This window comes from Giraffa tippelskirchi, chromosome 10, assembly GCF_054371585.1.
Source record: "Giraffa tippelskirchi isolate mGirTip1 chromosome 10, T2T-mGirTip1v1.2.pri, whole genome shotgun sequence".
Lineage (NCBI taxonomy): Eukaryota > Metazoa > Chordata > Mammalia > Artiodactyla > Giraffidae > Giraffa > Giraffa tippelskirchi.
In genome coordinates this window covers 79,682,972-79,897,918 of record NC_137284.1, presented here as the reverse complement: position 1 = coordinate 79,897,918, position 214,947 = coordinate 79,682,972, and the positions used below count along the sequence as shown (strand labels likewise).

The window sequence follows — 214,947 nt, the reverse complement described above, 5'->3', positions numbered from 1 at the left end:
CAGTCCTTCCCATGAAGATTCAGGACTGATTTCCTTTAGAATTGACTGGTTGGATTTCCTTGCAGTCCAAGGGACTCTCAAGAATCTTCTCCAACACCGCAGTTCAAAAGCATCAATTCTTTGGCACTCAGCTTTCTTTATGGTCCAACTCTTGCATCCATACATGACTACTGGAAAAATCATAGCTTTGAGTAGACAGACTTTTGTCGGCAAAGTAATGTCTCTGCTTTAATATGCTGTCTAGATTTGTCATAGAGTTTGTCATTGAGGAGGGTAGAAGATTGTTTAAATAAAGAAGAGATTATGTCTGTATCAGGTCAATGATAGGATTTTCCAGTGTCTTGCTGCTCAGAGTGTGGTTCCTGGACCACAGGTGGGGCGTTACCTGCTAACTTCTCAGAAATGCAGAGCTTCAGTCCTTACCCTAGATCTACTAAATCAGAATCTGCATTTTAATAAGATCCCCAGGGGACTCAAAAGCCCATTGAAGTAAGAAAGGTGCTTTTTTTATACACCTCCATTTTTACAAATTGGCCACATAGATGACCAAGCCAATAACCATAACTTCTCATTTCTTGATCTTCATTGTGCTTCAGCCACTCATTCCAATGCAACTTTCTGGACTTTGGCAACACCCAGAATGGCACTGTGTTTGAAATAGGCCCAGATGGACAATTTAGTAAGTCTTCCCCCGCAATCCCTTTAAATCTTTCACTCCTGGTCAGTACATCAGTCCCTTGGTCACTTCAGTGTCTCCAATTCTTTGGTCTCTTGACTCCTTCTCAGTGGATCTAGTCTCTTGTTTTCACTTTCTTCCAGCTTAGATTCTGTGTTCTATCACTGCAGTCACTCTTGTGATAGTATCTTCAGTTCTCTTATCCCACACCTGGGCAGAAAGTCCCCTAAAATACTAACCCTTCTGCTTTCTCAACACCTGTGGCCAGGTGTCTAGTGAAGCTGGAGGGGGAAAAAATCATAAAAGTCCCTAATTAGAGTAATTTTAGATTTAAGGCAGGCAACCTCAACTATGCCCTTAAAACCATATGGAAGTCCTGTGTTGCCTGGACAACTGTGCTGTGCATTGTCTACACTCCCTGACCCTCAGCAGATGACTTGGCTGCCTACTTCACAGGGAAGAAACCAAAGCCATTCCATGGGAATTCCCTCTACATCCCAGCATACCTACACACTCACTTCTGTCCACCCTCTTCTACTCCTCTTTCCCTCCAGTGAAAATGGAAGAGATGCCTGTCTGTCCCTCATGTTTTACGTTCCACTGCACCCCATAATCACAGGCATCTCACAGCTATGATTATAATTTTTCTGTGAAAAGCATTTAAACATGCTCAGTTTCAACCATGTTAAAACGAACAAGCAAAAACCTTGCATTAAACCGGTGTCTCCCTCTGGCTACCACACTCCTCCACACCCTCCCTGGAACTCTTGGTTGCTTTGGTAGCCAGCTTAATCCTCCCCTCGTCTCCCTGGAAAGCAGAGCTTACCTCCCGTTATAAAGGGGAAAAAATGCCAGATGTACATTTGTAGCTGGGGGAGTGGAAAGTGAGTGTTAGGGCCACTGAGTCATTAAGGCAAGTCTGCTGGGGATTTTTAGGAGGATTTTGTCTCTGATAAAAGGAGGGAAGCACATGAAGAGAGCTGTCCCTCTAGACATTGTCGTGTGATGATGTGGCATTTGGAGATGCTTCTACCATCTTATGACCATAAAGGGTGGCTAAGAATATCCCAGAGAAACCAACTAAAGTCTTAAGTTATGTGTTTCTTACATGTTGTGTGCAGGTCTGTGTGTGTGTGTGTGTGTGTGTGTATTGAATGGGAGTGACTCTATGGTCTGAATCATTTTTATCTGAGTATTCCCATGCTCATAGCTGAAAGTGTACTGACACATTTTTAGAGCCAAACTTTCTGTAAAAAGCTCCATAGAGATCGTATCCACTTCCTCCCTTTCCACATTTGCCTCAATCACTGAAATCTGGTTTAGCAGCCCGGGTGTTCTCTCAGGAAGGTTCTCATGAGAACATTTTTGTTGAATCCACTAGACCCCTTTCAGGTCTCCTCCCAGCTGGCCTTTCAGTGGCAGTTTGCCTTTTAAAATGCGGGAAGTAACCTTTACTATAGGTCTTCTGCTCTTCCTCTGCACGTCTCTTAAATATTATTCCCCAGGGCTCCATCCTCCACCTTTTCTCTTCTCACTACATGCTTTGCAGGGGCCATGGCTTCAATTTCTATCGCTCTGCTAAGGACTCCCAAACCTATATAAATGGACTTCCACAATTTGCCAGGAGAGAGATAATTTATGAAGAAAGTCACCTGTGAAGTTAAATAACTCCTTTATTTCAGATATAATCGAATCATGCTTCTCCCCTTTCACTGTCTCTACAGTAAAGCTTCCCTAGAGAGCAGTGCCTCTCCATTCCAACTGGACATTTAATACTTAGGATTTTTAAATACCCTGGTGCTTGGGGCCACACCCCAGGCCAATAATATCAGAATCTCTGGAGACAACACTCGGCAACAGTATTTTTTCAAAACTCTCCAGACAATTCTGATATGCAGCTACGTAGAGAATCACTGGTTAAAGGGCAAAGAACTGGGCTCAAAATCTGGGCCTGGAGTTTCACTGTGGATCTTCATTCTGTTAGGGGAAGCACACTGACTGAAACTGCCCACCCTCCAGGCACCATAGTAACCATTTGCATGAGTTGTTTTATGACAGGAGGAACACAGAACTAATAAGGAGCTAATAAGGAACACAGAACTAACAAGCCACCACCAACCTGGAGAGTTCAGGAAAGGTCAAAAAGTGACACCACATGTCCAACCACCTCCCAGAGTCCTTCTCGCTGGCATCTGTCTTGGCTGAGCAAGCATGCACCACCAGGAAGGACTCTGAGTCAGAAAGATTGGCTAATGACAACCCGGAAACTAATCCCATCACCATAAAACCCAAGACTGCCAGCTACTGTGGCAGAGCACGTCTCCTGGGCTCTACCCTACTGCTCTCCACCCACGCACTCTTTCCCAATAAAATCTCTTGCTTTGTCAGCACATGCGTCTCCTCAGACAATTCATTTCTGATTGTTAGACAAGAGCCCACTTTCGGGCCCTGGGAGGGGTCCCCCTTTCTGCAACAATTCTATCATCTGAGAAGCCAACAGCACAGACTGCAGAGCTGGCAGATATTGGCTTGAATCCTGGCATGATTTTTTTATTATTATTATTATCCAGCTCTATTTTTATTTCCTGGGACTTGTTAGTGTGCTTTGCCAGTGACATTTACATAATTGGTGAACTGGTTTGAGATGGAGCTTCACTTGAGGGGTCACTGGTAGTCCTAACATCAAGTCTAATGATTCTAAGTAAACAGAATAGATTGCATGATTTTGAGCCAAGTTGGGTCTCAGTTTGGACTTTTGTGAAATTAGAAAAACAATCCTTTCCCTGTAGCATTTGGTAAGAATTAAACAAAATATTTTAAACACCTGACAACATAGTTAAAACTGTGAATTATGCATATTATGCATTTACTACATGAACATAATAAAGATTGTAACAAAATGGAAAAAAAAAAGAATATGACAATGTTAAAGGGAAAAACTAAACATAAAGTATTAAATATGATCTTTATAGTATATAGTTAACCCTTGAACAACACAGGTTTGAACTGTGCCAGTCAACTTATTTGTGTTTTTTTTCCAATAAACATGTATTTCACTATCTGTGGTTGGTTAAATCCTCAGATGCAGGACTGGGGATGCAGAAGGAGGGTCAACTGTAAATTTATTAACATAAACAGATTTTCCATTGCACAGGGGGGTGCCACCCCTAACCCTTGAGTTGTTCAAGGATCAACTTTGTGTAAAATTCTTTTGCATGTGAATCAAGACTGGAAAGGAACATGGAAAACAAACAGCTTCTTTTAAAAAAAAAATCTTTCTCTGTTTTCCTGAATGGTTGTAATGCTCCATGCTTTTGGAGAAGATAGGAAGACTGGAAAGGATACATTCATGCTTCTTTCTTGTTTTCCCTTTTCCTTTCTTTCCTTAATATATGCTCAGTAGCAAAGGGGGAATAGCCACAATTTTCAGGAACTGAAACTAGACAGAGTTCAGGAATGGATGAGGTGAGAAGTTTCCAAAGTCAACCCAGGAAGTGAGAACCAGGAAGAAAATCAGAATCTCATAGCTGTCAGCAGGAATGAAGTAATTACCCACAAACAGCCTTCATGGTGTATGGAATGATGTGGAGCAGCCGGATGGAGCAGGGGTCGCCCAGGTGTTGAAGAGGGTGCTTCTGCCTGTTCCCAGGGCTCAGGGGTGAGAGGAGGGCACAGTGGGGAACCCGTGCCTGAGCATGGTGGGACTGGATGTCTCTTTAAGGGCGGGGCAAGAGAGAAGCACAAACTCTGCTCTGAGTATGACCCTCGCAGCCTCACTCAGCAGACTCCAGCCAGACAAAAGGTAAAGGGGTAAAACAAGTCAAGATGGAACAAAGGCTGCAGTACCAAAGAAAAGCAACAGAAGAACACAAAGGAGGGAGAAAGTGTCTTCCTGCAACGTGGGTGCTCAGCTGCTAAGTCGTGTCCAATTCTTTGTGACTCCAGGGACTGTAGCCCGCCAGGCTCCTCTGTCCATGGGATTCTCCAGGCAAGAATCCTGGAGTAGGTTGCCATTTCCTCCTCGGGGGATCTTCCCAACCCTGGGATCAAACCCACATCTCTTATGTCTCCAGCATTGCAGTCAGGTTCTTTACCAATAGCACCACCTGGGAAGACCACAACTCCTGGGCGGGGGCTAATGGAAAAAACTGCTGGGGGCCTTTTCAGGTTAAAAAGGTGACAACAGGCCCCTAAGGGTGTCACTTGTACTTCATATCCAGACCACAACTTGATACTAACCTAATTGCAGTTTCGACCCTGCAGGAATGTCACCTTTATCCTGGGATGACTGGGCCAGCACCCGTGAGGTCACCCCACAAGAGGCCCTACGCTTCCCCTCAGGAAGGCGCCCTCACCTGAAATAGTGCATTCCTTGCTAACAATTTCCTTTTTCCTCCACCTTGACAAACCTTGACTTTTCTACAACTTGGTGAAACTCCTTTCTATTGCTATATAGGAGGCTGCCTGATTCAGAAATCATTGAATAAAGCCAATCTGAGCCTTAAATTTACTCAGTCAAATTTTTATTGTTTAACAAAGGACATATAGTTTGACTAGTCATGTGATGAGAAAAATGATTCACAAATATATTGAATTTAGGCATCGAACATATTGCATCTATCATTCTGAATATGCTCCCAGGAGCGGATGAGATATGTAGTCTTACTGCTAACATTTTTTTTACATAGAAGGATGAGATTTCTACACACTCCCTGCAAATCAGGCAGGTGTGAAAGAGCCAGCTCAGTAATCAGGAGTCACCAGTCTGGTCTGAGCTTTAAAAAGTTCACTTGGGCACCAGTTTCCTCAACTGTAAAAGGAAAGAGTATATCCTACCCTGACAGATCTAAAATGTTAATAAACTGTGAGAATAACCGGAGGATCTGTTTTTAAATATTTTTCTATTTTGAAATACTTGTAGATTTATAGAAAACTTCTAAAGGTAGCACAGAGAGTTCTAGTACCTACCCTTCACCACCCACCTTTCCCAAATGTTGTCATGTTACACAACTATGGCATATTTATCAAACCTGAGAAATTAATGTTGCTCTGATACTATTAATCAAATTACACACTTTATTTTGGAGTTTTTCTAGTTTGAAATAAGGCTGATGTGTAGTAGAGAACTGTGGTACTCAGCACGTGTCAGAGGCTCAGTTTTATATCTGTTAAAAGCTAAAGGAAAATAAATTTCCCCAGAGGGTATGAAAATGAAATGAGATATGGTAGGCAAAGCTGATTTTTATACTCTGAAGTGCTCTTCACTGGAATGAATCACAAATGATAAAGAGTCATTTTTAGATGTTTTTATAATTGATTTGGCATTGCTACTGAAGTGGATAAAATATGAAACAGTGGTCTATTGCCCATAGCTGGAGCACAGTTCTCTATTTGAAAGTGCAAAATTTTCACAGAGAAATTAGAGCAATGAAATAAATATCCTAATTTAAGCCAATCCTCTTGAATAGGATCAAATTGATTTTTTAGCTGAGGAACAGTTTACTGAAGTTCTTACAATAAATTGTGAATTTTAAATTGCGTGTGTAGTGTTTTTAATTTTTAATTTATAAATCTGAAATTAGTTTCATGGACTAGGTAAAGAATTTTTTAGGTTTTGAACTATAATACATTTCTTTCTTTTATTTTATGTATTTATTTGGTTGCTGGGTCTTAGTTGCAGCACACAGGATCTCTAGTTTTAGCATGTGAGATCTAGTTCCCCGACCAGGGATTGAACTCAGGCACCCTAGAGCGCGAGCCCAGAGTCTTAGCCACTGGACCACCAGGGAAGTCCCTGTAGTACATTTCTTAAGAACACTTAGCAAAAAATGATGGGAACGATAGTAGGCAGTTATCTTTTGTTGCAATTTCATTCAAGATTTAGAATATCCCTGAACATGATTTTGAGTAAATTAATTACAATTCAGGCATTTAGCTTTAGGAGTAGTGTGTGCTAGGTCTTGGCTTTGTCACTAACTGTGTCACATTTAGTTATTTATTTAACCCTAAGAGTTTCATTTCCTCATTATAAATGAGAACGATGGAGAGATTGCACTAACATCACGTGACTCTTTGGCCCTAAGAGAGGAAAGACTGAAGTTAAAAAGGAGAAAGAGGAAAATATAAATATATACGTAGTTTACAGATGCAGTGTAGTTGTACTAGCTTTCTATACAATGACATTGGATATTTTTGGTCTTTTTCTGGGGCGAAGGGCAGGCTTAAAAATCTTTCTCACAAAGGTGTTTCCTCTGTGACAATTAGATATTTTTAGGGACATCACCACAGCATCACACACTCAAGCCTTAACCTGCTCGCCTTGCTGAGGGGGTCCTTCCCCTGTGGCTTCAGTTGTCCTCTACATAGACCTAACAACTGGGAAATCACACTTCTTTTCTTAGAATAATGTCACTTTAATTATTTTAAGGGAGACAAGACAGGAATCCAGCTACCTCATTGCTTAGGAATCCACATTCATAGTGAAAAACATCTAAAGAAGTAAATGGTATCACTTAACAAACTGATGTCTCTTGCTAATTATGGGAAATTTATCAAATTAACTTTTTAATTGGAAAAATATAGAAAAGTTTTCAAAGATGAAAAAGCTAAGCTTTCATCATTCTTACTTCTGACTTGTTAAATAAAATAAATAGGACGTTACAGAATAGGTTTCTTTTCCAGGGATGAACTTTGGGGAAGTTTTTTTTTTTTTAAGAAGCACGTTAAGATCTAGAATAAAATAATTAAATAAATAACAACCAAGGTAAAGAAATTCTCATGCAACCTGTCCATCCAACAGCACACACATTTTTCCTTCTTCAAGAGTCATTTATATTCTCCCTGGTGAAAATATTAGCACCACTTCCCCCTTGGCTGGGTTCCCTGACACTCCCCTACAGTGAGAGCAGACATCTGCTACTAAGCCTCTATTTTGGGAAAAGATATTAATGCTCTGAATACACGTAGGAAGAAATCTCATCTAGAACACCCAGTGTATTTTTCAACCCCATCCCCCAAAAGAGTGATCTGAGCAGAACCTCTGAATGTCTGATATAATTAGCCAACAGTGCCTTCCCTTCCCCACTGTGGTGGGTTGCATTGTGGATTCCCAAAAGATGTTTACCAAACACCTGTGAATGTAACCTTATTTGAAAAAAAGGATCTTTGCAGGCATAATCAAGGTGAGAATCTCAAGATGAGATCATCCTGGAATAGCATGGCCCTACATGCAATGACAAGGGTCCTTGTAAGAGACGAAGGCCAGGGGAAGACAGCCTGAGGCTGCAGTGCCAAGGGATGCTGGCAGCTCCCCGAAGCTAGGAGAGAGGCAAGAAACAGATTCTCCTCAGAGCCTCCAGAAGGAAATAACCCTGCTGACACCCTGACTTTGGACTTCTGGGCTCCAGAATTGTGAGAGAATAAATTTGTGTTGTTGTCAGCCACTCAGTTTGTGGTTATTTGTTATAACAGTCCTACAAAATGAATACTGGGCTCTTCTGGGAATTGCTCCCTCTCTCACTAGACATGTTGCAAGAAGTTAATAAAGTTGGCCAAGCTTTCTCCTGAGGTAAGTCCCCTAGAAGAACCACTTGTTCCACAGTGAAGAGGGTCCTCAGAAAACCATTAAGTAGGTGTACAGAGAAGGAAACCTATTGCCTGTAGAGTATGACACTTACCTATCAAATAAGGACACTGAGTTTTTAATAGACACACAGAACTTTAGGATCATCCTACAACGTCATCCTTACATGCTGTACGTGATTCAAGCTGCTACCTTCACTCACACTTTTTTTTTCTTTTAACTTTACCACATGGGATGTGGGATCTTAGTTCCATGACCAGGGATGGAGGTGGCACCCCCTGCAGTGGAAGCAGGGAGCCTTAACCACTGGACCTCGAGTGAAGTCTGACAATAGCATTTTTAAGCAAAGATATAAAATATTAGGGTACCTCCATCTCTACTGCTGGCATTTCTGTCAGAAGAACTGCTATACTCATTAGGTCATAAAGGTACAGGTGACAATACTTCTCACCCCAGTAATTCTAAACCGAGGATTGTAGAGGGAGCTCTAAACCAACACAGTAAGAGACTTGCGAGTTTCGAGGTAACATTATTTCTGATAACAAAAGAGTGGAAGCAGCACAAATGTCCGTTAACAAAAGAATGGATAAAGTCAGTGGACCAGATCTATACAGTGGAATACAGCAAGGAAAGTGAGTGAATGTTTCAACACGCGAACATGGACGAATCTCACAATCATAAGGATGAACGGTAACCAAAAAATGTAAGTTGCAGAACTCTCATGAGTACGTAGCAAACACTGGAAGCGCCCAGCTCATAAACCCTTAGGCCTTATCATTGTAGCTCAGGCCAGTCTAACCCCTAACTGTCAGTAACTTAAACCCTTTGCCAGGGGGGTGGCTCTGTTTGCAAAGCCCGCTCTGCCTGCACACGGGGCAAGCGGGAATGCCAGGAAGTTCACACCATCCAAGAGCCAGCCCTCAACCAGTGATCCACAGGGCTTGGGTAGAAATTCTTGGGAGGAATAGTTCCACCGTGTATCTTGTACTCTGGCTCCTCAATTCGATTAAGATATAGATGTCCACAGGGGTAATAACTTCTTTCTTGGTTGCTTTTTTTTCCCTTGTCCCAGGTCCCCACTCCCTTGCTGGGCCTGTGTGACTGTGATGGCTAATTTTACGTGTCAGCTGAGCTAAGGGATGCCCAGATGGCTGGTAAAAACCTCTCTGGGTGTGTTTGGCGGGGGGGGGGGGGGGGGGGGGGGGGGGGAGGCATGCCTTGGAAAGACATTAGCATTTGAATGGGCAGACTAAGTAAAGATGGTGGCCCCCACCAACGCAGGTGGTCACCACCCAACTCGCTGGGGACCTGAACAGAACAAAAAGGCTGAGAAAGAGTGAATTTGCTCTCTCAGCTGAGCTGAGACACCTGTCTTCTCTGCCTTGGGACGGTGGCGCTCCTGGTTTGTGGGCTGTCAGACTTAGACCAGGACTCTTGGGCCCTGATTCTCAGGCCTTCAGACTCAGGGTGAATTACACCACCCGCTTTCCTGGTTGTCCAGCCTGGAGACGGCAGATGGTGGTACTTCTAAGCCTCCACAACCACGTGAGTCAACTCCTATAATAAATACAAAACTCCTCTTATATGCATCTATACATATCCTATTGGTTTTATTTCTCTGGATAACCCTGACTAATACAGTGGCTCGCCTGTCAGATAAACTACTTGTATTAGAATTCATATTTCAGAGAGTGCTTCTGGGCAAACAAAACTAAGACAGTAGGGCTCTATGTGTATGTGATTCAGAAATAAGTAGAATAACAATCTGTTGTTAAGAAGAGATGTAGCGTGTAGTTAAGGGTACAGAATCTAGATTGGACTGCCTGGGTTTGAAGTGTCTGCCACTTACTAGCTGTGTGCCTCTGAGCAAATCTCTAAACCTTTCTGTACCTCAGTTTCCCCCATCTGCTGAATGGGGATGGTAACGATATTTACCTTTATGATTGTTGTGAGGACTAGATTTAAAATACGTAATAAATTTAGAATACTGTCTTAAGAGTCCAAGCTCTCAAAGAATGTTAGCTATTACTACTGCATTTGCAATAAAACCATGAGGGAAATTTTAAGCACAATATTCAGAAGCGTTGTAACTTTTCGAAGCGAGTTTGATAGTTCAGAGATGGATATATGGGGGTCTCAAAGGTGCTAGTTAAGTTCTATTTTTTTAAGTTGGGTAATGGATATACTTTTGTTGTTTTATTATTACACTTTACAACTTACATGTAAACTGTCTTTTAAAATATCTGTCAAATAGTGCATAATTTTTTAAAGGTGAAAAAATAATCTCCACCAAATATATTCAAATGTGTGTCTCTTATGATCTCACTGTACTCTCTGTTTCAGCTAAGGTTGCCCCTCCCCCACTTTCCTAGCATTCCCTGGAGGTAGTGACCTTTCAGACTTTACCTGAGTGGCCCCTTTCAGGAGACTTTCCGGACAACTGCACATGATCCTCCTGGAGTTACTCAGCAACCTTGTACTGTTATCTTTAAACATATCTTAACTTTTAAAATTCTATCTTTTTGAATGAGCATTGCACTTAAAACGTTTAACAATTAGTATATGTTTACTTTGAGCTTCCCTGGTGGCTCAGCGATAAAGAATCCGCCTCCAAGGCAGGAACAGCAGGAGACACAGGTTCGATACCTGGGTTGGGAAGATCCCCTGGAGGAGGGCATGGCAACCCACTCCAGTATTCTTGCCTAGAGAATCCCATGGACAGAGCAGCCTGGCGAACTATAGTCCATGGAGTTGCAAAGAGCTGGACTTGACTGAAGCAACTCAGCACACACACATGCACACGTATGCTTACTTTAGAAAAAAGATACTTGCGCATAAGAAAGAAAAGTATTCTCACAATATCATCACTCAGCTATAACCACTGTTAATATCCTGATGTCTGTCCTTCAGGACTTTATATTCTATTATACATTTAAAAACAAAATTACATTATAAAGTAGTGCTACTAAATGATATCCTTTTAAAGCTTAATATACAGGAAATATCTTCTTTTTTTTTTTTAAGAAGATTTCATTGCAGGAATAAACAGAAGAGATTCAACGGTTGCTAAGTCAACAGAAAAGAGGCAGAGTTTACTATAAGGATGCCTGGCACTAAGGAACACAGGATCCATGAGACGCTAGATGGAAATGCAGGTATGACAGGCCTTACAGTGCCATGAGCTCTGGGGACACCTGCAGCAGGAGGTTGAGAAGCCCCTCTAGGGCTCCACCATTAAAATGATTACATGTCACTGTGTATCCGGGCGTTCTCTTCTCTATATTGACAGGCTTCCTTGCCCTAGGTATCATTTTTTAGGTCCTTAAAGCTTCTGCTTTTTCAATTTCTTCTTTCTCGTGACTTCAACTTATTGAAACCTTTGGCTTTTTCGTGACCCATTATCATCCTTTCAGTCTCTCTTTATCTTGTGGAGTTTCACCTTTAGCCTCACTCTGCCAATCACCTAAATCTCTCTGCAGTTTCCGTTTCAGGCTCACGAGACTCAGAATCTGATAGACCCTGACAGTCTCCTTAGGGGCAGGACTTCCATCTCAGGGCTTAAGATGAGTCAGTGGTCAAGAGACGGGCTGTCCCCAAGCCAGGTGTTCACTCCTGGTCCACTTGCTTGTGTCCTTCCCCTGCCCCCATGGCCCTCCTTGAGTCTTTCCTATAAAACGTGTCTGGTTAGAGTTGTGGTGCCCTCTTGTGGAAACTCTAGGTATTAAGTGAAAGAAAGCGTTGGTCACTCATTCGTGTCCAACTCTGCAACCCCATGAACTGTAGCCCCCAGGCTGCTCTGTCCATGGAATTCTCCAGGCAAGGATACTGGAGTAGATTGCCATTCCCTTCTCCAGGGGACCTTCGTGACCCAGGGACTAGAACCCACAGCCTCCCACATTGCAGGCAGATTCCGTCTGAGCCACCGGGGAAGCTTTTAGGTATTAAAAGTACCATCATTTTCTTCTAAAATTGTTTTCAAATTATGGGTACATTAATTTAAGGTGATAAAATCAACTAGAGGTTGACAACCAGAATTTTAAGAATGGAATAGAGTGGAACAAAATGGAACAGAACAGAATGGAACTGAAAAGAATGGAACAAAACAGAATAGTGTAGCACAGAAAAGAACAGAACAGAATAAAGAGTGTATCACACTTCCTATGATTGAGTACTGTTTCATGAAAACTTACTTCAGGTGTGTGTGTGTAAAACAATGTATATGATATTCAAAATCTTTAAAAACTGGCATGAATGTTCATCACAGCACTGTTTACAATAGCCAGGACATGGAAGCAACCTAGATGTCCATCAGCAGACGAATGGATAAGGAAGCTGTGGTACATATACACAATGGAATATTACTCAGCCATTAAAAAAATACATTTAAATCGGTTCTATTGAGATGGATGAAACTGGAGCCCATTATACAGAGTGAAGTAAGCCAGAAAGAAAAACACCAATACAGTATACTAATGCATATATATGGAATTTGAAAGATGGTAACGATAACCCTATATACGAGACAGAATAAGAGACACAGATGCATAGAACAGTCTTATGGACTCTGAGGGAGAAGGTGAGGGTGGGACGTTCTGGGAGAATAGCATTGAAACATGTATATTATCATATGTGAAACAGAACAGCATTCCATGTTCGATGCATGAGACAAGGGCTCAGGGCCGGGGCAATGGGATGACCCAGAGGGATGGGATGGGGAGGGAGGTGGGTGGGGGGTCCAGGAAGGGGAACACATGTAAACCCATGGCTGATTCATGTCAATGTATGGCAAAAACTATTACAATATTGTAAAGTAATTAGCCCCCAACTAAAATAAATAAATTTATTTTAAAAAACAAACTGGCATGACATAGGAATAGACACTCATCATAAATAACTAGTACAGTTGAACTGGTGAGAGACAGCTGCTCCTCAACCTGTTAGGGATGGGCATGGTTGTGATAAACATGTTTATTTATTGATACCGGTCATGTCAAAAGAACTTGAAAGACATTGTTTTAGGACTTAGTATAGTTATATATCAGAATTTTAGTGGTCATCCTATTTGTACAAATGTGCTACAATTCATGCAACCTAGTGGTCCTCTCCCCCTTTTCACCTCCTCTTTAATCCCAAGGAATGTGAAACAGTCCCACCACTAAGAGAGGCCCTAAGTGATTTGGATACACGCTCATGACACAACTCTCCTGCACGTGACACACATATTCATTCTCTCATCCCTCTCGCCTTTCATTCTCCTCCTCCTCCCTCTCTCTTTCTCTCTCACACACACACTGAGCATTACTATTTTTAACTATTTTCCTGTTACTGGAGCAGTGGTAGAGTGGCCTGGTTAAGAGCACGGACTCTAGAGTTAAACTGTTGGGGTTAAATCCTGACTGTTTCATCTACTGCGTATGTGACCCCATGAATTAACCTCTCTGCGCCCCAGTCTTTCATCTGCAAAATGGGCATAATAATAATAACAGAGTTGTCTGGGAAGGCTGAATGTAAAGTCCTTAGAAGAGTGTCTAGGGCATAGTACTCAATTCAATGATAGCTCTTATCATTATTTAGATTGTGTGCAGTGTTTCACAATTACGAGTAAACATATTGATTCAGTGAATACTTCTGTAGCAAAATCTATGGAAAACAGGCTTAAGTCACCTTAGGGAAATAGATTGCTAGGTGAAACAGATACATTTTTAATTAAAGCTTTTAAGAATTTTGCTGAATTATCTACCTGAAAGGACTTTCTTCCACCAGTGTTTGAGAGCGTGTTTCCCAGAAACTATAGTCAACACTAGGAGTTATGATTTAAAACAAAAAACCCTGCTAATCTGATCAGGAAATATGATACTTATCATTGTATCAATTTGCTTATCTTTGCTTACTAGCATGGTAGAATAATTTTTCAAGTGCTAATTGGCCATTTATGTTGACCCTCCAGCAGAGCATCTTGAGAATGTGTCTTGATGCTGAGTTAGTTTTACATGAGGTTACATCCCCATTAACCCGTAAAACTCTCACATTCAAATCTTTCACACCAGTTGAGCACAAGTCCTATATGTAATTGGTTCTAATACAGCTTAGCTGAATTAAGTATCACGGCTACCACATCTGATTTCTGCAATGAATTTCTGAGTCTAGCAGTCAGAAAAAGGAAGATATCAGATTGATCTACATTGCACTGTCTTACAAATAGCCTTGGGCAAAGGAAGGCAGTGTCCTTCCTTTGTGCGTCTGAGAATTGGGTGACTACATGTCGTTCAGTTGCTCAGTCGTGTCTGACTCTTTGCGACCCCATGGACTGCAGCACACCAGGCTTCCCTGTCCTTCACCATCTCCCAGAGCTTGCTCAAACTCATGTCCATTGAGTCAGTGATGCCATCCAACCATCTCATTCTCTTTCGCCCCCTTCTCCTTCTGCCCTCAATCTTTTCCAGCAACAGGGCCATTTCTAATGAGTCAGCTCTTCACATCAGGTGGCCAAAGTATTGGTGATTAATAAGAGTATTTACATATATTTTTAATTACTGTCTCTCTGTGGAGGTTATTTGTCAAAATGTTCCTCTTCTCAAAGAAAAGAGAACTGTTTTCGTATTGACACTATGCAAAGACTATAGTTCCAAATGGGACAGCCTTTCCATCATCTACAAATGTGTATAAGGCAATTACTGTGTGCTAGGCATGGGAAAGGAGTGTGTGTGTGTGTGTGTGTGTGTGTGTGTGTGTGTGTGTATGCATGCTCATGTGTGCAAAGGCAGAGGTAGGCATGTGTACAATGCTCAGAACGCAAGCTCTTCCCTTGGGAGATTAGCCTTTAGTTGGTGAAGGAAGTAGCATAGTATGGAGGGAACGATGCTGAAGGGTGTCCAGAAACTGGCATTCTGTACCCAAGCATCTCGCACTTACTTTGCCAACTTGGGCAAGTCCCTTAACCTCCCTGCACTTCAGTTTCTTTACCTGGAACGCTGAGAGCAATGAGACTGTGTTTCTAACAACCTCCTGTGAGTGATAGAGTATAAGAGATAAAGGGATGGGACGAGACAAACACATAAGACTCATAAGCGGTCGCTGTCAGGCAGTGAGAGATGGGCCGGGCAAGGGAGAAAGGTTTAAAGCAGGGAGATGGCATGTCTGGGCGAGGCAATCGAGGGGGATTTGTGTGAAAGTTACATCTTAGCTAACCTGATGGATAGAGCAGAGGGTGTGGGAAACAAAACTGGGGGAACAGCACAAGCAAAGAACAAAAGCTAAGGTAAGAAAGTGCCAGACGTCTCCATGGAAGGAGAATGAGCAGTTTGGCTGGAACACAGGGTTCACGCAAGCATCCACTGAGACTTCACTGGGAAAATGAAAGAGGAGTGGGCAAGGGCCTTGACCTGGCACAGGAGTTCACCCACAGGGTTCCAGGCCAGAGGCAGGAGGAGCGTCTCAGGATTTCTAGGAGCACCAAGATGAGAGAGGAGCATGCAGGGGTCTGTTAATGCATGTGTGTGGCTAAGAATGATGGGGGTGGGGCTTCCCTGGTGGCTCAGTGGGAAGGAATCCACCTGCAATGTAGGAGACATGGGTTCAATCCCTGTTTCAGGAAGATCCCACATGCCACTGACCAGCAACGTTTGTGCGCCATAACTATTAAGCCTGTGCTCCAGAGCCTGGGCACCACGACTACTGAGCCTCCATGCTGCAACCACTGAAACTCGTGCTCTGCAACAAGAGAGGCCACGGTGATGAGAAGCCCGTGCTCCACAGCTAGAGAGTAGGCCCTGCTCAACCCAACTAGAGAAGAGCCTGCTCAGCAACAAAGACCCAGTGCAACCAAAAATAAATAGATAAAAGTATTTTTTTAAAAAAAGAATGAGTGAGATGGGTCCACAGGGCATGGTCATTCCAGCTATGAGTTGTGGGACGATGTGAAGATTTTTTGAACGGTCAAAAAAGAGCAGTGTTCTAGGGCAACTAACGTGGGGGAAATATGGAGTAGGCTGGAGACCTAAGAGACTGGAGAAGGGAGGCCAGTTAGGAAACTATTAAAGAATTCATGCCCTCGGGCCTAACTTTGGGTTCTGGCAGTGAACAGGAAGAAGTAGTTATGGCTACAAGAGCTTCTGAGGAATTGCTGATAGAGAATTCCCCACAGGAAGTCGGTGATGCAGACTGAAGGTGGAGGTGAGAAAGGCTCCAGTGAAGGGCAGACGGTGGAATCATAGAGCCTGGGAGCACAAAGGAGGAGAAACACTTGCTCCTCTGAGCTGGGGAAGAAGATTTCCAAATGGAGGAGAAAGAGTTCACACCTCTGCTTTTTTCTTTCTTTTCAGTAAAGTATGGTGTAGTGGGAGGAGGTCTCCTGAGTCATTTGGGGAGGAAGTTTTGCAGCCAGACAGACATAGAATGATTTTTAGTTGGTGGCTCCACCACTGATGGGCTTCCCTTGTGGCTCAGCTGGTAAAAAATCCACCTGCTATGTGGGAGACCTGGGTTCGATCCCTGGGTTGGGAAGATCCACTGGAGAAGGGAAAGGCTACCCGCTCCAGTATTCTGGCCTGGAAAATTCCATGGACTGTATAGTCCCTGGGGTCGAAAAGAGTTGGACAGGACTGAGCGACTTTCACTTTCACTTTCCACCACTGACAGAAGGGATGATGATCCCTAAGGTTATTTTAATCTAGATGCTTCCTCATCTGTAAATGGAGATGTTAATGGTACCTTCTGACTAGGCCCCTTTCGAGGATATTGACCTGGAACAGAACAAAGATAATAAATAATAGCTATTGGTAAAACTATAATTATTATTTTCATGCATTTCTATTTTAATATATAACCACAGGACTAGTCCAAACTAGCCCTATCCTGTTTTTAACAAGGTATTGAGCTGGTCTTTGGAGACAACAGAACAAAACTGTAAGTCATGCAGCCAAGGCATGCACAGAGGAGAAAATGTTGACCTCAAACATGACCTGGAACCAAAGTTTCTCCCCTCACTGAACCAAAGCACCGGACGTGCCCCAAACCAGAGCACTGGAACCCTTTCAGAAGCGGAAGGTCCGCTCTCCAGGACGATCTGGTGCTGAAACCCCATTCCCACACCTTACCGCAAAGGGTCACTTTTCAAAACCTGCCCACCAGCACATCCTCATAACAAACTCCTCACCTAACTCAGAAATGGGTGAGAGAATCACTGATGGGGAGAGAGATCCAAGCTTTGCCTCCTGTCTCCTTACTTGGCCGCCCTGCAGTAAAGCCCTTCTCTCTGCAAAGACTGTTCTCTCAGTATTGATATCTGGACAATAAGCCCGACTTGCTCTGAGACAAGAACAGAAGGGGTTCAGCATTGTGACTGGAGGCTAAAAAAGTGCTGAAAGTTAAACAACTCATGAGGGAAAAGGAAAATGGGGATATTTTGTGATCAAGCATCTGGATTCTCCTTTTTTCTCTCGGTCTCATTCAAAAATTTTTATTAAAGAAGTTTTCAAATACTAATGAATCTGTATACAAAATGAATCTGTATACAAAACAGAAGCAGACTCACAGACATGGAAAACAAACTTGTGGTTACCAAAGGGGAGAGGGAGAAGGAGAGGCCTAGATTAGGAGTTTGGAATTAACAGATATAAAACTACTATACATACAATAGAGAAGCAACAAGCACAGGGAACTATACCCAATATCTTTTAATAACCTTTGGAATATACTCTGCAAAAAACAAACAAACCACAAATTATTATGCTCTACACTTGAAATCTAACATAATATTGTAAATCAACAGTACTTCAAAAAACAAAAGGTAAAGAAATTTTCAAACACAAAAGTAGAAAGAATTGTATCATGAACCTCTTTGTACCTAACACCCAAGTTCGACATTTTGCTAACCTGTGTTATTATTTTTTGGGTGAAATTATGTTAAAGCAAATCTCACATATCAGTTCAGTTCAGTCACTCAGTCCTGTCTGACTCTGTGACCCATGGACTGCAGCACGCCAGGCTTCCCTGTCTATCACCACCTCCCAGAGCCTGCTCAAACTCATGTCCATCGAGTCAGTGATGCCATCCAACCATCTCATTCTCTGTCTTCCCCTTCTCCTTCTGCCTTCAATCTTTCCCAGCATCAGGGTCTTTTCCAGTGAGCCAGTTCGTCGCATCAGGTGGCCAAATTATTGGAGTTTCAGCTTCAGCATCAGTCCTTCCAATGAATATTCAGGACTGATTTCCTTTAGGATGGACTGTTTTGATCTCCTTGCAGTCCAAGGGACTCTCAAGAGTCTTCTCCAATACCACAGTTCAAAAGCATCAGTTCTTTGGCACTCAGCTTTCTTTATAGTCCAACTCTCACATACATGGCTACTGGAAAAACCATAGCTTAGACTAGATGGACCTTTGTTGGCAAAGTAATGTCTCTGCTTTTTTAATACGCTGTCTAGGTTGGTCACAGCTTTTTCTCCAAGGAGCAAGTGCCTTTTAATTTCATGGCTGCAGTCACCATCTACAGTGATTCTGGAGCCCAAGAAAATACTCTTTCACTGTTTCCATTGTTTACCCTTCTATTTGCCATGAAGTGATGGGACCAGATGCCATGATCTTTGCTTTTTGAATGTTGAGTTTTAAGCCAGCTTTTTCACTCTCCTCTTTCACTTTCATCAAGAGGCTCTTTAGTTCCTCTTTAATTTCTGCCATAAGGGTGGTATCATCTAAGTATCTGAGGTTATTGATATTTCTCCCGGCAGTCTCGATTCCAGCTTGTGCTTTATCCAGTCTGGCATTCACCATGATGTACTCTGTATATAAGTTAAATAAGCAGGGTGACAATATACAGCCTTGACATACTCCTTTCCCAATTTGGAACCAGCCATTTTTTCATGTCCGGTTCTAACTGTTGCTTCTTGACCTGCATACAGGTTTCTCGGGAGGCAGGTAAGGTGGTCTGATATTCCCAACTCTTTAAGAATTTTCCACAGTTTGTTGTGATCTACATAGCCAAAGACTTTAGTGCAATCAATAAAGCAGAAGTAGACACTTTTCTGGAATTTTCTTGTTTTTTCTATGATCCAACAGATGTTGGCAATTTGATCTCTGGTTCTTCTGCCCTTTCTAAATCCAGCTTGAACATCTGGAAGTTCACGGCTCACATACTGTTGAACTCTGGCTTGGAGAATTTTCAGCATTACTTTGTTCATGTGTGAGATGAGAGCAATTGTGTGGTAGTTTGAATATTCTTTGGCATTGTCTTGCTTTGGGATTGGAATGAAAACTAACCTTTTCCAGTCCTGTGGCCACTGCTGAGTTTTACAAATTTGCTGGCATACCGAATGCAGCACTTTCACAGCATCCTCTTTTAGGATTTGAAATAATTCAACTGGAATTCCATCACCTCCACGTGCTTTGTTCATATTGATGCTTCCTAAGGCCCACCTGACTTCCCATTCCAGGATGTCTGGCTCTAGGTGAGTGATCACACCACTGTGGTTATCTGGGTCATGAAGACCTTTTTTGTACAGTTCTTCTGTGTATTCTTGCCACCTCTCCTTGATATTTTCTGTTTCTGTTAGGTCCTTACCATTTCTGTCCTTTATTGTGACCATCTTTGCCTGAAATGTTCCCTTGGAATCTCTAATTTTCTTGATATGATTTCTTGTAATCTTTTTAAAAGAACATGAAAATCAATTCCCAGTAGTATCATGGATGAGCCTTTAATAATCATGGATCTTTAAGAAACACCCCACGATAGCAGCAGCAGCAGCAGCAGCAGCAGCAGCAGCAGTGCTGAATTAAATATGGGCAAAGAAAATAAAATGCACTGAAGAGTTAGCAAGAAAGAAAAGAATTCTCAGAGTCAAAAAACTAAAAATGAAAATCAGAAAAGCATGCAAAGAACTAAAACTAGTTTTCACTTTGAGGACTAACTTCACCCAGCTGAGCATGAGCTCCCATTCTTACGGGTTTCTAAAGGTGCAGATGAGAGCGCTTCAAGCCCAGTGTCCGCACAACGTGTGCTCAGTCACTCAGTCACGTCTGACTCTTTGCAACCCCACGGACTGTAGCCGGCCAGGCTCCTCTGGCCACAGGATTTCCCAGGCAAGCATACTGGAGTGGGTTGCCATATCCTTCTTCAGGGAATCTTCCAACTCAGGGATTGAACCCACATCTCCTGCATTGGCAGGCAGATTCTTTCACCACTCAGCCACCACTGATGCTGGGGTGCCACTGGGCTACCTCCTTGGTGTAAACATAAAGGAGAAATAATCAGTTTCTTCACAGAGCAGCAAGAAGATGGATTGTCTCAAACCTTGACAGAGGGGGGGATAGGGGTGGGGTGGCGGGGGTGGGGGGAGAATTTATAACAACAAAATGGCCTCACAGTAGGTGTTCAGTCCCCCAAAAGCCCTCTCAGTGTACCATGGAAATAGAAAACCCCTCAGGGCAAGAATGTAAAGTGGTTCTGGCTTGGAAGAGCCTTCAGGCTCTGAGAAAAACACTGACGTTCAGGCCTCCAAGAAGTCCCACTGAGAAGGCTCCAAGAAATCTGAACTCACGGTCAATAACCACAACACTCATAAGGAAACAAATAACCGTGGATGAGAGCTCACGGGAAAAGACAGGCTCCAGAATCAGAACCACAAAGGTGATACAGGATGATCAGACAAGTACCAGAACAAAGTATGTAAAGCAGCAAAGTAATTCCCTTGAGGAGAGAACTGGGCAGTAACAGAGCTGAAGTTTCTAGCCGCAGTCTAAAATCAGGTTTGTCAGATAATAAGGCATTTTCTTTTTCCTTTTAAAGGCAATACTTAACATGCTCTGTATTTACCATCCTCAATTTTTCCAACACTCAGTCATGTTTGCTGCATAATTTTTGTAAAAAATTAAAGCATATTTAATAGATTACTTTGAATCCCCGCTTATACCTCTGAGCCAGTTCACTTCTGTCCTTCCCTCCCCAGAGGTTTGTCATACTCCTCAGGCTTTTCTAACTCTTCTTCAATTTGTTCTTCCTTTGACATTGTTTTGAACAATGTACCTATCATACGTGGGAGATTTTTGGTATAACTGAGGGTAGGAAACAAGGAGTCTCTTTTATCTTGTTAGATTTAGCCAATGGCTTTCCAGAAACATTTTATGCTCCTACCAACCTTGCATCAGAGTTAGTTTAGCTCCATATTCCAACAAGGATAAGTTTTATCAGCTGTTTTAATTTTTGCCAATACTGTGTGTGTGAAGTCACTTCACTCATGTCATGTTCGACTCTTTGCGACTCTATGGACCACAGCTCACCAGTCTCCTTTGTCTATGGGATTCTCCAGGCAAGACTACTGGAGTGGATTGCCATTTCCTTCTCCAGGGGATCTTCCCAATCCAAGGATCAAACCCGAGTCTCTAAAGTCTCCTGTGTTGACAGGTAAGTTCTTTACCATTAGCACCACCTGGTATATTATAGGTCTGATATTGTGTCTCATTGTATTAATTTGCATCCTCCTGAATATTAGTGAGGCTGAGCCTCATTTAAAATGGGTTTTCTTCTTACTAACTTGCCTTTTCAAAACTTCTGCTTATTTTGTGACTGGTTTCCTAGCCCTTTTCCGGTTAATTTGTAGGAGTTCTCTGATACGTGCTGTTTACCAATTCTCCGTAAATATGGGTGCTGTGAATATCCTCTCTCAATCCATGGTTTGTCTTTTCACACTTTTAAAGGTTTTCTCTGATGCCCAGAAATTTTGATTTTGGCATAATCCACTTGTTAATATCTTTAATTTTTTCTTTATGTCTTGTTTATAAAAGCATTTTTCTATCCAAAGTCATAAAGATACTTGCCTATATTTCATTCTACATGTCCTAAAGTTTTGCTTTTCACTTTTGAATCTTTAATCTATGTGGGCTTCCCAGGTAGCTCAGTGGTAAAGAATCCGCCTGACAAGCTGGAGACCTGGGTTCCATCCCTGGGTTGGGAAGATCCCCTGGAAAAGCCAATGGCAACCTACTCCAGTATTCTTTCCTGGAGAATTCCATGGACAGAGGTGTCTGGTGGGCTATAGTCTATGGGGATCCCAAAAGAGTTGGACACAACTGAGTAACTAACTTTAAACTGTAAGTGGAACATTAAGTAAAGAGTAGTTCAGTTCAGTTCAGTCGCTGAGTCGTGTCCGACTCTTTGCGACCCCATGGACTGCAGCACGCCAAGCCTTCCTGGCCATCACCAACTCTCGGAGTTTACTCAAACTCATGTCCATCGAGTTGGTGATGCCATCCAACCATCTCATCCTCTGTCGTCCCCTTCTCCTCCTGCTTTCAATCTTTCCCAGCATCAGGGTGTTTTTAAATCAGTCAGCTCTTCGCATCACGTGGCCAAATTATTGTAGTTTCAGCTTCAACATCAGTCCTTCCAATGAATATTCAGGACTGATTTCCTTTAGGATGGACTGGTTGGATCTCCCTGAAGTCCAAGGGACTTTCAAGAGTCTTCTCCAACACTACAGTTCAAAAGTATCGATTCTTCAGTGCTCAGTTTTCTTTTTAGTCCAACTCTCACATCCATACATGACCACTGGAAAAACCATAGCCTTGAATAGACAGACCTTTGTTGGCAAAGGAATGTCTCTGTTTTTTAATATGCTGTCCATGTTGGTTATAGCTTTTCTTCCAAAGAGTAAGCGTCTTTTAATTTCATGGCTGCAGTCACCATCTGCAGCGATTTTGGAGCCCCAAAAAATAAAGTCTGACACTGTTTCCACTGTTTCCCCATCTATTTGCCAAGAAGTGATGGGACCAGATGCCATGATCTTAGCTTTCTGAATGTTGAGCTTTTAGCCATCTTTTTCAATCTCCTCTTTCACTTTCATAAAGAGGCTCTTTAGTTTTTCTTCACTTTCTGCCAGAAGGGTGGTGTCATCTGCATATCTGAGGTTTATCTATGTTTCTCCCAGCAATCTCAATTCCAGCTTGTGTTTCTTCCAGCCCAGCGTTTCTCATGATGTACACTGCATAGAAGTTAAATAAGCAGGGTGACAATATACAGCCTTGACGTACTCCTTTCCTGATTTGGAACCAGTCTGTTGTTCCATGTCCAGTTCTAACTGTTGCTTCTTGACCTGCATACAGATTTCTCAGGAGGCAGGTCAGGTGGTCTGGTATTCTCATCTCTTTAAAAATTTTCCGCAGTTTGTGGTGATCCACACAGTCAAAGGCTTTGGCATAGTCAATAAAGCAGAAATAGATGTTTGTCTAGAACTCTCCTGGTTTCTCGATAATCCAACGGATATTGGCAATTTGATCTCTCGTTCCTCTCTGCCTTTTCTAAATCCAGCTTGAACATATGGAAGTTCTCTGTTCACATACTGTTGAAGGCTAGCTTGGAGAATTTTGAGCATTAATTTGCTAGCGTGTGAGATGAGTGCAATTGTGCAGTAGTTTTAACATTCTTTGGCATTGCCTTTCTTTGGGATTAGAATGAAAATTGACCTTTCCAGTCCCGTGGCCACTGCTGAGTTTTCCAAATTTGCTGGTACACTGAGTGCAGCACTTTCACAGCATCACCTTTGAGAATTTGAAACAGCTCAACTGGAACTTCATCACCTCCACTAGCTTTGTTTGTAGTGATGCTCCCTAAGGCCCACTGGCACTCCAGGAAGTCTGGCTGTAGGTGAGTGATCACACCATCATGGTTATCTGGATCATGAAGATCTTTTTTGCATGGTTCTTCTGTGTATTCTTGCCACCTCTTCTTAATATCTTCTGCTTCTGTTAGATCCATAGTGTTTCTGTCCTGTATTGTGCCCATCTTTGCATGAAATGTTCCCTTGTGCACCCCAGGAGCCAGGAGAAAGGAGCAATGTCCGCACAAGCGACTGAACCTGAGGGAAGCCCTCCTCAAAGGGGGCCAGCTGGCATGAAGTACTCACACATGCTCCACCATAGCCGGCCCCTGCAGGAGAATCAGACCCACTCCGCACTGAATCTATTTCTTTAAGTCTGCAACCTAGTAATTAGTAACCAGGCTGTTCTCAGGTGTATATTTTTGCCATGTCATTACCAGGAGGAGATGTGTCAGGTTTTTAGATTACTTCTTGAAGTCCCTTTAAAATTACTTTTTTTTATAGTCAGGTATTTGACGATTCTCGGTAAGTGATGTGTTACATGCTGGAAACTTTCCCAAAAGTGGAGAGCAATGTATGTTTTGCTTTCATTCAAGATTGAGTCATTGTAGGAAATATAGTCTCAGTAAGTAATTCTGTCAAAATGCTAAGAAAGTTAAGCCTACGTTTGGCATTAGGTGGACTGTTCCAGAGGCTGAAGCCACTTGGTCTCACCACCTATGCCAGAGGGTCTGATGTGGTGAAAGCAATAGTTCTCAGCAGTGGGCAGGAAACAGGCTCAAAGGCACAACTGACTGCTATCACTGTACGTGGCAATTTTGCTTTGGATTTTTTCTTCCCTGGGGGAAAAAATGGCCACAGTAAATGGCCTTCATAAACTCCACAGAGGTTCTGCTATGCAGGGAAAAGAACCCTGGGGCTCTCAACCCGGTCCCTCTGGGAGTGTTCCGAACTGAGGGGAAAGCATTCTTTAAACTGCTCATCCTCTGCTTGTAGAGACTTGTGTCCCAGAACTAGATGTGGTCCAAAGTGAAGACAAACTGACGATCAGTGCTTCTGTTTGGACTTTGTACGGCCAAAGGGGACGCACTAGGATTATATTCTCTATTGTTTGAAAGAGATGAAAATGGGCCTGATTTTTTACTAGGAGAATATTAATAGATTTCTGGGCAAATTCTGGAAGCAGAGAAATGAACAAGAGGAACTGACGCAGTGGAGAGCTCTCTCCCTTGAGTGAAGGGGCGTCTTCTAGTGAGGCTGCACTCAGAGCAACGGCTCTCATCCTTCATATGGGTTTAGACTCTGCTCTTTCTCACAGCTTTCCCTGAAGGGTGCATATGTGGGGTGGGGAAGAGGTCCGTTAGGGACCTGCTGGAAGATGGAAGAGGTGCCCCCCATTTCACGGTTGCAGAGAATCCTCCAAGGAGACCAGAAGACTTGGAGGGTCAAGTCCACATGGGACCAATCTGCTAGAGTACCTCCCATCATTCTGTGTTAAGATTTGAAGACTCATCCTATGGTCAATCGTGTCTCCAAGATGCCATTGGGATTTATTACAATAGAGTTTGTTCTTAGGAAATACCTAGTTTAACCACTGCATTTAGCAGATAAGGCAAGTAAAGTCTGAAGACGAGAAATGCTCTGCCCAATGTCATTCCACTAATTAGGAGTCAGATTCTTATTCTTGCTTATATTAATATATTCCATCCCTTCTTAAGTTATTGAAATGATATTTTCTAGGGAAAATATATAGTGTTTCCAAAGCTCTCTTATCATCCTCATCACATGAGAAAAAAGTTCCAGCAAACCAGAGCTTACTGTTTTTTTCTTTCACCACTGTTTGCTCAGAATAAACACTCAACAGATCTGTACTGAATAAATAATATTATAATGTTAAAAAAAATACGCTGTTGGGGACGAGATGGAGACTCAAACTTTAGCTGTGTTAGGGGTTTTCCTGATGAAGGATGGGGTGCAATTTGTACCGTGAGAAACTGAAGTATCTTCTCTTTTTCTGAAGAGGTAAGTGAACACCAGGACAGGGAAAGAGGCTGTGTCCACGGAAGGGCTTAACTGTTTTTTTTTTAAGACCTGTGATGTGGGCACAGTTATAATTTGCATATAATTTAAAGTTTTTCCCTTACATCGAAATTTCTGTAGTCATGGCTCTTCAGCAAAGCCAGTTACAGGAGCAACAGTTTTATGATGGTGATGTTATCCTTTCCTCTAAAGTTCAGGACAGCTAAGGAATAAGGCACTAGAAAGAGATGAACTCTCAGCTCCATTAACAAAACAGTGACCTGGAGAATGGGGCTGGCCTTAAGAGCCTGGCCAAATCACCAAATCAGGAGTACAGAAATGACAAGTTGGCTCTCGAGCTACAAAGCTTGGTTTTTTGGGGGGTTTTTTGTAATAATTTTATATATTTTGGCTGTGCTGGGTCTTTGTTGCTGCACGGGCTTTTCTCTAGTTGCAGGCAGTGGGAGCTACTCTCTAGCTGTGGTGTGCGGGCTCCTCGTTGCCATGGCTTCTCTTGTTGCAGAGCACGGGCTCTAGGGCACGCAGCCTTCAGTGGTTGCTGTTCCCGGCCTCTAGAGCGCAGGCTCAGTAGTCGTGGCGCCTGGGCTTAGCTGCTCTGTGGCACATGGGATCTTCTAGAACCAGGGATCAAACCCTCATCTCCTGCATTGGAAGGCAGATTCTTTACCACTAAGCCACCAGGGAAGCCCCTATAAGAGCTTGTTTGGAAGAGAAGTGGTCCTGGGTTGGATTCTGTAACAGGCAGGACAATGTGAAGACACTCTGGTGTCACTGCTGGCCTGGGTTGGTCTTGGGTCCCATGAGTGGTGAGGATCACGGGAATTTCCAACCTGCCTTTTATAATTGGGTCTCCTTGTTTTTCTAAGGTCGTTCCCTTTTAACACTCCTCATCCTGTAATGAGGAGGCCACAACCCAGAATTTCAGTTTCTGGAGTCAAGCTCTGCTGCTTTCAGTAGCCAGATGTAGACGGCCAGGAGTCAGGATTCTCTCTGCTTGAGTAAGGAGACAGCCGGTGAGGCTACTGCTGTGTTTATGTCGGCATGGAAATGAATGCTGATTCTAATACTAACTCTAACGTTTTAGAAAACATACCGTGAGTGTCACTACAATCCATCAGGAAATATCATCCCTCATTCACAGGAGAGGCCAGTGATTTTCAACCAAAGGGCCCCTGTTCTCCACCATTCTACACTCTTTTTCATTCACAAGCTCATTCAGATGTTCTTTTAAATATCAGTTCTATAACTTGGACAGAGATCTAGTGTCTGAAAGTGTATCAAGTTTGGGGTTGATATAGTTCAGGGGGTCTTGTTGTTTTACTGGACAACAGTTTGGTTTTAAGAAGTCAGACTGGCAGTGTTCTTCCAACTATAATGTCACTGAAATGACAACTATAAATGACATATATATGAAATATATTTCTATATTATAAAATTATATAACTGTCTGCTCAAGAGGAAGATCACGGTGAGCCTTGCCTGTCCAGCGGCTTCTCCCGGGGTGGACTCCCCCACCTGAGGCTCGCTTAGGCTCCTTCCACCACTGCAACTGCCCCACCTCCCTCAGGAAACAAACCCCACGCCCTTGTGATGGGGCGCACTTACGATCTATCAGTCTAGAAACTGAAACCACCTGGGAACCTTGTGAAAATGTACATTCTGATTCAGAGTCTGACAGCGCCCAGTTAACAGCCCCCCGGGGGATACTAGCGCTGCTGGTTTTTCGACCACACTTTGAGTGTCCAGAAAAGGTCTAGACCAGCGTTCTCTAACATGGGTTCCCTGAAACTTTTTAAATGAAAAACAACAACAAATGTCCACAAACTGGAAAAGTTATACCTAAACCCTTCCTCAAAATACACTGTTACAAATCTGAGGAAGTTTTATGCTCATATCAGTAATTATCTTAAACAGGTCCCTCTCCACCAGCTCTCTGATGATTTAAAGTTTCAAACTTCTCAGATAAGAGGGTGACTCTCATGACACTGTTTAGGCACTCTTAATACAATGTTTGCAATTTATTTTCTGACTGGGTGTGGAGTTAGGTAGGTCTTCATGGAGTCCTTGGGATGATAGAAGAAACCAAGTTTAAACTTGTGTTTTAATTGCCAGAGTGTTACAATAGGTGCAGAACTTGTTCAAAAATAGGTGGTAATTGCTCTGACCATGGAGTAAAACAATAAGATCCCACCAGAGACACAGAGCCCAGCCCAGGGAGTGGGGGACTTGGGAAACTGGGGGGCAGATGTACCTTTCAGGATAGGGCGCATCTGATCAACTAGGAAAGAAAGAAAGGAAAAGAGGCAACAAGGAAGGTAGGGACTGTCTCTCTTCAGATAACCTCTTTTGAAGCAAGGGCACAAGCTTAGGCAGCAAGCTACACATTTAAATCCTAACCTCCAGTGTTCTCTGTTAAAGCTCTCTGTTCTGCTTAGCTTCAAGCAGAAGCTGCCTACCCCACTGCCTTCCTCTGGATTTAGTTTCCTGACAGTCAGAGACAGCAGACAGAGCTTTGTGCCATGGGATTTGGGAGGCAACTCAAGCTAGACAGAAATTTTAGCTCTGATGAATGACTTTCGGCAAGTTACTCACTTCCCTGAGCCTGTGCAATGAGGATAATATATAGTATCTTTTGCCTGGGAGAGTTGAGAGTTGAGAGGTTATAAACATGATGTATGTAAAAGACCCAGCCAGGCACAAGGCATTTGCTGTTTGTTTTAGTATTAATACTGCGGAGTATTAAAGAATGGAGCTACTCTTCATGTCAGTATTCATACTAGCAAGCCCTGATGGGTATGGCTTAGCAGCCAGCGGCCACCTAGAGCCCAGTCTTGGAGTCTGTAACTTTCCTTCCTTTTCCCACCTTTGTCAGGTAACTTGCATGGAAGTGGTGTGCTAGGGGTTGAGACTCAGTAGAAGGAGGGGACTATATGTAAGACCTTGGCGAGGACACAGTCACAGTGATATTTTGGAAGACAAGTGCCATATCATGCAGGTCTCAGCAAGTTGAAAGACCCAAACAAACAAAGAGTGGAGCCTGGAACAGGACATTCCATGATGAGGAGTTGTGTGCTTGTGCCTATGCTGGGGGCACTGGGGCAACAGCAGGAGGGTGCCCCCATGGTGGGGGCCTTGCTCTCAGAAGGAGCAGCAGCTGGTCCCAGCCCCAGGTCTGCAGCTCTGATGCTCCGTCTCACTTTCAAGTCATTGCCCAGGGTTGCCAAGACAGAGTGGGTAGTTATGAATCTAATCTGGCCTCAGGTCACATCTCTTGCTATTATTTTTTTCAGTGAACTGACTTCAGGGAAGTTGCCTCTCTGAGCTTCACGTGTTTTGTTAATCATGAAATTGGCATCCTTATCTAACATCCATCATGGTTCATGACTAGGATTGCCAGATAAGCAAATAATGCAGAACACAGTTCAGTCTGATTTTTAGACAAGCAATAAATTATTTTAGTCTCTAGGACACAGTTGAATTTGGTTATTGTGTAGTATGTGCTGTGCTTAGTCACTCAGTCGTGTCCAACTCTTTGCGACCCCATGGACTGTTGCCCGCCAGGCTCCTCCGTCCATGGGGATTCCCCAGGCAAGAATACTGGAATGCGTTGACATGCCCTCCTCCAGGGATTGTGTAGTGTAATTGGTCCCAAACATTGTATGAGACATACACTAAAAAAAAAAAAAAAAAAAATTGTTGGTTACCTGAAACTCAAATTTAACTGGGTGTCCAATATTTTACTGGACAGCCCCATTCATAGCAACTAAATGTTTAAGAACATTTAGCACAAAGAAGGTACTAACGTGACTTCAAGCAGGGGCTAGTCTTTCCTGTGGTTTTTATTTACTAATTTTGGCTACACTGGATCTTCGTTGCTTTTGCACGGGCTTTCTCTAGTTGTGGTAAGTGAGGGTTACTCTCCAGTTGCAGCGTGCAGGCCGTGGCTCATTGCCGTGGCTTCTCTTGTTGTGGAGCACAGGCTCTGGAGCAAGTGGGCTTCAGTAACTGTTGCAAACAGGCTTAGTTGTTCCTCAGCCTGTGGAATCTTCCTGGACCAGGGATCAAACCTGTGTCCCCTGCAGTGGCAGGTAGATTCTTAACCCCTGGACCACCAGGGAAGACAAGAGATCATTGAATTTCACTAATCTCGGCAACTATGATGGAGGTCACTAGTGGCATGTGCATGGTTATTTTTACTCTTTATTTTTGAATGGAGGCAACATTGATTTAAAATATTTCGTGTGTACAACACAATTTAATTTATGTATATAATAACGGGTGTACACCACCAAAAGTTTAGTTTCTGTCCAACATACACTCGACCCTTTTCACCCATTTTCACCTCTTTCTACCCCATTTCCTCTTTGGCAACCACCAAGCTGTTCTCTGTATCTATTCGTTTTTGTTTTGCTTTTAGATTCCAAATATCAGTGAAATTAAACTGTATTTGTCTTCTCCTTCTGACTTACTTCACCTTCAAGGTCCAGTCATGTCACAAATAGCAGGATTTCATCTTTTTTTAATTTGTGTGTCTGTGAGCATGTATCACATCTTCTTTAACCATTTCATCCACTGAAGGACACTTCGTTTTTTTCCATATCTTGGCTACTGTAAATCTACAATGAGCACAGGGGTACATACAGACAGAGAACAGACTGGTGGTTGCCAAGGGGGAGGAGGCTGGGGGCGGGGTAGAGTGGGAGGCTGGGGTTAGTAACCTGCTCTTGAGTCTTCCGACAAATGCCTTATACACCACCTCTAAATGCCTTATTTTCCAAACTAGAAAATACAAAAGAACTGCACCATAATGAGACATTTCATTCATGTGCTTCTCATTCTGGAGCCTACAAACACTGATTCCAGTGGATGACTGTGGTATTTGTACCGTACTGACACATTTCTTAATTCTGCAAACTTCTAAGATTTTTGAACGAAATTTCATAGAATTATATGATAACGATGTGTTCACGGAGAGCCACCCTTAGTGGAGTGGCAGAAAGGTTAAATTTTAAACAGTACACAATAGGGCTGTAAAACCACTGGGTTCATTTTGGCAAGTTAAAATACGCTTATGATATGGAGTAACTGTAATAGTTGCAGTTAGTATTTAGAATTCTAGAAAAAGAAGAAATTTATAACTTCTCCAGGTATGTCAAAGGAAGTATTGACAAGTTTCTGTATTTCTGCAGGGAAAAAAGAACTGATTTAAAAAAATACAGAATCTTGTATACTTTTTAATGAGAAATTTTTCATGATGAAATAACTTTATAATGATATGATGACAGAAAATTAAGGAATTTCTTAGGCTAATCAAGGTTCAGCATCGTTGGAAAGCCTCGGGGCTTGCCTAAGAATCCTTGCCCAGCTCTCATCCAAGTGATTACTGGCAAGGGCAGAACCTTCTGAATCCTTCCAGACCTGGGCACAGTTGCACAGCCCATCTCCAGCTGGCCTTTCAGACTGAAAAGGAACCATGTAGTTTTGGAAGATGACAGGCCTATGCTTCAAAGAACTTTGGTATTTGCTGCAACAGGTCTTCCCTGTAGCTCAAACAGTAGAGAATTTGTCTTCAATCCCTGGGTCGGGGAGATCCCCTGGAGAAGGGCATGGCAATCCACTCCAGGATTCTGGTCTGGATAATCCCATGGACAGAGGAGCCTGGCGATCCTACAGCCTGTTGGATTGCAAAGAGTCAGATACGACTGCGTGACTAACACTACTTGTTCTATGGGATATACTGAACACAAGACATTAGGCAAGAAAAATCATGGAATGACTCACTAACTGAAAAGACTTTGAATCAACCCTGCTTACTGGTAGAGAGAATCCACATAATAATTCAGTTTAAGGAATATAGAATGATACACTTAACAGACCACAGAATTTTTCTAGGATTACTTTAATCCATTGGACTGAAATCATGAATTCTGTCTCAGAGAATTTCTCTCCAATTAAAATGAGATTTAGAAAATTAAACTTTTAATTTTGAGATACTATAATTAACACCCAGTTGTAAGAAACAAAACAGAGAGATCCTGTGTGTAATTACCTCCGTTTTTCCTGATAGTAACACCTTATAAAAAACTATCATACATTGTAACATCCAGGGTATTAACAGTGACACAGTCAAGGTACAGAACAATTTTATCACCACAAGGACACCTCCTGTTACCCTTTTATACAGCCACATCCAGGTCCCCTCTCACTCCTACCCCCTCCTTGACTTGCGACAGTCGCTACTCTCTTTTGCTTTCATCATTTTGTCACTTCTGGAATGTTACAAAGATGGAAACAAACAGTCTGTAACTTTGGGGGACTGGCTTCTTCACAATCAGCACCCCCCAGATTGTTGCATATATTTACAGTTCATTCCTTTTTAATGCTGAGAGGTAGATCATGAGGTAGATCATGATAAGAATCTACCGCTGTCCCTCAGTATCTCCAGGGGATTGGTTCTAGGACTTCCACAGACACCAAATTCGAGCATGCTCAAATCCCTTATGTAAAACGGTGGAGTGTCTGCATATAACCTACACACATCCTCTGTACACTTTAAATCATCTCTAATGACTTATGATGCTTACTACAGTGTAAATGTTATGCAAATAGTTATAAATACAATGTATGTGCTCTGTAAATAGTTGCAGGTTTGTGGTAAACTCGCTTTTGGAACTTTCTGGAATTTTCCCCTCAAATATTTTCGATCTACTGTTGGTTGAATTTGTAGATGTAGAACCCACAGATATGGAGGGCTGACTGTGACTGTACCAGAGTTTGTTTAACTCATACACATATGGCCACGCTGTGGCTATCAATAAAGGATCCTATTCACCCAGTGAAGGACATCTAGGCTGTTTCTAGTTTTGGCTATTACAAATAAAGGTTATGCGTGAATATTCACATACAAGTTTTGGGGTGGACAAAAGTTTATTTCTCTGGAATAAACACCAGAAGTGTAATTGCTGAGTTACGTGGAAGTTGCATGTTTAGTTTTTAAAGAAACTGCTTGAAGAATAGCTATATCATTTTCTATTATCACCAGCAATCTATGAATGATCAAGCATCCCTGCGTCATGACATGGGCAGGATGGAAATGATCAGACTCAGAGAAGTTAATTTACTTCCTCAAAGTCACAAGACTGGTTAACAGCACAGAGCCTAGAGGGAAACACAGCCCATCAAGTTTTCTTCTTCAGAAACTGTATTTTTCCACAGAACAAACTAAGTTAGTTACTAAATACTTAGTAAATGTACCAGTAACTTTCAAATCTGCTTTAACATGAAAAAAAAAGTTGGAATAAATTCTTATTATCAACAATTTCCTTGAGAAAATTTTTTGGAGGATAGTTGATTTACAGTGTTGTGTTGGTTTCAGGGGTACAGCAAAGTGATTCAGTTACACATATACATATATATTCTTGTTCAGATTCTTTTCCATCATAGGTTATTATAAGATATTGAATATAGTTCCCTTTGCTATCGAATATAGTTCCCAGGTCCTTGTTATTTATCAATTTTGTATATAGAAATGTGTATCTGTTAATCACAGACCCCTAATTTATCCCTCTCATCATCTTGTTAGGGGAAATTTTTTAATGCATTGGACAAACGGTTCCTCAGTCATCTTTCTTAAAAGCCAAAGACAGTATCCAGGCTTGATAGAGCAAATAAAATGAGGTTGATAATATGTCATAAATGATCATGTATCATATTATCCAGTTTAATTTTAATATTACCTTTAAGTTAAATCACTTGAAGTGATATAAGGATTATGAAGGGCAGAATTCAGAGGCAGTCTGATTTATACATAAGGAACAGAGGTGAACAGGGCAATAGGAATTCTTGCTTCAGAATGTTCCTAAAATGGTAACCTAGTCAGAGAATTCTATATCCAGATGCTACAATGAGATTTTGGCAGGGGAAAATGAGGGGGAAGATGTGTCTAATTAAAAAGGAAAATAGCAATTAACAGACCAAGGAAAACTGGGTAGCCTCAAAAAACTAGCAGAGCTGAAAGCTTAAGCAAGACAGCTCACAGGATGAGGCTGTGTCCCATCTTCAAGGGTTCTTTCCCTCATTGGAAGCAGTCTTTCTCTCTCCCTCTCTCTCTCTGGATGCCTGTTAATTTACTAAAAGATGAATTAGTTCACATCTCTCTTGGAATTAAGGAGAAAGCTTCTGTTTGGGGGTCAGTCATCAAATATGAAATGAATTGGGTATATGCAAAGAGAACGTGTCCAATGATGACCAAGTTGGCCATGCAAACGTGTTTCTTCTGCTCCATCACGATTAGTGTCTTTGGACAGGGAAAGCAGGATAGAGTTACTAACTGTAGTGGATATCTGTTACTTTTTTGTTTGCCCTGCATCCTTTCCTTTTGGGATCTATAGGTACATACATCTCTGTTGAGGCTGTCAGTCAAGGATCCTACTTCCCTGCCCTAGGCTATCACTGGGATGGGTAAGCAACTAGTGCAGAGGAAGGCATAGTGATTCAAGCAGATTCAGTCTAAATCCTATGTTGAATATTGATAGCAAGAATGAAAAGAATATTTTTTAAAAATGTATATATATATATGCATAACCGAATCACTTTGCTGTACAGAAGTAATTAACACAACATTGTAAATCAACTATACTTCAATCAAAAAAAAAAAAGAGAGAGAGAATGAGTTAGAATCTCTTTCTTTGGAGATGGTGAGTGGTAAGAGCCAAAATCTAAAAGCCTAGAGAGCTGCCAGGAGTACTCTTTCCCAGCCACAGGGAAGGCCTGCAGAGAACAAAGCTCATCAACAGGAAAGCAGAAATGAAAGATGAAGCAAATATGTCACCTCACTTATTGTCCTGGGGACCCAGTCCCTGAATATATTTTGGTTAACCAACGAGAGAGTCAATTTCTAGGCAGGTTGATAAGAAGTCTGGGGTCCCTGAGGAGGAGAAAGGGGTCTGGGGCTCCCAAGGGGGAGAGAGGGGTCTGGAGTTCTCAAGGAGGAGAAAAAGACAAACATTTTTTCTTTAAATCCAGAACTGATGATTGCACAGCAAAACAACTCATCTTGCTCAAGGATATGTTTTTCCTTAAACTCTGTACCAATGACTATGTAACAACAATGTATCATGCTGGAGGACATATTCTTCCTTCTTCAGTTCAGTCGCTCAGTCATGTCCAACTCTTTGCGACCCCATGAACTGCAGCACACCAGGCCTCCCTGTCCATCACCAAATGCCGGAGTTTACCCAAATTCATGTCCATTGAGTCGGTGATGCCATCCAACCATCTCATCCTCTGTTGTCCCCTTCTCCTCTCACCCTCAATCTTTCCCAGCATCAGGGTCTTTTCAAATGAGTCAGCTCTTCGCATCAGGTGGCCAAAGTATTGGAGTTTCAGCTTCAGCATCAGTCCTTCCAATGAACACCCAGGACTGATCTCCTTTAGGATGAACTGGTTGGATCTTCTTGCAATCCAAGGGACTCTCAAGAGTCTTCTCCAACACCACAGTTCAAAAGCATCAATTCTTCGGCGCTCAGCTTTCTTCACCTTCCAACTCTCACATCCACACATGACTACTGGAAAAACCATAGCCTTGACTAGACAGACCTTTGTGGACAAAGTAATGTCTCTGCTTTTTAATATTCTGTCTAAGTTGGTCATAACTTTCCTTGTCAATGAAGCAGAAATAAATGTTTTTCTGAAATTCCCTTGCTTTTTCTATGATCCAGTGAATGTTGGCAATTTGATCTCTGGTTCTTCTGCCTTTTCTAAAGCCATCATACAACTGGAAGTTCTTGGTTTGAGTACCTATTTGTTTGCATGCCAATTTTCAATTCTTTGGGGAATATATTTGGAAAAGAAATTGTTGAGCTGCATAGTAACTCTATGTTTAACATATTTAGGAATTGCCAAACTGCTTCCCAAAGTGGCTGCACTATACTGCTCAGACATAAAAAAGAATGAAATAATGCCATTTGTAGCAACATGGATACATCTTGAGATTACCATACTAAGTGAAGGAAATCAGAAAGGGAAAGACAAATACCACATGATATCACTTATATATGAAATACAAAATATGACACAATTGAGCCTGTCTACAAAACGGAAACAGACTCGTGGACTAGAAAACAGGCTTGTAGGAGGGGGGCTAAGATGGCGGAGGAATAGGACGGGGAGACCACTCTCTCCTCCACAAATTTATCGAAAGAACATCTGAACGCTGACCAAACTTCACAAAACTACTTCTGAAGGCTGGCTGAGGACGTCAGGCTTCCACAAAAACTGCGCATTATCTTCAAAAGAGGTAGGAGAAATTATAAAAGATAAAAAGAGAGACAAAAGAGTTAGGGACGGAGACCCGTCCCGGGGAGGGAGTCGTAAAAGAGGAGGAATTTCCAAGCACCAGGAAACCCTCTCACCGGCGGGTGTGGGGGAGGATTTTTTATCTCGGAGGGCAACGTAACTGGGAGGAAAAAATAAATAAAATCCACAGATTACGTGCCTAAAGCAACTCCCAGCAAAGAACTCCAGACGCTCGCATCATCCGCCACCACCAAGTGGGGGATGAACGGAGAGGAGCACGCGGCATTGCCTAGGGTAAGGACCGGGCCCGAGTGCCCCGAGGGCAATCTGAGGGAGCTAACGTGAGATAGTAACCTAAACTGTGGGACAGCGAGAGAGAGAGAACTATCCCGCGAAAAGCCCAACTCTAAGGCACTGCCGGCCCGCTCACAGAACAAAGGACTGAGCGATACCAGAGGAGAGCTAGCCGGCTGCGGACCGCCCCATCCCCCGCCGGACACAGCGGGCAGGCGGGGCCCGCCAGAGCCGGAAAGGGGCAAACTCGGCTCCAGAGAGGGCACCCCCTACCAAACTGCAAACAGGCTCCCAGTTTCTAAGCAAAGACTGCCTGAGATCCCGGAGGGTCGACAGCCGCCGGGAGGGTCGCAGCCAGAGACCAGCTCCCCAGAACGGACACAAAGCACACCGGAGCCGGGCGCGCCCGTAAACCGAGGCGGGGACCAGGGAGGTGATAAGCCGCACCGCCCCAACAGGGGGGAGCGCGCTCGCCAAACTCCTGGCCACCGGGGCAGCTCCGACCGGGAACGGCACAAGCCGCGGGCGAAACCGAGTCTGCGCCTTTGTGGAGTAACCGGGAGCCTGAACCTGAGCGGCTTAGACGTGGGAAGTGCACGCAGCTCAGGGCCCGCTCCGCGGCCGAGAAACCTGAAGCCTGAGCAGGGTAGACGGGGAAAGCACACACGCCGTGAGCGGGGGCGAACCCAGTGCGGCCGAGACACTGCGAGCTTACCACACACACGCCAGAATTGCAGTGTTCCTTCCTCCCCACAGCACGATTGAACAAGCGAACCTAAAGAGATCACCTCCACCGCTTTGTTGCAGGGCGGAAATTAGATACTGAAGAGATCTCCAAACAGAAGCCAAATAAACAGAGGGAAGCGCTTTGGAAGGGACAGGCCAACAGATTAAGATCCCTGTAGTTAATACCGACTGCACTGAAAAGGACCTATTGATCTTGAAAAGTATAAGCAGGAATAAGGATCTATCTAAAACTGAGCAGATCCCACACTGCTCACAACAGCTCCAGAGAAAGTCCGGGATATATATATTTTTTACTATTTTTTTTTTTAATTTTTTTTTTTTTAATTAAAAAAAAATTTTTTTTTCTCTTCTTTCCTTTTTCTTCAAGTCCTCTATTACACCTTTAACTTTCATTTTCATAACCCACTATTAACTTGCAAAAAAAAAAACCCTATTTTTGAAGCAAACTACATACATATATCTTATACCTTTTGTGTTTTCTTTTTTTTAATGTTTTTTTCCTGTTCTACATTTTTTTACTGTTTGTTTTTTTTTACTGTTTTACTGTTTTTTTTTCCTTTTACACTGTTTCCTTTTTTCTTTTTCTTTTTTTTTTATATTGTAAGTTTTATAAGAGTCTAACCTCTACTCTAGATTTTTAATCTTTGTTTTACATATTTGATATCAATCTTGTACATTTAAGAACCCAATCTTTAGGACCCATTTTTACTCAGGAGTGTGATCACTGGCCTGATCACTCTCTCCCCCTATTGATGCTCTTTCTTCTCCCCCAGGGAACCTCTATCTCCCACCCTCCTCCTTCTCTTCTCAACCCAATTCTGTGAATCTCTGAGGGTGTTCTGGGTACCGGAGAACACTTCAGGAACAGGATACTGCCCAGATCTCTCTCTCCCCTCTTAATTCCTCCCTTTCTACTCATGCTCACCTCTGTTACCTTCCTCCCCCCTCTCTATATATCTCTGTGAATCACTCTGAGGGTTCCAAACTGTGGAAAGCACAGAGGGAAGTGCTTACTGGCTAGATTGCTCTCTCCACATTTGAATTCCCCTCTTCCCCTCCTGGTCACCTCAACCCACCCCCCCCACCTCATCTCTCCATGTAACTCAGTGAACCTTTCTGGGTATCCCTCACTGTGGAGAATCTTTTCACCATTAACCTAAAAGTTTTATTATTGAGGCTGTATGGAAGGAGAAGTCTTCAGGCTACTGCAAGAATAAGACTGAAAGCCAGGGGAAACATTAAATAATAAGAGACCATCCAATAGCCTCCATAAATTCACTGAAACCAAGCTCCACCCAAGAGACAATAAGTTCCAGAGCAAGACATACCACACAAATTCTCCAGCAACGCAGGAACATAGACCTGAGCATCAATATACAGGCTGCCCAGAGGCACACCAAATCCATAGACATCTCAAAAATTAATACTGGTCACTCCATTGCACTCTAGAGAGCAGAAATCCAGCTCCACCCACCAGAACACCGACACAAGCTCCCCCAACCAGGAAGCCTTGACAAGCCACCTGTCCAACCCCAACCGCAGTGAGGAACCTCCACAACAAAGAGGAACTTCATACTACCAGAATACAGAAGGGCCACGCCTAACACAGCAATCTAAACAAGATGAAAAGGCAGAGAAATACTCAGCAAGTAAAGGAAAAGGAGAAATGCCCACAAAGCCAAACAAAAGAGGAGGAGATAGGGAATCTATCTGAAAAAGAATTTAGAATAAGGATAATAAAAATGATCCAAAATCTTGAAAGCAAAATGGAGTTACAGATAAATAGCCTGGAGACAAGGATTGAGAAGATGCAAGAAATGTTTATCAAGGACTTAGAAGAAATAAAAAGGAATCAATATAGAATGAATAATGAAATAAAGGAGATAAAAGACACTCTGGAGGGAACCAACAGTAGAATAACGGAGGCAGAAGATAGGATAAGTGAGGTAGAAGATAGAATGATGGAAATAAACGAAGCAGAGAGGAAAAAAGAAAAAAGAATCAAAAGAAATGAGGAAAACCTCCGGGACCTCTGGGACAATATGAAACGCCCCAACATTCGAATCATAGGAGTCCCAGAAGAAGAAGATAAAAGGAAAGGCCATGAAAAAATACTCGAGGAGATAATAGTTGAGAATTTCCCTAAATTGAGGAAAGAAATAGTCACAGAAGTCCAAGAAACCCAGAGAGTTCCAAACAGGATAAACCCAAGGCGAAACACCCCAAGACACATATTAATCAAATTAACAAAGATCAAACACAAAGAACAAATATTAAAAGCAGCAAGGGAAAAACAACAAATAACACACAAGGGGATCCCCATAAGGATAACAGCTGATCTTTCAATAGAAACCCTTCAGGCTAGAAGGGAATGGCAGGACATACTTAAAGTAATGAAAGAGAATAATCTACAACCCAGATTACTGTATCCAGCAAGGATCTCATTCAGATATGAAGGAGAATTCAAAAGCTTTACAGACAAGCAAGAGCTGAGGGAATTCAGCACCACCAAACCAGCTCTCCAGCAAATGCTAAAGGATCTTCTCTAAACAGGAAACACAGAAAGGATGTTTCAACACGAACTCAAAACAACAAAGTAAATGGCAACGGGATCATACTTATCAATAATTACCTTAAATGTAAATGGGTTGAATGCCCCAACCAAAAGACAAAGGGTTGCTGAATGGATACAAAAACAAGACCCCTATATATGCTGTCTACAAGAGACCCACCTCAAAACTAGAGACACACACAGGCTGAAAGTGAAAGGATGGAAAAACATATTCCATGCAAACGGAGACCAAAAGAAAGCAGGAGTCGCAATACTCATTTCAGATAAAATAGACTTTAAAATAAAGGATGTGAAAAGGGACAAAGAAGGACACTACATAAAGATCAAAGGATCAATTCAAGAAGAAGACGTAACAATCATAAATATATATGCACCCAACATAGGAGCACCACAATATATAAGGCAAATACTAACAAGTATGAAAGGGGAAATTAACAATAACACAATAATAGTGGGAGACTTTAATACTCCACTCACGCATATGGATAGATCAACTAAACAGAAAATTAACAAGGAAACACAAACTTTAAATGATACAATAGACAAATTAGATTTAATTGATATTTACAGGAGTTTCCACCCCAAAACAATAAATTTTACCTTTTTCTCAAGTGCACATGGAACTTTCTCCAGGATAGATCACATCCTGGGCCATAAATCTAGTCTTGGTAAATTCAAAAAAATTGAAATCATCCCAGCCATCTTCTCTGACCACAATGCAGTAAGATTAGACCTCAATTACAGGAAAAAAACTATTAAAAGTTCCAACATATGGAGGCTAAACAACACGCTTCTGAATAACCAACAAATCACAGAAGAAATCAAAAAAGAAATAAAATTATGCATAGAAACGAATGAAAATGAAAACACAACAACCCAAAACCTATGGGACACTGTAAAAGCAATACTAAGGGGAAGGTTCATAGCAATACAGGCGTACCTCAAGAAACAAGAAAAAAATCAAATAAATCAACTAACTCTACACCTAAAGCAACTAGAGAAGGAAGAAATGAAAAACCCCAGGGTCAGTAGAAGGAAAGAAATCTTAAAAATTAGGGCAGAAATAAATGCAAAAGAAACAAAAGAGACCATAGCAAAAATCAACAAAACTAAAAGCTGGTTTTTCGAGAAGATAAACAAAATTGATAAGCCATTAGCCAGACTCATCAAGAAACAAAGGGAGAAGAATCAGATTAACAAAATTAGAAATGAAAATGGAGAGATCACAACAGACTCCACAGAAATACAAAGGATCATAAGAGACTACTACCAACAGCTATAGGCCAATAAAATGGACAACTTGGAAGAAATGGACAAATTCTTAGAAAAGTATAACTTTCCAAAACTGAACCAGGAAGAAATAGAAGATCTTAACAGACCCATCACAAGCACGGAAATCGAAACTGTAATCAGAAATCTTCCAGCAAACAAAAGCCCAGGACCAGACGGCTTCACAGCGGAATTCTACCAAAAATTTAGAGAAGAGCTAACACCTATCCTACTCAAACTCTTCCAAAAAATTGCAGAAGATGGTAAACTTCCAAACTCATTCTATGAGGCCACCATCACCCTAATTCCAAAACCAGACAAAGATGTCACAAAAAAGGAAAACTACAGGCCAATATCACTGATGAACATAGATGCAAAAACCCTGAATAAAATTCTAGCAAACAGAATCCAACATCATATTAAAAAGATCATACATCATGACCAAGTGGGCTTTATCCCAGGAATGCAAGGCTTTTTTAACATCCGCAAATCAATCAATGTAATACACCACATTAACAATTGAAAGAAAAAAACCATATGGTTATCTCAATAGATGCAGAAAAAGCCTTTGACAAAATTCAGCATCCATTTATGATTAAAACCCTCCAGAAAGCAGGAATAGAAGGAACATATCTCAACATAATAAAAGCTATATATGACAAACCCACAGCAAACATTATCCTCAATGGTGAAAAATTGAAAGCATTTCCCCTAAAGTCAGGAACAAGGCAAGGATGCCCACTTTCACCACTACTATTCAACATAGTTTTGGAAGTTTTGGCCACAGCAATCAGAGCTGAAAAAGAAATAAAAGGAATACAGATAGGAAAAGAAGAAGTAAAACTCTCACTGTTTGCAGATGACATGATCCTCTACATAGAAAACCCTAAAGACTCTACTAGAAAATTACTAGAGTTGATCAATGAATATAGTAAAGTTGCAGGATATAAAATTAACACACAGAAATCCTTTGCATTCCTATACTCCAATATTGAGAAAACAGAAAGAGAAATTAAGGAAACAATACCATTCACCATTGCATCAAAAAGAATAAAATACTTAGGAATATATCTACCTAAAGAAACAAAAGACTTATATATAGAAAACTATAAAACACTGATGAAAGAAATCAAAGAGGACACAAACAGATGGAGAAATATACCGTGTTCATGGATTGGAAGAATTAATATAGTGAAAATGAGTATACTACCCAAAGCAATCTATAGATTCAATGCAATCCCTATCAAGCTACCAATGGTATTTTTCACAGAACTAGAACAAATCATCTCACAATTTGTATGGAAATATAAGAAACCTCGAATAGCCAAAGCAATCTTGAGGAAGAAGAATGGAACTGGAGGAATCAACCTGCCTGACTTCAGGCTCTACTACAAAGCCACAGTCAACAAGACAGTATGGTACTGGCACAAAGATAGAAATATAGATCAATGGAACAAAATAGAAAGCCCAGAGATAAACCCACGCACATATGGACACCTTATCTTCGACAAAGGAGGCAAGAATATACAATGGAGAAAAGACAATCTCTTTAACAAGTGGTGCTGGGAAAACTGGTCAACCACTTGTAAAAGAATGAAAATAGAACACTTCCTAACACCGTACACAAAAATAAACGCAAAATGGATTAAAGATCTAAACGTAAGACCAGAAACAATAAAACTTCTAGAGGAAAACATAGGCAAAACACTATCCGACATAAATCATAGCAGGATCCTCCATGACCCACCTCCCAGAATATTGGAAATAAAAGCAAAAATAAACAAATGGGGCCTAATTAAAATTAAAAGCTTTTGCACAACAAAGGAAACTATAAACAAGATGAAAAGACAGCCTTCAGAATGGGAGAAAATAATAGCAAATGAAGCAACAGACAAACAATTAATCTCAAAAATATACAAGCAACTTCTGCAGCTGAATTCCCGAAAAATAAACGACCCAATCAAAAAATGGGCCAAAGAACTAAACAGACATTTCTCCAAAGAACACATACAGATGGCTAACAAACACATGAAAAGATGCTCAACATCACTCATTATTAGAGAAATGCAAATCAAAACCACAATGAGGTATCATTTCACACCAGTCAGAATGGCTGCTATCCAAAAGTCTACAAGCAATAAATGCTGGAGAGGGTGTGGAGAAAAGGGAACCCTCTTACACTGTTGGTGGGAATGCAAACTAGTACAGCCACTATGGAGAACAGTGTGGAGATTCCTTAAAAAACTGGGAATAGAACTGCCATATGACCCAGCAATCCCACTGCTGGGCATATACACCAAGGAAACCAGAATTGAAAGAGACGCGTGTACCCCAATGTTCATCGCAGCACTGTTTACAATAGCCAGGACATGGAAGCAACCTAGATGTCCATCAGCAGACGAATGGATAAGGAAGCTGTGGTACATATACACAATGGAATATTACTCAGCCATTAAAAAAAATACATTTGAATCGGTTCTACTGAGATGGATGAAACTGGAGCCCATTATACAGAGTGAAGTAAGCCAGAAAGAAAAACAACAATACAGTATACTAATGCATATATATGGAATTTGAAAGATGGTAACGATAACCCTATATGCGAGACAGAATAAGAGACACAGATGCATGGAACAATTTTATGGACTCTGAGGGAGAAGGTGAGGGTGGGACGTTCTGGGAGAATAGCATTGAAACATGTATATTATCATATGTGAAACAGAACACCATTCCATGTTCGATGCATGTGACAAGGGCTCAGGGCCGGGGCAATGGGATGATCCAGAAGGATGGGATGGGGAGGGAGGTGGGTGGGGGGTCCAGAAAGGGGAACACATGTAAACCCATGGCTGATTCATGTCAATGTATGGCAAAAACTATTACAATATTGTAAAGTAATTAGCCCCCAACTAAAATAAATAAATTTATAAAAAAAAAAAAAAAGAAAACAGGCTTGTAGTTGCCAAGGAAAAGTGGAGTAAGGGAGGGGTGGAATAGGAGGTTGCGGTTGGCAGATGTAAGCTATTATATATGGAATGGATAAACAACAAGGTTCTACTGTACAGCACAGAGAACTATATTCAATATCCTATGATAAACCATAATAAAATATTTTAAAACTGTGTGTATGTGTGTATATATATACATATGTGTGTGTATGTGTATAACTGAATCATTGTGCTGTAAAGCAGAAATTAATGAAACACTGTAAATCAATTAAAAATACTTCAATTAAAAAAAAGTAGCTGTCCTATTCTACATTCCCACAAGCAATGTTCAAGGATTCTAATTTCTCCACATCTTTTCTAACACTTGTTATTTTGCTTTTTTAAAAAAATAGTCATCCTAGTGGGTTAAACCACTTTATGCCTAGGATAGGCAAAAAGTGGTTTCTCATTGTAGTTTTGGTGTGTACTTCCCAAATGATTAATTGAGTATCCTTTCATACACTTGTTGGCCATTTGTATATCTTCTTTGAACAAATGTCTTTTCAAGTCTTCTGCCCATTTTTTTAATCGAACAGATATTTTAAAAATTTTGTCTTGTTTTAGGAGTTGTTTATATATTCAAGATACTAGACCCTTATCAGATACACAATTCTCAAATATTTTCTAACATTATGTAGGTTTTATTTTCACTTTCTTGATTGTGTCTTTTGATGAAAAATTTTTTAAAATTTTGATGAAGTCCAATTTATGTTTTTTTTCCCCCTTTGTTGTTTGTGCTTTTGGTGTCATTGCAAAGAATGTGCTGCCAAACTTAAGGTCTTTTAAAACGAAATGTCAATAGAATCCTTTGTTCTTCCTCACTAGTACAAGCAGTACTCGTGAACTAGTTAAGTATTAGCAGTACTTTAATGGATCTGCAAGTCTTTTATTTACATACTGTTATGAACTGATTCTATCCCCTAAAATTCATATGTTGAAGCTCTAATCCCCATTACCTCAGAATGTGACTGTATTTAGAGATAGAACTTTTAAAGAGATAATTAAGTTAATGAGAGGCTATTAGGGTGGTCCTTAATTCAGTCTGACTATTGTCCCTATTTCATGTCCCTATTTCATGCAAAGATGGGCTCAATAAAGGACAGAAATGGTAGGGACCTAACAGAAGCAGAGGATATTAAGAAGAGGTAGCAAGAATACACAGAAAAACTGTACGAAAAAGATCTTCATGACCCAGATAATCACGATGGTGTGATCACTCACCTAGAGCCAGACATCCTGGAATGTGAAGTCAAGTGGGCCTACTACGAACAAAGCTAGTAGAGGTGATGGAATTCCAGTTGAGCTATTTCAAATCCTGAAAGGTGATGCTGTGAAAGTGCTGCACTCAATATGCCAGCAAATTTGGAAAACTCAGCAGTGGCCACAGAACTGGAAAAGGTCAGTTTTCATTCCAACCTCTAAGAAAGGCAATGCCGAAGAATGCTCAAACTACAACACAATTGCACTCATCTCACATGCTAGTAAAGTAATGCTCAAAATTCTGCAAGCCAGGCTTCATCAATACATGAACCATGAACTTTCAGATGTTCAAGCTGGTTTTAGAAAAGGCAGAGGAACCAGAGACCAAATTGCCAACATCTGCTGGATCATCGAAAAAGGAAAGTTCCAGAAAAACATTTATTTCTGCTTTATTGACTATGTCAAAGCCTTTGACTGTGTGGATCACAGTAAACTGTGGAAAATTCTTCAGGAGATGGGCTACCAGACCACCTGACCTGCCTCTTGAGAAACCTGTATGCAGGTCAGGAAGCAACAGTTAGAACTGGACATGGAACAACAGACTGGTTCCAAATAGGAAAAGGAGTACGTCAAAGCTGTATATTGTTACCCTGCCTATTTAACTTGTATGCAGAGTACATCATGAGAAACGCTGGGCTGGAGGAAGCACAAGCTGGAATCAAGATTGCCAGGAGAAATATCAATAACCTCAGATATGCAGATGACACCACCCTTAGGGCAGAAAGTGAAGAAGAACTAAAGAGCCTCTTGATGAAAGTGAAAGAGGAGAGTGAAAAAGTTGGCTTAAGGCTCAACATTCAGAAAACTAAGATCATGGCATCTGGTCCCATCACTTCATGGGAAATAGATGGGGAAACAGTGGAAACAGTGGCTGACTTTATTTTTTTGGGCTCTAAAATCACTGCAGATGGTGATTGCAGCCATGATATTAAAAGATGCCTACTCCTTGGAAGGAAAGTTATGACCAACCTAGACAGCATACTAAAAAGCAGAGACATTACTTTGTCAACAAAGGTCCTTCTATTCAAAGCTATGGTTTTTCCAGTAGTCATGTATGGATGTGAGAGTTGGGTGGTGAAGAAAGCTGAGCGCCAAAGAATTAATGCTTTTGAACTGTGGTGTTGGAGAAGACTCTTGAGAGTCCCTTGGACTGCAAGGAGAGCCAACCAGTCCATCCTAAAGGAGATCAGTCCTGGGTGTTCTTTGGAAGGACTGATGCTGAAGCTGAAACTCCAATACTTTGGCCACCTGATGCGAAGAGCTGACTCATTTGAAAAGACCCTGATGCTGGGAAAGATCAGGAGGAGAGCAGGAGGAGAAGGGGACAACAGAGGATGAGATGGTTGGATGGCATCACCAACTCAATGGACATGGGTTTGGGTGGACTCCAGCAGTTGGTGATGGACAAGGAGGTCTGGCGTGCTGCGGTTCATGGGGTGGCAAAGAGTTGGACACGACTGAGTGCCTGAACTGAACTGAGTGTCCCTATAAGATTAGGACTCACAGATACTTGAGATACAAATGCACAGAGAAATGGCCATGTGAGGACACAGCAAGAAGAGGCCATCTGCAAGCCAAGGAGAAGGGCCCCAGGAGAAACCGAACCTGCTGATGCCTTGATCTTGGACAACTAGCCACCAGAATTGTGAGAAAATTAATTTCTGTTGTTTAAGCCACCCAGTTTGTGGTATTTTTTTATGACAGTCCTACAAAACTAGTACACACGTAGTGGAATTTATATCCCAATTTACTTGGAGATCATTACAGAATTGGTAACATCAAGGGGCATATTTATTCTTTTCAATGCTAATGACCTTCTGCATCAGTTTGCTTCTTTTCGGGAAAGATTTTAAAAATGACCAAAATTTCCCTTCTGTTTCAAAATTTTCCCTCTGGACTTTGAATATTTTTGAACCTTGACATTTGACAGCATCTGACATCGATGGTGACTTACGTAAGTTGGAACTAAGTCCAAGTAAATATGCTTTGATTTTGTAAAATAATTTGAGATAAGTGAATAAATTGAATTTGGGAAATCAACTGTAGCTAAAATGAATTCCCACATGGGTGGGTCTTCAAAGTGCCTACACAGACCTATTTGAGCTTTGTGGCCCATTGGGGGAAAGGAGGGCAGGTTCACTAAAGCCATCAGAGTTGTTAAGGAATAGTATCCATTTGAAAATGCCTAACTTGGTCAGATTGTGTCTCAAATTAAAAAGTAACAATTGGGACTTCTCTGAAGGCCCAGCCTTCTGCACTTCCACTGCAGGGATTGAAGGTTTGATCCCTGGTCTGGGAAAACTGGGATCCCACATTCCACGTAGTGTGGCCAAAAAAAAAAAAAAAAAAATCCTTGAATGTCTGCAATCAACCCAAGTTTTCAAAACATCACCTACTTGAGATTTAACAACTTAAACTATGTTTTGTTTTATTTTTATGAAAAACTAAATATTATATAGTCATTCTAGAAATGACAGGCTAGATTATTCAGACCAACAGCGCTGTTGAAAATTTAAAATACTGTATTAAATATGGGAAAATTCTCCTTAAAAACAGATGATACCTTGATATTGGACAACTAGCCACCAGAATTGTGAGAAAATTAATTTCTGTCAAACAAATCATGTCAAACAGGATTTGACGTTTGGTTCTGAAACACTGCACAACAAGAGAAACAGGAAGCAAAATCTGATCCTGCCTGAGGTACAAAATCTAAAGACATGTTCTTCACACCAAACTGGCTCCTTACAAAGTTACACCTTAAGGACAAAAATAATTGCATAATTAAACTAACACTTACAAATATCTGGAGCTCAAATTTTCTTCCATGGACTGATCCAAACATCTGAAGCTGTAAATTAAGTTTAAAGTGACCCCAAGTTCAGTTCAGTTCAGTCGCTCAGTCATGTCCGACTCCTTGCGACCCCATGAATTGCAGCACGCCAGGCCTCCCTGTCCATCACCAACTCCCGGAGTCCACCCAAACCCATGTCCATCGAGTCAGTGATGCCATCCAACCATCTCATCCTCTGTCATACCCTTCTCCTCCCGCCCCCAATCCTACCAAGCATCAGAGTCTTTTCCAATGAGTCAACTCTTCGCATGAGGTGGCCAAAGTATTGGAGTTTCAGCTTCAACATCAGTCCTTCCAATGAACACCCAGGATTGATCTCTTTTAGGATGGATTGATTGGATCTCCTTGCAGTCCGAGGGACTCTCAAGAGTCTTCTCCAACACCACAATTCAAAAGCATCAATTCTCCGGCGCTCAGCTTTCTTCACCGTCCAACTCTCACATCCATACATGACCACTGGAAAAACCATAGCCTTGACTAGACGTACTTTTGTTGGCAAAGTAATGTCTCTGCTTTTAAGTATGCTATCTAGGTTGGCCATAACCTTCCTTCCAAGGAGTAAGCGTCTTTTAATTTCATGGCTGCAGTCACCATCAGCAGTGAATCTGGAGCCCAAAAAAATAAAGTCTGACACTGTTTCCACTGTTTCCCCATCTATTTCCCATGAAGTGATGGGACCAGATGCCATGATCTTAGTTTTCTGAACATTGAGCTTTAAGCCAACTTTTTCACTCTCCTCTTTCACCTTCATCAAGAGGCTCTTTAGTTCTTCTTCACTTTCTGCCATAAGGGTGGTGTCATCCGCATATCTGAGGTTATTGCTATTTCTCCCGGCAATCTTGATTCCAGCTTGTGTTTCTTCCAGCCCAGCGTTTCTCATGATGTACTCTGCATATAAGTTAAATAAGCAGGGTGACAATATACAGCCTTGACCCCAAGTTAGCACATGTCTAAAGGTAACTGTCAAGAAGGCAAGTAATTTCTGGATGGAGGAAGTCACCTCCATCCAAGACCTCAAGTTTTCCCTAAAAATAACCTTAGAATGATGAGTGGCACATGATGAAAACAAAGTAAACAAGAAAATAATTCACCATAAAAGAAAATAAGCAAAACAACAGAAAGACCTCAGATACGGGAACTATGAATACTAGGAAAGCAATGTTTTATACTGTTATCAGAAAATTTTAAAAAGGAGCCTAAAGGTATCTTTAGGAGAAAGTATAAAGAGTGAACTAAAGTAAGGGAAAAAGAACAAATAAAAATTTTAAAATAATTGCAGTAATCTTAAACAAAAATTCTATGGCTATGAACTGTGTATAATATACTAAGAGACTTAATGAACTGGAAGACAGAGCAGAAGAAATTATCCAGAATATGATTTAGAGAGAAAATAATGGGAAATACAGAAGGAAAATTAAGAGGCAGAGAGAATGGAGAAAGAAGGTAGAATATAGGTGTAAGGAGTCCCAGAGGAAGAGTAGAGAGAATGGAAAAGAAATAACATTGACAAGGTAATAGCTGATAATTCCCCAGAAATGAAGAAATACAGTGATCTTTTGATTTAAGAATGAATCTCAAGGACTGCACAAAAGTAGATTTCAAATACAGAGTACGGGGGCTTCCCCAGTGACCCAGTGGTAAAGAATCTGCCTGCCAATGCAGGAGACACAGGTTTGATCCCCAATCTGGGAAGATTCCACATGCCATGGAGCAACTAAGCCCATGCGCCACAACTACTGAACCTGTGCTCTCGAGCCTGGGGGCCGCAACTACTGAGCCCTAGAGTGTGTGCGCAGCAGCAAGGGAAGCCACTGCAACTAGAGAGCAACTCCTGCTTTCCACAACTAGAGAAAAGCCCATGCAGCAACAAAGACCAGTACAGCAAAAAATAAATAAAATACCAAACCGGGAAAACTACAGAACACCAAAACCGAATAAATATAAAGGAAGACAGAGAGAGAAATTCATATATGGATTAACCTCAAAAGAGTAATCACTGACATCATCAGCAAAAGTGGAAACTAAAAGTTGGTGGAATGTTAATGTTAGGTAGTTGAATAGGAAAAAGGAGTCCAAAATGGCGTTGGCTAAAAGACAAAGAAAGGAAAAAGCCCATAAAAATGGAACAAAAGAAAATCCAAGGACTGGAGTGAGAGCCTCAGGTGAAACAAACAGCCTTCCTGGCTAGCCCAATTTACATAGGGCAGGCTCAGGGCGGGAGGAGAAAAATGTATAAAAAGAGAAAGCCAAGATAGATTGAGGCCTCTCCTTTGGGGTTGGCCTGCCCTCACGCCCCGAGGGTGTACTATCCTTTGCTTACTAAAACTGAGCTGGAACCAAGCTGTAACACTGGTCCCCCATTTCAAATTTTTGCTATCTACCAAAAGAAGATAACAGTTAACCTAGGATTTTTATACCTTAAAATACCTTTTAAAAATGAAAGTGAGTAACTTCCCTGGTGGTCCAGTGGCTAAGACTCTGAGCTCCCAATGCAGGGGGCCTGGGTTCGATCCCTGGTCAGGGAAATAGATCCCACATGCTGCAACTAAGAGTTCACATGCTGCAACTAAATATCCCGAGTGCTGAAACTAAGACCTGGCACAGCCAAATAAATAAATAATTTTTAAAAAAACTGATAGTGAAATAAAGATACTTGCAGGTAAATAAAAACAGTGATTTTTGCCATTAGCTGAATATCCTTAAAGAAAATTCAAAACGAGATATTTCAAGCAGAAAGAAAAGTGATGCCAGATTCAAAGTCTGAGATCCAAGACAGAATGAATAAGTACAAAACTAGAAAATACATGGATAAATCTAAACAGATTTTTACTCCATAAAATAATAACAGATGCACAAAATCTCATACATGAAGGCCAAAACCCAGAAATAACCCAAATGTTCATAAGCTGATGGATGAACAATACAACTTCAAAGCCAGTGGTTATATAATTCCACCACCTCTTCATCCATCTACACATGTCCTTCTTTGACTCTGTCTCTGCCTGTTCCCCTCTTGTAAGTACATGAGGCCCAGGTGATGAATCCTGGAAACCCTACCTATCTCAGTTCAGTTCAGTTGCTCAGTCATGTCCTACTCTTTGTAATCCCATGGGTGGCAGCACGCAGGCTTCCCTGTCCATCACCAACTCCCAGAGCTTGCTCAAATTCATGTCCATCGAGTTGGTGATGCCATCCAACCATCTCATCCTCTGTCATCCCCTTCTCCTCCACCTTCAATCTTTCCCAGCATCAGGGTCTTTTCCAATGAGTCAGTTCTTCGCATCAGGTGGCCAAAGTATTGGAGTTTCAGCTTCAGCACCAGTCCTTCCAATGGATATCCAGGACTGATTTCCTTTAGGATGGACTGGTTGGTTTTCCTTGCTGTCCAAAGGACTCTCAAGAGTCTCTTCCAAACATCACAGTTCAAAAGCATCAATTCTTGGACACTCAGCTTCTTTATACTCCAACTCTTACATCTGAATATGGCTACTGGAAAAACAATAGCCTTGACTAGATGGACCTTTGTTGGCAAAGTAATATCTCTGCTTTTTAATATGCTGTCTAGGTTGGTCATAGCTTTTCTTCCAAGGAGTAAGCGTCTTTTAATTTCATGGCTGCAATCACCATCAGCAGTGATTTTGGAGCCCAAGAAAATCAAGTCTGTCACTGTTTCCACTGTTTCCCCATCTCTTTGCTATGAAGTGATAAGACCAGATGCCATGATCTTAGTTTTCTGAATATTGAGTTTTAAGCCATTTTTTTTCACTCTCCTCTTTCACTTTCATCAAGAGGCTCTTTAGTTCTTCTTCACTTTCTGCCATAAGGGTGGTGTCATCTGCATATCTGAGGTTATTGATATTTCTCCTGGAAATCTTGATCCCAGCTTGTGCTTCCTCCAGCCCAGCATTTCTCATGATGTACTCTGCATATAAGTTAAATAAGCAGGGTGACAATATACAGCCTTGACGTACTCCTTTTCCTATTTGGAGCCAGTCTGTTGTTCCATGTCCAGTTCTAACTGTTGCTTCTTGACCTGCTTACAGATTTCTCAGGAGGCAGGCCAGGTGGTTTGGTATTTCCACCTCTTTCAGAATTTTCCACAGTTTGTGGTGATACACACAGTCAAAGGCTTTGGCATAGTCAATAAAGCAGAAATAGATGTTTTTCTGGAATTCTCTTGCTTTTTCAATGACCCAACGGATGTTGATAATTTGATCTCTGGTTCTTCTGCTTTTTCTAAATCCAGCTTGAACATCTGGAAATTCACAGTTCATATACTGTTGAAGCCTGGCTTGGAGAATTTTGATCATTAGTTTGCTAGTGTATGAGATGAGTGCAATTGTGCAGTAGTTTGAACATTCTTTGGCATTGCCTTTCTTTGGGATTGGAATGAAAAGTGACCTTTTCCAGTCCTGTGGCCACTGCTGAGTTTTCCAAATTAATCATATGTGTAAAATTTCTTTTGCCATCTGAGATATCATATTCACACCCCAAATCTGCACAAACATTGGGCAATGTTATTGCTTAAAAATATGAGTTAACCACATGTGTGCATGTTGCTTCAGTCATGTCTGACTCTTTGCGACCCTATGGACCGTACGTAGCCCTCCAGGCTCTTCTGTACATGGGATTCTCCAGACAAGAATACTGGAGTGGGTTGTCACGCACTCCTCCAGGGGATCTTCCCCACCCAGGGATCAAACCCACGTCTCTTATATCTCCTGCATTGGCAGGCAGATTCTTTACCACTAGCGCCACCTGGGAAGCCCAGTTAACTGTATAGATCTAAATAAAAGCTTACCTTTTTATACCACCCCAAACTGGAATATGTTGAATGCTTGGAGGAATTTACTGAACTTGCCTAACCAAGGCAAACTTTTAAAAATGAACTCCTGGCTGAAAATGTTTTATTCACAGGTTGTTATAAAACAGGATGGTTGTTGTGAAACAGTGTGTCCCTGAAAACACAGCACTCTGGCAGCTGAAGTGTACCTCTCCCAAAACACACTCTGGTAGATAAGAACAATCATACAAACCGGCACCTGTAGCTAGGATTTCTCAAACTAGTCTGGACTACCTTAAGGTTCCTGCCTGAACTTTCTTCCCTCCTAGTCTTCTACTGACACACTTCTTCCTGTTTGTAGCTCTCCAGTCACACAGATCTTCTTTGGATTCTTTGAAGGTCTTTGAACACACTCTCCCCTCTTGGTAACAACCTGGTTACCCAGCTACAGCTGGTAACTTATTCACCCTTCAGATCTCAGCCTAATGTTATCTCTAAAGAGAATCTTTAACCATCAAATATAAATTAAAATACTGCATTTCACTTGACAGAATTTAACGAAAATTTCATTTCATGATTATATGTGTATTTAATCTGTTTGATGGCTGACTCCCCAGTATGCCTGTACAAGCTCTGTAAGCTGGACAGTATATCCGTTTTATCCTCTACTTTATTGCCTGCACTTAGTACCGTGATTGACGATAAATACTATTGAATAGATAAATGGATGCACAAATGAGAACAGTTTAATATACAAGTTATTAGAGTATTTACGTCTTTCCCAGTGAGTTGGCTCTTTGCATCAGGTGGACAAATTGTTGGTAGTTTCAGCTTCATCATCAGTCCTCCAAAGGAATATCAGGGTTGATTTCCTTTAGGATTGACTGGTTTGATCTCCTTGCTGTCCAAGGCACTCTCAAGTGTCTTTTCCAGCACCACAGTTCAAAGGCATCAATTCTTCAGTGCTCAGCCTTCTTTATGGTTCAACTCTCACATCTGTACATGACTACTGGAAAAACCATAGCTTTGACTGGACAGACCTTTGTTGGCAAAGTAATGTCTCTGCTTTTTAACATGTTGTCTAGGTTTGTCATAGCTTTCCTTCCAAGGAGGAAGTGTCTTATAATTTCATGACTGTAGTCACCGTTTGCAGTGATTTTGGAGCCCAAGAAAAAAAAGTCTGTCACTATTTCCATTTTTTCCCCTTCTATTTGCCATGAAGCGATAGGACTGGATGCCATGATCTTAGTTTTTTGAAAACTTAGTTGAGTTTTAAGCCAGCTTTCACTCTCATCTTTCACTTTCATCAACAGGCTCTTTAGTTTCTCTTCGCTTTCTATCATTAGGGTGGTATCATCTGCACATCTGAGGTTATTGATATTTTTCCCAGCAATCTTGATTTCAGCTTGTGCTTCATATGTAGCCCCACATTTCACATGACGTACTCTGCATAGAAGTTAAAAAACAGGGTGACAATAGATTGTCTTGTCGTACTCCTTTTCCAATTTGAACCAGTCTGGTGTTCCATGTCCAGTTCTAACTGTTGCTTCTTGACCTGCACATGGGCTTCTCAGGAGACAAGTAAGGCAGCCTGGTTTTTCCATCTCTTTAAGAATTTTCCACAGTTTATTGTGATCCACACAGTCAAAGGCCTTTGCATAGCCAATGAAGCAGAAGTAGATGTTTTTTCTGGAATTCCCTTGCTTTCTCTATGATCCAACAGATGTGAGCAATTTAATCTCTGGTTCCTCTGCCTTTTCTAAATCCACCCTGTACATCTGGAAGTTCTTGGTTCACCTTTATCTAGGTCCTAATGGACCTAACATACCTAATGGCTAAATATTATTTCCAAAACCTAGGTTTCATTCACCACAAATATAATTCAACCCAATGAGGTCACATTTCCTGAAAGCATTTCTGCTCTGGTAGAAGGCTCAGATTTCAGTGTTACTAACTTCTTGCAGTCCACCTCTCCCTTCCTGCAGCCAACCTCTCTGCCGTGGTGATGAGTCACATGCCAGGTAGAAGCCTTCATGCTGTGGTCACTGTTGAAAATATGTTTTCTTACTCCTTAGCTTGTAAAGAGTGTATTACTTGGGCAAAGGCTACATACAGATATACATAACCTAAAGCATAAATACTCACTATGGCCTATCTGGGGTTGGCATTGCATAAGTTAAGAAACTGTCTGAAAATAGATCAGCTTCCAAACTCAGCTCTGCCAGCGTGTGACTTAGAGGCAAGCTACACTCTCACTTTTCATCTCAATCCAACATAAGGAAATGTGCCTTAGATAAACCTATTATATTATTTCATAGAAGTATTATCTCTGATGATAATGACTAAGCAAAGCTTTGATAAACTTTAAAGCATCTTTTTTTAAATGAGAAAGTTGGCAGAGATTATTAGTAAGGTTTCCTCTATTGTTAACATTTAATAATTCCAGAACAGTTTTTGAAGGACTCATGAATCCCTACCTTTTCTCTGTTGTTCATTCACTCAGCCGTGTCTGACTCTTTGCAGCCCCTAAGACTACAACATGCCAGGCTTCCCTGTCCTTCACTATCTCCTGGAGTTTGCTCAAACTCATGTCCATTGAGTCGGTGATGCCATCCAACCATCTCGTCCTCTGTCACCCCCTTCTACTTCTGCCCTCAATCTTTCCCAACATCAGGTTCTTTTCCAATGAGTTGGCTTTTTGTATCAGGTGGCCAAAGTACTGGAGTTTCAGCTTCAGCATCAGTCCTTCAAATGAATATTCAGGGTTGATTTCCTTTAGGATTGACTGGTTTGATCTCCTTGCTGTCCAAGTGACTCTCAAGAGTCTTCTCTGACACCACAGTTCGAAAGCATCAATTCTTTGGCGCTCAACCTTCTTTATGGTCCAACTCTCACATCTGTACACGACTACTGGAAAAACCATAGCTTTGACTAGATGGACCTTTGTGGGAAAAATGATGTCTCTCATTTTCTTTAGCAAAATATTAATTCCATACTTGTTCATGGGGTACGCCTATAGTCCCACAATGAGAAACAAAACTGTATGTCACCAAGGCTACTTTAAACATCAATTATTCTCCTTAAACCACAGAAGCCTGAGCCTGGCATAATTATTTTTAGCCTCGTGACTTCTACATGCCACTCTGATAGCCTGGCTCATGATTCAATACGAGATCTTCTAACTGTCTTGGATTCTTTCCAGTTTCCAGGCAGACCTGTGATGAGTTCATATTTCTGCCGTGCCCTCGCTTCCATCCCCCATCTGACTCGACTCCTTCCTCAGTTGAGTGCCCCCTTTACTTGATAAACTCCTGCTCAGATCCCTAATCTCAAGAACTGGCACTGGAGATTCTCTATCACTTTCATTTTTGCTACTCTTAGGATTCTGAAGATGAGATCTATAGATGCCCAGGCCCTGAGATTCTGACATTTGCTGTGCATTCTATTTGCTTGGAGGGTGGGGAAGGACAGTTTCGTGAGAGAGGCAGATTCCTGGGCCCCGCTGATCCCTCTGATTCAAAAGTCTGGGAGGAGGTTTGGGAAATTGCATTTCAGACAAACATCCTAGGTATTCAGATGAAAATCATAGCTCATGCTTTGAACAACACCAAGAGGGTTTACATGAATGAACTTCAGGGGATCTGGGAACCTCCAAAAGTTTTTATGTCTTGTTTCTATGTGTATTTGTATTTCTCTGAGGGTAGATTCATAAATTTCAAAAGATGATTTAAGGAGTCTGTGATAGAAAAAAACAATTTTTAAAGTAATGCATTATCATGTTAGATATTTACCTTGAATATATATATTTGTCCTCAACGAAAAAAAGAAACCTTCCTCCTTTTTTGAGGACTAAAATATGGACTCAGGAATATCAATCTCTTTTTTATAAAGCAATCAGTTTTGATTAACGATAAAGTATGAAATAGTTATTATTTTTTAAAAAAGAAAAGCATAGGGAGATATAAATAAGAAATAAGAAGAAAAATACCAACCCACAATCCAGAATTAATCGGTTAATGTTTCCTTGTATTTTCTTTAAGGTATATTGTGAGAGTCTAATATATGTATTTTACTGTATAAGGCATTCTTAGACATTAAAAAAATACAAACATTTTAAAATTGACTAAAGACTGTAGATACACACACAACATACTGCACACTTTGTTTCAAGTTCTGGGATACCAGAGATTTAACATGAAGTAGGTAGTATACATGCACACTAATGGAAGAAAGGATGGTGCCACATTTTCAACCTGTCATATTCATTTTAACAGGAAAAGAACAAAACTAGCAGCTAGAAAAATCTTGGTTCTGGTCCTTCCTCCATCACTTCCTACTCGTATAATTCTAGATAAGTCACTTGATATTTCTGGGCTTCTGATGATTGACCTCTTCAGTTCAGTTCAGTTGCTCAGTCGTGTCCAACTCTTTGCAACCCCATGAACTGCAGCACGCCAGGCCTCCCTGTCCATCACCAAATCCTGGAGTCCACACAAACCCATGTCCATCAAGTTGATGATGCCATTCAACCATCTCATCCTCTGTCATCCCCTTCTCCTCCTGCCTTCAATCTTTCCCAGCATCAGGGTCTTTTCAAATGAGTCAGCTCTTCGCATCAGGTGGCCAAAGTATTGGAGTTTCAGCTTCAACATCAGTCCTTCCAATGAACACCCAGGACTGATCTGCTTTGGGATGCACTGGTTGGATCTCCTTGCAGTCCAAGGGACTCTCAAGAGTCTTCTCCAACACCACAGTTCAAAAGCATCAATTCTTTGGCGTTCAGCTTTCTTTATAGTCCAACTCTCACATCCATACATGTATGTTAGGTCATTTGGAAATGCAGGAAGAATATAAAGAAATAAAAAATAATCTGTGTGATTATAATGCAGAGATAAAAGCTCTTCTCCAGTATTTTTTTTCCACATCTAAAAATTAAAGCATCATTCACTTTGTCTTGACATTGTGTTAGAAAGATGCAAAGTGTGTCTGATAGAATGATATGTATCCTACATTCAATTTTTATTTAAGAAGCAAACATCACTGTAAGGGATAGTATTAAGTTCTACAGATTTGTATAAGTTAGGGAAAGACATAAAATACAGTACTTGTATTGATACAAGCAGAATGTTGAATGCATTTGTTGTAGAAGCTACACAGTGGGCAGCCTACTATTATATCTTACAATATATGTGTTTCACCATAACATACAGCAAAGAATGCTTCATGACTCCCACCTTCTATGAGCTGCCGTACACATGAGACAGAAAATTGGAAAACAATCAACGTGTTGGTTTGTACCTGTATTTAACATAACACTGGGCAAGGAGTAGTGCTTTATAAGCATATATTTGTATAGCCTTTCACCTCTTTAGCTAATCACATTATCAGCTTCTGTGGAACAAACAAAGTGAAACTTTCACACCCCAAAGCAGAGTCCAAGGTATTTAGAAGGCTAAAAGGAAAGCTACCGAAAGCGGCTATCAGTCGGCACAACTGTGTCAAGTTGCCCATTCACAGTAACTGTCCCAGTTAGCCAACTTCAGTAGCACAGGGGTGAAACTATACGTGAGGATGGTTCACAAGGGTTACACAAATGAAGAATTTGTGTGAGAAAACAGGTTGTTCAGTCAGCCTGGGTTGTTGGTTAAAAAGGTGAAAAGAGAACAGGAAGGGGAACACCAAGAAAGTGTTCCCACAGGAGTTTGTGTGTAAGAAAGAGCAGAGGGCAGACCCATGAGATGGTGGACATCATTTTATTTCCTAAGAAATTCTCCAAGTTTGCTGCGGCAGACTGCAAATCTCTCTCTCTCGTCTCCCTCTCTTTCACACACACACACGCACACCTACACACACACACACGCGCGTGTGTGCCATGACCGCTCCACTTTCCCATAGGATTTCCATCCATCGAGAGACATGGTCACAATGAGCCCTGCTTTGGGACAACTTGTAAGGCTCACTGGGAATTTCTCAGAACTAAAACATAGGCAGGGATGAAGGAGCTTGGAGAGCAACCATTTTATTTCCCAGGGAATGCCATGATCTACCTGGGGTTTCAATGATTAGCTTCGGACATATCTGTTAGCAGCACAAGTAGGTTTCTAGACCTTCCCAGGAGTGCCCTGACTATACCAACCTGCCTCCTATCACATTCTTGGAATTACATGGCCCTGCTATAGAATCTTGAGGCTCTCCAAGGCTATTCTGAACTCTCTTTACAAAGGCTCATTGTTTATTCAAGAATATTATATTCTCATTTGCAAAATTCTATTTGGGAAAATGACAGCCCTAAAATCTAAATGGTCTTGTGTCCCAGATAAGTCCCAGGACCCAGAAGAGACATAGGAAACACCTTATACATAATATATTATCTCAATGAAGCAAGAATACAATGTTGAATAAAAGCTGATACACTACTGTGTAAACATCAATATGACAGAGTATCTTTAGGCTTTTAAAAAGAAATGAAAGTATCTTTAATCTTAGTGCTTCAAAACTATTTTATTTCTATTGACCTAAAGTAGGTCTTTTGAAGCTTTGTCATAAAAACAACAAGTTGTCAAGTCTCTATTTTTTTTTAGGAGAGAAGCTATCATTAATGAAGTGAAAGTCGCTCAGTTGTGTCCAACTATTTGCCACCCCATGGACTGTCCATGGAATTCTCCAGGCCAGAATACTGGAATGGGTAGCCTTTCCTTTCTCCAGGGGATCTTCTCAACCCAGGGATAGAACCCAGGTCTCCTGCATTGCAGGCGGATTCTTTACCAATGGAGCTGAAGAGCCTTAACTTTCTTTTCTTGGTACCCAATTCAATGTTTCCTGGGAAATATTTTGTGTCAAGTAATATGCATAGATCTAGGTCTGTCTAGCCCAAATTAAGACTTCAATTGAAGAAAGTACAGAAAACTACTAGACCATTCAGGTATGACCTAAATCAAATCCCTTACAATTATACAATGGAAGTCACAAATAGATTCAAGGGATTAGATCTGATAGAGTGCCTAAAGAACTATGGATGGAGGTTCATAACATTGTACAGGAGGCAGCGATCAAGACCATCCCCAAGAAAAAGAAATGCAAAAAGGAAAAATGGTTGTCTGAGGAGGCCTTACAAATGGCTGAGAAAAGAAAAAAAGTAAAAGACAAAGGAGAAAAGGAAAGATATATCCATCTGAATGCAGAGTTCCAAAGAATAGCAAAGAGAGGTAAGAAAGCCTTCCTTAGTGATCAATGCAAAAAAATAGAGGAAAACAATAGAATGGGAAAGACTAGAGATTTCTTCAAGAAAATTAGAGATACCAAGGGAACATTTCATGCAAAGATGGTCATAATAAAGGACAGAAACAATATGGACATAACAGAAGCAGAAGATATTAAGAAGAGGTGGCAAGAATACACATAAGAACTATGCAAAAAAGATCTTCATGACCCAGATAACCATGATGGTGTGATCACTCACCTAGAGCCAGACTTCCTGGAGTGCAAAGTCAAGTGGGCCTTAGGAAGCATCACTAGTAAGAAAGCTAGTGGAGGTGACGAAATTTCAGCTGAGCTATTTCAAATCCTAAAAGATGATGCTGTGAAAGTGCTGCACTCAATATGCCAGCAAATCTGCTGTTAGCAGTGGCCACAGGACTGGAAAAGGTCAGTTTTCATTCTAATCCCAAAGAAAGGCAATGTCAAAGAATGTTCAAACAACCACACAATTGCACTCATCTCACACGCTAGCAAAGTATTGCTCAAAATTCTCCAAGCTAGGCTTCAACAGTATGTGAACAGCAAAATTCCAGATGTTCAAGCTGGATTTAGAAAAGGCAGAGGAACCAGAGATCAAATTGCCAACATCTGCTGGATCATCAAAAAAGCAAGAGAGTTCCAGAAAATGTCAATGTTAGCTTCATTGACTACACTAAAGCCTTTGACTGTGTGGATCACAACAAACTGGAAAATTCTTCAAGAGATGGGGATACCAGACCACCTTACCTGCCTCCTGAGAAATCGGTATGAAGATCAATAAGCAACAGTTAGAACCATACATGGAACAACAGACTGGCTCCAAACTGGGAAAGGAGTATGTCAAGGCTGTCTATTGTCGCCCTGCTTTTTAACTTCTATGCAGAGTACATCATGAGAAATGCTGGGCTGGATGAAGCACAAGCTGGAATTAAGATTGCTGGGAGAAATATCAATATCCTCAGATGTGCAGATGACACCACCCTTATGGCAGAAAGTGAAGAGGAATTAAAGAGTCTCTTGATTAAAGTGAAAGAAGAGAGTGAAAATGCTGGCTTAAAGCTCAACATTAAGAAAACTAAGATCATGGCATCCGGTCCCATCACTTCATAGCAAATAGATAGGGAAACACTGGAAATAGTGACAGACTTTATTTTCTTGGGCTCCAAAATCACTGCAGATGGTGACTACAGCCTTGAAATTAAAAGACACTTGCTCTTTGGAAGGAAAGTTATGACCAACTTAGACAGCATATTAAAAAGCAGAGACATTACTTTGCCAACAAGGGTCCATCTAGTCAAGGTTATGGTTTTTCCAGTAGTCATGTATGGATGTGAGAGTTGGACTGTAAAGAAAGCTGAGCGCCAAAGAATTGATGCTTTTGCACCGTAGTGTTGGAGAAGACTCTTGAGAATTCCTTGCACTGCAAGGACATCAAACCAGTCAATCCTAAAGGAATCAGTCCTGAATATTCATTGGAAGGACTGGTGCTGAAGCTGAAACTCCAATACTTTGGCCACCTCATGCGAAGAACTGACTCATTGGAAAAGACCCTGATACTGATAAAGATTGAAGGCGGGAGGAGAAGGGGATGACAGAGGATGAGATGGTTGGATGGCATCACCGACTCAATGGACATGAGTTTGAACAAGCTCCGCAAGTTGGTGATGGACAGGGAAGATTGGCATGCTCCAGTCAGTGCATCACAAAGAGTCGGACAAGACTGAGTGATTGAACTGAACGGAGTATACACAAGCATTAAGTCCATAGTATTTAAATTCATTCATAAAACTCATGCTCCAAAATGTGGGAAAGGGCATCTTTCAGTTTCCTGAAAACTAGTGATGATATGGAATCATGTTCTGTAATTGGAAAGTTGACTTCTTAAGAGAATCCTCCATTAAGTACATTGGAGTGTTAGTTCCTAAGAAAAGCTTTTATCTTAGCGTAAACCCATATCATAATATCTAATGTTCCTGACTTCTGAATATGAAGTAATACATGAATGAAACCAGCTGTCCTCTGAGTCAGGTGGGACAGCTCAAAGCACACAGGCATAACTTAAGTGGAATGTTCATAATAACTTTCTAGAAAGCTATTAATCCTGCTAAATAGGGACTCTGTATACTAATCTCACCTTTTTCAATGCAGGAACTATAACGATAGTTCAGCCACGGGAGTGCTTCCTAAATAGCAAGTTCTTTTTTTCCTTGGACATGAATTCCATTTTTTCTTGACCATTAAAGACTCTTTGGTTCTATCTCTTCACAGTTTATCCCCCACTGTGCTACACTTTCTTTTTTTGAAAGTCACAGACAATTTATCTTTCTTTAATTAGACTAGGAGGAAAAAGTGAAGAACTCATTGTGGGCGGAAGTGCATGCTAAGTCACTTTAGTCATGTCCGACTCCTTGTGACCCCATGAACTGTAGCCTGCCAGGCTCCTCTGTCTATGGGATTTCCCAGGCAAGAATACTGGAGTGGGTTGCCATTCCCTGCTCCAGGGGATCTTCCTGACCCAGGAGTCAAACTCAGGTCTAGCTTTTCATCAGTTATTACCATCTCTCCATCTCTCTGTATACAGCCCCAGTATGAATCTCTCATCTCACCCAGCCTCTTCACTGTCCTTTACACACTTGTCAGCACGGCTGTCACTTTCAGAAGGAAAGTCCATTTTCCTCCCTCCTTACCAATAAACATGTTTCCTCTGTGGCCCTTTAATTCCAAATTTTCTCTGAGTTAGAGCTCATAATAACCTCTCTCATGTTTTAAAATACGATGGCCCTGGTATTTATGAACTATTAATACATGACACCTCCTGACACTCAATTTTCAAAAAGGCACAACCTCTTCTCCAGTTATTTTTGCATGTGCATTTATTTCTGTACCTTTAAGTGCATAAATGTTTTTTCTAACTCTTGATTCCTCCTTCTTCCCCACCCTTCCCTCTTTTGACACACAATTTGAAATCAATTTCAATAACAAAAAAGGGAACTATAAATAGATGTAAGACAAAGGACACTGTTCATATGATTCAAATTTTGCTGAGTTTCCTGGAAGCTATAGCTTAAAGGAAAAGTTGTTTAAATCTCATTAGCAGAAAAGAAGAACCATACCAAGAACTTTCTGTGAATTTAACCCTAAAAGAAAGGTTTTTAATGTGAGACACTGTAGGAGATATTGTAAGTGATGTAATGAACAACATCCTTAACATTTTCACGACATTTTTCAAATTTCATGTAGTTGCTTCTTGAGAGGGCCTCCAATATGGGTTGAAGACAAAACATTAATATAAACCTAGTGAAGATGATACTTTAAAAAAATCCTCTATAGTTTCTTGCAGAATATTAGGCTTGAGTAGGTGCCTAATAAATACTTGTTAGTGACCTCTTTAAGGGAACTTTTACATTATTTTCACTTAAAAACTAGTGATGGAAATCTGCAAGGTTTTTCTCTTACAGGCATCTAAGTGATCAAAGAGAACAGGGGAGGTAAAGCAAGCCAGCTCCCTAAGTTAGTAGTTTTAATCAATGGTTTATTTTCTCTGCACAGAAAGGTATGAGTCGGACTTTCCACCCAAAGGAAGTAAGAATTTGGTTGTCAGGCTGAAAGGATACGGTTACATTGAATTAGAACAGATTTCAATATTGATTCTGACCTTTGGCAGAGTTCCCAGTGAGGTAAGAGATAGAGAGGCCTCTGGGCTAGACAGCTGGTGTTTGTCAGGTGGAGTAAAATTCAAGCTTTGTTCTTACCCAGACACTCCAAGGGCAAAGCCAGTGGCAGAAGCTGAGCTCTGCTGAAGGAAAGAGATAAGGTGCCCACTCCTGAAGCCAAAGAAAACTTCCCTGTTGGGACAGGCATAGGAAGGCTGCCTGAGGGTCAAAAAGGGAGAGGGTACCATTCCATAATAAATGTGGACCTACCCTCACAGGCCTCTGTGGTGGGGTCCATCTTAGCAAAAAGTTGTGTCCACATGTTGGGGAGGGTCCTAGAATTAAGATCTCTCTTCAGGCCCACTCACTGCTGCCTCTCCAGCATCAGCAGTATGGCAGAGTACCAACCCAAGTCCCTCTGGGCTGGAAGGCCAAACAGCATGCTTGAATCGCACTCTTTTCACTCAACTACCTGGACCAGGATTGCCCAACCTCAGCCTTATTGACATTTGGAGATGGATAATTCCTTCTTGTAGGGGGCTGTCCAGTATAGGGTATTTAGCATCTCTGGTCTCTACCCACTAAATGCCAATAATATTCCCACCTGTAGTCGTGATAATCAAAAATGTTTCCAGACATTGCCGAATGTCCCATGGTGGGCAAACAACTTCCTTTGTCGAGTTACTGCTTAGAATGTGCTTAGACTGGGATAGGTACTCAATACTCTCAGTGAAGCCCATTTACAGCTAGATTCTAGTTGTCAGAGGATACATTTGTAGTCTGTATTTCATTTCTATGTACTTTGTCTTAAAATTACTGTAAATATTCCTTTTGAAAATTTAGGTTTGTACCAGTTGGACTAAAAGAAAATGGAATTTTCCTCACCTTAGTTTAGGAAGGTAACTCAGAGCCCTGGAGGACAGTAATGAGTTATCCCAGGGAAGCACCCAACACACAGAATAGAGAGGTGTAGGGGGAGCTGCGGGTGCTGGAGTTTTCCCTTTAAAAAACTCACTACTTTCCCCCCCTGGAATTTCATAGGATATCTGTATTTTCTTCGCAGTCTCATGCAAATGTTTTCATGAGCTTCCGATCTGTACACCCAAATATTCACTGACCATGTCCTCTGACTGTTTTAAGACCCCTCAGCATCAACACAGGGCCTTGGAGCCACTTTAGGCTACACCTCACGTGTGTTCTCTGAGCTTTGGCTCACGTGAATTCATGTGCTCAGAGATAAACAAGACAAAGAAATACAAACCAAAACATTCAGATGGCTTTGGGGGCCCTATGAACTCAGAGAAAGAGAAAGCTGAAAGGAAACCACAAATATACTCGATGAAATGAGACTTTTGACAGATACTCAATGTGCAGAACTAAAAGAAAGTTCAGCAGAGAATGTCAGAATAGGGGAGACCAGGGGTTGTTAGAAGTTTCAACAAGAAACAGATTGTTCCATCCGGCTCTAATAAAAGATGAAACTACTACTTCAAAGCAGCCTAGTTACCTTATGAATGCGTGTCAGGAAAGAAACCAACGACTGGAAAGAGCACAAGGAATAGGATTTGTGTTGTGAAAATAAAGAGAGAAACTTCATTAAAATGGAGTCAGGAGGCCAGCAGGGGGTGGAGGGAGCTTTCATGGAATACCACTCACTGTCCATGACAGGAAGAATTGTCATGGTCAATAGAAGGAAAGAATCATTGATTACAGGCCCCCAACAGGAAAATAAGGACATTGCATCTCCTACAGGAAACCAGCTACTCCAGCAACTCAGCCAACAAGAAACAGTTATCACCCTAGATTCTCACTTTTCTCCGACAGACTAATTCAAAACAATACTTCCTAACTTCTTCTTTTTTTCTCTTACAACATTTCTTTTGTTGAACCTGCCTATGGCTTTTGCTGTAGCTTGCTTGTCCTGAATTTCAGCTCCTCTGGTATTTCTGAATAAACCCATTTTCTGGTAAAATAACTGACTGATTTATTTTTAAGGTCAACATCACTTGATGATAAAAAATGGGATCCCAAGAAGACCTCCAACAACTCCCAAGGTGTGTGAGCAACCCACAGAGCCCAGAGCTCATTGCTTTCTCACTGACCATGATTTGAGGAAAAGAGTCTCCTAGATTTCAAGCCCACACTCTTTGCATTTTGAGTTCTCTAGGCTTTATTTGGGATCTGTTTGAAGGCTTTATTCTTTCTGAGAGTGTTCATATGGCCTTTGGCCCAATTCCTTTGGAACTGGGCTGTTCCCACTGCAACTCTGTCTATTGGAACTCTGTTTATTGGAACTGTGTTGACCTTTAGCCTCATTCCTTTTGGAACTGAGCTGTTCCCACTGCAACTCTGTCATATCAGAACTGTGCTGATCTTTAGCCTAATTTCTTTTGGAACTGGGCTGCTCCTATCAGAACTGTGTGTTTGGAAACTTTTCTTGTTGCTTTAGAGGAAAAAACCCCAAAGAAATGGGATCCCAGTCATCAGAATGCTTTGAGGGTGTCCCCCAGCCAATTTTATAATCCCGGGCAATTTTATGTTTAAAAACTTAGATCTCTCATTAAAAAGAATGAAATAATGCCATTTGCAGCAACATGGATACACCTAGAGATTGTCATACTGAGTGAGGTAAGTCAGACAGAGAAGGAGAAATATCTTATGACAGCCCTGTGGAATCTAAAAAGAAATGATACAAATGAACTTACTTACAAAACAGAAAGAGACCCACAGATTTAGAGAACAATCTTACGGTTGCCGTGGGAAGGACAGGGGAAGGGATAGTTAGGTAGCTTGGGATGGACGTGTACACACTGCTATATTTAAAATGGATAATCAATAAGGGCCTACTGTATAGAACAAGGAACTCTGCTCAATGTTATATGGCAGCCTGGATGGGAGGGGGATTCTGGGGAGAATGGATATGTGTAAACGTATGACTGAATCTCTTCACTGTTTACCTGAAACTATCATAACATCATTAATCGGCTATAACCCAATACAAAATAAAAAGTTAAAAAAAAAAACCCAACCTTTCCTCATGTGCATTTCTAACTCAATAGACTGACTTAACTTAGAATACTAATGGCCATTATGGGGAACTTCCAACCTCCTCACACTTTTCTTCAAACTGAACTGGACAGCTGTGGGCTCTAAAGCTGTCAAAACCTGATGGGACACAAATTTTCAATGATATTTTGAGGCTTCCAAGCATTATCAGGAGTCTAAAATTGCTTCTCTGCAAATACAATTTCTAAATTCACTGAGGCAAACAAACAACTAAAGAAAGACAAAACGGCTTCTCCTCCCCCTCCCTCATTTTCTGAAGGCAGCCCCCTTGTGCCCAGCCCCCACCTCTGGTGCCATCCTTTTCCCCTGCTACAGCCTCAGTTTCCCCAGTCTCATTCTTTCAACAAACTTCCTCTTTTCCCTGAGCTTCTCCTCATTTCCCCCTTCTCTGAGGCTATCAGAACCTTTCCCTTTAAAGGTTTCTCTTCTGAGGATCCAAATAAACCCCAAATGTCTTCTGTTCCCTGGACTCTAAGGCCAAATTGAGAGCCCTGAAGTAACTGAGGAGCCCCATAGGTTTGCTGAAGTATTTAACACTGTTGTTCAAACTAACCAAGCTGGTGTCTCAGATTTGGGTCATTTAGTCCACTGGCTTGTTGCTGATAGTCAAGCCAAACAGTGAACGAATTTTGCTGGATGGGAACATCCTAAACAGATGTAGAAAAACAAAACTCTTAACTTTTAGCAAGAGGCTAGAACACTGGCTGAAAACTTTCACTGGGCAATTACAGTAGCTCTTCCTAAGCCTGATCGAAATAAAATGAAGGCTTGCCCACAGAAATCTGGGGAACTCCTTCATGATGATTATAACAGACTTCAGACTGTTTTCAAATGAAATTCAGGTCTTCCTTCAGATGCTGAATCCACTCAGCTAGGCTTTAACTCTATGTTTATTAATGGGCTGAACTAGGATCTTTCTCTGTTGGTTAAAAGACCCAGGGTTCCAGTGGGAAGCCATGTCTACTTCAGAATTTAGTTAATTTAGCGAATCAGCTCATTTGAACTCTAGCTGACTCACCTAAATAAGAGACCACTAGAATTCTTAATTTTCAACTCCAGCAAATGAAGGCCCTGAAACAAAACTGAAAACCTCCTAGTGGGACTTTCCTGGTAGTCTAGTGGTTAGGACCCCTTGTTTGCCCTGCAAGGGGTGTGGGTTCGATCCCTGGTCAGGGAACTGAGATCCCATATGTAGTGTGGCCAGAAAAAAAAAAAAAAGACTATCAAAAACCTATTACTGCTGTTTCTATAAGAACCAAAATATTGAACAAAAGGTTGTTACAAATTCAAGTGCTCCACGAGTTTTCAGCCCTCTATCCAGTCTAATTCCCAAGACCTCCTGATTCCCAATGATTGGGCCTCCAAGGAGCTACAGGAGCTCTTCCTAATCCTCCCTCTTAATCAGCTTAGAGACACCACTCTCCAGATTGGGAATGTATCTCTCTGCCCTTACAGACCTAGAGCTACCCTCTCACTGCTCAACCAACTGCTATAAAACAGCTGCTGCTTCAGAGCACTGCTGCTGCTGCTAAGTCGCTTCAGTCATGTCCGCCCACCAGGCTCCTCCATCCCTGGGATTCTCCAGGCAAGAACACTGGAGTGGGTTGCCATTTCCTTCTCCAATGCATGATAGTGAAAAGTGAAAGTGAAGTTGCTCAGTCATATCCAACTCTCAGTGACCCCATGGACTGCAGCCTACCAGGCTCCTCCATCCATGGGATTTTCCAGGCAAGAGTGCTGGAGTAGGTTGCCATTGCCTTCTCCACCTCAGAGCACTAAGACAGTTCAAAGAGTGAGGATCCTTAGTAAACCTCCCCAGGTTCCCATCTCTAAACCTGGTACCTTTTGTTGAGGCCTTCTGAGAGAAACACACCTTTTTTCTCCTTAGTTCCTCTGTTCCTATTCATTCACTAGGCTGAGGCTTCTTAGAAAAGTATCATTCTGGAATTTCCATCTCCTAAAAGGCAAAAACAATGCTAGAATTTGACAGTAGCAATAGCCAACCAAGTGAACTGAATGACGTTTCACCATCTTTTATTTGCTTTTATTTTTGTTGGCACCATAGCTGAATATGGGGATGCTGGTCATTTATCCCTATTGGATCAGCTACCATTCTCTTTATGGGAAAAATCTTCAAAGGATATTTGTAGAATCCACAGTGCACCTCCTGTCAAGATTCGAATAGATCCCTCAAAGCCTCTCTCCAGAATTAACACCCTATAAATAAAGGAGTCCTTCAAGGCATCAAGCCATAATAGAGGATTACAAGGCTCAGAGCCTCATTACTCTTGGTTCTAGTCCCTGTGCATGTGTGCGTGTGTGTGTGTGTGTGTGCGTGCATGCATGCATGCTCAGTTACTTCAACTGTGCCCAACTTTTTGCTACCCTATGGACTGTAGCCTGCCTGGCTTTTCTCTCCATGGGATTCTCCAGGCAAGAATACTGGAGTGGATTGTCATGCCCTCCTCCAGGGGATCTTCCCGATCCAGAGATTGAACCTATGTCTTCTGCACTACAGGCGGATTCTTGACCGCTGAGCCATGGGGTAAGCCCTCTCTAGTCCCTGTAATACCCATTTTACCTGTAGGAAAACACAATGGCCCCAATGAACATTCAACCAGAACTTACAAGCAATAAACAACTCTTTCACCCCTTGACACCCTGTTCTTCCCAACTTCCACACACTACTAATATCCAGTCCCACTGAAAGCACATTTTCACTGTAATTAATTTATGGAATACATTCTTTAGTATTCCAGTTGATAAGGCCAAACAACACCCTTTTGCCCTCACTTGGAAAGAAAGGTAATAAATTTGTACAGTAACCCCCCCGCACTTCACAGGAAGTTTGCCTTACTCTTCACAAATCATGAAGGTTGATTTGGATGGTGTAAAGTTTTCTGCAGGCTCTACTTTGTTATAATACATGAAGCTCTACTTTGCTTCTCGGCTCCCTTTCTCAAGCTTTTTCAGAGGAAGACAACATTCATGTGTTAATACTGTTGGTCTTGAAGGGACATAAAGTCTCCAATTAAAAACTGCTGTTTGCTCAAACTCAGGCTTGATATTCAGGCACTTCTCAGTCTTTTGAGCTAGTCACAGCACATCCAATGCACCAGACTCCTGCCTCTTTTGACCAACAGCTGATAGATAAAGGAGATAAAATTCATTATCATAAAGGCCTAATTGCTTGTGTTGAAAATAACCATGCTTTGGTAGAGCAATCCTTTCACAGAATGCTCCCAGGAGGCAAAGACGCTAAGCATCACACTTTGCAGCCTGCCTGTATGGATGTGAGAGTTGGATGGTGAAGAAAGCTGAGCGCTGCAGAATTGATGCTTTTGAACTGTGGTATTGGAGAAGACTCTTGAGAGTCCCTTGGACTGCAAGGAGATCCAATCAATCCATCCTAAAGGAGATCAGTCCTGGGTGTTCATTGGAAGGACTGATGTTGAAGCTGAAACTCCAATACTTTGGCCACCTCATGCGAAGAGTTGACTCATTGGAAAAGACCCCAACGCTGGGTAGGATTGGGGGCAGGAGGAGAAGGGGACGACCGAGGATGAGATGGTTGGATGGCATCACCGACTCGATGGACATGGGTTTGGGTAAACTCTGGGAGTTGGTGATGGACAGAGAGGCCTGGTGTGCTGCAATTCATGGGGTTGCAAAGCGTTGGACACGACTGAGTGACTGAACTGAACTGAACTGTTGGCAAAGATGCCTCCAGGAAGACTCCTTTCAGCCTCGCTAGAAAGACCCTATTAGGTATTGCTAACCATTCCCTGTGCTGTCAAACTCTACGAAACAGACTCTTGGATTCAAGAAGCAATTCTTCTGCTATTCCCAAATAACCCCATTTTTGCTGCTAAAATATTACTGCTTTATTTTTAAGGTTCAGTCAGTTCAGTTCAGTTCAGTCGCTCAGTTGTGTCCAACTCTTTGCGACCCCATGAATCGCAGCACCCCAGGCCTCCTTGTCCATCACCAACTCCTGGAGTCTACCCAAACCCATGTCCATCGAGTAGGTGATGCCATCCAGCCATCTCATCCTCTGTCGTCCCCTTCTCCTCCTGCCCCCAATCCTTCTCAGCATTAGGGTCTTTTCCAATGAGTCAACTCTTCACATGAGGTGGCCAAAGTATTGGAGTTTCAGCTTCAGCATCAGTCCTTCCAATGAACACCCAGGACTGATCTCCTTTAGGATGGACTGGTTGGATCTTTTTGCAGTCCAAGGGACTCTCAAGAGTCTTCTCCAACACCACAGTTCAAAAGCATTAATTCTGTGGCGCTCAGCTTTCTTCACCGTCCAACTCTCACATCCATACATGACCACTGGAAAAACCATAGCCTTGACTAGACGGATCTTTGTTGGCAGAGTAATGTCTCTGCTTTTAAATATGCTATCTAGGTTGGTCATAACCTTCCTTCCAAGGAGTAAGTGTCTTTTAATTTCATGGCTGCATTCACCATCAGCAGTGATTTTGGAGCCCCCCAAAAATAAAGTCTGACACTGTTTCCACTGTTTCCCCATCAAAAACTGTAAGAAGTACCAAAATTCACAAGGGAAGATAAAAAAATACTTTGACGTTTTTTTGACTATTTTTAAAATTGTGTTTAAGAATAATATCTTGCAAGCCAATTTGAACATTATCCAGAACATAGCATCTAAATACTATGATAGCTTTTTCCCCCCGCATCCTTGTAAGCCAATTTTAACATTATCCAGAACATAGCACTTAAATACTGTGAGAGAAGTTTTTTTCCCTGCATCTTCAGAAATCACTACAACTTTATAATCCTTTATCTGAAGCCTTATTTGGCCTGATACGTTTCAGAATGCAGAACAATTACCAGAAAATTGAGTCTGCCACATATTATGTAATATCACTAGCAAGCGCAGAAGATGTAGTGCAACCAAACTCATTCATATTTTTGTAGCGAACTTACAAATACTCATTTGTATCCTCAGTTTCCTTCTGGTCAGATTTTACAGAGTTAGGAAAAGATTGGGACCTGGAACGGACATGTTAATTTGAAATCCAGTTGTTTATATTTGATATCCAGTTCACAGTCACTGTAAACGATTGGCCTTTTCTTTCACAAAAATGAAAGTGTATTTAAAATGAAAACTGAAATAGTGTATTTCTAGGAGTAAATGTAAAATAGATTTGTTTGTGAAGCTATGTTAATTGTATTATGATCTTTCTCTAGCACTTGCCTAGTTCCCTCTGGTTAAAAATTTCATTTCTTGGTGCGACAGTAAAAGGCATCAGGTCAGCCTGAAGCTTGTAGTCAGTCCCTGCGCGCTTCAAGGACCTCGGGCAGCAGGAAGACCTGTGGGAGGGTAGGGAAGCTCCGACAGCCCAGTGCTGCAGGAGTCTAAGCTGGGCAAATTTCAGCTTCAGTGGATGAAGCAAAAGAGAGACCAAGTGGGGACTGATGTGGTTACTATTCTCTTGGTAGGACGTGGAGGGAACGACAGTATTCCTCCTTAAGGCACTGGTATAAATTCTTACTTGGGAGTTGCAAAAAGTGACAAGGAGTTCTTCACTTTGGGAAGAGCAGCTGCTAAGGAGGAGCTAGAGCTAGAAGAGGAACAGCGCAGCGAGTGTTGCACAGCTTGCGTGAAAATGGGCCATTTGTTCTTATACCTGTTTCAGAGAGTCAGGCACCTGAGCGGAGCGCGGCCGGCCCTCAGTTCCAGCCGCGTCCCGAGTGAGGCGCTGTGGTCCACCGGCTGCAAGCAGTAAACTACTGCCAGGCTGGGTTTGGACTGTGGCCCTTACCGCTCGCCCGCCAGGCCAGTCCGTGGCCGGCGACCTACAAAGCCGTCCGGGACCAGAAAATCCCGAGAGAGGCGGGACCTGGTCGCGAGAAAGCGCAGGCCCGGCCCGCCCTCCGCGCCTTCAAAGACGGGGCGGGACCCTCGCGGCTTTCCGTCCAATTCTCGCTCCTCTGGGCGTGAGGGGAGCAGGCCGGTGCAGCTCGGGGCTGGGGCGGAGTTGGTGAAGCGCAGGCTGGGGAGAGGTCGAAACTACTTGGCTCGCGGAGTTTGCGCTCCCTCCCTCTCTCCCCTAGCATTTTGGGGGTGGGGAGAAGTTAAGGACAGAGTTAAATGGTGTAGAGCGGCAGAGGTGACGGGACTCGGCGGAGGTGACTTCGGGCATCTCGCTGGCCCGGGTCTGAGAGGTATTCCTGAAGTTGGGCCGCTGGGCTGGTCGGTGGTGGTGCTTCGTTAGATTGCTGTCACCTGGTGGCTTTTAGAGTGTGCGGAGCTGCCTTTGCTTTGGTGGGGGGCGTCTCCGAGCTCTCCTCGCCCTCTCCTCCTGTCTCTAGAGCCAGGCTTTGAACTTGCAGCCCTTCGATAAATCGCCAGCACCAGGTCCCTGGGCACCGGGAGGTACATTGTTATCGGGGGGCTTATCTAACGGAAGGGAGTGCGGTTGTCCTAGTAGTTAACCTAGTTAATCCGTGTAGTAATTTTTATCTAGCTTTCTGGCAGATGGACTTTTTGCGTGTGTTCGCTGTGAGATCCGAAAGGATGAGACTTGGCGCCTCCCAACCCTTCAGTTGTATGTCTTCCACCCTCTTTTACTACTTTTTGTTAATTTTTTACTCCTGCATTTGTTAAGTTTGTTTTCCTCTTGCCCACATTTCACCAGCTCAGTTCACACCCCTGTGGTTCCTGAACGGAGTTGTTCCAACAAGCACTTGGCAGTCCTAAACAACTCATCTTGGTTTACCGGTATGTGATAATCTATTCCTTTTACTTGTTTTTCCTGCTCCCAGGTGGCCCACTGTAATTAAGTCTGGCCTCATCACTTTCCTAAAGCATTTATTTATAGGTTCTTTTGGAATTGTATTACTCAGTCTTTGTGATTGAGAGTCCAAAACAATCCTCCATGAAACAATCTGATAATTCATATTTTTACTGTGTACCTCTTGCTAAGTTAAGACTGTAATGAGTATGGAATTGATAGTCGTGGTCTCATACCTCGAGTCTAAGTGGCACGGATGTATACAGAGAATAGCTTGTTTTTCTACGTAAGTGTATTAGTTTCCTATTGCTACATGACAATTTATCACAAACTTAACAGTTAAAAAACAAATTTATTAACCAGCATCTCTATAGATGCAGTTTGGGTAGGTTTAGCTGGGTTCCCTGCTTAGTGCTCACAAAGCTGAAATGAATTTGTTGGTCCGGGCTTTCTGAGGGAGAATCGATCTTCAGATTCATTGAGGTTGTTGGTAGAATTAATTTCCATGCAGAATTAATTTCCATCAGGACCGAGGTTCTCATTTCCTTACTGGCTGTCACCTGGGGCTTCTTTCAGTTCCACGAGAGCATGTGCATTTTCAAAGCCAGACAGCACCTTCAACCTTTTTCATGCTTTTAATCTCCCTGACTCATCTTCTGCCACCTCTTGGAGAAAGCTTTCTGCTCCTAAGAGCTCAAGTGATTAGATTAGGCCCACCTGGCTAATCCCTCTGTTTTAAGATCAATTTTGCAATAACACCATCACAGTCCAAGAAGTGATAATCTCATATGCACAGGTTCTGGGTATTAGAGGGGGCAGAATCAAGAGGGCCACTCACAGAAATCCTGCTTAACATGATGTGGTTGTCTCAAAACTCGATTATTTTTATAATTCAGTTTCGAAGGTATTAAGGAAAAAATTACCCCTAACGACGACTCTGATTATTTGGGTATCCTCTCTACAGATAAAGAAATTCAGATAGTTATTTGTCCTAGGACATGTGAGTAGAAAATGATGAGTTGGCGTTTGGACCCAGATCTGCATCTCCTTTAGTCCTAAAGCCAGGTTTATGGATGGTCACAGTGAAGTGCAGCCAGTCATTTAGATAGGAAACAGCTGAGGAATTGGGATATTTGTTGTATCTCAGTTTTGGATTATCTGTTTATATTAGTGGTGTAGGCTAAGCTCTTCTTCCTTAACAAAGAAAGGCAAACTACAGTGGCATAAGTAAAAGGGTTTTTTTGTTGTTGGTGGTGGTGGTGGTTTTTTGTTTATTTTTCTTATACATCTAGAGGAAGGAGTCCAGGGCTAGTAGGAAGATACTAACAGCCTCAATACCTGGCTCCTATAAATGGGTCCAAAGTGCTAGTCCAGTTGGCACTTTCCTGCTTGGCAATGAAGAGGAGAGAAAGCAGAGGAAAACACCTGTAGTTCCTTACAGGGGCATGATCTGGAGGTAGCATACACATTCAAAAACCATACCGAGCTCCAAGGGAGAGTAGGAGAGATACAGCTGTGTGGCCTGCTACCCAGCTGAGACTCGGGATTCTGTTAAGAAAGGGCGAGAATTATATTGGCTTAAAGCAGTCTGCCACACCATTGTTGTTTTTTATAATGTTTTATTCTGTAACTTTCTGTGAATGGAATATACTATTTGACTTTGCCATTAGTTTTAACAAGTACTATTTGAAAGAACAGGAAATTCTTAATATTACTGTTCCTTGATTTCTCAGCTGCTATTTTAGTTTATAATTTTAAAGGCTTCTTTGAGGAATTTCTTTTTCTATTCACATTTTATGTTACTTTGATTTCTCTGAAAATTAATACATCTGGAAAATGTTCAAGATTGCTTTATGATACTTGATCATTCTGTGTAGGCCTCACACCACTGCACAATTAGGTTACAGCAGCTTATCATATGACTTATGCATTCTGTTGATTTATGCATTCTGTAATATTTTGTAAGTTTATGATTTAATGACTCTTCCACGCCTTTTCATATTTTCCTCTTGAAATTTCTTTCTCTTAGTCCGTTATCCTTTTCTACACATCTGCATTCTACCTACCCATCTAGACTTACTGTAAGTCCCCTCTCCCACTATCAGGTATGGGAGGAAGATTATGGTCAAACAGATCTGTATTTGAGTTGTTGCTTTGATCTTAGGCAATTTACTATATCTCTGAGATTTGACTTCTTATGTAAAATGGCAGTGAATGCCATTTTTCATAGAAGGAAGATGAAGGAGATGACACATTTTTTATCACACTTACTGCAATACTTGGCCAGTATTCAGTGCTCAAAAAAATATAGTGATCTTGAGGATCACTCCTTGACCTCTAGCAATTTGAATCTCCGTTTTTTGTTTTTTTTTAATTGATTTTCTCTCTTTGACAAATCTGTGAATCCCTAAGGACTAGAACCAAGTCCTAGATATACTGTGATCCCTAAATATTGACGTAGTGGATTTGAAACTAGTACCTAAAAGAATATTTACGAGATTTAATCATGAAGGCTTTTTTCTATAGTGTTCTATTGTGACTGCATCATGGAAAATCAACTGGCTAAATCAACTGAAGAAAGGACATTTCAGTACCAAGATTCCCTTCCATCACTGCCTGTTCCTTCACTTGAAGAATCATTTAAAAAATACCTTGAATCAGGTATGTTTGTGATCTTTTAATGTATGTTAATATTGCTAGCAGCTTAACTGTGAAATTGTCAGAAGTTGATGAGGATCTAATTGTTTTGTCCTCTAGGCTCATGATAATTAAAAGTATCCTTAAAATGTCCAAAACATTTCTGTCTTTCTCTCATGTTAATTTTTCCATAGTTTAAAAAGCCAGGTAGTACTATTAGGTTTACAATAAGTGGTAGTCCTCTGTCTCATTTCCCCCACTGCATTTTCAAATATCTACTTCTTGTGTTATTTCCAGATTTAAACTAACATTCATATACAACTCTTTCTTAGGTTTTTTTAGTTGTAGATATTATATGTTAGTTCCTAAAAAGATGAAGACTTAGCTCTCCTACACCCCTCTAACCTCCACCTTCATTTCTCAACATTTATGCAATCTAATATATCACGTTTTCCCTCTTAATTTTGTCACTGTTGCCCAAAATCACCATTTGCAATTAAATTAGTGTTCACCTGATTTAAATCTGGATTTACCCAAAGTAAGTTACCAGACCATTGAGGGTTTGGGGATATGCAATTATTCACAAGAGAACCATTCAGTGTACAGTACTGTAATTACCTTTTTGCTGCGTTTTTTGGTTTTTCCTCATTTTTCATTTGCTTACTTTGCTTTGTATCCACAACTAACTCAGTCCAGATATCTCACTATACCTAAAATCCCTGAATCCACTTAAATACACAAGATAGTCACTCAGTTTCATTTCTTCTAGGAGACATCCCTCCTGGAGCCCCCTACCTTCTTATTGGAGTTAGTGTGTACTTTTCTCAAGATGGCTGGAGGTTCTGTAGCCATCATTCTGGTGGTTCTCTTCACCTCTCTCTCCAGTGTTGGATTCCCTGATTCCTGGTTCTGTTTTACTCTTTCTGTTTGCTTACTTTGAAGTGCATCTTTAGAGGCTACTTGGGAAAGGGTGTCTGGGAAGAAGAGAATGTTTTTATGCTACTCATGCCTGATTGTTTGGCTGAGTATAGAATTCTGGGTTGGAAATGACTTTTCTTAAGTTTTGAAGGGACTGTCTGTCTGTTCCTCTTGAGAAGCCTGATGCTGTTCTGGTTTTTGACCCTTTATATGTGACCTGTTGTTTTTCACTCCCTAGACGTGTTTGGAAACCATTTCTTTATCTCTGTTATTCTTAATATCTCAGTGATGTACCATGATGTATAGGTATTCTTGTTATTTCTCTGAACATTCAGTGGGTCCTTTCTGTTTAAAAACTTAACCTTCTTCAGTTCTAGGAAATTATTCTTTTTTTTTTTTATTAGAGGAAAATTGCTTTATAATGTGTTGGTTTCTGCCATACAACAAAGCAAATCAGTCATAATTATATGTATATCCCATCCTTCTTGAGCCCCCCCCCACATGCCACCCCAGAAATTTTTAAAGTATCACTTGTTTTATTGTTTTCTCTCTTTTTTTCACTGTCTTTCTGAGAACAGCTCCTATTACTTGGATCTGGTTCTTCTGGGCAAAGCTTTTAATTAAAAAGTTGTTTTCCTTTCATTTTATTAGTGAAAGTGAAAGTGTTAGTCAGTCAGTCATGTGTGACTCTTTGCAACTCCATTGCCTGCAGCCTACCAGGCTTCTCTGTCCATGGAGTTCTCCAGGCAAGAATATTGGAGTGGGTTGCCATTCCCTTCTCCAGCAGATCTTCCTGACCCAGGGATTAAACCCAGGTCTCCTGCATTGTAGGCAGATTCTTTACCTTCTGACCCACTTGTCCCTTTTTGGTCCATTTAATGTTTGATATCATCAGTCCTTTTTTGGTCTGACTCCTACATGAAAGGCTTTTCTCTAATATGTGGAAATCCTTTGTCATTCACATTTGAGTCAGATCCTCAGAAGCTTAGGGGGAGCTCTGAGTGTGTGGGTAGACCTTAGTGACCTGTGGGCCTTATAATGAGCCATGAAGGGTAATAGGGCAGAGATCTAGAACTTCTATTGGGACATATCCAAATGCCAAAACTCCTTTCTCTTGGACTGATATTTTCCCCAAAGAAGAATTCTCGCATCTTTTGTTGAGAAGGCAGAAGCCTGATGGCTAGCGTTTTGAGAGCTGAGTGGAGGAAGAGGCAAGAGGGATCCTTGTTCTAGTGCGCACTTTCATTGTTAACCCTCTTTTTAAAATGTGAGCTGGAATCCATGTATTCTGCTTGTTTGGTACCACTTCTCCTAAGGGTAAACCTTCATATTTCTAATGCTGTTGGGAGGGAGGAAGTTGTCTGGCTTTCTGGAGTGTAGGAGATTCACAAGGTCGAGTGTGGATGGGCTGGTTGTCAGCTGCTTTTACAGGCATTGAAGCAGTCATACTGTTTTCAGCCTCACATTGTCCCTTGTCTTTGGAAGTCTGTGTGTCTTGAATTCTTGAACCTTCCTAGAGTTCCACTGCTGGACTTGGCTTGCTTGTTGGGTTTGCACCAAACCCTCCTTTCCCTCCCACTTCCTTCTACTCTCTAGGCTATGGATACTTCATCCACTCTGTGGTCAGTCACCATTTCCCCACATGTTTTCTAATTTGTAAAATGTTAACCTCTCTGCTATCCTCTCTTCTTTCATGTTCTTTGTCCTTATAAACTTACACCTTTTTAGTAATTCTCGTTTTAGTGAGTTACTAGAAGTGAAGATACATTTATGAACTTAGTTCCCTTTGTTTAACTGGAAGACCTCTGATTTTTTTTTTTCTTTTTTCTCACTTTCATCTAGGAATTCTAGTTTCTTTTTTAAAAAAAACTTTCTGATTATTCACTTGTGCTCTCTGAATGCAGCTATTTAAATTAACTTTAAGATTTTGAGGAGGCAAAAATAAATCAAAAGGAAGATATTAATGTCCCTTGATTTCTAATTAAGGGATTTCTACTTCCATCTACAGCTTAATTTTCAGAATACTTGGTTTTCATGGACTAGGCACCCTGTATTCTGTGTATGTGTTCGTGAAGAAAATCGTTATTGGCCACAAGCGATCCTAAATTGCTCTGGGAAGGCTTTACACTTAAATCTACATATATACTGTATTTACATTCATAGTGTTTAAGGCTTTGCTTGAACATTAATGGAAAGAAGCTTTAATTTCTCACAGTAATGTTTAAACAGGATTTACTTTCCTATTGGACTAATAACTAGGTGGATAGTCCTGTGTGTCATTGTCTAGAATGATGTTAAAATAATTTTGGGAGAAACAGTTATCAGACTACATAGTATCCACTGTTTTATTTTTTGCAGTATTTTGCATTATTGCTTTTCAGCCATTTTCATGTTATAAACTCTAATTTAGTAGACTGTTCTAATATATACATAAGTGTTTTATATAACTGAGTCAAGATTTATGTAAGTAATAATAATTGAGGTGAGTTTGTGGTACTTGATGTCTAAATACTTTAATGCATATTTTTTCCTTTTATAGTAAAGCCATTTGCAAACGAGGAAGAATATAAGAATACTGAAGCAATTGTCCGGAAATTTCAAAATGGTATTGGAGAAAAATTGCAGCAGAAATTACTTCAAAGGGCAAAAGAAAAAAGAAACTGGGTATTTATGTTATTGTATTTATTAGAATATTGATACTTAATGAAAAGTAAATGTGTATCTAGCTTTCATTTTTAAATTATTACTGTAGAATATACTGTAGAATATTATTACTGTAGAATCCTTACAGTTACTGTTGTCTTTATCATCCAAAAGAATGAGTGAATTGTTTAACTCTGGGGAGTTTTAAGTATTGTGTGTGGGTTCCTCTTATTATGTGGGGGAACTTGGTAAAATGCAGAATTCCTGGGACCAGTGATTCTGATTCAGTATCTCTGGAATGGGGGCCCAGATATCCTTCTTTAACTACCCTACACAGTTCTGATGCAGGTCATCTTTAGACCATGTTTGAGAAAAACATTTTGTCCAGATAATCATAGCCTAAAAAAAAAAGCCTAAAATACTAAAATAGATATCACATTGATGGTGTGCAAATATTTATACAGTGCATAGGAGAAAAGGGCCATTAGAAAACGGGAGTGAAGAATGGTTATGAGTATTCTGTGTTTCAGTTGGATAGATTGAGGAGACATTGGTATAAAGACCTCAGTAATTTTTCACAAGGAATCTTCTTTGATTTTTCATCTTAACTACTCTACTTCTGTAGGATGAGTTTTCGTAGTTTAAGATACCGCCTTAGTCTAGAAATAATGTTTGTAACTATCATTTAGTTTTAGAAATAAAAAGCAAGTTGACCTTTTATTGTCCTTTAGATACCTGTGGTGGAGTAATACAAGTTTATATGTCTAGATTCCTTTTTTCTCAATTTTGAGCCTTCAGTGACTTTAAATTAGGGTAAAGGTTAAAGGAGTCATTGTTCTGCCTGTATCCTTTTCACTTATATTTTTCCAAATGACTGACTATAGTTTATAACATCAAATGCTTCAAAAAGAGCTCCAGGTAACTTGACGAGATCCACTTACTTACACATAAAATTCAATTGCAGTTGTGAACAGGTACTCTGAGAAAACACACCTAGAGTGCTTTGTTGGATATTGGTGATTTTAATATGCTCTGTCTGAAGATGTTTCTTTCAGTGCTTTCTTGTTTCACATTTTTGATAATGTAGTTAAACTTGAATAGTACTTAATTCAGATTCCATAATTCCAAAAGAAAGAAATGATCACAATAGCATTTTTACTATTTGTAATGGTTTAAAATGAAACATGTTTTTAAGTGTTGAAGAGTAATTAAAGAAAAAAAGAACAAATAGAACTTTTTTTCCTCCCCAGCAGTTACACCTTCAGGTATTGATACTATCAATAGCATTAGGCTGATGTTCTTAATTTCTTTTAGCTGGAAGAGTGGTGGCTGAATGTTGCCTACCTGGATGTTCGTATACCATCACAACTGAATGTCAACTTTGCGGGTCCTGCAAGCCATATTGAACACTACTGGCCTCCAAAGGAAGGCACACAATTGGAAAGAGGAAGTATAAGTCTTTGGCATAACTTGAACTACTGGCAGCTATTAAGAAAGTAAGGATAGTTATGTCAATTCAGTTACATGTTTACCCAAAGTCTCTGGTGGCAAAATGTTGAGAAGCTTAATTTACTCATTTGGGGATGAATACTATAGGTGTGACTGCTTGGTTTAAAAGTTTTATAATGATTTCTTGGCCAATATACTTTTGTTTGTTTGTTTGTTTGTTTTAATAGAGAAAAGTTAGCTGTTGAAAAAGTTGGAAATACTCCTCTAGATATGAGTCAATTCCGAATGCTGTTTTCCACCTGCAAGATTCCCGGAATTACTAGAGATTCAATTATTAATTATTTTAGGACTGGTAAGTAGAAAACATATGTACTTTTTCTGGTGAGAACATTGGGATTTGGATATTTGTTGTTTTTTTTTTCTCTAAGATTTATTTATTTGATTTATGGCTGTTCTGGATGTCTTGCTGCAAGCAGGTTTCTCTAGTTGTGGCAAGTGGGGGCTTCAATAATAGTTGCAGCATATGGATGTAATTGTTCCTCAGCATGTGGGATCTTCCTGGACCAGGGATTGATCCCGTGTCCCCTACTTTGGCAGATGGATTCTTTGCTACTGAGTCAACCAGGGAAGCCCCAGGATTTAGGTAGTTTTGCTGCGGTTTTTCTGTGATGCTGTGGAATGTACTCTTGTTTTGGCTGTGCCACGTGCTTTACGGGATCCAAGTTCCCTGACTAGGGACAGAACCCAGGCCCACAGCAGCGAAAGTGTCAGGTCCTAACCACTGAGCTGACAGGGAATTCCCATGATGTTATGCAACATACTATTTTGAACAATATTTCTTACTGGATTTTGACTAGTTTCATTGGATTTTGATTTGGACTAGTTATAGAAAGGCTAGGCTTTCTGTGAACTTTATCTTTCAGCCATAGTGATTTAGCTGGAAATAATTTATGGGAATGGATTTTTTGAAAGTGTGTCTTACATAGTTCAATACAAACCTAATGCTTACATTGTATCATTTGATAGTTTGAAATGGTCGTTTTGGAAAATGGGAGAAGCACACATTCTGTGCAAACGTAGGGTACCTAAACAGTGTTGAAATGTGTGTTTGTGAGTTTAAACTTAGACTATATGGTATATTGTATTTTTTCTTAAGCAGCAGCAGTGGAAGAGGGAGTGAAGGATTTTTGCAAGGGAGAAATTATGATGTTCGGTATGGAATCTACTCTGGTTAAGGAGAAAATGGAAGAAATTATGTGTTGATGGGGATAACAGCATCTAGCCACTGCAGCTAAGAGGCTAGTCTCAGTAAGGAAGCAATAATTAGGCCTGGTTTGAGGTTTTTGCTGGTTTTTGTGTGCATGCTAAGTTGCTTCAGTCATGTCTGACTCTCTGTGATCCCGTGGACTGTAGCCCTCCAAGCTCCTCTGTCCATGGGATTCTCCAGACAAGAATATTGGAGTGGGTTGCCATTCCCTCCTCTAGGGGATCTTCTGACCCAGATTACTTACCCCTTAAGTGACAGTTAAGGCTAATTCAGTTTTGCTTTTCATCCTGTTCACCTCATTTTGCCCAAGAAGTTCAGACTTTGAATGTCATCCCTTGTCATCTGGATTCATGGATTTTCAAACCTAATTTGACCCAAGTTTCTCACTGCTGTGACCCACCTTCCACTACTTCCCTAAACTCTTCTGCTGTACTTCATGGAACCCATGGCCAGCAAAATCCATTATCTCCTCCTCCTTTTCTCTGAAAGCTCCCCTTTCCTTTTGAAAGCTGCTGTTTCTGAAACCTGGTTATTTTTTTAGACTTTTGCTGTGACCATCTCAAATGGAGACTTTGTTTTTCTCTTATACTTTGTTACTAAAAGGCGAGTAGAAGATGTTGGTGTCTTTATTTCCCACTGCGCTTTCCATTTTGTCTTTTACCTTACAGTTTGAGCTTTTGAAAAAAAAATGCTAGCAGGCTATGTCACCCCTGCTTGTCATTGTCCCAGTGATGTCCTTTTTGATCATTTTCCTTCATTCATTCATTGGTTTAGCACCAGTCTCACTGTCTGTCTCTCCATTACTACCTCAGTCACATCCTTGATGACTTCAGCCTCCATGTGTGGATGACCCATGGCTTCTCTTTTCCTTTCTTTCCTTCGTCTAGGAATCTGTACTCCTTCTCAAGCAGCCACCACTACCATGGCCATGCCCCAGACTTGCTTATAATAAAAAACTCTCTCATCTCTAACAGTGCAGTTGTAGGCATCTTACTCTGACCTCCACTTTCTCTTCACAACTCTAAGAGTCAGAAACGACTGAGCGACTTCACTTTCACTTTTCACTTTCATGCATTGGAGAAGGAAATGGCAACCCACTCCAGTGTTCTTGCCTGGAGAATCCCAGGGATGGGGGGAGCCTGGTGGGCTGCCATCTATGGGGTCACACAGAATCGGACACGACTGAAGTGACTTAGCAGCAGCATGAACTCCTTTACTTCTCAACAAATGTAATGTTTTTATCATCAAAGTTGCTAACCTATCTGGCAGGTAGACTAAATGATCTCCAGAGATGTCCACTTCCTAATCCTTGGAACCTACTGAATGTGTTACCTTAAATGGTAAAGGGGAATTAGGTTGCGAATGAAATTAAATTTGCTAGTCAGTTGAGCCTGAGATAGGGAGATTATCCTGGATTATTCACCTGGGCCCAGAGTAATCTCTTAGAGTTCTTATAAGTGAAGAAAGAGAAAGCGGAGAGAGCCAGAGGGTAGAAGCATGAGGAAGTTATGATCCTCCCTTGATGGCGTAAAAGATGGAGGAATGGAAGGGATTCCCTGCTGATCCAGTGGTTAGGACTCAGCACTGTTACTGCTGGAGTCCAGGTCTAATCCCTGGTCAGGGAACTAAGGACCCTGCAAACTGTGTAGCACAGCCAAAACAATTTAAAATGTATATATTTAAAAGATGAAGGGATGGAGCTCTGAGTCAAGAAGGAATAAACCTCTTGTTTAATCAAGGGCCTTGCTTTTGCATTATCTTTCTCTCTGTGCTGCATTAACAATTTTCCCTCTTTATTGGGTTGCACAGATTTGTAATATCTCCCATCTTAAAAAGAAAAAACTGACCTCTTGCTTTCTTTCAGTGTCACACCCTAGTCAAAGCCACGATCTTCTCTCTGGTTGGTCTCACCTGGACCACTTCAGTTACCTCCTAACTGATCCTGCTATATATTCTCTTCCCGCTTATAATCCCTTCTTCATATGGCAGCTGGAATGCCCTTTGTAAAGTATTAATTAGATGACATTATTACTGTCCTGCTTAAAACCTTCCATTGGCTTCTTTTCCATCATTTTCTAAATTGCAAGCCCTTTCTAAGGCCCATAGGATGTGGCCCCAATTTTTTCTGCCATTCTACTCATTTCTCTCTGCTGCAGCTGCACTGACCTTTTTCTCCCTTTAAGCAGACCAGCTCATTTTGCCCTAATGCCTTTGCACTTGCTGTTTCCTTTGCCTAAAGCTCTCTTCCTGCACATACTTCTGTGTTAGCTCTTTTGCTTTACTTTGGTCTCTGCTCAGATATCCCCTCTGATGCTCATCCTTAGGTAGCGCCCTCTGTCCTCCTCTCCCCAAGTATTAACTTGGCCTCAGGTTTATTTCCTTTTTACAGCCCCAAATTTTAAGTAGTAGAGGACAATAAAAGGTAGTGACGGTAAATGTAAAAGGATATGGAGGTTTGTGAAGGGGAAGAAATGGTTTGGAAATAGCCATGAGGGACACAGAAAACACATACCCCAGCTCCAAGGAAAGAGGATATACGAGGAAAAATAATAGTGCTTTCAGGAAATAGTTCTTCCTCATAGCTAATGAGTAGATATCATGAGATAACATGTGTAGAACATAACATTTAGCACATTTCCTTGTACATATCAACCAATAAGTTTACTTCTAATGGCAGTATATCTTTCCTAAATTTCTTCCTTCCTTTTTTGAGAGGGAGGAGGCAGAGATCGTATAGGAAGATCCTTGTCAGAGCCTAGTACTCGAAAAATGGGACTAAGTCAGAATATTCTGTTATTTACAGATCTCAAAAACAAATAGTTCCTGGGTAATTAAGGTGTGCCAAATGAGTCATACAATCAGTTGTCAGTGGCTTACCAGGTGTTATCAGAGTCTTAGGTAACACTACAAATTGGGCAAAATTCTTTCTCCTTGCCACTCAAGCATAAAGTACCCTTATTTTACAGAAAAATATTTTACTGAGAAATTCTAGCTAGATATTATTGCAGTTTAATAATCTGATGATCAATCAACAGTAAAGTAATCCCCCAAAGAAACTTAACTCAAATAACTCTCCTCCTGGACTTCTCTGCAACCCTTTCCCCCTCCCAGCCTATCCATAAATAAAACTAGAAAGCCCTGTAGTAGTATGGAATTTATATGATTCTTAAAATATACAGAATTTGAAACATGAAAATCTAGATGTTTTACATAGAGAGGTTTCAAGAACATGTATTTATGACATTAACTGAAATTTTATTACCTTATTAAAGTGTTTTTATTCACATGACATATTTGATGAATATATGATAAAGAAAATATTGAGGAATGATTTTTTTCTGTTGGATATAAATACACAGCTTTACTCTTGCTTTCAAGATTTGAGTCTTGTGTTTTCTTTTTTTTTTCCCCCAGAGAGTGAAGGACATTCCCCAAGTCACCTTGCAGTGTTGTGTAGAGGCCGAGTTTTTGTCTTCGATGTAATGCATGAAGGATATCTGATGACTGCACCAGAGATTCAGAGGTTTTCAAACTACTTTCTTGAGTCTCATTAGGTCTTAAACTTTTACTTGAGTTAAAAAAAAAAAATTGTTCAACATTACCTTTTAAAAAGTGACAGTAAGCTGAGAAATAAGAATTTTATGTATGCTAATTTTTAAAAGCCTACTTTTATTTTTAATTTAAATTAGCTTTTCATTTTACTCATTGTATATGAATAAACTCTCCTTGGAGAAAAGATAAACATTACAAACGTTACTCATCCCATTTGCTGCCCCCAAATTAATCACTGTTGCTAGCATGGTGTAGCCTGTCCTTCCAGACCTATTGCAGTGAATTTACATGCACATACATATTTTTTTTAAAAAGAACACATATGTGTATATTTTACATATAGTATGTAGTAAAAGTGAAAGTTGCTCAGTCATATCTGACTCTTTGTGACCCCATGGTTTGTAACCTGCCAGGCTCCTCTGTCCAAGGAATTCTCCAGGCCAGAATACTGAGTTGGTAGCTGTTCCCTTCTCCAGGTGATCTTCCCAACTCAGGGATTGAACCCAGGTCTCCCACATTGCAGGCAGATTCTTTACCATCTGAGCCAACAAGGAAGCCCATAGTATGTATTTTATATATATAGTATGTACATATAATAGTGTATAAGGAAATGGCAACCCACTCCAGCATTCTTGCCTGGGAAATCCCATGGGGCAGAGGAGCCTGGTGGGCTGCAGTCCATGGGGTCACAGAGAGTTGGACACTACTGAGCGACTAAACAGCAAGCAGAGTATTATTTTGGATGTTTATATTTTTAAAGTTAGCATTATGGAAAATTTCCAAAGGTAGAGGGAATTATAAAATGAAGCTCCTCCATATAGTCACCCCTAGATTCAACAGCTATTATATTAACTCCTAGCTTCAACAATTATAAATTCATTGTCTTATTCAGCTATACCTCCTTGTGCCCCTCCCATCACTCGCCCAGAGATTATTTTAAAGAAAATCTCAGATGAAATATCCTTTCACTATAAATAGTAAGCTTCTCTAAGATATGCTATGCTATGGACTGTTAAAAACATAAACATAAAAAAATCATTATCACACCTAATGACTTGCTTCTCCTAAAATATTAACAAGAATTCTTTAATATATTAATATACCATCAGTTCAAATTTTCTGGTTTGTCTTCTAAAATTGTATGTATGTGTATATATTTTAAATTATTTTTATTGAGCATTACAAACCTGTACACAAGCACACACAGAAGTCCACAGCTAAATACTCATGCATCTACCACTCAGGTCTAGATACAGAACATTTCCGTTATACCAGAAATCCCCCTTCTCAAGTGTAATCACTTAGCTTGCTTGCAATTTTTATTAATACAAAAAGTGCTGCTGTGAAAATTCTTGTACGAGTCTTTGATGTATACATGCATGCATTTCTGTCTCATTACACTCAGGAGAGGACTTGGGGAACCACAGTTTATGTGTATGTTCAGCTTCAGTGGTCTTGCCAGTTTTCCAAAGTATTTGTGCTGATAAACACTTCCCACTAGTATAGGAGTGTTGTAGGAGTTCCTTATACATTCTTGATATGAGACTTTCATAGATTTAAAAGTGTCTCTTTGATCATCAGAAATTCTTCATTTGAATGTAGCCCAATATATCAATATTTTACCATATGGATTATATCTTTTGTGTACTGTTTAAATTTTTTTCGAATTTAATTTTTTAAAATTTGGAGTATAATTGCTTTACAATGTTGTGTTAGTTTCTGCTGTACAGTTGCATGAATCTACTATATTTGTACATATATCCCCTCCCTCTTGAACCTCCCTCCCGATTCCCACCCTTCTAGATCACCATAGAGCGCTAAGCTGAGCTCTCTGTGCTATGCAGCAGCTTCCCACTAGCTGTTTTACACATGGAGTGTATCTATGTCACTGTTACTCTCTCAATTCGTCCCACCTTCTCCTTACCCCTTCTGTGTGAATAAGTCCATTCTCTGTGTCTGTCTGTGTTCTTGCCCTGAAGATAGGTTTAACACTACCATTTTTCTAGATTCTGTATATATACGTTAATAAACAATGTTTGTTTCTCTCTTTCTTACTTCACTCTGTATGACAGATCCTAGGTTCATCCACATGACTACAAAAGACCCAATTTCATTCCTTTCTGTAACTGAGTAATATTCTATTGTGTGTGTGTATATGTATCTGTATCCCACATCTTCTTTATCCATTCATCTGCTGATGGACGTTTAAATCCCTTCCATGTTCTGGCTGTTGCAAACAGTGCTGCAGTGAACATGGGTACATGTGTCTCTTTAAATTATGGTTTTCTCAGGGTATATGCTCAGTAGTGGGATTGCTGGGTCATATGGGAGTTTCATTCTCAGTTTCTTAATGAACCTCCATATTTTTTCCCATAGTGGTTGTATCAGTTTACATTCTTACCAACAGTGCAAGAGGATTCCCTTTTCTCCACGCACTCTTCAGCATTTACTATTTGTAGATTTTTTCAATGGTGGCCATTCTGATTGGTGAGGTGATAACCTCATTTTGTTTTGGTTTGCATTTTTCTAATAATTAGGGATGTTGAACATGTTTTCATGTATTTGTTGGCCATCTGTATGTCGTCTTTGGAGAAATGTCGGTTCAGGTCTTCTGCCCTTTTTTTGATTGATTTTTTTTTTTTTTTCCCCTTTGGATATTGAGCTGCATGAGCTGATTATTTTTAGGGGTTTACTTTTAGGTGTTAATCCGTCAATTGCTTTATTTGCAAACATTTTCTCCTATTCTGAGGGTTGTCTCTTCATCTCGTTTATGATTTCCTTTGCTGTGCAAAAGCTTTTAAGTTTAATTAGGTTCCATTTGCTTATTTTTGTTTTTATTTTCATTACTCTAGGATGTGGGTCATAAAGGATCTTGATGCAATTTATATCATCTAGTGTTCTGCCTAGATTTTCCTCGATGAGTTTTATAGTGTCTGGACTTCCATATAAAATTCTTTTTCCTAACACATTGTTAGAAAGATATTTTCTTACATTGTGCTCTAAACTTTCATTCTTTTATTTTTCACATTTACGTTAAAAGTCTGCCTAGAATTGATCTTTGTATGTGGCATGAGGAAAGAGGTAGTTTTATGTATTTAAAAATAGTTTTTTTAAAAAATCATTAATTAGTCAATTTATGTTTGGCTTCGCTGGGTCTTTGTTGCTATGCTCAGGCTTTCTGTAGTTGTGGCGAGTAGAGGCTCCTCTTCATTGCGGTGTGTGGGCTTCTCATTGTAGTGACTTCTCTTGCTGCATAACACAAGCTCTAGGGTGCATAGGCTTCAGTAGTTGTGATGCATGGGCTTAGTTGCTCCGCAGCATGTGGAATCTTCCCAAATGGGGGATCGAACCCATGTTCCTTTCATTGAGAGGCAGATTCTTAACCACTGGCCCACCAGGGAAGTCCAGAAAATAGTTTTATTTTAGGTATTTTTCTGCAGTTCACTCCTTTTAGTGAATAATAAGACAATAATATATTCAAATATATTCATACTGGAGTAGACATATCAACCTTACTCTTTTTAACTGTCATATAGAATTTCACTGAATGGTCATACTGTATTGTTTGACATTTCTCCTTTAGTACACATTGAGGTAGTTTGCATTTGTTACTATAAAAAACAGTCAACATTTTCAAACATGCCTCTTTGTGTATTTGTGAGAAAATACCTATTTATTGACATTAGAAAGGAAATTCTGGATCGTAGGATACATACCTTTACATTTTTAAACAAAGTCAGATTGTCATTCATAGCGGCATTATGCTTCCTGCTAGTGTTTTAGGAGGATACCTACTTCTGTACGTGATTGCTGACATGGTATAATTAAACTTAAAACATGGTGAACTGACCCATGAAAAATGGTTTTCATTGTTGCCTGAATTGACACATCGCTCATAACTAGTGAAAATGAGTATATTTATATATGTTTATAGGTCACTCTTATTTCCAGTAAGTTTCTTTTGCCTATTTTTCTATTTGCTATTTTTTAACTCTTATTGATTTCGTAGCAATTATACGTCTGGGCACTCATCCTTTAGTAGTTATATGGGTTGCAAACATTTCATTCCCATTAACAAACTTTTTTTGTAATTGAACAGGCATTGTTAATTTTATATAGACAAAAATCCATTTTTTAGGTTTTTTGCTTTTGTTTCTTGGATAATCTTTCTGTCTGTTCTGGCTATATCTTAAAATTTGTTCCAAATTTGACATAAAATAGTTAGATCAGGCTTATTACTTGGATTATTGAAAGCCACTGTCTCAGAAACTGCATACATGAGATTTGTGGTCTGAATTCGGCCTGTAGCCTGTTTTGCTTGGATAACAGAGAATTTGAATTGCTATTTAAAAATCAGGAGAATTCACATAAACATGTATTTCTGTTTTTATTCATATAAAAACTTGGATTTCTGTTCTCCTTTAAAATAAAAGCTTTGTTTGTTCAGATTTTTAACTCTCTGATTCAGCCTCACAGGTGGTTTTCTTGCTTCCCTACATTCTCTACAGTCATCAGTCCTGTGACTTTAAAAATTCATATTTGATTGTATCTCACCTTTACTTCGGAGAAGGCACTGGCGACCCACTTCAGTACTCTTGCCTGGAAAATCCCAGGGACGGGGGAGCCTGGTGGGCTGCCATCTATGGGGTCGCACAGAGTCGAACACGACTGACGCGACTTAGCAGCAGCAGAAGCAGCAGCAGCACCTTTACTTGAAATTCTTGAGTAGTTCCTTGAGGTCTAGCTAACAGTCTCATTTTTTTAAGTGTGGTCTTGATTTGACCTTCGCCTGTCCCTTCAACCTTGTCCTGCTCTTCCTCCCTCTGCATCCTATTCTTCTACCCAGTTTCTCTGCTTGCAGTTCTGATATGTTAGATTGTCTATAATCTTTGCATGTGCTCATGCTTTCTATTGGCTGCCTTCTCCTGCTTTGTCCACCTTTTAAGTAAGAATTGCTCCTCGTGCTTTGTTTCTGTTCACATGTCACCACAGACTTACTACTTCCTATTTTATGTCTTATTTCATAATTCCCCATCCACTTTCCTCTCTTCATGGCCCAAGGACTTAGCCTCTTATTTATCTTTATTATTAAATTGTATTGAAGTCATTTATTTCTATATTTTCACATTCAGATGGAGCTCTAAGAGATTACTTACCAGATTTTTTTCTTTAATTCCCTCTGCTTAATACAAAGCAGAAAGGTGTGGGTGTGGATGTGTGAGTGAACTGAGTGATTAGGCCAGCGCTATGCATTAGGAAATTTTATTTAGAAACATAAGTTACATATTAGTGGCATAAGATAGATCGGTCAGATTCTGAATCTTATGAGTTGGTGCCTCAAAAGAGATGTGTTAAAATTTGCAGTAATCCAGGAAAGAAGTTAGAGGTTGAGACTTTAGAATATGGAACACTGTTCATAAACAGTAAGATTCTACTGTATGGTACAGGGAACTATATTCAATATCTTATAATAAACTATAATGGAGAAGAATCTGAAAAAGAATATATATGTATAAAACTGAGTCACTTTGTTGTATATCAGAAAGTAACACAATGTTGTAAATCAACTATACTTCAATTTAAATTTTTCTTAAAAAGATAATGCAGAAAAAGTTTTGGAGATAAAATTAATTTGAATTGTTAACTGCATTTAGAAAGAAGGGAAGCTATTAAAGGAAGCTATTACTGAGTAAGTAAGTAACAGAAGAGGAAGTAACATTTCAGTTTTCAGTTTTTTCTTGTTTTTAATACTAGCTTTGAGGCAATTCACATACTATACAGTTCACCCATTTAAAGTGTGTATTTCAGCGTTTCTTAGAATATTCAGAATTGTGCTGTCATCTTCACAATCAACTTTAGAACATTTTTGTCACCCCCCAAAGCAAACCTGAACTGATAAGCAGTAATTCCCCATTTGCTCCCCAACTCTTACCCATCCATTAGCAGACATTTCTCATATTTCTCAAACACTCCCATCCCACCAGCCTGAGGTGGCCTTTCTATCTGTTTCACTTGACTTTTTGTCTCTCTGGTTTTCCTTCTCTGGACATTTCATATAAATGGACTCTTAAATGGCCTTTTCTGTCTAGGTTCTTTCAGATAGTACACCTTACATTTTCAGCATTCATCCATGTTGTAGTGTGTAGTGTGAGTGGTCCCCAATCTTTTTGGCACCAGAGACTGGGTTTCCTGGAAGACTGTTCTTCTACGGGCATGGACTGGTTTCATGATGATTCAAGCACATTATGTTTATTGTGCATTTTCTTTCTATTACTATCACATTGTAATATATAATGAAATAATTATGCAGTTGTCACTTGTCACTCACTGATAGGGTTTTGATACGAGTCCATAAGACCATGGTTTATCATGGTCTCTATGCAGTCAGACCTCTTCACTAGTGATAATCTGTATTTGCAGCCGCTCCCCAGAGCTAGCTAGCCTCACCACCTCACCTCTACCTCAGATCCTCAGGCATTAGATGCTCATAAGGAACTCAAAATCTAGATCCCTCACACGCCCAGTTCACAGCTCCCATGAGAACTGAATGCCCCTGCTGATATGATGAGAGACAGAACTCAGGTGGTAGTGGGAGCGATGGGAAGTGACTGTAAATACAGATGGAACTTTTGCTCACTTGCCCACTGCTCACCTCCTCTTGTGTAGCCTGGTTCCTAACAGGGATTGGAGACTCCTGGTAGCATTTATTAGTACTTCCTTTTTTTTGACTGAATAATAATGCAGTCGGTGGCTAGACCACATTTTGTTTAATTATTTATCAGTTGATAGACGTTTGGGTTGTTTTGACTTTTTGACTGCTGTGAATAATGCTGCTGTGGACATCTGTGTATAGGTTTTTGTGTGGACACTTCTCATGGGTGTATTCCTTGGAGTGGAATTGCTGGATCATACTTCTGTGTTTAACCATTTGAGGAACTGCCAAACTGTTTTCCAGTATGAGTGTACCATTTTGCATTCACATCAGCAGTACTTGAGGGTTCCAATTTATTTTCATTCTCACCAGCACTTGTTATTGTTAGCCTTTTTGATTGTAGCCATCCTAGAGAGTATGAAGTAGGATCTCATTGTGGTTTAGAGTTGTGTCTCCATAATGATGAGATTGAACATATTTTCATGTGCCTGTGACTGTAAACTCTGGGAGGTAGTGAAGGACAGGGGAGCCTGGTGTGCTGCAGTCCATAGGATCACAAAGAGTTGGATATGACTTAGCGACTGAACAACAACTTGGAGAAATGTCTGTTCAAATCCTTTACTGATTCTTAATTGGGTTATTTGTCTTTTTTATTTATTTATTTATTTATTTTAGTTGGGGGCTAATTACTTTACAATATTGTAGTAGTTTTTGCCATACATTGACATGAATATTTGTCTTTCTTATTATTGAGTTGTAAAACTTTATATATCCTAGATGTAAGTCCCTTATCAGATACATAAATTACATATATTTTTCTCCCATTCTAGTGTTTGCTTCACTTTCTTCATGGTTGCTTGTGAAGGGCCAACATTTTAATTTTGTAGAGTTCAGTTTATCTATTCCTCAGTTATTTGTACTTTTAGTGTCATATCTTAGAAACCATTCCCTAATCCATAGTCATGAAGAGATATCTATGTTTTCTTCTAAGGTCAGTTTTGTCTTGATTTGTAGGAAGTCAGGGAGATAATTTTTAAATGTATATTTAATTTGGAATGTTGGCAGAAATTGAGGTGGATATATCCAACAAGCATTTGGAAATTTGGTACCAGAAATTTAGAGAGAAAATAGGGTTAAAGTTAGAGATTTGGTTGCCTCTTAGGTAAAGGTGATAATTGAAGCTATGCAAGTAGTGGATGAAATTACCAAAGAAGAAACTTGTAGAAGAGGTTGGGGGAGGCCACTGGGGGGAAATTTGGGAAGACACACATTTGATGGTGGATAGAGAACAGCAGTCAGTGAAAAAGACCAATTAGTCAGTGAATTAGAAAGACCACAATATAACAGTGCTACAAAAGCCAAGGCAGAGAGAATTTCAAGATTGACTCCTGGGTGGTAAACAACTTTATAAAGAGAAAAATGAGACTGAGATAAAGCTGCTAGATCTTACGGGATGCCATTGCTAATATTCAGAAACACATTTTCAGGATAATCACTGAAGGACAAAACCTGATTACAGTAAATTAAAGAATGAGTGGAAAGTAATGAAGGCAGAAAGATTTTGAGGAAATATCAAGGACAAAATATTTTAAGATATGTATGGTTCTGAAATGTAAATATTGTTAATACAAATTTTTGTGCTTTTAAATAACAGAAACTGCATGTGTACTGAAAACAAGTCCATAGATAGTCAGATTGAAGGAGAAGAGGGGTAATTACAGTTACCAAATCTATACCTCTTTTTACAATATGAATAGAGAAGTTATTTTTAAACCACCTTTGAGGTATGATTGACATACAAAGCTGTGCATATTTTTTCTGTACAACTGGATGAGTTTGGAGATAAGTATACACTGATTAAACTATTACCATAATGGATACCGTAAACATATTCATCACCTCCAAAGGTGTCCTTCCCTCTTTATTTTTAAAAAAATTTTCGGTGGTAAGAACACTTACCTTAAGATCTACCCTCTTAGCAAATTTTTAAAAGTGTAGTACAGTATTATCAACTACAGCACTATGCTGTACAATAGATCTCTAGGACTTACTTATCTTGTATAACTGAAACTTTGTGTCACTTGGCAGTGCTGTGCTTAGTTGCTCAGTCGTGTCTGACTCTTTGTGACCCCGTGGACTGTAGCCCACCAGGCTCTTCTGTCTCTGGGGATTCTCCAGGCAAGAATACTGGATTGCCATATAATATATGGTTGCCATGCCCTCCTCTCAGGGATTTTCCCAATCCAGGTCTCCTGCATGGCAGACAAGTTCTTTACTGACTGAGCCATCAGGGAAGCCCAAGAATACTGGAGTGAGGAGCCTCTCCCTTCTCCAGGAGATCTTCCCGACCCAGAAATTAAACCAGGGTCTCCTACATTGCAGGTGGATTCTAATGCCTCCTCATTTTCTCCTTAGCCCGGCCCCTGGCACCCACCATTCTTTTCTGCTTCTAAGAGTTTTATCTATTTTAGATTCCACATATAAGTGATACCATGTAGTGTTTCTTCTGTGTTTAGCTTATTTCATTTAGGATAGTGTCCATCAGATTCATTCACATTGTTGCAAATAGTGGAATTTCTTTCTTAAAGCTGAATAAAATTCCATGTGTATGTTTATACTACATCTTGTTTATTCATTCATCCATCATTAAATATTTAAATTGCTTTTGCCTCTTGGCTATTGTGAATAATACTGCAAGGAACATGAGAATGCAGAAGTCTCTTCGAGACCCTGGTTTCAGTTCCTTTGGGTATGTACACAGAACTGGGATTGCTGGATCATAAAGTATCTCTATTTTTAATTTCTTGAGGAACCTCCATAGTTTTCTATAGTGGCTGCACCAATTGACAGTTCCACCAGCAGTGCAGAAGGGTTCTGTTTTCTCCACATCATCATCAGCGCTTGTTACTGCTTGTCTTTTTGATAATAGTCATTCTGACAGGTGTGAGAGGATATCTCATTGTACTTTTGATTTACATTTCCCTGATAATTAGTGATGTTGAGCACTTTTTCATGTACCTCTTAGCCATTTTTATATCTTCTTTGGAGAAATGTCTGTTCAGTTCCTTTGCCCATTTTTAAATCAGGTTGTTTGTTTTTTTGCAATCAAATTGTGAGGGTTCCTTGACCTCTTACCAGATATATTGGTTGCAGATATTTTCTCATATTCTGTAGTTTGCTTTTTCACTTCATTGTTTCCTTTACAGTGCTAAAGCTTTTGGTTTGATGTAATCTCATTTGTCTATTTTTACTTTTGTTGCCTGTGCTTTTGGTATCATATCTAAGAAATGATTGCAAAAGGTTAATGTATGGAAGCTTTTTTCCCGTATTTTCTTCCAGGAGTTTTATTGTTTCAGGTCTAATATTTAAGCCTTAAATCTATTTTGAATTGATTTCTGTGTAAGGTATAAGATAGGGGTCCAGTTTCATTCTTTTTATGTGGTGATTTTCCCAACACTGTTTACTTAAGGGGCTATCCATTTCCCATGTATTCTTGGTCTCCTTGGCACCTCAGTTAACTGTAACTGGATTTATTTATAGGCTCTCTGTTCAGTTCCATTGACCTGTATGAGTGTCACTTGTGCCATATTGTTTTGATTACTGTAGCTTTGTTTGGATTGACCAAGATGTTACAGAAAAACCCTGATGAACTTTTTGGTGAACCCAGTATATTTTTGGAAAACTCGGCAGTGGCTACAGGACTGGAAAAGGTCAGTTTTCATTCCAATCCCAAAGAAAGGCGATGCCAAAAAATGCTCAAACTACCGCACAATTGCACTCATTTCACACACTAGCAAAGTAATGCTCAAAATCCTCCAAGCCAGGCTTCAACAGTATGTGAACCGTGAACTTCCAGATGTTCAAACTGGTTTTAGAAAAGGCAGAGGAACCAGAGATCAAATTGCCAACATCTGTTGGATTATTGAGAAAGCAAGAGAGTTCCAGAAAAACATCTGTTTCTGCTTATTGACTATGCCAAAGCCTTTGACTGTGTGGATAACCACAAACTGTGGAAAATTTTAAAGAGATAGGAATACCAGACTACCTGATCTGCCTCCTGAGAAATCTGTATGTAGGTCAAGAAGCAACAGTTAGAACTGGGCGTGGAACACAGACTGGCTCCAAATAAGGAAAGGAGAACATCAAGGCTGTATATTGTCACCCTGCCTATTTAACTTATATGCAGAATACACCATGAGAAACGCTGGGCTGGATGAAGCACAAGCTGGAATTAAGATTGCCGGGAGAAATATCAATAACCTCAGATATGCAGATGACACCACCCTTATGGCAGAAAGTGAAGAGGAACTAAAGAGCCTATTGATGAAAGTGAAAGAAAAGAGTGGAAAAGTTGGCTTAAAACTCAACATTCAGAAAACTAAGATCATGGCATCTGGTCCCATCACTTAATGGCAAATAGATGGGGAAACAGTGACAGACTTTATTTTCTTGGACTCCAAAACCACTGCAGATGGTGACTGTAGCCATGAAATTAAAAGACGCTTGCTCCTTGGAAGAAAAGTTATGACCAACTTAGACAGCATATTAAAAAGCAGAAACATTACTTTGCCAACAAAGCTCCATCTAGTCAAGGCTATTTTTTTTCCAGTAGTCGTGTATGGAAGTGAGAGTTGGACTATAAAGAAAGCTGAGTGCTGAAGAATTAATGCTTTTGAACTGTGGTGTTGGAGAAGACTCTTGAGAGTCCCTTGGACAGCAAGGAGATCCAATCAGTCCATCCTAAAGGAAATCAGTCCTGAATATTCATTAGAAGGACTGATGCTGAAGCTGAAACACCAGTACTTTGGCCACCTGATGCAAAGAACGGACTCATTTGAAAAGACCCTGATGCTGGGAAAGATTGAGGGTAGGAGGAGAAGGGGACGACAGAGGATGAGATAGTTGGATGGCATCACCGACTCAGTGGACATGAGTTTGAGTAAACTCCGGGAGTTGGTGATGGATAGGGAGGCCTGGCATGCTGCAGTCCATGGGGTCACAAAGAGTCGGACACAACTGAGCAACTGAACTGAATAGTCTTTATAATGATTTTAAGTAACGATGGTACATGTGAAAATATTTAAAACTTTATGTTATTTCTATTTTGGGGATTAAACCCAAGTATTAATTGGATATAGAATAAGTCCTCTGTTAATATATTCACATAGTTTTTAGTTAGATAAAATGTATCTGATATTTGTGAGATTATGTACCAGAATATTTTTAAACTTCTCCATTATGCAGGGCATTTACTTGGATCTTGGAAGTGCATGTACCTATTGAGAGTATAAATTATATCAAGCAGAAAATTTATTTACTTAATCTCTTGTCAAGTGTACTGATGATATTAATAGGCACATAATCACTGTGGGAAAAAAATAAAGGTGTAGGAGATAACTCTGTTGCTGTAGAGACCATAATCCCTTTCTTTGGATAATACAGCAAAACGTTTAAATAATAATACACTTTGTAACCTATGAAAGGCCAAAGTAGCTAGTGCTCCTGCCTGTGCTCTTTTTGAATCTTCCTTATTTAATCTTCCAAAGGCAATTGACATACGTCCAAAAGAAATGCCACAGTGAACCTGACGGACCTGGGGTAGCAGCGTTAACTTCCGAGGAGCGAACTCGATGGGCTAAGGTTATAATTTACATTTTTCTTTTCTTTTGAGGTACAGTTGACTTACAGCATTATATTCCGGTATACACATAAGGATTCAGTATTTGTTTATATTGAGAAATGTCACAGTAAATCTAGTTAACGTCCATCACCATACAGAAAATTTAAAAATATTTTTCTTGTGATGAGAACTTTAAGATCTACTCTCTAGCAACTTTCAAATACGCAGTACAATATTATTAACTATAACTTAGACTTGGGGAGAGGATATACTATTATTTACATTTAAACTTCAAACACTGAACTCAAGGACATGCTGGCCCTTTGTTCAAACTTTGAAATAAAGACAAATGGACAGACAGCTTTAAGCTTTAAGCAGTTTTAAATACATTGTACAGTATTGAACAATCAGAAAATCTAGGGGGTGGCATAACTTTATCTGTGCTTAGTCACTCAGTCATATCCGACTTTTTGTGACCCCATGAACTGTAGCCCACCAGGCTCCTCTGTTTATGGGATTCTCCAGGCAAGAATACTCGAGTGGGTAGCCATTTCCTTCTCCAAGGGACCTTCCCAACTGAGGGGTCTAACCTGGGTCTCCTGAATTGCAGGCATTTTCTTTACTGTCTGAGCACCCAGGAAAGCAGGCATAACTTTAACCTTTATACATTTAGTAGCACAAGTGTAGGGACTAGGCATGCTATTGGAGAAGAAAACCTGTTCAGGACTCAATACAGAGGTCCTTGAATTTACACTTTTCTTGATGAACCTTTTCTCTTAACTTTTCAAAAACCTGTTGAGCTTTTCTGGCTATTTTATATTTAACTTGTAACATTTTATTTTTTTCTCCTTGCCCTTTAGGCACGAGAATATTTGATTAGTCTTAATCCAGAGAACCTGACTATGTTAGAAAAAATTCAGAGCAGTTTATTGGTATTTTGTTTAGATGATGACAGTCCACATGCTACACCAGAAGATTATTCTCAGGTATTCAACTATCTTGTTCTGTTATTTCTTTCTTTCTTGTTTTTTTTTTTTTTTTTAATTATTTTTGGCTGTGCTGGGTCTTTGTTGCTTTGCATGAGCTTTCTTTATAGTTGTGGCAAGCAGGATGTACTCTCCAGTTGCGGTGTGTGGGCTTCTCATCGCAATGGCTTCTCTTGTTGTGGAGACAGGCTCTAGGTGCATGGGCTTCAGTAGCTACCACTTATGGGCCGGACCTCTGTCCCCTGCGCTGGCAGATGGATTCTTAACCACGAGACCACCAGGAAAGTCCCTTGTTTTATTTCTTCCCACAGATTTTTCTGGAGAACTCTTGTGTAAATTGAACATGAGAAGAATTTTGTTACATGCAGGCCTTTTTTTTTTTTAAAGAATCACTTTATTAAGTATAATTGACATGCAAGAAACTGTATATATTTAATGTATACAACTTAGTTTGAAGTATACACCTATAAAACCACCTTGAAACATAATCGTGAAAACAATTGTCTCCTAGATTTTGGAAACATCTTTTATCTTAGAATGGGGCAGCTAAGAAAAGAAAGCACAAATACTAAGTCATAAATATTTTGTGCAAGCTTTTAAAACATTTTCTTAGCTATACACACACACACACACACACACACGTATCGTAAGATTATACATAAATAAATAATGCTTTGTAAATCCTTGCCACATTGTTCAGCTCTGTTTAGAAAGAAAGAAAGTGAAGTCGCTCAGTCATGTCCGACTCTTTGTGACCCCATGGGCTGTAGCCTCTGTCCATGGGATTTTCCAGGCAAGAGTACTGGAGTAGGTTGCCATTTCCTTCTCCAGAGGATCTTCCTGACCCAGGGATCGAACCTGGGTCTCCCACATTGTAGGCAGACGCTTTACTGTCTAAGCGGCAAGGCTGTTTAGACAGATCTTGTATGTTGTTTAAAGAAATATGAGTATTATTTGCTTATCACATGGCTGCTGCTGCTGCTGCTGAGTAGCTTCAGTCGTGTCCGACTCTGTGCGACCCCATAGATGGCAGCCCACCAGGTTCCCCTGTCCCTGGGATTCTCCAGGCATGAACACAGGAGTGGGGTGCCATTGCCTTCTCCGTATCACATGGCAGTGGTTCCCAGCCTTTCCATTGATTATAGAAAATTTGCATAAGGCATGGGGCAAAATGAGCTTTTCAAACCAAAGGTGACATGAAAACCTACCTATAGCCCACAGCAGTGGGCCTTGATACCTTAGTTGGTGAGGTCTGTCCTAAGAATTACATAACCCTTGTGACTTATTTTATCATTTGGTTTTATAGAACACACTGACGTTAGTGAGTTTAAGGATAATTGGGGTTTTATTTTTTTTTTCTGGGACATTACCATTTCCTGGGAAAAAATAAAAGATAAGCAGTTGTATTTGTAGGAATCTCAGAATCTTTGCATCTATCAGTATTGAATGAGAGAAATAAATAATATTGGATTGAAAAATCTTGTAGCTTGAAAACAATTTTTCCCTCTTTAGCTGCTTTTTTAAACGTAGAATCAACAAGCTGCTTGAGGAAGAATATATTTTAATGTTGCTCAGACTTTTTTTGCAATCTACAGTTAGACATATTTAGATTGCAGCTCATTAAACACACACACATGCTCACACGCACACAAATACATACATAATAGAAGTTTCACAAAACAGTAATTACTTTGACTATCTGTGATGTACTCTGATATTTATGTTCTATTGTTATTCTTTTTGTAAAGATGTTTACAGTGATTTCCCGACTCACTTATGGCCAAAACCTACCATTTGAGAAACTGGCTTAGTGGGATATGAATTCCTGAAATATTTTCCTTGTAACTAGATTCTGATGACTAAACTTATCAATGCTTCTTATCCTGTTAAAGTTGCAAACACCTTGTCCTTTCACTTTGATGTTCTCTAAACATTCATGAATATTGTCCCATACTCTTTTCTGTAGAATTTCTTTGATTTTGAGTATTTAGATAGTTAGGACCTGAATTATTATTTCTTGAGAATAGCTATTATTTTATTAAATTTGGTTTACCTTAAGAGAGGAAAAGTGAGATCATGTGTGTTTGTGTGTATTTAAGATACAAATACTTAAAAACCAATATTAAGATTCTTTTAATTTGAAATAATAAATTTATTTTAGGTTTCTGCAAAGATTCTTAATGGAGATCCAACAGTACGCTGGGGTGACAAATCTTATAACTTGATTGCCTTTTCTAATGGAGTATTTGGCAGTAATTGTGATGTAAGTAAACTACTGAAGTTACTTTTTCCTTTTACTCTTTTCAGTTAAATGAGTGGCAGTAATCTACAATAGTTAGGCTGTCCTGTGGCAGGATAATAAATCATTTTTTAGCTTTATGGCATTAGAGTAAAAGTTTTAGTTATGAATTCTCAGCAAAAACAGTATAGGACAAATTAGTTTCATCTGTAGTTAGGCTAACAGTTTGGTATGTATGTGTAAAATGGAATTTGCATGTATCTTTATGTAGTAGAAGCTCTTTTAAAATCGACTGCTACTTGTTGAAAATTACAACACATTTAAAAAGATATAGCATTATGTATATGTTCTGTGCACAGAGAAATGTATGTAGCTGTATTTGTACATTTACCTAGTAATTTGGTAACCTTGTTTAAAAAAATGACACATGATCTTTGGAACATTATTTACTTCTGGATAGTAAAATATCTGGTACTGGATAGCATTTTTTTTTTACCTTCTTTATAAAATACACACACACACACACACACAACTTGTTTCTCTTCTGTTCTCCTATGGTTGTCTTTATCATCTCTATCCTGCCATTTTCTGATGGACATTCAGGAGGTCTATGAACCAAGAAAATGAAGAAATCAACCTAAGTCAGAATTGCAATCTATACTTATAATCTTGTTATATAACTTTTCATAAAGTATGTGACTTGGTATAAAGTAATATGAGATAGATTTTTTTGTTTGTTTGGGGGCTTTCCTCCAAAAGATTTAGTGACTGTAAAATACTAAAAAGACCTGTAATGTTGATCTGGGTTCAGTAGTTGTACTAATGAGTAATTTTTTTCAGTTTTAGGTGATAGAACCCTAAATCAAACTGCCATTAAAATCAAACTGTCATTACCTTACGGAGATATTTATCGCATGGCGTACAGCTAAATTTGGGTTAGGTTGACTTCCAATGTCCAAATGCTTTCATTAGAAATTTCTACATTTTTTGGCATCACTTTCCTATGCTCAGCTTTATTTTTATGTAGACTGTACCATGTGATGGTTTTACCTACAGTCTCATGTTTTCACAGCTCTCCTAGTAGGTTATTGTTCTCCATGGAAATAGTCAGCTTTTTTTATTTTTTTTTTAACCCCTCTGGTTCCAGCAAAAGACCTGAGAATAATGCTTGTTGGTTGTATCAGCCTGTGTGAGTCTTGTGCACACTCCAGGGAGTCCACCTGGTCTGGGTCACATGCCAAACCTTGGCACCCAGCTAGTAGAATTACTCACTCATTCAAACCACCACAGAGATGTGCACTGGTTGCCTAAAGAAAAATAAAGTCATTGTTAACTGCCAGAGAAGGTGGAGTGGTTGATGTGCAGGTAATAGAATGTCTGTTAACAGTTGTCTTTCTTCTTCCTTAAGAGTCCCCTGTTGACAAAAGATTTCTTGTTAATTGCCTCAGCTTTTTTCTCTTCAGCTCCTTGTTTGGTTCTTCTTAACCTCCTCAGTCTGGTTTATAGCCTCACTATTCCCTGGAAACTGTGCTTTGTAAAGTAGTTAACAACCTTCTGGCTTCTTCCGTTTCTCCTTGACTTGTCAGATACAGAGGATCTCCCTCTTCTTCATGCACGTCTCACATTGCCTTTATCCTCCTAACAGTCTCTTCCTGTCTCCAGATTCTAAAACTGAGCTTAATATTATTCATAACCATTTTCCCCCTCTGCCTGCTCTCTCTTCTGGTTTGTTTGCACTTATATTTTTCTAGTTTTTACTTGGTACTCTCGTTTTGAGAGTTTTGTTTCACTGTATGTTAAATTGTTCAAACTGAGTGTTACATTGTTATGTAAGGGTTAAGTTACTCTCATCATCAAGAGCTTATCTTCTTGCTTTCCTCCCTCATTCCCAGCCTCCTTAAATTACCACCTTGTACTACTTTGATTTTTACTTATGGCATCAATATCCTGTGGTTCGCTCAAATTCAGGAGAAAGTAATTTTAATCATATTTTCTATTTTGGGATAAAAATACTGGTCCTATAATGAGCATGTGTCTTTGTACAACTGAGAGGCTTTCTTGTAGTAAAGTGAGTGGACACGTTTTATGTGTATGCATTATCCCTCATATATTTATAAAATTGATCTGATGGTCTTTACTAGATAATTTGCTTTCAAAATTCCATGTAGGTTACTCTTGCAACCCAAGATGATTACCGAAAATACTATTTACTAATAATGTTTTATATAGGTTAAAGCATATATACTGTAAAGTTAACTTGCTCTTAATCTAGAGTCATGTTGCTGCTCTCTTACGTTGGTACTAGAATATGTGCTTTGTTGATTAGATTACATAATCGCATTTCCCTCTCGGGATTTAAAATCCTGGGGTCAACTGTTTTGTCTTCTGTTTGTTAGAGGGTTTTGTGGAGATCACATTTGTTGTTGTTCAGTTGCTCAGTCGTGTCCGACTCTTTGCGACCCCATGGACTACAGCACACGAGGCTTCCCTGTCCTTCACTCTCTCCCAGAGTTTGCTCAAACCCATGTCCATTGAATCAGTGATGCCATCCAACCATCTCATCCTCTGTCACCCCCTTCTCCTCCTGCCTTCAGTCTTTCCCAGAATCAGGGTATTTTCCAATGAGTCGGCTCTTTGCATCAGGTAGACAAAGTATTGGCACTTCAGTATTGCTCTTCTTACTGGTTGCATTTTAACACTATTGTCTCAGTGAAATAATATATGCAATGTCTGTGAAAATTCATTGTAAAGCTACAGAATACTATGCAGTTGTGAGATGCAGTTAGAAAAGGGTTTGTCCATGACCCGTGAGTTTTGTTCCCTGTGCTGTCACTGGCACCTCCATTTGCTTTTCCATAGTGCTCGCACCATTCCTTAACATTTTATCATTGTATATGTATATGTGTATACCTCCTTTAACTTCCAGTGCAAATAGCAATTGTTTTCTCTTTATGATTCATATTTACTTTACATCCCTTCCCATTACTTCAAGAGCCCTGATTAGGTGCTTCTGACTTTAAATATTTATTCTTTCTCAGAAAATAAAATACATCAATTACTTACTATACTGTAGAATATCCGTATCTTGATCATTATGAGGTGAGGCATATGAGAATTCTGCTTTTGTGTGTTAAGAGTGGGGCAAAAATGAAAATAAAATACTGGGTCAAGTCTTAACTTACATGAAGTATTCAAAATCTTGTATGTTTTCATTTTAGCATGCTCCTTTTGATGCAATGGTTACAGTAAAAATCTGCTATTATGTTGATGAGAGAATTCTTGAGAATGAAGGAAGATGGAAGGTATGTTATAACAAATGATTTCCTCCCTTTTCACCTCATATTTTTATAGATATGGTATTTTTAAGTTTTCCCTATTTTCAGGGCTCAGAAAAAGTACGGGATATACCGGTTCCAGAGGAGCTTGTTTTCACTGTGGATGAAAAAGTATTAAATGACATCAACCAAGCTAAGGCCCAGTATTTCAAGCAGGTAGATTTTTCACTTTTCTCTTTGATAGCTAATACTTTATCTTTTAACTACTGTGTATGAATATTTGGCTATCATCCAAGTATGATGGCATAAAACATTTAAAAGTTACAGCTTTTAACACCTTTATTTCTGTTTTATTCGTTTAATGCTAATGATAATTTGGTTATCTTTGGGGATATTCTCCTTGGGTATATGTTCACTCTTCCCATTTAATTCTGTTTGTTAGGCATCTGATCTCCAGCTTGTGGTGTATGCCTTTACATCTTTTGGCAAAAAGCTAACCAAGAAGAAGCAGCTTCACCCTGATACATTTATTCAGCTGGCACTTCAGCTGGCCTATTACAGACTTCATGGGCGGTGAGGACCAATCCTTCTCCATTTTCAGAGTCTGGAGGCTGAAGAGGATGTCTTTACTCGAGCTGTTCTACTGTAACTCCCCGGTGTTTCCTCTGAGGTTTTTTTCCCCACTTGGCACTGTGCCCTAATTTGTACTTTCATCAGCAGTGTTGTTAGGTTTCCATCTGTGACACTTTGACAGTCTTTCCCTGTTTTTCATTACCTTGATACTTTTGAAGTACCTGTTCTCATTTTACAGAGGTTTGCCATGCTTTGGAATTCAGATCACTTGGTTTTCTTGAAGCCTGTTTTCAAATGGGTTCATGAAAAGATATAGTTTTATGGAATCTAGTCTTTACTCATTTTTAGGATAAGAGAGATGGTATGTTGTGACTTTCTACATCCTAAGCAGAAGTGGAAGCTTCTTGATCTTTTTAAAATTTTATCTGAGAATATGTATCTTTATGTTTTTAAAATTTATTTTTCTTTGAGCTGGGTCTTCATTGTTGTGCATGGGCTTTCTTAAGTTGCAGAGAGCGGCGGCTACTCTTCGTTGCTGTGCACAGACTTCTCATTGCAGTCGCTTCTCTAGTTTTCAGTGTACAGGTCTTTTTGTCTCCTTGGGTAAACTTAATCGTAAGTGTTCTTTCTGATGCTATTGTAAATTGTTTTCTTGATTGACTTTTCAGATTACTTATTTTATTGCTAGTGTATAGAAATGCAACTATTTTTGCATGTTGACTTCATACCCTGAAAAAACTGAATTCATTTATTAGCTCCAACAATTTTTTTGTGGATTCTTTAGCATTTTCTGTATGTAAGATCAGATATCTGAATAGAGATAGCTTCAATTTTTCCCTTCTGATTTGGATGCCTTTTATTGATTTTTTTTTTATAGCTAGAATAGCCAGTACAATGTTGAATAGAATTGGCAGAAGCAGGCATCCTTGTCTTATTATTCATCTTAGCTGGGAAATTTTTGGTTTTCCACCACTGAGTATGGTGTTAACTGTGGGTTTTTCATAAATCTTTACATATTGAGGAAATTCCTTTGTTCACTTTTTATTATGAGAGAATGCAAGATTTTATAAAAAGCTGTTTCTGTATCAATTGTGATTATCACGTAGGTCTTTTTCTTCATTCTGTTAATGTGGTGTATTACATTGATTTTCATATGTTGCACCATCCTTGCATTCCTGGGATAAATCCCACTTGGTCATGGTGTACAGTAAGTTCCCTACATACAAATGAGTTCTGTTCTACGTGCTCATCTGTGAGTCCAGTTTGTTAGTAAGTCCAACAAAGTTAGCCTAGGTACCCAACTAACACAGTCAACTGTGTAGTACTGTACTGTAGTAGGTTTGGGTTATATATTTCACACAAATAATATATAAAAAACAAACACAAAAAATAAAACGTTTAATCTTACAGTACAGTACTTTGCAGAATACAGTTGTACAGTACAACAGCTGGCATATGGAGGCTGGCATTGAGTGAAGAACCAAGAAGAATTACTGACTGGAGGAGGCAGAGGAGATGGGGAGATGGTGGAGCTGAAGGATCATCAGCAATAGGAGATGGAGGGCAATTTGAACAACCACTTGCAGAGGATACATGCTCATGACAATGTACACCAGACACGTGAACTAACTTACATGATTGATGTGAACACACATTCACATCTTTGAAAGTTGGCAACTTGAAGTTTCATATGTAGGAGACTTACTGTATCATCCTTTTAATCTGCTGTTAAATTCAATTTGCTAGTAAATTGGAGAGGATTTTTGCAACTATTCCCTGATGGCTCAGCATGTAAACAATCCACCTGCTATCCAAGAGACATAGGAGACATAGGTTTGATCCCTGGGTCAGGAAGATCTTCTGGAGGAGGAAATGGCAATCTACTCCAGTATTCTTGCCTAGAGAATACCATGGACATAGGAGCCTGGCGGGCTACAGTTCATGGGGTCACAAAGAGTCGGATGTGACTGAGTGATAATATTTAGATTTTGGGCATAAGGAATATTGGTCTGTAGTGTCTACTCTTATAATGTTTTTGCCTAGTTTTGGTATCAGGGTAATGCTGGTCTCATTTTATGAGTAAGGAAATGATCCTTCCTCTCTAGTGTTTTTGGAAGAGTTTGAGAAGGATCGGTGGTTGATTTTTTTTTTTTAATTTAGAATTCATCAGTAAAGCCATCTGGTCCAAGACAACTTTGTAGGGAGGTTTCTGATTGCTGATTCATCTCATTACTTGTTATACGTCCAGTCAGATTTCTATTTTTTCTTGAGTTATATTTGGTCATTTGTGTATTTCTCAGAATATGTCCATTTCATCTAAGTTATCCAGTTTATTGTAGATGGTTGTTCGTAATGTTCTCTTACGGTGCTTTATTTCTGTAAAGTCAGTAGTAATGCCCTGTCTTTCACAGTTGATTGTAATAATTGGTGTCTTCTCCCTTTTTTCTAATCAGTACAGCTAAAAGCTTGTCAATTTTGTTGATCTTTACAAAGAATTAACTTTTGGTTTAGTTCACTTTCTTTGTTTTTCATATCTGTATTTTGTTTATCTCTACTGTAATCTTTTTTCTTTATTATACTTTTATTTATTTATTTGTTTTAATTGGAGGCTAATTACTTTACAATATTGTATTGGTTTTGCCATACATTGACATGGATGTGCCATGGGTGTACATGTGTTCCCCATCCTGAACCCCCCTCCCACCTCCCTCCTCATCTTATCCCTCTGGGTCATCCCAGTGCACCAGCCCCAAGCACCCTGTCTCATGCATCGAACCTGGACTGGCGATACATTTCACATATGATAATATACATGTTTCAGTGCCATTCTCCCAAATCATTCCAGCCTCACCCTCTCCCACAGAGTCCAAAAGACTATTCTATACATCTGTGTCTCTTTTGCTATCTCACATACAGGGTTATCATTACCATCTTTCTAAATTCCATATATATATGTGTTAGTATACTGTATTGGTATTTTTCTTTCTGGCTTACTTCACTCTGTATAATAGGCTCCAGTTTCATCCACCTCATTAGAACTGATTCAAATGTATTCTTTTTAATGGCTAAGTAATATTCCATTGTGTATATGTACCACAGCTTCCTTATCCATTCATCTGCTGATGGACATCTAGGTTGCTTCCATATCCTGGCTATTATAAACAGTGCTGTGATGAACATTGGGGTACACGTGTCTCTTTCAATTCTGGTTTCCTTGGTGTGTATGCCCAGCAGTGGGATTGCTGAGTCATATAGCAGTTCTATTTCCAGTTTTTTAAGGAATCTCCACACTGTTCTCCATAGTGGCTGTACTAGTTTGCATTCCCACCAACAGTGAAGAGGGTTCCCTTTTCTCCACACCCTCTCCAGCATTTATTGCTTGTAGACTTGGATAGCAGCCATTCTGACTGTTGTGAAATGGTTCCTCATTGTGGTTTTGATTTGCATTTCTCTGATAATGAGTGATGTTGAGCATCTTTTCATGTGTTTGTTAGCCATCTGTATGTCTTCTTTGCAGAAATGTCTGTTTAGTTCTTTGGCCCACGTTTTGATTGGGTCATTTATTTTTTTGGAATTGAGCTGCAGGAGTCGCTTGTATATTTTTGAGATTAATTCTTTGTCCATTGCTTCTTTTGCTATTGTTTTCTCCCATTCTCAAGGCTGTCTTTTCACCTTGCTTATAGTTTCCTTTGTTGTGCAGAAGCTTTTAATTTTAATTAGGTCCCATTTGTTTATTTTTGCTTTTATTTCCAATATTCTTGGAGGTGGGTCATATAGGATCCTGCTGTGATTTATGTCAGAGTGTTTTGCCTGTTTTCTTCTAGGAGTTTTATAGTTTCTGGTCTTATGTTTAGATCTTTAATCCATTTTGAGTTTATTTTTGTGTATGGTGTTAGAAAGTGTTCTAGTGATAATAATACTGCCACTCCAAATAGAAAAAAATAAATCTGTAGCCACTCCAGCTTTCATATGGTTACCATTTTTTTCATCCTTTTATTTTTAACCTCTTACTGTTTTCGTATCTAAAGCAAATCTCTTGAGGATAGTATATAGACTATGTTTTTGTTCATTTTGCCAATCTCTACCTTTGGAGAGTTTAATGTATTTATATTTAAGATAATTACTGATGAGGGACAATTCTGCCCTTTTGCTATGTATTCTGTAGGTCTTATGTGTTTTTGTTCTTCAGTTTCTTCATTCCTGCCTTTTTTGGTATTTAGTTGATTTTTTTTTTTTTTGTAGTGTACCATTTAGATTTCCCTGTCTTTTTTGTCTCTATTTTTTAAGCTGTTTTCTTTATGGCTACCTTGGAAATTATGTTTAACATCTTTAATTTATAACAACCTAGTTTGAATAATACCAGTTTAGTTTCAGTAGTATACACTGTGCTTTTGTCCATCATGGTGCTGTCCTCTTTATTTTGTCACAGATTACATTTTTTTACATTGTGTGTTCATTAACAAGTTTTTATTACTATTTTATATATTTGTCCTTTAAGTAAAAAAACTGTTAAGCATTGTTGCTCTGTCTCCCATGTTTCCTATAAACTGATAGTTAGATTTGGAAACTTGAAAATAGTAATCAGTAAATTTTATTATTTATAACAGTAAATCAAATAGTTCATCTTATTTGTTTCCTATCATATCCTGTTCAGTTGTTAGCCAACATCCATTATAAAGTTTCCTCCCTGATATTTTTACCTAATGGTTTTAGTGGCCATTGATGATCATTACCAAGATCTCTATTATTTCATTACAATTTGCTGAGTAGTGATATTTTTTCATTCATTCTTACTGCCTTTATTTTTAATTTTTTTAAAAAGGTTTTTTATGTGAGCCATTTTTAAAGTCTTTGTTGAATTTGTTACAGTATTGCTTCTGTTTTGGTTTTTTGGCCAGGAGGTATGTGGTATCCTAGCTCCCCGACCAGGAATTGAACCCACACCCCCTACATTGGAAGGCAGAGTCATACCCACTGGACCAGAGGGAAGTCCCTAAATTGTTACTTACACTTTCTCATTCACATTTTGGAAAGGTACTATTTCAGCTCAGGGAGATAGTCTTATAGAAACACTGAACAGAGGAAGCTCAATAACTATTTGAGGGAATTTCTTGATGGTCCAGTGGTTAAGACTCAGTGCTTTCACTGCCATGCACCCAGGTTTGATCCCTGGTCAGGGAACTAAGATTCCACAAGCTGTGTGGCATGACCAAAAAATAAAAAAGTGTTTGACCCCTTTTAGTGCCCACTTTCAGACCTTTTACTCTAATTCCATTTGATTGCTTTAACTGAATTTCTATCACCAGGAAAGAGAACTTTGTACCAAAAGTTGTTATATCAGTTATATCATTCTCCAACCCAGGAAAATAGTCATCATCCTTGGGCAGCAGTTCCCAACGTTTCTGGCACCAGGGATGGGTTTTGTGGAAGACAGATTTTCCATGGCGGGGGTGGGGGTGGGGGGTGGGTAGATTCAACATGATTTAAGCACATTACATTTATTGTGCACTTTATTTCTAATATTACATCAACTCCACCTCAGGTCATCAGGCATTAGATCCCAGAGGTTTGAGGACCCCTGCCCTAGGGAACTTATTAAATAATGCTTTTACTTAATTTTACAGTCATTCAAGCTCTATATGAGGGAGCTAAAGGCCAAGCACTCTGTATTCTCTATTGCTGTGTAACAAATTACCCAATATCTTAGTAGCTTAGAACAACAAACACTTAATTGTCATCTTGCATTTTTGTGTCTATCAGGAATCCAGGCGCAGCTTAGCTGGATGCCTCTGACTTCAGTTGTTATAGTTAGGGTGTCAGCCAGTGCCATGTCCTCATCTGAAGGCACTCCTTCAAGAGGATCTGCTTCTAGTCTCCCTCACATGGTTATTAGTAAGGTGCCTTTCCTCCCAAGCTGTAGTCTAGAGGCCTCTCTGTTTCTTGCTACCTGGGCCTCTCTACAGGGCAGCCCCCAGCATGGCAGCGGCGTTCCTCAGAGTAAGGAAGTGAGAGCGCTTGAGAGAGCTCACTTTGTAACCTGATTTCAGAAGTGACTTCTCACTGCTTTTGTCCTGTTCTTTTTATTAGAAAGATAACACCAAGGCCATCCTACACCCAATGTGAGGGGTAATACCAGGGCATTAGGAGCAGGAGGCAGGGACCACTGGAGGCATCTTAGAGGCCACCTAGCACAGACACCAAAGCATACAACCTGACGGCAGCCACGCCTTTGAAACAGTTGTTATACCAGGCCTGAGTAGTTTTTGCTCTTGGCTGTTGAAAATAGCCTGTTTGTTACTGAAAATCTCAATTGCAGTCTATATCATAGAATTTAATCTCTGACCAAAGCCAGCTTTACTAGGTAAACTCTTTGTAGTAACATTATAGTGTTTTCTTTCTCATGATACACTCTCTTTCATTTTCATTTTTTTTCTTATAGTCCTGGTTGCTGCTATGAAACAGCTATGACAAGATTATTTTATCATGGCCGCACAGAGACTGTGCGACCATGTACAGTAGAAGCAGTCAATTGGTGCCAATCCATGCAGAATCCTTCTACCAGTGTGAGTATTCAAAAAGAAAAAAATTAAGATAATTTGTTCTAAAGGAAACTTGACCCTTGAATAACTTAACTTCTTCAAATCCCTGAATCAGTAAAATATTTTCAAACCTTTTTTCCTGGAAACTGTCAAACATTTCTTCATTTGCCAGTGAAGTATGTACTTGGAAAGAGTAAGAAACAGGGAAGACCTGGTAAGCCCATTTGTGTCGTCTTCTAGGCAAAGTAATTTCCCACACCTTGAGTATTTCACTACTGCTGATCTGCCTTTAGATAATACCCATAAAATGCAGACTCCCAGACGCCTTTACAGGGAAACTTTTCTTGATGTGGTTGAACGTTTTTGAAATGAGATTTTTTTTTTTTATATTAGAACCAATATAGCTTTATATGTTTTGTTTTGTTTTATACTTACTTTTAAGCATTTACCACAAAAAGGGTAGTACATTTCCACTGCTGTTTTGGTATTGCATTTGCTTCTTTAGTCTTGATAGACATAGTTATATATTGTTGTTTAGTCACTGTCGTGTCCAACTCTTTGGGACCTCATGGATTGTAGCCCACCAGGCTCCTCTGTCCCTGGGATTTCCCAGACAAGAATAATGGAGTGGATGACCATTTCCTTCTCCAGGGGATCTTCCTGACCCAGGGATCAAACCCCTGTCTCCTGCATTACAGGCAGATTCTTTACCACTGGGCCACCAGGAAAGCACCTAGTTATATATGTGTTACCTTATTTTAATTTCATGGAGCTGCTTATTATCTTTTTTGTACAACTATGCTTTCGTTTTGAAATCATAATTGCTTTTGTCTTTACACTTGTTAATATCACTTTAGTGCTACCCACAAGTTCCTATTTTCTTGTTCTGGAAAGGAAATAAGTTTCAGAGCATATAGGAAGGGAAAGGCAGTGGAAGTGGGTAAGGGTTGGGGGAGGGATAGATTAGAAGTTTGGGACTGACATGAACACAATGATATATTAAAAGTGGATAACCAACTAGGACCTACTGTAAAGCATAGAGAGGTCTGCTCAGTGTTCTGATAACCTAAATGGGAAAAGAATCTGAAAAAGGATGGATAAATGTATATGCAGAACTGAATCACTTTGATGTGCACCTGAAACTAATACCACATTGTTAATCAACTGTACCCCAATATAAAATACATTTTTTTTAAAAAGGCAATAGAAGAAGTGCAGAAAAAGACACAAAAATTATGTGTCTCAAGGTCTTTCTTGAAATCTTTCTTTTTTCTCTTCTAAATTACCCAAATTCTAATTACTTTGAGCTCAGGTTTTTCTGTGTGGTTTCTGTACAGTTTGTTATTAAAGTATCTCTTGATTTTTAATACAGCTTCTTGAGCGGCAGCACCTGATGTTAGAAGCTTTTGCAAAACATAATAAAATGATGAAAGATTGTTCAACTGGAAAAGGTACTTACACTGGAATTATTATCACTCAAAATTCTCTTGTGCAGGAAACTCTTCTAACTTCAAGTATGGGATTCTATTGCAGGATTTGACCGTCATCTTTTAGGCCTTTCACTCATAGCAAAGGAGGAAGGCCTCCCTGTTCCAGAACTCTTCACAGACCCCCTCTTCTCCAGGAGGTAACATAAAGCGGTATCTTGTCACTTCAGCAGTTCTTCCTGGATGTTAAAAGCTTTTCAGAAACAACATAAGCCTCTGTAAGCCTAGTAAAATATCCTTTCTTTGTGCCGTACAGTGGAGGAGGTGGAAACTTTGTTCTCTCAACCAGTCTGGTTGGTTATTTAAGAGTCCAGGGTGTGATGGCTCCCATGGTGCACAATGGCTATGGATTCTTCTATCATATCAGAGATGACAGGTAAGGCTGCTGTTTTTTATTCTTACTGTGCTCATTTTCGTTGTTTGAATGTCGTCCCTGCGCTGTGATTCTGATATCATCTGTCACTTGCTCCACGGGCAGTTATTTTTTACCACTTAGGTGTTTGATGCATAATTAGTCTCTCTTTCCTGCTTTTGAGACTTTGGTGAAATCAGTCCTTGAGGTGTTTTGTGCACAACACCGTTTCAAGATTGACTCGGTGACCATGTCGTCGTCATCCTCCAGAATCAGTACACATATTACCATACTTGTCCTACCTCAGGTATTTGATGCTAAGTTCAGGTAAAAACTGATGGTCTATACATATGTGGTTGTTAGTACAGTCATAGACAATAGCAATGATACCGAGACAAGGTAAATTAATTTACATTCAGAAAAGGATGGTTTACCCTTTCAGATGCATTTCATTTTTATTGTATGGGGTTTGACTTAAATTTCTGGAAAGAGTGAGAAGGAAAATACTAAAACCTGGCAAGGGAAAGAGAGGTGGAGAACAAGATAATCAGGAATTGACAAAGACACGGAAGGTCCCTGTTCATAGAGTCTGGCTGTCTCTTCTGTAAGAGCTTGGGTCAGGGAATTAAAATATCGGGGCTACATTTAGTACTGTGTGAATAAGAAGAGAGCAGGCTTAGAGGCATTTCAGGTGGAATGTGAAAAATGGAAATAATGGTATGTCTGACATGTTTCACTTTCTAAAATACTGTTTTTCTACTTTTCCTTTTTTAAACAATTTAGTCAGTATTATTTTTTCAAAATTTTATTATCTGCCTCCATGTCAAGCGTGGTTTGTGTATACCCGAGATGCTTGTTTTTGTTGACATCTAAGTCTTAGATGGCATATTCCCATAGTCATATTCGCAGTTTCAGTTCAGTTCAGGCACTCAGTCGTGTTCGACTCTTTGTGACCCCATGAACCACAGCACGCCAGGCCTCCCTGTCCGTCACCAACTCCCGGAGTCCACCCAAACCCATGTCCATCTAGTCGATGATGCCATCCAGCCATCTTATCCTCTGTCCTCACCTTCTCCTCCTGCCTTCAATCTTTCCCAGTATCAGGGTCTTTTCCAATGAGTCAGTTCTTCACATGAGGTGGCCAAAGTATTGGAGTTTCAGCTTCAACATCAGTCCTTCCAATGAACACCTAGGACTGATCTCCTTCGGGATGGGCTGGTTAGATCTCCTTGCAGTCCAAGGGACTCTCAAGAGCCTTCTCCAACACCACAGTTCAAAAGCATCAATTCTTCGGCTCTCAGCTTTCTTCACAGTCCAACTCTCACATCCATACATGACCACTGGAAAAACCATAGCCTTGACTAGATGGACCTTTGTTGGCAAAGTAATGTCTCTGCTTTTTAATATGCTGTCTAGATTAGTCATAACTTTCCTTCCATGGAGTAAGCGTCTTTTAATTTTATGGCTGCAATCACCATCTGCAGTGATTTTGGAGTCCAGAAAAATAAAGTCTGACACTGTTTCCCCACCTATCTGCCATGAAGTGATGGGACAGATGCCATGATCTTAGTTTTCTGAACGTTGAGCTTTAAGCCAACTTTTTCACTCTCCTCTTTCACTTTCATCAAGAGGCTCTTTAGTTCTTCACTGTCTGCCATAAGGGTGGTGTCATCTGCATATCTGAGGTTATTAATATTTCTCCCGGCAATCTTGATTCCAGTTTGTGCTTCCTACAGCCCAGCGTTTCTCATGATGTACTCTGCATATAAGTTAAATAAGCAGGGTGACAATATATAGCCTTGACGTACTCCTTTTCCTATTTGGAACCAGTCTGTTTATATACATTAATTTATAAATTAATGGTTGAATGATAAAGCTTAAACATGGATCTTATCCTTTTTTGTAGTAGACGTCAAAAATCATCACATAGAGAGAAAACTGAAGATTGTAACATATTCCCTGGCAAGTCGTGGATCTCACCTTGCATACAGGGTTAAGAGTTTAGGCCAGATATGCCTCAGGTCTTTGACTTTTTGAAAAATACATTTTTCATGATCCTGGGACAGAACTTCCATTCACTCATTCTGGAAGTATTTAGTGAGAACTTACAGTGTGCCAAAGATTGTTTTGAGTGCTCAGGACACAAGACAGACGAGATCCCCTCTCTTGTAGACTGTACTTTTTACATGGAAAACAGGAACAAAAGGAGATAAATAAGTAGGGTGACTGCAAATACTGATGAATATTGCAGAGGAAATAATTGAGTCAGTGTGGTCATAGAAACAGACTGGCAGGGAGACAGAGCACTGCTTTATATAGTGTGTGGTCAGGGGAGGTGTCTGGGGGGGGCTGATGAGGCTGAGATGTCGAGGATGGGAAGGAATTCATCATATGAATCGTCAGGAGGACAGCCCTCCAGCATCTGTCCCCCACTCGCTCTGCAGCAGGTCCTCCGTGCTCTTCTTGCTTTCGCCTTTCCTTCCCTGCAGACCATTCTCTGTGCAGCAGCCCTGATGGCCAAATGGAACCCAAGTCATATTCTCCTACTCAGAACCCTCCAAGGGATTTTCCTTTCAGTCACACAAGATCCAGAGTCCTCCTGAGAGACCCTCATGATCTTGCTCTCATCGGCCTCTCTGACCTTGTCTCCTGCAGTGCTTCTCCTGATTGCCTCCACTCCAGCCACACTGGCTACCTTGTACCTGCCAGGAAAGCACTGTCCTCAAGGCCCTCACAGTCGTGATTTCCTCCTCTTACTAGTCCCTTCCCTGCAATATGTGCAAGGGTGACCCCCTTATTTCAAAGGCTCTCATCAGAGAGGCCTTCCCTGACCATCTAAAATAGCAGTCCCCCTTCCCCACACACACCTGTTGTATTTTAACATTTATAACCACCCAGTGTGTGTGTGTATTATTTATCTTTACTTCCTAAAATATAAGCCTGCAAGAACATGATTTTGAATCTTTTTGAATCCCCAGCTCAACATGTTGTGCTCATTCCTATTTCCCAGTGACTTTGTTGTTTAACAGAAGCACACAAATCTGAGGATAGAGAAGAGCTTGGAATATTAAGGGGCAGTGTGGCTATACATTAACAATTGAGTGGGTAGTTGGTAGAAGAAGAGATAGAAGAAGGGGAGACCAGAGCTAAAACTGGTAGGAAGGGCAGTGTTCTCAACCCTGAGTGCATCTAAGAATTACCTGGAGAGCTTTACAAACAGTATTCCTGGAGGTACTGATTTGGTTGGGGTGCTCCATTGATGTAGGGCCTTGTAACATGGTAAGGAGTTTGGATTTCCTCCGAAAGGTAACAGGAAGCATTTTACCAATTTTAAATATGAAAGTTACTTGTTTTATTTACATTTGAGAAGGACCTTTGGCTGTTATTGCTGAAGCCTGGCTTGGAGAATTTTGAGCATTACTTTGCTAGCGTGTGAGATGAGTGCAATTGTGCAGTAGTTCGAGCACTCTCTGGCATTGTCTTTCTTTGGAATTGGAATGAAAACTGACTTTTTCCAGCCCTGTGGCCACTGCTGAGTTTTCAAAATTTGCTGGCATATTGAGTGCAGCACTTTCACAGCATCATCTTTTCAGTTCAGTTCAGTCGCTCAGTCGTGTCCGACTCTTTGCGACCCCATGAATTGCAGCATGCCAGGCCTCTCTGTCCATCACCAACTCCCGGAGTCTACCCAAACCCATGTCCATCGAGTTGGTGATGCCATCCAACCGTCTCATCCTCTGTCGTCCCCTTCTCATCCCGCCCCCAATCCTACCCAGCATTAGGGTCTTTTCCAATGAGTCAACTCTTTGCATGAGGTGGCCAAAGTATTGTAGTTTTAGCTTCAACATCAATCCTTCCAATGAACACCCAGGATTGATCTCCTTTAGGATGGATTGATTGGATCTCCTTGCAGTCCAAGGGACTCTCAAGAGCCTTCTCCAACACCACAGTTCAAAAGCATCAATTCTGCGGCGCTCAGCTTTCTTCACCATCCAACTCTCACATCCATACATGACCACTGGAAAAACCATAGCCTTGACTAGACGGACTTTTGTTGGCAAAGTAATGTCTCTGCTTTTAAATATGCTATCTAGGTTGACCATAAACTTCCTTCCAAGGAGTAAGCGTCTTTTAATTTCATGGCTGCAATCACCATCTGCAGTGATTTTGGAGCCCCCAAAAATAAAGTCTGACACTGTTTCCCCATCTATTTCCCATGAAGTGATGGGACCAGATGCCATGATCTTAGTTTTCTGAATGTTGAGCTTTAAGCCAACTTTTTCACTTTCCTCTTTCACTTTCATCAAGAGGCTCTTTAGTTCTTCTTCACTTTCTGCCATAAGGGTGGTGTCATCTGCATATCTGAGGTTATTGATATTTCTCCCGGCAATCTTGATTCCAGCTTGTGTTTCTTCCAGGCCAGCGTTTCTCATGATGTACTCTGAATGGAAGTTAAATAGGCAGGGTGACAATATACAGCCTTTACGTACTTCTTTTCCTATTTGGAACCAGTCTGTTGTTCCATGTCCAGTTCTCACTGTTGCTTCCTGACCTGCATACAGGTTTCTCAAGAGACAGGTCAGATGGTCTGATATTCCCATGTCTTTAAGAATTTTCCACAGTTTATTGTGATCCACACAGTCAAAGGCTTTGGCATAGTCAATAAAGCAGAAATAGGTGTTTTTCTGGAACTCTCTTGCTTTTTCTGTGATCCAGTGGATGTTGGCAATTTGATCTCTGGTTCCTCTGCTTTTTCTAAAACCAGCTTGAACATCTGGAAGTTCACGGTTCATGTATTGCTGAAGCCTGGCTTGGAGAATTTTGAGCATTACTTTACTAGCATTTGAGATGAGTGCAATTGTGTGGTAGTTTGAGCATTCTTTGGCATTGCCTTTCTTTGGGATTGGAATGAAAATGGACCTTTTCCAGTCCTGTGGCCACTGCTGAGTTTTCCAAATTTGCTGGCATATCGAGTGCAGCACTCTCACAGCATCACCTTTGAGGATTTGAAATAGCTCAACTGGAATTCCATCACCTCCACTAGCTTTGTTCGTAGTGATGCTTTCTAAGGCCACTTGACTTCACATTCCAGGATGTCTGGCTCTAGGTGAGTGATCAAGCTAGGTGATGTTCAAGCTGGTTTTAGAAAAGGCAGAGGAACCAGAGATCAAATTGCCAACATCTGCTGGATCATCGAAAAAGCAAGAGAGTTCCAGAAAAACCCCTATTTCTGCTTTATTGACTATGCCAAAGCCCTTGACTGTGTCGATCACAATAAACTGTGGAAAATTCTTAAAGACATGGGAATATCAGACCATCTGACCTGTCTCTTGAGAAACCTGTATGCAGGTCAGGAAGCAACAGTTAGAACTGGACATGGAACAACTGACTGGTTCCAAATTGGAAAAGGAGTACGTCAAGGCTATATATTGTCACCCTGCTTATTTAACTTATATGCAGAGTACATCATGAAAAACGCTTGGCTGAAAGATGCCCAAGCTGGAATCAAGATTGCCGGGAGAAATATTAATAACCTCAGATATGCGGATGACACCGCCCTTATGGCAGAAAGTGAAGAGGAACTAAAAAGCTTCTTGAAAGTGAAAGAGGAGAGTGAAAAAGTTGGCTTAAAGCTCAACATTCAGAAAACTAAGATCATGGCATCTGGTCCCATCACTTCATGGCAAATAAATGGGGAAACAGTGGAAACAGTGTCAGACTTTAGTTTTCTGGGCTCCAAAATCACTGCAGATGGTGATTACAGCCATGAAATTAAAAGACACTTACTCCTTGCAAGAAAAGTTATGACCAACCTAGATAGCATATTTAAAAGCAGAGACATTACTTTGCCAACAAAGGTCCGTCTAGTCAAGGCTATGGTTTTTCCAGTGGTCATGTATGGATGTGAGTTCCATGGATGTGAGAGTTGGACTGTGAAGAAAGCTGAGAGCCGAAAATTGATGCTTTTGAACTGTGGTGTTGGAGAAGACTCTTGAGAGTCCCTTGGACTGCAAGAAGATCCAACCAGTCCATCCTAAAGGAGGTCAGTCCTGGGTGTTCATTGGAAGGACTGATGTTCAAGCTGAAGATCTAATACTTTGGCCACCTCATGCGAAGAGTTAACTCATTGGAAAAGACCCTGATGCTGGGAAAGATCAAAGGTGGGAGGAGAAGGGGACGACAGAGGATGAGATGGCTGGATCGCATCACCGACTCGATGGACATGAGTTTGAGTGGACTGCAGGAGTTGGTGATGAACAGGGAGGCCTGGCGTGCTGTGATTCATGGGGTCGCAAAGAGTCGGACACGACTTGAGCAACTGAACTGAACTGAACTTGCCTGTTATATGCAATATAAATTAGGTAGATAGTAATATGAACAAGAATGAGATGAAGGAAATCAGGAAGCATGGATGCTATGTATGTTGAGCAAGGCAGTTGATACTGAAGGTGGAGAGCAGTGGAGAGGTTTGAGAAACGTTTTGAAGGTAGAACCAGTAAGACTTACTGATGGATTACTGAATCCAATGGTGGCATTTACCGAGATGGAGAAAATTAGAGGGGAAATGGTCATGTTAGGGTAGAAGTAATAATTTCGTTTTGTACATGGTCACTTCAAAATTTCTGCTAATAACAGGCATTAATTATAATTTGTATTTATATACAAGATAATATGCCAGTAAGCAGTTGGATATATGAGTTTGGAGCTCAGAAAACAGGTCAGAGCTCAGGGTGTACTCAATTTCTGAGTCATTACTGTGTATACACCCCAAATACGTGGAAATTCTCTGAAAGGAATTTTTCATTCATTGTTAAGCTTGAAAATGTATGACCTAGAGAAAGTTAATTTTTGAAATAGCATTTTATTTTATGTGTACTTCATGCTCATTGTTAAAAATATTTTGTAAAATATGGAAAAATATAAGAACAAATTTAACATTTCTGTTATAAGACATGACATTATCTTTCTAATCTATAATGTGCATAGATTATAGCATATACTTTTTTATAAATGTAGATCATATTGTAAGTATTTTAGCATCCTTGTTGTGAGTTGCATTCTCAATATTATTTCAAGCATTTCTCAGCGCCATTAAATACGCTTTGAGGTATTTTTGGTTGAGTAATATTTAGGCTTGTTGTTTAGTCACTAAATTGTGTCTGACTCTCTGTGACGCAATGGACTGCAAAACGCCAGGTTTCCCTGTCCTTCACTATCTCCCAGAGTTTGCTCAAATTCATGTCCTTGAGTCAGTGATGCCATCCAACCATCTCATCTTCTGCCGCTCTCTTTGCCCTCAATCTTTCCCAGCATCAGAGTCTTTTCCAGTGAATTGGCTTTCTGCATCAGGTGGCCAAAGTATTGGAACTTCAGTATCAATCCTTCCAATGAATATTCAGGGTTGATTCCTTCAGGATTGACTGGTTTGATTTCCTTGCAGTCCACGGGACTCGCAAGAGTCTTTTCCAGCACAGTTGGAAAGCATCAACCTTCTTTATGGTCCAATTCTCACATCCGTACACGACTACAGGAAAAACCACAGATTTGGCTATACAGACCTTTGTCAGAAAAGTGATGTCTCTGCTTTTGAATACACTGTCTAGGTTTGTCATAGCTTTCCTTCCAAGGAGCAAGCAAGCATCTTTTACTTTCATGGCTCCAGCCACTGCCCGCAGTGATTTTGGAGCCCAGGAAAAGAAAATCTGTCACTGCTTCTACTTTTTCCCCTTCTTCTTGCCATGAAGTGATGGGACCGGATGCTGTGATCTTAGTTTTTTGCATGTTGAGTTTTAAGCCAGCTTTTTCACTCTCCTCTTTCACCTTCATCAAGAGGCTCTTCAGTTCTGCTTCATTTTTGGCCATTAGAGTGATGTCATCTGCATATCTGAGGTTTAGTCTTATGAATTTCCATAATTAAACCACTTCTCTACTATTTCCAGTTTTTCTCATTACAAATAATAATATGATAGTGTTCCTTATCATATCATTGCCAACTTTAGGCATTATAAAGCAGTCTGTACAAATTTTTATAGAAAAATATAACCTAACCTGAATTCATATGAAGCAAAACATTTTCTCTTTGTTTACTGGCATCTGTGTATATTCTTTGGTGAATTGTGCATGTAGGAATGATTGTTCTTTCTATAGTTTAAAAATATAACTGAATTTTTTTTTAATTTAACACATAAATAGAAATTGTTACTCTTTGCAAGGAAATACTTAGCTTTTGCTAAATATTTGAGAGGTGTATGCACAGTATAGCTAGAAAATGCCTACTGATCATGAATCACCAGTGAAAGCAAGGCAAGACTTTCTGTAGGTTCCTGTATATCTATCAGAAAATATAATCCACTCAAACATTGGTTTCATTATTATATACTGGGCCAGAACATGTTTTTATTTCATTCTGCTTAATCTACATGTCAAAGATACCTACTTTCCTGTCTTAATTTTCAGTGATGTGAAAATCGCATGGTCATCCACAAGATTTATATTATACAACATTTTGATTTTAACTTGAGCATAATGCATGTTTTGGTGTAGAAAATTTGTGTGTCTGTAAAGGGGAAAGCTAGTTCCAAGAGAATTAATAGCCACGTTTCTGCTCTGAGCCCTTGAAGAGCCAGGCTTTCCTCATATTTATTTCAGCTTCCTGGGGCCACCTTTATGAGCTACTACATAGGGGATTTCTTTACCAGGAGCTTCTAGAAGAACATAGTGTGGAGGGCATATCTTGGCTTCAAGAGAGTTTCTCTTGCTTTTCTAGAAACAGCCTTTCTCTCCTCTTACCCTTCTTTTTCTATTTTATTATTTTTGTTTACTCTCTTCAAGTACTGTATTCTTTAAAAATAGTTCAAGTTTTATTGAAGACAGTACCATGAATTCATCTAACTCATCCCATTTGTGGCATGTTAGGAAGGTCTTTTATAGGAAGAGGCGAGTTTATTTAGCACACTAACTCCAGAGCACCCTTGAGCTCTGACTAGTTTCTTGTTCCCTTTTGTCCTTAGGCTCTAGTTACAAGGTAAATTAGGTGTTGCGCTATACGTAAAAATGTGGCTTTACTTTCTATTCTGTCAAGTTACATTTACCCAATGTGAGCAAGCAATCCTGTTTCATATATGAATAGCCAGGTGGAATAACGGTCATGGCTTTCTTCACTGTTACCACTTAGAGCCTTTTCATATTGACATTGTGTTCCACTTAATCATTTTTTATTTGTACTTTGCAGGTTTGTTGTGTCCTGTTCAGCCTGGAAATCATGTCCAGAGACTGATGCAGAGAAGCTAGTTCAGCAAGTTTTTCATGCTTTCCATGATATGATGCAACTGATGGAAATGCCTCATCTCTAGAGACTAATCATTTATTAAGCACTTACCAAAATATATAATTGGGTGCCCAGAGTGGGTGGTATTATGAGATAGGAAGGGATGTTGAGTGAAGGAAACTTGTTAAATGTAGAGATCAGAAGAATCACGCTCTCAAAATTTATCTTGACATAGAAAGTAGAAATATTTTTAAGCTTCCTCTGATGCAGCAGCAATGCAAATTACAATATGACTATAGAACTATGCAAAGTTTACGATCAGCCTCAACAACGCAGATCTACAGATTTTAACAGTGCAAATCTAACTCTTAAATATCTTGGTTGGTACCTAAGTAGGTATTAAGTCTTCTCTCTAGACATCATCGTAGAGTCCATCTTTCAAGCACTTAAACATTTTCTAGTTGCCAAAGGATATGAAATACATGATTGGATGCTAACTTCTCTGAAATCGGTGGTTCCACATTCACTACAGGGGTACAAGCCTGCTGTGTTTGGGAAAGACCACTACAGTTTAATCTCAAAGTTTATGTTGCGCAGACAGAATTAGGTCGTAGTAAGGGGGTTTACACCCTCTGACACATACAGAAAACCCTCGCAAATTTATTATATCATTACATTGAATTGCCCAAAGTTTGTTTGGGTTTTTCCATAGCATCTTACAGAAAAACCCAAATGAACTTTCTGGCCAACCCAATAATTAGTTTTGTGAACATGAACTTAAAGCACTTATATTTAAACTTAATGACTTTAAAAGGATTGAATACTGAATCAGATTCTCAGGATTTCTTTTTCCTTTGTCCAGTTTTGTAGTTTTTACCCTCAGAAAATAAAATTTTCAAAATCATATAGCTTCTTGTTTTGTGTTTGAGTGAGTGATTCATTCCTCTGTGGCCTTCTGCTTTCTGATCAGTTGTATATTTGTTGTCTAATAAACCCCACCCAGAACTTACTGTCTTAAAACAGTCGGTCATCTTATGATGTGTCAGTGGATTGTGCCCACCCGCATGGCTGTGCTGCTGTCTTGCCTGAGTTACAGCGCTGCCCGTACCAGGCAGGCAGGTGAGGCTGGAAAGTGTGAGACAGCCTCACGCCTGCCTGGCGACATGGTGGCTGGGACTTGTCTGCATGGTCTGTGATCATTGAGGATTCTAGCCTGGACTTCCGAACTGGGCAGTGGGAATGGTCTAGTAGGGAAGGGTGGAAGTTGAAAGACCTCTTGAGGCCTAGGCTCTGAAGTCACGTTGAAGTCACATGATGTCCCTTTTGTGCACACTTGGCCGGAATGAGTTACCAGAGCAGCCCAGGATCAAGTGGAGGAGGAAAAAGGTTTTGTCTCACAGTAAGAGGAGCAGCAAATTTGTAAATGATTTGGTAAATGTAAATGAGTGGGCACAAGAGGGCATGGTTTATTGGGGGCCATTTTGTAGCAACCTACCACAAATGTTACGATACATTTAGTGCACTGGTTGTACAATATATATCCTTTTTTGGTTACATTTTCATAGGTTCTGGTTTTGATGACTGGTTGTCATTGTTATTTCTTTGTGAAAACATTCAGAGTTGGCCTCTATGGCATTTGATATATCCTTAAGAGTTAATATAGACTACAAAGATGAAATCTGAGTCAAGACCTTTATACTCACTAGTACAAGTGTTGACTTGATTGTCAGCACACTTAGAATCATTTGGTTGGTTTTTTTTCTCTTTTTTAAAAAAACATTTAATTGGGGGGAAATTGCTTTATAATGTGTTGGTTTCTGCAGTACAACAACGTGAATCAGCCATAAGTATACCTATATCACTTCCCTCCTGAGCTGCCTTCCTCTCCCCACATAGTGGTTGTACCAACTTACATTTTCACCAACAGTATAGGAAGGTTCCCTTTTCTCTACACCCTTTCCAGTATTTGTTATCTGTAGAGTTCTTAATGGCCATTCTGACTGATGTGAGGTGATAGCTCATTCTAGTTTTGATTTGTATTTCTCTAATAATTAGCAATGTTGAGTGTATTTTCATATGCCTGTTGGCAATCTGTATGTCTTCTTTGGAGAAATGTTTAGAACTTCTGGCCATTTTTTGATTGGGTTGTTTGTTTACCGAGTTGTAGAGCTGTATATTTTGGAAATCAGTCCCTAGTTGGTCACATCATTTGTATATATTTTCTCCCATTCTGTAAAAGCTTGTAAGTTTGATTAGGTCCATTTGTTTATTTTTGTTATTATTTCTGCTGCCTTGGGAAACTGACCTAGAAAACACTGGTATGGGGACTTCCCGAGTGGTCCAGTGGCTAAGACTCCATGCTCCCAATGCAAGGGAGCCCAGGTTCAATCCCTGGTTGAGGAACTAGATCCCACATGCTGCAACTAAAGATCCTGCATGCCACAATGAAGATAGAAGATCCCATGTGCCACAACTAAGACTTGGTGCAGCCAAAAAAAAAAAAAAAATTGGTATGAATTATGTCAGAATGTTTTGCCTATGATCCCTTCTAGGGAGTCTCATGGTGTAATGTTTATGTTTGTCTTTAAGCCATTTTATTTTCACTTACAGTGTGAGGCAGTATTCTAACTTCATTGATTTACATGAAACTGTCCAGCTTTCCCAGTACCACTTGCTGAAAGAGACTATCTTTTCTCCATTGTATATTCTTGCTTCCTTTGTCAAAGATTAATTGACTGTAGGTGTGTGGTTTTACTTCTAGGCTGTCTGTCCTGTTCTATTTATCCATAGTCTGTTTTTGTGCCAATAACATGCTGTTTTGATTAGCTTTATGGTACTGTCTGAAGTCTGAGAGGGTTAGGCCTCCTGCTTTGTTCTTTTACTTCAGGAAAAGAATTGCTTTGGCAATTCTGTGTCTCTTAATGGTTTCATATGTATTTTAGGATTATTTTAGGTCTGTGGGAAATGTCATGAATAATTTGATAGGGATCAGATTACATCTTCAATCTACAGTTTTATATACCTAAACTTTTTACTTTCTTTTTTTTATTCATATATAGTTGATTTACAAGTTCCAGGTATACAGCAAAGTGATTACATTATTTTTATGTCTAGTTTTGAGATTCTTTTCCATTATAGATTATTTCAAGATATTGAATACTGTTCCCTGTGCTATACAGCAGGTCCTTGATGTTTATTTTTATATATAGTAGTGTGTTTCTGTTGATCCCAGATTCCAAATTTATCCCTCTTCCCCTTTCACTATCTCTGAGTCTTTTCCTGTTTTGTTAATAAGTTCATTTGTATAATTTTTTTTAGATTCCATATATAAGTGATATTATATGGCATTTGTCTGAGAAACATTTAGTTAAGATTATGACTGATTTTATTTAGATAATCTCTAGGTCCATCTGTGATGCTGCAAATGGTGTTACTTCTTTTTTTATGGTTAGTAATATTCTCTCCATATATTTTTGGTAACTCAGAGCCAGGCTTTTTTCATACTGCATCAAGGCAGATGTTACTTTTAACAACTAAATTTCAAAATCTGTAATATCCAACCACAAATTGGATGTTCCAAATTGGAATAAGATATACCTATGTTTCCAGTAGTCATGTATGGATGTGAGTTCCATGGATATGAGAGTTGGACTGTGAAGAAACCTGAGAGCCGAAGAATTGATGCTTTTGAACTGTGGTCTTGGAGAAGACTCTTGAGAGTCCCTTGGACTGCAAGGAAATCCAACCAGTCCATCCTAAGGAGACCAGTCCTGGGTGTTCACTGGTAGGACCGATGTTGAAGCTGGAACTCCAGTACTTTGGCCACCTGATGCAAAGAGCTGACTCATTTGAAATGACCCTGAGGCTGGGAAAGATCGAGGGCAGGAGGAGAAGGGGACGACAGAGGATGAGATGGCTGGATGGCATCACTGACTCAATGGACATGGGTTTGGGTGGACTCCAGGAGTTGGTGATGAACAGGGAGGCTTGGTGTGCTGCGATTCATGGGGTCGCAAAGAGTCAGACATGACTGAGCGACTGAACTGAACTGAATACCTATGTTTTATGGTAACTTATAAAAAGTCTCTAAATCAGAAAAAGTTGTGGGAATTTATTTTTAAGATACACTATAACAAGAGTTCATCAGTTCTGTGTCCCAGCCTGGACACTGACCATAGAGAAATAGATGCCTCGCTGTGCCAGCAGCTGCTGGTGTGTGCCATGCTCCCTGACTCTGCCATTCTCAATCACCACAATCAGGTCTGCGCTCTGGATGGTGGACAGGCGGTGAGCGATCACGATGCAGGTGCGGCCTTCTCGGGCTTTGTCCAGGGCTTCTTGGACAACCTATTAATAAATCAGAACAGAAGCCTTACCTTAAAAATTATAGAAATAAGTTTTAAAACTAAAGGAAATCCAAGTATTTTACCATCTGTACAAAAGAAAGTTACCTTTCATTTATTTCTTGTGTCATCTTTGAATTTTTAGCTTTATGTATTGAGTTTTACATAGTCCTTCTTGCATACAGTTATGTTCTTTATTTAGTTTGAGAATCCATTTTTATTATAATCTTCAAAAGTCTTTAAATTTTCTAACCAGTCACAAAATAATTTTAACTGCTTCAATTTTGAGTGTTTTATTTCCCAGTTTTTCCAGTTAATATGCTAAAGCATTCAAACAAGATGCAATAAAAGTACTTTTTGTGTGTAAAATGTAATCATTTTAGAAAATTTGGAAAATGCTGGAAGGAAGGGATGAAATAAAAATATTTTACCTCAAAATAACTGCTGTCTACATTTGTTTACTTTTTTCTGTGCTTACCTTTTAAAAATTATATTGAAATATAGTTTACAATGGTGTGTTAGTTTCATGTATGCAGCAAAGTGATTCAGTTACATATATCCTTTTTCATATTTTCCTCTATAGATTATTACAAAATGTTGAATAAAATGCCTATACTATATAGTAGGTTCTTGGTTATCTATTTTATATATAGTAGCATATATATTTTAAAATAAGACTCCTAATTTATCCCTCCCCTCTTTGATAACCATAAGTTTGTTTTCTATGTCTATGAGTCTTTCTGTTTTGCAAATAAGTTCTTTTGTATTATTTTTTAGATTCCACATTTGCATGATATCATAATAGTATTTCTTTCTCTGACTGACTTCACTTAGTACGGTAACCTCTAGGTCCCTCCATGTTGCTGCAAATAGCATTATTTCATTCTTTTTATGGTTTATTAGTCCATTGTTTATATGTGCCACACCTTTATCCATTCCTCTGTCACTGGGCATTTAGGTGCCTCCATGTCTTGGCTATTTAAACAGGGCTGCAGAGAACACTGGGATGCATGTATCCTTTCAAACCAAGATTTTTTCCAGATACATGCCCAGGAGTGGGACTGCTGGATGATATGCTAACTTTACTTTTAGTTTTCTGAGGAACCTCTATACTGTTCTCCATTGTGGCTGTCTGAGTTTACATTCACCACCAGTGTGGGAGGGTTCCTTTTTTCCACACCCTCTCCAGCATTTATTTGTAGACTTTTTGATGATAGCCATTCTGACTGGTATGAGGTGATACGTCACTATAGATTTGATTTGCATTTCTCTAATAATTAGTGATGTTGAACATCTTTTCATGTGTTTGTTAGCCATCTGTATGTCTTCTTTGTAGAATATCTAGGACTTCTGTCCAGTTTTTTTTTTTTTTTTGCCAGAGTTCTTTAAAAATACTGAGCTGTTTGTGTTTATTTTTTTCATGATTGACTGCATGAAAAAGTTTTGTTTTATAAATTAAATGGGACATGAAGTGGGAGGCCATACCTTCTCACTTTCAGTATCCAGTGCTGATGTAGCTTCATCCAGCAGTAGGATGCGGGGGTGTCGGATGAGGGCTCGGGCAATAGCAATCCTCTGTTTCTGTCCCCCGGAAAGCTGAGTCCCCTTGTCTCCCACTCTTGTTTTATATTTCTGCAAGTTAGCCATTAATAAAGTTAGTAAAGTTCTAGTTTAGAAAAGTCCAGTAACACTGAAGAAGCTGAACTTGAACGGTTCTATGAAGACCTACAAGACCTTTTAGAACTAACACCCAAAAAAGACGTCCTTTTCATTACAGGGGACTGGAATGCAAAAGTAGGAAGTCAGGAAACACCTGGCATAACAGGCACATTTGGCCTTGGAGTACAGAATGAAGCAGGGCAAAGGCTAATAAAGTTCTGCCAAGAGAACGCGCTGGTCATAGCAAACACCCTCTTCCAACAACACAAGAGAAGACTCTACATATGGACATCACCAGATGGTCAACACCGAAATCAGGTTGATTATAGTCTTTGCAGCCAAAGATGGAGAAGCTCTATACAGTCAGCAAAAACAAGACTGGGTGCTGACTGTGGCTCAGATCATGAACTCCTTATTGCCAAATTCAGACTTAAATTGAAGAAAGTAGGGAAAACCACTAGACCATTCAGGTATGACCTTAATCAAATCTGTTATGATTATACAGTGGAAGTGAGAAATAGACTTAAGGGACTAGATCTGATAGAGTGCCTGATGAACTATGGACAGAGGTTCGTGACATTGTACAGGAGACAGGGATCAAGACCATCCCCATGGAAAAGAAATGCAAAAAAGCAAAATGGCTGTCTGAGGAGGCCTTACAAATAGCTGTGAAAAGAAGAGAAGCGAAAAGCAAAGGAGAAAAGGAAAGATATTCCCATCTGAATGCAGAGTTCCAAAGAATAGCAAGGAGAGATAAGAAAGCCTTCCTCAGTGATCAGTGCAAAGAAATAGAGGAAAACAACAGATTGGGAAAGACTAGAGATCTCTTCAAGAAAATTAGAGATGCCAAGGGAACATTTCATGCAAAGATGGGCTCGATAAAGGACAGAAATGGTATGGACCTAACAGAAGCAGAAGATATTAAGAAGAAGTGGCAAGAACACACAGAAGAACTGTACAAAAAAGATCTTCATGACCCAGATAATCACGATGGTGTGATCACTCACCTAGAGCCAGACATGCTAGAATATGAAGTCAAGTGGGCCTAAGAAAGCATCACTACGAACAAAGCTAGTGGAGGTGATGGACTTCCAGTTGAGCTATTTCAAATCCTCAAAGATGATGCTGTGAAAGTGCTGCACTCAATATGCCAGCAAATCTGGAAAACTCAGCAGTGGCCACAAGACTGGAAAAGGTCAGTTTTCGTTCCAATCCTAAAGAAAGGCAATGCCAAAGAATGCTCAAACTACAACACAATTGCACTCATTTCACACACTAGTAAAGTAATGCTCAAAATTCTCCAAGGTAGGCTTCAGCAATACGTGAACCACGAACTTCCAGATGTTCAAGCTGGTTTTAGAAAAGGCAGAGGAGCCAGAGATCAAATTGCCAACATCCACTGGATCATCGAAAAAGCAAGAGAGTTCCAGAAAAACATCTATTTCTGCTTTATTGACTATGCCAAAGCCTTTGACTGTGTGGATCACAATAAACTGTGGAAAATTCTGAAAGAGATGGGAATACCACACCATCTGACCTGTCTCTTGAGAAACCTGTATGCAGGTCAGGAAGCAACAGTTAGAACTGGACATGGAACAACAGACTGGTTCCAAATAGGGAAAGGAGTACGTCAAGGCTGTATATTGTCACCCTGCTTATTTAACTTATATGCAGAGTACATCATGAGAAACGCTGGGCTGGAAGAAGCACAAGATGGAATCAAGATTGCTGGGAGAAATAGCAATAACCTCAGATATGCAGATGACACCACCCTTATGGCAGAAAGTGAAGAAGAACTAAAGAGCCTCTTGATGAAAGTGAAAGAGGAGAGTGAAAAAGTTGGCTTAAAGCTCAACGTTCAGAAAACTAAGATCATGGCATCTGTCCCATCACTTCATGGGAAGTAGATGGGGAAACAGTGGAAACAGTGTCAGACTTTATTTTTTTGGGCTCCAAAATCACTGCAGGTGGTGATTGCAGCCATGAAATTAAAAGATGCTTACTCCTTGGAAGGAAGGTTATGACCAACCTAGATAGCATATTTAAAAGCAGAGACATTACTTTGCCAACAAAGGTCCACGTAGCCAAGACTATGGTTTTTCCAGTGGTCATGTATGGATGTGAGAGTTGGACGGTGAAGAAAGCTGAGCGCCGAAGAATTGATGCTTTTGAACTGTGGTGTTGGAGAAGGCTCTTGAGAGTCCTTTGGACTGCAAGGAGATCCAACCAGTCCATCCTAAAGGAGATCAGTCCTGAGTGTTCATTGGAAGGACTGATGTTGAAGTTGAAACTCCAATACTTTGGCCACCTCATGTGAAGAGTTGACTCATTGGAAAAGACCCTAATGCTGGGAAGGATTGGGGGCAGGAGGAGAAGGGGACGACAGAGGATGAGATGGCTGGATGGCACCACCGACTTGATGGACGTGAGTTTGAGTGGACTCCAGGAGTTGGTGATGGACAGGGAGGCCTGGCGTGCTGCGATTCATGGAGTCGCAGAGAGTCAGACACGACTGAGCGACTGAACTGAACTGAATAGTATATTGAATAAACTTTTACTTCTTAACAGTTCTAATTATAGGAAAAAATACTTAATAATAAAGTTTCTATAACAACTACCAAGTTGTGTATTTACTTTTTTTTAACATGACATTCAAAATCAAACTAGAATGTTAATGATCTTATTTTTCATTTCATATCATATTCCTGCAACAAATTGTCCAACTCCTATCATTATTTCAACATCAGTTCCCTTCTCCAGGAGATCTTTCCAACCCAGGGATTGAAGTCTCTTGCATTGCATGGGCTTCCCTGGTGGCTCGACGGTAAAAAATCTGCCTGCAATGCAAGAGACCTGAGTTCCATCCTGAGGTCGGAAGATCCCCTGGAGAAGGGAATGGCTACCCACTCCAGTATTCTTGCCTGGAGAATTCCATGGACAGAGGAGCTTGGTGGGCTACAGCCCATGTGGTCACAAAGAGTCGGACACAATAGAGCAACTAACACTTTCTTTCACTCCTGCATTGCAGGCAGATTCTGTACCATCTCAGCTACCAGGGAAGCCTCATCTGCTGTCACTGGAGTCCTAAAATGGTTACATGTCAATGTTCAACATTTTTAATTTAAAATATTCACGTGATCCACACAGAGCCTAATTTATTCTTTTTTAAATTCATTCATTAACTTAAATACTTACTGACTACCTGTTATGGTAGAACTCTGGGAAGTATAAAAATGAATCTGCCTCTGTTCTTACCCTTAAGGAATTTGTAATCAAGAGAAAAAAATACATACATAGCACGCAATATAAGATTAAATTACTTGTAACAGAAAATTGTGTCACTGAATTCTTACCTTAGTTTTCAAATCCGTACTGATCTCACTGCAATTTGGCTATAGTCACAGCAGCTAAAGTAAAGTGAAGTCACTCAGTCGTGTCTGACTCTTTGCGACCCCATGGACTGTAGCTTACCAGGCTCCTCTGTCCACGGCATTTTCCAGGCAAGAGTACTGGAATGGGCTGCTGTTTCCTTCTCCAGGGGATCTTCCCAACCCAGGGATCAAACCCAGGTCTCCCACATTGCAGACAGGCGCTTTGCCATCTGAGCCACCAGGGAATCCCCAAGGTTGTGCTGCCTGCCTGTCGGGGACTCGCACCCTGGTTTCCCGTGTGACAGGCGGGGATACTCACCACTATACTAATGAGGACAGCAGCTAACAGGTATATATACTATATATATCCATATATACTACATATACACTATATACTAACAAGGATAGCAGCTAAATGAGGTAATAAATAGGGAGTGTTGGGGACTGGAAATTGGAGAGTACAGATCCTCTCCAAAGAAATAAAACGTAAAGAAAAACAGCCTTATGACAAAATTAACTCAAAGTGGAGCATGAAATTAAAACTAAATTGTAAAACCATAAATTTAGAAAATAGTGGAGAAAATCTTTAGGACCAAGGCCTAGACAAAGGGTTCTCAGACTTGACATCAAAAGCACAATCTGTAAAAGGAAATAAATGATGAACTGGGACCTCATCAAAATTAAAAACTTAAGCTTTGCAAAAGACCCTGTTAAAAGGATGAAAAAAAATAAGCTACAAATTGGGAGTAAATATTTGCAAACTACATTTCCAACAAAGGACTTACTAGTAAGTAGAACATATACTTACTAAAAAAAAATCTGTCAACACTCAACAGTAAAAAACAATCCAATTAGAAAATAGGCAAAATACATGACAAGACATTTCATCACAGAGGAAATACAGATGGCAAATAACTATATAAAAAATGTTCAACATCCTCTGCCATTAGGAAATGCAAATTAAAATCACAATAAGATATCGCTGTGTACCTATCAGGATGGTAAAAAACAGTTGCAACAGCAAATGCTGGCAAAGATTCAAAGAAACTATATCCCTCATCCCTGCTGGTGGGAATGTGAAATGGCAACACCACTTTAGAAGACTGTTTAGCCATTTTTTATCAAATTAAACAACCAATCACTATATGGTCTAGCAGTTATACTCCTGGGCATTTATCCCAGAGAAATAAAATTCAGGTTCACACTAAAACCTGTACACAAATATTTATAGCAGCTTTACTCCTAAAAGCCCAACTGGAAACAATCTCAATACACTTCAATAGGTGACTAGTTTAAAAAGGTGCAGGTCATAGGGTAGCTCTAGTTTAGGGAACCACCATGTTCTCCATAGTGGCTGCACCAACTTACATTCCCACCAACAGTGATAGGAGTGTTCTCTTTTCTCTGAAAAACAGAAAGAGAGTTACAGATGTAGAAAACAAAGATGGTTACCAGGGAGGAATGGGGAGGAGGATGTTAAGTTAGGAGACTGGGATTGACAGATACACTCCACTATATATGTAAAAGAACTAATTATGACTGTAGCACATGGAACTCTGCTCAATACTCTGTAATGGCCTCTATGGGAAAAGAATCTTAAAATTAAGTGTATGTGGAAACACACATATACATAATATATAATCATATATATATATATATGTGGAGAAAGCAATGGCACCCCACTCCAGTACTCTTGCCTGGAAAATCCCATGGACAGAGGAGCCTAGTAGGCTACAGTCCATGGGGTCGCTAAGAGTCAGACACGACTGAGCGACTTCACTTCCACTTTTCCCTTTCATGCACTGGAGAAGGAAATGGCAACCCACTCCAGTATTCTTGCCTGGAGAATCCCAGGGATGGCGGAGCCTGGTAGGCTGCCGTCTGTGGGGTCGCACAGAGTCGGACACAACTGAAGTGACTTAGCAGCAGCAGCAGCATATATATATACGATTCACTTTGTGTATACCTGAAACTAACACAACATTATAAACCAACTATACCCCAATAAAAAGTTTTAAAAGCTGTAGGCCATCCAGACCATATATCCATCTGATTCAGTAATAAAAAGGCATGAACTACAGTTAACACACAAGAGCTTCCGGGAATTACGCTGAGTGAAAATGCTAATCTCATGTGATTATATACTGTACATGTCTTTATATAACATTCTGAAAGTATGACAGAAATGGAGAACAGTTATTTGTTGCCAGGGGTTGTGGAGAGTGAGGGTAAGGAGGAGGGGTGTGTCTACAGAAAGGTAACATGAGGAATCTGTGATGATGAAAACATTCCATATCCTGACTGGAGCAGTGGATGTGAGTCTACACATGCAATAAAAGTGAAAAAAACTAAATACACATGTATACAAATGCATAACTGGTGCATTTGTGAATACAAATACAAATGCAAAACCGGTGAATTCTGAATAACGTCAGTGGGCTGTGTCAAATTAGTATCATGGTTGCAATACTTTATCACTTTTGCAAGATGTCATTGGAGAAAACTAAGTTAAAGGTACATATGATCTCCATTTTCCTTACAACTGCACTGAATCTATAATTACCTCAAAATAAAATGTTTCATTAAAAAATAAAGTGCCATAAGGCATAAAGCAAACAGGACTACGGTCCAAATGCAGCCCACAACCAACAGTTTGAGGTGACTTAACAATCGCCTCATTTGCTTCCCACGACATTGGTACAAGATAAACACCATAGCTAATATTTCCATTTACCAATAAGGAAACTTGGTATCATGGACTTGAGTGTGTAGCCCAAGGTCACAGTTCTAGCACACAGGCAAACTCTGGGACTTGCTGGAGGAGGAACAGAGTCTTGCAGTTGATTCCGACCTCATCCAGGAAGTCACCAGCTCACTTACGTGGGGCAAGGTCTCAATGAAAGGATGGATGTTGGCTGCTTTGGCTGCGCTCACAATTTCAGGCATGGTTACGGGCCGGCTGTTGTCCCCATAGGCAATGTTGTCGGCAATGCTGCAGTCAAACAGGATGGGCTCCTGGGATACGATTCCAAGTTGGGCTCTGAGCCACTGGATGTTGAGCTTCTTGGCTTCATGACCATCTAGGAGCTGAAAACCAGACCCCACAAACTGTAAGAAGGACTTAAACAAAAATAAACCTGAACAGTATGTGACTAAGAGGACTGTGGCACATGGACGTTGGCAGCTTGTGAAATACCAGCCTCACAGCCTGTAAGCTCTTACACTGTAAGAGCCTGTAAGACCCACACGGCCAACAAAAAGATTTTTTTTTTTATGGTGATTCAGCCATCCCTTTCTTGTTCTACCAGGCAAAAACGGTAGCACATTTGGCCCTGTCTTTCCACATTACTCTCTCTGTTCCTGTCTGCCTTCATCCAGGCAAGTGTACCATCCTCTGCCTTCATCACAATATTGTAATTAGCCTCAAATTAAAATTAATTAATTAATTTAAAAAAAGAAGCAAGCAATTCAGTGTCCTACTCGTATCTGCTGTCACCTGAACAGCTCTGACTTTTCACCTTGACGCTGTGCCCCTTCTCCAGGCACACCAGGAAGAAAAGCAGATCAGCAGCAGGGCCCCACATTCTGAAAGCTGGTTATCTCCTGTTTTACCCACCTCACCTCTCTTTCCCCTGGGAACTAGCAGTCTTCACCTACCCTCACTGTTGGCTAAGATGGCAAAGAATCTGCCTGCCAATGCAGGAGACGGGATCCTGCAGTCCCGATCCCTGGGTTGGGAAGATCCCCTGGAGAAGGGAATGGGAAGCCACTCCAGTATTCTATCCTAGAAAATTCCATGGACAGAGGAACCTGGTGGGCTACAGTCTACGGGGTCAGAGTCGGACAGAACTGAGTGACTAACTCACAAGGACAAGAGTTCAACTGAAAGTGGACAAGCTCAAGAGTAGTATCTTTATCTTTGGTGGTGGTTTTATTTTTTGTTTGCTGGAAGCAGGAGGCCTGATGCTTCTAGAGGAGACTTGTGATGTGCTAAGTGAGGATACAGCTTCCACAGTGCAAAGGACATGAAGAAATACACACAAGTCCAACTAGTCTAAGAAATCCCCACCAGAAGATTAGCACGGCATACCTGCAGAGCACTGTTGAGCTGGTTTGCCCATATTCATATCTTCATAGTAATTGTAATAGTGGAAATGTAAGATTTCCCCCCAAGAAACAACTCAAGAAGGTTTAACATTCTGGTGACTGTCTACATTGGGGTTGGCTCCCTGGGCCAGGTCAATGGGTACCATCCCAAGGTAATGGGAGACGCAGGCATTATTGGTAAGAGCCACACTTCTGCTCAAAGAGGGCCAGGGGCTAGATACCAACAACATCAATGCTAAAAGCCAAATGTGAGGGGCCTGGAGGTAAGGATCAAAGAGAGCCTCAAGTTCAGGGTTAGAGAGACGGCCAAGCAGAAGGGAGGGGAGGGAGTCCTGGGAGTCTGCTCAGAACTCTGATAGGAGTGTGTGGTTACCTTTATAACCCAGGGAGCGAGTGTGTGTTCACGTAGGGGGATCCAGCTGGTGCAAAGGGCCCAGGGCGGGGTAGAGATCAACTTCACATTCAGTCCTCTCTGAACTCCACTCAGTTCCAGATATTCTACCCAACTGTCCCCATATATTTGTCTGACTGTGGGTGCCAGTTTGGGATCCACAGAATGTGGTCATTTTTTCATTAAGATTGTAGGTCTTGTCTGATAGTGCCTTAAATCAGGTTACTGATCTCAGAAAGCACGCTCACCACTGTGCCAGCCAAGGGATCGTAGAACCGCTCCAGGAGCTGGACGACTGTGCTCTTCCCGCAGCCGCTGCTGCCCACCAGGGCCAGCGTCTGGCCCTTCTTCACCTCCAGGCTCAGCCCCCGAAGCACAGGCACGTTTGGCCGGGTAGGGTAGCTGAACACGACTTCATTAAGTGTCACATTCCCTTCAAACTTATCCTAAAAAATAGGTATGTTTATGTTGCTATTATAATTGGTTTGATAAATCATTGGAATAAAAAGTATAAATTCAAGGAAGCTTTAACAGACACTATAGCAGAGTAACATAAAATCCATGTTCAGTACAAGTAGTGGCACCAGTTAGTATTGGTAGCAAGTTGTTGTATATACAAAATGAAGATGGGAACCAGGGGTACAGGTTAGAGTAAAGAGAGTCATAGCGTTGTTGTCTAAACTTAAAATTTCTAGGTCACTGAAGACAAACATTTAGTGTTCCCAAACGATAATTTTGAAGCAGGAGCCAAGTCAACAGCTCAAGGCTCAAAGGCATGGGGATTTAGAGCAGTCTTGGTGGACAACCCTTAACTCAAGCCCTGTGGCCTCTTTCACTCACTCACTCGGCACAGTAATTTCATCAGAACAGGAGTCACATGATAAAGTCCCAAAAATGTTGCATAAGTGCCTATGTCTTTACCCATGCTGCTTCACATTAGAATGTGCAGTGGCTTGTATTATACAAAGAACATCTAGAACTAAGCTTGGACACAGTAAAGCTTTATCCCTCCTACTCTGAATAAAGTGGCCGTCTTACCATTTATAACACAGTCATTACACCAGGTGATGAAAGCCAAATTGCTAATGCAGTTACTCACAAAATTAAAGCCACATACCTTCCCTGCAGAAATGACTCACAATTTTGATGGAAATTATTTAGTTCTAGTACACCTGGATATTTTTTTTTTTTTTGGTGTGCTCAACTTCAGAATCCTTGCAACCCTCTGTGAAATTTGAAAATGCCAGGAAAGTTGGCTAAATATGATTAGCCCTGTAACTATCACAAAGCTAGTGAAGTCAATGTCAGCGTAATCACTACAAATTTATCCTGTGGTTACAATTGCCACTTGACATCTGCCTCTCATCTACAAGGGCTAAGCCACAAACTGCTGCAGCCGCTGACCTTCAACACCTCCTGAAAGGGGTTCAGGGCAGAGATCAGGAAGGAGGCACCCTGTGCTCTGGGAAAATACTGGCAGAACAGGCCTGCAGACGGAGATTTTCAGGAGAAAATTTTATGAACCCAGTTTCTTGCATCTTCTCATAACTAGAAAAGCACTAAAACTATTAGCAGAGACATCTGTTACTTGTGACTAGCAGAAAACCTCTGCCAAAATGTATGCCTGACGGCAGGTACCCCATTCAGTAAAATCAAATGGAACACTGACATTCCCCCCACCTCTTTGGAGCAGTCTCTCAGAGCTATCTTAGGTTCTGTCTCCCGGCTATTGTCCTCATTTTGCCCCAAATAAAACTTAACTGACAACTCTCACATTGTGCTTTTTTTCTTCCAGTCGACATGATCTAGCAGACAGAAAACCTTGAGGAAAAAATTAACCCAGTGCTCATGAGACAGCAAGGGACTCACAGGCCTCAGGCCTTCTTCACTGTGGCTGTCAATCAGAGGTTGTCTTTCAAACAGCTTGAATAAGTGGGCTGCAGACAGCTTGGCTTTAGCATAGTCTGGAGCAAAGGAACTAGCATGTCCTAGAGCCACGGCGCCCAACACAATCGCTGAGAACACCCTAGATGGAAGCAGAGGACGTTTGAAAATTAATTTGTATAAGAGCTGACTCATTGGCAAAGACCCTGATACTGGCAAAGACTGAAGGCAGGAGGAGAAGGGGATGACAGAGGATGAGATGGTTGGATGGCATCACTGACTCGATGGACATGAGCTTGAGCAAACCCTGGGAGACAGTGAAGGACAGAGAAGCCTGGCATGTGGCAGTCCATAGGGTCACAAAGAGTTGGACACAACTAAGCATGCTCTGACTTCCTTCAGGACTTCTCATTTCCCGGGTTTCATGGAACTTTGTAAAGTCCTTCTCTCTCCAGAAGTTGCTGATCAGAGAATTAGAGTTGTGACCTCAGGTAATTCTACTGATTAGCTGCATACCCTGTTTAGAGTTGGAACTGGAGCTCTGGGTGCTGAAGGGACTTGATCAGGACCAGATTAGGAGTGAGACTTCCTCCTGATTCTACAGCTCTGACCTGCAGACAGTGGCTTCTACACCCTCCACTCCCCATCTCTCCACTGGGCAAACGATAATCATCGGCACTATGCTTAAAGAATTCTTATTAGGCAAAATACGCCTTTACTACAAACATCTTTTCTCTTACAAGTAAAATATCTATTGCTACAACCCTCAAAAAGCAATCGTCTTAAGCTAAAGGTCTATTCTCCAGTTAAAAGAATGGATATGGATGATAACATCCAGGAAGAACTAAAGATGCTAAGATCGGTGTGTGCTTGCTTAGTCGTTCAGTCATGTCTGGTTCTTTGTGACCCCATAGCCCACCAGGCTCCTCTGTCCATGGGATTCTCAAGGCAAGAATACTGGAGTGGATTGCTGTGCCTTCCTCCAGGGGATCTTCCTGACCCAGGGATCGAAACTGCGTCCTTTAATGTCTCCTGCATTGGTAGGTAGGTTCTTTACAATTAGTGCCATTTACAAAGCTATTTACTTCTGGCATCAGAGCTCCCCAAAGAGGAGGGTAGGAAGATCTCTAATAATAATTGAGAACTTAAAAACAATTTCTCCCAAACTTCTAAGGTTTTCCCCTTTTTTTTTTTTGAAGCTATTTGTATTGTTTTGATTCTTTGAGCTACATTCAAATAAGTGAGACTAAAGTTCCACAAGCTTGAAAAAACCTGAATCAAATTAAATCAAACTCCATGCACTGAATCTTCTCTGCTTTGCTTCTGTACCCTGATACCCATTAGATCATTCTGGACTGGGTATCATAGCACTTGGCTTCTTGTTTTGGTTTGCAAGTTAATTTTTTTCTATTTTTAAATTCTTTTAAAAAAATTGAAGTATAGTTGATTTTACAAGATTGCGTTAATTATTGCTGTGCAGCAAAGTGTAAACCTAATTATTAAAGTGTGTTTTGAGTACACGAGGCTGGGGATGGTGGGTAGAGTATTCACGTAAATACCTGAGAAGGTTGATTACCAAAACTCAAATTTTCAGAGAGAGATGAACAGCTCACCTGTAGCTAGCTGCCTGGCCTTCCTATAGAGCCTGCAATGCAACCTTAGTATGAAAGACTTTAAAGGCTATCTTCCAATTACCCAGAATTTAACATTTTAAAGATAAAAATAAGACAGCTTTCAAAAGCAAGGCCAATTTCTTCGATGGTGTTTTTCTAGACAGTATGCATACTCCAAGTGGTAATTCCCATCTGACCGTTTGCATCTGTCTCTCTGAAACCACTTTCTACTTACTCTCCATCTCTACCTGACACCGTCCTCCTTCCCCTGTGCCTTAAAGGCTGACCTACAGGGTCTGCATCAAAAGGTTTCCTGTTCCTCGGGCTCCTGATGGCATTTGGCAAGGACCAGCATAGTAGGGATGGAGGCTGGAGGAGTGGGGCCAGGGCATTTGTTGTGTTAGCCCCTTTCCTGGTGCATAGTTGTGGTGTTCCCCCTCACCACATGCTGGGTTCTGAAAATCCCTTCCTCTTCTTGCCCTTTAGGCTTAAGTAACATCTTGGTGGTTCCTAGCTAGGCACTGCTGACCTCGATACATCTCACACCTTAAAAACAGACCCTTAATTTTTTTAACTGGAGGATAATTGCCTTACAATGTTGTGTTAGTTTCTGCTGTACAACGTGAATCAGGTCTAAGTATACATATATCCCCTCCCTCTTGAGCTCCCTCCTTCACCCTATCCCTCCCCTCTAGGTCATCACAGAGCACCCAGCTGAGCTCCTTGTGCTATATAGCAGCTTCCCGCTAGCTATCTATTTTATACATGATAATTTTTATATGTCAACACTACTCTCCCAATTAGAGAGACCCCGTACTTTGCAAGACCATTTGTCCCTGCTAGGATCCTGACTGATGCAAAGATACATATTCCTTTTTCATGGTCATTTTAATTTGATGAAAACAAAAGAACAGCTTGTAAACTCTTTCACTTTGTCTGTCTTGATCCTGTTTTTTTTTTTTTTTTTAAGTTGTTTGCTACTGCTTTAAAAATCATCCCATCACACCAGAAATATGCCAAGTGATCTTAAAAGAATAGCTTCCCCTTGGCAAGACTAGACTGCAACCTAATTGAATGTATTTGGCATATTTTGAAAGACCATTGGTTAGCCTTGGAAACCAAGACAATAGGAAGGCTAAGAGGCAAGAGTGGGCAGGGTCATCCCAGGTCTGGTTAGGGAAGAGAGTCTTTCCCAGATTTCAGTCATGCATTCCTATTCCACTGGCAAGGCCATCTTTGGTTGCCCATAAATAGTAAGCTATTTAACCTCTCGCAGTTTTCTAATTATGTTTTATTTCCACATTGAGAATATCTGCTATCCTCCTGTCCTTCTGTGTATTGCTAGAAGTCTGGTTTATGATCGTGTTCACTAGCTTGGTTGACTTCAGTCCACTCGATAAATGAAACTATCCTTGAAGTACTGACAACATCCAATTTCTGGAGTAGATTCAACTCTCTGGCTTCATCATAAATTAGTTTTTCAGTCTACTATAAACTTTTGCATAGACCTACTGAAGCTCTGTTATGGAATAATCTCAATAAATTAAAAAAAATTACTTACAGAATAACATCTCTGAAGCGCATGTGTCCATTTACGATGAGATAGGCACCAAATCGAAAACAACCAGCATAGGAAAAATACATAAATGCTTGTGAAATACTAAAACTAATCCCATAGACATGTGCCTTCCGCACAGAATTCCTGAAAAGCAAATTAGTGTATCCATAACCATCTCTTCAGCCTCTTTAACACTGGGTTATACAAACAGCACAGCTTCTAAGTTTAGTCTACCCATTAAATTCTGCTCCCAGTTATAATCAGAGGAGGTGATCTAACCTCTCTATATATCAGTTTTCTGATTTGTAAGAGGGGGATAACCAGGATATACAAAACTGCTTTGAGATCTAAATACACAATATAAATGTCTAGCACAGGACCTAGCTCACAGTGGATGTTCAAACGATAGTTGCTATTCTTATTACACATGAATATCTAGTAATTCAGACATTCAACACATGATATAAACATGATTGGTGTGTCAAAAATAAAGGATGTCAGAGTTAAGACTACAGTTTGAATTGTCTAAATTTGATTGTCTAATATTTTTATCTCGTCTTCTGTGACTAGGTATAGTCTCTTATGTTTTGGATTGTAGTCTGTTCATGTTTTGGATTCGGAAAAGTAGGGTCGGCGAGATCTACATAGGCACATCAGAACTTCTTCCTGGAACTGGATCCCACCAGCGCCAACACAATTTGTTCTATACCATTTCTAATTAGACCTCATGCTATCCTCTACTAGTTTCGCTACTTTATTACACTTCATTATTCTAAATCCTCCAAAAGAACAGTAATTTATTTACTTTCAGATTAGAAGGAAGGCACTTGGCAAGAGGGAAAATTCAAAGTATTACTTATTTGGCTAGTTTAACTTATGTGCTATAAGCATAGTATTACAATACTTAATGTTACTGAACAATTTACAGTGCTACTGACATGTATGTCAAACATCAAAGGGACAGAAAAATGTCACTACATGAAGTATACATAACTAAGAAGGTGGATACACTGAGAAATTCACAACTATCTCTGTCCAAATATGTAAGTGTTCAAAACCACTGTTCTAGTCCACAAAGTTGTGATTCAGCTTGTGTTCGGTTCTGTTAGTGCTAAAATATATCCATTCATGAGAATGGGCCTTAGTTGGAAACAAGTGGCAAACAGATGCTGGAGGCTTGTTGAGTTGCTCAAGAACAAATCAGAGAAACAGACTGTGTGTCTTTGTTTTCAGGATAGGATGGATCTGGCCTTCATTCAGAGAACAAGGACACTTTAACCCCAAAGCAAGTCTCATCTGTGCTTTAGTCTTACACAACCCAAAGAAAATAAAGGCTTGAGCAACTGCCTAAAAGTATGTTTACCCTGAATCACCAGATGGGTTGTTCATGTTGCCTGCGCTGGTTAAAAAAAAAAGTACTTGTGCAGCCCTCTGTTCCTGGTAGCTCTCAGAGACCCAATCGGACTATTTTTATACGAGATGTAAAAATCCAATCCTATAGTCCAACTGCATCAAAAAATTACTTGTTTTCAGTGAGATAATTATTGAAAAAAGGTCATCCTTATAATCATATCATTGTTTGCAGCAGCAATAAAAACTGTAATCAAAAATTCAGCCTAAAAATTGCAATCAATACTACTAGGTTCTTAGTAACAATCATATGCTCATTACCTGTATGCTCCATACAATTTTTCAACATACATGGATTCAAATTTTCTTTCCTGGGTCAAGGACACAACTGTCCTAATATTTTCTATTGCCTCTGTTGCAATCTGTAACATAGACCTTGATTAGAAGTGGGGCTTTTACTTCTGAAATAATAAATACTTCTGAAGTAATAAATAATAATACTTTTGAAATAAATAAATAATAAATATACATGTATTTATTATATATATAATATATAAATAAGTCTCAGGGATCTGTCCAAAGAACTCCAAAGCTTCCATCGATGCATTTTCAGTTCCTTCGGTTTGTAGAGCATGGGCATAATGTGTTATTCAAGAAAAACTCTGTGAGAAACCCGGGGCATCTTAAAAGCATCACTGATTGTGCTATTATGTATGGTGGGCAAGCCTTCCTATGTCCTATGCTGAGAGACAGATCAGCTTAGGGCAAGAACAGTGGTCTGGACACGAAAACAAATTCTATTCCCAGCCTTGCCACCAGGCAGTTACTTGACTGGCTTTAGTCAAACCTCTCTGTGACTTTGCTTTCTTTATAGGGTAGGATCTTAGAAGAGATAATCACGCTAAGTCACTTCAATCATGTCCAACTCTCTGCGACCCCATGGACTGTAGCCTGCCAGGCTCCTCTAACCATGGGATTCTCCAGGCAAAAATACTGGAGTGGGTTGCCATTTCTTCCTCCAGGGATCTCCTGCACTCAGGGATTGAGCCTACATCTCTTACATCTTCTGTGTTGGCAGGCGGGTTCTTTACCACTGAGCCACCTGGGAAACCCCAACTGATTTCTAAGGGCCTACTGAAGGTGCAATCATTTCTTCCCTAAGGTACACCGCTTCTTAGGAAAGGAAATGTTTATCCTCATTTGAGAACATTCCAATTGTAAACACTATGACCTGGCCTTAAAGACGAAACCAGGACAGACATTTGACTGATTTAGGCCACTTGGATTTAGTTTCCTCACTTGAAGGTAACTCTGACTTGGGAGGGCCTGCAGATATAGAAGTGAAGGTCACCAGGGCATGTGTAGGAAGCTGGCCTGAATATTCAGCGACTGAGGAACAGAACAAATGTCTAGACAGACCCAGAGACGAGAGAGCTAGTGGCTTTAAGAGAGGAGCTGCTGGGGACCCTGCAGTTACCATCAGCTGTCTGTGTTCCCCACACCCTCACACGTCCTTATAGCAAACCCTTTGACCCAAACCTACCAGAGCGGTTTCCTGATTGTGACAGCTAAACCACGCCTGACTGAAGTTAATTGTCTGTGACTCTGCTCTTTAGCCTAAATCAGAGTTCTGCAGTTGATTCATCTAAACCATTGGCAGAAGGAGCATGAGACAAAAATCTAAAATGAAATCTTAGGTTGGAGTTCTCAGCTTATCTTCTCTCAGTTCTAAGCTTCTGGAACCCAATGAAAGAAAGATATTCAATAATTCAATACTTTATCTTTATTGTAAATGAAACATCTAACAGTACTCACAGCCGAAATAGAGAATGCGCTCAGTCATGTCCGACTCTGTGCGACCCCATGGACTGTAGCCTGCCCGGCTCCTCTGTCCATGGGATTTCCCAGGCAAGAATACTGGAGTGGGTTGCCATTTCCTCCTCCAGGGACTCTTCCCAACCCAGGGATCAAACCCACATCTCCCGCATCTCCGAATTGCAGGTGGATTCTTTACTGCTGAACCACCTTGGAAGCCCCAGAATAGAGAATACAGATTGGCTTTTACTCTGTGCCAGATATTACTTCATGACACACCTGTGAGGCCCATGTTCTTATTCCTGTTTGCACAGATGAGCAGCCAAGGCACAGAGAACTGACTTGCCTAAGGCTCCAGAGTTCATGAGTAGGTGGGACAGGATTTTCTGCCAGGCTATTTGATGCCAAGCCCCTGCCCTTAACCCATAATGTTCTTCTACTTTGCCTGATTTGTAATTTACACAAGGAGAAACTAGTTGTTAGAACTTTCCCCTCAATTTCTCATGTTCTGGTCCCTGGATTAAGTGCTTCGAGGGTCATTCTGGCTCAGTAGGCCCCTTATCTCAGTCAGCAGGCAGGCCCTGAGTCAAGAGAGTGACTAAACAGCCTCCCTCCCCTCTTCCCAGTCTAGCAGCCAACACCCTCATTACTGAGCCTTTTCTGGAAAATGAAAATGGGGAATTATCCCAAGTCCCCATGTTCCTGAACCATGACTAATTTGCACACAGGTCAATGAGAACTTTAAAAAAAAAAAAAATACAGTGATGTGGCAGTACAGCAGAGGGCAGGGGTGGGGGCAGAGATTCCAAGACCTTTCTAACCCTCATTTTGGGTTAATCAGGAGTTGACAGAGTAAACCAAATTGAAATATGATTGAATTGCTGATAATTAACACTTACAATTTCTAACCTCTCATTAAGAAAAAAAAAAAACCCTTATTAGGTTAGAGTAGCTACTAAAAATATTTCAGACTGGTCAATGTGAGTTGTTCATCCTCTGATCCCTGAAACGACAGAGGAGTAGCTGAAAGGAACCTGGGACATTATCTGGTGCAATTTCTCAAGTTATATAAGTGAAAACTGAGGGCCAGAGAAATGGGGGATCTTCTCCAGTATGATATATCGAGTGGCTACAAGGCCAGGAAGGATGATCCAGGATGGTGTTTTGTTTGCCAAGCTGTTCCATTCTAACAGCCCTGTTCCTGCCAGAACACTCTGGCAACTTTCAGTGGCATTAGCCATTTTTAACGGAAGTAAGGCTCTATTAAGTAGATTCAAGATGTTTTCTTCCATGTAACTGGTCTAAGAAAAAACGATCTTCATTCTACCTACTGACAATTTCCCTTCTGAAATGTGAAAAGCAGTAGGGTTCAGGAGGAAGGAAACAAACACTATGGAGTGGTTTTTAGTGATGACAAACAAAACAAGGAAATGATGCCATAGAGGAGCCACAGCCAGCAGCCAAGAGGGTCTTCCAGGACTCCGGATACCTGAGAGCTGAAGTCTGGGAATCATGCTGACTGCTTTTCTTCCCCATGAGCGAGACATGCTATCTGCCCCATCTTGAGTAACCATAACTGTATTAAGGCCTAGGCAGTATTGTCTGTGAAAAGGCTTTGCAAAAGCTGTGCTGTAGAAACTACATCACAATTTTCACTATTTCTTCACCTCTTAATGTTTCAATATAGCATAATATTTACATAAGTAAGGGTAAAACAATTCCTGGTTGTTGTCTACATTTAACATTTAAATACATGTACGTGTAAATAAAATGTAGGTTTAGACACATTTAAACCCATGCACAGAGTTGGACATGACTGAAGCAACTTAGCAGCAGCAGAAGAGACTATAACTTTGAAATAGACCAGGACTTGAATCCCAGCCATGCCTTTAACTTGTTTCATTCTTGGGTTCCACATTTGTGAAATTGGCAAAACATTAGTACTTGACTCATAGGATTCTTGTGAGGATGAGTTGGGACATATAAATACTTAGAACAATAACTGGCTCAAAGTAAGGTCCAAGTTTAAGTGTGTGCCCAATTGCCCAATCCTCTGTGTACCAACAGAGGATGAGATGGTTGGATGGCATCACCGACTCGATGGACATGGGTTTGGGTAGACTCCGGGAGTTGGTGATGGACAAGAGAGGCCTGGCGTGCTGCAATTCACGGGGTCGCAAAGAGTCGGACACGACTGAGCGACTGAGCGACTGAACTGAACAATTGCCATTACAATTAGAATCACAAATGTGAGCATTACTGCCCTCTGGTGGCTGCCTAGCTTAACTACAGAAATCACAACCAAGAACAGGACTGTCTACTTAGAACAATACACTTATATTTCTCTGCCTTAAGGACTCCTCATCTGTAAAACAGGGGTAACCTTTGTCCTAACAATGGCATCAGTGCACAAAGTAAAAGGTAAAATGAACTCTGAAAACTCAGAAATTTTCTGAATATAGCACTTTCTATATGCTAAAATTTTACATTAATTATCCTATTTTCAAGTTATTTCATACTCAGTGTTGACCATTATTAGTTGTAGGGAGCACTAACATTATCAAAACATGCATGTTGTAACAAATCAATCAAATAAAAGCCATGTCTTAACAACTATACTTATATCAACTGAAGCCTTATTTGACCCACCTTTCCAGCAGTTTCCAGTTCCTTTTTATCTCTTTTGGCATTTCCAGCCAGCAATTTCATTTCAACAATTCCTGATACAGCAATAATTGGAACAACCGATAACAGCAAAAGGGTTAATTGCCAACCGTAGACGAACGCTATGATAATACCAGTTCCAAGGTTAGCCGTATTCTGTGCAATCAGAGCCAACCTGGTCCCAGTGGCCTGGATGAGCAAAAGAAGAGAGGGAGCTGTATTTTAAGCTGCAGACCCGTGAGCTACAGCCTTTAGCCTCCTGGTCAGAACCATGAGACAGGGATTTTTGCCTGTGATAACATTTGCTCTCTTTCATTACAATAAACCCAAGATTGCTGTTATTGTTTAGTCGCTCAGTCGTGTCCAACTCTTTTGCAACCCCATGGACTGCAGCATGCCAGGCTTCCCTGTCGTTCACTATCTCCCAGAGTTTGCTCACACTCATGTCTATCGAGTCAACGATGCCATGCAACCATCTCATCCTCTGTCACCCCCTTCTCCTCCTGTCCTTAATCTTATCCAGCATCAGGGTCTTTTCTAATGAGTCGGCTCTTCGCATCAGGTGCCCAAAGTAGTCTCATGTGTCACTTGGGGGGCTCTGCAGGTTTTTCTCTGTCTGTGCCTTTCAACTCTCACTCCTTTCCTGACCACATGGATTCAGCATCACAGAACCAAGTCATCAGTGCTCTGCTTTGGGGAGAGGCTATGGGGCACATGCACTTTTTCCCAAAGGCAATGTTTAAAGAGGAAATAAACCTCGGACACTATGGTCATTTTAAAGCCTGTTTGCTTCACATGTATAAGAGGGAGGCTCATGAGCTCCAAGAGACCATCAGTTGCAAAGGGTACAGATCCTAAGAGACCATCCCCTGGAAAGCTTTCATAAAGATGAAGCACTGTTTCCACCAATCAGAAAACGAGGGATGTCATAGGGACATCACAGGTGACATCTTGCATTGTGCAGAAGCAATGAGCTTTGTGTAATAGGCCTCAGCTCCAAGGCTGGGGATGAAAGCCAGGGAGAGGGTGGCACCCTCCTGAGCCAGTTATTGGTTCAGGGTTGGGTATGTGACCCAAATTAATCTAAATTAGATTTAAAGGAAGGGTGTTGGTTTGGTGGTTGAGGTCCAGGTATGCCTTTTCCTTCATTGGATGAAAAACAAGGAAGCTTATAGCTCCGGTTGCTCCCAGAAGCCACCTTGTGGTCACAAGGGAAGGAGCCTCAGGTCGAAACCAATTCTGAGGACTGAAAGCTGCTCAGAGTCAACAGAGTCCTGGGTCCTTCTGGACACTTGTGAGCCAATGGATCCATCAGCCCTGAAGTCTTACCTTCCTCTTTGTTATTCAGACCAGTTTGAGTTTTCTGTTATTCGCAGCTGAGGCAGCTTAAAGGTTGCAGCTATGCCATATGTTTATCCCAAACCAAGTTAAAGAAAACAGTAGGACAATGAGGTCTACATACCCCTTGGACTTGGGAGGCATCCATCGCAAGTCTTGTAGAAAGTGCCCCAGTACTGTTTTTATGATCATCAAACCAGCTCATGTCCTAAGGCACACAATACACCTTTAAATTAGTTCCAGAAAAAACAAGCAGAGAAAAATCGGATGAAACATCTCAAACTCTCAATGCTGAGGAAGTACCCACTCTGAACTTGGGTGTTGGAGTTTAGGGGAGACCTCCCAGGTGGTGGGGAGCCTGCGTCCCTGCCCTAAGCACACACTGGGAGCCCACAGGACCCCTCCCAGCTGTGCCCGGAAAGCACGCCAGTCGGGGCAGGGCTTATCCAGATTGCAACCGAGCTCACTGCCAGCTTCCCCTGAGACCGTGGTGCCTGCGAGTCCATCCACCCACTCCTCATAACCTGTGCTCCCAACACCTGCTCCCTGATGGGGCCACTCCTCTCACAAAGGGTGGCAGAGCTGGGCTCTTTCTTGTAAATTCCAGACACGAGATCATCAGCCCTGGTTTCTCACCATGTTTTGTTTTGTTTATTTGAAGCAAGGATTAAAGAGTCTATCTTAGGGCTTCCCTGGTGGCTCAGTGGTAAAGAATCCACCTTCCAATGCAGGAGACGAGTTTGATCCCCAGTCCAAGAAGATCCCACATGCTGTGGGTCAACGCAAAGCCTGCGCACCTCAACTATTGAGCCTGTGCTCTAGAGTCCGGGAGTCACAACTACTGAAGCCCGTGGGTGCCCCAGAGTCCGTGCACTGCAACATGAGAAGCCTGTGCACCACAACTAGAGAGTAGGCCCCTCTTGCAGCAACTAGAGAAGAGCCTGCACAGCAATGAAGACTCAGTACCACCAAAAATAAACAAATAAATTAAAAAAAATTTAAAGTCTTAGATGTAATTTTAATTATATGCCCCTCATCCACAGAATCTTTTTGTTTCATATAAAATAATTTCCCCTACATAGCAACAGCTTAAAAGACACTGAAAAAAGTTGCACAAAATATGATACCAGCCCTGTGCCCTCCTGTGAACCGGAATGTCATCAATTCCTGTCAACTACATGGGTAATATTCTGGCCCTCTCTTAAGCCTTCTCTATAAAGTAGAGAATTCATGCTTGCACATCTTCCCACAAGTCCTGCACTAGGCTCTCACCCTCCTGACAGGGCCGACAATGCATGTGATAGTCTCAAAGGCCAGCACACCATCTGGTACATAGTGAGTGACGCTTGAGTGAAACAACAAGTGAATTAACGTGGAAGACGAGCTCAAACAAAACTCAATGATCAACATTTGGTGACGCCCATAGTAAGGCGCATCAATTGTCAGGCAGAAAACCTGCCAACAACTCTTGCCTTTGTTGAAAAGCATCCTGGAGTCTCAAGTGACTCCTCGGGGCCTGCACAGAATCTGGAAAACAGAGACAGATCCTTGAAGTGCGAGTATCCACGTGGATAGAGGGAGTTGCAAAATAAGCCTCCAAAGTCATGACATACTAGCCCCTATTTATTACACCAGTGAGTGAGTGAAGTCGCTCAGTCGTGTCTGACTCTTTGCGACCCCATGGACTGTAGCCTACCAGGCTCCTCCATCCATGGGATTTTACAGGCAAGAATACTGGAGTGGGTTGCCATTTCCTTCTCCAGGAGATCTTCCCGACCCAGGGATCGAACCCGGGTCTCCCGCATTGTAAGCAGACGCTTTACTGTGTGAGCCACCAGGGAAGTCTATTACATAAACTAAGCCTATTCCACGAAAACCCTAAGAGGTCTTTGGACACTGAAGGACTAGAACAACTAGCAGGGGTCTGACCAGTTCCAGCATGAACACCCGGGACACATAGCTCAGAGGGCAGCATAGCCAGGCTCGAAAGGAAAGGAAAAAACTGCTCTGGTACACACACCTACCTGTCTCAACATCGCTTTAAAAGCCATTGACCGAAGCCTTGTGGTGAGGATCTCACCAGCCTTCCCAAACGTGAAGCCCTGGACAAGAAGAAAGTCTCTTGTCTCTCTTAATCATCACAAGCATTCTGACACAAGTGTGTGTATTCACATGGAATTCTATAATATTTATATATGACTCAACTATTCAAATAACAAAGTTTATGATCAGATACTAACTCAAAGTCCCAACTTCAAATTCATGTGCTGCTAGATGTATGCTGTTACAGCTGGAATAGATAAACAGCAAGGACCTACTTACAGCAGACAGAACTATATTCAGTATCCTATGATAAACCATAATGGAAAAGAATATTTTAAAATGTTTATATATGTATAACTGAATCATTTCGCTGTACAGCAGAAATTAACATTGTAAATCAACTCCACTTCCATGAAAAAACAAAAATAAAAAATTCATATACTAGTAAATCACTGGTATGCAATAGAATCCTAAGACCAAAATCCGTAAATGTGTCTTAGAAATTGGCTTCTGACCCATTCTAAAGAGACTTCCTTTTCAAAACTCTCACAGACAACATCTAGGTGAGAATAATACCGTCTTAATTACCTTCAGAGTGTTCCTACTGCTTGAAGCAAAATGGACTCCAATGCAAGTAACAAAATTCTATGCTGGGATGCATTTTGGCTCCTGTAGTGCAGAGCATATTGAAAGGTAGAGACATCACTTAGCTGACAAAGGTCCATCTAGTCAAAGCTATGGTTTTTCCAGTAGTCATGTATGTATGTGAGAGTTGGACCATAAAAAAGGCCGAGTGCCAAAGAATTGATGCTTTCAACTTATGTTGCTGGAGAAGGCTCTTGAGAGTCCCTTGGACTGCAAGGAGATCAAACCAGTCAATTTTAAAGGAAATCATCCTCAACATTCATTGGAAGGACTGATGCTGAAGCTGAAGCTCCAATACTTTGGCCACCTGATGCAAAGAGCTGACTCACTGGAAAAGGCCCTGATGCTGGGAAAGACTGAAGGTAGGAGGAGAAGGGGAAGACAGAGGATGAGATGGTTGGATGGCATCACCAACTCAATGGACGTGAGTTTGAGTAAACTCTGGGAGACAGTGAAGGACAGGGAGGCCTGACATGCTGCAGTCCACGGGGGTTGCAAAGAGTCAGACATGAATGAGTGGCTGAAAAACAACAACAAAAATTGGTCCCCAAGCTTTTTGGCATCAGGGACCAGTTTCATGGAAGACAATTTTTTGACAGATGGGGTGGGGAGATGGTTTGGGGATGATACAAGAGCACTATATTTATTGTGCACTTTATTCCTATTATTATTATATCAGCTTCACCTCAGATCATCAGGCGTTAGATCTTGGAGGCTGGGGACCCCTGGTGTAGACAGAGGGAGGACGTGTCTAGTGCTCGCTCCAAGTGAGTCTGATGCTTCCCCGTCGCAGCTCTGACAGCTCTCAGATCAGCCAATGGTCAGTCTACTTGTCTTCTCCCAGCATCCTTGCCAGACACTTCCCTCTTTCTAATTATAGAGAGCAGCCCAGACGTCCACAGCTGGGCTTGCTTCCGGGGCCCTGGGATGGGTCTCCAGCCACATTAAGTGTTGGTGCAGGCATGTGGGGTGCTCTTTGAGAGCACATATCACTGCCGAGAGGATGGGTGATCAGTGCCCCCAGAGTCCAGGCCTAGAGTTCGCTGATTTCCTAGAGTACCTTTGCTAGCAGATTGCTCAAGGCCCGGCCATCTGCCCACTATTGGTGCAGCACGTGTTTGTAACAAGCTCCACTGCCTAACACACAGGGGCTTGTGGCTACATTGGACACTGAGTTGCCACCAGCTAGGCAATCATTCCTAAACAAAAAGCTAGGCTTACTTTTATCACTGGCTCAACAATAGCAAAAGAGAAACACACTAGGCATGACTAGGAAATATTTTGTGGACTTAATGGATTGTACTAGAAAGGCACTGAGTTAAAGAGACAAAAAGCCACTGGTAAAAGTCTAGATAGACAAGTACAATCAGAGTTTACTAGTTCATTTTGGCCAGGTCTATAATATCTAAATGCAGTATAATGTGCATTCTTTCAAATAGTTCATCAATTAAGGAAGAAAAGATCAGAGAAGTTACTTGATATTATGTAAAAAGTAAGGTGGCTTAGATAGTAAAGAATCTGCCTGCAATGCGGGAGACCCAAGTTTGATCCTAGGGTGAGGAAGATCCCCTGGAGTAGGGAATGACTACTCACTCCAGTATTCTTGCCTGGATGATCTCATGGACAGAGGAACTTGGTGGGCCACAGTCCACGGGGTTGCAAAGAGTCGGACACAACTGAGTGACTAACACTTTCAGTTTGACCAAAGAGAGAGTGCTGTTGTACTGATTTTTTTTCAGTTTATGTCTTGTTGTGTTTAAATGGGACTTAGGTTGTCCTGTGAATTAAAGTCTCTTTTCTCCTTGGCAATGAATGTCTGCAGAGGGCCAACCTGTAACATGATATAAGTTAGCACCCAGGGAAGTCACAATGCCTACTACTTAGGACTCTGCCCTCTCAAAGAGCCTTGTGCCAACTGAGTCTGTAATTCATTTCAGTCTAAGATTTGGAAACTTCAAATCAAAGCTAAGGGTTTTTAAATTTTTTTTAAATTTTATATTGGAGTATAATTGTTTTACAATGTTGTGTTAGTTTCTGCTGTACAACAGTATTAATCGGCTATAAATATACGTATACATATATTCCCTCCCTCTTGAGCCTCCCTCCTACTCTCCCATCCCTCTGGGTCATCACAGAGCACCGAACTGAGCTCCCCGTGCTATACAGAAGCAAAGTTAAGGTTTGGATAGCCTGTTTCTTTTATTGGATTTTGATTAATCAATAATTAATCTATATTAACATATAATTAAAGAAAATCTAATAGATAATTAATCTATATTCTCTACTCGAATATAGACTCAATAAAAAAGATCAAATTATAGGTACCTACCTGAAGGAAGAAAGTAAAAAAGGAAATAATTCCCAGGCCTAAGAAAAGCAGTGAGAACATGTTGCATTTCTGCTGCTTCACTTCATCGTCTCCTGGTCCAAAAATCTACAAGAGAACATTTAAAATACCCACTTGGATTACATGAACCTTGTATATTCCTCCCAGAAACAACGGCTTGAGCATCCCATTTTAAAAACTAGGTTTTGAATATGTGTGTTTTCTTTTTTTAACTGTGGTAAAATATAGGTAACATCAAGTTAGCTAAATGGTAGATTTTAAGTGTACTACACAGTGGTGTTAAGGATATTCAGAGTGCTGTGCCACCTTCGCCACCATCCATCTCCAGAAGTCTTCATCATCCACAATGAAATCCTGACCCATTCAACTGGGACTTCCACCACCCCGCCCCGAGCCATCTAGTCCCACCGTTCTACTTCCTGTCTCCATGAATTTGAGGAACACAGTAAGTGCCCTACATATGAATGAGCTCAGTTCCAAGAGCAGATTCGTAAGTCCAATTTTTTTTGTAAATCCAACAAAGTTAGCCTAGATACCCCAACAAACACGATCAGCTGCATAGTAACAGGTTTATAATACTTATTGCACAAATAATGCATACATAAAAAAACACAAAAAATAAATGGAATATTTTTAATCTTATAGCACAGAACCCTGTAAAGTACAGTAGTACAGCAGCTGGCATACAGGGCCTGGCATGTGAGTTTGCATCTGTGAAAGTTCACAACCTGAAGGTTCGTATGTAGAGGACTTACTGTGTGTGGTTACTGACATGGGTTGAAACACTGCACACGGACTGTGTGTGGCTGCACACTGACATGCTCATTCCTCTTCTTCTGCACCTGCTGTTTCCTCTGCCCGAACTCCTTCTGCCCCTCACCTGCCTCTCCCCGACCCCACGGGGCCTCGGCCCAAAGAGGTCTCCCCTGACCAAACTGCACGAAAGAGCACCCCCATTGCCAGCCCTCCACTGCCTGACTGTGCTTTTAAAATGCCTGCTATCCTGTGACATGTAATATACGTGTGTGTGTGTGTGTGTGTGTGTCTGTCTGTCTGTCTGTCCCAATAGACATAAACTGTTTGGGGGCAGGACTTGGTTTATTTTGTTTTCTACTCGATCTCCAAAAGCTCCATTTGACACCAAGGAAGGCCCCCACGTATAAATACAGCCCACACCGTTTTTGAATTGCAAGAGAGTCAGGGATTGCCTTATTCTGTACTGTAGGAACAGTTGGCGGGTTCTCCCTAATTCATTTATTTTTTAATTTGTGGTCTTAATTGTAGACCAACGTTTCAATTCAGAAGCATAATAAATTCTTTATATGATGGGGACTAATTTAGCAAAAATTCTCTCCAATAACATTAGATATTAACTAAGGTTATAAAATATAAATGTTGGATTTTATGGTGCCTTAGATATTTCTGATCACTTCTGATAAACATCCCTCAGGGAATTTAACAATTGGATTGTAGGAGCTTTCCTTCTGTGTCTCAGCCTCTCCAAGCCTTGTAAGGATTACTGAACAATGATGTAGTAGATAGCACTTTTTAATACTTACTTTGAGGTAGACACTCTTAAATGCTTTCTGTATATTAATCGTTACTTATATCAGCTCTCTTTTTAAAAATTTTTATTGGAGTATGGTTTTTGTCATCTCTTAATCATCAGCCATTCTAGGAGGCAGGTTTATTTCACAGATGAACAAACTGAGGTACAGCAGGTGAAGCATTTGCCCAAGTTTGCACAGCAACTGGGGGCCTCCCAGGTGGTGCTAATGGTAAAGAACCCACTGAAAATGCAGGAGACGTAAGAGACGTAAGTTCTCTCCTTGGGTCAGGAAGGTGCCCTGAAGGAGGCCATGGCAACCCACTCCAGTATTCTTGCCTGGAGAATCCCATGGACAGAGGAGCCTGCTGGGCTCCACAGGGTTGTAAAGAGTCCGACATGACAGAAGCGGCTTAGCACAGCAATTAAATGGTGAGGCCGGTCTGAGAGCAGAGCCTGGCCTCTTAAACCCTTGAGACTTGAACTCTTCCCCCACCCCCACCACCCAACCACCCTGTGAGGTGAGCATCTCCTCTCCACAGACAGGGTGGGGATCACGGCCTGACACTGGTTCACCCGAATGAAGAGAGTGAATAGAATGCCTCCTTCAGGGACCTTACAGTTTCTAATTTCCTTGATAGCATAACTGGCCGACTTTTTCTTTTGCCTCACGGCTTTCCTCAACAGGGAATTAAAGCCTTTGGCTTAGTTTCGTTGGAGGCTGCCTTACTGCAGAGTGGACCGGGTTGGCATGAGAACTGATTTCGTGGTTAAGTGATTTCACTCAGGCCATCCAGTGGTGTTTCCACACTCACCGCTATCATTTCTGAGAAGATGACCGAGAAGGCCGGCTGGAGCGCCCCGTTGGCAACGGCGCACAGGGTTCCCACCACTAAGTAGGGCCACTCTGTCTTGTTCAGTTTCAGGATCTTCATAAAAGACACTGGTGGCACAGATTCATCCTAGAACACACACACATCAAGACGAACAGGCAGCAACACCACAGTCACCAGAGTGTGGACCCGGAGAGGGCCTGGCCTGCCCTCCAGGAACTTACACGTTGGGCGGAGAGAATGACTGGGCCACAGCAGACCACGGGAGGGTCGGACAGGATGTGACAAGATGCTAACTATGTCCCTGTCAATCCTAAAGGAAATCAACCCTGAATATTCACTGGAAGGACTGATGCTGAAGCGGAAGCTCCAATACTTTGACCACCTGATGCGAAGAGTCTACTCATTAGAAAAGACCCTGATGCTGGGAAAGATTGGAGGCAGGAGAAGAAGGGGACGACAGAGGATGAGATGGTTGGATGGCATCACTGACTTAATAGACATGCATTTGAGCAAACTCCAGAAGATAGTGAGGGACAGGGAAGCCTAGCATGCTGGAGTCCATGGGTTCGCAAAGACTTGGGCATGACCGAGTGACTGAACGGCAACAAATGGACTGCACAGCCTACGCCGACGGAGTCCATCACCCAAGAAGCAGTCCTCACGCGGTGTGACCAGCCTTTCTCTATCCCAGCCTCAGCAAGTGAGCAGAAGCAGGATCTGGGCGCCAGATGCCCTAAAATTCAAGTCATGATGTTGGGGTCACACAAGATAAGACCCACGAACAGATGGGTCAAGCGTCCTCACCAACACAAGGTGCCATGATTCATCTGAGGACCTGGGCCCGGTCTCTTCACCCCAGAACCCTGCCTAGCACCACCTTACCGTGTCATGTCCTAACTCACAAAACTAAAGTACCCATGCCCTTTTCTTTCACCACTACTAACGGTAGGGCAGACTAACTTTAGTCTGCATTCCCTACAGACTTCTGCTTCATAGCTTAACTTGTTTTGTGATTTTCCCCCCCGTTTGTTTGTTTACACATCTCTGTGACTTTGTTTTGTTTTAAGATGCCTTGTCTTATGTCTTGGCTTTCACTATGGCTCAGATGGAAAAGACTCCGCCTGCAATGCAGGAGACCCAGGTTTGATCCCTGGGTTGGGAAGATCCCCTGCAGAAGGAAATGGCAACCCACTCCAGTATTCTTACTGGGAAATCCCATGGACAGAGGAGCCTGGTGGGTTACAGTTCATGGGGTCGCAAAGAGTTGGATACGACTGAGAGACTAACTGAATGACTAACACTTTATCTCCTTAGAAATGGCCCAATGCCTGGCACACACCAGGTTCTCAGCAAGTGTTGAACCTGATGTCTGGTCCAGCATGAGGGATCTAAGTCACATAGAGGAGAATATTCTAGGGGATTCCCTGGTAGTCCTGTGGTTAAGACCGTCTCAGCACCGTCACTGCTGTGGGCCCGTGCTCAACCCCTGGTCAGGGAACTAAGATCACACAGGCTGTGTGGGGGGACCAAAAATAAAAATAAAAAGGAGAATATTCTGATTATGGAGGTGGTTTCACAGTAAACGAGATACCATATGTGCCTATGGAATCCCATGGCCTTACGGTTGTTTAAATAGGTCACATTTGTGTCTCTATGAAATAGAAAACATAGGAATAGTTTCTTTTCAGCCCTTTGCTCTCAAACCACCCCTCTCCTCTGCATTTTAGGGTTTTTTTCCTCCCTAGTTAGCACTATCTTTTAGACCTGGCCTCCAGCCTGACAGAGGAGCTCAGGCTGCTTTTCACAAGCAAACAGTCCTTCGAATCAGATTTAATCTCCCCCTCTCCCTGGGCACACCGTTTACCCCTCTATGATGGCACCAAGGCAGTCGTATTGATTGTGGCATTTTCTGTCTACCCCTCTTTGCATTTCTCCAAGAGAAGTGCTCCTCTAAAAAACCAGACTCTAAAGATGTAACAGCGTTAACTATCCAGACAAATGAGAAAATGAGAAGCAAATACTTCACAGCCAAAAAGGGAGAAACTGTTTATCTTACTTACAGTAATATAGCACCACAATAATACAATGTTATTCTCTCTCCATAAATACACCAGGATTGAGACGGCTAAAAGAGCCCTATCTCTGCAGTGAATAACACCGTGGGCAGAGAAAACAGACGCAGTGAACTCTCAGTAGGATCGGTTTCTTCAGGCCAACACAAGAGTTAAAATGCACTCAGCTTTTATCAACTGTTGTTGAGTTGCTAAGTCAAGTCTAACTCTTTTGTGACCCCCAGGGCCAGATGTAGCCCACCATGCTCCTCTGTCCATGGGATTATCCAGGTAAGAATACTGGAGTGGGTAGCCATGTCCTCCTCCAGGGGATCTTTCCCACTCAGGGATAGAACCCTTGTCTCCTGCTTGGCAGGTAGATTCTTTACCTCTGAGCCACGTGGGAGGCCCCAGATTTTATGAGTAAATAACATCAAAGTGAAGTGAAAGTTGCTCAGTCGTGTCTGAATCTTTGTGACCCCATGGTCTATACAGTCCATGGAATTCTCTAGGCTAGAATACTGGAGTGGGTACGTTTTCCCTTCTCCAGGGGATCTTCCCAACCCAGGGATCAAACCCAGGTCTCCTGCATTGCAGGTGGATTCTTTACCAACTGAGCTATTAGGAAATAACATCAAAATATACTCCTAAATTGTTTCTTAAAGTCATGAAATATCTTTTCTTGGAATGTGTTCCCTTTCTATTATAAAAGCTTATGTTAACTTGAATTAATAACATCCCAGTTACTTCTCTTGAGGTCCTTTGCCTTTGTAGTGTAAACATGAGATTTGTGTAAAAATTTGTATTATAAAGTGCAAGATGTTGATCTAAAAAAAAAATCCCAAGTTTTCAGGTGAGAAATATTAAAGAATGTACACTTTGGCTATTTCTGGTTATTCTGTCCTTTTTCCTAGTAAGAGAATTCCAGTTTTACTCAGAGTAGCAATGCATATAGCAAGAAGGTTCCGTTTTCTACCCTCCCTTGTAGCTAAGTATGGACATGTGATTGAGTTATGGCCAATGACATAGTTTTTTTTTTTTTTTTTTAAGTACTGTATGAGATGTCTGGAAAAATCTTTGCTGCTTCTTGCTACTTGGAACACAGATGTGATGGCTGGAGCTTCTGGAGTCATTTTAGATTATTGAGAATGAAAGCTACATGCCAGGATAATGAGAATAAATATGAAATGAGCCTGAGTCCATGGTAACCATGGTGGAGTTACCATTGTAACCCTGGGTTTCTCACCTCTAAGATTTTTTTTCTTTTAATGTGAAAGAGAAATAAAACCTTATTTTTCTTAAACTGATATTACCCTGGGTTTCCTAGCATAGACAATCAAAAGTAACCCTACATAATAGATTATGCAAATATTAGGGCCTCTTACTTTAGACCAGCCTTGTATTACTCTGGATCTCAAAAATGAATGGAATATCTTGTTTTAATTTTAAGCATCTAAGCACAAAGATTATGTTTTGGGATCCCTTTTCATTGGAAATCCATTGTTAATTGGAACTGATTTCAATTTTTGACAAGCATAATTAATATTGGATATTTCCTTCTTTTAAGAAGAGTACGGCTCATGATGGGAATCTTCTGTGCCTACAATATACTTGCAAGGCTACGGATTTCACCAGCAAAACTAAGCAATGAAAGATAATTGAAAAACAGCTTACAAGTTCACTGGTTTCCACATCAAAGCCATTCTGATACTGTCGTGAACTCCTCAGGCTTTTATGAAGAGAGCGCCTGACTATGGGATGAGCCAAACCCGTGGCAGGCTTCTCATCAGCGAGTGCAGCTTTAAATTCTTCTGACTGGATCTGGCTTCCTGAAATCTTGAAGAACAAAATGGTGAGTTATGTGTCCAGATGGATGTAACCTTCAAGTTTAGAACCAGTAACTATTATTTGTCAGGCATCTATTGTGTGTTAGGTGCTTTTCAAAAAAAAAAAAAAATGATATAACCGCTTTATTGAGACAAAATTCACATACCATGAAATTCACCCTTTTAAAGTGCTTTTTCTAGTATATTCAGGTGGTGCTCATCACTACGAACAAAACTAGTGGAGGTGATGGAATTCCAGTTGAGCTATTTCAAATCCTAAAAGATGATGCTGTGAAAGTGCTGCACTCGATATGCCAGCAAATCTGGAAAATTCAGCAGTGGCCACAGGACTGGAAAAGGTCAGTTTTCATTCTAATCCCCAAGAAAGGCAATGCCAAACAATGCTCAAACTACTGCACAACTGCACTCATCTCACACGTTAGCAAAGTAATGTTCAAAATTCTCCAAGCCAGGCTTCAACAGTATGTGAACCGTGAACTTCCAGATGTTCAAGCTGGATTTGAAAAGGCAGAGGAACCAGAGATCAAATTGCCAACATCCACTGGATCATCAAAAAAGCAAGAAAGTGACAGAAAAACATATTTCTGCTTTATTGACTATGCCAAAGCCTTTGACTGTGTGTATCACCACAAACTGTGGAAAATTCTTCAAGAGATGGGAATACCAGACTATTCTTTAACTGCCTCCTGAGAAATCTGTATGCAGGTCAGGAAGCAACAGTTAGAACTGGACATGGAACAACAGACTGGTTCCAAATAGGAAAAGGAGTACGTCAAGGCTGTATATTGTCACCCTGCTTATTTAACTTATATGCAGAGTACATCATGAGAAATGCTGGGCTGGAGGAAGCACAAGCTGGAATCAAGATTGCCGGGAGAAATATCAATAACCTCATATATGCAGATGACACCACCCTTATGGCAGAAAGTGAAGAAGAACTAAAGAGCCTCTTGATGAAAGTGAAAGGGGACAGTGAAAGAGTTGGCTTAAAGCTCAAAATTCAGAAAACTAAGATCATGGCAGATAGGCCCATCATTTCATGGCAAATAGATGGGAAAACAATGGAAACAGTGAGAGACTTTATTTTTGGGGGGCTCCAAAATCACTGCAGGTGGTGATTGCAGCCATGAAATTAAAAGATGCTTGCTCTTTGGGAGGAAAGTTATGACCAACCTAGACAGCATATTAAAAAGCAGAGATATTACTTTGCTAACAAAGGTTTGTCTAGTCAAGGCTATCATTTTTCCAATAGTCATGTATGGATGTGAGTGTTGGACTATAAAGAAAGCTAAGTGCCGAAGAATTAATGCTTTTGAACTGTGGTGTTGGAGAAGACTCTTGAGAGTCCCTTGGACTGCAAGGAGATCCAACCAGTCCATCCTAAAGGAGATCAGTCCTGAGTGTTCATTGGAAGGACTGATGCTAAAGCTGAAACTTCAATACTTTGGCCACCTGATGTGAAGAGCTGACTCATTTGAAAAGACCCTGATGCTGGGAAAGATTGAAAGCGGGAGGAGAAGGGGACGACAGAGGATGAGATGGTTGGATGGCATCACTGACTCAATGCACATGAGTTTGAATAAGCTCCAGGAGTTGGTGATAGACAGTGAGGCCTGGCGTGCTGCAGTCCATGGGGTTGGGAAGAGTCGGACACGAATGAGCGACTTAACTGAACTAAACATGTGCTTATTTCTTAACCTTGCAGCAGCCTCACATGGTAGGTTTTGTATTTCAAATGTGGAAACTGAGACCCAGAGGAGTTAAATTACTTGTCAGAAAACAAAACAAATTTTTGACTTCACTTTTTTGGAATCCACCCTCACTCTCTTCCCCGCTACGTGCTCCCAAAGGGCAATATTTAGAACAGAGAATTACTAGAAACAAGCCACGTATTCAGCTTTAGAGAAATGACTGTGCAGTTTATTACACATTAATGTAATTACTGCTGAGGTCATATAAAATGATAGTATTTGGATGGTGTGTATCTGAAATGTGAAGAAAAAATAACAAAAATATGTACATATTAGTTACAGTCATCAAAACAAATGTATAAACTTTTACAAGTATAAGAATTGTGTTTACAGGATAAATATTTTTTGGTTATTTATTTTGCAAAATTGCTCAAGTGACTAATTTCAATAATAAGGCAAATCAATAATTGTCAATAGAACCTGCTTTAGGAAATAAGAGTGAATAGTTGTTATTGTTGTTGTTGTTTTAAAGGAAAACCAAACTCAAGAATTCCTTGGAGGCCCAGAGGTTAAGACTTGCACTTTCACTCCTGTGGGCCCAGGGTTTGATCCCCAGTCAGGGAACTAAGATCTAGCAAGCCAAAAACAAAAAAACAAAACACCGAACTATTCAATTCCAAGAGCCATGAATCTTGCTATTGGCTTTATTAGGATGATCTGGGAAGTATTTTAAGGTCTCATAGGACCTCTCCCAACTACCAGAGATCCTGGCATCAGTCTCTTACTCCCACCACCCCTCTGAACATCCCTAACCTACTGGGGGAAGGACCCATTAGTTTGAACAGGCAATTAAGAATCACTGTCCTAAACAACAAGTTCAAAATGTTTTTGGCATTTTCTTTTATTTCCCCCTCTCCCCACCTTTCTCTTTCAAGATTCTTTCAATGACTCTGAATTAAAGTCTCAGATGTATACTTGGCATCTTTCTGATACTTCTTATTTCTCAGTACAGCATTAGCTATGTGATATTTTAATAAAGAAAGAATACTATATTAAGGAAAAAACAACAGAAAAACTTCCCAAGAAGCAGATACCTGCGTGTTTACAAGCCTGAAGTATACCCCTTCCTTCTTCATTAGTTCTCTGTGGCTTCCTTGCTCCACAATGACTCCATCGTCAAACCCGGCGATGACATCTGCATTTCGGACTGTAGACAGTCGGTGTGCTATCACTATGGTGGTCCTGCCTTCCCTGGCCTGGAGGGGAAAAGGACAGGCATGAAGGGCAGCAGGGTTACACTGTCCTTGCACTGTTGATTAACATACAATGAAGTACGCAGATGGGGGTGTCTGTGGTTGATGGGAGAGCAACTCACAATCCCTGTGTGATCAGGGCACAAAGGCATCACTCACATGTGAATGGATACAAGGGGACTTAAATTCTGGACCAGACAGGAGGCCAATCCCCCAGGATGAAGAGGGATAACTCTGGAGTTTCTCTAATGTTTTCATACCATTGTGAGGAGCCCTGGTTCTGAGTTATATGATATGCTAAAGACTTTAGCAGAAGCATGTTCAGAAGTTGTTGCCACATAAGGCCTTCTCCAGAGCACTTCTATATTTTCTTCTGAAGTGCCTGCAATTCTGTAATTATTGTGATTGTAATTCTGATGGACTATGTGCAGTCACCTTAGGTGAAAAGATATCCTGGGGTCTGGATGGTTTAAATTATGGTTCAAAGACCATCTCAATCACAAACTCTTGAGTGGGGCCAGTAACTGTGATTTTTAACAAATACTTTGGGTGGTTTTCATGGATACTGAAGTCTACAAATCACCCCCTAAGTAGTTCAGTGAACTCACATGTCATTAGCTTGATGGGTTTATGAATGGGCATTTATACCCTGGAAAATGTCCATCAGATTATTCATGTTATGTCATTAACAATACTTATTCTTTTTAATATTCATTACCCTATTAGACTAACAACTTCTTAAGACCACTCCTACCTACTCTGAGGCAATAAAACCACATTGTTAGGATGGTATTTAGGGTGTGGCCCAAATCACCTAAGCAGTTAAAAACATAAAAACGAGAGGCTAGATTCATAATAGCCAAAAAGTGAGAAGAATCCAAATGTTCAGTTGATCAAAAGATAAACAAAATGTGGTATATCCATACAATGGAATAGCACTGGGCCAGAAAAAGAAATGAGATTCTGATACTTATTTCAATATGGATGGACCTTGAAAATATGATGCTAAGTTAAAGAAGTCAGTTAAAATAGACCATGCCTTGTATATTTCTATTTATAGGAAATGTCCAGAATGGGAAAATCTAGAGAGAGAGAAAGATTAGTGGTTGCCAAGCACAAGGGTGAGGGTAGAATAGAGAGTGAGTACTATGGGGTACAAGGGTTTTTTTTTAGAATGATGAAAATATTCTGCAGTGAGATCATGCAGATGGTTGCAAAATCTTGTGACTATATTAATACTAAAAACCAATGAACTGTGCATTTAAAAAGATCATGGTATATGAATCTTTTTAAAAGATTCATCAATCTTTTTAAAAAGAGCATCCACAAAAATTTTGAAAAAGTTAATAAGTATCTGGGTAATATCTCCACTAGATACTAAAACATAAAAAGCTACAGCAATTAAAACAATAAAATCCAGGGGAAGCTATCACATGAACAGACAATTTGATAAACAGAACCATACAGAGAGTCCAGAATAGACATACATTTTAAGAATTAGTGTGTGATAAATATGCATTGTCTATTAGTAGAGAAAAGGTAGACTATGTGATTAATGGTACTGAATCAATTGTGTAGCCACCTGGAAAAAAAATAATGTGGTCTTTCTTCTTCAGGCCTTATACTAATAACCAGATGAATCAGTTATGTTTCAATAAATGTAAAAGAGCCTGGTAGCTCAGATGGTAAAGAATCTGCCAGCAATGGGGGAAACCCAGGTTTGATCTCTGGGTCGGGAAGATCCCCTGGAGAAGGAACTGGTAACCCACTCCAGTATTCTCACCTGGAAAATCCCATGGACAGAGGAGCCTGGTGGGTTACCATTGATGAGGTTGCAGAGTCAGACACAACTATGTGACTAACACACACACACACACACACACTAACACACATGAAAGCATAAAAAGACAGAGACTAGAGCATAACTCTACTGGACAACATTTAAGACTGTTCTTTGATTTTTAGCAATTGGGCCCCAAAGGAAACCTTCATAAATCTTTACTGATATACTAATAAGGAAGTTGCACAGCTTTGTCCATGTATAATAAGATATATAGGAAATAATTTGATCAATTATATTTATGATACTAATAGTGATGAGTAACTGCTAACAGTGGCTGGGTTTATCATTATGATAACAATAGGTTAATGCTATGTCAACTTAAAAACAAAGGAATTGGGAGTCAAACTTGTGAGTAAATGACTGGTGTGCAGGAGAAACAAAGTATGTATTTGTGAATTTCAAAGTTAGCAATGGTCACCCTTGACCAAGGAATTTTGGCCAGAGTAGAGGAGATTTGACACAAAAGAATATTTTCAAACACCCCCACGATGACAAGACACTGGCACACAAATATCTTAGATTCAAGAAGACCAACTGTTAAGAAATTTGAAACTTCTAATTTTGGATGTGCAGGGGGGCTTCCCTGGTGGCTCTGACGGTGAAGAATCCGATTGCAATGCGGGAAATCTGGGCTCAATCCCTGGGTTGGGAAGATCCCCTGGAGGAGAGCTTGGCAACCCACTCCAGTATTCTTGCCTGGAGAATCCTGCAGACAGAGGGGCTTGGCAGGCTACAGTGCATGGGTTCACAAAGAGTTGGACACGACTGTGTGATTAAGCATACAGCACAGGAATGAAAGGTAGGCCCAAACAGAGGAAGTACTAATCTATTAGTCTTTTTGACTTCTGGGAAAAAATGCTAAATTGAAACTTTCAGGGATCATTTCATTAAATCACTATTTTCATTCTTTTCCTGCCCCTCCAGTACGGAAACACTATGAGTAGAAGAGGGACATAGGTACAAAACTTTGTGATTATTGACTTTCTTTAAAAAATCAAAATATCAAGTCTGCTTTTCTATTCTTCTTTAAGATTTTATACTGAAAAACCTATTATTTATTTTGAAGAACAGTTGCTATCTATTGAGCCAAAAGTGGATATGATCATTAATTATTTTTTTTCTAATGTAGAACTGTATTATTCAATGAGCTAGGCCATGGTAATCAATTCAGCAAAAATGTATTCAGGCTTTACTATGTGCAGGCACTGGAGTAGGTGTTATAGAGTAAACATGAGCCATTTATTAGTTCTGCCTCTTAGGAGAGAGAAAGAGAGAGAAAGCGTATAAATAAATAGCTAACTATAATAACATGGTGCCAGACAAGAGATAGCGATAAATGTAGAAAGGATCTACTAAAGGAAAATATTATGCTTACAGGCTAGGTAATCAGAGAGGAAAAACAGTTATAGTGTTATAGCCTTATGCTCCTCAAAGGACACAGAATTACAAAACTCAACTTTTCATTGTTAAAAGAAAGTTGGTTTTTAACCAGACGGACCAGCCAACTGACTGACCAGTATCACTGGGGGAGAGTGCAATAATGAAGAACTTACCTCTTAAAGACATAGTTTATTGTCTGAAAAATATATCAGTTATCTTGCAATGTATGGAGTCAATTCGGTAGATTATAAACCATCTGTAGCAACTATGGTAGATAAAAAATGGCCACAAACACTTTGCAGCTATTCCCATTCAGAGGTGGACTGTATTTTTCCACCTCCTCAAATTTGGGCAGGCCATGTGACTAGTTTTAAGCAAAAGATGTGAAGGAATGAATGCTTGTTCAATGTCCGAAGCATAGACTTCAAGAGGCCTTATAGCCTCTGTGTTTGCCAACACAAATTGCTAAAATTGAAAGAAGTAATGTATCCAAATACGAATTAAAACTTGCAAGGATACAACTTTTGCTGACAGAATTCACATCATGAAAAAACTTGTCAGTAATTCTGTTTGTTTAGCACAGCAAGGGCTACTATTCTGAGTGTACACATTCTAAAAAGTTTTGGGACCCGGGTCCTAGGGCTGACTAGGACTTTTTTCCCATAAAATCTCTTATCGTACGAAACTTTATGCTAAAAAAAAATCTATATCGACATGTCTTAAATCAATTGTTTAATGAATGCATGTATTTGTTTTTATGATTTCCTGATTTAAGTCACTTCTAATTAACCAACCAAATATAAGTCCCCTATGTATTATATTTTGGTTCCTTGAGACTTAATATACATGAAAGCAATGTAATTCAGTACAAAAATTTATGAGGAATAATTATCATATTCTCTCATTAATTATTAAATTAAATTATATAAAATAAGCCAAAATGTTAACATGATAAACCAGGAAGCCTGAATTAACTACAGTTTATAGCACACAAGGCAGTTGTGTTTACTTAGGATTCAAGTATAAATTTTCCTGAGAAAATAAGGTTCATACAGCTCATCTGTATAATTTCAAGAGGACATATATATATATACATATATATTATATATATCAGATATTATATATATCAGATATATATATTATATATATAATACACACATATATGTATGAGTGAATCATTTTGCTGTACACCTGAAACTAAGGCAACATTGTAAACCAACTATATTTCAATGTAAACTGAAAAATAAAGTAGGTCAATTCAAAAAAAACAAAATTTCAAGAGGCAATTTGGATAGACTGTTAAGTAACTTGCACATTTTATTACTAAACTTTCTGAGGTCAAAAATGTTTATGATATTTATGTGTTTGAAATCTATTTACATAGTGCCATCTGACTCTAGTTTTTATACTGTGTTGTTATGACAGATGACATCAGCACTAACCTTGAAAGTGTCCCAAGATAAGGTTCATCCTGTGAAGCTTCCGTTTAGTAAAGATGATAGAGAGAGACTTAGAAACACTGAGCCAGGCCCATGAGTTCAGCAGCCTTGAAATATGTTCCTAATTTACATGCTTAAAGAAACACGCAAATCGAACTTTATTTCTAGAGAAGCACCCATTCACTTTTATGAACAGATAAAGATGATGTACTGCTGCAAAATAAGGCAAGTATTTTGAACTGCTTTTCAGATGGACCACTGGGTAAGTAATCAGAATTTTCTTTGTACTTTTTACCGCAAGAACTTTTGATCAAAGTCCTAACCTATACGTAAAAAAACAAACAAAACCCCCAAAGCTAAGCAGTTCACCGCACAGGCCTGGACTGGGGGATAACTGCACCTTGGTCAAACAAAGCAAGCCAGTAAAAGGGCTGCAATGTGCCCTGACAGGAAGGAGAAATCAAGAAAGTCCCATGGCATTGCCATGTACACACTGCTATATTTAAAATGGATAACCAACAAGTACCTACTGTATAGCACCCGGAACTCTGCTCAATGCTACGTGGCAGCCGGGATGGGAGGGGAGTTTGGGGGAGAATGGATACATGGATATGTAAATGCTGAGTCGCTCTGCTGTCCACCTGAAACTATCACAATATTGTTAATCAACTACACTCCAATATGAAATAAAACGTTAAAAAAAAAAAAGCCCCATGGGAGAGCTTCATCTGCTCTCATGTTTATATTTTTCAGCCTAGGCTCACAAAACATTGGTAAGAATTTCAATCTAGTTTCAGTTGGATGGTCCTTCAGGGGTTGAGGATCCACTGACCTTATCCAGGGCCGCCTGAACCTCAGCTTCACTCTCAGTGTCCAGCGCTGAGGTGGCCTCATCCAGCAGGAGGATCTTGGGGTTGCGAACCAGGGCCCGGGCGATGGCGATTCTCTGCTTCTGTCCACCGCTTAGCTGGACCCCTCTCTCTCCAACCAGGGTGTCAAATTTCTACAACAGAAAGCGTGGTAGAGCTCGTAAAATATTTCAAATAGAAAAAGCTATGGAGTCTAGGAATTCATGGAAGACAACAGGGAGCTTCATTTTGACTATCGTAATGAGTCACAAATTATAATAAATCATATCACATTCTAAAAAACTACTAACACAGACTCTGTATAAAATTTCCTATGAGTCATTGTACCAAGCTACACTCCTTAACCCTCCAAATGAATAATTCAAGGGACTTACCTAGCAAAGTTGGACAACCTGGAACCTCAAACATTATTAGCTTAAGCTTTGAAGAAAGAACTCAGCTGCATAAAGTGAAGTTCGAGAGCACTTAAATTAAGAGAGGCTTTACCTGTGGTAATCTCATGATAAACTCATAGGCATTGGCTTCCTTCACAGCTTGCTTTATTTCATCCATGGTGACATTTCCACGGCCATAACGGATATTTTCAGCAATGGTGGTAGCAAAGAGCACTGGCTCCTGACTCACCACTCCAATTATTTCCCTCAGATACTTTACGTTAAATGTCCTAATATCCTGCCCATCAATCATAATCTGAAGAAACAAGATACTTTCATTAAATATTTTAAACCATCTGACGTTGAAAGCATTTGTTACCAAAAAAGCCTTAGCTAATATGTGATTCACGTTGTACAGCAGAAACCAAGACAACATTGTAAAGGAATTATCCACCAATTAAAAGAAACAAAACAATAGATGCAATGGATTCATACAAACTGAGTGAGCTATTTATTATTTTACCACATGACATGTAAATAAAATGGTGCTAATAAAATTTTTTCTTATCCTTTTTTTGGCCATGCCACTTGGCTTGTGGGATCCTGGTTCTCAAGCAGGGAATCAAATCCAGGCCCACTGCAGTCAAAGTGCTGAGTCCTAACCACTGGACTGCCAGGGAATTCCTGCTAATAAAGTTTCTTCATTAGCACTCACATAATATTGGAAGTCAGCACCAGTAATTTATATCTTTATTCTTTTAAAAGACACTTTAATGGGATTATCAGTTATTTCCGCTTGCTGTGTTTACAAAGATCTTATATTTTGAATGCTTTAATCTTTTATTTAAATTATTACCATTCAATTTATACATTGGAATCTATTATTTTAATTGGAGTGTTTTCAATATTGGTAAAACCATCTTTTAAATAATCTTTATCAGAATTTTACATATTATTTTTAGACTATAGCTCAATAAAATATGTTTGTTGACAAGACAAAAAAAACCCACCTTAGCTAATATTTAACTTATCTCAGTGGTTAGAAATGGGAATTGGAAATAAAGAGCAATGTGCAAGGCTAAAAATACAGTCTATTCTCTCTTTTGATTTTATTATCTTATGTATACTGTTTTTCATGGATGGAATATTCTCCATAAATGATTATATATTGAGTTATGTATTTTGGCATAACTATGATTTTTGCTTACCATTATTAAATCTGAATTCAAATGTCCATTTACCTACCTAGTCTACATATCATTTTGATGGCATTATGATGTTTTACTCTACATAATATATAAATACCATAATGTACTTAAGCATTTCCCACCTGCTGAGTATTTGGCTTCATGCAAAGAACACTGAAGGACAATCATAGCAAAAGGACAGAATTACCAGACTGAAGAGTATGTTTAATTTTTTCTTCTCCAGTAATAATTGCTTAACTCATATAATGACTGGCACATGTTGGGTATTTATTATTTGCTGAAAAAAGGTTGAACAAACCCTCTAAAAAGATTTTTAATAATTTACAGTGTCAGCAGGAATATATAAATATATATTTGCTTCACTGCAATTTACTAGCTTTTATCATATTAATCTGTCTTTTCTAATTAATAAGTGTATGGTATAGCTTATATTTAATTCATATATAAGTGAAATTGAGCATTTCTTAAAACTTTTTTACAAATCTACATTTATTCTCAAAAGATATGCATGTTAGCCTCCAATAGATTATTAATTTATAAAATAGTAATATAATAGTTTTACCATATATCACAAATTTTTTATTCTAATTTATTTCTTTCTTAAACTATAGCTTTACTGATTTTTATTGGAGAGAGATTTAAGGGAAAATTGAATCAATCAACTGTATCACTGGGCATTTTTTCCATTATTTCAGCAGTAAGAAAACTGTTAAATCACAGTGTGAACAGTGAATATCTCTGAGTTACAGAATTTCTGAAGACTTTTTCTTCCTGCTGACATGTATTTTCTTTTAAAAATGTATTACTCCAATAGTAATTTTTAAAATAAGATGTTTTCAAATGCTTATCCTCAATGTAAGTATTTACTAGGTTCTTTTTTAAAAATGAAGAAAACTGTTTATACTTAAACCAACCTAGAGTTTGCTTTAGGAAATGAGAAGGGGCCCATGTTCCTACTTGGTGTATCAGATTTTTCAAAGAAATTTTGTTAATTTTATTAAAGAAAGTAAATAATTCGTGTATCCTAGAATCTCTGTCCTATATTAATGCCTTTTTGTGTTTTTTTGTTTTTCTGTGTAACTTGTAAACTTCTGTTTTCATAATTATAATACATTTCCATGTCAGGTAAACTCAATGTTCACAAGTCAGTACAACTGAGGAAATTTGAATATTTACTGTGGGCCCCTATTGCATTAATGGTAAATTTACTGATTTTGATGATTGTTTTGTAATTAAGTAAGAGAAAGTCGTCTTCTCAGAAAATACATTCTGCTTTGCTATACCCCTGAAATGAACACAACATTGTAAAACAACCTATAATCCAATAACATTAAAAAAAAAAAAGAAATTATATTCTAATGTATGTAATGGTGGCTCAGAGGGTAAAAGCGTCTGCCTGCAATGCAGGAGACCTGAGTTCGATCCCTGGGTCAGGAAGATCCCGTGGAGAAGGAAATGGCAGTCCACTCCAGTACTCTTGCCTGGAAAATCCCATGGACGGAGAAGCTTGATAAGCTACAGTCCATGAGGTCGTAAAGAGTCGGACACGACTGAGTGACTTCACTTTCACTTTCTTTTCATGTAAGGGTCAGGGAGCATAATATCTTTAACTTACTCTCAAAGGTTCAGAAAAAAACCTGTATGTATGTGTTGTGTTTTATACATACACACAAACATGTAGTAAGAAAGAGATGCTAATAAGGCAAGTAGGTCAAAATAAAAACAATTAATAAATCTGGTTGAAGAGTATTTGTGAGTTCCTTACTTGCAACTTTTCTGTAAGTTTGAATTAATAACAAAAATTTTAAAAGATCAAAAAACTATACCCTAGGCCATTACTGTTTCTCATGACCCCAGTTTCTTGGAGACTGTTCCACTTTCCCCTTCAGATATTCCAACACTGAAGAAAACTCAACTGTCTTTGATGAATTTAATTACTGTCCTAAGATTCCTTGTGACCCTGAACACAAGCTTATTGACAATTACTAATGTGGAACAGTTTTAACCAAACTCAGTAAGTTATTGAAAATAATCCTCTCAGTGGTTTGGATGACTATTTTCCAGTGACATAGTGGATAATGAAAAGCTTAGATGGAACAGAGGAGAGCATTGTCTAGCTTCTTTGTGTTTTATCATCTTGACTACTTTTGTCAAAATAGCCCAAGGGTTTGAAGGTCTTATCCAGATCCATTGCAATTCCATAGCCTTTTTTAAAAATTTTAACCAAAATTGGATTCACATGCAAATATGTTACCGAAAAAAAAAAATTTCTAAGGGCTATTTGATACCCAGCTTCCCATTTTGAAGAGCAGGGTTTTTCCCACTTACCCTCCCCATATCAGGGTCATACAGCCTCTGTACCAGCTGGACCACTGTGCTCTTCCCACAGCCGCTGTTCCCAACCAGGGCCACCGTCTGCCCGCTCTCTACCCTCAGGTTGAGGCCCTTCAAGATCTTTAAGGGAAAGAGAGAAAAAGAGTACATTTCACATCAAAAGCCCAAAAGAAAAGTAATCTGACTCAATTTTAAATTTGGAAAAATAGTATTAAGGGAATATAACCCCCAAAGGAAAAGGAACATACATATCAAACTAACAGAGACTGTGGATTCCTGAAGATGATTAAACAATCCATCTAAATTAGGAATCCCTATAAATATAACTTATAATACCTTGACATCAGGCCGAGCAGGATAAGAGAAATGAACATCTTTGAACTCCAAATTCCCTTTGACGTTGTCTGGTTTGTGTCCTCTCTCTGAAAAACTGTCAATTTTAGGATCCTAAACAAAACAAAATTCAATGGCTATTCCATCATAGGACAAACAATTGCATTTTTAAGGAATATGCTTCAGCGATTCCAAAAACAGGACCCAGAAAAGCATAATTCCCTTCATGTGAGTCAGAACCCAAGTTGAAGACTGTATATGTGTGTGTGTGTATATGTATGTTTGTGTTTATGTGTTTAAGGAAGTATTCCTTCTCTGAAAATAGTTTTTTCTTAAAAAGTACATAAGGGATATATTTTTTTGATTTCATATGATATTTCACTTTTAAGTCTCTGGCATATCCTCATACATTTTCTAAAGGTACATTCCTACAACTGCAATTACAAAATATACTATAATTGATATATCCAGGTATTTCAGCATTTAGTGAAAATTAGCTTATTCCTAAACAATAAGTGTGATGGACTGGATTGAGACGATTGAACAATTGGTTAGAGACAAGTTAGTTTGGAATGATGTAAATTTTCAATATATGCAGAAGCTGAACAATTTTCTCATGACTTAGATTAATGAAATAGGAACTGCTTGGACTAGACAATTACATTTCAGTTAGCTAGTTAGCAGTTTCTCTGTGTAAATGCAGAGACCACCTTTAATGTGTCAAAATGATTTTCTTTATTTCACTTCAATCAGGATAACTTATGTAATACAAGTGATTCAAAATTATATCATATATACAGTGATCATTTTTTTTTTGAGAGAGAGGGCAACCCACAGCAAAACATACTATCGATTTTGGTCCCACCAATCATTCTTCCATCCACTCATCCTGTCTACAAAGCATAATATTCTCAGTCTGGCTACAAAATGAAAGAGAAAAGGAGAAAAACTAGGAAGACAAACATCTTTGCATTGAACTCTAATAATAACACACTAGTTCAGATGCACTTTTCCAAATGAGATCAGTGCTATTTGATTAAAGATAAGCATTCAGAAATATTTTTTATTTAAAATAAAGTTTATTGGAGAGAGAATTCTTTTTTAAAAAAAAAAATCTATTCTCCTTTATAAAAGTTCTTAGCACATTCTGCCTTTTACACCCCTAACTCAAAACTTAAATTTATTAAACCCTAACTTGAGGCAGGCACAGTAATAAGCACTCCTAACCTCATTTATTCCTCACTTGAAATCCCATTTTTATTATTTATTATTATTTTGTATGGATTCTTTAATTTGGAACCAGTGTGAATGTTACAAATAGTCAAGTCTAGGCTTAACCAAAAAAAGTTTCCTCATCATTTAGAGCTAGTTTTTATTACTGATCTTGGGATCCTGTGAGTTCTCAGACTCAGAATATAATGCAAATAATTAACCTTGAAAAAGAGGTATTTTTTCAAACTTTCACAAATATTCAAAAGAGGCATTTGGTTTTATTCATTAATAAGCAGAGGCTTTTCATGTCACTTAATTTTTACAGGACATTTAACATAAAGCCAGATTTAATGATCCAGGCCTCAAAAAAATTTTCAGCATTAAAAATAATAAATGACTCACATTATCAATAATAGCAAAGATCGCATATGCTGCTCCTCTTGCATTGGCAAAAGCATCAATACAGGGAGCAGCCTGTCCAATGCTGAAGGCTCCGATCAGGATTGAGAAAAAGACCTGAGCAAAAGAACACAAGGAAAAGTTACATGTCCCATTCCAGTGTCTACTGTCATCTCAGACATAATGTGTTTGGAACACAGGCTACCCAAAGGATCAAGATTAGGTCTATCCCTTGAAAATTTTTTTCAGCACAAGAGCAAAATTTACAAGGTAACTACAGAATTTTGTTACACAAATGGATTTCTTCAACCTCAAAAATATTTTTTCATCTATCTTGTCAAACTATTGGTTGTTCTTCTCCTGGGCTTAGACAAAGTCAGAAAGATTTTTCAAACCTGTTGCCTTGATTCTGAAGCCATTGCCACCAGAGGAAAACATTTTCCGTCAGTATTGTTATTCAGTACTAAATTATTTTCACTATGCATGGAACTACACAGAATGTTCAAGATGAAACAAGGTTGATTTTGGCCCCATATAACTTTCCTTAAAAAGTGCCATGTTACATATATATATATATATATATACACACACATACATTTTGATAAGATTTTTAACATTAAAAATTAATGGTTCACGCATTATAAATCAGATCTGTGTGCATTAATTAATAATTCCTTTACACAATTAGTCTGTACTATAGCACACAAACTTAACACATTTCCTTTCATTTTTTTTTTTCACTAGGAAAACAAACTGATACAGAAAAGTCAAGACTGTAGTTTCAGGAATCCAGGTTATTAGCATACATTAACTGAGAAAAACATAAATGAAGAGAAATGACTCCTTTTCTCTGGGCATGGTGAAACATCTACTTAAAGTTTGGCTTTTCTCAGAAGATGACAAATAACAACACTTAATATACCAGAACTCACATATCTACCTACGATCTGCAATACAGAGAAAGACCAGCAAGAGAGCCAAAATATGTCCCTACCAGAAGCAGTGCTGTAAAGTTGACACACTCGAGTTCTTGGTCTTTATGCAGAGGGCATCACTGGGCTCCCTGCATCATGGGAGTCACTCTGCTCCCCTATTTGGGAGAAGTCACTGTCTATACCCAACAAATGGGGAGACCAGGCCAGAGAGGATGAATGCCAGAGTCAGGGCTCACTCTCCCTGCTTTGTAAAATTTAGCAAATGAGGAAGTAAAGAGAGGTGGGCGCTTCCAAGCTGACAAGGAGAGGGGACCAACATGAGAAAAAACAGACTTGGCAGTGATGAAACCTCATCCAGCCAAACAGCCCTCAACACTTCAATGGGGGTCTGAAGGTACCACTCTAGAGAACATTCTGAAATGATAAATTTTCATAATGCTCCTAAGTCATCATCAAGGGGTCAAACTGTGTTCCATGTCCTCTGTTTAGAAAGACAGGGAAGTGAAGGTTTTAAAACATGGCTAGTTGAATGATTATATGTTGTCCTGACCATCACTGACATGGAAAGAAGGTCACAATATGTTGCTAGTTTATAAAAAAAATTTACAAAAAGATATGCATAATACAATTTAGATTTCAAGAGAAAAAAAACCCATATACAGAAAATAATCTGGAAGATACACACCAAAAGTTATCATTAAGTGTATATGGATTTTCAGGTCATAAGTAATTCTAATTGTAAGTAATTTCTAATTTTTAAAAGCACCCTAATCTTTTGTATAATTAGTATGCATAATTTTTCTAATCATAAAATGAACTTATTTTCATTTTATAAAAGAAGAAAAAACTAAAATCACTTTTCATCTTGTATTTGGATAGCCAATATGATATAAATTTAATGTTCTCTCATACTATGACCTATGTATAATTATGTTTACTTTCTTATATAATGAAAATCACAGGCACAATGAGGATGGTGCCAAATGATATTTGTTCATCATAAATTCTTTCCATCTTTCTTTATATGCTCCATATGTTTCTCAGTTGGTCTAACCACATGTTATGCTCTGTGCATTCTAGAAGGCCAGCTCTGCCCACAGGACTGAGCAAAGGTTTGCCACAAGTAAAAAGGTTAGAACCATGGTTCATCCTTCAAAAAGGAGGAAAATGAAAGAAGAGGTAGATAGATAAACAGTATTTTCAGATTTGTCACAAATATTAGGAAAACGACTTACTGTAATTGCATTTCCAATAGTGTATTCTTTGGCTATAACTAGAGTGGATCCATACCAGAAGGCCAGTGCATACGATGCATATATTAGCAGGAAGGCAGTGCCCATAGAAATGTTCGCTGAAATAGCTTTTTTAATTCCAATCCTTTTGGCATTTTCTAGATGTTTCTGATACCTACCAGAAAATGAAGGGGGAAATATGATAATAAGAATCCATAATCTTAGCTATATTCCCCTCCTGGACAGCTAGAGGTTTAAGGGACAAAAACCATCAAACAAGAAACCCGTGGAGATACCCAGCCTCCCGGGAATTGAACCAATGCAGGGTCAGCCTGGACCAGAACCCATCTGAGCCTTTTCTCTACTGGCCTGGACTCATCTCCCTCGGTCCCCACCAGTCCCACCAATGTTCCCATAGCTGATCCAGGACTGAACTCCCAACCCTGGGAGAACCTCACCATCAACCTTCATGGCCAGCATCACAAGTCAAGGTTAAGGAGGAAGAAGAGAAAGCAAGCCCACCAGGAGTGGCACCAAAATGTAAACTGTAAACACTGTTTGGGACTCTTAAAGCAGTTATATTCTCAAGACAGGCTAATTTGTCTTCTCTGCTGTCCCATTGGGAGAAAGCGAAAGTGTTAGTCACTCAGTAGTGTCTGACTCTTTGTGATCCCATGGACTGCAGCCCACCAGGCTCCTCTGTCCATGGGATTCTCCAGGCAAGAATACTGGAGTGGGTTGCCATTTCCTCCTCCAGGGGAGCTTCCTGACCCAAGGATTGAACCTGGGTCTCCTGCATTGCAGGTGGATTCTTTACCATCTGAGCCACCAGGGAAGCTTGACCCCATTGGGTAAGGGATGGGAATTTTACCTGTTGTGTACTTATACTCCAGCCTTTGCTTTTTTGTTTCGCTTTGGTTTCTGTTTTGTTCTGTTTTTGATTAAGCCAGGGTACAGGGTATGAAGAGATCACTACTTAGGGGATATAGTTTCTTACTCAACCTTTTTAGATTTTAGTTTCATCACTTGTAAAATGGAATTACTTTTTAAAAGTTGAAGTACAGTTGCTTTACAGTGTTGTGTTAGTTTCAGATGTACAAAGGGATGCAGCTACACACACACACACACACACACACACACACACACACACACACACACACATATACATATATATTCATTTTCAGATTCTTTTACCTTACAGATTATTACAATATATTGAGTATAGTTCCCTGGGCTATAGAGTAGGTCCTTGTTGCTTACCTATTTTATATAGAGTAGTGAGTATACGTTAATCCTAAACTCCTAATTTCCCCCTCCCTTTCTTTTCCTTTTGGTAACCATAAGTCTCTTTTCTATGTCTGTGAGTCTGTTTCTGTTTTGAAATAAGTTCATTTGTATCATTTTTTTTAGGCTCCGTATTATCATAGGATATTTGTCTTTGTCTGGCTTACTTCACTTAGGATGACAAGCTCTAGGTCCATCCATATTGCTGCAAATGGCATTATAAAATGCAGTTACTAATGCCTACCTTGCTAGATGATTGTGAGGTTGACAGACAATGTCAGAAAGTTGTTAGAACAGTGCTGGCACATAGTTGGCAAAGTCTGATAAAATCTTATTCTTATTATTATTGCTATTGTTTTAGAATTTAATCTCTTCCTAAATACCATTCATTCTCTTATCACCATAATTTTAAATATTAAGTAAAATCCATTATTACTGGCTTCTGGGATTTGACATAAAGGTACACATGTCTAGAATTGTTTTGTTAAATAACAATGTTTTTTCCATCAATTTCAGTTAAGCCTTTCATTCCATGATAGATGCAGAGAGTGTATAAAATTTAATTTTGGCTCCTTAAAGTCAGAAAAGAAAAAATCCACTGGATGTACAATGAGACTTTAGGGAAAAGGTCACAACCATTAGTATGTTTCTAACAAAAACAAACAACATCACATCTTTTCTAGTTTAACCAAATAAGATGCTGAGAATTTATTCATTTTTAAAAATGCATCCTGCCACCCAAAATTTTATCTTTTAATTACTTAAAGCACCTAACTCTCCAGTGTTCTTTCCTCGGTGTTGGGCCGTGCACTGACTTAGCAGAGCTGCGTCCCTGGGGAGACAGCTGGCACCCCACGCCCAGCGCTGTGCTGAATGCCAGGTGGCCTGGCTGCAAGGTGCGGGCAGGGAGGTTTACATCAGCCCCAATGACACGGGTTCCGGGGACAGTGATGGACATGCTGTAATTACCTTTGCTTAGATGGCTCGCCTTTTGCAGCTAATGGAGCGGCACTGATTACACTCACATCCTGAGGTGTGTGGGCTATTGTGTGCAGGAAGCAGCAGTGAGAGAGAAAAAGGAAGAGGTTAGAGAACCAGGCACAGGTTGGCTGTCAAGAGGACTTAAGGAATAGAAAGAGAAAATTAAAAAGAGGGGAGTGGGGAACCTTTGCTTTCAAGGCTAGAGAATTTCCAGAGAATTTCTCTTTCATAGAGTAGGAGGTATCAAGAGTCCCGCAGAATGACAAAAGAAAATATTTTACATGGAGTCCTGCTTCAGTTATATTAGGGTATGTTATTATTTAAAGAAAACTGGTTGGAGAGTTGAGTAGCCTTTATTACGGGGGTTTGTTCTGGCCCATACATTTTTGTCTATACATTTTGTCTATTTTGCCCCTTAGAGCAGAGGTACTCGACCTGGAATCCCTGGTTAAGGAATTTGAACAGGGAAAAATTTACACTTTTAATTTTGCTAACCCCTAACCAAAATCCAGCATTTCCTTCGATTATCAGTGCAGGCAACAAGCCTCTGTAGCGTTAGCAGTAACTGTGACTGCGTTGCCAATAGAAATCCCAGATCATTTTCATATCATGTTCTACTTTTTACAGATATCTTGAAATACATTTTACCCACAGACCTATTTTGAATTACAGTAGGTATTAGACCTATAGTTAGTTCTTGATATTCAGTAGGTTAAAAATAGAGACATGGATTTACTGTATCACAATTTTAAAAATGTTTTGATGACTGTGCCTCACTATAATTGGTTTCCTATGTAAGCCTACATATTTTGTTTTAGGCATTAAAAATCATTATTCTAAGGAGTCCATAGGTTTCATCAGACTTTCAAAGAAGTCCATGGAACATAAAAAGTTCAGAAAGTGAAAGTGTTAGTCGCTTACTCATGTCCAGCTCTTTGTCATCCCATGGACTGTAGCCCACCAGGCTCCTCTGTCCATGGGATTCTCCAGGCAAGAATACTGGAGTGGGTTGCCATGCCCTCCTCCAGGGGATCTTCCCAACCCAGGGATCGAACCCAGGTCTCCCACATTGCAGGTGGATTCTTTACCATCTGAGCCACCAGGGTAGCCAAAAAAGGTCAGAACCCTGCTGTAAAGTCTGACAAACTCCAGCCATCAATAAAGGGTGCCAATGTTTTGTGGGTAAGGGGTTTATATTAGGCAAAGGAAAGCAGTAGACATGTGTGCATGCCTGCGTGCTAAAAGTGTCTTCAGTTATGTCCAACTCTTTGTGACCGCATGGACTGTAGCCCTCATACCACAAAAGAATAAGTAACAAAATGTAATAAAAGCGAGTTCTTTGAGCCAATGGACAAAGGACCTTCCTGACCTCTCCAGCTCTCTCTTCTGGCCCCCAAAAGCGATCACAGTCCTGATGGCCCCCAGGGCCTCTTCTGCCACGGCACCTGCTTTTGCATATGCAGCCAATTCTTTGTCACTAAACGCCGAGAGTATCTGGAAAGAAGAGAAACACATGACTTTCGAATAGGGAAAAAAGTTAAAAGACACTCTGATCAACTCTTCAACTTACTTTTTCTCCCCAAACCCTGTCCTTTACCAAACACTGTAGTTATGAACCAAACATCCCTCAGTATACCACATCCAACAGCTTCTTCCATTCCCCTACAAAGGCTAGGTGTGATCAGCCTTAATGAACTCCTCCCCAGGGAAGTTGTAAGTAGCTCTGGGCAGGAAAAAGCCCTCCACATCTACTACTATCTTCTCTCTATTGATTTCTCTCTCTTCGTCTGTCACGCCACTAACCTTAAACCAAGCATCCCCATGCTCTGCTTGTCTCCAGCCCTAGCACAACTTTTTTGTTTTTAATTTTTGGCCACATGTAGAACCTTAGTTCCCCGACCAGGGATCGAACTGGCACCCCTTGCAGCGGAAGGCATTAGCCACTGGACCACCAGGGAAGTCCCCCTTTCAAATCTTTTGATCACACAATACTTCACCTAACTTGTTGATTCTTTTCATAGATCAAAGATGTAGAAATAAAGAATAAATCATTAACAAATGACCAGGTCTCTTCCCTAGCTTCCCCCTCAGTAATCTCATGAATAAACTGTAAAGAGATAGCATTTAAAGAAAAATCACAAGAAGTTGACAAAGCTGCTCACAGGTCTGCATGATGGGGAGTACTGTCAACTCTGACCCTCTGTCACAATGATTAACTGAGATGCTTTCCTTTGCCCCTTTAAAATATTTCATGAGTGAACAGAATCTTTGGAGATGGTTTTTGGAGGACATTGAGTCCACCATCTCCCCCAGATTGTCAGCATTCTGATTAAAAGCAACTTTCCTTTCTACCAGCTTTTGCAAGTAATGATTTTTTTCAAGTAGCTGGACTTGATTCGGTAACAGAGTGAAGAAAAGGAAAGGCACATGTAATTCACTAGATAGTGTTTTTGGTAATAGTGTTGAGTCCCATATCTACTACTGTTTTTTTCTCTATTGATTGTAAACTAAACTAAAACCTTACTGCTTGGAAAGGATTCACCATCCTTATTATTATTGTGTAATGATTTTTAATCACTTTGAAAACCACATTTCCAGATCTACTCACGGACAGTCTACTGAATTATAAGATGGCTAAACAAGATGCTGCAGGAGAAAGCTAAAGGAAGAATCGAAACACAAGAGACGCCAGTCGTCTATTAAGTAATCATCAACCCCAAAATGAGCAAAAATTGCCAGTAAAATTGCTCAACCCTGGAATGTTGGCTGAAATGGAACAGGTTATGTGGATTTTACTGCAAGGCAAAATTGGCAGAGTGCCATATAACCATCACTATTAAACAGAGCAAATCCAAACCTAGTTAAATGTTTTATATTCATGCAATAGTTTGAAGTTATGTTATATTTTTAAACTGGGCTTCTTGGTAGCTCAGATGGTAAAGAATCTGTCTGCAATGCAAGAGACCCAGGCTCGATCCCTGGATCAGGAAGATCCCCTGGAGAAGGGAATGGCAACTCACTCCAGTATTCTTGCCTGGAAAATCCCAAGGACAGAGGAGCCTGGCGGGCTGTCCGTGGGGTCACCAAGAGTCAGATACGATTGAGTGACTACCTGAATGACGTAACTTTTAAACTATGTTTCCTAAAATAGGGACAAAATGATTTATGTAATTTAAAGTACTATGCCAGGAGATTTACCCAAAGTAATAACAACAGTGCAGGGACTTCCCTGATGGTCCACAGGTTAAGAATCTGCCTTCCAATGCAGGGAACATGGGTTCAACCCCTCATCGGGGAACTAAGATCTCACATACCACTGAGCAACTGAGCCTACTCACCACAACCATGAAAAAGTCCGTGCACCATGACTAGAGAAACCTGTGCAGCACAACAAAAATCCCATGTGCCACAACTAAGACCTGCCGCAGCCAATAAATAATCATAAAAATAAAAATAATCAATAATGTTTTATTGATTTTAAAACAAGTAAAAAAAATAAGAGTGCGAAAACTGTAATTGAGGTAATAACTGTGACGTTTTCGTGTTTTGGCCATGCAGCATGTGGGATCTTAGTTTCCCGGCCAGGGATCACACCCACGTCCCTTGCATTGGAAACTCGGAGTCTCAACTACTGGACCACTAGGGAAGTCCCGTATCTGACATTTTGAATCACATTAAAAATAATCTTCCCTATTAGAGCACCATATTAACAACATCCTTCTGCACGCGGTTTCGAATGACATTTAACAGATCTGCACAACATGTAACCAGAATCCTGCATCTTGAAGATAACTCTGTCTGTGTCAGTTAACACATATAGTCATGCCCATGTTTCACATACCTTTGCCCAAACAGCTGTAGAGAGTCCCAGGACAGGGCTGATGGCCATTATCACAAGAGTGAGCTTCCATCCTCTGATAAACCCCACTATGAATCCTGCAAAAAACGTGGCTATTGCTTGAAAGAACATTCCAACCTTGTCACCAATTCCTTCACTGATTTTGGAGATGTCACTAAAAAAGATCACACCTAAGTGGTTACAGGCAGGAGGTCTTCAGTCAGAAAGGCGAAGCAAACATCTAACCCACACAGACACAGGCAAAGCTCGTTCAGATGCCCGCAAGCCCCTCTCACGGTCGTAGCCTCTTGAATGGCACTTTCCCCCCTTAAAAACTGTACAAAGGAAGAAATTCAGGATTAGTTCACGCTTCTGGAAAGTCAGTATCATTAAAAGTTGATGCTGTTCTGTTAGTTAATCCTATTAGAGAAGGATTAGCATTTTGAACATATGTCTCAATTTGTTTGAAAGCAGCAATAAGGAAGGGCTCCTTCCTTCTATCCATGGTGTGATTATTAACCCACTCTGTTCTCAGTACAGCAGCCAGAGTGATCCTTTGGAAATGGAAGTGTGAATACGCTACTCCTCAGGTCAAATATGTCCAGCGGCAGACCTGAGGTCCCTATGGAGGCCAGCCAGGCCGGAAATGCCCTGATCCTCCTTCCTCTTGAACATTTCCCATTACCAGGATCTCCAGCCAGGAAATGCTAATCATCTATCACCCCTTGCTGGAACGTAAGCAACAAGAGGCCAGAGATCTTTGTCTCATTCACTGTTAAACCACAAACATCTAGAACAGTGTTTAACAAGCCCTCAATTGTTTGTTGAATAAGTGAAGAGTCAACAAGAACTAAGAGAAGTCTCTTTATGAATTCATTCAATCCCTGATTCGCTCATTCATCCATCTTACTGGAGTGCCATCATATATCTGCCAGGCCTGTGATAAGCCCCGTGAGAGAGAAACAAGTAAAGGATGTGAGTGTGTGTTAGTCGCATCCGACTCTTTGTGACCCCAGGGGCTGTATCCTGCTAGGCTCTTCTGTCCATGGAATTCTCCAGGCAGGAATACTAGAGTGGGTTGCCATCTCCTTCTCCAGGGGATCTTCCCAACCCAGGGATGGAACCCAGGTCTCCTGCATTTGCAGGCAGATTCTTTACTGTCTGAGCTACCAGGAAGCCCCAAAGAATGTCAGCTCAGTCTTCAAATACACCTACTTATGTAACTGAGGGAAATAGATGGGGAAACAGTGGAAACAGTGTCAGACTTAATTTTGGGGGGCTCCAAAATCACTGCTGATGGTGATGGTGATTGCAGCCATGAAATAAAAAGACGCTTACTCCTTGGAAGGAAGGTTATGGCCAACCTAGATAGCATATTTAAAAGCAGAGACGTTACTTTGCCAACAAAGGTCCATCTAGTCAAGGCTATGGTTTTTCCAGTGGTCATGTATGGATGTGAGAGTTGGACGGTGAAGAAAGCTGAGCGCCGAAGAATTGATGCTTTTGAACTGTGGTGTTGGAGAAGACTCTTGAGAGTCCCTTGGACTGCAAGGAGATCCAACCAGTCCATCCTAAAGGAGATCAGTCCTGGGTGTTCATTGGAAGGACTGATGTTGAAGCTGAAACTCCAATACTTTGGCCACCTCATGCAAAGAGTTGATTCATTGGAAAAGACCCTAATGCTGGGAAGGATTGGGGGCAGGAGGAGAAGGGGATGACAGAGGATGAGATGGTTGGATGGCATCACTGACTTGATGGACATGGGTTTGGGTAAACTCCGGGAGTTGGTGATGGACAGGGAGGCCTGGTGTGCTGCAATTCATGGGGTCGCAAAGAGTTGGACACGACTGAGAGACTGAACTGAACTGAACTGAACTGATGCAACTGAGGCCAAAAAAAAAAAAAAAAACCTAACAGGTAAGGAAAATGCACTGTGGCCTAGGCTGTAATTGCTAGAGATGGCTATCAGATCATCTATTCCCAATACACACCAAATGTTTAATTGAGCAAACTTTTTTTTTTTCATTTAAAATCTTCCCTTGACAAGTTTGCCCATAGCTAGTAGTTAATTTCTTTATGGACGTGTAGGTAACAACATACTTACTCTGTTAGCCGTGTATTGAGTTCAGTGATGTCACTGATGTCAAACCAGCCTATTTCCTGTCGTAGAATAGCATGAAAAAACTCTTGCCTAATTTTCTTAATCTGTCGGCCAGCTGCCAAAGTCCAAAATGAAACCTGTATATAGGCAGCAACAAGAACTCCAGCACCTAATCCTGAATAATAATATGCATATCTGGAAAACAATTCAAAAGTTTCTTTTAAATAGAGTCTTTATGTTTGGGAGAGAAATATTGAGAATTGGAAATTAATAAATTTACTGACATATCACAAAGACCATGTAGGACATTATAACACATACCCATTTTTTTTCTCTTTTCTTACATTATAATAGAACAGTGGCCAATCTATCCACTTGAATTATCAGCCAAAGGTAAAATAAAGTTGTGTGGTTAACTGCAAACATACAGTGGTGTTCATGAATCATTTTAAAACTTATATTGATAAGCTGTAGACACAATCTGACTCTTCCATAATTCACATTCTAGCCTTGCATTGTGAAAAACTTCACCACATCGCAAAACAGGAATAAATAGGCTGAACGTGCAGAATGGCTCTTAGGGTAAGTTTTTCCCATGTTGTTTCACAAAGAACAAAAAGCTCTCTTCCTGATGAGTAGAAGTTGAAAGATTTTTTAAAACCAATGCTAAAATGTTATGAATTCAAATCAACTCAGAGTGTAGTCTTAACTAAATTAGAGGGAAGTTAGTATCTTTAGAAATAATAAATTCAATTTCATTACTCTCAAATATATTTTCCTTTCAGGCCGCTACGGCAACAGACAGTACTCATTTAAGTAGGCAACATTAATTGAAAAGTAAACATACAAACATTATGTGACAGGCTTTGGGGATTTCTATTAAGAAGGCTGAAGAAAAGGAAAAAATGCCATAAATGACATTATTAGATCAACAGACAAAACTAGAATTCAGATGGTAGACCAGGTCAAAGTATTGTATCAATGTTAAATGTACTGTGGTTGATAGCTGTACTGTGGTTACGAAGAGAATGTCCTGTTCTTAGGAACCAATCTGAAGTATTTATAAGTAAAAGAACATGCTCTGGGCAACTTATTTTAAAAAAAAAAAAAAAATTATTCATTTGGCTGCCCTGGGTCTTCGTAACAGCATGTGGGATCTATTTCCTTGACCAGGAATCAAACCCAGGCCTCCTGCAATGGGAGGATAGAGTCTTAACCACTGGACCACCAGGGAAGTCCCCAGTGCAACTTACTTTAAATGGCAGGGGAGGAGGTATAAATGGAAACAATAGGATAAAGAGTCTAACAAAAGCTAAAGAGTATACAGGGATTCTTTGTACATGCTTAGAACTCTTCATAAGGTTGAAATTATTTTCAAATAAAATGTTTTTTAAAAGCACAGTATAAAGAAGTACATATGATATATACATATATTAGCCAATTACCTAGTCATTTCTTCTTCCAGAATTCTGCCTGGATTTAGCATTGCCAGTGAAAAATTCACTAAATAAAAACAAAATAAAAATAAGACATTTTTGAAAGCCACTGCCAGGTTTTTAAAATCTTTTTTCTCTTTCCTTGTCACTCTCAAGTCATTCTTATCATCTGGCCCATGTAAAGGGCCCCAGGGTTTAGGTGCATCGAGGGTCCAGGTGGGGAAGTAAAGCCCCCCACCCCCCAGGTACCGCCCCCTTACCAGAGGCCTTGGCCCTTTAGCAACACAGCTTCCTAGAGCAGCAGAGAGGAGCTGATGAAGGGCATACAGAAGGCAGAGGAAGAAAAAAGAAATGGTCCACATAGAAACACAGGATTTAACAGGCACTTTTTTCTTAGTGGTGCAAAGCACTTCACAGATACTTGCTTCTTTTGATTCTACTTTACTATATGTGTGTGCTTCCCTTACATGCTTCCTCACAACACAAATAAGGCAAAGTCTGAATTACATTCATGGCAAAGGGAGAAAAATTAAAGACAAGAAAGATCACCGAGTTGCTCAAAGACAAGTCAGTGGATCACTGGTGATCCATCAGGGTTCTGCATTTCTTGTCTTGGTTATTAGCAGTCCTGTAAATTGGTATTTTTAAAGCAGTATTAACTGGAAGGAAATGGTCTTTTACTTTGAACTAATTTTGATAAAAGTGTCAATGTGCCTTTTCTGGTTCACATGTTTTAGTAACAGCTAGGATCCAGTGAGCATTTATTATATGCTGGGCATTGTTCTGAATACTATACACGCATTACATGGTTTAATTTTCACAATTCTATAGATAGGACTATACAGGTAGGGCTATATCATAAATTCCTATTTTACAGATGAGGAAACTGAAGCACAGGGATATAAAGTAACTTACCCAAAGTCACTCAGTTACTATAGTAAGTAGGCTGAGAGTCCTAACACTATATCATACAGCACCTGATACTACACCACACCGATTGATTCCTGCGGTAATGACTTATTTTCACTCATGAACAAACAGAAAGTTAAAAATAAAAAGAAAACAGCCCATACCTACTGCATTCACAGAGTAACAGGATAAAATGTTACCACAGCACTGTTGGGAAAACACATTTACCATGATGCTAGGAGAGAAACTAGACTTTGTTCCTTTATCACCTGTAAATAGCCCTGAGGTCACATTTTCTGGGTTCTGTGTTATCACCCTTATCTTCTTCCAATGGGAGATGAGGTAGAAATCTATTTTAAACTTAACCTACTGTCAGGATCAATTACCAGGCCTGTAGCCTCGATGGTGGCATAATTTCTCCCTCAGGATTGTTCTTTCTACAGATGTTCATAGCAAAGTGTTTCTGCTTATTAATCTAGCTCTTTATCAGCTACTAGGTCCTTGAGGAAGCAGACTCTGTTTTACTTCTGTTCTCACCCATTCAGTTCTGTGTGCTCATTTGCTTCCTGAGTTCATAAATCTAGCACCTTCAATAGCTACGTTGGAACTGTGTTTGGAACGAGAGTCAGACAAGCTATGTGAAAGCTGAAATATGTGCAGAAATCATTGTTTGAAAGCACAGGAAACCTACAAATTATGCATACAGGGCTATTTTCCCCCTGAATTTAGAAAGCAGATGAAATCTTAAAATGACTTTTTCTCTCCTCCAACACCAATATTATAACTCAAATTGATCTTCCCTCCTAGGAAATAAGAATCTAAAAACATTACAAACTTGACCTGCTCCTTTCTCAGAGTCCCAGGCCAAGAATGGCAATCTAATTCTGCATGAGAATCCTAGAAGCCCTAAAGCCCCTAGGAAACCAAGTTTCTGCTGCCAGAGGACCAAGGTGTTACAAATGTGTATGAATGTGTTCCTTGAAGAGTCATGCGATGAAATCTAGAATGCTAGATCTGGAAATCTCATGGAATTCGATCTGGAGAAGGCCACTACCTGGTCTTCCCAGACGCTACATATTAGGCTTCAGCCTCATAAACAATCTTCAAGCAGTTATCTGGCTGAGTGGTTTGCAGCACTGTCTGCTGTTAGAATCATGTGGGGTGGGTGGAAAAAAATATCGATGTCCAATGGGGACGACAGAAGATGAGATGGTTGGATAGCATCACCGACTTGATGGACATGAGTTTAAGTAAGTTCCAGGAGTTGGTGATGGACAGGGAAGCCTAGTGTGCTGCAGTCCATGGGGTCGCAAAGAGTCAGATATGACTGAGCAGCTGAACTGAGGCTCCATCCAAGATCAGCTGAATCAGAACCTCTAGCTGACTCTAGATCATAATCTAAAAATTGCTTCCAATTGACTTTAATATACCAGGATGGAGAACTCCTTTTCTATTCTGTCTAAATGCCTCCCATAGCAGAGAAATGGGAAATTCTAAAGCTGCCTTTTCATTTTAGAGAGCTCCCATATACTCCATATATTTTATAGATGAGGAAACAGAATCTAAGAGTGGTTGTTGCATTTCCAAGTTCGTACAGCTAGTTTCCCCTCAATATTTATGTTCCGGACACTTGACATAAGTCATCTCATTTAATTCTATCAGCAAGCCTACCTTTCAAAGGTGATAACAGCAGGGATTATAGAGGTTAAGTAATTTGCCCCAAATTCAGGTACAGGCCTAAATAATAAATGTATATCTTAAGGAACACTCAAAGAGACATTAAATAAGGAGTGCTGACTGTCACTTTGAGTCTGAAAGTAAATCGATGTCTGCCTCCCTTGATTCGGTCCAGGACCTCGTTTACTAATATTACATAGAAACACTCAGCACAAGACAGAATTGGTGGATGTCCAGGCAGTTTTAGCAGTATGGGGAATAAATCAAGGTAACTGGGGCTCAAAAATGTCTTTTCCTTTCATCTACGTGGCAATGCAAGGGCACGCAGGGCGTATCAATTTCTCCACACAACCTCCTACATTATTAGAGCCACATAGACTTGGCATAAAATATCAAGTTCCTAATACTCTGTAGAAACCCTGTTTCCTATGACTCCATTCTTAAGGTTTGGATGTGGAATGTTTTACGCATAGTTTCTGCACAACTGAGTCACTGTGAGGGAACAACCTTGTCACGGAGACTTTATTCTGTTGACAAGGATGGACTCTATTCACAATAACTCATTGTCAGAGCCTCTTGTAATTTAAACCTTTTTTTTTTTCTTCTAACATTCTCGTCTCATTTGGCTCCCATTGAGTCTTGCTGTCCAAGAATCCAACAATTGTAAAGAACAGACTCTAAACAAACATCATCTTGGTGAGACAAGCTAGCGAGCTCAGCTAAGGACACCTGAGGACTCTATCGTCTCTCAACCCCCATGACTTTGGCTGAACTCTACAAACCTAAACATATCAATGAGCTCTCTGGATTCAGAGCGAGCATGAAGTGTAACAATTCATTTTCTCTGAAGAGCCACGGGAATATTATTTGTATGAACCTAAAGAGTGGACATTGGCATTAATAACATTTGAGGGACTTCTCATTCCAAACCCTCCAAGACAATCAAGTTGCCTAATGACAAATGTGGCTGTAGAGAACCAAGTGTCATTTAATTCAGAGGTCACTGAAACTAAGCTGGCAACTCTGGTGAGCGTATCACTCCAGCAGTCACAGGTCTGCAAGTGGCTTGCTCGTGCCATTCCCCAGAAGGACCTTGAATTTGGCCCTGGGCACAGTACGTGGCACCTGTCTGCCATTCCAGCTTCAAAGCAATTCGGTTGCATAATTAGAAACACATTAAAAATAAGCAGACTGCTCCAAATAAGAAAGCTGTGGAATTACTCTGGTATTAGCAAAAATAAAAACGGGACTAATAAAACTGGACCAAATGTCAGCTTCCCTGGGATAAGTACATTGCATCCAATTTAAAAAAAAATGAACTGTGATAAAATATACATTACCATCTTAATCATTTTAAATGTATAGTTAAGTAGTGCTAGATATATTTACACTATGGTAAAATCAATCTCCAGAACTTTTTCAGCTTTCCCAACTGAAACTATGCTCATTAAACAACTCCCCATTTCCTTATCCTCCACCCCCAGCTACCACTATCTTCTTTTCAGTTTCTATGAATTTGGCTACTCTAGACACCTCCTATAAGCAGAATAATATGATATTTGTTTTCTTTCACTTAGTGTAATGTCCTCAAGATTCATCCATGTTGCAGCAGGTGTCAAAATTTCCTTCCTTTTTAAGACTTTTGAACACTCCATTGTATGTATGAAACAACTTTTGTTTACCCAGTCATTCATCTGATTTTTTAAAATCCTAAGTTGAAACCAGTTTTGATTGACATGTTCTAATATGGGCATCCTCCTGTTCCGTGTGTGTGTGTGTGTGATACATCTATAAATCTTATAAGAAGTAAAAGGAAAATGAATGAAAAATTCCTAATTTCCTTACAGACTTTTTAAACTATCCTATCTTACTCTTTACAGTATTTGTGCTAAAGTTTTGGACACTGGTCAAATACAAGTAATCCAGTTAAAACTTTCCCAGACACAATTTTTAAAGGAGAATGTACAGTTACTTACATTGGCAGTATAATGTATACAGTCATGAGCATGGTATGGGTGGTAGAAAGACCTGAGTCTGAATTCTGCCCTTACACTGTATAATCTTGGGAGGTTATTTATTCTCTCCAAGCCTCAGTTGTCTTCATGTGTCATTGAGAATAAAACCTAGCACATGATACACACTATGAAAGATTTCTATTATATTTGTTATAAAGAGGTTCTTCTCAGAGACAGTAGCACTAGAGAATAAATAAACTGTTTTTGTAGGAGTGTGCTTTAACTATTCAAAGGATGCTTCTACTAGACATCTAAAAGGTATTAATATTCATCAATATTTATGTAAAGAGATCCTATTGTATAAATTAAGCAATCATGTTCTTAGGTAATTACAAGTAAGCCCTACAATGCTAAACAAATATGTAGTTCTCAACAGTGAACACTGAAAACTTTCTGAGTGCCCTCTAAATATAGTCTACTGTTTCTCAGGTATCTTTACTACAAAAGCTGCCTCTCCTTTATTAGCTGTTTCCTTTATATTCCCCCATCTGTGTGCCAGTAAAGCTTCACTCGGTCTTCTCCACCTAGTGCCCACAGGTCTCTAGGGAGGAACTGAGCCATCGTGCTTGGTAGAAAGCATGGATATCTCCCTTTCTATGTTAAGTCTGTCTAATATGAAAACAACTTTGTTCATTGGAACCTCACTCCAATGCTGCTGACACAGCCCCTCGCATAGATGGCATTAATTTATGTGACTCCTTTGGCACTTCAGTAATTTTAGTCCTTTGGGTGAGTTTCAAAGCACATCATTCTCATACTGAATCCATTCACACTTTAGTAAAGTGTTCTGTCAAGGAACAATCAACCTTGTTGATCCAAATATTAGAGACAGAAAGTGGGTGTAATTTTAGCAAGAAGGATGGGAGGGTGGGGGAAGAAGCAGAAAAAAATCAGAAACAGACCTACAAGCTGAGGACAGCTAAGAAGTATTGCCACGCTAACTGATGCATTGGGAAGCTCATCAATAGTCACTAATTGAATGGACACTGGGAGACATGCTCTGCTACGGTTCCACCATCCTTAAGCAGACTGACTTCCTCACTTTATTGAAATACAAAGCTTTCTGGAAATTTCCTTATTCTATTCTTAAAATCCAATAGCATACACTTATTTGTTGAAATTTAACCGATTATTTGAGGAACTTTACTGAGAATTTTAAAACTCCTTCTGTGATATCTGAAGCTACCCAGATGTCCAAACATGAAGCAAGTAGATGATGAATAGAAAAATCAATTTCTAATCTTTCACTCAGTTAAATAAATGAATACATCTATACATCTATATATCTTAATTAAAGAAATGCTTACCTGGAAGGGAGAAATTTCCTCCAGTATTAACAAATCTGTCAGTCATTTCTCCAAATACTATCATCATGAGGGGCAGACCTGATCCGTGAGTTATGGCCATGATAATGCCAAAAGACATAAATAATTTATCCTGCCAATCAGAGTATCGAAACTAAAAAAAAAAAAAAAGAAAGAAAAGATAAGAATACTTAGCTTGTATAACAGAATTTCTCTTTTCTCACAATGTATGTTCTTTGGATTTTTATTTAAGGTCAGTACTTTTGTAACCATTCCAAATAAATGTATTAGGGAAGAAAGAGAATTTCAATTCAAATCACTGACAGAGTAATTTTGAGATTCTATTTATTTTGTATCAGTGTGGAAAAAATTCTAATTTCATTTAATCAGTGTCTTATTTGGATAAGTGATTGCAATATAATCAGAAGGGACTAAGATTTGGTTTCATTAAGAAATACTGTTTGATTTCCAGAGCTCCTGAGGTAGTGAATTAGAAACAGCTAGGGGTTGATGTCATTTACATACACACACGTAATACATCCTTTAAAAAGACATTCAGAATATTTCAGAGGGAGAATTATAAAGGGCGGAGAGGGAACAGATATTCTGGATTTTGAGGATAAGGCTCCTTTAAGAGGCTTAAGTTAGCTTCTGGAAGACAGATCAATAGTGAAGGGCAAGAAACTTCAGGAGTGCCTGGGTGTGTGCTTTAGGGAAGTCTTGCTTATGGAGATGATACTCACTGTAGAATCTCGAAGGACAAGGGGGAATTAGCTGAAGAAGAACTGGGGAGTGCAGAGAAAGTGCAGGATGTGGGGGCTTAGAACAGCAGGGTGACTGGAAACGACATGAGTCCTCAGGGAACTCCATGTGGTGGACTTTCTAAGCACACAGTACAGAGCATGGAAGACGATACTCGAGAGAGGTCTAAAGGCCGGTGGCCACACCAACTATCTTGGATTTAGTACCGTCCATAGAGGGCTTCCCTGGTGGCTCAGCTGGTAAAGCATCCGCCTGCAATGTGGGAGACCTCGGTTTGATCCCTGGGTTGGGAAGATCCCCTGGAGAAGGGTAAGGCTACCCACTCCAGTATTCTGGCCTGGAGAATTCCATGGACTGAATAGTCCATGGTGTTGCAAAGAGTCAGACACGACTGAGCGACTTTCACTTATCACTTATAGAGGGAAGTGGTTATACCAGTTAAGTGCACAACACCCAAGAACTAGCCAGCCGATCAGTGTCATAATACTCCAAAACCCTTTGTCCTTCACCACCTGTTTTAGTTCTCTCCAATCTCCCACTTTTTCTCCCCATTTCTGATTGACTGAAACTATGCCTCTCTCTTTGTCCTTCTTTCATCTTCTGCCTTCCAGACTACATCTCCCATCTCTTAGTTTTCCATTGCTATACTTTCCCCTCTGTCCCTCACATCTCTCTCATCCTTTTAACCCTTATCTCTGCCCATTTCCCCACCCCATTCCCTTTGGGGGACAAAGAAGGAACAGTCATCAAGAGAATGGGTGATGAGTCAGGCTGGGCAGAGTGGGGTCCTTGAGAATGGAGGTTGAGTCAGAGGGAGTCACTATGCAGGGGCACCCTGAGGTTAAAGCACAAATTGGGGGGGGGTGCCAACTGTTCTCAGAGATTTCCAGAAGTTCCGTCTGGAAGACCAAATTCCATCATTAAATACAGAGGGCAAGCAAGAGTGTTGAGAGAGACAAAGGGTGGGAAGCCAGGTGGAGTTTGGAACGAAACAAGGCAGGCAGGTAAAGTCCAGAGCATGTGGGGAAGGGCCCCTAAAATTGCCACAAAAGGGACAAGTGTCCCCAAGGTTTACCTTAGTGGCCGGAGGGGAAGGGAGATAGAGCACTTGAGTTTCTGGGCCACAGCTCAAGCATAGGAGCAAGTTGACATGCAATGTTGTCTTCACCAAACATTTACGGGAAACTGCTGCTGCTGCTGCTGCTGCTGCTGCTAAGTCACTTCAGTCATGTCCAACTCTGTGCGACCCCATAGATGGAAGCCCACCAGGCTCCTCTGACCCTGGGATTCTCCAGGCAAGAACACTGGAGTGGGTTGCCATCTCCTTCGCCGATGCATGCATGCATGCTAAGTCGCTTCAGCCGTGTCCGACTCTGTACGACCCCATGGACAGCAGCCCACCAGGCTCCTCTGTCCATGGGGATTCTCCAGGCAAGAATACTGGAGTGGGTTACTCCATGCCCTATTCCAGGGGATCTTCCCAACCCAGGGATTGAACCCAGATCTCCCATTTTGAAGGTAGATACTTTACCATCTGAGCCACCAGAGAAGCCCAAATGCCTTTCTAACTCCTATTAAAATGCAGTTTTATCCTGAACCTCAATCAGAACAGCAGCAAAAAAAATCTATTAAGAGAGTGAAAAAGATTACATTTATATTTAAGGTTAAACTTCCAAATTCAAATGAAAATTTCTGTTTCTACTTTAAGGTTTGTGACATTTTGTTTTCTGTAAGAGGCAGATTTAAAACCTTTGCATTAAAACTAGATTTAGTTTTATAAACAATTTATTCTCAAAAGTACTGAACTGAAAAAATGTTATCCTTACTGAGATTTTTAAACAAAAAAGTCACAAGCATAAGGGAGAAGAAAATGAAACTTAATAAGTCGGAGATTTCAGATGACGTGCTTTATTTTTTTACCAAATTCTTTGCTATCAAATACTGGCTGTCATAGTTTGAAATATATCATATTCACCAAAAATGGGCAAACATTTTCTTGGGTCCCCTCTCTAAGGCATATTACAAATGAAAAACAGATTTGACTTCTTCCAAAAATATGTTGGCTTGCCCTGGACCAGCGGAAAACCACTGAGAATTGTTATAAACATATCTGAGTCTGTAAAAGTAACTTCATATTTAATCAATTTTCCTAGAGGCCAATGTGAACATAATAAATTTCTTAAGCATTTACAATTTTCTGTAGTTAACAATCTCCTTATATGCAAGTTTATTTTAAGATACATTTGCGTTTGTGTGTGTGTGTGTGTGAAACAAGTGCAGAGGTGTATTTTTCTGAAATTAATTGGTTTGTATGGTGCTTCAAACACCAGTCCTAACTTCAATTTCCCTGTACACCAGTTAGCTCTGCTCTCCCAGCCAGCCTATCCCTACCTGTTTTATCATCCACCTGGAGAATATGGGCCATTAAATACAATCAGCCAATCCAGGACTGCACGGGCGCAGCAGGGAAGATCTATTGCTGCCCGTAGACAATCTTAAAGTACTTCTCACTAGAGATCCAAGACATCAAACTTAAATGAAGGCAAGACTGATGCAAACTTAATATTTCACAGCTTACCAATGTTAATGGTCCAATCAAATTTACATTCTTCATTTTTTGCTTAGCTTGGCTGCTGTAAAAAAATATATATAACCGAATTTAAAAAATGTTACAAAATATTTCACAGTCAACTGAATATAAATTTAAGTAGTTACCATATTTGAATATTATATTTTCAAATGTAAAAGAGTGATGTTCATAAACTGTTGAAATTATCCAGTTTAACACATGGTGTAAGGCAATAACCAAGTGCAAAGGTAACTGTCCAGGGTCCTATAGGAATCTCTGGATAACCAGGTAATGGTCATCTGCCTTGTAGCACGCATGCACAGATGGAAGGTGACCATGTCAACAATGTCTGCAAGATCAGTTAATTCTTCATGTGCTAAAAAGGTACATATTGATCTAAAACTAGTAAAGGCCACTCTTCCAAATGATTATAGGCAGTGGCGTCAGGAAATCCTGTCGGCTCTACATTCAAAATACATCTAGAGTTCAACCACTCTTCACCACTTTCATAACTATCCTAATAGCCAGGAAAACTCCTGCCTTGTTTCTCCACTTCCACTTATGCCCATTTTAGTCTATCTGCAACACAATACTCAGAGTCATCATTTAAAAACACAAGTCACATGCTTGCTAAAGAGGAGGAAGAGGCAAGGGACAGATTGGGAGTTTGGGATTAGCAGATGCCAGCTATTACATGTAAGATGGATGAACAACAAGGTTCTACTGAAGAGCACAGGAAACTATATTCAATATCCTGTAATAAATCATAATGGAAAAGAACATGAAAAGGAATGTGTGTGCAAATACATATATATATATATATATATATGTATAGCTGCTCATCTTGCTGTATAGCAGAAATTAACACATTGTAAATCAACTATACTTCAATAAATTAAAAAAAAACTCTCAGGTCATATTATGCTGCTACTCTGCTCAAGGACTTACAAGTGGCTTCCACTTTTCTCAGAGTAAAACTCAAATCCTTACATTGGCCTCTAGGGCCGCACATGATTTTTCTTTGTTACCTCTCTGAGCACAGCGCCCACTCCCACTCCTGCTAGCTCTGCACCTGCTGTCCTGTGAACACTCCAAACATGTTCCCACTGCAGGGTCTGCATTACCTCTGCCGGGAGTGGTACATATATGCCACATAGCTCTCTCATTTTTTTTTTCAAGTTCTTACTTAAATATTGCCTTCTCAATATGACCTACCTTAACTACCCTATTTAAAATTGCTTTTTTGCACTTCTGATTTCTTTAGCCTTAATTAACGTGTTCCCATAGCATTCATTACCTGCTAACAATTGTTTGCAGGACTAAGAGCCCCTGGGAAAAGAGTTTATGGATGCTTCTTTTTCACAAATGACCATGTATCTGCACAGATCTAACTTTTTTATATTACTTAAAGCCCAAGAGTGCCCCTAGTTTCCTGTTCTGGGATATCTGATGCCATTTGGTGATAATTTGTCTCAGAAGCCACAGGCTATTAATTTGGTTTTAGGTTGGAAACGCTCTTGCTTCCTCAGTCTTGGGTATAGAATGAATCACAATCTGGTTCTCCCCTAAGGCAGGAAGATGGAATTTGATATAATATTTTTCTTTTATGTATCTTGTGCTTTAATTCTATGGCACATAAAGACTACTTGCAAGATTTTAGCAATTACATATTCAGCATATGTATTGTTTACATCTATTCTCAATAATAAATAAATGCTAACTGTAGGAGAGCAGACTTTTTTTTACCTAAATGCATTTATTTAAATTTCCAGGTAAAGCTTTATTCACAGGACTTGGTCCCAAATTATCTGGAACATTATCTAAAATCAAAGGACTGCAATGAAATATGTTCACAAGAATGTGACAGGCGAAACTGCATGATTGGAACAACCATATAACTCTCAATTTTCCCTAGACAACTAAAGTGAGCTGAACTTCCTTTAACATACAAGTTTTGGTCTATTTTTTGTAAAAAACGTGTCTCATTACATTTAATTTCATAATCTTAACTTTTTCTTAGTCTTTTGTACTCTTTGAACTGTCTTCTTCCCAACACAAGGCTGTAAGCTCCGCTTCTGAGAACTTCCTTGGGTTCTGTTGTGTCGCTGCCTCTTTTGCAGGGGTAACCCCTCTGCACACTCACCAATGTTTAGCCAGTGTAACACAGAAATAGACTTCTTGGAGAAAATGCCATCTATTTATAGATTCACAGTCAATTCCAGCCTAAACTGCCAGCGAATAAAAACCACATTTTTCTAGAAGAAAAAATGCCATCCATGGGTTTTCCAATTTTATAGGGCAAACTAGATATTCTGCGAATGAATATCACAGTACGTAGCAAGATCATTGTATGAAGAAATTAACAGACTAAAATAATGCCCCAGTTTAACCACCAGATAGGCATGTTCTCTGTTAACTAATCAGGCCACTTGCAGCTTGAGGACCCCCTACAGAGCCTGATAAGTTTGTCCCTCTGGGTGATCATGGGATGACACAGGTCAGTTAGTTCTAGGTGGCTTGGCATGAACTCAGAGACCACAACAGCCTCATAAATATTGAGGTTGAATGCGAAAATGATTCACTATCTTCAAAGTTAAAGAGGGACAAAGACTGTATGCCACTTACTGATTGCTTATGTCCCTACTAAGGTGGAGAAGTGAGAGTGACAAGGGCCCTTGGGAACCAAAGAGCCAGCACAGGGAGAAAGACAGGCAAGCCGAGAAAGGCAGAGGTTTCCCCCTTGCATTTGAGCAACATTTTCTTTGGGAGTGTAGGTAACCCGCCCCAGGCTGTTTAAGATTCCCCTCCCCACCTCACCCCTCACCCCCCAGAGGGGATAAAGAGGGAACCGGAGAGCTGAAAGGGGGGTGGGTAAAATGAGGAGGAAGAGGAATAACAAGTGGAAGGAAGGAGCTGCCTGCTTCACTACACGGGTTTAAAAAGCACAGCCATTAACAGCAGATGTCTGATGCTCTTTAAGCCCAGAAGATCAGACCATGTTTATGAAAGTTTTCTGGAAAAGTTGTGAGCTACATAATGCAAGGAATGTGATAACCACACATTTTCATCGAAGGGCTCTGCACACAGAGAAGAGGGCACTTTCAAACCCATGCTCTGTTTCCTGTTGTTTATTGGCTAAATCCTGTCTGACTCTTTGCCACCCAGAGGACTATAGCCCACCAGGCTCTTCTGTCCACGGGGATTCTCCAGGGAAGAATACAGGAGTGGGTTGCCTTGCCCGTCTCAAGGGGATCTTCCCAACCCAGGGACTGAACCCGCGTCTCTGAGGGATACTTTACCACTGAGCCACCTAGGGATCGAACCTGGGTCTCCAGCATTGCAGGCAGACGCTTTACCGTCTGAGCCACCAGGGAAGCCCCAGGAAAGCCAGCCTGTCGCAAAAGAAGCCTCAGTGGCATTCCTTGGGTAAAGTCAGAACCACAGAAAAGTCTCTAAGGAAACTCCAAAAGAAAGGCCAAAGGCATCATCAATTCAACTTCTCTGCTCGGCTACATGTGGCTCTGCTGACTCGCGTGTGACGAGAAAAGCAGAAAAGCGGTGGCCGAGGGTGACGTACCTGCTGACGCCCAGTTCAAATCCGTCCTCCCGGGTCTCCGTGATCTGGAATGTTGCGATCCTTCCCACCTCTGGATCCATCTCAGCCTGGGGAGAAACCAGTCTCAGGTCCAAGGGCACCAGCCCCAGCTCGGGGAGGTCGCCCAGCCTCCTCACAAACACCCTCGTCCCCACCCCGCCGGGGGATCGGGGCCAGCAGACTGGTCCCGGGGACCTGGGAGGACCGCGCGGATGCCGCGCTGCCCCCCGCTAGGAGCCCACCTTCCCGAGCTTCCCTCACCTGGGACTGCGCCTGTCTCTGGCCGAGCCGCTGGGCGCGCCGGGGCTGCGGCCGCGGGGCCTGGGACTTTGCTCGCCCCCGCCCCCCGCCCCCACCCCACCCCGAGAGTGTCCAGCCCCAGCGACGCCTCCTGAAGCCGCCGGGGCGACGGCCCGGGCAGAGGAGGCGCTCCAGCCACCAGCACACCCCGCGGAGAAGGGTGCCCGGCGCGCCGCCCTCCGCTGCCGCCCACCCCGGGCGAGCCGCCAGCCCCGGGCCCGCCGCGCCAGCTGCGGCCGATAAGCCCCGCGACCAGCCTGGTGCCGCTGGGTGTTCCGAAAGCCTCGCCTGGCGGGCTCCTCGAGCCCTCCAGAGTGACTGTCACACTCCTTCAGTGCAGTTTTCTTTTTGAAGCCTTGCGGGGGACAGGTTGTACATGCTCACCAATGATGAGGGACACGAGAGACCCCTAGGCTCGCCTCCCACTGCTTCTGCATCCCGGGGTCTGCTCCCCGGGGGGTACCGAACCCACTCACCTCTAGGGATGCTGAGAACAGGGCAGGGGCCGCCCAAAAACATCGCATTAAGCTCTTCGCAGGATAATGCAGTCGGTGCCTTGTTAACACTTAGAGGCACAGAACGTTAGGTCTGGAGGGGGCTTTAGAAATCGCCAAATTCAAAACCGCTTCTCCCCCACTCCCTTTCCAATAAGAAACTGATGCCCAGAGAGGTCGAGTCTCGCCTGTGGCTACAGCCTCAGGACCAGGGTCCAGTCTCCAGTGTCCTCTCCTGGCATCCTGTTCCGATCCTGGACTTCTCCCTGTGCTCACGTGTCTCTAAACCTCGCGCTCACAGGAATCCTCCGTGTGGTTTTCTTGTTCCTTTTCATTAACCTCACGCCACACTCCTTCATAAAGGAAAAATCTAAAACAGGGAGCAACATGTTATCATAGCTTTGAAGCCAGTGGGATTCAAACTCAGAGCTTCCTATCTTACTAGTTATGTCACCTTGGACACTTTCTTGCTTCTCTAAGCCTCAGTTTCATCACATGGTAACATGAGGATAAAACACCCCCCTTACTAGGTCACCGTGAGGAATAAATGAACTAAGACGGCAAAAGGAGCTAGTACAGAGCCTGAAACAGAATACACTCCATAAACGCAGCTTCCCTTCTTTCCAACCAGGTAGCAGGGTTACCTGCTGGTCCTTGCTCTTGCTGTCTTGTTAACACAGAAGTCATCCCATGGCTTTCTCGGTTTCCCAGAGAAAATTAACTAAGAGCATCCTACAAGAAGAGGTGCTGTCAGCAGACCTCGGAATCTCACCTGTGTCATTTACTGTCTGGCCTTAGGCAATTTACTTAATTCTTAATTTTACGGAAACCGTAAAATTGAGGTGTTATTAGGATTAGACATAATGTGTGTAAAGTGCCTGGCATATAAGAGGTGCCTAGTATTAATAGTTACAAGATCAGAAGAGGCTGATGAGGAGAGACTGGGGTAAGAGCCAGGAGCTCCAGCACTCACTCTAAAATACGCCACTTATCTCTACCCCGCTCTGCATATCACCTTGAGCTAGGCAGAACCTGACTTGAAGAGATGACTTAGAGTTGACTGGAACGGTGGCATGTTCTAGAATTATTAGAAATGAATTTATTTACAGGTTTTCCTAAAAATGTTTTTTCTTCTTAACCCATCTACCACAATCAGGAGGATTCTCTTCTTTGATCAACCAGAATTCCTCTTCTTCACAAGTCGAACAGGTGGTCAGATCACTATTTTTAAAATACTCTACAATTAAAGCAACTGAAATTGTTGAGCTGAAAGAAAGCTTGGTGGTGACAGGAGGACATTATAAAACTCAGTAGCCTGTAAGGAGATAGTAGCCTGTTAAGTTTCTATAAAAGACATCTTGGGGGAGTGAAAAGGTAGACACGTGAGAAAGTAGGAAGCTTCTGAACTTAAAAAAAACAAAAACAAAAAACCAACACACAGGAATATGACATTTTCCCCTGTCAGAGTCAGTTCATAAAGATGTCCCTATAAAATATGTTCATCATATGTGGCTTGCCTCTGAGGCCTGTGTGTGGGGAGAGAGAAGCCATGCCCACATGACTGTATTTCTGTATTTGCCTGTGTTACAGCCCATTCCAAGGGCTACATTTACATTAATCTGATAACAGTAAAACAACCTTACCTGGTGCATCCATCTGGTTAGTCATTAAAAAACAGTATTTAAGCCACTGTGATAAACTGGAGAGTTCTGCATGACACTCAGGCTGTAAGAAATCTCAACTTTCTTTTGTTGGTAGGATATTGAGATAATCCTGATTTGTTCTCATTGATGTAGAGTTAATATCCTTCCCTCCATCTTACTTCTTCTACATGTTCCATTAGTTATTTCTTTCTTTTATAATCTTAATTATTGCTTTTTTTGGATTATTTTTATCCTTTGGTTCTTTTCTCTTGATTTAGTAAGTACATATTTCATTTTATATTTAACACTTAACTCTTTCCTAGAGATTATGACCTATCTTTGACTAAACAGTGGTACTTTTTCATCTTCCAGGCCAATGCAAGGACTTTAAAATTCTCAAACCTCATTTATCCACCTCTTACACACTACTACTGTCATGTATTTTAATTTTTTTCTATCTTTTATGACCCTTATGAGAAATTATTTTATACTCATTATCATTTAGATTTACCTATACATGTATTATCCTTTTCTTTCTCTATTTCTTCCTACATCTCAGAGCCACTATCTTGGATCATTTTCCTTTTACCTAAAGAACGCTTCCTCTAGCCAGTGATAACTTTTCTCAATTTTTTTTTTCCTGAAAACTTATTTGACGCTTACTTAGGAAAATTATTCAGAGATTTGCCTTTCTTGTTGTTGTTGTTCAGTTGCTAAGTCGTATTGGACTTTTTGTGACCCCATGGACTGCAGCACACCAGGCTTCCCTGTCCTTTACTATCTCCTGGAGTTTGCTCAAGCTTACGTCCATTGAGTCAGTGATGCCATCCAACCACCTCATCCTCTGTCTCCCCTTTCTCTTCCTGCCTTCAATCTTTCCCAGCATCGGGGTCTTTTCCAATGAGTCAGCTCTTTGCATCAGCAATTTGCCTTACTGGATATCAAGACTTTTATTATGAAACTATAGTGATTAAGGCAATACATTTTGGACAGAGAGAAACAAAATTAAAGTGAAACAGAATACAGATCTTATAACTGACAGAGCCAGAATTCTAATCCTGTCACTATTCTTAGCCACCACATTAACTAGTGCAGGGCAGTGGGGATGGAGAAGATGGGTCAAATGTATTGGATGGTTAAAACATCTTCTTCCTCCAATTCATTGATCTTAGCATATTTTAACTGTTCCTCACTGTTTTGGTGTGCTATCTTCCACTCATCTTGCAGACATCCACAACCCCTTGCCTTCTCTCTTTTATCAGGTTTCTTGGTAAAATCACAACTCTGGCTAATTTAAATTATCCAACTACTGCAAGCTTCCACCATGCAACAGAGTGTGGCTAAAGAAAAACACAAAACCATCTGACTTGTCCCACCATGAAACTAAGTCATCCTTTACTATATGTTTAATGTGTTTACTATGCTTATTATTTATTGTACATTCTGAGGGATGCAAGATTCATAAGAACAAAGTTTTTGCTGTCTTATCCACTGGTGTATTCCAACCTTTGCTGCCCAGTAGCAACTGTTTCCTTATACACTCTTCCACTATGTCAGACCATTACTTCATGCTTCCTTTTCCCTCAAGTATCTTTCAGTCATTTTACATCTTCACATTCTGCTAAAGTACTGTGCTTCTTATTTCACTGATAAAAGTCACAGTGTTTGGAAGGGAACTGCCATAATCTCCTGCCATGACACCTACCCACTGACCAGCATCTGCACCCAGCACCCTGCCTTCCCTAAATGAACCAGTTTCTCCAAATGAACTATTCATGCCTTTATATGCAACCAGTCCTTTCATTTGTACTTTTATGCTATGGATCCCAGCCCCTCAGGAATGAGTTCTTTAGCAGACATTGTTCCTTCTCTCTCCTGCCTTGTCAAATTTTCTGTCCCTGCTGGACCATCCCTGTTTCTTCATCTTAAAAAATACTCTCTTGACCCTACTTTTCTTACTAACTGCCACTGCATTTCCCTCCTTCTCTTTGCAGCTAAACTACTTAAAAGAGTTCTATCGCTTTCTCCATTTCCTGTCTTCCTGTCCTCCCTGAAACACACTCGCATCAGGAGTTTGACCTTTCACACTACCAAAACTGCCCTGGTTAAGTCACTGATAACCTCTACCGTGCTACATCCAAAGGTCAATTTTTGTCCTTATCTGACTTAACAAATTCAAGCAGTTGACAAGTTTATCTTTCTCTCTTCCTCGATACACTTTCCTCACTTGAATTCCAGGACACCACATACTTCTTGGATTTCCTTCTGCTTTACTGGTCTCTCTTTCTCAGTGTTCTTCAAAGTTGAGCCTCTTCTTTCTGCCTCTCAACCAACACTGGAGTGCTCCCAGGCTGACTCAGGAATCTTCTCCGTCTAGTCTCACTCCCTCTGTGATCTCAGCAGGTCTCATGGCTTTAAATACTATCTGTATCCAATAATGTCTAATTTTTTTTCTAATCTAGACTTCCTTCCTGAATTCCTGGCTCATATATACAACTGCATCTTTGATCTCTGTACTTGGATGTTTAACGTGCCCAACCTTGACTCTTGACCTTTCTCCTAAGCTGGCCTCTCCAACAGGTGTCTCTCCTTCTCATTTGACAGCTCCAGCCATCCAGTTGACCAGCAAAAATACTAACAGTCATCCTGCATTCTTCTCTTTCTTCCCCACATCATACTCCATGAGAAGATTTTATAGGTTCTGGCTTCAAAATATATGTTCATTTGCTCAGTCATGTCCGACTCTTTGGGACCCCTTGGACTATTGGCCTGTTAGGCTTCTCTGTCCATGGGATTCTCCAGGAAGGAATACTGGAGTGGGTTGCATTTCCCCCTCCAGGGGATCGTCCTGACCCAGAGATCGAACCCGGGTCTCCTGCGTCTCTTGCATTGGTAGGCGGGTACTTTATCACTGCGCCACCTGGGTCTGACTATGTCTCTCTCCAGTTCTACCAGCGAGGTGCAAGCTGCTCTCATCTCTCACCTGAATGACTGCAGTAGCTTCTTCAGTCTCCTCTGCTCCTGTCTTTGCCTCCTCTCCTGCCTTTGTTCATTCTCAAAGCAGAAGCCAGAGTGATTCATCTGAAAAGTGGCTCAGATCACGTGACGCCTCAAATCCCAATTCCCCAGATGCCCCAGTCCCTTGGGAGCCTTGGCCGGCAGTGGCTGGCCCTCTCTGTACTGTTTCTGACCTCATTTTCTACCTCTCTCCTTCCCTCACTCCTCACCAGCCACACTGGCTTCTTGGATGTTCCTCAAACAAGATAGATTTACCTCTCAGGGTGTCTGTGCTAGTTGTCTCCTCTGCCCCAAAGTCTCTGCCCCCCAATATTCACGTGGCTAAACCTTCACCTCCTACAAGCCTCTCTTCCATTCCCGTCTTGTCAGTGAGACCACTCCTGACCTCCCTAAAGCCGCATCTCTTACCCCCAGGACTCCCAGATCCCCTTTACTCTGCTTGGGTTTTCCTTCGCACATCATTTTCCACCACCTAGTATACTATATAATTTATGAAATGACTATGCTCACTGTTTATTGTCACCTCAGTAATACATCAGACCCGAAAAAAAAAAAAGGTATTTTTTCTCTGCTTTATTCAATGAGGTAGCCAGCATTTCTACCCACTTACTAAGTACCAGACCTTGCGCAAGGATTTGAGGGCATAAACAAAAACAGGTCTCAGCTCCTGCCTCAAAATGGACTGAGAATATATCGATACAAAAATCAGATCTCTATAGTGTTTATAAAATTATGAAGCCATCACACACAGGTATCACCTCATTCAAATCTCAAAAGAAGAAGCACGTTCAAAGTAAACAAGTGAGGTGGTATTATTCTCAGTTTAAAAGTGAGGAAATTGCAATTCCTAAAAAGTGAATGGAATTAGGACTCCCTGGGGAAGACTAGTGCCAGCAGAGTCATGCCTGTCTCTGTATCTGGTCCCCACAGCACTTGAAGGTCATTAATGTGTACTGAATAGATCCATACCTTTAAGCTGTAGCATAAAAGATTTACATGTAAAAAAAGAATATCTTATAACTAAGAGCCAAAGGGAAGAACAAACTCCATCTACCAAAGTATTTTAAAATACTTAATTTTTTGTATATTTTATATATTACATTGTAATAATTGAATATACTATTTTATATATTTTATATTATATTTACATGTGTATTAATTTGCAACAGTTTTCTCTGCAGAGAGAACGATGGAATCGGTTCTCTGTCCAGTGGACCTTCAGCTTGATGGTAATATTCTCTGCAGTGTTTCTCCCACTATATTGTATTTGTGGCTAACAGTTCTCTGACTTTTTATCTCTGAAGACAGACTGTTAGATGCTATCTTTGACTGTTATATTTGCATGTCACCACACTTCACTGGTGCTTCCCTAGTAGCTCAGCTGTTAAAGAACCTGCCTGCAGTGCAGGAGACCCCAGTTCGATTCCTGGGTCAGGAAGATCCCCTGGAAAAGGGATAGGCTACCCACTCTAGTATTCTTGCCTGGAGAATCCCATGGACAGAGGAGCCTGGAAGGCTACAGTCCATGGGATCACAAAGAGTTGGACACAACTGAGTGGCTAACAGTTTCACACTTCATTACATTCTGTTTCCAAATTTCCTGCCACAAATACCTCTGCTTAAATCTTCCATCTTCCTCTCTAAGTTGATAGATTATAATTTCCCTTGTCTTCACTGCTTTCAAACCATGTTCAATCTTACAATTTTCTCCCAAAATTCTTTTCAAAAACCTTCTTATCTGCTTGAAAAACAAAAATTCCTCTCCACCTCTGACCTCTTATCTCCTATAAGTCCCTCCATTTTGGTCTCACTTTTCTTTTGCTCATTATAAAATTCATCTAACTTGGCTCCAGCACTTTGGAAGGCATTTGTAAGATGTTAAGGACGAGGGTAATGCTGATTTCCAACGTAACTGGCTTTAACGGATATTTCCACTGATCTCTTCCTTGTCCATTGTGTGTGTGTTCAATCGTGTCCAACTCTTTGGGACCCCATGAACTAGAGCCTGCCAGGCTCCTTTCACCGTGGAATTATCCAGGCAAGAATACTGGAGTGTGTTGTTACTTCCTACTCTAGGGGATCCTTCCAACCTAGAGATCAAACCCTCATCTCTTGTGTATCCTGCACTGGAAGGCGGATTCTTTACCACTTTGCCACCTCGGAAGACTAAACTCTTCCTTACACCCGCTTAAACCAGGGTAGACTTGCAAAGGTATGACAGAAATTAAAGCAGTTGGGAAGAAGCATCATTATTAATCACCAATGTCATATCATTTCCTCCAGGATAGAGTAATGGCACATTGAGAATGCCAAGGTCACATTGCCTAGTGGAATTCTGTGCCCTGTGAGGATTATGGTAACAATCCGTAAAAGCTACTATTATGGATACTACTATTATGGATATTATGGATACTACTATTATAGTTACTACTACCCACAGTTGGGTAGACAGGAAGGGGTGCAGGGTGCCAAGGTTGAAGAGTGAATGAATGAGCCGCAGATAGGGTCACTATGCTTTGGGTCATTAATGTTGCCTCTTAAGTTTATTCTAAACCTGCACATTTTCAAAATATTATACTTTACTTTGTAACAGATTAAGAATATTTGCTCATATCATACTAAACTATCTATGGATAACATAACAAAGAAGAACAGTAACATTGTGTTTGCACTTGAGGTTAGTTCTCAGTTACTCACAGCACTATCTCCTAGCCCTAAAATTGTGGCATCTTAAGTGTTCTTCTTTTTTCACAGCTATTTATAAGGCCTCCTCAGACAGCCATTTTGCTTTTTTGCATTTCTTTTCCATGGGGATGGTCGTGATCCCTGTCTCCTGTACAATGTAACGAACCTCCGTCCATAGTTCATCAGACACTCTTATCAGGTCTAGTCCCTTAAATCTATTTCTCACTTCCACTGTATAATCATAAGGGAATTGATTTAGGTCATACCTGAATGCAAAAAAGCAAAATGGCTGTCTGAGGAGGCCTTACAGATAGCTGGGAAGAGAAGAGAAGCGAAAAGCAAAGAAGAAAAGGAAAGATATTCCCATCTGAATGTAGAGTTCCAAAGAATAGCAAGGAGAGATAAGAAAGCCTTCATCAGCGATCAATGCAAAGAAATACAGGAAAACAACAGAATGGGAAAGACTAGAGATGTCTTCAAGAAAATTAGAGATACCAACGGAACGTTTCATGCAAAGATAGGCTCGATAAAGGACAGAAATGGTATGGACCTAACAGAAGGAGAAGATATTAAGAAGAGGTGGCAAGAGTACACAGAAGAACTGTACAAAAAAGATCTTCACGACCCAGATAATCACGATGGTGTGATCACTCACCTAGAGCCAGACATCCTGGAATGTGAAGTCAAGTGGGCCTTAGAAAGCAACACTACCAACAAATCTAGTGGAGGTGATGGAATTCCAGTTGAGCTATTTCAAATCCTCAAAGATGATGCTGTGAAAGTGCTGCACTCAATATGCCAGCAAATCTGGAAAACTCAGCAGTGGCCACAGGACTGGAAAAGGTCAGTTTTCGTTCCAATCCCAAAGAAAGGCAATGCCAAAGAATGCTCACACTACCGCACAATTGCACTCATCTCACACGCTAGTAAAGTAATGCTCAAAATTCTCCAAGGTAGGCTTCAGCAATACGCGAACCATGAACTTCCAGATGTTCAAGCTGGTTTTAGAAAAGGCAGAGGAACCAGAGATCAAATTGCCAACATCCGCTGGATCATCAAAAAAGCAAGAGAGTTCCAGAAAAACATCTATTTCTGCTTTATTGACTATGCCAAAGCCTTTGACTGTGTGGATCACAATAAACTGTGGAAAATTCTGAAAGAGATGGGAATACCAGACCACCTGACCTGCCTCTTGAGAAACCTGTATGCAGGTCAGGAAGCAACAGTTAGAACTGGACATGGAACAACAGACTGGTTCCAAATAGGAAAAGGAGTATGTCAAGGCTGTATATTGTCACCCTGCTTATTTAAATTATATGCAGACTACATCGTGAGAAACGCTGGGCTGGAAGAAACACAAGCTGGAATCAAGATTGCCAGGAGAAATATCAATAACCTCAGATATGCAGATGACACCACCCTTATGGCAGAAAGTGAAGAAGAACTAAAGAGCCTCTTGATGAAAGTGAAAGAAGAGAGTGAAAAAGTTGGCTTAAAGCTCAACATTCAGAAAACTAAGATCATGGAACCTGGTCCCATCACTTCATGGCAATAGATGGGGAAACAGTGGAAACAGTGGCAGAGTTTATTTTTCTGGGCTCCAAAATCACTGCAGATGGTGATTGCAGCCATGAAATTAAGACGCTTACTCCTTGGAAGGAAAGTTATGACCAACCTAGGTAGCATATTAAAAAGCAGAGACATTACTTTGCCAACAAAGGTCCATCTAGTCAAGGCTATGGTTTTTCCAGTAGTCATGTATGGATGTGAGAGTTGGAGTATAAAGAAAGCTGAGCGCTGAAGAATTGATGCTTTTGAACTGTGGTGTTGGAGAAGACTCTTGAAAGTCCCTTGGACTGCAAGGAGATCCAACCAGTCCATCTTAAAGGAGATCAGTCCTGGGTGTTCATTGGAAGGACTGATGTTGAAGCTGAAACTCCAATACTTTGGCCACCTCATGCGAAGAGTTGACTCATTGGAAAAGAGCCTGATGCTGGGAAGGATTGGGGGCAGGAGGAGGAGCAGACGACCGAGGATGAGATGGCTGGATGGCATCACTGACTCGATGGACATTAGTTTGTGTAAACTCCGGGAGTTGGTGATGGACAGGGAGGCGTGGTGTGCTGTGATTCATGGGGTTGCAAAGAATCAGACACGACTGAGTGAGTGGACTGAACTGAAGGGTTCTTCAGTCACGTTAGAGAGTGTTGTGAAATGTTTAGAAATCCACCGAAGCAAAATAATTTGGGTTTGCAATCATCTGTGCAATATTTTTGGAACTCTACTAATATTAGGTAAAATCTACAACTCTCTTTATCTCACTCCTTTGCTACTCTTTTAAAACTTTTAATTTTGACATGCGTATAGATTCACATATGGTTGTAAGACAAATACAGAGAGACTCGCTGTATACTTTTCTTAGTTTTCCCAATGGTGATATATTTTATTTATGTATCTGAATCGATAAGGGGTATTGGTCTGTTGAGTGATATTCCATTGAAACTTGGACATCTGAGGTATTATGTTGTGAGATTCTTGATCTTAATGAAGCCTTTTGTTTTCCTTGATTTGAGGACAGTGCTCCACCAGGGAGAGGGGTGTCATTCTTCACTTGGTTTCCACTCACACCTGAGATGTGAGGGGCTCCTTGGTATTGCAGAGCAGAGGCAGCAGTTCTGACTCCCCACTAGGCCTCGCCTGATACCTCCCTGGCTTGGCAGAGAGGGAGTGCGTTGTTACAGCTCTCCACGTGGTCTCTACTGACACCGCAATGGGGAGGTAGCCTTGTTACTGTCAACAAGAAAGTCCTGAGCCTCCACTAGGCCACCTCTTCTCAAATCCCAGAGGGAAGAGAAGGTACCTCATCGCTACTAGGTAGGGATGAAAAGTCAGCTCCCTACTGGTAGGCAGTGAAGTTGGGGTGCACTTGTTACAGCCTCGTGAGGGTGGAAGTCAAGGCTTGCCACTCAGTCTTTTCAGGCATGGGTCTGGATAATACCATAGTTTTTCCTATGATGTCTGGCTAGAGTAGAGGCTGCTGTCTACACATTTTCCATTTAGCTGGGCTGCCCCTTTCCTGGTCCTTTGGCTAGAGAGAGCTGGCTTTTGTTGGGGCTTTTTTTGTCTGTACACACTGGCATTTCTGGGTTTTCATCTTCTTCAGCTCCAAGCTAACATATATAAGGCAAGAATAAAGCAAAACAAGACAAAAACATCAGACAAAAAAAAGAAATAAAAGTATCAAAATTGGAAGGAAGAGGTAAAATTATCATAGCATACAGATGATACGATGCTCTATATAGAAAACTCTACAGACTCCACATGAAAACTATTAGAACTGATAAATGAATTCAGCAAGATAGAAGGATTCAAGATCAATATGCAGAAATTAGTTGTATTTCTTTACAGTGATATGAACTACCAGAAAGCAAAAAAAAAAAAAATCCCATTAAAATCCCATTAAAAAAATATCTAGGAATAAATCTAACCAAGGATATAAAAGACTCATACACTGAGAACTGTAAAACATTGATAAAGGAAATTGAACATGAATCAAGAAAATGGAAAAATAATCATGTTCTTGTACTGGAAGAATTAATATATGTAGTTAAAATGGCCATACTATCCAAAGAACTCTACAGATTGAATGTGATCCGTATCAAATTATCCATGACATTTTTTTCATAGAACTGAAACAAATAATTCTAAAATTTATTTGGAACCACAAAAGGCCCAGAATTGCCAAAGCAATCCTGAGGAAAAAGAACAAAGCAAATCTATGGAACAGAGTAGACAGTCCAGAAATAAACCCACACACCTAAGGTCAATTAATCTTCAACAAAGGAGGCAAGAATATAAAGTGGGAAAAAGATAGTCCCTTAGTAAGTGGTGTTATAAAAGCTAAGAGCCGCCATTAATGAAGTTAGAATATACCCTCACACCATACACAAAAATAAACTCAAAATGGTTTAAAGACTTAAATATAAGACATTACATCATAAAACTTCTGGAAGAGAACATAGGCAAAACATTTTCAGACATAAATCATACCAATGTTTTCTTATGTCAGTCTCCCAAGGCAATAGAAATAAAAGCAAAACTAAACAAATGGAACCTAATCAAACTTACAAGCCTTTGCTCAACAAAGAAAATCATAAACAAAATGAAAAGATAACTTATGGAGTGGGATAAAATATTTGCAACCATGCAATATGGTTGCAAATTTTATTATTGGTTGGTTAAACTATGCAACCAATAAGAGCTTAATTTTCAAAACATACAAACAGCTAATAAAACTTAATTTCCAAAACATATAAACAGCTAATAGAACTAACAATATTACTGGTTGATAAAACCACGGGACCAACAAGAGCTTAATTAATTTCTGAAACATACAAACAGCTAATAAAACTCAGTATCAAAAAAAACCAAACAACCCAATCAAAAAATGGACAAAAGACCTAAAGAGACATTTCTCCAAAGAAGATAAACAGATGGTCAAGGAGCCATGAAAAGATGCTCAACATCATTAATTATTAAAGAAATACATATCAAAACTACAATGAGTTATTACCTCACACCAGAATGGCGATCATCAAAAAGTCCACAAATAATAAATGCTGGAGAGGGTGTGGAGAAAAGGGAATCCTCTTGCACTATTGGTGGGAATGTAAACTGCTGCAGTCACTATGAAAAACAGTATGTAGGTTCCTTATTAAAATTAAAAAATAGTTACCATATGATTCAGCAATCCCATGCTATGCTGTGCTTAGTCCCTCAGTCATGTCCAACTCTTTGTAACCCCATGGACTATAGCCCACCAGGCTCCTCTGTCCACGGGGATTCTACAGGCAAGAATACTGGAGTGGGTTGCCATGTCCTCCTCCAGGGCATCTTCCCGACTCAGGAATTGAACCAGAGTCTTCTGCATTGCAGGCAGATTCTTTACCAGCTGAACTACCAGGGAAACCCCCCAGCAATCCTACTCCTGGTCATACATCCAGGAAAGACAAAAGCTCTAAATCAAAAGATGCATGCACCCCAATGTTCACAGTGATTTTTAGCCAAGACATGGAAGCAAAACAAATGTTCACTGACAGATGAATGGATAAAGAATATGTGGTAAATCTATATACAAAGGAATATCACTCAACCATAAATAGAATGAGAATGCCATTTGCAGCAACATAGATGGACCTAGAAATCACACTAATTGAAGTAAGTCAGACAGAGAAAGACAAATATTATATCACTTATAGGTGAAATCTAAAAAACAGTACCAATGAACTTATTTACAAAACAGCAACAGACTCACAGACATAGAAAACAAACTTATGGTTACCAAAGGGGAAAGAGGGGAAGGATAGATTTGGAATATGAGATTAACAGATGCACATTACTATATATAAAATAAACAACAAGGATCTGCTGTATAGCACAGGGAACTATATTAAATATACTCTAATAAACTGTAATGGAAAAAGAATATATATATATATATATATATGCATGACCAAATCACTTTGCTGTACATTAAAAAATAGTTACCATATGATCCAGTAATCCCATGCTATGCTGTGCTCAGTCACTCAGTCATGTCCAACTCTTTGCAACCCCATGGACTATAGCCATATTCAACATTATGAACTATACTTCAATTACAGAAAAACAAAAAACCCCACAAGCCAAGACAAAAATGAGGAACTCACCACGTCATTCTTTGGATTCCAAGGTTTTTAGCTTGGTTGTCTTCTCTTCACGTCTCAGAGTATTCTTATGGTTGTTTTATAAATAATGTTCTGTGTTTCCAGTTGTACTTTGCAGGAGGAATAGGGAAAAATATGTCTCCTCCATCTTCTTGTAAGTTGCTGCTGGATTTTTAAAATCCATTTTCTCTAATTGGATGCCAAGGCAAAGGAAGATTGTGAAACCAAATGAGCCAATCTTTATATTTGTTCATCAGTAGAAAAAGGGATATGAAGTATTAGATTAAAAGATTTCTCTAACTTATCTGCCCACTCTCCTCCTCCACACTCTCTCACCTTCTTAGTAATACCTAGTAAATGATGGCTACTTACAAAAATCTGTGTCTTTATATGTAAAATATGCAGGTAGGTGGATATTGCCTGGCCTTAAACTTACTCTATAGTAAAATATGAAGTCAAATGCTGATAATTATAGGGCTTATCAAAGTAGAACAATGAGGTACACTAAAAAGCCAGGGTAGGGATTTGTCTCGTGTTCCAGTGGCTAAATTTCCACGCTCCCAATGCAGGGGGCTCAGGTTCGATTCCTGGTCAGGGAACCAGATCCCTCATGCCACAACTAAGTCTGCCTGCCACAACTAAATATACTGTATCCTGCAACTAAGACCCATCACAGCCAAATAAATAAATATACCTATTTTTAGAGAAACCAGGGTACAAGATCTTCATAGTTTCATGTTATGCTGTATTATACTGCCTTAATTATTCTAACATCTTTTTCTTCCCACTAGACTGTGATCTCCTTAAAGAAAGCAGGTGAATTAAATTTACCCAGCACATTGCAAGCACCTGATAAACACTCTTCTCTACCTTCTCTCCCACTCCTCTTCCAGACCCAGCTGGTTCAGGAATCAACACAGAAAGCCCAGAGGAGAAAGTACATCCACAAATCGTCTGGCCTTAAGGGCTCGGAGAAGACCTCTGATTCGAAATCCAAGCACCGTCAATCAGTCCCTCAAACTAAATCTCTCAGGAAGTGTGGGTCACCTCCCACCCCACCACACACATCTTGCAAGATTCTGACACAGCAAGCACTGATGGATTAAAAGGAAAGGGTGACGGATCCTGTCTTCCATGTCCCTTCTCTGAGAGTTCTGACCAGTTTTGTCAATATTTGTTCAATAAATATTTATGGAGGAAGAAAAGGATGGATTTTAAAGAGCAAGGTTTTCCAAACTGTGACCTGAGGAGCCCCACCAGGTGCTTAGATAACAAGGGTCCCCTGGTCACATAAGTTTAAGAAGTGCTGGCTACCAGGCTGCTCTCTCGGAGATCAGGAGGATACCAACGTTTTGAGAGTTCTATAGTAACAGGTCATTTAGCTTTTTTAAGATACATTTCTTCCCTCCACTCCCAGACCACAATATCCATTGAAAATACAAAATTCATATTCTCTAACCTCACTCGTGAAGCTCTATCTAAAAGAAATAATTCTAAAAGTCCAAAAGCAGGGAATAATACAGAAACAGGTAAATATGAAGAGTGGAGCCTGGGAAGGAAGACGGTATGATCTGACTGAGGCAAAAGGCACATAAGGATGCACT

At 40.4% G+C, this 214,947-nt stretch overlaps 2 protein-coding genes across 9 annotated transcripts; one reads left to right on the top strand and one right to left on the bottom strand.

Moving 5' to 3' along the window:
* The first annotated feature begins 72,900 nt into the window (after positions 1-72,900).
* On the top strand, positions 72,901-124,021 carry CROT (carnitine O-octanoyltransferase). 8 transcript variants are annotated; one of them, XR_014067459.1, is made up of 19 exons: positions 72,901-73,091; positions 73,405-73,474; positions 73,565-73,647; positions 76,187-76,321; positions 79,755-79,879; positions 81,173-81,354; positions 81,535-81,659; positions 85,989-86,097; positions 98,325-98,418; positions 99,259-99,384; positions 101,546-101,647; positions 104,842-104,925; positions 105,007-105,114; positions 105,341-105,471; positions 111,911-112,034; positions 113,383-113,461; positions 113,544-113,650; positions 113,754-113,873; positions 123,082-124,021. XR_014067459.1 is itself a non-coding variant. In XM_081536512.1 (19 exons), the coding sequence occupies exons 4-19, from the start codon at positions 76,207-76,209 to the stop codon at positions 123,200-123,202; spliced, it is 1,839 nt and encodes a 612-aa protein (XP_081392638.1). In that variant the 5' UTR covers positions 72,901-73,091; positions 73,405-73,474; positions 73,565-73,647; positions 76,187-76,206; the 3' UTR covers positions 123,203-124,021. The 8 variants fall into 8 exon arrangements, 5 of the variants coding, with proteins under 5 accessions (XP_081392638.1, XP_081392636.1, XP_081392639.1 ...); XR_014067458.1 differs by having other exon boundaries at positions 73,394-73,474; XM_081536512.1 differs by having other exon boundaries at positions 113,544-113,637.
* A 3,187-nt stretch (positions 124,022-127,208) lies between these two features.
* On the bottom strand, positions 127,209-195,961 carry ABCB4 (ATP binding cassette subfamily B member 4). The gene is made up of 26 exons (XM_081536508.1): positions 195,913-195,961; positions 192,576-192,726; positions 186,677-186,734; positions 185,235-185,426; positions 183,134-183,305; positions 180,662-180,786; positions 177,031-177,202; positions 174,864-174,977; positions 173,253-173,363; positions 172,911-173,036; positions 169,487-169,690; positions 168,964-169,134; positions 163,311-163,472; positions 160,353-160,514; positions 156,607-156,753; positions 154,228-154,332; positions 151,235-151,312; positions 149,335-149,418; positions 147,858-148,061; positions 143,715-143,815; positions 142,047-142,187; positions 138,858-139,014; positions 137,237-137,434; positions 135,371-135,598; positions 128,946-129,092; positions 127,209-127,464 (listed from the first exon to the last, which is right to left on the bottom strand). Exons 1-26 carry the CDS (start codon positions 195,946-195,948, stop codon positions 127,261-127,263), a joined length of 3,750 nt encoding a protein of 1,249 aa, XP_081392634.1. The 5' UTR covers positions 195,949-195,961; the 3' UTR covers positions 127,209-127,260.
* Positions 195,962-214,947: the final 18,986 nt, after the last annotated feature.

What these genes read in the sequence shown, in the direction of transcription:
- CROT (XM_081536509.1), top strand. Translation starts at nt 76,207, where the DNA reads ATGGAAAATCAACTGGCTAAATCAACTGAAGAAAGGACATTTCAGTAC. An exon ending in CAAAAGAAAAAAGAAACTGG is followed by an intron (nt 79,880 to 81,172) that starts GTATTTATGTTA and finishes AATTTCTTTTAG; the next exon opens with CTGGAAGAGTGGTGGCTGAA. An exon ending in TATTTGGCAGTAATTGTGAT is followed by an intron (nt 101,648 to 104,841) that starts GTAAGTAAACTA and finishes TTTTCATTTTAG; the next exon opens with CATGCTCCTTTTGATGCAAT.
- ABCB4 (XM_081536508.1), bottom strand. Translation starts at nt 195,948, where the DNA reads ATGAAGAATGTAAATTTGATTGGACCATTAACATTG. An exon ending in CAGAAGAGAGAGCTGGAGAG is followed by an intron (nt 177,203 to 180,661) that starts GTCAGGAAGGTC and finishes ATTTTCTGGTAG; the next exon opens with GTATCAGAAACATCTAGAAA. An exon ending in TCTTTGCTATTATTGATAAT is followed by an intron (nt 173,364 to 174,863) that starts GTGAGTCATTTA and finishes TGTTTTGTTTAG; the next exon opens with GATCCTAAAATTGACAGTTT.